Here is a 253,654-nt window from a genome sequence, read left to right on the forward strand (position 1 = left end):
TGTACTTTTATTGCCTGTAACACTTACTTAACAACACTTTGTGCAGGGAGAAAAAAAACACACAAAAAAACCACTGATTCATAAATTGTGCATCAGCACACAACTGAGTTCTGGGTCTCAGATGTTTACTCAGGGATCCCTCACCCGAACTAACTCAGCCACAGAAAATGAAGCCCTTTTAACAAGCTGGACCAAACCATTCTTAGAATTACAGGGGTCTCACAAGTTCTCAATTACATCAGACTTAAAAAGGTGAAAGAAAGAAATACTTCTATACACAAACTCACAAAAACCAAAATAAAAATCACATTTATCATAGTCATAATGAAAATACACTTAAAAATACACACACAAAACATCTTTTAAACATTCAAATTAACACACAACCCCCTAGAACATTATCCCCAAACTACATTTCCCATAATTCCCAACTAAATATATAAAGGACACCAGGAAAGGCCGCGCCCTTTTAATTCCAAGCCTTTGTTCCATGCTGCAGTCATGGAGCCCGGCGGAACCATGGGTAAGATGTACACATTTAAACAAACTTAAATAAAATGTTAAACCCATAACTTGGTTGTGGTCTCATTTACTCACTAGCGTGCACTCTAGAAATAAATGATTATTGACTTTATTGCTCATTGGGATTTACAGCACCAAAGAGACATGTGTTTGGGTAGATAACATTTAAAGAAACAAAATAATTAGTAAATAAACAGACAAAAACATTAATCCTCTAAAACAAACAAAATATCACTTCATATTCAAAGTAAACTAAGTGCTCATTCAGTGTGGCCTTAGCCATCACATTTCCCCCCACCTATACATTCTCGCACGGTGAGCGAGAAAGAAAATCGGCTGCTATATTTTCGACCCCCGGGCGATGCTTCACTGTAAAACGAAAGGGTTGTATAGATAAAAACCATCGTGTCAAGCGAGAATTTGTATCTTTCATCCTATTCAACCATTTCAAAGCTTTATGGTCCGTTTCGATAACAAAATCTCGGCCGAGCAAATAATATTTCAATGAGTCGAGAGCCCATTTCAAAGCTAAACATTCTTTTTCCACCACAGAATATCTAGTTTCTCTGGGAAATAATTTCCGACTCAAATACACCACGGGATGCATTCCTCCGGTCTCTTCCTGCATCAAGACAGCTCCCAACCCTAATTCGGACGCATCTGTCTGAAGAACGAATGATTTTTCAAAATCAGGACTACATAAAATGGGTTCATTGCTCAGCACCCCCTTTAGCTCACAGAATGCTTCTTCAGCGGGTGTAGTCCACTGCACTTTGTTAGGATTCGTCTTTTTAATTAAATCAGTTAACGGTGCCGCGATGGTCGAGAAATGGGGAATGAATTTCCGATACCAACCGACTAAACCAAGAAATGATCTAATTTGTTTTTTTGTAGCTGGAAGTGGACAGGATTGAATAGCACGGAGTTTCTGCACTTGAGGCTTAATAACTCCATTTCCCAATACGTACCCCAAGTACTCGGTCTCGGTTTTTACTAATGAACATTTTGCGGGATTAATGGTTAAACCGGCATCTTTAATTCGTTGGAAAACCGCTCGAAGATGTTGAAGGTGATCCTCCCAAGATGTACTAAATATCACAACATCGTCCAAGTAAGCTGCCGCAAATCCTCCCAAACCATCCAATACGGTATCCATCAATCTTTGAAAAGTCGGGGGTGCCCCGTGCAAGCCGAACGGTAACACCCGAAAATGCATTAGCCCCCTTGGTGTACGGAAAGCGGTCAGCTCTCGCGACTCCAAGTCCAGAGGCACCTGCCAGTACCCTTTACTTAAATCGATAGTACTAATGAACTTAGCCTTTCCGAGTTTTTCAATTAACTCCTCAATACGAGGCATAGGATACGAATCGAATTTGGAGACGGAATTTAAATAGCGAAAATCAATACAAAACCTGAGGGTATTATCCTTTTTTTGGTACCAACACCACCGGATTACACCATTCACTCTTTGACGATTCAACTACACCCATTTGCTGCATCAATGTTACTTCATCTTCGAAAGCTGTCAGCAATCGTTCAGGGATGCGATAGCTCATTCGTTTTGGATGCGCATTTTCTTTAAGCACTATTTTATGCTTTGTAACTGTGGTATAGCCTGGCTGATTTTTAAACAACTCCGGATCACACAATTGCTGAATTTGAGCTTGACGGTCTACAGGAAGATGACTAAGGTCAATAGGCAGCGAAGGTTGACTACCAGGTAAATATTGCTCTTCTGGCTCCTCCTCATCCTTCACTAGTCGGATCAGATTAACAACTGTGCTCTCACTCTGCGAGTACCATCTCTTCAACAAATTAATATGCAACACCCGATGTGATCGTGCCTTGCCTGGGGTTGCTATCTCATAAGTGGTTGTTCCTATTTTTTTAGTTACTTCAAACGGCCCTTGCCATTTACCCAAAAGTTTATTTTCGGAGGTAGGAAGCATGACGAGAACTTTCTGACCTGGTTCGAAAGATCGTGTCTTCGCCTTCCTATCATACCACGTCTTTTGTCTTTTCTGGGTTTCTTTCAAATGGGCAGAAGCAAATTCAGTCATTTGTTGCAATTTTTGTCTCATGGCTAACACATAATCAATAACATTTGTTTTGACTGAAGTCCCCGAATTCCCCTCCCACAGCTCTCTCACAAGGGACAATGGTCCCTGCACTTCATGGCCATACATGAGCTGGAATGGCGAAAACCCAGTTGACGCCTGCGGAACTTCCCTATAAGCAAACATAAGATATGGTAGCCACTGATCCCAGTCGGTCCCCACCTCATTCACGAATTTCCGAAGCATTTGCACTAAAGTTTGATTAAATCTCTCTACCAGGCCGTCTGTCTCCGGATGATAGGGAGTTGTTTTTAATCCTTTTATTCCCAACATCTGATACACCTGTTGCAGAAATTGAGACGTGAAATTCGTTCCTCTATCGGTCAGTATTTCTTTTGGAATACCTACTCTAGAAAAAAACTGAACCAGACATGAAGCGATAGCCTTAGCTTTGATGTTTTTTAACGGAAACACTTCTGGAAACCGTGTCGCATAATCACAAATGACTAACATATACTTATAGCCGGTCTTACTCCGTTCCAGTGGACCTACAATGTCCATTCCCAGCCGCTGAAAGGGAACATCAATGACTGGTAAGGGTATTAATGGTGCCTTACGAGGTTTGCGAATTCCACAGCATTGGCATTCAGGGCAAGCTCTACAAAATTCAGCCATGTCCTTAGACATTCCCAACCAGTAAAAATGTTTACTAATTCTAGAATGAGTCTTTCGCCTCCCCAAATGTCCAGCCCACGGGATGGAATGCCCCAGTGTCATTACTGTATTACGTACACTAACAGGTAACACCACTTGTAATTCATCCCCTGTTTTACGATACAGCAAATCATTCATTACACTGAAGGATTTCCCTTGAAACATGAATATGTTTGACCCTGTTTGAGCTGCCTCTACCACCTGGGAATACAATTTAGAAATTTCAGCATCCTCTTTCTGCAACTGCCTCAAATTTTCAGGTATTGGGATCTGATCAGCATTCAACAGTTTGTCAGGCTCTTTTAGTTCCCTAGCCTGCACTACAGTTCTCTTAAATTTTTCCTGTTTCCTTTCCCTCCTAGACTTCTTTTCTTTACACTGATTCACAGCCAGTTCAGAATCAAAAAAAGGTAATGACAACAATGAGTTTTCCTCCTCCTCACATTCATTCTGTCTGCCTTGAGCCCGTGTCAGAACTACATTACAAGTATCCCAAAGAGGTAACAAATTCATCAGCGCAGGAAAATCATGACCTAAAATAACTGGGTATGGCAAGTTCTGTGCCAGTCCTACCCTCATCAAATAGGTTTGCCCCGCTATACCCAGGTATACATCAGTGACAGAATACTGACGCTCCTCCCCATGAACACATCTCACTATTACTGGGGTATCACCACTAACACCCAATTCAGGTACAAGTTCTGATTCAACTAAGGTCTGCGTGCAACCTGTATCTATCAAGGCAGAGACTTTTTTCCCATTCAACTCAACAGTTCTTATCACTTGCGTTGGGATGGGAATGTTCGCAGGTTCAGGTATAGTTTCTCGAGGCACATAACACATATTAGTAAGTGTTTTTGTCAATTGCGGACACATTGGCTTTTTATGACCTAGTTGACCACATTTATAACACTTAATAGTCTCTAAACCAGAGACACCAGAGTTCTCAGTTCGTTTTCCACTTGCCTCAGTTGTGAACCTACTTCCTTGAGATGTTGAAATCGGTCGTCGAGAAGCTCCATCTCGTGCAGTCTTCCAGCGAGCGAGACTCCAGGGCTCAGCTCTTCGTCGTGCCGCCACAAATACCTCAGCCAGACGCGCCGCCTCCTCAGCTGTAGACGGGCCGTGTTCTTTAATCCACGTCTGTAGCTCTGGGCTAAGCATCCGCAAAAACTGTTCAAGGACAATTATCTCTCCGATCTCCTGGTTCGTTCTCTCTGCCGGTCTCACCCACTTTTGATACAAGTCTTTCAGTCGAACATACAGCTCTTTAGGGGTCTCTTCTTCCAGCACCTCCATAGCACGAAATCTCTGTCGATACGTTTCATGATTAATGGAATACTTTTTCAGAATAGCCTCCTTTACCTGCGGGTAGTCACTTGCATCTGCAACATCCATGGCAACATATGCACTGCGTGCCTTGCCAGTCAGCAATGGAATGAGTCTAATGGCCCAATCTTCCCTTGGCCATCTGCACACCTCAGCAATCCGTTCAAACGTGGTTAAATAATGCTCGATGTCATCCGCTTCACACAATTGTTGAATCTTTGGTTCTTTCAGCGCATAACCATGGCTCATAATGCGGGAGCCAACAGAAGCTCTAGGTGATTCCTCCACCTCAGCGTCTCCCCTATCTCGCAAATCCTCCAACGGAGTTCGCTGGCTGACCTCATCCTGTAGTACACGAAACTGATGCTGAAGCGATTTCCATCTCGTCTCTTGACGAGCTGCATCTTGCATCTGACGGGTATCTCTCTCTTGCTGATCCTGCATGAACCGTTGAAACATCCGCTTAAGCTCCAGTACATCACCCTTCGACTCCTCTTCAGACACCTGCTCAGCCACACCTGTCGCATCCTCCATCAGCATCTCACCCTCATCTGGGCCGCTCTGGACATCAGCAGGAACAACAGCGCGTACTGCTCTCTTAGGCGCCATTCTTTTAGTACTTGACTCTCTACAGACAGTCTCCTCCTGGACAGAATCCCACCGCTGCCACCATCTTGTAAGGGTTCTTCCATAAAATTTTCAGGAGACACGTATGGAGTCAACAAAGTGTACTTTTATTGCCTGTAACACTTACTTAACAACACTTTGTGCAGGGAGAAAAAAAACACAAAAAAACCCCACTGATTCATAAATTGTGCATCAGCACACAACTGAGTTCTGGGTCTCAGATGTTTACTCAGGGATCCCTCACCCGAACTAACTCAGCCACAGAAAATGAAGCCCTTTTAACAAGCTGGACCAAACCATTCTTAGAATTACAGGGGTCTCACAAGTTCTCAATTACATCAGACTTAAAAAGGTGAAAGAAAGAAATACTTCTATACACAAACTCACAAAAACCAAAATAAAAATCACATTTATCATAGTCATAATGAAAATACACTTAAAAATACACACACAAAACATCTTTTAAACATTCAAATTAACACACAACCCCCTAGAACATTATCCCCAAACTACATTTCCCATAATTCCCAACTAAATATATAAAGGACACCAGGAAAGGCCGCGCCCTTTTAATTCCAAGCCTTTGTTCCATGCTGCAGTCATGGAGCCCGGCGGAACCATGGGTAAGATGTACACATTTAAACAAACTTAAATAAAATGTTAAACCCATAACTTGGTTGTGGTCTCATTTACTCACTAGCGTGCACTCTAGAAATAAATGATTATTGACTTTATTGCTCATTGGGATTTACAGCACCAAAGAGACATGTGTTTGGGTAGATAACATTTAAAGAAACAAAATAATTAGTAAATAAACAGACAAAAACATTAATCCTCTAAAACAAACAAAATATCACTTCATATTCAAAGTAAACTAAGTGCTCATTCAGTGTGGCCTTAGCCATCACAATGCATCAGTCCTGTTGTATCATCTCTGAACACTGGCACCTCTACATGTAGCTGTTAGCTTTTTTATAACTGACACATTACACAACTGGTGCACAGTGGTGTCACATAACATTAGGACAAACTATTATGTTGCTATTTGGTGTTTTCTTATCTCTCATTCATAAGCTGCACCCTTAGTAATATTGAAGGGCTTCCCGTATGCTGGACACTTTAATTCATACATTGTTGGCTGTGCACGTTAGGGGTGTCTATACTGAAGTCATTATAAGCTTTTGAGGTTTTTGTAAGGTTTTGGATAGTAATGGCTACTAATATGGCTTGCCATACTACTGACAGATTTTGGTAACACTTGAGTCATTACTAGTGGGTTACCATGATCTTCACTTTAGAATACTGATCCAAATAATTAGTATAGTTCCTTTAGAAGGATGTAGAAGCACTTAAGTCATTACTAATGGGTTACCATGATCTTCACTTCAGAATGAATTATACATGTGCATTACTGTCATTCATTTTGACCCTGTATAGTTCTTAGTAGTCCTCTGGGAAGTACTGATTAGCTAATAGTGAACTACCGCATTCAACTGAGTGCTATTACTTACTAATTCATTAATCTTGTTAGTTGTTAGTAGTTTTTACACGGCTCTGTTGAATACTTGATTCTGATTGGTCATTCGCACCATCCAGTGGTTCCTAAGAATAGTTTTGGCTTTTTAGATGTGATGCGTCCAAGTACTGTACATACTAATATTTTGTTTCTGTTATTTATGCAAGGAGTGTTATTGGAGTTTGTATTTCTCTCTCTCTCTCTCTCTTCCTGTGTTTGCTTCCCTGATGATAGGTTAATGGCTACCACCTGTGTTCATTGGCATGTTCATGTTCTGAGGATTCTAAAATAAAGCTGCAGAGAGAACCAAGACCACCTGTAAATCAAGCATTTCAAAACCACACTGGTAATGCTGATGAGAGAGAATCCACACACCCTCATTACAGAGGGCTCAAGTGACACAGGTAGGATAGAAATGCATTTACATCACGGTGTCCACTGAATTATAAGCCATATTTTCAAAGTATGTGAGCTGCCTTTGTTTGATTTCCCCTAAAACGGGCAAATACTTTTGTCAGTGCAGTAAGAGAAAAGATGAACCCCTTTACTGTGCGTGTGTTTGATGTGAACAAGGTGGCCCATCGGTTCCTTGATATGTGCACCACAAGTGGAACCAGACATCATCAGAAGTGGTTATGAGAATGACATAAATCAACACTATAACATTTTGTCATCGTGAAAAATTAAAGGTTCCTTACAACAGACTCAAGGATAATATGTTTTCGAAGCCTTTGTGTTCATTTTGACATTTTCTTAAAGGGATAGTTCACCCAAAAATGAAAATTAGCCCATGATTTACTCACCCTCGAGTCATCCTAGGTATGACATAGCTATGCATGACTACACTAGATAATTGCAGCGAAGCGAACACTAAAAATCAGAACCTAAACCTGTCTCTGCCGTCCATCATGACCCTCATTGCTGCTGTCATACTGGAATCTGATCATGGATGGGAAAGGGACATCGAGGCTATCTCCATCTCCCTCATCACCTCATATACAGAGAGCCTGTACTCGTCTCAACAGCAAACACTCATGTGAGAGAAGCATAGTAGAGCGAGCCTTTAACATGCTGAAAACAAGCTGGTGCTCTATTTTCTTCATGGCCAGAGGTGAGCCATGCCTTTGTGCCTGAGGTTGTTGCTTGCTGCGCTGTGCTTCACAATCTGAGGCAATAAGGGCTGGTGGAGTGATGGAGGGTCTCATCCATGGCACCATTTCCAGGATTCAGCTCTGGGCTCCTCATCCTCAGTGATGATGATATACCAGTCTGCAGAAGTTTCAGAATCCTACAAAAATGCACAAAACAAAATAAAAAACAGACATGTTAACAGCACAATGTCATTTGATTTCTGTATTACAAGTAACAAAAGTATCTTACTTTTTATTTTTTATTCTTTATTTAATTTTTTCCGTCCGTTACCTCTGTGATTTATGAGCTCAATAAACACACGTGTTCATCTGTCCCTGTAACATCCAGACAAGATTCACGTTACCTCTGTGAGCTCATGTATAACCGTGTATAACCGCATATGGATGTAGCTTGAAACGGATTTCATGTGATTTTTTTTGCTGTTCACGTTAGCTAATTCTGATCAGATTTCAATCGGATATGAACAAAAATCGGATTTGGTTGACAATCTGAACAATCTATGTCGGAATAAGAAATAGAAGGAAGAATTGTCGGGTCGTCAGTCCACGACTAAGAAGCTAGCTCATTCGGATCTTTACCGCATATTAACTTTAGTTTGTCAAAATTTCACGCTCTTTCCTGCTTACTAAGTCTTTCTCTATATGATATAGCAGCTTCCACGTATTTTTTCCGTGGTTTAGACATCATAAATTAGTGTAACAATGTGTTCAGTAGTACATAAATGGTGCAATCCATGCTGTTGTTTACATCCGAGTATCTCCAACATGGCTGTGCATCCGGTTAACTGACCAAACCGTGGCGTAAGTGCAAACCCTCTATAGCGTCTGGCTGCAGACTTGGGCCCGATCACACCTAACACGTTTTTTGCAGTGATTAGGCGCCTTTTTTCAATTGTTTTCCTATGGCAGTGAGCGTTCTGCGTGCTGTTTATGCTCACACTCACATTTTTGTCATAATGGTTCCTAGCTCTGCTGCAGCACTCTGGGTGGGAGTGACCAGTTATGTGCCCATGGCACAGTCTGTTGTAGTCTGCATCCAGGAAAGCTATCCATCTTCACAATTAGGGAAAAACTGCCATTTCAGGTCAGGGAAGTAGGGACGTTGTGGTGCTGAACTATGTGCGGGACAATTAGCAATGGACAAAGAGCGCACTGCATACCTTGGCAAGTTGGAAACTTCGGCAAAGCTGGCAGTTCACCCCAAGTAAACACTTGCAGTTAGGACTAGGGTGTGTCCTGTAAGGTTGTGGTGGGTGGGATACAGGCCACACCATAGATTGCCAACAAACGACAAACAAAAATTTTAATTAAAAAAGGTAAATAAAATCTGAAATATAGTTACGTTTGTAATGAAACGCAGTCAAACAAGAGCACACTCTACGCTTTGCCATATTGGCCAGTTGGATATACAGTGAGGAAAATAAGTATTTGAACACCCTGCTATTTTGCAAGTTCTCCCACTTAGAAATCATGGAGGGGTCTGAAATTGTCATCGTAGGTGCATGTCCACTGTGAGAGACATAATCAAAAAAAAATATCCAGAAATCACAATGTATGATTTTTTAGCTATTTATTTGTATGATACAGCTGCAAATAAGTATTTGAACACCTGAGAAAATCAATGTTAATATTTGGTACAGTAGCCTTTGTTTGCAATTACAGAGGTCAAACGTTTCCTGTAGTTTTTCACCAGGTTTGCACACACTGCAGGAGGGATTTTGGCCCACTCCTCCACACAGATCTTCTCTAGATCAGTCAGGTTTATGGGCTGTCGCTGAGAAACACGGAGTTTGAGCTCCCTCCAAAGATTCTCTATTGGGTTTAGGTCTGGAGACTGGCTAGGCCACGCCAGAACCTTGATATGCTTCTTACAGAGCCACTCCTTGGTTATCCTGGCTGTGTGCTTCGGGTCATTGTCATGTTGAAAGACCCAGCCTCGACCCATCTTCAATGCTCTAACTGAGGGAAGGAGGTTGTTCCCCAAAATCTCACAATACATGGCCCCGGTCATCCTCTCCTTAATACAGTGCAGTCGCCCTGTCCCATGTGCAGAAAAACACTCCCAAAGCATGATGCTACCACCCCCATGCTTCACAGTAGGGATGGTGTTCTTGGGATGGTACTCATCATTCTTCTTCCTCCAAACACGTTTAGTGGAATTATGACCAAAAAGTTCTATTTTGGTCTCATCTGACCACATGACTTTCTCCCATGACTCCTCTGGATCATCCAAATGGTCATTGGCAAACTTAAGACGGGCTTTGACATGTGCTGGTTTAAGCAGGGGAACCTTCCGTGCCATGCATGATTTCAAACCATGACGTCTTAGTGTATTACCAACAGTAACCTTGGAAATGGTGGTCCCAGCTCTTTTCAGGTCATTGACCAGCTCCTCCCGTGTAGTTCTGGGCTGATTTCTCACCTTTCTTAGGATCATTGAGACCCCACGAGGTGAGATCTTGCATGGAGCCCCAGTCCGAGGGAGATTGACAGTCATGTTTAGCTTCTTCCATTTTCTAATGATTGCTCCAACAGTGGACCTTTTTTCACCAAGCTGCTTGGCAATTTCCCCGTAGCCCTTTCCAGCCTTGTGGAGGTGTACAATTTTGTCTCTAGTGTCTTTGGACAGCTCTTTGGTCTTGGCCATGTTAGTAGTTGGATTCTTACTGATTGTATGGGGTGGACAGGTGTCTTTATGCAGCTAACGACCTCAAACAGGTGCATCTAATTTAGGATAATAAATGGAGTGGAGCTGGACATTTTAAAGGCAGACTAACAGGTCTTTGAGGGTCAGAATTCTAGCTGATAGACAGTTGTTCAAATACTTATTTGCAGCTGTATCATACAAATAAATAGTTAAAAAATCATATATTGTGATTTTTTTTTTAGATTATGTCTCTCACAGTGGACATGCACCTACGATGACAATTTCAGACCCCTCCATGATTTCCAAGTTTGCAAGAACTTGCAAAATAGCAGGGTGTTCAAATACTTATTTTCCTCACTGTATAGGTGAAGCTGGCAGTTCACCCCAACTAAACACTTGGAGTTAGGACTAGGGTATGTCCTGTAAGGTTGTGGTGGGTGGGACACAAGCCACACCCTGGGTTGCCAAAAATGACGAACAACTATTTTTCAAAGAAAAGGTACATCAAATCAGAATTATAGTTATATTTGTAATGAAACACAGTCAAACACAATGGACCAAGAGCACACTCTGCGCATTGCATTCCATGGCCAGTTGGATATATAGGCGAAGCTGGCAGTTAAATACTTGGAGTTAGGACTAGGGTGTGTCCTGTAAGGTTGTGGTGGGTGGGACACAGGCCACACCCTAGATTGCCAAATAACTACAAACAATTATTTAAAAAAGAAGGTCAATAAAATCTGAAATATAGTTAAGTTTGTAATGAAACAAAGTCAAACACATTTTCAAATGACAAAACACAACTAATATTCAGATATAATTATTTTAAAATACAAAATTAAACAACAATTAAAATAGCAACATAATGCAAAAACGTGCGTTATAAGATGTAGACTACATACAATGACAAACACAAAACATTATTAAGGCTTTGCAAAATATAAAAGAATAAAATCTTTTGCTGCTGGATAAAATAAATTAAGTATTATGTATTTATAGTCTTTGATAAGATTTGACACTGTCAGAGAACAATAATAAAGCAATCATTAATTAGACTTTAAACTAAGTGTTTTCAAGATTTTTTTTAATTTTTTTTATGCTGATTACCTGAGTTACTGTATCCAGCGAATTAACGATCACTCAACTTTTCTGCAGACTTGTTTTGTGAATGTTCATCCGTAGATCCCAAAGCATCTGTAAGCATGCTCATAAATGCAATTTAACAATCATAAATGTGCCGAGGAGACTCGGTTCCCCAATGTCTACAGACTGCAACATCTCTTTAAACCCAAACTCAACTTCTTTGACAGTCTCGTATTTATTTGCAAACCACGCCTCCCGTGTTTCAGTCGACCCACGCGTTAAACATGGATTCAAATGAATATATTTTCAAATTGTGTAAACACATTATTGTGCGTGTTTGTGTGGGAGAGGCTAATGCAAAATGTATCATCAATATGCACCTTATTGCTATCCACTTAAGCATGCATCAACTTTCAGTGTCATGAAGTTAACAAGGGCTAGAAACATTCATGACCATGTTGACATGATGGCATCATTTGTATCAGATCTGGGTAACACTTTACAATAAGGTTCATTAGTTAACTACATTAGTTAACATTAACTAATAATGAACAGCATTTGTTCATCTTTGTTAATGTTAATTTCAACATTTACTAATACTTTATTAAAATCTTGTTAACATTAGGTAATGCACTGTGAACTAACATGAACAAACAATGAACAGCTTTATTTTGATTATCTAGCATTAACAAAGATTAACAAAAACAGTAGTAAATGTATTGCTCATTGTTAGTTCATGTTAGTTAATACATTTACTAATGTTTAATAAAGGAACCTTATTGTAAAGTGTTACCCAGATCTGTTACGAAACATCCCAAAATTACTTGTTGGATTGAAGTCTAGATGCCATTTGATTTCAAACTCATTGTTTGTGGAAGATCATACCAACATCTGTATAGTTTTCAGCAGGTGCCCACCATAGCCTTGGAATGGTACCTGGGTTTTGGAATGGTACCTAACCATTTAAATCACAAATCACTCAGGAAATTAGCAAAAATTGCACAAATACTGTAGATAAAATAACTTAGCATGGAATAGCCTTCCCTTTTGTTTTCTTTAAAAGTTTGCCTTGTGGATAAACTTACAGACAGCTTTTTACAGGAAGAAGAGTCAATGTTGATGGCTTGATTGGCTTCAAACAGTTCATGAGTAGTTAAAAAATGTTTCCCAGTTAGTTCAAGTTTAATGTGAGACCAAATATTCACTATAGGGTTCAAATCTGGACTCTAATTAGGCCAAAACATGAGCCTGATGGACTTGTTCTCAAGCCACTTCTTGGTTGTCTTTGCAGTTTGGGCATCTGATCATTTCTCTTCATATACAAATGTTTCATTTGTGGGAAGCAAGCCATTCTGCAATATTCTCATGTACTCCAAAGCATTAAATGACTTTTCACAGTAAAGTAGCTCACCAATACGAGCAGCTAAAAAAGCTCCCAAGACACAATGTCAAGTCTCTGTCAAGTGTCAATGCTCTGTTAAGTCTTCGTCGTCGGTTAGGAACCTGGGTGTGCTCTTTGATACCAATATTTCATTTGAAAGCCATTATTGCTGACTACTTACAAAGCATTAAATAGTTTAGCTCCCAAGTACTTGAGCGAGCTCTTTACGCATTATAGTCCTTCATGTCTACTGCGATCTCAAAATTCTGGCCAGTTGATAATAGGGGAGACCGGGGACAGTTGCAACACTTTTTGCATTTCTCTCAGTTACTCAGAGACTATTTGGAGTAGACCAACCAAATTTGTATATATTAAACTTGCATCTGTCTGCTAATTACCCATACCATTTAAAGATGATTATATATGACATATCGTTCACAGTATTTATTTGAATGGAAGAAGTCAGATGTTGCAACTGACCCCGACCCAGGGGACGGTTGCAACACAACCCAGGGACGGTTGCAACACGTTAAAAATACCTTAAATTTCTCTAATTAATTTTAGCTTTTTGTCTCAATGAGCATATAATTCTGAAAATATTAACTGTTTTAGGCCTACTATAATATTATAGTATTATGTATTTCAATAATATTATTGTAGCCTATAATTTATTTATTTAGTCATATTTATCAAATAACAGTTATTGAGTTTTGTTTGTTCATGTGTAGAACATAGGCCTACATAGATTCAGTGTGCAGGAATTACAGATGATATTCAATCTCTCCATATTTCAGTGTCAGACATGAAGAATTGAACAATTTGCAATGCAACAAACCTTTATTAAACATGCAATTTATAACTTGTTGCAACCGTCCCCAACCCTATCAGCCATGACAGAACATCATATTCCTGCTAGACACACTGACTTTGACACATGCTAACCATGTCACTTAGAAGTCAACAAAACAATAATTCAAACTAAGTAAGTTTTGATTAATTCATACAAAATGTCTGGACAGTATGACAAAAATACATCTCATGAAAAAAAATACTTTCATACCTCCAAAACAAGTTTTGTTCAATAAATGCAGCAGCAGATGTTGAATATGTCTACTGTTTTTTTGGTGGGGGGAGGGTCTAACTGTGCATGTTCAGTGTGAGTATCATCACTCTAGCTTGTTTCTGATTGGAGAAAAATGACATGTTGCAACCATCCCCTGTTGCAACTGTCCCCGGTCTCCCCTATACCTAGAATATCAAAATCAACTGCTGGTGGTAGATCCTTCTCCTGTTTAGCACCAAAACTTTGGAACAGTCTTCCTAACATTGTCCAGGAAGCAGACACACTCTGTCAGTTTAAATCTAGACTAAAAACGCATCTCTTTTACCTGGCATTCATATAGAACATTACATTTATATTATTCAAATCAGTTAATTGATTATTAGACTGCATAGATTAGGTCAGCCGGAACCGGGGACACTTCCTATAACACCTGATGCACTCGTTACATCATAAAAATAATGGCATCTACGCTAATAGGTTTACTGAAGTCAGCCGGATCCGGGCCGTATCCAGATCAAATGGTGGACCTGCGCCTGGACCTGAAGTGCCAGCCTCATCAGCCCTGTGAAGGCCTCATCGACACAACAGCCATCGGCACTGATTGAAACCACAAGACAACATACAGATGACTTTTATGTAAATTATCCCCGCACTAGTATGCTTTAGAGAGGTCTACAAAATAATTTTCCCTTACCTGCCCTCCATAAAAAGATAACTTTGTCCATCATCAAATCTTTCCACCTTATCACCATCAGCTGATATTTTAAGGTTGTCCCAGTTCATTATCAACCTCGACCAAAACATTACCTCCTTGCTTAGTCTCATTACCTCCAGCAGCATTAAAGGAGAACTCCGGAGAACAAAAATCGGTGTTGCCTACACCGTGTTATCCTCTTTTTAAAAAAGTTCACGCGCGTGATCATAGGTACTAAACCTATGCGCGTGAACTCGACAATCGATTACTATGGACTTCGACCGAAAACAGAATGTAAATACAGGTATGTGCGCTGGCTGAAATAACATCACTTTTATTTATATCTTTCACATCTACTGCAGTCAGATTCACCCACGTGAATGCTAAAAAAAGACAGAAGAAGAGGGAAGCTTTGAGGAATAGCGACACCCCTCCACAAAGTCTGGATAATCAAAATGCAGAGCAACCTAGATTTGGGTCCTCGAGGTCAGTTGTAAGGAGTTAAAGGTATTGTAGGTAGGATTTAAAAAAAAAAACTTCTTTTCAAAATTTGTTTAAACTTTATTTATATATCAAAACATAATTAAAATGTAAGTACTCTGAAAAAGAAAGTATAAAAATCGAGTGTCTGTAGACCTCTCACGACTGTTTTAAAGACAGCTCATTATTTCCATTCACTCCACCCCCTCCCTTCTGGGCTCCTTCCAAAGCCACGCCCCCAAAACACTTGAACGCGCGACGCCGACCGCTGAGCTGAAGACGCATTATTTACCTGAGACGAGCAGAGAGGAAGGAGTACAGTGCATACAGTGACATCATGTCAGAATCACATGTAATAAAAAAAAATCTAACTTTATCATTATGAAGATAAACAAATAAGATGTATTTTAGTACTCACTATCAAGCTAGCATATTGATATTGGTAAAGTTTAAAATATATATTTTTTGATTCGCTAACGAGCTAGTTATCTATAAGGCAAAGCTAAAAACAGGTTGCATGATACACGTTTTTCCATTACCATCATTTACACTGTGATGAAGATAAATTTCGTGTAAGATTCATAACATATATGGTGTTCTGCATGTAAGAGTTTCCATGATGAAAGCATTGTTGACTCTGATGAGGACTACACTCCAGAGACAAGTACCGCATCGTCAGCTCGAGGACAGGTCCGGGGTCGAGGGCGAAGCAGAGGAGGTCGTGCAAGAGGCCGTGCAACTAGGGTCCGAGGATATTGACACGCGTTTTATTCAAAGACTTTTTGTTCATTACCTTTTCTAGAACTGTCTTCCTTTTTTGCCTTGTTTGCCTTCGCTAACTGCATATGCCGGTAATGTGAATTTTTGATTGCTCTTTCTCTGCCATTGTTTTGCTATTCCTAGGTTCCGTGCCTCTTGAATTCCTCAAATCAAACGGGTGCGCGCGCATATGGGCAGATCCTGTGTGGCAAAAGGGTGGTTGCCATGGTTGCGAGAGAGTGACAGTCGCCTAAGCCAATCCTTTGTTTCGTCCCGAATGGAAATAATGAGCTGTGTTTAATACAGATTAAACGGTCTAGAGTCACTCGATTTTTATACTCTTTTTATCAGAGTACTTACATTTTAATTATGCATTGATATATATAAAAAGTTTAAACAAATTTGGAAAAAAGTTTTTTTATAACAATCCTACCTACACTACCTTTAATTTAGATTAGATGAAGTTGAGTGTAAATTAGTGTGTGTTAGAGAGAGTAAGTGTATACTGTATCTGTAAGTGTATATAGGGGTTTGTCCATGTGAGATTTTAAATGTTGGCTGCAGTTTTGGTAATTTATTTATTTTAATAATTTAATTTAATAATAATAATAATAATAATTTAAATACTTACTAAAATGTTTGTTTGTTTTTGCCAACTTTAATAAAATACAATTTTATTGAATGTGATATCATTAATTTTACAGGTAAGAAATCCATACTATATTGAAATAATGATCATCACTTCAACCCTGTTATCATTTTCAACCCCGTTATGCTGAGTTCAACCCTGTTATTTGATATTTTATTAATATTTTCGTGATAAGAAGACAAATTAGGTCAATGTTTGTTTTGCTGTGTGCAGAATTTACAGGACAGTCAGACAAAATATGAAAGCCTGATTAAATCCTAATGTTAATGCATATTTTGTGATAAGATATGAAGACCAATGTTAGATACAGTTTTCATGACCTGATTTGGTATTCAAATGGTGAGTATTTAAAAATAAAATTCTACATGCAATAAATGATATCAAACAAGGGACATCTCATTGAAAAGCTTCAAGAATTTACTTGAAAATCTTTTTAAATCATATTTAAACAGGGTCCAAGTGGTCTGTGACGGGGTTGAACTCCAAAACAACTTTCAGTAAGAAAAAACACTCAATATCGATTAGAATTTCATGCCTGAGGTGGGAAAATATATTTTCTTAAAGGTTTGACTAATCCACTAGCACATGAAATTATCAGAAATATAACTATTTAAGGTACAGGTATAAAAAAAAAAGGTATGACCCAAAAGGCACCCATCTCAGAGAATCACTCAAGAATGAAAGTTTTTTTTTTGTCTCAAGTTTTTTCATGAAAAACACATTTAACTAATTTTAATTGTCAAATTATTTTTATCCCATGTATTGTAAAATGATGTAATTTGAGAGTAGGCATAGGTACAGTGGCCTTACCACTGGTACAAAGGCTACAGCCAGAGCATTAAGATTCTCCCTACCGTGTGTAATGTGACTTCAACATGATTAAAATACTTTTTATAGAAAACTATTATGATCTGTCTTTTCTCAAGTGAATGTACACCATTCAGATGACTCTTCACAAAAACACACTTTATTTCCTAATGCGTAAAACATTTTAAATTTAATTTTTAACTATTGAATGCACCTTAAAACAAAAAAAACACCATTGAATGTTATATTCTTGTCACTGTATTTACAATTACATGTACAAAATGACAGGAAGTGCAGTATACATTCACATCGGACTTTCAAATATGTGTACTTTAATCCACGAAAAGACTGTTCACGTGAAAAAGTACATTTAAAGCTTTAAGTGTCAGTCCAAAATGATTAAGAGATGAAAAATACTGTCCTTCTACCCATTTTCCAAACCACTTTTTTTTTTATTCATTAAGCTATTTCACTGAACTCCTCCATAGTTTAATGCCAGTAATCATAAGAAATACTAACCCATTACAGAACAACCCGATTAATTTACATTTTATTAAGGTCAAGGTAAATCCAGTGATCATTAAATCAAAGTACATAAAGGAAATCAAAACGACAGGCTTATGTTAATTTGACAAAAATAAAACAAAAAGACAAATAAAAATACAAATTTAATGCTGCATTCATAGTTAAAAATGATGATTAAAGACTATGGTTATATTAAACACATCTAACATCTGTAATAAAATGAAAATAGAATTTCTCTGTGCAAATCGTTTACATTTAAAAGAGCAAATTAAAATTATTAAAACTTACAAATACTCGAAGAAACACAATTTTTAAAATACTCTAAAAATAGTTGGTTTCTGAGTAAAGAATATGGGTCGAGAAAGCTTCAGACCAAGGCTGAAACTCAAAGTTGAGCTCAAATTGTGGTCCTCACTGAAGGCCCTCACAACATTCTGTTACAGCGGTCTGGACCAGCAAGGGTATGATGTCCATTTCTGATCTGACGGCACTGCGGCGGTGCAGTTCAATCCCCAGCCAGAGGGGGCGCTCTATTCTAGCTGTTCCTCACACTGCCAGCACCTTCAGCCCTCCAACTGCCACTGCTGGGACCGGGAATCATCACAGATCGCCATAGCAACATATCCTTTGATGCTGAGCGGGTCGGCAACAGCCAAACACTGGCCCACTGACACCTGGTACAGCCAGCCTTTCTTCTGTGAGGACAAAAAAACAACAACATTGTTTAAACATTATAAAAAGAGAGGCATATTCAAGAAAACAATATACAGTGACAGCCATTTAAAACAGTAATGTAGTGTACATTACCGTTTTAAATTGCTGCCTCACTGCATATTGTGACCTTTTTAAAGCCTTTAATTTGCACATTGTTTGAACGCATTTGCACATTTCAACATAATGCTTAAAATAAAATGTGACTTTTTCAAAATCTAATTAATCAAAGAAATAATGTACTACTTGGCTATGAAAAACCTGGCAGTTGCAGCCCTAGTGTGCCGGTGATAGAAGAGTGTAACGGGAAGATTCCTCACCCCGAGTGTCCACTGTTGAGATCCACCCGAGCCGTGACACTTCATGAGGCGAGGCGGGTCAGAGGAACGAATCTCAGACATGTCCAAACACAGCAGCCCGGCTAGAATCAACTCATGTTCCTCATCATAAGCCCATTCCTGCAAAACAACAACACACAGGTTACAATTACAAAACATCTACACAACAGAAACGACACCAATCATAAAACTTAAAGTATGCGCTTCAGATATGTTTAGATATAACAGCCCATTTCAACTCATTTCTTTCCAGAACTTGTTGGGCTAGTTGGGCAGACAGTAATCTAACTGTGGCAAAAAACAACAGTAAACAGTTTGTAAGATGGAAAAATAAAATAAATTGCGGCATTGACACTACCACTAAAAGTGTGGGGTCGGTTAAAAAAAAGCCTCTTATGCTCACCAAGGCTGCATTTATTTAATTAAAAATCATTTGTAACAATTTATGAAATATTATTATATTTTAAAATAACTTTTCTATTTGAATATAATTCAAAGATATATATTATATACATATATTTTCTGTCATTTATTCCTGTGATGGCAAAGCTGAATTTTCAGCAGCCATTACTCCAGGCTTCAGTGTCACATGATCCTTAAGCACCAAATCATATTAAAATAATTTCTTATGAAACACTTATTGTCATCAATGTGGAAAACAGTTACACTGCTTAATTTTTTAGACATGAAAGAAAAAAAACAAAACAGGAAAGGACGAAAGAACAGCATTTTTATTTATTTATAAAAATCTACGTTTTTGAACAGTAGTTTGTTCAGTATGAGTCAACAATGAATAATGATATAAGACATACATGAGCAGCCCAAATGTTCACCAGAGCTAAAAATAATAATAATAATAATAATAATTATCCGCAAAATTCACTTCATAGCTGCTTATGATCACAGAATGACAGCAGATTGATGACCTGACCTGCTCAGGGTCCAGTGGGTCACAGTCTCTCACCACCACAGTGCCCCCCTTCTGACTGGGACGCCCCTGTGCCACCAGACACTTGTTAGCCAGCAGATTACGCAGCTGAGAGAGAACAGAAAAAAATATTTATTTTTAAAGAAGTACATTAAAACAGTTCATGGTGATAACTAACAAACCTTAGGCTTAGGAAAAAAAAAAAAAAATCAGATGATATTCTAAATATTCTCTTACATTACACTAATGTAGTGCAAAAACAATGCAAAACATCAGTGGACTTAATGAGTCGTCCGACCCTGTGCTGTTCAAGAGCTGCTCTACTGCCCTCTGCTGTTCATACAGAGAGCTGTCAGTTCATTTCATACGGCTCTGCACTTTATTTACTTACAATACAGTAGGTAATAGTAATGACAAATAGCGACTATGGACTATCTATGTTGTGAGAGTCAAACCTAAAAACAGACACGTTGTACATAGACACCAATAAGCCAAAACATTATGACCACCTGACTAAAATACTGTTGAGGCATGGACTCCAAGACCCCTGAAGGTGTTAGGAGCAGAAGTCCTGTAAGTTGCGAGGTTGAGCCACCATGGATCAGAATTGTTGGTCCATCAGATTGAGATATAAGGACTTTGTAGGCCAGGGCAACATCTTGAACTCTTCATTATGTTTCTCAAACCATTCCTGAACAATGTGTGCAGTCTGGCAGGGCGCGTGCCATCAGGGAATACCATACTGCAAAGAAGGAGTGTTCCTGGTTTACGACATATAGGTAGGTGGCACATGTCAAACTGACACTCCACATGAATGGATTCCCGGAGAATCCAGAGATTCCCAGCAAAACACTGCCCAGAGAATCACACTCACTCCACCTGCTGTCATCACACAGTGCATTCTGGTGCCTTCACTTCCCCAGGTAACCTTCTTCCACTGATCCAAGGTCCAGTTCTGATGCTTGCATTCCCATTGTAGGTGCTTTTGATGGTGGACAAAGGTCATCATGGGCATGGGCTACGCAGCAGAGTGAGATGTTACACATTACTCCCATAACCTACATTAAAATGTTCTGTGACTTGTGCCACAATATATCTTCTAGCGGTCGGACCAGATGAGTTAGCCTTCATTGCCCTTGTGCATCAATGAGCCTTGGACGCCCAACACCTGGTCGCCAGTTTGTGGTTTGTCGCTCCTCAGACCACTGTCTGTAGGTTCTCACCAATGCTGACCAGGAGGATCCCACAATGCTCGCCCTTTCAGAGATGCTTTGACCAAATCTACCCCTTGGTCCTTGCCAAAATCTCTCAGGTCTTTACTCTTGCCCATTTCTGCTTCAATCCAACACATTGACTACAAGAACTGATTGTTCACTAATCATCTAATCTACTCAGAACTTGACATGTGACCTTGTTAGGAAATAATTATTAATATTTTTAACTTCACCTGTGAGTGGTCATAATGTTTTAGCTCATCAGTGTATATTTAAAATACGTTTTGTTTAAATAAAATGACACGAAATAGAAAAATAGAGTCTGTGTTGTGAGAGTAAAACTTAAAAACAACAGACACATTCATGCAGTCATTTATTGATGCAAGATAAGGTAAGCATAAGGGTCAATGTGAGGTCTTACCCGACCCCGCTCCAGGACTTTGGGTCTCTTCAAACCCTTGTTGATGAAGACAGGCTGCTGGGGCTTGCGTGGGGAGGAAACCTGCATTTCAGGGTAGATAGTTTCCAGGTACCATTTAAAAGAGTGACACTGCAGCCGCTTCCGAATAGCGACCCGCTCGCTGATGTCCCCATAGTCACGGTTCCTCAGCTCAGGGCGCAAGGCAAAGTACTGCTCCTGATGGACACACACATTTGCAATATAAATATTCTATTATCGCATTTACTGAAAAAGCATATGCAAGGCAAAACATTCTCGCAAAGGTGCGTTTACATTGACTGTTGTGGTCAATTCCATACTCAAGCAAGAATTAAAGCCCATGCATACTTCAGAGAGAGTGAAGAGCAAAGGACAAAATTGTACCCCTACGTATTTGTTGAAGACTTGAGACACCAATGCAAAGAGAAAGCAACTATTGTAAATAAATTAATCAAATTTGTTTTATGGCCACATCACTTAAAGTCAGTCAATAAATAAGAATGACATGAGAGGAAACATCACAATGGCCACGTCCACACTGCAAAGTTAAGAGTGACAATCACTTTTAAATGCAAGAGCCTATGGTGAAAACCCATTCAAGTTATCCTAAAAATATGTTAGAAAGCCACAGTATTAAAGTTTGTGAATGAATCCAGACATGTATCTTGTTTTTCTAGCTCTTTACTTCAGATGAGCTGTCAGTGTCCAAAAGTCCAAAACAACGTTTCTAAATTAGCTTGGCTGAAAATATGATAAATCCCAGACAATTTGCCTCAGATTGGACTGTTAATATAGAAGCACACATACGTTGCAGTTCTGCTCCAGACCTATTTTGTCAGGGAACCCCTTTGACCCCTTAAAAAAATATTTACTGAAATGTTCGATGAATATTTATCAAGTAAGATTTCAAGTTAAATGGCCCTTATTATGCTAATTTACATATTTATAATTTTGTTTAGGGGTCTACTAGAATAGGTTTACATGATTCACTGTTCAAAAAACAAAATGTTCACCCCCTGTCTGAACACTCCAATTTAGTTCTTTAAAACCCACCTTCTGAAAAGCCCAGTCTGCTCTGATTGGCCAGCCCACCCCGGTCTGTTGTGATTGGTCTACTGATTGGGGCATGTGTTGGAAATGTACATGCACAAAACAGCTATATTACACACAAAAGGAAAGGTAAAAAAATAATAATAATAATTCAAAATAGCATAATAGGTCACCTTTAATATTTCAGTAATTTAATAACACTTTAATAACTCTCTTAAAAAAAAAAGTCATTAATTTAAAATGATTTATTAATTAAATTGTGCATTTTTTATGATTTAATTTGTTTTTCATCAACTCACAAACCCCATGCTGTTCTCTCACAAAGCCCAGTTTGGGAGATCCTGTTCTAAATCACTGCCGTCTTTCTCTCCATCACATGAATACTTCAAATTCAGGGAAACATTTTAAGGCATAATGTGTGTTATTATAATCAAGCACCTACGAAAAGGACATCAGAACAGCATTAATAAAAAACCCACATTAGCTGGAAAATAATTCAACACTTTTACACACTACTGAAGCGAGAATTATTATTATTATTTTTTTGCAAAAAGACTAAACAAATATTGCTGAGAATGTAGCTGACCCTGTTAAGCAAGATCTTGAGAATAACCGGCTGAAGCACAGCTTTAATGTGTTTGACACGGGTAATTACATTCTCCTCTAACTGGGTCAATTATCTCTTAGACGAGGAGCCAATTATGATGAGACTTTGAAGTTCTACGCAATGGATGCAGCTGTACAATTCTAACACACATGAAGAATTTCACACATCTCCATCATGTACACTCCAAAAAAAAAAAAAAAAAAAAAAATGGGCCAAGCCCAAGATGGTTAAACACTAAGCTCTTAATTCTCTTAACCACAAATTATTGATCAGGAAATTAGCTAAATCTAAGCAAATGCACTACTTACAAATCCATTGCTGTCTCAGAAAACCAACAAAGACAGAATTAAGTTTTTGTCAGAATATGGGAAGTTGTGTGTGGAGTGATGAATCACAGCGGTGTCTTCGAAAATCTGCTGAGAAATACAATAATAAATGCGTCTCTAACACAGTGAAGCCCAGAGGAAGAGGTGTCATTGTGTGGAAAGCCTTTTAGCTGCTGGTATTGGTGAGATTCTTCACTGTAAAAAGTAATTTAATGCTTTGGAGTGCAGGAGAATATTGCAGAATGGCTTGCTTCCCACAAATTAAAAGTTTTTATCTAAAGAGGAATGACCGGATGTTATTTTTCAACAATTCTCCAGCCCAAATTGCAAAGACAAATAAGAAGTGGCTTGAGAACGAGTCCATCAGGCAGATTTTGGCAGATTTGAACCCTATAATGCTTATTTGGTCTCACATTAAACTCAAATGAACTGGGAAACATTTTTCAACTACTCATGAACTGCTTGAAGCCATCAACATTGAGTGGGAGACTGACTTTTCTTCCTGTAAAAATCTGTCTGCAAGTTCACCCACACGGCCACAGAAGGCTCTTCAGCGCTAAATAACTCTATCTACAGTATTTGTGCAATTCTTGCTAATTTCCTAATGATTAAGACCATTTAAAAAAACCACTACATATTTGACCATTTTTGGCTTGGCCCATTTTTTTTACCAGGAGTGTAATGAACCATGCTGTACGTGCTATAGGTTGCCAACAGCAATGAACAACTTTCAGCACCACAGCTGTCGATTTCCAACCCGACAAAAAACAATCAATTTATTGAGTGACCTTAAAGAATCAGGGTCAGGGTGGACATGCTGAACATTTTTGTAAAGCAAAAAGCCATGTGATATCTGCTCTCATCTGTCTTATAGAGGTCAAACTCTATCCTCTAAAAGAGATCATGTGCGAAAACCAAAGTTAAGGGCATCATACACTAAACGACTCATGCAGACATGTTGCTAGGAGATCCATGACAAATGAAAACAATAAAACAATGCGTGTTCTACAATTGGCACAAAATATCAAACATGTTTGATTTTCTCCGATAGGATGGAATCATGTGAAGCTTAAAAAAACCAAACAGAATCTGTACCCATCATGCACTATGCGATTTTCTGTGAAATCTGTCAACTTTGACTCAAAATGCCCGGGAAAACAGAAAAAAAAACAACAAAAAAAAAAACACTGAGGAAAAACTGTCAAGAGAAGAGACCTGGAATGCCTCGATGAATAAAATAAAACTACAATATTGAGAAGAAAACAGAAACTATTTCACTCTAGATTGAATAATTTTTGTTGAAGAGTCTTCATAAATTCTCTGCAAATGCACATTTACACATTACAATTAGAAAAAAGAAAACCACTGTGCATCTAACATTATTACACGGCTCGCTGAAATACTGGATTCTGACTGGTTAAAGCAGCATTCAGCAGTCATATTTCTGAATAATGACCACTTATTAATGTGAGGAAACTCAGGCAAATCAAGGAAACTGATCTCCTACATTCTGGTGCCACTTTCATGTTTCTCAAAACACAATCTCTCTTTACAAATGCTAGAATAGTTTAGAGTATTATTTCCATCACAAAGAGTATTTTATTATTATAGTATTATGCTATTGATCTCCACCTTATAGTCATCCATCCAGACATGGGCCAGACGCAGAGAATTGTGGGCCATTGTATCCTGACCTCCAGGTGACCCATAGGGCCGGCGCTTGCGGAAGATATGCCCCACCCTGGAGCAGGGAACGATTAGCAACTGGCCTCCACACATCCAAATCTGATGAGAGAAAATAATTTCAACCAAGTAAGTATATCTTTGGTCCCCAAGATCAAATAAAAATGTCTAAACCAGGGGGTTCCGAACACCCTCAGAAATATTTTTCAATAATTTAAAGATCTCTGACGTCGGTTAATGATCACATAATATGCAATTAAACTGATAAAATATGTATCATAAAATATGTATTATTATGTATAATATATACATATACACATGTATATAGATACATATTTTATATACACACACATATACATATATATATATATATATATATATATATATATATATATATATATACACACACACACACACACACACACACACACACACACACACACACACACACAGCTGTAATCAAAATCATTCAACCCCCATTGAAAATCAGGTTTATTGGCAAAATATACAGACTTTGAGCTGTTTGCAATGAACAAATAACAAACAGAAGTCATTGAAATAGCTCAACACAACAAATATTTCAAGTGGTTTCCCCAAATTCAACTGAAAGTGCAACTTTTAATGACTTCTGCAGTCTCAAAAATATTTCAACACCCTTTTGCGGTTATGACTTGCTGCAAACGAGATGTATAACCAGACACCAGCTTCTGGCAGTGTTTCTGAGGAATCTAAGCCCATTCCTCATGAGCAACGGCCTTCAGTTCAGTAATATTCTTGGGTCTGTGTGCTGCAACCGCCGTCTTTAAATCCCACCAGAGATTTTCTATGGGGTTCAAATCAAGTGACTGTAATGGCCACTGTAGAATCTTCCAGGACTTCTTTTGCAACCAAGCCTTAGTGGGATTTGAGGTATGCTTGGAATCATTGTCAAGTCACCTTCATTTATATAGCATTTATATATTTATATTGTCCTGTTGGAAGATCCAATGACGCCTAAGATTTAGCTTCCTCATTGACAGCATAATGTTTTCTTCTAGGATTTCCTGATGCTTCAATGAATCCATCTTGCCTTCCACACGCTGAAGGTTTCCAGTGCCAGAGGATGCAAAACAGCCCCAGAACATCACCGAGCCCCACCATGCTTAACTGCAGACAGAGTGTCCTTTCAGCATATGCTTCTTTCTTCTTCCTCCAGACATACCGCTGATCCATAGGGCAGAAAAGTTCCATCCATTTTGATTCATTGCACCACAGAACAGAATACTAAAAACTCTGTGGCTTATTTATATGATTTTGAGCAAATTGGAGCTGACTTTTCTTGTGCTTTTGGGTCATTATACATTATACTTCCTATAACACCCGATGTACCCGTTAAATCATAAGAAAAATGACATCTATGCTAATGTTAGTCTTTCTGCTTATTCCGGGGTTTACTGTAATAATAATAATAATTCGTTACATTTATATAGCGCTTTTCTAGGTACTCAAAGCGCTTTACATGGAAGGGGGGAATTTCCTCAACCACCACCAATGTGCAGCATCACCTGGATGATGCGACGGCAGCCATATTGCGCCAGAACGCCCACCACACACCAGCTTATTGGTGGAGAGGAGACAGTGATGAAGCCAATCAGTATATGGGGATGATTAGGAGGCCATGATGGACAGAGGCCAAGGGGTAAATTTGGCCAGGATGCCGGGGTTACACCCCTACTCTTTTTTGAAGGACATCCTGGGATTTTTTTAATGACTACAGAGAGTCAGGACCTCGGTTTAACGTCTCATCCGAAGGACGGTACTCTTTGACAGTATAGTGTCCCCATCACTACACTGGGGCGTTAGGACCCACACAGACCACAGGGTGAGCGCCCCCTGCTGGCCTCACTAACACCTCTTCCAGCAGCAACCTGGTTTTCTCAGGAGGTCTCCCATCCAGGTACTAACCAGGCTCAACCCTGCTTAGCTTCAGCGGGCAACCAGTCTTGGGCTACAGGGTGATATGGCTGCTGGCGATACTGTAATCAGCTGGATCCAGGACGTATCCTGATCAGATGGTGGACCTGCGCCTAGACACGACCACAATGCATGATGTAGTCGGCCGGATCCAGACCAGATGGAGGACCTGCATCTAGACACGACCACAACGCATCCCTGAAGTGTCAGGAGGAGAGATTATGCCAACTAGACTCTCCCCTTTGAAGGCCTCATCGACACGACAGCCATCGGCACTGATCCTCAACAAACCCGTCATCATACTGCCGTGACTCCGATCTTCAATCAGATGGAACTGGACAATATTCTGATTGTTCCAAACCAATCTGACTTCTGACCTATTCTTTTGGTTCCTTGCCACAGTCGCCTTTTTCCACCTTTGTTGCCATTGGCTTGGCTTGCTCAGTTGGGCACATAACTAAATTAATAACTTTTTTTAAAACAAAAATGAAACATCACTGAACTTACCTAAACTGGACTGTGATGCTATTTACTTCTGGAAACATACTTGTTTGCATTCTTTTCCTGTTATCTCTGTAAAGCTGCTTTGAAACAATCTGTATTGTAAAAAGCGCTATATAAATAAATGTGACTTGACTTGATATTAATGGTGTACGTCTTGGCATGAGTTTAGCCTGATTGCAGCCATTGATAGCTTCCATTGACTATGCATCAAACTGTTTCTCTAGAAACATTTAGTGCCTTCACTATCTTTTTGTATTTTTGAAGGGTGATGCTATCTTCTCTTAACTTTTTGGAACATTCTTTTGACTTCTAACATTCTTTTGACATTCTTTGACTTTGAATTTCTAACATGCAGTCAAATGTGATATTCACTAAACCTAGCCAGTTTAGATATTTCATGTGTTCAAGCTCAAGCACAAGTCATTAAAAGTTGCATATTGAGTTGAATTTGGGGAAACTACTTGAAACATTTATTGTGTTGAGCTATTTCAATTACTTTTGTTTGATTTGTTCATTACAAACAGCTGAAAGACTACATTTTGCCAATAAACCTGATTTGCAATGGGGGTTGAATAATTTTTATTACAACTGTATAGGTTCACTTTTTACAAGAACCAACAAAAACTACAAGTTACAATACAAATATGTATGTCTTAAATTCTTAAACTTGTAAACTTATGTCTACAAAAATGTTGGAAATCTACTGCACATTGCATTTCAAAATGCATGTTAAACACAGCGATTTACTGTGAACGAACTGCTTTGAGAAAACACTATCAAAAGTGTAGGCATTTTGTTTATATTATTATTACATTAAATTTAATTATTAGCTTTTCATCAACTCCTAATAATAATATAAACAAATTAGGCTGCACAATAAATGGAAATAGCAATACATCAAATCAAAGGCTATCATGGCGTCACCATTAATGAAGGTGTCGTAAGCCCACATGGGTTTGTAAAAAAAAATAAAATAAATTGTTGGTCAAAGTATACACAAACCATTTACCCGAAAAGAGATTTCCAAGTTCTCTCCACCCCATATATCCATGCCACGATCATACTGGCCAAGCTCATAAAAATAATTCCTGTCCATGGCGAACAGTCCACCTGCCATTGTGGGAGACCTGTAGAAACATGACTGGAGTCAAATCTCAGTGTACCATAGTGGGCTTGTGTGCACTACCAGCAAATGTGTGAATAAACTGGACTGCATTTGTTTCACATGACCTCTTTTGATCTAAAAACATATGCTAGACAAATATACATTTTACCTATGTACAAGTTTATTTTTTACAAAACTAAACTTTTTTGATTTATATATTTTGGTCACTACATATTTTCCAATACTTTAATTTGACTTCTCTATTATTCTAGAATTCGCAAAATAGTAATAAGAATAAAGAATGAGTAGATGTGTCCAAACATTTGACTGGTAAATGTGAATGTAAGTGGAAAAAGGGCTTAGAGTAACACAGACAACTCTATAGTTCAAACTCTGTCTGGGGAGATTGATTTTAAACAGGACAGTCTGTGAAGGTTAAAGTGTTAGCCCTCATCCCAATCCATAACAGCTGCTTCAGGGACAGGACATGCAGTATTACACAGAGGTTCGCAGCGTGACCATAATTACATATATTTCAAAGTATTTTACGTCACAAAACGGTATCACAATTATGCAAATAATTATTACAAATAATACTAATAAAACTATTAATACAATTTTCATACAAATAAAACTATATTATTATAACTTCATCTCATTTGGCTATTTTCTCTTTTTATTTGGTATAAAATACAGTGATCAACATATGAAGTGGATCAAAAAAGTTAATCAAAGCTGTCCTAAGACAAGAACGGGTATTGTTCAAAATTCATAACTCTGATGAAAGGTTTTGATCCACTTCAAATGCTGACTACTGTATATATTTGATATTATAAAATATTCCGAAAGGCGAGCATGCGAGTTTGCATTCCAGCATAATGTAACACACTGGTAATACCTGATGGCTCCATCAGGACTGTTGAGTTCAGACATGGGTACTGGGTCCCATTTAAAGTGCAAGCCCCAGTTGAATCCCCCTCGCACGATAGGAGAGGGACTGTATACTAGTGTGTCTGCGCTGATGATGTCAATGACAGGACACACCACAGTCTTTCTGTTCTCTTTAATGGGTGTGAGCAGAGGCTGGAGCCATGCCTCATTCACCTCACAGTGACTGTCCAGAAACACCAACACCTCACCTGAAAGATAGACAGATGAAGACAGCCTTACGGAAGGATTGAAAAGATAACTACAGCTTTAAAGGGTAACTCTCGCCAAAATGCAACCTAGGGTATTTTTGTTAATCTACCCGAGGCAAACTTTCGTTTAAAAGCATAGAATGGAAACGCCACTTTTAGGTTTGACCGTATTTTCGTTTTCAGTCAAATTGCCTTCTGAATGGGAGTGCTTGGGGCACTTCTATGATAGCATCAAAAATGTCTATTTTTAAAACACTAAGAAGGCTCGACACAACATGAAACTTTGCTCGAAGTATCACCAGGGGCTCTTCACATGAACTCGAGCATTGAGAACATTGTTTGTGTAAACAGAGTTTACTAAAAAGAACGATTTTGAACAACTCACTGTAGCTGTGTCCACCGGCATTATGACAGTCAAAAATAGTCGATCTCCGAAAGTGAATGAACTGACTCTGATTTTTAGTATTGCTTCTTATATAAGCATCCTTTTTCAAATACAAGGTAATATTGATTTTCACTAATGACAAAACAACAAATTATCTGTGAATTTGACTGTCATAATGCCGGTGGACACAGCTACAGTGAGTTGTTCAAAATCTATCTTTTTAGTAAACTCTGTTTACACAAACAATGTTCTCAATGCTCGAGTTCATGTGTAGAGCCCCTGGTGATACTTCGAGCAAAGTTTCATGTTGTGTCGAGCCTTCTTAGTGTTTTAAAAATAGACATTTTTGATGCTATCATAGAAGTGCCCCAAGCACTCCCATTCAGAAGGCAATTTGACCGAAAACGAAAATACGGTCAAACTTAAAAGTGGCGTTTCCATTCTAATTATGCTTTTAAACAAAAGTTAGCCTTGGGTAGATTAACAAAAAGACCCTAGGTTTCATTTTGTAACCATTTAATAATTCACAGGAAAATAAATATTCAGTTTGAATGGTTGTGAGTTGAGTGTAGTACAGAGGTAATAAAGGGGTGCCCAATCCTGTTCCTGGAGCGCTAACGTCCACCAGAAACAGCTAATCAAGGAGAGCTAAAATCTTCCAGGCAGGTGTGTTGGAGTTAAACTCAGCTGGACGTTGGACCTCCTGGAGCAGGATTGGACACCTCTGGTGTAGTGTGTGAACAGCCTCCAATGCAAAAAAAAAAAAAAGTTTATGGACTAAACCTAGGGTAAATGAATGGGGGTTTAAAGTCTAACCTGTAGCATGAGATGCCCCAATCATCCTCCCACGGATCAGCCCCTCCCTTCGCTCATTACGAACCAGCTTCACATTCTTCTGCAGGTGCTGCTGAATGTAAGAATCCAAATCTTCCTTAAGATCATCTGTCAGACATACAGTGACAACTGATGAGTAAGACAGCCAGCTCAGAGTTACTCCATTTCTTACCCTTCGCTCAAACACTCTGTCTTCTATCAAATATTTTAATGGTTAAATCCAGGAGATCTGAAAGCTCATCTCATGGATTTCCACTTGTCGTAAGACTAATTATAGAATTTTGACGGGTTTTAGACAGTATAACATGTCTAGAAGAGGATTTGTTGACCAAATGATTCAGTTCACATGCACGCAGACCTAATATCTGGTTCATGATATGCCAATATTGTGATTTGTCATGTTTAAAGTGCATTCAAACGGTGACATATTAAGTTATTTTACTCAGTTGTTTCTCTCCAGTGCTTTGCACAGTTATACTCTTTTCTTGGACTGTTAATTGAGTACTAGCCTACTGCTATGCTCCTACAGTAGTTAATACATTTTTCCCAAAAAACATTCATATGAAAAATCAAACTAGAATATTGATTCTTAGAACGAGAATATGTGGCTTTTTTTACGCTTATTTACGTTTAGCATCAAATCAAGTTTTTAGCTTTGCAACATTTAAACGTCAATGAGTCCTAGTCTCTTGTGTGAGGAGATCACTAGAGCTAGTTGAGTCTCTTGACAGCAAGGTAGCTCACTATGGTTCAGGACAGAATTGGTATGTCAATCATTATCTTGCTTCAGTGGACCAAAACAAGATTAAATAAGACATGTTTAGAGAAGTAAGGCAGCTTGCCCAGTTCACTGTGGTCGTCCACCAGTATGATCTCATGGAGCAGGTAGTTTGGTGTGCGATCCAGCACACTGTGAACAGTCCTCAGGAGGGCAGATAATGCCTCATTGAAGAAACAGATCACTATGCTGGCCGCAGGCAAAGCCACGGGATAGATCCTGTCTCTGCACCTGTTGGGAACAGTGATGATTTACAGCAGAATCATGCCAAAAAGCACTCCTTGACCTCCATTTACACAACATGGCATGTTTTCTTACAAACCTTATGTGTACCTTGACCTCATAAAATGTTCCATAAACAATGGTTCACCTAAACATTAAAATTTTGTAATTATTTACTCACTATCGTTCTAAACCTACAGTATTTTCTTCTTCTTCTGTGAAACACAAATGGATTCTTTTTGAAGTATATTTTTATTTACATTACTCTTTTTCATACAATCAGATTAAAGTGACCAAATCTGTCAAACTTCATACAAAATGTAAGTCATCAACTGAAAATTGTGCCCTCAAATTTCCATTCTGTGTATGTAAACAACTGTGAGTAACAATGCCTAATGACATTTCAAAGATACATCTTTTCAGTGGATAACTTAAATTTTGGTCCGTTTCCCTCACAAAGCTATTGTATGACTTGGAAAATAATGATGTTTTCACATGGTCAATACATTTGTTGTGTAAAAGGCTGAATGAATATTCTTTAAAAATTTGTTTTAAACAAAAAGTTTGTGTTCAAGAGAACAACATGAAGGGTGAGTAAATAATTGTTTTATTTTTATTTTTTAACTTTTGGGTGAACTATTCCCTTAACTGAACTTTAACTCAATTACTTTAAAGTTTTAGGTTTATAGCAAGTTAAAAAGTCAGCATGAAATGGAAATTAAGATCGTATTTCTTCCCTACTGTGACATATCCAAGTGAAACGGCTTCTCAAACTAGACAAAAATTCAGAGTGGGACTTGATTTTGTCCATTGATTGTATTGTTGTCATTTGTTAACTGCTCTCTCTTGTGAAAAACAGGTTGCTGGAAAGGTGGGATTATTGCTCAGCCCTCATGCCGGCTCACACATCATCAGAAAAGAAGGGGAGGGGAAGTTAATGTTTTTTAATTAAATATTACGAGGGCAAAAAAAAAAAAAAAAAAGACTTAATATATAAGGATAAGGATAAATAATATATAATAAACACTGCAATATGCTATAAAAATTAAGAAACTTCAATTCTGATTTCATGGTGACTTCTAGCGAATGATTCAAGAGAGATAATGATTAAGCAGGTGGTTAGTACACAGATAGATGCTCGTACTTGTCATTCCTAGTGTCAGGGACGTTTCTGTGGTATCCGAGGCGGTTACTGATGAGTACATTGAAGGCGTGCTTATGATATCCCATATCTCGTACCTCTTGATCCTGCTTGTTAAAAATCATTCCTGAAATCAGAGATCATAACACATGTAGTAAACAGCACATTCCGGGGCCCCTATCTGACTGACCACAGTGAAAAGGTTGGCTATATTTTGATTGGATTTTGGTGGACTAGCACAAACAGTTGTCCAACACCATCAGATAAAGATAATAGGACAACTGACAGACACCTCTTAAGCCCTATTCGGACGGGACTAGTTTAACATGGAGAGGTCGGGTAAAGTAATAATTACCAAAGCTTCTCAGTGATTTTAGTCCCGTCCGAATGTGCCATCTCAGTAATCATTACGGACAATGTCAGTAAAGATTACGGCGACTTTTACCTTCTGGAAAAAGGTCCGGAAAAATTACCTCAGGTAATACTAATCCCATGCGAATAGACCCGCTGTAAAATATGTACGTAAATATTCTGTCATTCCCTGTTTAAAAGTAGTTTCCCGTGGGTTTTCAAGTATGAAAAAGAATTCAGTTGCGTTCTAGACGCTGGGACAAGTCTGTGGCAAAACCCAAGTGTTTTCCACATACCATTCAGATCAAAAATAAGATTGAAAGCACTTGTTAGAGGCACGAAACATCTTTTAGCATTAGGTAAGTACCTATTACCAACATAATCCAATATGAAGTTAATTAATACATCGTTCGACCGGACATAACTGTTTTCTATAAATAAATATAGGTTATATGTGTTTGCACACATGATATCAGGAAGCAACGTAATACACACATGACGACAGGAGGGTGACGGCAATGCGCAAATCGAGTTACCCCTCCCACTTCTGCTAGTTTTAATGAGATATCTTATCCCGTGAGAATTGGCCATTAACATTACAGACGTCCTGTGGTAAAATTACATTACTCCATCTACCCTCGTAAAGTTAATCCCGTCCGAATAGGGCTTTAGAAGGCAAGAAGACGACCCCTAGTACCAAGCCCGGGAAGGACAGGACTTCTCATTGTCTTCTCAAAGTCTACAAGCAGTTTCTGCCCTTCACCCATTTTGAGACTAATTCCTAAGGTTTAGACCTGGACCGGCAGAAAAAATCCTTTGAACCATTTGGATGCAGCAGCAGTGGCCGAAACAAAGAAAGGCAATACTACTGCATGACGGTTCTACGTCACTATTAAAGACATTTGCATAATGCCCGCCTTATGTTGTACGTTGTCCGCCCGCAAACAACTTGACCAGCCCTCAAACATCACTTTACTGACGACTGCTTCTCAAATCTCGGTTTTGAGAAGCAGTTCAATGCGGGATTCGCAAAATGCTTGCTCTTGAAAGATGGGTCAGTACCCAGTTTATTTGGACAAACTTGCTCCTCAGAATCACAACCTGTAAGTATGAATAATTACTGATGTGTGTTTATGTTAATATCCGTCATTCACATTAGAGCTTGGCTAACGTATACGCTGTTATTGATACAGTTCCCACATGTGCACTGCAATAAATTAGAAATATACACATCGGTGTGTTGATGGACATACACTTGTTATTGCTTGTGAGGAATTAGTTGCAACATCTCACAATGCAGGCTACCTCAAACTGACCAGCGTATCACTGAGAAATGTCTTGCTCACGTCGGGTTCGGGTTGAATAACTAGTTCTTCCAATGTTTCATCATCAGACTCACACTGAAATTGATATGCTAAAATCGACGTCATCGTTACTGTCTATACAGTTTGTACAATCACTGAGCTTTAGGAAGCCACTGGACGGAGCTGAAGTTTATGGTAATGAGCAATTTGTTTCCGACAAGCGCTTTAAGCGGTAGACCAATCACAACAGACTGGGCCATCTGGCCAATCAGAGCAGAGTAGGCTCGCGGAAAGGAGGGATTTAGAGAGTCTGATTCAAAAATGTTGTTATGTGCAATGTATATTATGAGATAATTAAAATGTTTATTGACCTTTGATGAATATAAACCTGTTGTAGGAACTGGAATAGCCTACCAGTATCGATCCGATCGGTGCCATCATTCTCCATTTTCAAATCAAAGCTTAAAGGGCTAGCCTGGTAATACCAGACTCTGCTACTTCACTTTGCTTCGTAGACAGAGTCTGGCATGGCACAATTGAAAAGCGTTTTCTTTCTCGCGGGGGGGCGCTTGTCTGAAGTTTAAAATCATTGGTTACCCGTAAGCCAATCACATAACGTTTGGTTATGGCGTGTGTTTTGCAAACAAAACCACCGCGCGAAATACCGGAGTGAACATGGCTGTGAACGACTTTTGCATATTATGTGAAGTAAATCTACGCATCCACGGTACAATCAGCATCTACGTCACGGCTCTCAGCCCGCCCTCTGTTCGTTGATTGGCCCGGCCGTCCAAAGGCCGCTGGAAAACTGAAAGATAAGCTGCTATCTCAGACTGACTACAGAAGTGAAATGAAATTGAGCAGAAGTAGGAAGTCTGACGTAGTCAGGCTATTAAAGGGCACCTATTATGCAAAATTCACTTTTACATGGTGTTTGAACATAAATGTGTGTTGGCAGTTACACAACCACCCTACAATGATAAAACAAATAATAATTAAATGACAGTTTTTTTAAAATCCCCATAAAGCATAAGCACTGTCTCAGAACACCCTGTTCTCAGATTCTGGGCAATGTGACATACTTTTGCACAAGCCCCTCCCACGACTGTTGACGGACACTGCCGTATTAGCATAGACCTGCCCTGAGTGAGCTGTACACAGTCCAACATTGTTTCCATGCCGGAGCAGCTGTAGACAAGAATGTCTCCTAAGTGATTGAGGTGTTTTGTTATAAGATGTAAGATTGCTCTTTACTGTCAAGGTGAAATTCCTGGCTGGTGCCCCGTAATAAGAGAAGAAAAGAGTCTTCTGACACATCTGACCAAAATGCAAAACACTAATGTAAAAAACAATAACTTAATACTCAGTGGCTGCTCATTAAGATAAAGTTGCTTTTTCAGAGGATTTAGTGGAGTCCACAGCGGTGAATCGATTCAACTTCATAACAGTAGAAAATGTGTTGTCATGGCAACAAAATCTGTTCTCACTGGCTCATTCCTGCATAGGCTAACCATTTATCTGGCAGTAAAATTTCACCGAGCGATTTCTGCAGTGAATAGCCAATTGCAGTCAATTTACTAAAAACAAAAGTAATAGGTGACAAATTTTCATTCCCGTTATTGAGGAAACCTTTTTCAAGCCATTCCATCTTTTATAATTAACTGAAATAAACTGTCAACACAATTTATTCTAGAAAGCACATGGTGAGACGTCAGTTTGACACTCTGGTAGAGTTCAATACCGTAAATGAGCAGCACTGGCTCTCTTTCTCGCTCACTGGTTACATTTACATGCACTTTTTGTTTCAGTCGGAATTGTAATGCATTCCGATTGATGACTCTGAACATATTTTACACGTAGTTAACGTAGTGAACGATAAATAAAGTGATGTCACAAGCTTCTAATCAGAATACATTTTTTTGACATGCGCACACTTCACGAATATACAGAGTTTCCCGCTGTTTGTGCATACTATTCTCCCAAGAGCAGACTTAATATTGATCTATTCCGGGATTAATATTTCCTTCTGATTAGGAGACGACGAGCACATGAAGCGTAATGCCGTGCTGCTTATATTTCTGCGTCCAAAATAAAGTGTCTGTGGATGAGAGTATAAAGTGAGGAATGAAGGAAAGATATTTTAACAACAACAACAGCTCGTTTCGCTCGTCATACGTCATTACCCCATTTCTACGTTATTGCACATGCACAGTCCTTTCCAGTTTTGGTTTTCAATTTGATCAAGTGTTATGTTCTCTCGACCGGATTAGAAAAGGAATAAATGACCCCTTTCAATACGATCGAGCTCAATCGGATTGATTAAGGTGTTTACATGAAGGCTTTTCGGGCCGACTGAGCCGTCAATCCAATTACTAATGGATTATTTTTTGGTTGCATGTAAACATAGCCACTGACAGTAATGCTGGCAGCTTTAGACCAGTGCGTCGCAAATAGTGTTCATTTTGCCAGATTGCAAAGATTAAGTAAAACACCAGGTAGAAAATGTATCCTTAACAGAAAAGCTCTGATTGGGAAATTTAAACTTTTGACATCTGGCAACCGCAAGCATGAACTCTTATAGTAGAGGCTTGAAAACAAAATTTTTCATTAAAGATTTTTATTTTTTTTATTCTTAAGTTACATTTTAGTCTCGTCTTTTTCATCAACGATATTGCATGCTGATATAGTCAGTTATCGTTTAATGAAGCTGTTGTCATCACGTCATTGTCATAGAAAAGCTTGTTGATGAACATTTTGTCATAGTTTTCGTTAACGAAATTAACACTAGTCGCAACCCAAAAAATAGGATAGCTGACAAACAGCTCATAGAGAAGAAAACTCTTTCCACATCTTATGCTGTTTGTGTCAAAGCCAAGGCTGTGCGTCCAATCAAACTCTATTAGGCACAAATTCATCTTACTCTTGGTACAAGTTGTATGACATGCCCTCATGGACCAAAACTAAAGGTAAAATAAAATATTACTCAGACTTCATTAAATAGCCTATATGTTCATTTGCTGTGGCTGTTGTATATTATTTTTATACTTGAAACATCCACTAACCCAGCTCTGGAGAGAGGTCCGGTTTGACAGCCTCCATTGCATGGCCTTTGCGCACGTGACTGCCATCTCTATGCTGGACCGCTGGGCCACGGGTGAAACGAGGTTGGAAACGGCGCTGCCCCTGGACGGGCACATTTCTGAAAGACAAGCTGCTTTCCTGGCTGAGGTTGAAATACAGGAAGAGAAGAATCGACCAGGTCACGGAGGTGAAGAGGCAACCATAGCAAAAGTAGCGCAGAGTGACGCTGCCCATGGTAACGCTAGCCTCCTCGGCTGGCCATTATCAGGCCCCTGAAAGACAAACATTAGGAGTTACGAACTTAGGGTTTAACATGTGAAATCCTGTTTGGATATCAGATGGTTTGGCCATATATATATATGGTGTCAAAGTCAGGGGTCAATAAGATCTTTTTATATGTTTTTTTTATATGTAACATTAACTTAATACATTTTAAAATGTAGGCTGTATGTTAAGCAGCCATTACTCCAGTCTTCATCTTATTATCAGAGCTGAGAGCGGGATTCTTTGATGATTATAAAGTTTAACAGAACAGCATCTTCTGAAGCACTATAAATGTCTTCACTTCTGATCAATTTAATGTGTCCTTGACGAATTGTATGAATTAAAGGTATGAAATGAAAAGAATTAATTTCTTTAAAAACAAGAAAACAACAACAACTGTAATGCATATGTGAGAGCAATGTTGAAACATTTAGTAATGTGAACAAACAACCCAGACATTTAGTTAATAATGAGAATTGGACCCTAACCTAAAATGTGACCAGGGTTCATCATTCATTATAAATAGTCTGATTTTAAACTTGTTATTTCAACCATCAAGGTCAAGTAAAAAGAGACAATAATGAAATGAGATGAAGTATCATTCTTTTGTAAAACATTTAATTCACTGGATTATCCAATATTGAGCATTAACCATCAAGTGTTATTTTTAGAGATCCTGCTAGCAAGTGACACAAGCCAGACTCTCATCTAAATACATGCTTACACCAGTAACACTGATGTCCTTAGCAACAAAAAATAATAATAAATAAAAGTTGAGACAGTGCTAATGAAAGCTGTTATATGGCACAAATGGCCTGCTTGGCAAACAGAGTACTGACCTTGGTATTTTAAATGCTTTAATCAATCATTAACATGCACTTTGTACAACATTTTAAACAGTAATACGGACAACACATCTGGAAAAAAATTAATCCATTTATAGTTGTGTTTAGTCTCATAGTATTGCATCAAAGGAAGGCAACGACACAGGTCGTTCTTTAAACCCCTCCAGACATCCAGCAGCCTCAGACAGTAACATGAGTACCCATCCAAAATGTGAAACCAGTTGATGCGATCATATGGAATTACAGCAGGTCTCTTGTGAATGTTTAATTCATGGTTGAGTCCTAAAGGCCAGTGCGCTATATTAAATAATAATCTTGCTGTGTCATAACACCTGACATAACAAACAGTTTCATTAAAAAGAACTGCAGTACTTTTCTTTAGCTAGTTTAATGTAACTAATGATAAGAGTGATGTGTTGGACAAGCCAAATAATCAGACAATATTTGGCCATTTTCAGAATCATCTGATAAAAGTGCATAGTTGACCAAATAACAGAAGATATGGGAAAGTTGTAGGTGTCAGTTCCAAAATCTAAAAGTATAGTGCACTTTTTTCTATTCACAGAAGTACATTGTGTGTATAATTTGGTATTTTACAACCAGATGCAGTTTATTAATCTCTCCAAAACAGGACTCAGTCTGGTCTAAAAACTAATGAGCAACAGCTCGGATGTGATTAATAAAGCTCAGGTAAAGGACTTTAAGGCATTTAGCTGGTGTATAGGCTACTAAAGACACGTAGTTCATAATCAAGCAAACACATCAAGCCTGTTCTGTAAGCAGTTATGACAGAGACAGAAATGAAACAATTCAGCCACAAGCTTAACAGCGAATCGTTTTTGAGGCTTTGACTATCTAGTGAGCTATCTATATACAACCTTTCTGGGTAAGATATTACCTTTAATTATCACACATCATGCGTTAAAAAACAGTCGAGTTGTCTAAATAGCACCGATAATGCCCCGAAATACTACAGACTCGGAACGCACCAAAATGCCTGCGGATTTGTAGCCTACTCTGACGCCCAAACGTGCTGTCTGTGTAGGCAGCTCACTGGGGTTTCAGACACAGGCATTGCGAGCTACGAGCTAACTCGATAGCTGCACCGAATAAACTATTTAAACTGCTGTATTGCAACCTGGCAGTCATCTAATCGTATCAAAGACGTTTAATTTCTGGTAATAATGTCAGTGTGACTCACTCGCTGATGAAGTGGGCTTTCACAGATCCATTCCCCTCCTGCGCGGCGGCGCTACTGTCCGTTACTCGCGGGTGATGAGAAACAGCGCAGCCGCGCCGGACTGAGTCTGTTGCCTCCTGCTGGCGGACAGCATTATCGCACCACCTGCACAACGTTGACTGCTCGTTCTCTCTCAGCATTAGTTTAACTTAATAGTGCAGTACCCGTGCAAAATCAGTTTTTGTGTGTGTTTTTAGTAATTGTTGATTTGGTGTGTTTGAGTGCTCATTGTTACAATTACACAGCAAAAGTTCAGTGACATTTTTATTTGTGCATGGTAGAAAGCAAATATGGAAAATTGAACTTCATGGTTGCAAAACAATTTATAATGGTGATATTAGGTGACATGTATTTGGGTATCTGTGTACAGGTAGCAGGAGTTTAGATTAGATTACATTAGATTGGATTATATTAGATTAGATTTACATTAGTTTCAACTTTGTTGTCATTGTCCAGATTACAATTATAGAGACAATGAAAGGCAGTTAGCGTCTAACCAGAAGTGCAAAAATGCAGAAAAGTGCAATGTGAACAGTATAGACAGGTAGTGCAGTACAGTGCAGTGTATAGCCTATAGTATACAGTTAATAAAGTGGTAGGCTATGGTGTACAGTAAGGATATGGGGATTTGCCGTCACGATCGGTAAGAGGAAAGTTAACCTCAATTAAGCCTGCATAGCTTACATGAGCTATCCTGTTGATAGGCAGGGCAACTATTTAACATAGCATATTCAACATCACATTTACAGGCTAACTTCAGTAATAACTTAGCATTGAGACCAGGCTATGCTTGAGCAAACAGTTTGTGAATAGGCTAGCCTACTACAAATGATGGCCGTGAAAGAGACTGTGAACGCATTGAATAGGATATGTTTAGTTGGTGAATAGCATAGGCTACTAGGGGAGTGGCCAACGGCAACAGCTGCAAAAGCCAATGTGTGCTTCTTTTACCAATATTTACCGATATATTTTGCATTTCTAATCCAAACAACGTCAATCTTGGCACTGCACTTACTCGTGCCCGTGGCAAGACACCTGTCAAGTTTGAAGTCCATCGGACTAATGGTTCGAGAGATGTGCGAATAAAAGACACGCACACAGACAGACAGACAGAAAGACGTTACTGTAATTTATAGATAGATTAGATAGATGCACAACATTTGCGAATAAAGCAGCATTTCCATACAGTGAGTCGAAGAGAACAAAATCGTCACTTCCTGATAAACTGGCGCTAAATATCACTAAGAAAAGTAGGAGAAGGGCAGACGAAACACAAATGCAGTTTGGAGGCGGATGCTGCTGTTTGTGAACTGTGATGGATTCTTTAATTAACATTTGTTTTTCTTGCAGGAACGACATTCGTTTCCAAACTCTTTGGGGAAAACTTGTGACTTTGAGTGTGTGTGTGTGTGTGTGTGTGTGTGAGACTGTGTGTGTGTATAAATAATAATAAATAGGGGAAGTGAAACTAGACAGATTACTAGTTCTCAAACCTTGTGATAAGTAATCACAAAAACAGAGTTTGCTTGTGCCAGTGACAGAGGAAAAAGGCTGGGGCTTTTGAACCAACTGAACCAATCATATTGAAGGTGACATGTTAGTCTTATTTGTTTTCTCGATTCTATAAAAACTGTTGTATCCGTGTTTTACGGTGGGATTCTCAATGGAATTTGTCTGAGATCCTCCGGCCTTGCTTCTTGGGAGAGATTCCCTGAGAACTGCACGGGAAGATCTCCTGGCCGTGATTAAAGCATTTAAAGCACATTTTCTTGAGTCTGTTTGTCGATTATTCCTGCGTAGGAAGCTAGTTTAGGAAGGAAGCTAGTTTAGGGGAACAAGTTAGTTAGGTGACTATTATTGAATGGGGACATCGATTTGTAGACGAGACCCAGATAGACTAAACGTCAACAGTAGACGTTCGGGGACGTCGATTTGTAGACGAGACCCAGATAGTTAGGTTTAGGGAAAAATCTACCACAGAACGCAGTCGTGTAATGAACTGTTAGCAGAACTTCCCAGAGACCATGTGTCCGACTGCTCATCTCCACTCAATAGAAAAAGAAAAAAAAATAGATCAGAGAATCTTTTGAATCTGTTTTAGAGCAAAATTATGACATTTACCATATGACCTACTGTACAAAAAAGTTTATGAAACAGATTAATTGTATATCAAGAGGGTCATTAAAATGTGTTGCTATAATCAAAGGTTAGTCTGTTCTTGTTTTCAGTCATGCTGTAATTAGTTCCACATTTTGTAAAATGCATGTGGCAACAGGGTTGCACATAAAATGTAGAACATTAAAGGCTAAATATTACATTGGATTTGTGCATCTAATATTTTAAGTCAAGGGTCACCCAAGTGTAACATATTCATGAAAGGTGCCAACTAAACCAAAAGACACTCCCAGTTTGAGTGAATTTTGACCTGCTGTCCAATCTTGACAGTGATCTGAATTAAGTAGAACTTTCCAGAGATCATGAATCATTCCCCCCCATCTTCAATGATTATAATAATGTAGGCAAAGAGAAGATTAGTAGAACATTTACATTTAAGAATTTGAAAGACCCATCACAACTCAGATGGCATTCAAGGTACAAGGTATTTTATAATTTCAAGTGGGAATAATTAATTCCGATATAGTCAAACTTATTTTATTTTTTATGTTTTTATGAGTGGTTGTGAATGCAAGCACTCAATCCATTCACCTCTATGTAAGGGATCCTTGGTTTATAAGTGCAGAGAGCTCCCCTGACCACTTCAGTGAAAAAGCAATTTTCCCTATAAGAGGAAGCACAGACGAAGAGTGTCTTTCCGTCTGTGTGTTCCTGGGTGCGATCAATATCTCTCGTCCTCAGATGGACATGATCTGCCTTACGTGTTTGGGTCGTGCCCAGGCTGAGACAGCATTTGTGGATGGTTCATGTCTTCATAGTGAGAACACTCTCTTTTCAGGTCAGAGAGAGAGTCACTTTAGTTGCTCCTCATCCTTGTCCTTCTGCTATGCATAAGGCCGTGGTGGCAAGCACTGAGGGCAATATGGGGGCAACAGTGAGAGCGTTTCCACATGGTCAATCCCCACGGGCCTCCTATTCCTCGTCATGTTGCACCCAGTCAAATTCCTGGATGAGTTAGGCAGTTCATCTTATGACGAACCGAATTTCTCATTCAGGGCTACAGATGAGAATGAGTTATCGACCCCAGCATCGGAGGACGGGCTTATGTTATGTCTTCCGACACTGAGGACTTGGCTGGACTCCCACCTTTGGGTGCAGTAGCTCAGTCTGAGTTTGACTTTGAGTTGACAGCCATGCTTGCCTAGGCTGGAATGGAATCCTCCACCCTGTCCTGAGCGTTATCAGCTGGATGATTGGTATCTAAACCTGAAGTGCAACTCACAGCCATTCCCAACCCCAGTGCCTTTCTTTCCGGAAGTGCATGAGAGCTGACAAAGTCGTGGAAGGCACCTTTTACTGCCCATCCCGCTTTGCAAGCTTTTCCACCCTCACAACCCTCAACGGTGGGGCAGCCAGGCCCAAGGGGTACAATAGAGGTTCCACAGGTGCAGAGTGCGATCGCAATAAGTTTATGCCCGCAAAACGCTGCCACCTGGTGGAATCATCCCAGACTCCAGCCCAGGGCATGCAAGTTTACTTTGTCTCTGACAGCGAAGGCTTACAATGCCACTAGACAGGCTGCCTCAGCCCTGCATGCCATTAACCATCCATCAGGCCATCAGGCCAAGCCACTAAAAGATCTGCACGGGGGTAGTTCTAAGTCGGGATTGATGCAGAAACTGCATCAACCCGATGAATAGCCAGAACATGCTCTCGGCTCCTCAGCACAATCCTGAATGAGTGGATGCACGGCATCTCCTTTTATGCCCATATGTTTAGGGGAGTGGTGTATGCAAATTCCACTTGCCAAAACTCACTGAGTATCAGAGGTGTTTGGGGCTCCCAAGTGTGGTCCCTAGTGTCGACACAACATCTTGCTCCCTCCATCATGGAATGGAGGTTACAATAGTAACCATGATGTTTTTGCTGTTAGAGGTTTTGAGTGTTAATGGTAAACCTGCAGTCTGTGGTTGTCCTGATATAACAGTTTGGTGTATCGGCACTACAAACCATTAAAAAAAATAAACCGTTTAATAAATAATTGCTAGTTGCTGCAGAATAATGTGTTGCCAAATTCATATTTATATTCTTAAAGGGGCATTCCACCCATTTGAACATTGTTTTTTATTTAAAGTGGGTCATATATGTAGTCGAAATGTAAAATAAATTTTGAATTTGGTGCCTTCGTGACCGAGGAAAGACAAAAAATAACTTCAGGACGCATTTGTATGAAAGACAACAACTCCCACAATGCACCACATTGCACAGCTCCGCAAGCCACTCCCACTAATCCAGAAAGCGCATATCTGCCTATAAGAGAAATCACTCTTCCGTCTACAAGGCTAGCTACCACCAGAGCTTGAAATTCATTTCACACAAAATGTCTAGTTAGTTGGCGAACTCATTAGTGCATTACTCCTCGTTTGTATTTCTTTCGAAAAGGTGAATTATTGCATGGTAGCCTACCTGGATGTTCAGTCAGAACATATGCGGTGCGAAACTAGGATAGTTCACAACACAAACGTCCGTGTCCTCGTCTGATTCAGAGATTTCGTCCAGGAGAAATTGTCATCTTTGAAATTCTTTGCCGCAGACGGACTCTATCTCTGTGTTCGTAGCGGTTCGTAGTTGCATAGTGAGATCACCGGCGCCACCAGTCCGCCCTAACTCGAGCCAGTCCGGGCTCCTCGTCCGCGGCTGCTCTTCGCTATAATGCGGCTTGTAAAGGTAGCCACAAACACCTGATTCAAGCATCAGACTTCCGAAATCCTCTTCTTCTATATCATATTGAGCACTCTCCTCTGCTATTGTCATAACTTTACATCTGTCTCCACAGTGCCTGTTAGCTTAGCTTCAAACAAGATGGAGGATATTGCTTTCAGTTTCAGAGAGTAAAGTCCCACCCACTGATCTGTAATAGGTCTGTAGCGTGAGCGGGTCCCGCCCCTGGGAAAGATTGGAGAGATGAGGAACTAGTGCTTGTAGTCTCAACAGAAATCCCCCCTCTTACACTTCCTCCTACAATGACGCAAAATGACGATTTTTGCGTCATTGTAGGAGGAAGTGTAAGAGGTAAATAACGGATTTCTCCCGTCTCAGGGGAAAATGAGAGAGTGTTGCACGACCATTCAACAGTATGACTGGGTTTCTAACAATGCAAAGCTTAATGCTAATGGGTGGAGTGTCCCTTTAAGTTTGTATATCTGTGCAGTATAAGTGGTTTGCAGTGTTTAGTACAAGCCGTGTGTGAAATGGGCAACTTAGACGTCCAAAAAGGGCAAATCATCAGAGACCGTTTAGCATTTGTAACCTTAACCACCCAATTGTGTGTTTTAAGAACGCCAGTCTCATGACTGTGTACAAAGCATGGCAAGACTTCATCAGCAAGGAAGAATAGAGGGCAAAAACCGAAAGTGCATGATAGGGACCGTCAAACACTAAGGATTGTGTCCAAACAACACAGAACAACTGCAGCAAAATGACAGCAAACCTCAATATTCACCCACCACGTTTCCACAAAAACTGACCACAGAAAACTTCACAAAGCCAACATCGATGAAAGAGCTGAAATTGTTCAAAATGTAATCTTAAAGGTAAATTTTGGTTTTCCCAGGTGTTTAAGTTATTTTTGTCCATGCAACCCTGTAACAGGCTGAAATTAAAATAGAATGCCTGAATGAAAAATTTAAACATGTTGTCTCAGCACTTTCAGTATTAGTCAGGAACCGGATTAGATTAAAAACATAGCAGTATTCACGTTGGAAAAAGACTACAAATTATTTTTACAGTATGGTTTCTTTGGCTTCTGAGCAGTCAAAACTGTATTAAGGAAAAGCAAAGCACTACCCTGACTATCCAGCAGGGAGTGCCAAATGAATGGCAAATTGTACGTTAATGGTAGTTACCTGTAAATTGGTGAAAATTACAATAAAAAATGGATCACGTGTTTGAACAATAGAATAATCCCTCATCTTTCCATTATTTTAAAAGTAATTATGATGTACTATTGGTCGTTACTTGCATTTTGACACTGAAGAAAAAAAGAATAGTTTCCTAAAAAAAAAAAGAGCTCTGAGATTTACTTGCCAAATTGCTTGACAAAAATAGTAGCATAAATCGGAATGCAGTGTAGGGAATTTTACAACTGAGAGTAATTAAATAGTAAAGGGTTCACAGAGAAAAGATTCCATTTTTCCATCCATGCTTGCCTCTCTTCCTCCATCTGCATGCACAGGAAGTTGGACACAAATAAGAAGGAAATCTGGAGCCACTAGAGCTCTAAAGCCTGGTGCATTCATTAAGTTATTCATTGTCTTATGAGGCGTTTCTATCTGTACCTTCCATGGCCACAGGTTCAAGAAACAAGAGAACTTTCCATGTTTTCTTTTTATTTATTAAAATTAAATCAGATCTTTATCTGCCATCTGTTTAACAAATATAATATACCAGTCTCACAACACCAAATGACCCTTTAAAGGGTTAGTTTACCCAAAAATTAAAATTGTGTCATTTACTCACCCTCATGTCGTCCCTTACCTGTAAGACTTTCATTCATCTTCAAAACACGAATTAAGATATTTGAAATGATATCTGAGAGCTTTCTGTCCCTCCATTTACAGCTACGCAACTATCACTTTGCTTTCAAAAAGTTCATAAAGAGACCATAAAACGAATCCATATGAATCGAGTGGTTTAGTCCAAATTTTCTGAAGAGAGACAAACACTTTACAGTATATGATGAACAGATTCAATGTAGGGTTTTATTCACATAAACATTCATCAACACATCAGTTGTGGTAAACGGAAAGCTCAAGCATGCTTGAAGTGCAAGAACCACTGATGTTCATTCTCGTGTTACGCAGCACGTTTGAGCTTTAGCAAGAACCAATGAGGTTCATTCTCGTGTTACGCAGCACGTTTGAGCTTTAGCAAGAACCAATGAGGTTCATTCTCGTGTTACGCAGCACGTTTGAGTTTCAGCAAGAACCAATGAGGTTCATTCTCGTGTTACGCAGCACGTTTGAGCTTTAGCAAGAACCAATGAGGTTCATTCTCGTGTTACGCAGCACGTTTGAGCTTTAGCAAGAACCAATGAGGTTCATTCTCGTGTTACGCAGCACGTTTGAGCTTTAGCAAGAACCAATGAGGTTCATTCTCGTGTTACGCAGCACGTTTGAGTTTCAGCAAGAACCAATGAGGTTCATTCTCGTGTTACGCAGCACGTTTGAGCTTCAGCAAGAACCAATGAGGTTCATTCTCGTGTTACGCAGCACGTTTGAGCTTTAGCAAGAACCAATGAGGTTCATTCTCGTGTTACGCAGCACGTTTGTTTCAGCAAGAACCAATGAGGTTCATTCTCGTGTTACGCAGCACGTTTGTTTCAGCAAGAACCAATGAGGTTCATTCTCGTGTTACGCAGCACGTTTGAGCTTTAGCAAGAACCACTGATGTTCATTCTCATGTTATGCAGCACGTTTGAGCTTCAGCAAGAACCAATGAAGTTCATTCTCATGTTACGCAGCACGTTTGAGCTTCAGCAAGAACCAATGAGGTTCATTCTCATGTTACGCAGCACGTTTGAGCTTCAGCAAGAACCAATGAGGTTTGTTCTTGCGCATCAAGCATCAATCTGTAGGGTTGATTTTATGTTTGCTGATCAATGTTTATATATAAAAGTCTAAATACAATCTATTCATCATGTGAAGCGATTGAGTCTCTTCAGAAATGTAGGACTAAACCGTTTGATATGAATTACTCGCTTGGACTCTCAATGGAGGAACAGAAGTCTCTCAGATTTCATTAAAAATATCTTCTTTTGAACGAAAGTCTTACGGGTTTGGAAGGACAGGGTGAGTAAATGATGACATTCCATTTTTCATTTTTGTGTGAACTAACACTTTAATACCAACGATCAAATGTGTATTTGAAGAGAACAAAGAGTCTTAGATCTAAAATAAACACTGACATGAGTTTATTGTCCCCAGATATTTAATTGTCGAATTTAGGAGGAACAGGGTTTCACACTGAACAACAAACATCTTTGACTGTTTTAACTGTATAAGCCTTACTGAAATGTTCATTCATGCACAAACACTCTTTTCTGCAAGTGAAAGACCTGCCACATCACCACAGCAAAACAATAAAACACTGCAACAAATAAATAGATAATGAATTGAATCTTTTACATATTATTTCCACATTGATATGTTTCACTTTTAAGCAAGACAAAGTTGTCCACCAAACATTAACATATTTTTTTAACGCCTTAAAATAGTTTGAATGTAACTCTACACCCTTGCTTCATTTAATATATGCAGATCCATGAATATGCAAATTAGCCCCACCTCCACTCACTCACTCCAACTCAGAATGGTTCAGAATGGTAATGCGTTTTATGTATCGCTCTCTAAAACATCGAACACATAACGGTAATTAATATGATTTTTTTGAACAACTTAGGGTGTCAGTGGAGAAAGGCTTTTAGCTATATTGCTAAATGTGCCTGATTTTTCATATCAACAGAAAAATATATACTGTATAACCTGGCTTCTCTCAAGACCACAGTTAATGATATGCAAAAGACCGCTGGCACATTGACATGATTGGTTACAAGGTAGCGATTTCAGTTCGCATTTTCGAGACTGTCTTTGGTTCACTGGATTTTTAAGGAGAAAATACTCAGGAATGGTGTTGACTTATGACTTTGCACATGGTTTGTCTTAAAGCATATTAAAAACACCACATGACCACAAACTCCATACTTGATTTTCACTACAGGGGGTCTTTAATTCAGTAAAAGGATGTTAACCCTTACTCTGTTAAATGTTGTTTTTTTATGACTAGCTGCAATGTGGGATCAACTGAGAACGAGTTTGACTCAAGTTTGAGATATCCCTGAAACCATCAATTTCATCTGTCCCTTCAAAATAACACAAATACAGTAGAATATTTTGTGGAAAGACACAACAAGTGCAGAATTACATCAGCAGGGAAACCACAACATTCATTAGTGTTTATCTATAGATCCAACATGTCTTTAACCATAAAGGCTAGGCTTACTGATTGTTTTAGATGTAAATGCAGGTTTTCATGGTTAGCTGTGAAAGTCATGAAAACTTCTATAGTGAACATACGTTTTATTCCAGTTATGCTCTGCTCTAGCTAGATGTGACTCTTTTGAGTGCAGTCAGTAAAATTATTCAAAATAATTAATTAAGCTGTTCAATCTAGATTTCCAATCATGATTCATTACAGATTTTAATTTCGGTCACTATGAGCATAAGACTTTTTACACGTTGGTTGATTTATATCCATCTAATGCAACCATTACATCCATTATAGTTGATAGACTGTTTTGAGGGACTGTTTACAGAAAGTTGGGCAATAAATCTGGGAGAAAGGCTTACAGAACACCACATCTCAAAAACACCCCAGAAAATGTGCATTTAGAGGTCAGGGGTCACATTTTACAAACACTTCACCAGACAGCACTGCTCCTGAAGATGACAGGGTGAGAGAAGATCCATGCAGAAGTGGGAATTGATGATATTTGATGGAGTTGTAGTAGCTCATTCATCAAATCGACCCTCCAGGATACTCTCGAAGGAAAACGGGACAAACTTGAAGCCCTGTCCTATGTAGAATTTGTTCTGGAACTCCACCCTAAATGACAGGAAGAACAGGACAAAAGAACACAGTGTCAGAGCAGGACATTTAATACAAAAAACACCTGTGGATTCCTGTTGACAACATTGTACTTGCATCTTTATTTATTTAAAGTATGTTTGTGGTAATTTCCTCAAAAGAGAAAGGGTGTTGAAGTAAAAGAGTGAGAATTGGGGTTGGGTTGTAAGACCATATGTGGAATGTGTCAGCCGGTGGGGAGTCTGCTATACTGTGGCAGCTATCAGTGGCCAAAATGTCTCTCATGTCCTCTCAGTCATACACGCACTGGCAGCGCTAAAACACACATACACTTGGAAAACATAAAAAGTCTCCTATGCTCACTAAGGCAGCATAGTTTAAAAATATTTGTATAGTTTAAAAATATATTTGTTTAAAAATACAGTAAAAACAGTAATATTGTGAAATATAATTTTAATTTATAATAATGGTTTTGTAATATATTTAAAAATGTAAATTATTCCTTGTTTGGGCAAAGCTGAATTTTCAGCATCATTACTCCAGTCTTCAGTGTCACATGATCATTCAGAAATCATTCTAATTTGCTGATTTGGTGCTTAAAAAACATTTGATTCTTAATATTTTTCTGAAAACAGTTTTTTCCCCGAAATTCTTTGATGAATAGAAAGTATTGTTTTCTTAAAACCAAACCAAGGGCCAGAGTTACTAACAGCTTGCACTAGCTCTTTTTGGCATTAAAAAACTATTGTCAGGGTTTACTGAAGACACGCAGTGAAAAATTAGCGCTGAAAAGGCGTGGACAGGGTTATTTTTGTGGCTGACGTTATAGACCTTATGTAGCCCCGCCCCTTTTCAGCGCTGCGTTCATTGTCTTTTGACTTCCGGTCTGTATTTTCACAGCGATTCTGCGTGTTTATTAATGAACGGCTCGTTTTAAAATCTTCCCGGTCGACTGAGATATGTTAAGTCATCTGCTTTAAACATCACAGTCCTCATGATAACTTTCGTTAACTTTACATTAAGTAAATCCACTTTAAAAGCTAATTACTTCTGGACAGCAGCGCCATAGAAATATACAGAGCGACCGCAAAAACGGAAGTTAAAAGACAATATTCTAAAGATGGCGCCGCCCTCGTTTCTCTGGCGCATAAGGTCTATTGCATATGCATTTGTAGGAGTTTCCCTTTCAGACGCAAAATTTATGGGAGAAATGTATTTAAATGAATCATGCAAGGTGATTTACTAAGGTTTGCGCTAGTCAATTTACTGGTATTTGTGCCATTATTCAGCCACAGATACCTCTCAGTGCTGACCAAAGCACCCATTGAACGACCAATGGCGCAGACCATTTGCTTGATCGCACGGAGGGACAAATGCATATCGGAGGCAACTCGTAATCCATATCAGATTCAAGAGATTGGTTGTCCTCCACCTGAGCCGAAGAGGCACCGGGGTCGAGCAAGAGGACATCCGGATATAGGGAGAGTGCGAGCGATAGGGGCGGACCTGTCTCTCGCCCCTCAGCCTGATCCATATGGGAGCCCCATGATGGCAAAGCGGGTGTTGGCCCTTGAAAGAAAGCAAGGCGAGTGCGTAGCATCTTAACCGTTCACAATTCACAATGCTCGCACTTGCCCTTCTCCAATGCAAGGGCAGCGTGCTCCTCCCCCAAACAAACAAAGCAATACTGGTGTGTGTCGCATTCAGATATTTTTTTCTTTTCTTTTTTTTCTTCTTTTTTTTGGCATTTATGTAGCGCTTTAATATGTACTACTGTACACCCAAAGCGCTTTACAATCATATCAGGGAATCTCTCCTCAACCACCACCAGTGTGCAGCATCCACTTGGATGATGCGACGGCAGCCACAGTACAATGGCGCCAGTGCACTCACCACACACCAGCTATAGGTGTAGATGAGAGAGAGTGATAGAGCCAGTTCAGTGGATGGGGATTATTAGGAGGTCATGATTGGCAAGGGCCAATGGGTGGAATATGGCCAGGGCACCGGGGTTACACCCCTACTCTTTTACAATAAGTGCCATGGGATTTTTAATGACCACAGAGAGTCAGGACGTCGGTTTTACGTTTCATCCGAAGGATGATGCAAGTCTCCAATGCAAGGGCAGCGTGCTCCTCCCCCAAACAAACAAAGCAATACTGGTGTAATACTGGTGTTTGCTTTGCACATCACAATTTTTTCTCCTTTTCACTTGTTTGACAGAATGAGAGGATAAAGAGATAATTTTCTGTGCACTGCCTAGTGAAAACTAACTCCTAGCATCACACACACACACACACACACACACAGTATGGTCTGAAGACAAAAGACATCTAATTATAGCCTATGACGAGCGCCCATTCCGATGACGTCACTGTTCGAGGCTATAAAAGTTGGAAGTCAATTCCATTGACGTGTTACACACATATTTCACACAAAAGTGTTCCCAGAGCACTGAATCAAGTGCAGCATTAAGTGTAGCAAAAACATTTTAGGAAAATCAACATCAATTTATGAAGTCATCTTATGTGATGTTCTCTCACATTTTTCACTTGTATTGACAATTCAACATTCAAGATGACTTTGGTAAATGAGTGAATGCAACTAGAGAAAGATAACTGCAGAAGTGGAGGAAATGGGGGAAAAGTCTATTAAGAATTTCACCCTTTTTTTACTTGACAAAAAGGCACTCAAACCAATCAATTAATCTATAACTTGTGTTCTCTGACTAACCAAGGCATAGTATGTGAATAGTACAGATTACTAGATTTTTACAATTAAGTTACGACATAAAGTAAAGTTAACTAAAAAGTGTTAGTTAGAACAACTGTTGGATTTACAGTGTATCAGTTTAAATCCTATATAAAAAACATTATACATTATAGTTAGACTGTAAAACAAATGCACAAAGCGCTCTTTTGACATCCTCAGAAAGTTCTGTGCAAAGATCATATCGACTTTCTTTTCATATAAGCATTTTTGCCTTTTTAAAAGTTTCATATCATTAAGCTCTGTGGATAAATTGTTTTTTTGGGCTATTTCTCATACTTCGTCTATAGTGGGAACATTTTTCAATTTCTACAGGTTTATCCGAAGATAAGGAGTGAAAAGCTGTATTCACACATTCCGTCACTATCAGCAGCTCATAGATAAGAGTGTTTAGATTTGCAGTGTAGAGAACATATTTTTGAACTGAAGGTTGAGATTTTGAGAAAGGTGTTGTCCAGACACAAACTGGGGGAAGCTTTTAAACATCAAATGGAACTGGAAAATGATTTTACATTGGAAAAAATAAATAACAACAGAAAGGAAACATTGCCTCCTTATTTCAGATGTTCATCCTGTTTGTGTGTGTTAGAAAATACAAAAGAGAAGGGAACATTTAAGAGTGGAGGAATTTCTCACTGCTGTGATAAATATTTAAGTCAAGAGAGAAAAGACTCTTCCATCTTTCCGCACATGGAACAAATAAAAGCACCAAGAGTGCAGAACTTTATTTGCCTCCAACATGCATGTGTAATCATTAGAAGTGGAAAGCTTTGAAAATGCTGGAATGATATTAAATGCCACAATTAGAGCCTCTCTCTAAAAGTCATTCTTACCGTGACTATAGCATTCAGAAAGCTGCGTACTTCAATAAATCACCTCGCAAGGCAATGAATGAAACAAATTAAATATAAGATAAAATAACAAGCAGATGTCATGAAATACAATTTTGCTCCATTGAAATACAGCAGAACACCGCACTTTCAACCATTTCATGTTTCACCAGGTGTTATGTGTATTGTCTTCTAGTGTTACAGTATCAACAATAAATGTACATTATATTTTAGCTGCAGAAACAGTTTGCTGATAATGATCAATGTAGTATATTTACTATATATATTGCACTGGGTGAAACAATGCCTTCAGATTTAGGTATGTGTTATTCCTGTAATTTATCCAGGAATTTATCAGTTATCAGGACATAAAGTTATTCTTAAGAGGCAGTGATATGTTTCCTCTTCACACTCTGTACCTCTGTTGCACATTTCAGAAGGATGACATAAACTAGACTTTTAAATATTAACAGAAAAGTGTGGCGAGGATAGATAGATAAAAAAACAGTTATAGAAGAGACTAATCCTCTTAGCTGTTCTGCTCCATTCATTCATAGATTTTTTTTCTAACATCATTTCAATCATGACAACATAGATAGATTTGGCATGTTAATGGATATGACAATGTTAATGTATTTGGTCTTGGTGGACTAGATTAGACTTTATATATAGAAAGACGGTGCATTCATATTACTTATGAATGGGAGAATGTGCAACGGGCAATATGGTGGAATAAGTCCAACTTTCTAAATAAGAGAGCCAGTCGCTGATTGATAAAGTCATCGTGTCACTGCAACTGCCGTTATAAACTCCAGTTACTACTGAAACAGTGTGTGTTCTGTGATGCGCGCTTATGACTGCGCATATGCAATGGCTGCTCCAGCCTGAAAAAATATGCTTTTTTAACAGTATTTGATAACATTTATGGGACAGTTCATGTAAGATTTTGTTGCTGATTTAACTGTGAGTTCGACAAGCAGTTTTTGGGATTTCAAGATTCCTCCATTCAAGTAGATCGGACTTGGTCTTGGATGCCAGGAATAGTGCCTGGAGGCAAATGGCAAATATGGCGAACAGACTTGTGAACAGACTTTTCTTGAAAGGGACTTTGACTAGATCTGGTACGCACGCTTCTCTCGCTGCTGCAAAGCAAATATGGACTTGCTACTGGCAATAGATACACAAACATGCTGCTGTGAGCATGTAAGACATGCTGCTGCTGCATGAATAGGCAGATCTAGACAGGTTGAGCTGGGGGAGGTGGAGGGTTTTAGAGCAATTCTAAACTCTATTCTGAACCAGAATATTTAAATGTTCAGCAAGCAATGTCATTGGCTGCAGAAGGCCAAGCAGCTTGTGCCATGTAGTAACCCAGCAAGAAATTTTGCGTTTAAAAGATGTCTAACAGCCGTCCAAACACAGCCCAAACGTCTAGGCTAAAACAAGGCAAAATTTGGGCTGTCAGTGAAAGATTTAATAGACGTGTAAACCATTGCCCAAGAATAGACTAGCCATCAATTAGATAACAAAGAAATGAAATTAGTGAAGAAATGAAAAAAAAACAAAAAAAAAACGCCAAGTAACCTATATCGGGTCTATAGTTAACCTAGACGGTGAAATGACGGCTATTGCTTGCTGGGAAATGATGTGTTTGCTAATGTAAAGGACCTATCAGTCTGTGTCATCTAGAGTTTCATGACTGAACAAGACATATAGCTCAGGTGGTATTTAAGAGTGAAGTCTTCATAAAATCAACAAAAATGTTAAAGATCAATTGTTTAAATTTAAAATGAATTCAGTATTTCATTTGTGTGTGGTCACACTGCCCAAATCACTGTCCTGTGTGTTGGTTTGTGTATCTCACCAATGCAAGCGCAGAGCATGCAGGAATGCAGACAGTCCCTCCATGATGAGTAAGATGCACACTGTTAGTGTAGCAAAGGCAGAGAAAATGATCGACAAGGCAAAGAATCCGCCACCACTCCGAGAGGACAGCCCAATACGCATCACCATTCCCCAAAGAACCTCAGATAACTCTGATATACAGAAAAAGAGAAAGTTATATTTCAACAAGTCAGTGGATATGCTGTGGATATTTGTGTGTGTGTGTGTGTGTGCACTTACGAGCATGAGCCAAACTAAGGGCCCAGAGCCGCAGGTACGAGGCCGTGTTGGAGATGCAGCCCAAGCAGTACTCTATAGTGTGAATGGCCTGATGAACAGCCATATCTCCAAAGTTAAACTGCAGACAAAAAGAGAAAACCAGAATTGGGTCAATAATGATCTTTGAATGTAGGAGCCAAAAAAAACAAAAAAGAAAATTCTGTTATTTAACTTGTACTTTGTGCTTTAGTTTACCATGCTCTATGTACATGCAATGTTTATCCTATAAAGCCATCATGTCTCTTCAGACTACTTCTACATTAATCCGGATACATTTGAAACCTGTTTCGTTTCAAAATGCTCTCTGTCTGCATTTTCCAAAAGTTTCTCGTCCACACTGAAACATTGGAAGATGCTTAAAATAAATCATCTTACTGTGAATGCGTAAAATGTAATAAAAGCTCACTGAGATGATACTGAGAGACCAGACATAATACAATTCTCATGCTATTCTTCTGGCAGTATCCCTTTATTAGCAAAATATCTCATCACTTACTGGTGCATTCAGGTCCTTCTCAATCGCCACTCATTATATGGTCTAAAACTCAATTGCCACAGGACAGCAATTGAGAGTACATTTTTCATTTACAGTTCATCTTTGCAGGAATATAATACAAAGATTTTACAAAGTAACGTATCTTTAGCAAACTGTGAAAGTGAATAGCACATACAGGTACCACTGTTTTCACAGTTCACACTACAACACGAAAACAGCGTTTTATCCACTTGAGAGAGCATTTTCAAAAAGGACAAAAATGTCCTGTCTCAGTGTGGATAGAAGGCCAAAATGAAGAGAAAAATATGCTTTTTCAAATGTGTCTGGATTAGTGTAGACGTAGCCTCTGAAGACTTGGATTAAACCACTCAATTCATATAGACTTCTTTTAAAATCTCTTTATGAACTTTTTGAAGCATCAAAGTTTTGCTTGCATGGACTTTCAATGGAGGGTAAGAAATCTCCCAGGCTGAAGATGAACGAAAGTCTAATGGGTTTGGAACGACACAAGGGTAAAGGATAACGTCTCGGTTACGTATGTAACCTTCGTTCCCTGAGTAGGGAACGGAGACGTTACGTCGGATGACGACGAATGGGGTTTCGCTTAGAAAGCCTATCACCTTCGAGTATATAAAACGAGCCAATGGCAATGAAATGCCATGGGTCTGCGGAATTTGCATAGCGTAGATCCGCCCCCCCGTGGGGGTATATAAGGAAGTACGCTGGCAACATGCAGATATGTCTTCGCTGAGGAGCCGAGACTGAACTCAGGCGTTCCCAGCGGTACAGCGGAAGTGGCAGGGAGACGTTCCCTTTCGTGGTCACTCCGAGTTACGTCGGATGGCGACGAATGGGGTCCCCAGTCTAATCACGCCACCTCGGCTGTCTTCCAGTGCCCTGCGTAAGTCTGAGCTCCCTGTCATGAGACTAGCACGGACGAAGGAGTCCTACTTAACACAGGAATACCAAGGTACACTGGGAAGCATATCTCAGAGGAAATATGCAATTATGCCCAGCCCGAAGGGGGGGACTTGGAATACACATATGACCCAGAGGGCTGCATATGGAGTATCACTGGGGTGTCCAGCCGCAGGTGGAATATTTCAACCCCAGGGGTGGCAAGGTGGCTTGCCGAGGGAAAGACAAATGCTCCGAGAGGCTTACAGTGGAAATACACATGTGGGGGTCGCCCAGAGGGGGAACCATGCACATGGAGGCACCTAGCCAAGCGCGAAAGCTGCCAGTGGCAACTCTGGCGTTGACGTCAACAGTGCTGGAGGAGACTCAGGGCTTATTAGGCTCACCTGAGGAAATATCGCACGTATCCCGTCCGTGGAGAGGAATGGTGAGCAAGCGAAGACACCTGAGCAGAATCTAGTACCGGCTATTTGAAGCGAGTACATGAGCAGAAACTGGCTCCACTCAGAGATTATAGAATCTCGCGAATGTGTTAGGTGTCGCCCAGCCTGCAGCTCTACAAATGTCTGTTAGCGAGGCGCCATGTGCTAAAGCCCAAGAGGATGCCACACTCCGAGTGGAGTGCGCCGTCACACCAAGGGGACATGGTCGACCTTGCTGCTGGTATGCCAAAGCAATGGCGTCCACTATCTAGTGGGACAACCTTTGCTTGGAGAGAGCCTTTCCCTTCAGCTTCCCACCATAACAGACAAAGAGCTGGTCTGAGGTCCTGAAACACCGCGTTCTGTCTACGTAAGCACAGAGGGCGCGTACTGGACAGAGCAGTGCCAAGGCTGGGTCTGCCTCCTCCAAGGGCAGCGCTTGCAGGTTCACCACCTGGTCTCGAAAAGGTGTGGTGGGAACCTTGGGCACATATCCAGGCCGGGGTCTCAGGATCACGTGAGATTTAGCCGGCCCGAATTCCAGGCACGCTTCGTCAACCGAAAATGCCTGCAGGTCCCCTACCCTCTTGATGGAGGCCAATGCAACCAGGAGCGCTGTCTTAATTGACAGGAACTTAAGCTCCACTGATTGCAGAGGCTCAAAGGGAGCACTCTGCAGGGCAGTTAGAACCACTGAGAGGTCCCAAGAGGGTACGAGGGGAGAACGAGGAGGATTCAGTCTCCTCGCTCCCCTCAGGAACCTGATGATCAGGTCGTGCTTTCCCAGAGACTTACCATCAACTGCGTCGTGATGTGCGGCAATAGTGGCAACATACACTTTCAGGGTGGAGGGAGACAGCCTTCTCTCCAACCCTTCTTGCAGGAAGGAAAGCACGACACTGATCGGGCATTTCGTGGGTTCTTGATGTTTAGAAGAACACCAGCTGATGAAGAGGTTCCACTTCAACGCATAGGCATGTCTCATGGACGATGCTCTAGCGGAAGTGATGGTAGCCACCACCGCTGGTGGTAGGGTACTCAAACCTGCCTTGTCCCGTCCAGGAGCCACACGTGGAGGTTCCAAAGATCGGGACGAGGGTGCCAAAGGGTGCCCCGTCCCTGAGAAAGCAGGTCCTTCCTCAGGGGAATTGGCCAGGGAGGTGCTGTCGCGAGGAGTACTAGTTCTGAGAACCAGGTCCGGTTGTGCCAATACGGGGCACAACCTCGTCCTCCCTGATCATGCGCAAAGTCTGCGCAATGAGGCTCACTGGGGGAAACGCATACTTGCGTAGGCCCCGCGGCCAGCTGTGCGCCAGTGCATCCGTGCCGAGAGTGCCCTCGGTCAGGGAATAATACAGGTCGCAGTGGGACGAGTCGTGGGAGGCAAACAGGTCTACCTGTGCGTCCCCGAACTGATCCCAAATCAGCTGGACCGACTGGGGATGGAGTCTCCATTCTCCAGCGAGAGGCCGAAGCCGAGACAGCTCGTCGGCCGCCTGGTTCAGGTCTCCCGGGATATAAATGGCTCGAAGCGACCTCAGATGCTTCTGACTCCATATGAGGAGGTGGCGAGCGAGTTGCAACATACGGCGGGAGCGTAGACCACCTTGATGGTTGATGTACGCTACTGTTGCGTTATTGTCTGATCGGACTAGTACGTGCTGACCCTTGAGCAGCGCACGGAAGCGGTGCAGGGCGAGACGTACAGCCAGCAACTCGAGGCAATTGACATGCCAAAGGCGCTGGGGTCCTGTCCAGGAGCCCGCGGCAGCATGTCCATTGCACATGGCGCCCCAGCCCATGGTGGAGGCATCTGTTGATACAACAACATGCCGGGAAACTCGTTCTAAGGGCACTCCGGCCCGTAGAAAACTGAGGTTCGACCACGGGGTGAAGGTCTGACGGCAGGCTGGAGTCACTGGGACTTGGAGCGTGCCGTGTTGCCATGCCCACCTCGGGACTCGATCGCGAAGCCAAAGCTGAAGCGGTCTCATATGAAGCAATCCGAGCGGCGTTACTGCGGCTGCGGATGCCATATGCCACAGGAGCCTCTGAAATAATTTCAGTGGAACCGCACTCTTGTCCTCGATATGGGGGAAAACAAGTCAGCAGTGACTGCGCGCACTCGCTCGTAAGCTGCGCGCACATGGCGACCGAGTCGATCTCCATACCGAGAAAAGAGATCCTCTGCACGGGGCAGAGTTTGCTCTTCTCCCAGTTGACCCGAAGGCCCAGGCGAGCTAGGTGCCGGAGCACTAGGTCCCTGTGTTCGCAAACCTGATCTCGAGAGTGAGCTAGGATCAGCCAGTCGTCGAGGTAGTTCAGGATGCGAACCCCCTGTTCCCGGAGGGGAACAAGGGCTGCCTCGACGACTTTCGTGAAGACGTGAGGAGACAGGGCTAGCCCGAATGAGAGAACCGCATACTGGTATGCCCGCCCCTCGAAAGCAAACCGTAGGAACGGTCTGTGTCGAGGTAAGATGGAGACATGGAAGTAGGCGTCCTTCAGGTCGATCGCTGCAAACCAATCCTGCGGCCGCACGCACTGGAGGATGCGTTTGGCCGTGAGCATCTTGAACGGTAGCCTGTGAAGGGAACGGTTCAAGGTCGAGGATTGGCCGTAACCCACCGGATTTCTTCGGTACAATGAAGTAAGGGCTGTAGAAACCGGACTTCATTTAGGCTGGAGGGACAGTCTCGATCGCACCCTTCGCCAGTAGGGTGGCGACCTCCGCTCTCATGACAGGGGCATTGCCACCGACCATAGTGAAGCGGACTCCCCTGAAGCGGGGAGGAGACCGCGAACTGAATCGCGTAGCCGAGCCTGATGGTTCTCGCGACCCAGCGGGACAGTCTGGGAAGCTCTAGCCAGGCCTCCAGAAAGTGCACCAGCGGGGTCATACGAACCACAGACGTACCATCGGTGGTGCAGCGAGTCGGAATGACCGGCCCAGGCGAGGGTGGCATAGCGGCCCTGTGCAGGGGCACGGTCATTAGCCGCATCCTGCCAGAGGAGGCCAGGGGAGGACCAGCGTCCCACTGGGGCGTGCTCTGGCAGGGGTCTGGCGACAGAGGGGGATGAGAGGAGCGTGGCCCGTGGGCGGCGCGTGCTGTCATCCGAGAACTCTGTGACAGAGGGGGACGATAGTGGCAGGACCCGTGGGCGGCGCGCACTATGGTCCGAGAACTCTGTGTGCTCAGGATTGGGGGAATCAGTTCTTTCTTTAACCACATTAGGGTACTGCTCGTCGTTGGACGAGCAGCGGGGAGTGGAGAACAAAAGATTCTCCCCCGGCCCTCCACCGGGGGAAGGAGTGGCCCTGCTACCATCTCCTGAGAACTGATGGCCAATCCTGAGCAGCCCGTCTCAGGGGCGCCGCTTAGCCTGGCGTTTAGCGGGGCGCGGGGCCGGAGAGGGCTGTGGCGCCTTCCTGCGGTTTCCTCCACGACGCGGCCCGGGTGGAGACTGCTGCTGGGGCCGTGCGGGAGGGGCGGGAGCCGCAGGAGGACGCCCTCGGCGGCGAGCAGGCTGAGGATTCTGTGCCGACGGCTGGGTGGAGGCAGCAGCGGGCCGTCGGGGCAGAATGTGCTTTATCGCCTCAGTCTGCTTCTGAGCGGTCGAGAACTGTTGGCCGAAGTCCTCGACAGTCCTCGTCTGCTCGACACCCCCATATCCCAGGATGGCCTCTTCGGCGGTGTCGAGCAGACGAGTCCACTCGGCCTCCCGCATATCAGCCAGGTTCAGCCACAGGTGTCTCTCCTGGACCACAGCTGTGGACATCACCTGACCCAGGGAGCGTGCGGTCACCTTCGTCGCTCGGAGAGCAAGGTCGGTGGCGGCACGCAGCTCATCAAAGAGCCCTGGGTCAGCCCTGCCCTCGTGCATGTCCCTGAGCATCTGGGCCTGGTAGACCTGCAAGATGGCCATGGCATGCAGAGAGGCAGCTGCCTGTCCTGCCGCTCTGTAAGACTTCGCCACCAGGGTAGACGAAAATCTACAGGCTTTGGACGGGTGCTTAGGGTCGCCCCGAAAGGAAGCGCTTGCCGGACACAGCTGCATCGCGACAGAACGCTCCACCGGGGGAACCCCAGTGTACCCACAAGCAGTAGCTCTATCGAGGGGAGGGAAGGCGGAGAAGGTCGACGAACGATCACGGGAAGACAATGGTGTCTTCCAGGACCGCGTGACCTCCTCATGCACATCCGGGAAGAAAGGTATTGGGGTTGGGCGCCGACGGGGATCGGCGGCCGCACCCAAAAACCAATCGTCCAGCCGCGAGCGCACTGGATCGGGTGGCGGGGACCACTCAAGCCCAATGACCGCGCCTGCCCGGGAAAGCATGGCCATCATCTCGGGATCAGACTCGGACAATGCTGGCACACCCGAAGGTGGCAGCACAGCCGAATCCTCACTTCCCGAGGACTCCTGCCCACCTTGTGATGCAGCGATCGACATTGCATCCTCCTCTGGAGCGTCAAACGAGATTTGCGGGGCCTCCGTAGAGGGACCAGCGGTCTCAGTCTCAGTCAGCCTCTCGGGGAGACCGTAGATCGGGGTGTGGGTGGGGGGACTCTCACTCGAGTGAGCTCATTGAGTCTCGACCTCAGCGCGGAGATAGTCATGTTCCCACAGTGAGAACATGAGTCATCCACAAGCGCTGCTTTAGCGTGATCAATGCCCAAACACACAAAGCAGCGATTGTGCCCATCAGAAGAAGAAACATTGCGACCGCAACCAGAAGTGCACGGGCGAGGCATCTTTAAAAAGACGTGCCGCGTGCAAGCTCTTTTGTGAGAGGAAAAACTCTGCGGATGTTGAAGCGACCAGGGAGAAAACACACTATCTGACAGATCACTGACAGATCAGCAGGGTAATGTGCACTCGCTGGAGATCGCCGTCACACCAACACCGGAGAGTTCGCTCGTCTTGAAGGATGTAGAGAAAAAGAGTAACTCAGGATTTTAGGCTTCTTGTGGAGTGAAGAAATAGCTCTCGGCTCCGAAGCGAAAACATATCTGCATGTTGCCAGCGTACTTCCTTATATACCTCCACGGGGGGGGGGGGGGGGGTGGACCTACGCTATGCAAATTCCGCAGATCCATGGCATTTCATTGCCATTGGCTCGTTTTATATACTCGAAGGTGATAGGTAGGGATGTCCCGATCAGGTTTTTTTGCCCTCGAGTCCGAGTCCGAGTCATTTGATTTTAAGTATCTGCCGATACCGAGTCCCGATCCGATACTTCTATAATGCAAAAAAAAAAGAATAAAGAAGAGCGAAAAAAACAGATCCAGGATGTTCCTTATTTTTTATTTAATTCACCTTATTTTAACATTCAACAACTCTGTTAACAAACAGAGCACTTCTGTGAGGTAGCTTGAACAATCAAGTAATAAATAAATTCTTCACTTTTGGACTTTAGTGCAACAGTAAATATTAAAAAAAGTCTAATATATAAACAAATAGCACCTCAACTTAAAATATCCGGTAGGCATGTAAACAAATAAAAAATAAAAGTGCCACAGTGTTTGCAAAGCCAGTAATGTGCTTTTAGGAACTGCACTCCTAACTCTTACGCCGGTTTCACACTGCACTGTTAGCAGAGCGTGCAGCGCGTATTTTTTTCGCCGCCCATGTTAACAGATTAAACCAGGCTTTAGAGCATTCACACCGCACGCAGAGGCGGCGTGGCAGTGCGTAGCAGAGCAGAGCAGCAGTGCCGCGATCGTTTCGGCGCCGAGTCTATTTTTGCTGCGCCGCTTTTGCTGAATTAAAGTGACAATACATTGATCATGGCCAAAATACACCGCAGTTTTATCCAAAAAGTGCATTGATGATATCTATTGTGTTTTAAACAGTCAATCAAATGACCAACATCAATTTAAAAAGAAAACAAATGTCCAAAAACAAACTTGTTGCCATAACAATAAAAACAAAGATGAACCAAAAGTTATATAAATGAAATTATTAATAAAATAAGCTTCTTGACAAGTCTTTTCTCTTAAATGTATTTGAAAACGAAAAAAAGCAATGCCAACTTATCCATTATAGACTCTGTCTGTACACAACCCGCGGTTCAGCCGCGCGTGACAAACGCTGCCAGTATGAAAGCAAAACGCGCGTGTCCTGCTCCTGCTCACCATACGCACTGCTCCTGCGCTGCTTACGCTCTGCTAACGCGTGCAGTGTGAAACCGGCGTAACTCTGTGCCACCGCATAACTATAGATGTGTTAAATAATAATGAGAATATATATACATATATATCCGAGTCCTGATCGGGAGGTAACGTCCGATTCCGATCGAGTCTGAAAACACGCGATCGGGCCCGATTTCCGATCACGTGATCGGATCGGGACATCCCTAGTGATAGGCTTTCTAAGCGAAACCCCATTCGTCGTCATCCGACGTAACTCGGAGTGACCACGAAAGGGAACAGAACTTTCATTTTTGGGTGAACTATTCCTTTAAAGTTGCCTTTAAACTGCCCATTTGTGATTAATAAACCTGAAATACCTACAGGTGACTCATTATTGGATCCGACTGCCAAATTTATATCAAATTTTTATTAAAAATACATAAATAGTTTTCTTTCCAAGATAATACCAATATTTAGCAGTCCTCCCTACATTAACAATATGTAGAAACATTATTATTATTTTTTTTAAATCTTTGTAGTTGTATAATGCCTACTTACAATAAGCAGTATGAAGTGTATACTATGCAGAATTCAGAGAGTAGTAAGCTAGTATTCTTTTCAGAAATAATCAGGTCTCATTTACATTTATGTTTATGCATTTAAAAAAAGCGACTTACACTGCACTGATAGTACACTATTTTTTTATCAGTTCATACATTCCCTGGGAACCAGACTCATTACGTTGCTAGTGCAATGCTATACTGTTTGAGCTACAGGAACGTAATGAAATATTTTTACGGGCTATATTTGTTATTCAAATACTGATTATCCACCCACTTCCATTTGCACACAGCTGAACATTTTTTGTGTGTTTTTCGGTGCATATATTATTTTAATATTCTACTCTTGTACTTCTGCAAGTACTGGAAGCTTCTTAACTGAAGTAAATGTTTTTTGCGAATGTGAGCATACTTGGCTAGTGAAGTGTTATCAGATTCTAAAATGATAAATGAGCATTAGAAGGAACACTGGCTCCGTAATTCATCTTCACTTTCCATCATAATATTTTCATATTGCTTAAGTTGCATGGAGTCATTAGTGTTGAGAACAATAGAGCTGCGATGATTGTGATGTCAGTGATCTGTTTCCTGTCTTTTTTCTTCCACATTCTGTCTAAAGTTCACAGATCCTCTTTTGTCAAGATATGAGCAGTGTATTTACACAAACACTGTTCTATGAAGAGTCTTTGATAAAGTTTATTTCATAATAAAAGTAGAAGGCTGAAATGGACCTGCATCCCAAGACCCTGACAAGCAGTTTGGACTTTGGAGACAAGATGGATGGAAATTCAGAGTACTATATACTATATACATACTTATGCATGCTTGAATATGTATGACAAACTGGAATCCGAACATAGCCTAAATGTATGGACAGCACTTCAGCTGAAGTCCATCAATATGTCCAGGATGTTCCTGCTCAGGTGGTCAAAGTTTCTGTCCAATAGAAATAGGTCTTACTCTGCAAAGTTAGCAATACAATTGAGGGAACATTGATGTCAGGTGTGTTTATCACGAAGGAAAACACAGGACTGATCATTCCTACTTGTAAAGTTTGATTTGGCAGGAGCTGGTTTCCCTTTTCCACTTGACTCTTTTGTCAAGCATGCCGAATGGCACAAAAGCCATCATGGAAAACCTGACGTAACACTCTCATTGTTCTATAACAGAGGTGTGTTATCAGGATATCTAAGGAACCTGAAGTCCAAGGCTACTGAGTGACTCATAGTTTGTATTAACACGATATCAAGCGGACTACATAATTCTAACAATTGAGTGTAGAAATAACTGTCTCACTAAGAAACAGCAGGTAAGTGTATCCAAGAATGATCTTTCTATTCATCTAACATTTTTTTCTCTTCACTATCGCCACCCACTGATAAGGCATTCGATCACATCCTCTAGATCACAGACGGCGGAAATCATTTAGCTTGTTTTCCCAATTTTTTAAAGAATTTAAATGAACTCTAGAGTAAATTTGATTGAGGTTAGGTTTCATGACATCCACATCCATTACATAATTTATTCTTTGCGGGAAGCGTAACTTGTAGGGATGTGTGTATTGTAGTACTGCGGGATGCAGACAGACCCTTCTCAGTTTTTAGTCTATTTGATTTAATTGCTTAAACAGAAACAATGTTTTCACCGTTTGATTGGACACGTTTTTGAAAGAGATTTATATTTTGAGAAAATTACTTAAATTCTTTGAGTATATTTTATATTTAAAGTGCGTCTAAAATTACGAGAAGCTGTTCGTTTTAATAAATCATTACAATTTTGTTTGAATTAATATTTATTATAAATCCTTTTTATGAATAAATTATATATGAGAAAGATTGTATGCAAATGTAACAGTACAGAAATGTCTCTTACCGGTTCTTCCTCCGAATGCTTGAAAAGAAGAGAACATAATTTTAGATAAACAAATCAGCAAGAATAGTATGAATGTTTCTAATTCAATTACTGTGGAATTAACGGTGATAAATTCTAATGCATACCACTGAGAATGATAGGAAAGGCAGATCAAAGGTTACAGATCAGACAAATAAAAACTGCAATCTGTTAGGAAACTTAAGTGGAAACACTACTCACAGGTGTGTGTGATGTATGTGCATAGCATTCTATACTGCACCTATACTGCTATTATAGAAATATTCAGATATGTGCATGCAGGATCATGCCCTTGTGTTTGCACTCATTTTTCCAACTCAGTAGATGAGGATCTACGCAATTATCTTACACCACAAACAATCAATGCCATGTGTGGATAATACCCGAGACTCAGTCATAACTCATAATGTTCATCATAATCATAAATTACAGAAAGATTCAATTACGATGGCCATAAATAATTACTGTTTCAAAACAGTTTCAAAACTACAGTGCATTCCAAAATGATTGAATCCCCATATGGCTAACTTTCTGTTCCACTGTGTCTAAAACAGACCACACATCAAGTGATGACTAACATTTAATAATAAAAAAGGCAGCTAAGTGTCACTAAGTGCAAATAACAGTAGTTGCTATTTACATAGTGACAGGTGTACATAGCAACAAAAAGTATTTTCTTAGCACTAAGTGTAAATAGAAGGCTATTTTAGATTTTAGAAATGCTGTTTTAGAATAAGTGTAAATAGATGTAAATAGTAGTTAGATGCAATTTATACTTAGTGCAAATAAAGGCAGATACCATTTTCACCTCAGTGTATTGTAGTATATTATAAAACATTATGCAATAATAACAACATATTCAGTGTATTCAGTACTGCCTTATTTGGCTATTACTTGCCCCTCTCCCTAAAGCCCTCCCCATACACCTACCCCTAACCATATTGAATTTGCTAATCAGTAAAGGTGTCCTCGAAGGTCCAAAAAAGTCATGGTTTTGAGCATGATAAAATGAGCTGTACTTGTCACGGTTGATGTGGACACCACATCCAATTTCAATTCTAGGCCAATTAAATACCCTTTAAAGCCGTTATTTCCCACTATCGAATGCCCATAAGGCATTTTATTTCCACTTGTCGAAATATATTTCCATTTTTCGAATATCTTCTTTTTTTATGTAAAATAAACACCTCTCCAAGCTGATATGCGATGGGAAAAGTGAGAAGAATGAGTTCAGAAAAAGGTCAGTCACGTCAAAAACGAATGCCAACCACCGATCTCTCCACACCACTTCTTCTGTTATCATATGTTATTTTTTGTAATTTTGTCTTGCTCAATCAGACAATGGTGGGTGAAGTTAGTGTAAATAGCCTCTGCTAACAAGATGGGTTATTCATAATTTTTTTTTTTTTAAAATCCATAAAAATTTATTTTAATGTGTTGTTCAAAATAACAAGTTATCGCCCTTTATCTTGCCCACAAATAAAATCTAGTAGGCTAAGGGTTTGTTTACACGACAACTATGTACTAAAAACAGAAACGTTTTTTCTTTGTGTTTTTCGCATTCAGATGGCAACTGAGTCAAAACGATCCACGTTCACGCGGATCCGCAAAAACGACTAAAAACGCTGTATTATGCATGTGAGGCCAGTAGTTGGCGATGTCACTTTGTAAAGAAACACCACGCACCTATTGACTGAACACGTAATACTCATGCGCATGACGTCACAGGTTTCACTAATTCACGTTTTTGTTGCTTACACATAGACGATAACTATATAGTTTAAATTCTGTTTGAAACCAGATTTCACAAGTTTGCGTTTTCAGGCCCCCAAAACATGAATGGCAAAATGCATAAGAAATGCATTTTTTTTTAAGTGTTTTTTTTAAAAAGTGGTGTCATGTAAACGGCCCCTTAATCTCAAATAAAACACCCCCAAAATCTTGCACTCAAATTAACTTTTGCCATTTTGTTTATTTTCATTAAGCATTAGAATATATTTGAATATTTGAAATCAGAAGTATCATTATAGTTATATAAGTATTAGGATTTGTTTGTTTTGTGACATTTTCATAACAATTAAGCACATTTATTATTTCAACTGTAATGCATTTGGTTTTATTTTTGGAGTTTCTTATAATTTCCATTGTTCTCAGAAATGATTATCATTAGATTCTCATCACTGTAATTTAGTCATTTTTACTGCATTACAGTAAAAAAGTATTAAATACAATAATTTTTTTATCTGAATCATCATTAATGAAAGGTCTTACAACATTTGCTACCATGGTAAATTATACTGGTCTTAAAAGCAGGCTTCATTGTCTTTATGCATATAATTTCATATATATATGACCTGGAAATGTTTGTGACAGGTTTTATTCACAGTATCTAAAACATCATGGCACCAAGAAAGCAGCTTTTCGTTCATTCAAGTGTATTTTCATTATTTGTTGTTTTTAATCTGCTCAGCACATGATAGAACATACGGTCAAAAGTTAAGACAGGAGATGAAAATATTTAGCACATTCCAGTGGTGGGTATGTTTGGAATGGATGAGTCAGGCTAACAGAGTCTCCGTGAGAAGTTACTCCTCTGTTTACATGAGCGAGTTTCTCAAATAACTGTGGGATAACAAATTGCTTAACCATCTTTCATTTAAGTAGTAAGTTTAATTGGTAGTTTATAAACTATAGTTACTTTTCCATTAATCTTGATTTCACTGCACTCCACCTACAACATCTAACAAGTAAACGTCACTCTAGTAAAGTTTTTCTGTGTGCCACCAAAACGTCTCTCAGCTGTGACTAGGTTGTGATTAGATTGTATTTTTATGTATATGCAATAAGGAATAAACACAATGTAGAGCTGGCTGACATCACAGGCTCCACCCACCTCATCTCCTTCCTCTGAGTGCTGTGAGAGCTGGTCGTGGTCAATGATCTCCGCCTCGTCCTCCGTAGGCCCGTTCCCGACCCGGACGCCACCGAATTTCTGCGTGCCCTGTTGGGTGAGTCCGGTGGGTGAGCTGGTGCCTGTCTGCTCTAAAGTTTCTAGATTCTCTGCAGGTCTTGCCTCCCTCATCTGGGACTAAATACAAACAAGGTCTGTGTGGCTATCAGCATGCCATGGGCCGCCAGAGTGTTTGCTGTGTCTGGTACGGCTGTTTGGGGCACCTACCAAACACGATGGAGCTATACCTGTCAATCATACAGCAGCCGGCCCTCACAAAAGGTTCAAAAAAGCAGGTTAGCCTAAGGTTCAGCTAATTGCATTTCACATACATTTAAACTAGAATCCTTTGTTCTTTTAATTCAAATTAACATGCATTTTAGTGTCTGAAAACATTACATACAGTTCACACTTAAAGGGATAGTTCACCCAAAAAGTTTAATTCTGTCATCATTTACTCACCCTCAAGTTGTTTTAAACCTGTATGAGTTTCTGTCTTCTGCTGAACACAAAATAAGCTATTTTGAAGAATGTCGGTTACCAAACAGTTGATGGGCCCCATTGACGTACATAGTTATAAAAAAAAAAAAAAAAATTATGGAAATCAATGCGGCCCATCAACTGTTTGGTAACCGACATTCTTCAAAATATCTTCTTTTGTGTTCAGAAGAAGAAAGAAATTCATTCAGGTTTCGATTAACTTGAGGGTTTTGGGTGAACCTTTAAGCATATTCTTTTAAAATATAAAGTGCATGCATAATTATTAGGCAAGTCGATGTTCTGATCATGTTTTTTTCCAAGCACATTTGACTAATTCCAAACCACTTCAATCTTAATAACTACTGTTAATTTAGTATATAATAATTTATAAGTGATATATAATTGTAAACGGGCTGGAATTGAAGGAAAAAAAACACCTTATTTTCAGTTGGTTAGTTAGCAGGTTTTCTTTTACGGGTAAAATGGGCCAAAAGAAAAAATTTAACTCACACTGAAAAGCCCGAAATAGAATAGAATAAAACAGAACATCATAAATGATATCAAAAGTTGACTGGTAAAACAAGAAATCCACACTTTTGGCTGCCACATTTGAAATCTCTGGGGTATTTTTTGTACTTTTAGGGTGGATTTTCAATATTTGGATGGAATACAATATATCAATCCTGCTGAATTCAATAGATTTCCCCCCATTAGAACAAGAGCGGATTCTAGTTCAACATTATGATGGATAAATTTAAGCCTTATTGAGTTTTACTAAAAATCTGTAGAAATGTCTCTGTGCATTATGGTAAAGAGATAAATATCTTTGTTGTTCAGGGCGTCCTTCCACATTAATCCTACAAATATAGCTATTTTGCTAAAATAATAACATCATCATCAATAATCAAGTATTTTATCATTTTGAAAAAACCTGTACTCTCATTGCTAAAACGGTTCTTTGAATGGAAATTATCTGTGACCTGTTTTCTTTTTGTTGGCTATCCTAAACAATCTTCCACCTGCTGTCAATTCTTCAAGCATGGTAGGTGCCCCATTGGGCCAAACCAGAGTTGACCCTTCCTTCACAATCTCATGTGATCCTATCTACAGATGAAAAAAACATGCACAATTCCACTCTATCAAACAGACATACACTGTCGTTCAAAAGTTTGGGATCGTACGACTTTTTAAATGTTTTTAATGTTCTTTTATGCTCACCAAGGCTGCATTCATTTGATTAATGATGCAAAAAAAACAGTAATATTGTGAAATATTATTACAATTTTAAATAACTGTTTTCTATTTCTATGAATATATTATAAAATGTAATGTATTCCTGTGATGAAAGCTGAATTTTCAGCATCATCATTACTCACATAATCCTTCAGAAATAATTCTAATATGATGATTTGCTGCTCAAGAAACATTTATTATTATTATCAATGTTGAAAACAGTTGTGTAATTTTTTTTCAGGATTCTTAGATGCATAGAAAAAAAATGCATTTTTCTGAAATAGAAATATTTTGTAACATACACTACTGTTCAAAAGTTTGGGATCAGTACAAATGTATTTTTTTTGTGGAAATAAATTAATGTTTATTCAGCATTAAAATGAATCAAAAGCAACAGTAAAGACATTTACAATGTTACAAAAGATTATTTTTCAAATAAATGCTGTTCTTTTTAACTTTCTATTCATCAAAGAATCCTGAAAAAGAAAAACTGTTTTCACCAATGATAATAATCAGAAATGTTTCCTGAGCAGCAAATCAGGATACTAGAATGAGTTCTGAAGGATCATGTGACACTGAAGACTGGAGTAATGATGCTGAAAATTCAACTTTGCATCCCTGGAATAAATTAGATTTTAAAATATATTCAAATAGAAAATATAGATAATATGTCACTATATTACTGTTTTTACTGAATTTTGTATCAAATAAATGCAGCCTTGGTGAGCAGAAGATACTTCTTTTAAAAAATCGTACAAATCCCGAACTTTACGGCAGTGAATGTACACACTAACATTCATCTATGAAGAAATTAAGGAAAGGTGTTGTACTTGGCTTTGTCCCATGGCATGCTGTTAAAAAACATCTGAGGAAACACAAAGCTCACAGTCTATAAAACTCCAAACCCCAGTACCAGAGGACTGTGTGTTCATATATTTGTCATAGACAAGAAAATAACAAGCATTCCTTTCAACATTCCACTTAACCCTCTACATTGCAAGCAAATCACTTGCATATGGGAGTACATTTTGAGCTAGGCAAATAAATAATAAAAGTTAGAGGCTAAGAATAAGCGAAGTACAGATATATTTTCATGTGCCTACAGCTGAACGTTTATAGTCTTTACAGTGCAGTTTAGAGTCTTGATATCAGTGGATATGCTCTATATTTGACACTTTTTTAAGGTGTCTTTGTTACAGTGTAATTATATATTTAAGTACTGTGTAATATTAATTAAATACATGTGCTTACTATAGGATTAGGTTTAGGCTTGGTTGAATTTATAGTTATTATAAGTAACTACATGTAACGTGTAAGAAGGACACTGTAAAATAAAGTGTTACCGAATTAGTAGTAGTATTTTATTTGTAGTATTGTTAGTTTTTATAGAAACACCTAATGACAAATTATGTGTTAATCATCACTCCCAGCCCATCATTTCTACCATAAAAAATAAAATAATATATCAAATAATATTGCATCTTTGTAAAAAGATGTGCTATTTTGTGAAGAGAAGCATATTTCAAGTCATTTATACATAAATCATTCATCATTCATGTGTATTTATATAAAGTCTGGCAAGTAAAAATGTAATAGCCAATGGCGATTCTAATGGCAAGGTATGCACATCATGTCCTCTGATTTAATGATATAAAATAAACGAGAAAAAGGAATTTTGGCTGGTTTTGGTTAGAGAAAATAAACATACCAGGTGCTTCCTCCACAGGTACTGACGGCGCAGGACCAAAGTCTTCACCACCAGCATGCATGGCACACACGCCAACGCTATCACCACCAACAGAGACTGAATCCCCGCCTATGCACACATAGAAAGAGATCCCCCAATTATTCAACCAGAACTCTATCCTGTTCTAACCACAATTCTATCTATCTACAACCATTGTTTTGTGTAAATGTGGGCGTTACCTGCCCTCTGTACAGAGGTTTGTTGGTGGGGTCATTGTAGTTGAAAAGAAACATATTGATGAAGGCTATCAGTAGACTGGGAGCATCTTTAGAGATTGCTGCATCGTAAGCAATCCACTTGTAAAAGATGAGCAGGGCAAGATAACCGAACAGACTGCTCATGAACACAATCTCAGGGATGAAACCCAGGAAAATGTTCAGAGGTTTCTTAAAGTACCTGTGAGACACATGGGGAAAAAAAGCTGCAGTTAGAGCAGAAGATAAAACTCTAGTGGCCCTATTTTAACGCTCTAAGCGCATGGTCTAAAGCGCACGGGGCAAGCGAGAGTGTGTCCGAATCCACTTTTACTAGTTAAACGACGGGAAAAATGGTCTAAAAGGACCTATTCTCTTAATGAGTGATGGGTGTGTTTTGGTCGTAACATGCAAAAAAACAGTCAGAGTCTCATCTCCCATTCCCTTTAAACACCAGTTGCGCTCGCGCCATGGCGGATTGCTATTTACATGGGGGAATTTGCAAGCGGAAAAACTGAATGCTTCTCTAGCGAGGAAACGGATCTGCTCGTGCGCGAGGTTAAAGCGCGCAAGTAGACCATCTATGGGAAAAAGTGTACGTGCGTTGTGGACCCGCCTATAGGCGCGCTCAAAATATTGCTCCATTGACTTTAGACCAGGTTTAAGTTGGTCAATGTTGCAGTCTATTTCAGTTACCTCAAAATACCAACGTGCCAACAATGTGCCTGAACACACACCTCGTTTTCAGACCAGCACGCCCATGGGCGCACAAATGGGTGCAAATGCATTTACTATTTAAACAATATAGCAGGACGTGAAAATGATAACTGTCGGGCTGAAACTAGCAAAAAACACTTGCGTTGCGCCTGGTGCTGCATTGGCACACACACACACACACACACACACACATACATTTGGACACACACTTACAGGTGATTGAAGAGAGACAGCGAGACTCCAAACAACATGTGAATTACACCCAGGATTATAGACATCTTCATCTTAAACGAGTTCAGGAACGTCAGCTTATTTGAGGCAATATTCCAGATCTAAGAGAGGGACATTAGTAGAACAGCATTATACCAGCATCTATGTAGTTCACACACAATTTGTTGAAGATAAATGCTTCATTTTTCAATTGAGTTTTAAAGATAGCTATTAGGGAACTGCATTTTTGGCATTTTTAATACTACAGATAAACTGCAGGGTAAAAGTACACAGGAAGAGAAGGTCTCGTTTGTGCTATTTGATTTATTGATCGTTACATGCACATGTAAAAAAAATATTCTCCAGCTTTTTAAGTTTATATTTTGCACTCACAAACAAAATCACCCACTGATTTATTCATTATTTCCACATATGACTTTTCAAATGAACACTCCTGGTGAACACTCCTGTATTTCTTCATATTGCGATTCGAAATACTGTATATTTTGCAGAAAAAGTAAATATCGTAGTGTCAGGTTTTTCCAATATTGTGCAGCCTTAATATCTGTGTCTATTGTATGTGTTTTTGTGTGATGAGGCACATACCGGGTCAATGCCCAGAGGATACGGGCCACCAAACACACCAGGAACAGTAGGGTTTAACTGAAGAACTGAGTTACTATCCAGAGTCTCAAACCTACAAACAAACACACACCGTACAGACAGAAACAGAAGAATCTCAAATTTTTGAATTTTGTCATTAGTTTCATTCTAAATTCAAAATATATTATTTTTAAACTGTTTCACCAATTTAATGCTGTAAACTTACGTCCAGTTTCCCTTAGGGAAAAACATGGGCCGCACACTCCAGCCAGAGCCGAACATGTTGATGGACTTGGAAAAGCAGTCATTATAAATCAACCCGGTGTAGACTGAGAATATCCCCATCAGAAGAACGATATAACGACCTGCAAATATCATGTTAAACATCTACTCACATGCGCACACACACACACACACACACACACACACACACACAAAGACGTGAGATGAAAGAAAGAGATTTATAATATTAGTATATGACTAATTAGTAACTACCTTAGTTAACATGAACTAAGAATGAACAATACTTCTTCAGCATTTATTAATATTAGTTAATATTAATTTCAACATTTACTAATACGTTATTAAAATCAAAGGTTATATTTGTTACAAAGGTACATATATAATGTTAACTAATTAACCTTATTGTAACGTGTTACCAAAATAACTTGAATATGGCTTTATGATTACACTATGATATATTGTTATATTATATAATTGTATGTTAAATACATTGAAACAGAAAGTTAGTTCTGGATATATTGAAAGGCTTGTCTTTTTAAAATGTGAATGTAAAAATGTAAATTTTAAATCCATTAAAAGATCATTATTAACATACACTAACAACTCCATATTTGATTTCGACTTGATATAATCCATCTTTAATGTAAGAATTACTGAGAAGCTGAGACCTCATTGTCACTCTTCTGAGCAAGCAGACGGGTCTCTCTGATGACAAGGTAAAGAGCTGCACATGTCATCAGCACGCCATGACCCATGTCCCCAAACATGACAGCAAACAGGAACGGGAATGTAATGATTGTGTATGGCGCTGCAAGAAACAAACAGAAACAATCCAATCATACAACTGTTAAAAAAACCCTATAATTTATTGATTGAGAAAAATTGGACTGCAGATTGCTTAACTAAATGGTAAAGCTATGGTTATTTACATAATATAATACAAAATATTTTTTTTCATAAATGCATAAGAATTACCTGGGTTGATCTCTCGGTAGGTTCCGATGCCGTAAGCATCCACAATGTTTTGGAACCCTGAGGTGAACTTGTTGGTCTTGTTGAAAGTTGGTGGAGTCTGTTTGGTCTGCATTCGGTTTAAGATGGAGGGAACTGTGGAGCCACTCCGTTCCTACATGAATAAAATTGTGATTAAATTGACAGTTTTATTACTGAGGTATTACCTTTTCATTGTACACTGCCAATAACATCAACTCATTCTGTATTAGCAATATTTTCACATTTAAGTATAATAGTAAAAAAGTGATGTAAACTATGAAATAACACAAATGGAAATACAATCAACTTCATGAGTGTCATGATCATGACTTGTTTTAGCATAAGCCTGTAGATTTACAGGTTTTTAATATCATAAGAAAAGTATGTATGCTGTCCGAGCTTTTGACTTGAAGTGAATATGCAAAGCATATTGTTTTCTTGCTTTCATTTGTGGATTGAACGACTAAAATAAATCATATCTCAGTGGTCGAAATCATCATGAATGAATAATACTCACCGTTCCCCTCCGCAGAGCGAATTGAATGGAATCGAGGTCAGAAACGGGGCACCAGACCTCAGCGATCAAACATTTCTGAGTAACATCGATATTACAGAGGTTCAAAGTGTGATAAATGGCCTTCATCTTCCTCACTTTGATGAACCACACACGTATGGTTTTCGCAGCGGCCTGCAAAACCCTCTGCCGGTGGTCTTCTGTTTGATTCAGTACCTATATGATTGAACACAGCAAACACTGTATGATTAGGGCATTTAATGCTATTTTTGCATGAATTTAAAGGTAATCAACAAAATTGAGTTGAGACAAAGAGAACCACAGTTGGACTGTGGCATACCATCTGGAGGTCATCAATGCGGGTGTTGACACCCGCTGCCATTTCTTTCCTCTCCTGAGGGGTTTCAGGGCACGGGTACAGAGATGCACGGAACCTGGCGACCAGTTTAAAATGTTTGATTACCATTGGATAAAATGATAAGAATAATTCAGAAAAGACCCTGCTACATACCCTTCACAGATCTTCTTCACTCTGTTCTTCAGCTGGTCTCCTTGGAAGAAGATGATAAACACGGATTTGTGCACCTGATCACCCTGTGACAAACAAAGACCCATTTGATCAATATTTTATCACACTTGTAAATAAAATGTCAAATTCAGACATCCCAACTGACTTAATCACTAAATAATTCAGAATAAGAATAGAGACTGACTGTTGTGGGGTCCTCAAGAGGGTCCTCAATCTCTGCCTGACGTAAAAAGACATTTCCACGGCAGACTCTCCACAGCATCCTTTCAAACGTGGGGATTCTCTCACGGTTTATAACCCCAGCCACAAACCTACAGGGTAAACAAACCTGTATTATCAACAGAGTACTTACTAAAATCAATGCAAATCTGTTTAAGAAAACTCTGATTCTGAATTCTCTTCTAATAATACATTACGAAAGACACATATTGTGCGCATATTGTGATCTCTTTGAATAGATAAAAGCTCTGATAAACAAAAAGGCTTGCCCACAACTGTACAAGAGTACTTACATCAGTAGGTAGCTTATGCACCAATTCCATTTTTTTCTTTTACAGTAATTCCAGTGAAAATCACTTTTTTAAATCCTAAACCCACTATCATCATTTTTTTTTAAATATGTTCTAAAAAATTAAATCTTAATTCCAAACAATAAAAGTTAATTCTTATGAACTCTGCAGTGACCAAATTCTTAAACAGCAACAGAAAACAGTGAACAGAAAGAAAATTAAATTATTCACTGATAATCTCACCCCCAAAATTCTCAAATTCTATTATAAATAGTAAAACACTAAATATTATTAATATATAAAAATAAAAATATCATTTTTTCTAGAGAGCTGGTGCTGTCAAAAAAATAATTAATAATTGAATGATGAATGGAATGATGAAATTCCAGAAAACATCTAAATTGTCACACTAGGGTGGCTGTTGTAAAGATCGCATGACAAAGGAGAATCAAAAATCAGAACAATATTTCTCAACAACACAACTACAGTAGGAGCATGCAGGAGTAAAGATAATCATAGAAAACAACCACATTAAACAGATGATAACCAACAAACTCAGAGTGCAAACTAAGGGCTAGCTATACAGGGAACAAACAAAAGAAACTAAACGAGACACAGGTGCAAATCATAGGTAACCATAGAAACTAAGGGACATAATCAATAACCTAGGAAACAGAAACTAGGAGAAACAGGGGGTTCGTCTCTCTCAATCAATTCCCAAGCTTCCGGCGACATGACAACATCCTCATTGTACAACATCACAACTGGTTTTTATGAACAACAGCAGAACTGATATATTTCTGATATTACTTTTTAATGTTATTTAAAGTACATTATGATACATAATTTTCTAGTTACATATACATGCAACATTTTACCCATAAATGCATTATAAATGTTAGCTAGATTTTGTTCGTTAACTGTCTAGTGGTGTATCTTTATTCTGAAATATAATTCAATTTTTTATAATTAAAAAAACATCTATCGTGTGTCATTATGTGTAGGGAGTGGGTTGACGTGATTTATGTTTCGCGCATCAGAAATTCCGTTAAGGAAACATAGTGACTATCAATGCTCACTGGTTTTCACATTGCATTGTGGGACTTTTTAGTGAGCGAACGTTTCAGTGCACTGGTACATTTTTGTGACTCCCTGATCAGTGCCCTGACTACTGAACTAGGGAGCTGATTGAGACGCAGTCAGCGACAAACGGAAACAGCACAGAGTATCTCAAATTAAAGTCCACATAACATAACATGATACATAGAAGACACATTTTTTCAGGCAGTTGACGAGCGAGTCTTGTAAGCTATTGTATTTCCACCTGCCTTTACCACATATGTCGTTTATTATGTTATTGGCTTAATTTAATAATAATGTATTATTATATACAATAATTATATTGTAATAAAACTTATATACTTAATATCAGGGATGGGCTATTTCGTTCTAGAGGTCCTGCAGAGTTTAGCTCAACCAACCCTGATAAAAACTCAACTGCCTGTAACTTTCTAGTAACCCTGAAGACCTTGTTTAGCTTGTTCAGGTGTGTTTGATTAGGGTTGGACAGTGGCACTCCAAGGACCGAAATGGCGCATCCCTGCTTACTTGTATGCATTTTTTTGTTTTGTTATTAAAATATAAGTTGTTGCAATGGTATCAAAATTGATATCAAGAATTGTGAATTGCACTAGAACTCACCCCAGTCGCAGTGGGGCACCTCGGCCAGCCTCACTGGGGTCCAGCAGAGATGACGATTCTTCCAACAGATTAGGATCCTCCATCTAAAAAGAGTCCGGCAGAATTATATGTTAGGATCAGAGGTGGTTTAGATGTAAAATTTTAAAGTGGATTTGAAAGACCTTTCCACTGTAGTGGAACAAAGGGTTGACTAACACCTCAAAGGGTCTTGAGTTTTTTTAGTTACTCTCAGTGGATTGCTTTCACATTGCCAGAGAGGACAGGCTTACCTCATCAAAAAACTGCTGGGTACGTCTGAGGATATGCTTGAGTTCGGTCAGTTCTAGAAAGTTCTTCTTCAGGGCCTCTTGATTAGTGTTGATCTCCTTCAGCTCATTCTCCAGCTTCTCAAAGGTTGCCTGGCGATCAAAAATATAAGTTAAAAACATCAATCGAAAATATTAATATTAATATATACCCAAAGTCTAACATAACCAAGAGTAAAATTACCTCAAGGTCAATCATGTCTCGTGGGAATGGAACTTCAGGATTCTCACCAGTGTCCATAGTTGGAATGTTGGCTTTCTTAATCTCCTTCTCAACAAACCCTGCAGAACATGACACCAGCAGTGATGTATAATAATATTTAATAATTCCTTCTCTTTTACTATTTTTCAGAGGGTGAAGGGTGAATTTTTTTGTCTTGTTTAGTGGTGGATCTTGCCATAAGCAATCTAGGCCTTAAGCAGCAGCGTTTATGGCTGACCCCTTCCCCACCGAAAAAATTGTATACAAAGTAGGGTAAAACAGAGCTAAAAGTTAAAGTGTGCAGAGTTAAAGGGCAGGTTTTATTTTATTTTCCTCTAATATAATCCACTAGATGGAATAAAAAAATCATTGCACCACTTTCCACTTTCATCCACGTTGCACTATGTGGAAATTTTGGACATGATCTACTATTTAGTGTTTTTTTTCTTTAGATTTATGTAGCAAATGATAATCATTAAAATAACCACATACAGTACATTTTGTTTTTCATTTTTGTTTATAATTCATTTTTAAAGCAGTGCAAGAATCTTTATGAATATATTTTTTAATATTTTAAATAAAATTATTTATTTGAATAAAGTAAATAAAATAAAAAGTATTTATCAAAATAAACAGAATATGGTAAAAACTTTGCTGAAGTGACTGTATTTTAGATATTACGCAAAACATATTACTTTAGCTAAAGTATTTGTATCAATACTGCGGTGCTTTTACCAAATTGTAACATAAATGTATGAGATGACGAGAATGGTATAAGGCCCCCCTCACCATTTCATACATTTATATGATTTTTACACAAAACAACTTTTAAGATTTCTTCCCCTTTAAATTCTCCATCAATGTTCAATAAAAAGATATAAATATTTTTTCTGCAGTCATACACTATGAGATTGAGTGAAAAGCACAGTGTGTGCCTTTTAGCCCCATATCATATAATGTAACAGCGTTTAACTAAACATTTATAATTTGATATGTTAATTTTTTCTACCATTTTTTTATATTTTGGTATTTATCTTAAAGGTTCTGTTAGTGATGGTTTAGCGTAGTACACATAAAGGAATATGTGTTCTTTCTGTCACACCTGACTTTGTCCACCATTTTAGCCAATCAGAAACGCTCTGCAGCTATTAAACATTCTGAGGACTCTGGACCGTTACTAGTCTAGGTGTATACAGTGTCCATGTGTTGATCCACTCACTGAGCTTCCTGTCCATCTCCTCACAACGTCTCACTTCATTCACAAACTTCCTCTGAAACACGTTCACATCAGGGTTGAGCTGAAAGAAAGAGGTTTGCACTCATTATCAACAGATATGATAGAGGACAAAATATGACAGAGGAGAGAGCAGAAAGAGAGAGAGAAAGCAAACTGTCTCTACTCACATCTCTGAACTGGACCATTCCCAGCTCTCCCAGTTCACTGACACAGCAATAGGCCGCTTCAGACTGGAGGAAGAGCTGGGCCAGAGTCATCTCCTCACTGCGGAACAACTCCCCCATGATGCTGTAGACCACAGGAACTCACACACGGATCAGAAATCAATCCCACTGGATACTTCCTGTCAGGAGAACAGGAGGACATTTTATGAATGACACAGACATACAGAAAGCAATGATAGATAGATAGATAGATAGATAGATAGATAGATAGATAGATAGATAGATAGATAGATAGATAGATAGATAGATAGACATCATTACTCCAGTCTTCAGTGTCACATGATCCTTCAGAAATCATTTTAATATTCTGATTTGGTGCTAAAGATTTTTCTTTTTTATATGATCAATTAATATTGGTGCCTAATGTTTAATAATGATTCTTATTATTATCAAATTTAACATTTTTGTGGAAATCGTGATACATTTCCCCCCAATATTCATGAATAAAGCTCCATGACCAGCACTTATTTAACCACTTAAACTCTGCAGCATATTTTGAATTTTTTAGAGGATTTGGCATATCTGAATTTAAAAGAGTGTCCTTCCCACATACATTGGAGTAAATAGATAAAAATGGTCTCATTTTACAGAAAACACTCTGAATTTTAACACAGTGGTGGAATATTGCATATATTATATTGTATAAATTCACAATTGTATGATAAACACATATAAAAAGTCATTTTTTGATACTGTTTTTAATTAATATTTTATATATATAAAAAAAAATTTTTGACCTTTTTTTTCTATGTCCCTTTAAAAAGTTTCTTTTGATTCCACTAGGTGGCAGTAAACAGGGGAAAAAAGATTTTTCTTGATATCACCTTCTAAAAAAAAGTTATTGAGATTTATCTGAAAGGAGTCACTGGTGTCTCCAAGTCTACTTTTACGGTGTACATTTTTTATTTCTGAAACAAAAGAGCATACCTGAATTTAAAAGAGCGTCCTACCCACATACATTGGAGTAAATGGAAAAAAATGGTCTCATTTTACAGGAAACACTCTAAATTTTAACACAGTGGTGGAATATTGCATATATATTTATTGTATTTATTAAAAATTTTATGATAAACAAGGATAAAAAGTCAGATTTTGATTAATTTAAAAAAAAAAGTTTTTATTTGAGTCTGTAATTTAGGACCTGTTTGGTGTATTTCCCTGCAGAAGGTTTCTTTTGAATCATCTAGGTGGCAGTGAATAGACAAAAAAAGAATGATCTTTCTATCCCCTTCTTAACAAAAGTTATTGAGATTTAACTGAAAGGAGTCACTAGCGTCTCCAAGTCTACATTTACAGTCTCCATTTTTGATTGCTAAAAGAATTGTGAATACCTGAATTTAAAAGAGCGTCCTACCCACATACATTGGAGTAAATGGATAAAAATGGTCTCATTTTACAGAAAACACTCTACATTTTAACCCAGTGGTGGATAATGTCATATATTTTATTGTATTTATTCACAATTCTATGATAAACAAGGATGAAAAGTCAGATATTGATTAATTTTTAAAAAAAAGTTTTTATTTGAGAGTCTGTAATTTAGGACCCGTTTGGTGTATTTCCCTGCGGAAGGTTTCTTTTGAATCATCTAGGTGGCAGTGAATAGACAAAAAAAGAATGATCTTTCTATCCCCTTCTTAACAAAAGTTATTGAGATTTAACTGAAAGGAGTCACTAGCGTCTCCAAGTCTACATTTACAGTCTCCATTTTTGATTGTTAAAAGAATTGGGAATACCTGAATTTAAAAGAGCGTCCTACCCACATACATTGGAGTAAATGGATAAAAATGGTCTCATTTTACAGAAAACACTCTACATTTTAACCCAGTGGTGGATAATGTCATATATTTTATTGTATTTATTCACAATTCTATGATAAACAAGGATGAAAAGTCAGATATTGATTAATTTTTAAAAAAAAGTTTTTATTTGAGAGTCTGTAATTTAGGACCCGTTTGGTGTATTTCCCTGCGGAAGGTTTCTTTTGAATCATCTAGGTGGCAGTGAATAGACAAAAAAAGAATGATCTTTCTATCATCTTCTTAACAAAAGTTATTTAGCTTTAATTGAAGAAAGGCAATGTCTTCTCTGAAGTCTCCACGTTTACTCCATAAACCCAAATTATTCAAAGTGCAAAAACAGGCTTATTACCTGTAAAATACTATTTTTACCATGTTACATTTGACAAGAGAATAAACACTTTATCACCTAACTTAACCCATGTCATGTAATATATTAACAAAATAATGAAAAGTAGCAGAAAGTAGCAGTTCTTGTATTTTATTATACATAAAGATAATAAACTCCAAGAAAATAAATTAAATGTTTTAGAGAAAAATGTGCAAAAAACAGTGCAAAAACACAATATACTAATCTAAGATATAAAATAACTATATACAGCACATAGTAACTATAAAGAGTCAACAAGTTACTATAGAAGAAAAAGAAAAAAGGACACAAGTTTTTGTTTTTTGCAAACGTTGAAATATTGCAATAGTTGACGGAACTGCACATTATCCAGACGAGTGTCCATCAGTGTGCCATTTTCTAAAACAGTTTCTAGATGGCACCAAGCACAATGGTACATTGCACTTTGTACAGTACAATGGAGTCTTTACTTTGAGGCCTGAAAGTTTGCACAAAGCACAAATTCTCCTCCCACTTGCGGCATCTGACCCAAAGTACTCCGGACAACATTGCTCACCTGCTGCGGCAGATGTGGACGGCTCCGGGGCATGCGATGTGGACGGCTCCGGGGCATGCGATGTGGACGGCTCCGGGGCATCTGAGGTGCTGGATTGTGTAGCCAGCTCAGACACAAGCCTCTCCCTAAATTCCTTCTGGCTGAGTGGACTTTTGTTCTGGGATTTGCAGTGGTGCTGGTGCAGAATGAAACAGTTTACTACTGCAATGTCGACAAAATGGAAAAAAAAAGTCTTGTACCATTTCTTCGTTTTGTGCAGGACATTATAGTACCCGATGAGGGCATCCGACAGATCCACACCTCCCATGTGTTTATTGTAGTCCTTCACTGCTGCTGGAATCGGGACACTGTGCCTTTCCCATACACCTTCGGGACTCTTGACACGCCTGAGGACCTCATCACCATCATATGCCTTGTGCATTGTTGAACACATAGTCACCTCTCTTGTGTCCATCCACTTTACAAAGAGAAGCTTCCCGTCTCGAAGCCATCGAATGGTTCCCCTTTGGGCTCTGCGGCTGATGTCATTCGCCTTGGTTTTGGGGAAGCCCCGCCGGTTGGTCCGTATAGTGCCACACGCCAGAGTCTTCTTGGCAAGCAAGTCCGTAAAAAGGCATGGGCTCGTATAGAAATTGTCCATAAAAAGCTGGTAGCCTTTGCCGAGAAGTGACAGATCCAGAAGCTGCATTACAGAATCATAACTGAGCCCTTTTCCAGTGGCCAGGGAAGATTTGCCTTCATAAACGAAGAAGTTCCATGTGTAACCACAGGCAGAATCAGCCAGCACGAAGAGTTTGTAGCCCCACTTGGTCGGCTTGTCTTTCATGTACTGCTTGATGCCGATTCGCGCCCTTGAAGCCACCATCCTCTCATCCACTGCTAGCTGTCTGTCTGGATGGAAATAGGTTTTGCATGCCAAGACGATGTCATTGTACAGGGGCTTGATCTTGTGAAGTCTGTCGTAGGCTTCAGTTCCCACTTTTCTTGAGTTGTCTCGATCATCCTCAGGATTGCTAAGATGCAGGTTCCAAGAAATGGCCTGAAATCTGGACCTTGACATGACCGATTTTGGGAATGGTAGGCGATAAATTTCTTTACCAGACCAGTAATCAACGATGTTTTTTGCACCGAGGAGCCCCATGTAGATGACAAGTGCGATGTACTGATACAGTTCGTGTGCATTCAAAGGCAACCAAAGGAAACGTTTTCCAGCCTCCGCCCGCATTTGTGCAAAGGTGTTGGTGTTCTTCACAATGGTTTCCACCACAGAGCCTGTAAAGAAGAGCTGAAAGAGCTGCAGAGGGGAATAGATCCTGTCCATTACAAGCTGCGCTCCTGGGTTTCTTTTTGGGAGGAAATTTGGCAGCGCTGGAACCTCATCCTCCACACTGCAGTCATTCCACCTTTCTGTGCCATCATCCTCAGACATCGCACTTGCTGACCTTTTTGTCCCCTGTACATGAGACCTCCCTCTGGTTTGCTTGCTGGCAGTTCCAGCTCTTTGTGGCCTCACAGAATCACCAACAGAGGATGTGGGCGTCTTGGAGGTATGAGGTCGGGAAACAACCTCCTTGCTGCTGGTGCATGGCAAATCTGGCTGCCACTCTTCCTCACTGTCCAGACTGCAAAACAAAATACATTTATAAATCCGCATTGCTATTTAGAAATGCATGCTGATATTACATGCACAAAAATAATTCACATATGCACATGACAGATACAAGAATATAACTTGCATATCCACATAAGATACACAAATAAATGTGCATTCAAATATGAATGCAACAGAAACATGTAGAACGCATTTTATGTATAGATTACAAAAAAAATGTAAATAAAAAAAGCTGCACATATGCATGCCATAGTTCAAATAAGCTTGGGAGTATTTGCTTTTGACATACACACATGCATCAATGCAAGTGATGAACAAACGCGTGCAAAACTAAAAATATGCATGTCAAATTATTTTAGCACATGTGGGTGCAACTGCAAAAAAGCACAAAATGCTTGCAAAAGCTCCCAAGCTTATTTTATCATTGCATGCATATGTTTTTAGGTGAAAAAAATGCTCAAATACTCATGCACAAACATGTATGCGACACACACAAAAAAATCCGCACGTGCTTAGTTAGCAAAACCACCCATGCTATTCTGAATTAGCGCGTGCATGGGTTATAATATTTCTCGATATCTTTTGCATGCATATTTTGTATTGTTGCATGCATTTGTTCATGAAATACACAAATACAATGTTTAGAAGTTCGAAATGGGTACTTACGCAATGCATGCATATGTTTTTAGGTGAAAAATTCTCAAATACTCATGCACAAACACGCGACACACTAAAAAAAAATCTGCATGTGCTTGCTAACTAAACCACCCATGCGATTCTGAATCATCGCGTGCATGGGTTATAATATTTCTCGATGTCTGTTGCATACATATTTTATACTGTTGCATGCATATTTTGTATTGTTGCATGCATTTGTTCATGAAATACACAAATACAACGTTTATAAGTTCGAAATGGGTACTTACTCAAATTCAGGATCTTCGCCCGCATTGTAGGCTGCTTGTCTAACGGAGTCAAAACTTCCATCACTGCAAGTTTCAGTATCACTCTCTCGATCAAGCTCTGCCAAAACAGCCTCCACACCGACAAAAAACTTTCTTGAAGCCATTGTTCAAAAACAAACACTCCAATCAGTCCTAAAAAGCACGCAATAACTCGAAAAACCAATATCCAACCTGTCACTAACCACGCCAAACTCATCTGCTCTGATTGCTGTCAGCCGCTGGAAATTCATAAAGACGACCCGCCTCCTAAACTTTGCAAAGGGAGATCTCGGGCTCTGATTGGTCTACAATCATGATCGACATGTCTATCGGTCACTAAAAAGCTCACCTTTTTTGACGTATGACGCAATACGTGATGACGTCATCAGACATCGCGCCTGATAGAGACGATCCACTAAAAGGATTTATCTGCATCGCATGTTTTGATCTGGACATCGGTGACATATTACAGTGTCAGTTGGCCATGCATGCTCACAGACATGTGAAAATACTCTCATTTTGAAGAAAACAACCTAAGGAACGAGCTGATATAGCGTTTGTGGCTAGTAACTCCACACGGAGTAAGTGATCCGAGCAGGAAAATGACTCATGTGTTTACTTGTTCAAAAGAATCGATTCAGTTTTTGTGAATCTTTTGATAATAATGTTACTGTAAATTGTTGGATCGATGAAATAAACTACACAGTGATATTCTTGAGAGTGAGAGCTTTCATTTGATATATGACTTGTCTATTATTGGTGAGTTTATGTGATAGAAATATTAAATTTAATATCGCTCATACCATTTTTTCAAGGGGGGGTCGTTGCGGGGGGGTCGAATTTAGACCTTATTATCTTCTTCTATGTAACATAAATGCAAAAGTGATGGGGATTTCCTGAAAGCTGAGGTTCTAAGCTTTCAAACAATACCATATATATTTATGTTTGTGATGCACAACTTAGAGATTTTTTAAAATGATTATGATGATGCAATTTTGGACCCACCGGTGGGTCCGCGGTTGGCCGCAGAGTTAGAGTGGTTAATAAATAAATAATCTTTTGTAGCATTATAAATGTCTTTATTATCACTTTTGAACAATTTAATGCTGAATAAATGAATTAATTTTATAACTGCAGCAATGGAGAGCATAAGAGACTTCTTTCAAAAACATTTTAAAAAATCCAAATTAATTATTCCAAACTTTTGACCAGTCATTGGCAGTTATAATGAATTAATTATATGAATTATTTAAATTCAATTTTATTATAATTCTACCTTAATAGATTCAAATGCAGGCTTTCACAAAATTAACTGAACATTTGACATTTATTTTGATATCCACAAATTGTTTAGCGGACTGAAATAAAGCAATGAAAGTAATGACCATTACACTTTCTCGAATGATTCAAAAACCGAGGCTGCTTCTCTTCTCGTAAGAGAAACTCTGGGCTGGGCACAGCATCTCTCGCATCTCAAAGAGCCGATTGGCTGAAAGCTCAGCATCCTTTCTGAATGGCTGATGAACTCAACACCCCTCGCATCTCTAAGAGGTGATTGGCTAAGAGCCTCAACAACGCTCGCATCTCTGCGAGCTGATTGGCTGATGCCTCAACATCTCTCACATCTCTACCGCACTGTCCTTCAGCTCTGAAGGACGCCATTACGCGCTCCTCTATCTATTGCTAACACTCATTTTTATCAGAGTTTTGTCACATCATATAATATACTAACAGATTCCGGCACTTGTGAAATGTCTAATACATGCTTCATTTGTAAGATGTTCATTTTTGTTTAATAAGGCTACAGTGAATAATTTTGCCATCATCCCAAAATGTATTATTTAAATAGACCAGTTAGAGAAATAACACTCATGTAGTCGCATTTTCAGCAAAATTAAGTAAAACATTAATTCCTAATTGTACAAATGAACGCAAGAATTAAACAGTAAGTTAATATGCTCTGGAACGCAGATTTTACAATTCACTATAATAACTAAATGCTGTTATCTATGTATTCTTTCACACGAATATAACATAACAGTGTAACCATAATCACAATCAGAGCAAATATTAATATATTTACCAATGCTTTGACAGACAGATTAGATTCAAGCATCACCTTCTCATTCCAGCGACCACAAATTAAATGGCTTTTATGTCTTATATACATATAGTGGAAGTGTTAAAAGTGTGTAGAGGAAAAAAAAAATCACAAATATGTAAAAGATAAACGCTCTCACCGTCCTCGATGTCTTCAGAGATCACTTCACCTCTGCGTCTGCGATGATGATCAGACGTGCTACGTGACGTCACGCCTGCTGCTGCTGTCAGGGTCACGTGATTTCCTTTTCTGTGTACATTTATGTATTGTCCCTTTTGGTTATGAACAATGTTTATACATTGGTTTATTATTATTATATTTTAAATGTTGGTTGTTCTTATTAACGTGTGCTTCTGCTATTAAAACCAACCCTTGGGAATAAGAGTTGGTATAGCCTTCTGTAGTACATTGTATTGATAAAATAAGAGGTTAAGTGTATAAGATGAATCACCATTACTGAAATTATTTAGGGAACATGATTTGATATCTTAGAAAGACAAAGATTTTTATACTAGCATATGTTTTCTTTTGGATATCTGACATGACATTCCATAAAAAAAGACAAAATGTATAAACATTTAAAATATATGTAGGCTATACAACATTTGTTAGATAGATCTACGACCTGGGCAAAGCTATTCATTAGCATCCGCATTCATCACGGGACACACACATAAATACAGTATCTGAAGTCTGCTTTTTTTTTCCATGTCATGACAATGCAGACAGGGATAATAATCATTGAGCCCTCCAAAACAGAATGTTGACCATTGGTAAAACATCTACTATAATGTAATATTTGTGATTTAAATATTAATCTAAATATAAATTAATATAATATAATAATATACATAATTTGAACAATTGAAAAGGAAAGTATAATTAAAGGTATTTTATATTTAGAATAACCAATACTGATGGTTAATGCACATCCAGAAATTATGGTTGTACTGTAACCAGAAATATGTATAAGAAAATCGGGTTCTTTTTCGTTTCATATTAACATTTAAAGGTGCTTTGTAGCCAAAAAATTCATACTTTTCTTTACATATACTGCTTCATGGAGCAAAAGAGAGATAGAATTTCTGAGTATTCTCCTTTTGACACTTATGACAATATGTGTCTAAAAGTTCAATAGTTAGCTCTCTGACTATTTAATTATTTAGCCATATGATATAGTGTTTACGGGAACAGACCTTTCCTCTGTGAGATTTGATAAAGACTGAATGATGCAGGTTTGTGTGAAACAGCGAAAGGTGAGAGGGCAGACCTCAGAAGAATGTAGCACAGACTCTGTAATGAACCTCTATATATTTAGAGTCAGAAACTACTGAAGAACCAGAGGTGAGAAACATACAAACGCCTGACAATTCACACTGACCAGCTGAAGCAAGCTGCAAGTCTTTCCTTTGCGTGGCATGGTAACTAAATAAGGCCATTTAAAAGTATTATGAATTTCATTACGTACACCTGTTAACTTATAATGTCAAAGCTTTGATATTTTAGAATTTTATTTAGCACCTGGACAATCAAAGCTCTGAAGATAATGAATACCTTCTCTGGCCCTGTTTACACCTGGTATTAAGATGCGTTTTGGTCGATCGGATTGCAAATGGACGAGGGAAACACATTCCTGTTTGCACCTGGTGTTTTAATCAGTCTCTTTTGTCCACTTTCAGCCACTTCTGTCCTGATTTCTTTGAGGGGAGGGTCTATGGGCGGGTAAATTTGTGTTTTTTTCCCAGATATTTCGATCTAATGGATAAAATAAGCTTGCGCAATATATGAACGCTAAAGGAGACTCCGGAAAATCATGCAGAGAGCAGCAGCTTTTGTTTCTGCTCTGACAGCCGCAAGACCACACAACGAAGTTGATACTTGGTGCTTGGTACGTTTTCCGTCTTCAAACCAAACTTGGGTCTTCAGCCAACAAATTTAAAATCCAGTCTTCCCATAATGTTTACATAATGTGTCTTCTGTGGCTGTTCGAACACATTCGACTACATGAGCGTTTACACTACGAAAGCAATCCGGTCTAATGCGTTTTCGACTAACTCTGGAAATGGTAGAAAGTGGACAAGCTCAAAACGTTTTAATACGTTTTAATACTTCAAAACGCATCTTACTACCAGTTGTAAACAGGGCCTCTGATGTTTAAAGTTTCACTGAGCTCATTTTTGGAGACACTCCAAATCCACAAAACCATTTTTCCATTCCACTGGAAAGGAAATACAGTAATGCTATCATCAATAAATCTTCACTGAATATTACATTGTTCTCTCTAAATTTCTCCCTGCCTTGTTTGTTGTCATAGTTACTAATTTGATTTCATCATCTCATTCAGCTGTGTTCCCCTCATTATCCTGTGTACATAAGTTTTTGTGTTTCATTCTTTGGATGTCGGATATTGACTACTATGGTCGTTTGTGTTTCCCTGCCAGTCACTGGGTGTATTCCTGTGATTTAAAGACTGTGTTGAACTTTCCTCTTCCTTGTTGTGCATGTGATTATCATACCGATTTGTGACCATCAGTGAGGGATGAGATGGAATAGTACACCCACTAGCACATGCATACACACGCAGGGCCCACACGCATACAGTAAGAGCTCAAGTTATTTTTGTAAACTTCCTTTGGATAGGTTTTTTTTTAATGTGCTGTATGGGAAAAATTGGCCTTTAGGCGACTGAAAAACCCTGCAGGTCTGGATGACATTCCAGCTCTCGCTGTGTCTGTGCCTGTCTAATACTGTTACACTCTCCAGAACCTCATGTTATCTTCACACATATACAGCACTGTCCCAGAGGGAAATTTTATTACTCAAGAGTTTGCTAAAAGATATTACGAGTTTGGAATTGTTTCATATAAGTATTACCTTTTTCCTAATTCATCAGGAGGTATAAAATAGACACAGATTAGACAATTGTTGATATACAGTATAATTTACAGCTACAGTTTACAATTATTGTGATTAGATATATTTAGATATATATCAAATAGCGATTTGATTTGGCAGAATTTGATAAGAAATATTTGAGTTCACCCTTGTGAAAAAGACGTACATTTAGAAATAGTACTTATTACAGAAATAATATACTTAAAAAGGATTGTGCAACGAGTTAAAAAGGAAAGTGCAAACTGATGTTTTCAGACACTTAATTGCATGTTATTTACAGTTAAATGAAAATGTATTATAGTTTAAATTGATATTAAATACAATTCTAAAGTTGAATTTTAGAGTGAATTTTTGACCCTTAAGTAGGAATTTCAGAATTATTTCAGAACTGCCTTTAAAAATTAGTGTACTGCCACATGTACTGATGCTGTATGTCGTTTCTGATGAAATTTGTAAAGAATTGCACTTAATTGTAAACTTCAAATCTAAAAAAGTATATTATTTTAAAAAACTGTACTCAGAAGTTATATAATATGAATAAAATAAGGCCAGTAAAGAGAGTACGCTTTCAAGGATGTTTCTTAACATTAATTTACACCTTTAAAGTACATTTTAAATGTTTTAATAACCTTTGCTGTACAAGGTTATGTCCCATTATTTCAGGGGTGTAGTATTTGTCATGGTCATGTGATCATGACAGCCACAAGGTGGACCATCCTTATGTAGAATAAAGGTGAACATGATTTCACCAAGTACAACATGTTCTTGGACCAACATTCCAGTCAACAATCAATCAAATCAGATTTGAGGGACAAGTTAACAGTTTATGTCAAGTTACCAGTACAACCAGGGTTAGGTGCTTCTACATCAGTATATTCCCCTGTGATTTTAGGGATAAGTTATGGGAAGGGTTAGGTTTAGTTGTAGGGATAGGGTTAGGACTAAATTTTTGGATTGGAATGATGTTCCAGGATCAATGTTGTGCATGTCTTACTTGGCAAAACCACAGTGAGCATAGAATAAAACAACTTTTTCTAGAGTAGATCATGGACTCTTCATGGACTCTAAATGTAGACTATTTAAACATTAGAAAAAGTTAAGATCTTATTTAAGATTTTTTTTTTATTATTATTATTTTTACTATAGGGTCCCAGTGCAGGCCACAGGGTGGAGCACTGCTTTCCAACACACACACACACACACACATGTAGAGCTACACACGGTGCAGGGGGAGTGTCAGTGGGTAAGAGGAAGGCAGCTGGCACGCAGCTGATTTGTCTGGAGGGTTTCACAGGAAAGTGTGGCATTCACGACCCAGCGCTCATGCAGTACAGACCGTCCACAGCCTACTTGCCAGCCTCTGCTGCTCTGGCCAGATCCCAAACACACACAGAGAGAGAGAGAAAGTGAGTGTGTGAGAGAGAGAGAGAGAGAGAGAGAGAGAGAGAGAGAGAGAGAGAGAGAGAAAGAGGAGAGCAGATGTGGTTAGTGTGACAGAGGAGGGAACAGTTAGGTGAACTCTAGAAGGGAATCCTGAGAGCAGAAAGAAAGGCGAGTAAGGACACAGAACTTTCCACTGCTTTTATCCTTTCACATTCCATTGATTTTACTAGATACTAGCTTTTAAACATGGAAGTGATTCAAGACAGCCATCTGCACCTGGAGGTGCCTGAGCTGCACAAATCCCTTACTGAGATCTCAGAAGATGAAATGAACCTTCCAGGCTCTGATGATGAAGATGAAGCCAACACTGAGTACAAAGCAAAAGATGCCGCTGAGAAAGTAGAGGTAGGTGAGGGAGAGAAAGGTGAGATGAATGGAGTCATGGTCCTGGCGCTGCTGGACAAAATCATCGGAGCCGTGGACCAGATCCAGCAGACGCAGGCTGGGCTGGAAGCCCGTCAAAAGGAAATGGAGAGATCAGTGATGGGCATCCAGGGGGAACTCACCAAACTGTCCAAGAGCCACACCACCACGGCAAACACGGTCAATAAGATGCTGGAGAAGGTGCGTAAGGTGAGCGTGAACGTGAAGTCGGTGCGGGGGAACATGGAGAAACAGGCCGGGCAGATCAAACGCCTGGAGAGCAACGAGAACGAACTTCTGAAGAGAAGAAACTTCAAAGTCATGATCTACCAGGTGAGGGGTGTGCACACAGACGACACTTAGGATTGCTCAGGTTCATGAGTTCTCAGTTACATTTCAATGAAGCATCAACATTGTCTTAAATGTTTGTCTTGAAATTTTTTATGATAAATAAAAGTGGAGACAAATGACAATTGTTGACATGCAGTAAGAGTATAGATCTAATGAATGCACAACAGATAGCTCATAGCTCAGATCTTGGAGGAAATTGATAAGAAACGTTATTGTTATCTCTTCATTGTTGAGATCTCTTCTCAAATTAGACGCGAGATTCCTGTTGTGTGTTTTTTTTTTAAAAGAGGAACAAAGTAAAAGTCTTTGTAAAAGTTATTGGTGTCTGGGAGAAACGATTGGGATATTGACGAGATCTCGCTTGTGTTTTTTCTTTCCATAATTTCCAAAGATATTTTGTAGAAGACATCACAACTGTGTTTTGTAAATGTGATTTGCATTATACATTTGTATAGGCCTACCCGTGTAATGAAAAATGCAGGGTACATCACATGTAGGGTGTGGCTTTGGGTAACGAGTATATGGGTAACACTTTAGTTTAGGGTCCAATTCTCACCATTAACTATAGTTGATTATTAGCATGCATATTACTAGGATATTGGCTGTTTATTAGTACTTTAAGCACGTATTAATGCCTTATTCTGCACGACCATATTCTACCTTACTAACTATTAATAAGCAGTAATTAGGAGTTTATTGAGGAAAACGTCATAGTTGTTAGTTAATAGTGAGAACTGGACCCTAAACTAAAGTGTGACCAGGATATCTTACTATTAATAGAACCATTTTTATAGTGGCACTAAAAAGTGTTTGCATACTTAAAATGCATTAATGCCATTGCATTACAACAAAATATCAAACCAAATGTCACTTGTTTTACAGAATAAAAGTATAAGCACACTTTTCAAGCACAACATATAACAAGAAGTTTAAGTCACATATACGGTTACACTGTAAGAAAGCAATCTGTGTATTTTATTATTACCAATACCCTTTTCATTAAGTTTACAGACATTTCATTTAAACATAATGTGTTTCACAATACGAGTAAAACACTTGTGAAAAATCTGTTTATTTGTTTATCTGTTTAAAAATCGTCCTATTAGTGCAGTACACTCTTTTTACAGACTTTTCTTGTTTAAAATTAAGTGTAAAAATTGAGTGTAAATTTAAGATTATAGAGATATTTGGTCATGTTTATTGTGAAATGTTGGTAGTTAATGCATAAAACAACACCTGGTTACTCTAGGACAACTGTGTGAACTGACCTCATACTAAAAATCGCCACATGATCAAAAGCCATTGGGCAAAAAATAATGAAGAAATGACTTCTTAGAAGAAGCAGCATCTTTTATTCGTGACATTTTGTTATCTGATATTCAGACATTAAGGTGTGGCTTAAAGGGATAGTTCACCCAAAAATGAAAATTTTGTCATCATTGACTCACCCTCAAGTTGTCCCAAATCTGTTTGAGTTTCTTTCTTCTGTTGAACACAAAAGAAGATATTTAGAAGAATGTTGGTAACTAGACAGTTGATAGTAGCCACTAACTTCCATAGTAAATAAATAAATAAATAAATACTACGGATGTCAATGGCTACCATCAACTGTCTGGTTACCAACATTCTTCAGAATTTATTTTTAGGTGTTCAACAAAAGAAAGAAACTCATACAGGTTTGGAACAACATGAGGGTGAGTAAATGATGACAGAATTAAAATTTTTGGGTGAATTATCCCTTTAAGTAAAAAAAAGAATGCATTTTAAATGTATTTTTTATGTATTCTGATTTCTGAAGGAAAAAAACTGTGTTAGTGTGAACTGACGGCCACACATACTGTGTGTGTTCGGAGCTGGGCTACCTGCTGCCTTATAAAAGCAGGATTCTGTTTGATGGCCGCAGAATAAACGAACGCTGACATGTTTTTACATGCATTCTCTCCCCAACACGGCAGTCATGCTGGATTAATGTAGAGAAGGTCTCTTTCTTTTTCTCAGAGATGGAAAATACCACAAACAAAATCCAGAGACTATTTTAAAAAGGGTGGGAGTGGTTTGTTAGGGAAAGACATGAACAGAGGGTAAGGACAGAGTAGAGGGGAGTGGGAAAAGCTAAAAAATGGTAGCCTCATGCAAAAATAGTCAGAGAGATTTACTCAGACAGTCTGTCTGTAGTTAGAGGTTTTTTCGGCCGTATAATGCGATGTGTAATAGCTTGCAGCTTTGCACAGTGGCGCAAGAACATTCAGAGTTTCCACACAGTGAGTCAGAAGAGGCTGGAGCTGCCCGCCCCACGCACACACACTCCACTAATTACTCTTCCCAAAATCCTTCCTTCGCTCATCAGAGAAGGAGGGTGGGTCGCTCACAGTTCCACCCTGTTATTTTGCAAGTTTAGGAAGATCAAATTCCACTCTTTTCATTCATTTGTTCCTTCATTTACTTACTTAATCCCTCTTCTTTTTCTTCTATAGAGAAACAAAGTCAAATATGCAAATAGATGTGAATACTTGGTCGATGTATTGTGAGCATCACATTATACAACATGCATTCTCGCTTTATTGTCTTGAGTTGTCAGACTTGACTTTGCCATGGTCTGCAGCTTATTTTGGCCAGGAGCAACCGGCCCACTTGAGGAATAGACCTTCTGACTGACATGCAAACAGCCAACTGGTGTTTATTTATTTATTTTTATATTAAATTAAATATAAAACATTAAATAAATGGTTTACATTAATTAAATGGCACTACAGTGATATTACAGTTGAATTAATTCAAGTTTAATTAAAATTAAAGTCCCCCTGTGGTCAATAATTGTATCCCTCAAAGGAACACGGCGACTTTTTGGGACTTTAGCTTATTCACTGTATCCCCCAGAGTTAGATAAGTCCATACATACCCTTTTTCATCTCCGTGCGTGCCGTAACTCTGTCTGACGCACTCACCGCTAGCCTAGCTTAGCACAAAGACTGGAGGTAAACGGCTCCAGCTAGCATATATATAATGAATAAGCTAAAGTCCTAAAAAGTCGGCGTGTTCCTTTAAAACTCATCTTTAATCACCAAAATAACATATTTAAACTTTTTTTCCTTGAAAATAAATTCTTCATGCCTTAAAATAGCTTGAATGTAACTCTACACCCTTGCCTCATTTAGTATACTGTAGTATTCTATGAATATACAAATTAGCCCCGCCTCCTCTCACTCACACCAGCTCAGAGATCCACTCGTTGACAATCACACGTTGACGTGATTGATTAGGCAGTTTGTGACGTCAGAAACACCAGCGATTTAAAACCGTGATTTTGAGACTGTCTTTGGTTCACTGCAGAAAATGACTTTGAATTTGCACATGGTTTGTCTTAAAGCATATTAAAAACACCACATAGACATATAAACAACATTAAAAGCTTGATTTTCACCACAGGGGGATTTTAAAACTAAAACTGTTATATCTTTCAAAGATTTGATGGCACAAACCAAATCAAAGTGACTAGTTCTTCCATCATAACAGTTGTTGATAGTGACGGTCAGCCGCTGGCAAATGTTTAGCAATCGCTGAGCATCTGTTGGCCTAGTTTTTGTGGTGGCACAACTAGTCTAATCCCCGTCTGTGACTTTTTGGCTGATTAAGCATGCTGAATTGGCAGTGGAGCCCATCAGTGACAAGAAATTACTCTGATTGGCTGTTCAGCTTAGCGAAACACGTGCACAAGTAGAAAATTGTAAATGATGAAAGAAAACGGAAGTCGAGAGGACACACACAGATAGCTTCTGTCATTTGCTGTGTCCCAATTCAAAGGCTGCATCCTTTGAAGGCCGATTGCATCACCACAACGCAACAAAGGCTATCCCAATTCGTTGGCTCCTTCAAATGCACCCTTCGTTTCGTGGGTAATGAAGGATACAACAGATGGACCTTCGCGGCCTTGCGTATCCCAGAATTCATTGAATGCAAGTGACGACAGGATTTTTTGGAGAGAAACGGATGCAGCCTTTGAATTTGGACAGCCATTGTATATCCGCTGTCCATGCTTTTCTGGTTTATCTCTTTGAAAGACAGATACAAACTACTGCCACCTGCTGGTACGGAGAGTTATTTCCTCTAATGCATGCGCGAATGTTCATGGTAGTTGGCTATTAGACGTCAGTCTTTGTGGTGCGTTAAAATGTAACATTTTGGCTCAGATGCAGACGACATGAGGTGAAAAAACAGTTGATGGCACTAGTTCTTTGATGTTGTTTTGGACAACTGACAGTAGAAAATAGTTTATGCTAATGTCTGCTATAGCACCCTTTGTGTAGCAATGCTTGTGTTGTGTTGTAAATTGCATTCTGGTGCATTTTAGAGCACACAACGTTCCTTGAAATCAAGCTTCAGTAGGTAGAAGCGTTTACATTCAAAAACTTGCATATGTTTCAGGCCTAATGCATTTCATATGGAGAGTGCTGAACTCATCAGAGCCAAGACGTTTCAGCAATGGCATGCAAATCTAACCATTAGATAATTACACACACATCTGATTTGCATGTTCCACTGGTGTGTTGAAATGGTTTAAAGGACAAAGAGCAAACTAATCGTTTGTCTCCTTTAGCACAGTAGGCCAACTTTCCATATTTCATAATTTGTGAAATGTGTCTGACAGACACTCCAGGGTCACGAGTTAGAATGTGTTTAGGAGAGTTTTTGTGTGCCTGCCCAAGGGAGACGCCCCTCTCTTCACAAGCTAGTTGACAAGCTACTGGAAGCTAGTCATAATGTAATGTAGTTAGACTACAGCAGAGACAGTAGTAAGAGGAGATGGGACACTTGTAGAAAAAGCAATAGGATCAATCAAAATGGTCAATATTGCAACTTTGGTCTTTTCTCTTTCAAGGAGATAGAAGCTGTAATCGTAGTCCTAGAAACTTGTTTACTGCTGAGTCTTTGCCTTTCTGAACCCTCTATATCATCACAAGCATTCATCCCGTCATCTGCTGCTGCTACAACTGACTGTCTCTCACTCAACTACATCTTGTGCTAACATGCTTTTGACATAATTCATTCTCTCTTTTCATTATGTGTTTGATATTCAATTAAGTGGGACAAAAGGTTTTTTTTGTTTGTTTTTTTTTAGATCAGTTGGCATCAGCTAAGCATCATAGTTGTGTGTAATGTGTTTCAGGTAATAGTAAAAGTACAAATGTCTTGCAGCACGTTGTCATAATGGTTTGGATTTTTGCAATTATTAAATTTTTACGTTCTCTTTATTTAATGTCAACAGTAAGCTATGTGTGGAACACATTTGACTTAATATTATGAGTGAAACTTGATATTTAGGTGGGACTTAAAAGTGACCTCTGAAATTTTTGTTTGTTTATGTAGCCCTGGCCGATATGTCAGTTGTCTTGGACTTATACTGACACCTAATGGCGTGGATGCAGCATTATACAAATATTTTCAATTACTGATCCCATTGTAGAAATGTTCTGCAGTCAGTTGTGATAGTTTTTTCTGTTAGCAAAAGAGTCCAAAAACAATAGAGGTTACTAAGAAATAGCACGTAGTATGTATTTCACAGCCTCCATGAGGTGAACTGCTTAACATAGAAAAAAGTTGCATTTATTTGATTGCTGGTGGAGTCTTCATCTCATGTCAGCATATGTGATTTAGAATTTTCTTTTTTCAAATATACTATTTTGGTCTTTATTTTTGAAACCTTTCTAATGCAGGAAAAAACACAGCAATCTATTACAATTTGAGAAAACATTACAAAGACAAAAAAAAAATAAAAAATCTTTGTTGGGATAACATGCATAGAATTATTAAAAACTTTGAACATGTATTAGGAAAGTAGGTAGACATTTATAAATATAAACGGCATCACTAAGATTCATAGGTTTATTCCCTTCCTAAAAATGAACAGAAAAAATAAATGCTTGGATAACACTTTTATAACACAATTATTATTGTTTAATTAGCTCACATGTAAAGAGTAAGATAATGTTTTTTATGCTTTTTTTAACAACTTAACTTAACTTAACAAATTAACTGTAAATATTTCTCACTTCAGATTAGGTCATGGAAAATGGAAAAATGTCATTAATAAAGTGCACCACTTAATTGTGCTTAATGTATTTGTAAACATTTTAAAGGAACACTGAATATGAATGCAATTAATGTCTAATAAAGATTGGTTTAAAGCACTTAATTTATGAAATTTCCCATTTTCCGTGACCTAAAGTGAGAACTATTTACTTCTAATAACCAATAAACAATTCCTTTACTATGAGCTAATTAAACAATAATAATTGTGTTAATTACACTGACAATGAATGAAGAACTCTTCACCTTCAACTCTTCAAGAAATAGGCCTATAGCCTATTAATTTATTAAAGGAACACGCCGACTTTTTGGGACTTTAGCTTATTCACCGTATCCCCCAGAGTTAGATAAGTCCATACATACCTTTCTCATCTCCGTGCGTGCCATAACTCTGTCTGATGCACCCACTGCTAGCCTAGCTTAGCACAAATACTGGAGGTAAACTGCTCTATCTAGCATACTGCTCCCAATAAGTGACAAAATAATGCCAACACTTTCCTATTTACATGTTGTGGTTTGTATAGGCACAGCGTGTACAAATAACAAGGTCACATGAGATACGGCCATCTTCTAACCGTATACTGGGAACTATATTCTCAGAAGGCGAAGCACTGCTACTTCTGCGGAGTGATTTACTCCATACTCCTAACACTTTAGTAACATTCATTGTTGCTTTTTGGGCCCTCTGGGCATGGATTTAAAGGTGTATTCCAGTTCTTATTCTTCTATTCAGTGAAAGCAGGAAAGGGAATAAGAGAGGAGGGTTTTGTGGTAGGGTGTGGTGTTTTAACAAAGTGGAGCTCATATTTACCGTGGTGATTCATTCTTTAGGCATCCTGACTCCTAGAACTCCCCCGTCTCCATCCAGCTCTTTTGCTTCTCATCCCATTTTGCAACCACTCTGTTCTACCCTGCCAGTATATCACACATTTATCAACCTGCCAGTACCTTTCACACCCTGATACTCCCTGCCTCCCAAATCCTGACAGCTCAATGGCCTGAACTTTACCTCAAACTGTTGAATACATTTGCTATGACTGTCACTGGCTGTTATGTGAGCAGTTTAATAATATAATAATAATAAGGTATGCAAGCTAATTAATTTCACAATAAACGTAAAAAAGAAACACACACCACACACACACACCCACACACACACACACACACACACCCACACACACACACACACACACACACACACACACACACACACACACACACACACACACACACACACACACACACACACACACTCTGTGTATTAGAAATCATTCTAATAGGCTGATTTGCTGCTCAGGAAGCATTTATTATTATTATCAATGTTGAAAAAGTTGTGCTGCTAAATATTTTTGTGGAAATCATGATAAATGTTTTTCTTCAGAATTATCTGATGAATAAAACATCATTTGTTTCAAATAGAAATAATATAAATATAGAATAAATTGCATAATTAAAACTTTTACGATTTTTGGAGCTGTTTATAGTGTATAAAATAGATCCTTCAGCACACCTTTGTTAGTTGTTAGTTAGTTTCAATCTCTTCCTCTCTAAGTGGATCTTGTTCAGAATAGGCTGCAATATGAAAGTCAATCCTCAAAAGTCCATGAGCTAAAATCTAAAATATTTTGATTATGGTGAGAAATCTGTAGCAATAGATTAAGATGATTTAATTTAAGTAGAGATAAGTGAGATAAGAGTAGAGGTAAGATTAGAAGGACAAACTTGGATCTTGTCCACCTTATAGAGACTGGAATGCTTAAGTGTATCATATAACTTACATAATGAAGACTGCTCACATACTGGAGTAAGTTGATAACTAATGTATTTTAACTGCCCGTTACACTGGTAGACCATATATGGCAAAGTCACAGAAATACTCCCGTTGTCTGCGTCATGTAGAAAAGCCCATTTGCCTTGTGTCACTTTGGAAGCAATTTCAGCGAGGCAGGGGCTTTCTCCACTGACCGAAGAGAGAGAGACAGCGCATGAGACCTGGAAAACAAGAGCATTAGAGAAAAAGTTTGTGAAACAGACAGTAAGAAGCATGCAGGGTGACGCTATGAGAACAGAGCGACATCTGGGCTTCTAAAACAGCTAGCACACACACATCTGTGAGAAGGGAAGGAACGGCACTAGTGGTTGCTATAAATAGGATCCGCTGCATAGTTGTTTGATTATGAGAGGGGGAGAAGGCTCATAGATGAAGTTGGGTTATTCTCTGTAATTGATCAGAAGCATCATGTCCAGCTGAAGGGAATAGCAGAATGGATGGCTATATCCACCACTGGCACGGCCCAGTGCTGTGTGTCTTTTTTGATTTCTTTCTGTGCAGTTAATCTTCAGACGGGCATGAGGCAGAACAGCATGACTCTGGCTTTTGGCCCATGTTTCTCAGTTTGGCATTGGCATTATCTCGTTTGCTCTCTATCTCCTACCCTCCATCTTTCATTTTCTCCTTCTTTTCAGGATTCTTTGAAACTGTGTATGAGCTACAAGCTACTTGTAATTTAAAGAAGTTAAACTACAGTTTAGATACCCTTTGTTAACTTAATAATAAAAAAGCGACATAAAAAAACAGTAAAAACAGTACACTTCAGTAAACTCTAACTTATTATTGGTACAGAAATAATGTACTTTAAAAGAATATACTTTCATGCTCTAAATTGCATGTTAATTCAGAGTAATTAATTAAGTGTGTTAAAGGGGTCATGACATGGATTTATTGTATTATTTTAATATGTTCATTGAGGTTCACTTGTATTGTTCACTTTTTGCACAAAAAAGGCTCATTCTGAACCTATGTCTGAAATGATCAGTTTTAAGGGGTGTCTCCTTTAAGTCTTCCCAGTAAGTGACTAACATCACAAACATAATAAACGCCCGCTTACGTTATCCATATAAATCTGTAGTTTCCAGACAAAGCTTTATGAAATCGTTTACTTGCGGTTTGCGATGTAGCTGCTGTCAGATCCAATACAGCTGACTGCTTCATCTGTCAAAAAAGGCGTCTTTGCGAACTCTCCATTAAACTGTTCCTTGTTTAGTGGCGTAGCTTGTGGATGGGCATTCAGGGAACACACTAGCAGGCACAATAGCCATAACCCTATCCCACTCCACCCAATCCACCCCTGGGAACACAATCGTCCTCTTGACAACAGATTTAAGTGAGAGGTGTTCGTCAGAAAGCGAATGCACATCTGTATACTGTATCCAGTGTAGACAGCATCAGTGATTATAATGGGGTCAATTTGCTTTTGATGTAATTCAACACTCACATCAGGTGTAGGCAAGTGTCAACCGTTAAGCGACTTAACGCCAGTGGGCGGGGGCTATGATGCGATGATATAAAACTATTTGACGATATCTTGCTCTTGAGGCAGTCATATGCAAATGTATTTGCCCATATGAGGTCACAAATCCCACAATATCAAAACAAGCCATTTATGGAGCTTGATTAAATAAATGCTTGGTTTATAATCAGGAGAATGTTTTAAGCCAGGGTTCACCAATCTCGGTCCTGGAGGGCCGCTGTCCCTGCAGAGTTTAGCTCCAACCAGCTCCAACACACCTGTTTGAAAGTTTCTAGTATGCCTATTGAGACCTTGATTAGCTGGTTCAGGTGTGTTTAATTGGGGTTGGAGCTAAACTCTGCAGGACAGCGGCCCTCCAGGACCGAGATTGGTGAACCCTGTTTTAAGCTATGAAATACAGGATGTTTCAATGGTACAAAATCCTCTTATATGTCAAAAGATCAAGGGAAATTTAATTTCTCATATCATGACCCCTTTAAGAAATATAGTCAATTAAATTGTTCTCTCTTTAAGTGGCCTTTTATTTTATTAAAGTATTTAATCGCGGTTACAGTATAAAAATGACCAAAAACATTTATGCTACATTTAACTAAAAGTATAAACCACTCCATACAAAGTACATGTAAAATGTCGCGCATACTTAATCCGAATGAACTGAATCACTAAAATGAAAAATAAACAAACAAAAAAGAATCAGACTTCCCACTACTACTTGTGGATATTCTAGGAAGACAGACTGTACAGCTACTCGTTGGAGGAAAAAAAAAACATAGCTCCTGACACTGTACTGGAAAAAAAGTAATTCAGTAGTTGCCTATTGCTACTTTTAGGTAGCTACTCCCCAGCAGTGGTTCTTGTCTGAGAGGAATGATGGTCACAGTGGGCCTACACAGAGGTAGCATTCTTCTTTATTTTACAAGAAACTACTCCCTTTGTATAAACAGCAACAACAATAATAAAGACGAAAGAGACTGATCTCCGGCCATTTGTGGATTGGAGTATATACACACTGTTAAAGTGTTAGTTCACCCAAAAAATGTAATTCTGTCATAATTTACTCACCCTGATGTTGTTCCAAACCCGTAAGACTTTCGTTTAAAGACCATCTTTAAAACACAAGTGAAGATCTTTTTGATTAAATCTGAGAGCTTTCTGTCCTCTTCATTGACAGTCTACGCAACTACCACTTTGAAGCTTCAAAAAGTTCATAAAGAGATTGTAAAACTAATCCATATGAATTGAGCGGTTTAGCCCACATTTTCTGAAGAGACTCGTCACTTTATATGATGAACAGATTGAATTTAGGCTTTTATTGACATTTAAAAATTGATCAGCGAACATAAACAGAATCTCAACTGAACCTGCTTGACGTGCGCGAACAAACCTCATTGGTTCTTGTGGAAGCTCAAACGTGCGTAACACAAGATAATGAATATCATTGGTTCTCGCACGTTAAGCATGCATTCTTGAGCTCCCGTTTACCACAACTGATTTATGAACCTTTTGAAGCGTCAAAGTGTCTGTTGCGTAGCTGTCAATGGAGGGACAGAAAGCTCTCAGATTTCATCAAAAATATCTTCATTTGAGGTCTGAAGATGAACGAAAGTTTTATGGGTTTTGAAACGACATCAGGGTGAGTAATTAATAACAAAATTTTCATTTTTGGGTGAACTATCCCTTTAAGTTTTGGGAGTCAAAAAATGCATTTAAATCCTGAACATGGCAGTTTTTCACAATGGTTGCTAGTTATATCTCACTTTGCCTTCTCACATCTGTAAACCATTTGGGATTGGCTATTTTTTTTTTTTTTTTTTTTTTTTACCAAAGAAATATTAACGATTGGATATGTATTATTATTTGCCAATAGTATGATATTTTAACAAAGGCAATCCTTTTGTGTTTGAAATTTGAAAGCCTCCGTATTCCTTTTCTGAGCTGTTAAGCGTTTGGTGCAGAGCAAAAAATAAAAAGTGTAAAAATAAGAAACAGAAGTCTGAATCAGTATTTTGCTGTGGGGAGCATTTGGTACATTACTACGGCTGTACAAAGAGGATGTACTGATGTTCCACACAGTCATAAATCTCTGTGTAAACACTAACCTCTCTCCTCCATTGTTATTGGAAAGAGTAACTCAGCAGCACCATGGCAACCGTGATCGTGGTGCCAGACAGCGCTCTAAATCAGTGGGCAGAACCAACCAACGTCAATGGCATGTTCTGAATAACAAGCTAAATATTTTTTCACTGTACTGCATATAGGAAAACGTCAGTTTAAGAAATGGGTTGCAGTTTACCACAGACTGGAAACTGCCTGCTTTGCTTATAAAACTCAACATGGCAACAAACGCATGAGTTGCTCCATGCGCCATGCCTTAAACCTTTAGGAAACATTTTTAAACAGTCTGTTGTTGATGAATATGAAAATAAAGAATTGCTTTGTGAGTTCCAGATGATGTATGCCAATGTTCACTTTCTCAGTGCAGCGTGTTCCAATGGACTCTGCCATTTTATAGCATATAGCACATTGATTTCCTAAAGTTTACACAGAACTCCACATGGATGTGAATGATCGAGGACAGCCGCAATCGCTAAGCACACACAGTTGCCACAGTTGTCTTGATGGTCACCATAAGGATATTGTTGTGCGGTTGCCATGTAAACTGCCAGTGTTTATGGCATCAAAGAGTTTAATTTGGTGTTGTAACAGTTGAACAGCCTTGCTCTCTCTATCTCAACAACAGCCTCTGATTCATCAAATATTCCCTGCAGGGAAAGCCAGCATACCATCACTTTATATAGTCAAATATCTCTCTCTCTCTCTCTCTTTCTCTCCCTCTCTCTCTCTTTTGCAGAGAAAATAACTCCGCAAAAGAACAGCTGAAAAGAATAGACTTTTCTCTAGAGTATGTCCACACAATGTTTTCCAATTTCTCTCTCCTTCTGTTCCCCCATTAACATGATGAGGATTATCATGATAAAAGAACAGATAGTTCAGACTTTGAATTCAAACAACACCAATACTGTGTTCTGTCTTTCGAGAAGCATGACACCTCAGCGGCGAAGGTTACAGTTTCAGGGCCGCAGTCCAAGGACTGTCAATGAAGTTTGTGTAAGTGTTGAATGTGACTCTAACCCTAACCTCTTAGCATCCAAGGTGAACTCATCAATGAAGTAGTGAAATAGTGAAGTCATCAATATTTGGTGCAAATACTGCCTTAGTTCCACTATTTTAAGTCATCTAATTTGGTAGGTGGCAGCATAGAAATAAATACATAGATGCCTCATTAGCAGCTGTTTCAATGGGCTGCTAAAGTAAGCCGTCTGCCATATTGGAAAGGTCAAAGCTGGTCCTTGAACACTCAAGAGCACGTTAACAGTGGAGAAGGGAATGTGGCATCTGCGTATATGTGTGGTATTGCCACAGAAAATAGTCAAACCACTGTATTGGCACTTTCAAGTCGGGTGGATTCTGCTCTCAGTGTTTTTATTGTTCACCAGCTGGAAATAAACTTGTGATTCCAATGATATTGTTTCTATGTGTCGTTATAGTTGTGATGTAGACTTCCCCATTTTTTAAATCTATCTAAACCTTCCTTTTTATTATTAGGTATTAACGTGTTCATTTTGTGATCATTTGTTTTCAGTATAACGCGTTAAAAATATTTAACAGTTAACGCAGCATCTATTTTCTGTCATCCTTTGGCTGCGCTACAGTATATGACCACACTATCATTCTTTCTAGTGCTATTAAACCTTTCAAGAGCAATAAGATACGAAAAAAGAACTCAAACACGCGCCAGCGCCGCATTTGGCTCTTTTTCGTGCTTAAAGAATGGACAAAAACAAACAAAATTATGTCAAAATTCCCTTTTTTTTCGAGTATCATCGGAAGCACAGTCTTACATTTAAAAAGTGTTAAATAAACGTAAAAAGTTGTAAGAAAATAGGATGTGTGTCTGACCTATGTAATGTGTGTCAGCTCTTAAAGTGACAGCAGCCTAATAAACCTGCTGCTGTCTGACATTATTGTTAATCAAAGAACAAAAGACAAAGAGAAAATCACTCACTGCTCTTAACTGAATAACTTAGTACTGGCATCAGTGATTCATAGTGCTTAGTAAAAATATGACATTAAACAAATATTTAAAATATACCGTCTTAAGTTGAATCTACATTATTTTGTAGATTCAATGTGACAGTATTACAACATAAAAATATATTAAAAACTTTAATGTTTGGTGTGATTAATCGTAAATTAACAAAAAAAAAAAGGTGTGATTATTTAGTACATTTTTTTAAGCGATTGACAGCACTGTTATTAGTACATTTATTAATTAATATTTATAGCATAATAATACTCTTTCCCAACTTTCTTGTTACTGCATCCAGGATCCTTTTGTATTGGAAGGGTGGTTAAAAATCCTGACCCTGAGTTTAGCTCCAACCCTTATTAAACCCCTGAACCAGCTAATCAGGTCTTTAGGATTACAAGAAACTTCCAGGCTCATGATTCGAAGCAGGACGGAGATGAAATCTGCAGGAAGATGGACCTCCAGAAGCAGGATTTGGAAGCCTGAATGATATTTGTGAGCTCTGATGGAGGATAATTTTTCTTTTTGCTAAATAATTTTAAATAACTTTTGTACCAATGTTGTGTGTTTTTATGTTTTAGTTTTGTGTGTGTGTGTTTGTGTGTGTGTGTGTGTGTGTGTGTGTGTGTGTGTGTGTGTGTGAAACTAAATCTTTCCAAAGCCATCTGTGCTCGACAAACACATTCACATTCCACACGTACTCCCTTATCCTGGTGTTCCACGTTTTCATTTCCTTCCATGATGAAGTTATGCAACATGTCCGGAGGATTCCCTTCCACACATCCAGTGCTATATTCTTGGGAAAACCCCACACCCACTCATTTTCCCTCTTCCCTGACCCTGTGCTGTAGTTTGTGGCTTTGAATGGAAAGGTGGGGCGGAGGGTGTTTTGGGAGGGAATCCCTCGTCGCCATAGAGACACGTCAGGCTGGAGGCAGGCAGATGTGAAAGAGCTCTTCACATGTGGCTGAAAAGAGACGCTTCTGTGAGGCAGTGGAAATATTCCACCATGAACACACAGTGTTTTCATTTATCAGTCTGCTGACATGTGCAAACATTTTCAGCTCGGTTTCTTGTTCTAATGAGGATTAGTTCACCCAAAAATGAGAATTCTGTCATTAAACTCAACCATGTTCTTTCAACCCCGTATGGCATTCTTTCTTCTTTGGAACAAAACTTTTATATTTTGAAGACAACTTTGAGCAGGTTTTTAACATTCAGTGGCTGTTCTTCATCAATCTCCAAAAGAATACAAGCACCATAAATGCAGTCAAGAATATTCCAAATCTTCTGAATCCATGTGATGGCAACTGTGAGAAATAGACTGAAATGTATACAGTATAATCAGAGTCAGTGAGGTGAACTCAAGAATCAATCTTGATTTTTGGATAGATTGTTCGGTTCACTAATCTGGACCTAAAGTTAAAGTTAAACATTAAGAATTAGGGTCTTAACAATTCTGCTATTATTTTCCAGCATATGTGTTTGGAAAGAAGAAGAATAAATAATGACAAAATTTCCATTTTTGGTCAATTACTCTGTGGTGAACCATAATGAAACACTTTATGACATTTTCACTTTTTCATCTCATTTGTGGAGATATAAAGTTGTGGTATGTGAGGAAAAAAACTGAAAGTATAAAAGAAAGGAAACCCCACCTGGGATTGAAGCCAGCTGATATCAGCATATGACAAACCTACCTGCAAACACATGAGAGAGACAGACAGACAGACAGCAGATAAAGAGACAGTTAACCAAACCACACACCATGTGACGCACACACAGTCAACAGATCTCTTGTTGTTTCATTTTGTGTTTGTTCACACTGTCTCAGAGACACACAAACAACTCTTCTGTTCCTGTGCTCATATATTATGTCAATCTCTGTAGCCCACGGCCCTCCATGCTTCTGTGGTTGGCTCATGGAAAAGTCCAAGTCTCTGAAAGTAATTCATACGTGTGTGTGTGTGTGTGTGTGTGTACGTGTAGAACACCTTGTGTTTAAGAGGAAAAAAAGGAGAAAGCGGTTGCATGACACCATCTTTCTTTCCTGACCACGATGAGAAACAGAATGAGAAAGAAAGTGGAAGAATTCATTTCTCATTCCTTAAAACGTGTTGCTACACTGACTCAGATACTGTGTTACTTGTTTCTAAGGCAACTGTGTTGTGTGTGTGAAGGGTGAGATGGTGGGATTACACTTTAACCATATTTAAAGACAAATTAATTATGAAATTACATATAAAGGAATTGCATTGCATTTAAAACAATTTAAACTATAATACATTTTCATTTAATTGCAATTAATATGCAGTTAAGTGCCCAAAAACATTACATTCAGTTCACACTTAAGTATATTCTTTTAAATTGTATTATTACCATAAGTACTGTTTTTTTTTTAAAGTATGCTAAAGCATACCATTACAAATGAATGTCAAATTTTGTGGTTAGATTTATAGATCTCTGTAAAAACCATGTCATGCACACATGAAGTCAAAATTAATATATTGTTATGCTATATGCTCAAACTATGCTCAAATCCACAGTGCAAACAACAAAATAGCCATGCATTTTACACAGATTACACTAAATATGAACCTAATAACGTATAAAGTGAGTTCTCTCTCATGGTTTGAAAGGATCTAGCCTTTCAAAAGGGAACAATTTCAAAGGGAATTTTTCTTGGGAATGTGAAAAGTAACTCCCCAGCTCTTATCGTTCCCTTCATACTCACATTTACTCACATTTTCCAATGGTTTCTAGTGGTGAAGTGCGTGTTTCCCTTCCTCTCCGCTCAGCAGAACAATGCAACATTAACTTGAGAGAGGCACTTTGGGATGTGGGCTCACCAAGGTGACTGCCTAACTTCCTCTAACATGTTCCATCTTACTGTTTCTTCCATTACAGCTGCTTTTACAGAATGTTGTTTACACAAGATCAGCGACCTTCTGACCTTTGGGGCTTTAGTGCTTAGATTAGATGCCCTTCTTATATTCTAGTCCATTCTTTTGATTGTGTAATAAAAATGTCTTGAGACTTTTCAGTACTGTTTGTGTTAGCCTGCAAGCATTAGCATCTAGCAAAGTTCATTATTCTTTAGGGTAGTGTGTTGTTCGTCATACACCATAAGAAGGTATTTTGCTTGAGGGGACTTGGATTTAAATCTGGCCTGTGACATGACCTCTTCTCCCTTCATTTTCCTGTCAGATCTCCACTGTTTTATCTGATACATGCTAAAAGACCATAAATAAACCGATAGGCTTTACTTTGACCCCAAGAAATAGTTCGACAAGCACAGTTTTCTAAACATTGCTGATGTACTTACTATTGAACAGAAAGTTTGCTAAACTTGATATCGCTACACTTAAAAAAAAAAAAAAATGCTGGGTTGCTTCAACCCATGTTTGGGTCAAATATATGGACCAACCCAACCGTTGGTTTAAATTAACCAACGGTTGGGTTTGTCCATTTTTGTCCATGGGTTTGTCCACACAACCCCAATTTTTTTTAGCGTGTAGTCAGGTGCGGTTTTCGATTTTCGCAGGAGAAATCTAGTCATTTATATTGGAATCTGCACAATTAAAAGTTTTGTGAGATGGCCCAGGCAGATTTTCCCAACCCGATCTCACTGCAATTCATACATATTTTACGAGTTGCCCGATTCATACGCCAACTCATGCGAATTCGTACGAATTGGTCATTAGATAGTGTTAGATTTTCCTCATGTTCAAGTTATACAGATTCAGAGCTATCCAGATCACACAGATTCGTGTAAGCTGCTTTGTTTAAAGGTGACTTCTGTGTTAGTTGTGCTTCATACATTGCTACACTATTGACAATGGACAGTAGACCTTTTATTGGCTGTGAAATTTCACTAAAATTTCGCTAATGTGACCACACCTTTAGGGGGAGGAGCCACACAAGGCCATTAGAATGAAACTTTTCCGAAACTTTGACAGAGCTCTTATTGGTCTTAATAATTGGTTTACTCTAATATTTCTCTCTCTATTTGACACAAAATAAACTCTTGAACTTAAATAAATCAGGTGTACTGTACATCATCCTCATGGTACAACCCAAATATTATGACATTAATATATTAATTTGAAATACGTCCATCCCCATGCAGTATGAACAAGTGGGATGAATACCTGTTGTCCCAGTATGACACATCTGTTTTGATATGTGGTTGGGGGTATTACAGTAGATTAATCCAAATACAGACATTTACACCAACACTTTGTTTACTTGTTTGTTGATTCCATGTTTGTTGTTTTCTGTGTAGATCCTTTGTCCCTGCTTGATGCAGAGGAAATAATAAATCAAACAATAAGAAAAGACATCCTTGTATTAGTTAGTTTGGCCTGGGAATATTGGCAAAGACATTACCGGAGCAAAACGGGATGACTCAATGTATCACACGGATGGAAAATATGTCTCCTTTACAAACAAGTCAGAGCATTGTGCTGTAGAAAAGAGTGCGCTTGGGAACGAGGGGCTTCGCGGGATGGAATGCAGGGAATTAGGGTCGGGCAGGAGGGTGGGAGACAGGTCGGAAGGGAAGGGCGATGAAAGAATGGAGGAACAACAAAAGAAAGAAAACAAAAACACTGTTGAGGAACATAAGAGGAACAGCAGTACATTGTGCATATTCTCCCTGTGTCGACCTCTGAAGTATTAATTTGTCATTTTTAAAAAATAGCTCTTTCATATGCATTATCTGCACGTGCTTATTTGACATTTGACATAATTTAAAAGGGCTATCTGTGAAATGGGGACCTGTTCGATTTTGAAAGTAACTTTTAAGTTGAAGTTCTGTGACATGTTATACAGTTTATTACATAAGGAAGGCATATAAATTACATTGTGCCAAATTAGATCATCTCAAATAAAAATGTAAAATATATATTGAAAAGACACAAGACTATCTTTTATTTAACCATTTTATGAACATATTTACTAATACAGAAAGAAGTAAGGAAGGAATAAAAATTATAATGCCAAATAGAAGGTGACTCTTGGAATTACCTTTTAAATGATATCTACCATACAAGTGCATGATAAAGTGTTTGTAGTGACCCATAAAATAATAACAGGACCTCAGTGAAATCAAATGCTCTCCCTAATAATGGTCTTGTTGTAAATTCAGCATATGGGTGGGTGTGCTTTGGGGACTAAGGTCACCATCAATGCTAGAACGGATGCTGAACAATAGGGCCATTAAATGGGTTAAATAAAGACAGGACATTGATTGTTTTTGGTGGTGCTTAGTTTGGGGATCTGTTACATGCTTTTGGCAAAGGATGCTTATTATTTTCTCATTTCCTTAAGGAGAAAGATACAACTCTGGGGAAAATAGATAGTGGTGCCTGAATAATGGTAGCATGTTGGTAGGCGGTAGTTAGGTCCTTTATTAGGTTATGGCTTGAGGCCCGGAGCCCATCACAGATTCTCTCTGCTTGTATACCTTGATAAAGAAAGACAATTGTTTTGAGAATTGTGTATGTGTGCTTGCCCTCATGGCAGTAAATTATATGACTATTTTGGTGTCTCTCTGCAGGACGAGGTGAAAATACCTTCAAAAGTCAATGTGGCCAAGTCTATGAAGTTTCCAGAGCCTGTGGAAGGAGAAGCTGAAGGTGAACTCAAAGCCGTCGCAGAGGATGAAGGTGAGGACAGAGAGAAAGTCCATCTGGACCTGTCCTCTGATGAAGAGGAGGTGGAGATCGAGGAGACCATTGGGGAGTCTCGAGCAGAGCGCATCAAACGGAGCAGCCTGCAACGCGTCCAGAGCATCAAAACCGCTTTCTCCAAGGGAAGTATGGAGAAAACCAAGCAAAAGACCAAGGATAACTTGGAGAAGACCAAACAGAAGACCAAAGAGAACTTGGAGAAAACTCGCATGAAGACCAAAGAGAACTTTGAAAAATCCAGGCAGAAGACCAAGGAGAACCTCGAGAAGACCAAACAGAAGACCCGAGAGAACCTGGAGAAAACACGTCACAACATAGAGAAAAAGATGGGCAAACTCACCAATCGCATGTCTGTGAACCCCGAGCGCAAGGAGAAGATGAAGAACTCGCAGAAGAAGGTGATGAAGTCTTTCACTCCTGACCACGTCATCTATGCCCGCTCCAAAACGGCTGTCTACAAGGTTCCACCGTTCACCTTCCACGTGAAGAAGATCCGTGAGGGAGAATTGGAGATCCAGGGAACCGAGATGGTGGAAGTCGGCGGGGACACAGAGGAGGTGGAGAACGCAGTGATGGAGGGAGGAGAAGATGAGGAGATGGAGATGGAAGAAGGAGACATGGTTGAGGAAGACGACGAGACAGAAGACAGCCCTGAGATAAGGGCGCTACTGGAGAGGGGAGACGAGCTGGTGTTGGTGGAAGACCATGACAGAGACAGCGATTAGTGTGTGTGTGTGTTTGTGTGTATGCATGTGTATGTGTGTGTTTGGCGCTTACACATTAGAACATTTGATGGGTGGGAATGCATCAAATAAGTTTTTAACCATGTTGATGAGCCGGCTCAGTTTGATATCAAATGTCAATGCAGCAAATATGATTTCTGAAAGCACAACTCTCTAAGATTGTAATTGAAAAAAAGATTTTTGTCCTCTCAGCCTTTGCGCCCATTAAAGTGTTGCAGCGTTCCTTGACATAGCATAACCTCTATTGTGTAGGCGCCCTGAACATGTGTGCTGTACTGCTGATCCAGATGTTGGATATTGCAGGAGAATGTGAATGTATCCGTTTGCATGTGTGTATTTACGTCTTTTCTAGCAGTAAAATGTTTCAAATATAAGGTGACTCCGTTCACCTGATGTATGTGCGACTGAGAGATTTACTGTACTAGTCCAAGTAACTTAGTTCCTTGAATTCACCTTGTTTGATAAGGGTAAGGGGCAGGGACTAGGCATGCTGACCAATAAGATGAAATACGGTTTCTGGAAACATTTTTATGCTAGTTGGAAAGAATGAACTGACATTTTTAACTATATGAAATAGATAGGCTTGATCAAATGAACAACAGACTTCTTGGACAGGTAGTTCTGTTGTACTAGAAGATTATTTGGTCACACTTTATATTAGGTGGCCTTAACTACTATGCACTAACATTAAATACCCACAAGACTATATAGATTCACTGTATAGCCAAATGTTGTTTTGGAAAATTCCCACATTTCCTGCTAATGACTTTGAGGTATGGTTAGGTTTAGGAGTTAAGGCCACCTAATATAAAGTGTGACTGATTATTTTTCTTCTTGTTCTAGTCTCAGAGCTACAGACTGTTCTTCACTTTTCATAGAAGGTGGAAGAACAAACCAAGATAAGAAAACCTGAAGTATTGCTTCTAAGTGCTCATTTTTACATATCTTTTATATAGCTTAATGAATAATTTTACATTTCCTTAAAACAGGCTGTCATAGTCAAACTGTTACACTGTTTTTTTTTGTTTTGTTTTTTTGTTTGTTTGTCCCAATGTGAAAAATCACACAAAAAGAAGATGAAACCATTGAAACACCAAGAAAAAATTATATGAATAAATTTTTATCCTCATAATATTTTGCATTGGTTTGCTGGAAACTATCAAAATACATTGACTATAGATGAAGTATAAAGGTCTATAAAATGATCTTGGTTTCAGAATGTCATGAACTGCAATACTGTTTGTGTAACATTTGCACGTCCCCTGGTGGACATGTGTGGTAATGTTATAATAGGTCAACGAGCGATGAACCCTTCCTCATTTGTAGACCTATGAGCACAAACATATTATTAAGTAAATACTATTAAGTAAAAATAGGTATGAACTGCAAAAAGCTACAGCTAATGTCATCAGCACCTCCTGATCTTCAATTAAATGCATATGATTATGAATCACTGCTATTACTTAGAGAGCACAATCATTTCTCAGATGTTACCTTCATTCTCTTAATTGCTCAGATTGTATCATTTCAGTAATTGCGTACTGCAGAACTTCTTCTATAAGCATCTTAGCTTTTTTATTTTAAGCATCTTAGCTTTTTTATTTTATTTTTGCTTGTGTAGCTGATGAAGCATATGAATACTCTCTTGTAATGTCACACGTCTTAACCACTAATGTGTTAATAAAAGCAATCATGCTTCACATTCCATGAGTTCTGCTTGACTGATCAAAATGAATGTATTATTTTTGCACTTTATTGTTGCATTGTACTTTATAATTACAAGTACAGCAAGTATTTCTTCTTACTTATACAGTTGTGGTCAGAATTAATGGCACCCCTGGTAAATATGATCAACAATGGCTGTAAAAAATAAATCTGCATTGTTTATCCTTTTGATCTTTCATTCAAATATTTTGCAAAAATCTAACCTTGAAGTAAAATAATTGAAAGTGAGGGGAAATCATATTATGAAATAAATGTTTTTCTCCAAAACACGTTGGCCACAAATAAAGCCACCCTTTTATTAAATACTTTTTGCAATCTCCTTCTGCCAAGATAACAGCTCTGAGTTTTCTCCTATAATGCCTGATGAGTTTGGAGAACACCTGACAAGACATCAGAGACCATTCCTCCATACAGAATCTCTCCAGATCCTTCAGATTCCCAGATCCATGTTGCTGCTTCTTCTCTTCAGTTCACTCCACTCATCAGTTCAGGGAACTGGGACGGTCATGGCAGAAGCTTCATTTTGTGCTCCGTAACACATTTTTGTGTTGATTTTGATGTTTGTTTTGGACCGTTATCCTGATGGAAGATCCAACCACGGCCCATTATAAGATTTCTAGCAGAAGCTGTCAGCTTTTGAGTTTTTATCTGTTGATATTTTATAGAATCCACAATGCCATGTATCTGAACAAGATGTCCAGGACCTCCAGCAGAAAAATTAAAGATCCAACGATATATTAAATTGTACAGATGGGGTACTTTTTTTATCCTTGTGTGCACCAAACCCATCTAGCGTGTTTGCTGCCAAAAAGTCATTTTTTAGTTTCATCTGACCACAGAACCCTGTGCCGTTTGAAGTTCCAGTCGTGTCTGACAACTGAATTTGCTGGAGTTTGTTTTTGGATGAGCGAGGAGGATTTTTCTTGAAACCCTCTCAAACAACATGTGGGGATGTAGGGGTAATTGATTTTTTTTAGGCTTCTGACCCCAAGACTCAACTAATCTCTGCAATTCTCCATCTGTGATCCTTGGAGAGTCTTTGGCTACTCAAACTCTCCTCTTCACCATGCATTAAGACAATAGACACACGTCCTCTTCCTGGCAGATTCGTAACATCTTTAGTTGATTGGAACTTCTTGACTTGAGTTGATTTTCAATTCTTTAGCAATTTTCTTACAGCCATTTCTATTTTGTGATGCTCAACAATTTTTTGATGCATATCAGAACTATATTCTTTGGTTTTACTCATTGTAATGGATGATTAAGGGAATTTGGCCTTTGTGTTTCCACATATTTAGACTCCTGTGAAACAAGAAGTCATATGTTCCTAGTCACCCTGGTGTGCTAAAAAAAGGTCAATATTAATGGGAATATACTTCAGAGATGTTTTACTCGTAAAATATTCTAGGGGTGCCAATAAATGTGGCCAACGTGTTTTGGAGAAAAACATTTATTTCATAATGTGATTTCCCCTCACTTTCAATTATTTTACTTCAAGGTTAGATTTTTGCATTTTTTTTTAATGAAAGATCAAAAGGATAAACAATGCAGATTAATTTTTTTACAGCCATTTTTGATCATATTTACCAGGGGTGCCATTAATTCTGACCACAACTGTAATATGACTATTGAAAAGCCAATGAATTAATTCTGAATTATGCAAAAACTTACTGTTATACAGTGAAAACATAAAGCGGATTTTATAAAAAGTGTCTGTTGGAGGTGGTCCTCAACATTAAAAGTGTAGTTAAATAGAGCGCACACAAGAAACAAGTGATACATCGGTTTAATTTGATTTGCATTTTCAAACACAAAGTGACTTTAGCATTGGGAATACAAAATATCAATCTATTTATATAAATATAACTATTCAAATTGTTGTCATTTGCATAGCTATTAATTAATTAAATGCAGAAGAGAATATTTTAATTCTGATCTCATTTTATATTTGCCGAAAATCATAGACATACTCTCTGTTCTGGTTTAGCTCTCACCAAAATTAGCAACAATTCATCATCACGTCTTTAACACAACAAAATAACTTACGAAACCATGCAGAGTGACAGTTACCATAAAGAAAACACATCTACTCCAAACATAAAACATGCATTTAGAAACACAACTCATAACAAATCATGACGATCTTCACATAACACAAAATTACCTTGGGAGAGAAAACATTAAGTGTGAAGCTACAACTCTGCAATGCTTGCATGAAACATAGAGTAAAAATCACTGGTCATGCTAGTAAAGCTGATGCATGCAGTGCTTATCAGTGCCATTCACTAAGTTGCTCAGTAGATGGATGATTCACTGTTACCCTGGATGTGAGTGTACTCTGGGTATAGCCACTTGTTACCATGACGATGGTTAGCGATGTGGCGCCTTCAGAGTAGCATCAACCTCTTCTTCTGTTTGAAGAACGTGCCACTGGGCCACTGGACGCCGGGGATTGGCCAGCATGTCTGACCAATGGCGTAGGCCGACACCTGTGGCGCCATAACCAATTAAGGTTTTGCCGATAGGGTCGTTGCTTCCAAGCTTGTCGTAGTCAAATACAGTGATGACGAGTTGGACTTTCTGCATTTGAATAGATTTGGACTTTAGAATATGAATTTATTCCATTTTGCATGGTCATCTATAAATTTCCCATTCAAAATTTGTACATGTACAGTAATGGACACACTATAGGATATACCAGACGCAAGAATAATCACACATCACCTGAATCTGTTCAAATGGGACCTCAAAGCTGAAGCTCTCATTGAAGTATGGGTTCAGTGTGTTCTTTTTAACTGTAGTTTTCTTCTTTTTCAGACGCTTTCCGTTATGCTGTAGCACAATCTTCACATACGGATCTGACACAGGAAGTAGGATCGTTATCAAAGTGGTTCAAATGCAAGCGTAAAAAAATATATTGAGAAAATATTTAGCTAACTGTGAATACATGAAATTTACTATTCAAGTTGTTTTGGACAGACCGACTCATTCTGAAATTAGCAGTATTTTCCACATTTTAGAAAAATATACAAATATACGAAATAGGAAATAGGAAAAAAAAAAATTTAATTTAATTTAATAAATAATTACTCAACACATCATCAATCGTTTTTGTTTTTGTTTTGCCTTACCCTGATTCACTATGGTAAGCCTATTATAGGTGTTTATCCCTAGCGGAATAGTTTTCTCAGGAAATTGTGGACATACGTGACTTGACTGTGTATGTCTCGTCCAACTGAATCTCACGAAAACTCACTCGTACGAATTTGTATGATTTTTGCTAAATAGTACATATTTTACAAGGTACCCAATTCGTATGAAATCATACGAATGACCTACCCCTGACCCAGCCCCTAAACCTACCCATCAATGGGGTTTAGACAAATCATACGAATTAGTATGTACGAATTGGTCGTGAGATAGCGTTGGTCTTGTCATATCCGTAAATAGAGAAATCTTGCTCCGGCTACTTTGACATGTGTATGGTGTGGGATTGGCATAGATTAGTTGTCACAATGAGTAAGAAATGTTGCAAGAAGCCAAACAGAGGAGTGAAGGGTCGATTCATTATGGTTGTTGTAGCACTATGCTGGAATTTATCCTCAAGGAATCGTGTGTATGGGTGTAGCTACAGTAATGTCAAGCTAGTTAGCTTACTAAACTGGTTATATCTCTTAAAGGTGCTCTAAGTGATGTTGGGTGACGTCACTTCTTGTTGACGTTTAAAGTGTTGTCAAACAAAACGGAGGCTAGCTAGACCCTCCCTCCTCCTCATCCGCGCACTAACCCCCCAAACCCCACCCCCAAATCCTTCTTGTCAGTTATTGGCTGGAACTGTTTGTTATGTTTCGTGGTGCGGGTTAGCCCAGTTTGTTTTTCTTGCCGTTTGTGGAGCCTGTGGTGTCTGTAGAGACTGCGTTTTTTTACAGTGTGTTCAGGGGACAGGTAGCTAGCGGATAGTGAGGAGATGTTTGCTGTATGTGACAAAAAATGTTTTGGCCTAAAAAATGCGTGACATCGCTTAGAGCACCTTTAAGACTAGTAGTGAATGCTCTATGAGCAGTAGGATTATCATATTCATCCGCACAGTCACCCAGAGCCGAAGCACAACCAACAATGTTCTTCCGCCAAAAGTTACATAGTGTAGGCTACCTTTACTTTATGCTATTTTATAGATGTGATTTAATTTAAATCTATTTAAATATTTGAAATGAATTATGAATTGTACCTGATAAACCACCGACATCCATCTTCTTGAGATTTTTGGCCTCCATTATGTTGACGGTGAGTTTACCAGCAGTGGGCACATAACGCAGAGAAATACAAACGTCTCCAAGTTTCTCCTGTTAAAGAGAAAAAAAGAATATATACAGAATATATACAGTTTATAAAGATTAGATATAATAATAGATACAGAATAGATACAAATATTGACAGGAAATACTATGTACCTCCTCCTTTTCTCCATTTTCGAGATCTCTCCATTCATGCAGTGGCTGTGCGAGATCCACACAGTTCATAGGAATCTTTATCTGGCCAATCACATCATGTTTACCAAACCGATCAAAATCAAACACCTGAAGCACCAAAGTTTTACCGCCCAACTCAGCATAGGGAATCTATAAGTAAGTCACAAACATATTAACTCAAATTAGATATCAGCATTTTGTGTAAAGCAATTTTCCAGTGTTAATATGTCATAAAACATTGAGATGTCTTTACTAAAATGCTGAAAATCCAAAAAAGAGATTCAGCAATTCAGCTGATAATTAAAGGAATAATTCGTCCAAAAAATGTACATTTTGCCAGTATTTAGTCACCGTTATGTAAAAAAAAAAAAAAAAAGAGAACAGAATGTAGAATGTTTACGCAGCCCTTTTCCATTAATGGCAGTCTATGGTGACCATGTGACAGATGTGGTCACTACATGAACTGCCGCTGTATGGAAAAGGACAGTGTGAACATTCTTCAAAAATCTCTCTTTTTTTTTTTGAAGAATAGTCATATGGTTTGTAACAACATGAGGGTGAATATATTATAATTATTATAATAAACATTCCTTTTTAGTACATTTTTACGTGTTAATTTTTATGTGAACTATTCCTTCAAAAATGTGTTTAACCTCAGAGATACCTGGATAGCTGTCAATCAAAAAATGAATGACAAAACCAGTGTAGGGAAGCAGGGATTTCTGGGAACTTAAGATGCCACACAAGGAGACAAAACTCTGACACAAAACCTGAGAGAGAGAGAGAAATGGACAAACAAACTACAGGTGGAACTAAACAGACGCTAGAACACTCAAAAAGACAAAACTACAGACAATAAAACCACATGTTCACGCTAACACATATATAAATCATCATATACAGAATCCGGCTACGTACTACAGTATGTAAACAAACAACATTTAAGAAAAACCTTGAAGATAAAGGTCTCGTTGAAGACAGGGCAGAGGTTTTTGCGCTGGACTTTGGTTTCAAACTTCTTCTTCTTGTCTGGAAGCAGGTAAACTTTTACATATGGGTCAGATGTGCCGCCAATATCCATAGCAGGAAGATCTTGAGCCTGAAGAACTCCGACTATCAGCTGTTGACACAAAATTAATGTTGATTCCATTTTCTTGTTACAGTGACATCATCACAACTTTTTAATAAGTATTTTCATACATCAGGAATGCACCTGAGCATCAGTGAAGTTGTAATCTAAAGAGAATTCCAGTTTTCCCAGATTTTCATGCTCATCTTTTTGCTCTTCCCCCTCCTTTTTTTCTCCTTCCTCCTGCAAGATTGATAGTCAGTTTAATAAAGCGTGCCTATGCAATATGTAAATTATATTAATCAATATGTATTTTATATGAAATCTAGCAACTGTACACAAAATGCTGGGTTGTTTTAACCCAATTTTGGGTCAAATATGGACTAACCCAAACGTTGGGTTAAAAAATGAAATTTAGAAATGTAACCCAACGGCTGGGTTTGTCCATTTTTAAATTGCATTTTTAACCCAACGTTTGCATTTTTTAGAGTGTATTTTTATTTTCACACACAGACATATATATATATATATATATATATATATATATATATATATATATATATATATATATACATACATACACACAAATGTATTCTATAATGAACCATAATGAAAAATATACATTGAAATCGAGGTTGTGTTTATGTATTTGGGTAACACTTTATTTTAGGGTGACATGGTTACACGTTATGTGTACTTACTATAGAAATAACAGTTGTGCATAATTAGAAGTAACTAACCCTAAAAAACCCGGTAACACTTTATTTTACAGTGTCCTTGTTATTATGTTACATGTACTTGCCATAGTAATAACAATAAATTATGCATAATTACATGCAATGAACCTTCAACCAAATCCTAATCCTACCCTAACCCTATAGTAAGTACATAGTTGCTTAATATTACTTAGTACTTAAATATATAATTACACTGTAACAATGACACCTTAAAATAAAGTGTAACCAAAAACCCTAACCCTATAGTAAATACATGTAATTAATTATTATTACTCAGTACTTACTTGTGTAATTACACTGTAACAACATCACCCTAAAATAAAGTGAAACCTGTATTTGTTCTTGCACCTTTTCTCCTTCACCCTCTTTTTCAGTCCCTTCTACTTTTTTCCGTGCTGCTCTCTTCTTCTCTCGAGCTTTCTTGGATTTCTTCTTCTTGCCGAAGCATTTCTTGAACATGCAATATGTAAAACAAGCCACAAGGACGAGAACCACCACCACGATGGCTCCCACAGCCCACATCGGCACTAAGGGGAGCAAAGAGCTGGTCAGTCTCCATGGAAACAGGTACAGGACAGCACACAGGACAATACTCACTTAGTGTCTTATGACATCAACTCAATGTGCTTTTAATTTGAAATTGTCATCGTCTATAAAGCTGAACAATAACATAAATCAAAGTGCTCCATTTATGTAATTTCACTTCTAATCAAGTGCAGGTAATGACTCAGAGAATAGATGAAAATGAAGAATGATATTGTGTCCTGTCAGGTTACACAATCACAACAAGATCAGTGAATTCCGAATTTTAATGACATTAAGCGCAGTGAGTTGAGGAACTGAACAGAATTATTTATAAATGTAATAAATGAACTGTCTGACATCTACTCTCTTCATTGTCCTAGTTTTGTGTTTCCCCCCACACATTTATTAATTGAAGCATAGATAGATAGATAGATAGATAGATAGATAGATAGATAGATAGATAGATAGATAGATAGATAGATAGATAGACATTTGCATTATTGTTGGTTTAACTTAAAACAAGTAAGTAACCTGGTTACCTTAAAATTTCAAGTTCCTTGAAATTAAAAAAATAAGTTAATACAATGAAGGAGATTGGTTTAATCAACAGAAACTCAAAATATGCTATCTGAACCACATAAATGATCTAAGTTGATTTGACAAAAAAAAAAAAAAAAAAAAGAAGATAGATACAGTAGATAGATAGATAGATAGATAGATAGATAGATAGATAGATAGATAGATAGATAGATAGATAGATAGATTTGCTTGCTCACTCTTTTATGTTAACTTGAGTAAATAATGTAGGTACTTACATGGAAGATGTTCCAGCTCATTCATGAACTTGCTCTTCATGTTCTCATAGTCATGATGAGTTGGGGGAGCAGGATGTGGCTCATGTTCTGGTTTGGGCTTTGGTTCAGGTTCAGGTTCAGGTTCTGGTTCTGCTGGTTCAGCAGTCCTCCGAACACGGACACCCATATTCACAAACCTCATCCCAGCTGTGTGTCAAGAATCAAATGCACAGCCTGAAAATAACGTAACACAAAAAGACAGAGGATGTATGGAAGAAACTGTTCAGTAAATCTCACAAAACCCGTAAAGAAGTACAAAATGCCTGAATTAGAAACATCTTTATCATAAAGGTAAATAAAAGAAAAAAAAAACTCTTAAAAGTCATTCTTGACTTGCTGAAGGGTTTTTCTAATCTTTTCTTTTATTAAGAAAAGTGAATAACCATATAAGCAACAACTAGTGCACTAAATTATCTAAACAGCAATCTTTAATCTTGGCTCAGAATATTATTGTGATTACAGTTTTTTTTTTCTTTTTTTTTCTTCTTTTTTTATTGGGAAAGATAAACCGAGTTTCCTTGGAAACATGACAGCACAGGAGTCAGTGCTAAAACCAGCTCAAACAATTAGTCGTACAGTTATGACTAATTCTATACTGTACACTGATTATAAAGTCTGTTCACACATTAAAAAGTTGAGCATTTGGTTCACATAATATCTCCTTAAATAATATTTGTTGTACATGTATGTGCATGTATGTTCCCTAAAGCCATGATAACAAACATGGCTGATTCTAATCCATGATGTATTTACCCTCCTTTGCCATACATCCATCCACCCCCATCTCTTACTGGTCTATGTCTCTCTCTCTCGCTCTTTCTCTCTCCCATGCGTAACAAGATTATTGGGGACAGAACCAAAGCTCAGATAACTCAGATAAACAAGGCACCTCTTCGAAAAAAATAACATATTTCTCTCTTCATTGATTGACTGATTCATGACAAGAAACAAATCCATCTTCTTTAATACCTGTTTATCAATATGCACTGCAAAATGTTTCTAGTCCATGAGTAATTTGTGCAAGTCTAATTTTGTTTTCAGATTTATGCAGATTTATAGAACTAATGAAAATCCCTGAATGCTTATGTTTTTCAGTTTTATTGAAGGTGATTAAATCAATATTTTACGGGGTAATGTCCTTGGGGGTTATGTTCCAACTGTGGCTAAACGAAACTGTTCCAACGAAAATATTGTTTGTAGGACTATGAAAAGTACATGACCCTATATATAGAGCAATTAATTATTTTCCATAATCATATAATAATTGATTTGAAGTAGCCCATATGTTGATTAATTTGTCACGATTAATTTGCTAACCATCATTGCTTTGAATTACATAAATGTAACTTCTCTGTAACCCCTTAATCTACACTATCATTTCGCGTGTGGCAGATTATTTTTGCTAATAGTTCTTTAAACATAAATTATGTTACGCCTTGATTTGCAATAAAAAGAAATATAGCCTACCTTTTTTCTTTAGCTCCATTTGACTATTTATACATCAGATACAATATACTTTGTAAGCTTCTACATTTCTCATAAATGCATGAAATAAATATTGCTATTAAAAGTTTATTATTATTTCTAAAAGCTGTGGTAAGTGTGGACGCGCCCTGCATGCGCTCTCTAAACGTGCTGCACCATTCGCAGGAACGCGAGCGTTATTCGCGGATTTCGCGCTGATCTCCAGCAACAGGTTATGATGGTAAAGCACAAATTTATGAATTAATATCGCCTCGCGTTACATATTTCACACACACACACTCTCTCTCTCTCTCTCTCTCACACACACACACACACACACACACAAAAACCTGAAATGATTTGTCCTGAAAATGTGTCCATTGCTGATGTGTGTCCTGTCTGGTCTGCTAAAGTGTGATATAATGGCTCTGTATAAGAAAAAAAAAAATCCTACCTGATAAATGAATTCCTCTGGATATGTTGGGTAGGAAATACCTAAGTTAACATTGATAAGATGCCCAGGCTTGTTTGTCCAGCAGCCCTCAGGCAGACATGCTGAATTGTGTATATTGTGATAAGTGTGCTGGTGGTTTAACCCCCTCCCCATCAGCTTTAAGCTCAAGTGCTTTCAAATCATTAAAGCACCACTAATCTCTCTCCCCCTCCCCATCACATCTGTTATGCAGTTATAGAATGTTTCTCCATTAATTCACCAGTCATATAAACCACGCCTCTATATTTATTTTAGGTATGTTATAAAAATAAATAAATAATAATAAAAAAATCCTCCCCAGTGATGAATATATGTTAATCTTGTGCTCATTTCTTTTGAGAGCTCTTATTTATGTGACTGCAGAGCATCAACTGCTCATCTAATCCACACAAAACATCATGCTCGACATTGTTCCCATCTGGGACACGTTGTGGATGAAAATAGCCTTTCTGCCCTGATAATCTTTGATCAGAGATTACACTTGCTTTTTTTTTTTTTAATCAATAAATCAGAAAGTATTGTTACTAAGCATGTTCACTCTTACAGTTATTTAAAATCAAACCTTTTGATAATTTCTGTACAGCTATTGATCTAAATTTACTGATTTTGTATGGAAGTTTTGTATATTGGGGTTTGATATAGCACAAGAACTGCTATACAGTCAAGGACCATGGATGCTAGTGTGCATGGCCACAGGCTTTTGTTATGTTTAGTATAGCATACTACTATACTACTACTACTTTATGTATACTGAGCCTAATAGGCAAATTTTGGGTTAGGGGGGTTGGATCTGACCTTGTTTGTGCTGTAAAGAGGCCTACACCTATTCTGACAGACATACCAAAGAACATGTAAAGCACTTGATTGATCATTGTTACAACTGTAGTTACAAATATATTTAAGCACAAAACATTCCATTATTAGAAGGAATTGCATCAAATATATTTTTAGTCATGCTTGTCAATACACTTTAAAGCCAACAGAGGATGATGAAATTACATTAAATGTACATTCTACTGTCATGAACTTGCCGTGGAAGGAAGACGAATGATGCAGGATCCAAATAACATTAATGTTTACTGGTGACTGACAAAGGATGAACAGAACGGGGAGTATAAATACACTGAGTGAGGAGGGAGCTAAACAGGCACAGGAGGAGGAAGGTAAATCAGGGACTAATGAGAACAGGTGCAGACAATACATGACATCATGGTGCCTCAGGTAGGCGCCATGATGACGACGAGAGGAGGGTGTGGAGATGAGGCGGAGGCTTAAGTGGAGGGCGTGGAGCTGGTGATGGATGGTGATGATATGAGTCGGTGGAATGGTGGACCATGGTGAAGCTGAAGGTGGGAGGAGCCAGGGTAGAGACCTGAGTGACGGGTTAGGCAGAATCCGAAGGTGGAACCGTGGTAGGAACCGGCATAGTAGAGAGGCTGACGGACCGGGGCGACTCTGAAGCGCTGGAAGCCTGGAGCCCAGCCGCTGACTCATGGGACTGAGGCGTTGACAGGGATCCGGCTGACCGGGGCGACGATGCGGTGAGAGAGGGCGACGGGGAAACCAGAGGAAGGGAGGAGTCCGATAATGACGTGGGGTGCAAGGTGTAGGTGTCGCCGGAAGCCCGGAAGTCCGTGTCAGCAGCTGGGCGTCGACCGTTGAAGGCCGACCTGGAGTCCCGATGGAACCCAGTGGAGTCTCCGGGCAGCCGGGCCGCGGCGGTGACGAGGGAGTGGTGAGGCAAGGTGCAGGTGACGGGTTGACGGGCTGAGGTGAAGACGTGGGCCCGGATCCCCGATGCATAGCTGTGGACTCTCCTTTACACCGCACTGGTGTTGGAGAGGCCCGAGGCAAGGCAGGTGAGCTGCACGGAGCTAGCGGCGGTGGCAGAGCCGAGGAACTTGATGACACTAGTGGTGCCGATGGATCCAAGAGACTGGACGAAACCAGCGATGGAGATGAGCTCAGGATGTTGGAGGAGGAAGAGGGCAGAAGAAGGTCTCCAGATGGAACCGGTGAAGAGACTGATGATACGAGGGTGGGGACTTGGGTGGGAATAGGATCCGCCGACCACAGGTCTATTAGGTCTATGTCCCCTCCTGGCTCTGCGATGGATTGATCCACCTGCTCAATCTTCTCCGTGGATGCCTCGGGCTCTCAAGTGGTGAGAGAGAGTTCACCATTCTGGAGCATCATGGCTAGATACCCCAGCCACCGTCGGTTCTCCGGGTGAAGGAGGTGCAGTGCGGGTGAGTCCATCTTCTTGTAATTAAATACTTGTTTAGAGGGTCAGTTATTCTGTCATGAACTTGCCGTGGAAGGAAGACGAATGATGCAAGATCCAAATAACATTAAAGTTTATTGATGAGTAACACATACAGCGTGACCACATTCAATAACTGACAAAGGATGAACAGAACGGGGAGTATAAATACACAGATTGAGGAGGGAGCTAAACAGGCACAGGTAAACAAATCAGGGACTAACGAGAATAGGTGCAGACAATACATGACATCATGGTGACATCTACATTCTAATTCAACAAATTGTAAATTTAAAATATAATATATTTTCATTTTAATTAATATGCAATCAAGCATTCAAAATATTACATTCATTTTGCATATAAATGAATTCAAGTGCATTATTTCTTAAATAAGTACTATTTAAAAGTTGCAGGAGTTTTATTGAAATCAACATAGGACAAGCAAGTTGACTGGAACGGAGAGAAACATCGGGTGAAACAGCATCGGGTGAAACATGAAGCAGGGAGGCTTTCCCTGGCTGAACAGGATAAAACGCAGGTGGTTTTTCACAGGTATTCACAGGTAAGCCTTTTCAAAGTCTTTGGAAGATAAAGTCTGCCACAGTCTTTGAAACGAGGCATTGAACATGTTTCAGGTTGGTATTCATAGGTATAATCAAACGTCAAAACAGGAAACCTTCTGTGAGTTTGGTCCTTTGCATATGGGCGCAGTAAGTATTCTTTACAGCATTCAAAGCCTGACCCGGACTATTTCAGCCTTTATATCTGCTCCACACACGCTAATGACGAAAGACAGGTGCGGCTCGATAAAGTCCCCATGAAATCAAAATTTAATTTCTTTTGGCTTTTAGTAAAAATGCGTTAGCGTTAAGTTTATCTATAAGCTTGTGAGTTCCAAAACAATCCAAAAATTTCACATTCAGAAATTTGCATTCAAAACTTACAGTCTCTTACAAAAACTTACAGTCTCACCACCAATATAAATCAATGATTTTGATGACATCACTCTGCACTTCAGCTACTATTTTTAATATGGCGAATGGCACATAATGCATTATATAGGGGATAGGGAACGATTCAGACAGTGCACAAAATGCTTTCCATTGGGGCGAATCAAGTCTGGATTCACTTTAGTGTCACCTGAACCAACGCAGTGCACACACAGTTTGCTCTGTTCCAGAGACCAAGCGAATTGACCACAAAATGCATCGGACTCGGACCCATTTGAATTCTACACAGAATGGTATATTTAAAAGCGATATGGAGGAGAAACGATTAGACTCAGCACTGATGAACTTGGAGTATAACATCAGTGCCATGCACAAAAATGATAAATTACGCACTTTTCAAACCACACATCCTCAGCATGATTACATTCACTGTTTTATTTAGTAACAGTTTCATACATCTAAAAGGGGAATCTATTAGACTGTGGCTGTCAAATGCTGCTTTGCGGAGCTCAGCTCTGGCTGAGCTGTGATATAAACTAAACGCTATTGGCTATTTAAAAAAGGGGAGGGGCTGCTTGATATGTCCCGCTCTGTCTTTCTGTTTCCGTGGAAATTGTCAACACACTGAATAACGCTGTGTGTTTCAAGGCACTTCAGTAAGCCTTTAAAGCTCTGGGAAGCACGAGCGTGTGAATGACAGAACAGAGTCCAGGGTGATTGTGACAGTGTACTTCTTTTTAACAGGAATGCTAATCAAAAACAACTTACAAATGAAAATAATTCTGGTGTCTTTATATTTTAGATACACATCACAATGTCATGATTCAATACTTCACAATACATCATGTAGAATTTCTCCTGGTGTATTTTCTGTTGTCTGTCAGTGAAAAGGCTACTTTCCATTCTTTAAATTCACAAACTAAACTCAATCAGATTGAATCAGATAAACTTGATTTTATTTAACTTGATTTGAAAAGGAAGTATGCTAGACATAAGTGTTAGCACGATGTAGGCCTCATGCAAGACATCAAACACCTCTTTCTGCATCCACAGCATCCTTTGGATTCATTGTTACTGAAAGGGTTAACTCAACAGTTTAATGGAGTATGAACCCATCCCTGCCAAAAGAGGCGGAGCTTAACCTCACAATCACTTACAATTGTCATTCAGTTGCTGGTGACAACATTGCTTTTCTGCTTCCTGACTGAAACACCTTTTCTTACAGGTAAGAGTTGTTTTAAGAGTTGTGTTACAAATGCTCATTACAGTGAGACGTGGGTAATGGAGAAATCATATGTTACTCATGATTTACCAATGGATACACAATGAAATTAACAAGTGTAAATTGTTTCTTGGGCACAACACTGGCAGAGTGTAGCATTCACCTGACTTTACTGGACTTTGACCGCTTGGTGAATGTTTAGTGATAAGGCAAGGCAGCAAGATGAAACTGTGAACATGAAACACTAATGAAAGCAGAATTCACGAGAAGATTTAGCCATTAAAAAAGCCAGACTTTTTTCTCTATTTCTAACAAGTACATAAATGAACAATAGACAGAACACACACCCACATCATGAGCCAGTCTCAAAGGCTTTTTTTGAACAAGAAGGATTAGTGGCTCAAAATATATTTTAATGCTGTATTGTTAAAAAAAAAACTGCCATTTCCCTACACATCTCTGTCCATTACGTTTAATCCTTTTTATATTCTGTATAAAATGGGTATGATTAGGTTTGGGAGTAGGGTTAAGGGATCTTACATGTATCTATAAAATGGTAAAAGGGAAATTATACAGATATCTTTATGATATGAAAGATTCGTAAATAATTAACGTTTTGTAGCTGTAAAATCGTAATAATGTTACGTATTAATACCTATGTATGGATAGCAAGCCGTCACAGCTGCAGCATAAAAAGATAAAAAATCACTGAATTACTGTTGTAGCAAATAAACAAAATAAAAGCTCCTGCTCAACAACTGGAGAAGCTTCATCTGTATACATCCCTGATGCGAGCTGTTTCATAAAGTGGTGGGGACAAATTTCGGCAAAAATTACGCCTATATTCTATTCCTCCTTATTATGTTGTCATGGCTGGATGGGCCAAGTTTCTGAACACCACAAAAGTATTGTTGACATGTAAATGTGGACGGCCATGTTCAATGTACAGTGGTTCTGAAGCAGAATTTTAAAGGGTCTTCCAGTAAAATTAATGTCACTGTTACCTATAATCATTGTTATTTCATCGCTTGGCACTACTTGTATTTTATGGATCCAGGCCCATGTTAAATCTGCCACTTCATTCGTGTTTATATATTCCTCTTGTTGTTCTCTGTGCGGGTTTCTGACTCAAGTCCATTTATTTATAACGTCTCTTTGTTTTTCTTCCCTCCTCTACCATAGTGATGTCATCTTCCACCCCTTTCCTGTCTAAGGAGTTGTTCCAGTGCTCAGTGTGTCTGAATGTTTTCACCCATCCCGTGTCCCTTCCATGTGGTCATACGTTTTGCCAGTCATGTATCCTAGGTCAGTGGACAGCATCTGGCTCCTCCCATTGCCCCAAATGCTCCGCAGTTTTCCAGGAAACACCAGAGCTCTGTGAAAATTCTTTTGCTCGTGAGATGGCCGAGCAAATCCATAAGCAGAAAGGTCAGAGGTCATCAGAATATCGTCCAGTCACATCATACAATGTTTTATGTGACGTGTGCCCTTTGGAGAAAGCATCCCGTGCTGTAAAGTCTTGCCTGGTGTGTGTGGCGTCATACTGTGAGGTGCATGTGACGTCCCACACCTCCAGGTTCACCAAGCACAAGCTCGTGCAGCCACAGCGGATGGACAAGCGAATTTGCAGGATACATGAAAGACCCTTGGAGCTTTACTGCAGATACGACCAGTCTGCAGTTTGTGTGTTGTGCATGAATACTGAACACAGCACACACCACACAATACCAGTGGAGACAGAATGGGCAGAGAGAAAGGTTTGGGCTCATTTGGATGCTACTTGACTAATCAATGATTATGATTTTAATCAAAAACAATGGTAACACAACATAATATTTGGTCCCACTTTTTATTAGGTCTCTTTATGTGCATGTAGTAACATTTAAATTAATCTGTTCATACAGTGCACTCATTTTGTAAATACATGCTTTTATGTTGTATTTTCATATATTTAAAAAAAACATACATGCTGTTTTCTGTAATTTCATCACTGTTGACCCTTCCCTTTCACCTTAACCCACTCTTAAACCTAACCATACCACCAAACCTGTCTCTAACATCCTGTATCCCACCCCAATAGCACTAAAAGTGTTTTACAATACAACATGAACACAATAAGTACACTGAACATAATATTTTTATGTAAATATAGTTAGACACATAATATAAAACATTGACCTAATATTTTATTGCCAAATATTCTAATATACATATATGTATAATTTATGAGAAGGGTTATATGTAATCGTAAATACTTGGTTTCTCTATAGAAAAAATATATAGGAATTTTACTTATTCTATTTATACTTCTTTTACTGGAAAATAAATGTTGTGTAAAGAAACACAGGAACGTGAACAAAAACAATGAAACATATAACCTCCATAGACATATGAAGCATTTTCAGATCATTTGTTGTCTTAGAGAGACATTATTTTTATGAAAATTAGCATATTTTCATCTCTCGGTCTGATTACTATAATGAATTCAGATTTTTACATTTGAATTTGAATAATTATTCTTGATGATTATCATTAGAACCTCAGTGCCGTCTGGACACAGCCATTTTTTTTTTTTTAAATCAGCATGTGTTTTGTTTTCACAGCTGCTCTTGTGTCATTTATTTTCATGAGACAGAATTGCGATCTGTGTTCTCTCCGTGTTTGTCATAGACTCAGTTATTAAAGACACAGTCTGACCTGAAGCAGATGATTGTGGAGAGATGGAGTAAAGTTGAGGAACTCAAACACTCTATAAAACTAAACAAAGTAAGAACCTGCAAACTACATCTTTCATTTTTGTTTTAATTTGGCAGATGCTTTTATCAAAAGCAGATTACAAATGAACTCTTTAATAGCCTACATTCTAAATGAAATTAATTTTAAAATGTTGTTCTTTATAAACAAGATACAAAGGTGACATCAACCATAGGCTTACTGAAAATAAATATATGGATTATAAACCTGCCATAGGTATATAGTCAACTGCTAAACATACCAAAGTATGAATGCATTTCGCACAAGCCCATTCTTGTTTTGTTGCCTGTTATTTATCTTTTAGGAAAACACAGAAAGAGAGATGGCATACAGTGTTGAGGTCTTCAGTGCACTGAAGCAGTTTATTGAAAAGAGCCAGTCTCAGCTGCTCAGAAAGATGAAACACAAGCAGAAAACTGCAGAGAAACATGTTGAGGGCCTTATTAAAGAGCTGGAAGTAGAAATCGCTAAACTGAATGCAAGAAACTCTGAGCTGGAAAAGCTCTCATGCTCTGAAGACCATCTTTACATGATACAGGTGACTCTTCTGCGCATCTTTTCAGCCAGATCATACCTGTTCTTCTTGTTAATTAACATAATATAATCATAACATAATATATATTTCAATATCAACGTAACACGTTGTTCAGTGTGTTTAGTGAAATATATTAAAATACAGAAGGTTGTGAAGATGTTGACTTTAATTAAAGTACTTGTATTTTGACCCTTCCAGGCTTTCCGTAGCCCAAGTGAGTTGCCTCAGTGTAAAAGCTGGTCTCAGATCAGTGTGCACACCTGTCAGGGTCTGGAGGTGCTGAGAGAAACCCTGAATGCTGCAGAAGAACTGCTGAAAACACAAATATACACCGTCACAAAGAGAGGTACTTCTTTGTTATTTGACAGCTAAAATAACTTAATGTTAATATTCACACACAAAAAAAGTTATCATTATTGTGATGGAAAATGTAATTTTGCTTAAACTTAATAGAAAAGTTTCTTTTTTTTTACAGAACTTGAGGCCATTTCCCAGTATGCAGGTATTATACCATAATTAAGATATGGAGTTATGAATCTTCGATAGTCTGACTATAACACATCTATTGAACTCTTCCTTTCACTTTGAAACTTTTGGATTCATTTGTAGATTAATTCCTCTGAAAAGTCTAAATATTGTATTTCTGTGGTGATATCAAAACAATAGGTTACTGTCGTAACCCCGGTTCTCTGAAACATCGAGTGGAGAGATCCACCTATGGGAAGGGCATCCGTACCTGACCTCTGCAGAAGCATCCAATTGCACCAAGTCTGGCTAGACAGACAGAAGCGCGCAGCCAATGCCAGGTAAGGCCACACCCCTTACCTAGGCATATAACTTCTCCGCGCGCTGCTATTCCTCAGTAAGTATATTCGCTTCTCGTGCGGCAAGTGGGGCAACGCTGGTGGATCTCTCCACTCGATGTTTCAGAGAACCGGGGTTACGACAGTAACCTATTGTTCTCTTTCATCATCTCGTTTCGAGATCCACCTATGGGAGAGACATGGACAGCTCCCCGATTGCCCAATACACTCACAGTGAGGTTCTGAAGGCCAGAGAAGGACGGTCACCTCAGAGAGGCGGTGCCTGACACGTCCCACAAACATGACCCTGCAAGGGTGATGCCACGCTAAACTGCTGTGGACAAGCAGGGCATGAAACATGCATGAGACACATACATGATAATGGCCCCCACACCACCAATGCACATAGCTAAACCCAAGAAGGAATGCAAATGCTTGGTGACAGGAATGAACATGGCCAGCCGGCCTATTCACTCCTCGTTGGTTAACCCAACGGGGCTGTGGGAAAGGGCTAAGAGGACCCTAACCCTAGGACCGAGTGTGCCACCGAGGTTCTGGTGACATCCAACCGGTAGTAACGCTCAAAGGTATGAGGAGAGGCCCAACTGGCCGCGGAGCAGATGTCCTGCAGTGGCACTCCCCTGAACAAAGCCCAAGAGGCGGCTAAGCCCCTTGTGGAATGAGCTCTGATGCCCCCTAGGGGCTGCACTCCCTTTGCTTCATAAGCCATAGTATAGCGTCCACAAGCCAATGTGAGAGGCATTGCTTTGAAATGGGACTCCCCTTGTGCGGGGGAAGCCCTTGAAACAAAGAGCTCTTGCGGAAAGCACTGGTCCTGGTCATATATGCTTGCAGAGCACGGACGGGACACAGAGCATTCAGCCTCTGATCCTCCGGGGAGGCAAAAAAAGGGTGGAGGGTGAAAAGCGGATAGCTCCAAAACCTCCGAAATGAACGCAGGGAAGCATTTCGGCATGACGGCCGGGTTAGGCTTAAGGGAAACCCTATCTCCACTTAGGGAGAATTTGGCACGAGGGGTGAACCGAGAGTGCATGTAGCTCACTGACCCGTTTAGCAGATGCCAAGGCCAAGAGCGAAGCTGTCTTGAGGGACAGCAGCTTAAGGGAAATATTCCCCAGAGGCTCAAAAGATACAGAGGCCGTGCTTCCAGCACCATGGAGAGGTCCCAGTCTGGAACAGATCTCCTGATGACCGGCAAAGAGCGGCGTGCACCCTTCATAAAACTGTGGGTTAGAGGGTGTGACGGTGGAGCCCACAAAACCCACATGACAGGCTGAAATCGCAGCCAGGTAGACCTTAATGGTGGAAAAGGACCTGCCTCTTTCCATGAAGTCTTGCACGAAACACAAAATATCAGGCACCGAGCACTGATAAGATGTGAGACCACGCCCTTCACACCACCCTTCGAACACTTGCCACTTACAGCCATATAGGGATCGCGTGGAAACGGCCCTGGCATTCTGAGTAGTGGCGATTACACGCGGCGGGAGCCCCAGTGCATTTAGGTTCATCCTCTCACGGGCCAGGCCCAGAGAGCCACCCTGTCCGGGTGGGGGTGGTAAATCTCCCCTTTGGCTTGGGACAGTATGTCTGTGCGAGGAGGGAGACGCCATGGCTCGGCGTATAACAGAGGGATTATCTCTGCCAGCCACGGGGCTTTGGGCCACCTGGGTGCTATCAGAATGAGAAACAGGCCGTGCTCTCTCACCCTGGCCAGTGTGAAAATTATCAGGCACAGGGGAGGAAAAGCATACAGCAGTACTTTGGGCCATGGGTGGGCCAGTGCGTCTGCCCCGAGGGGCGCGTCCATGTCCTTTAGCGAGAAGAACATAGGACAATGGTGGTTTTCGCGCGAGGCGAAAAGATCTACGGCTGGCTGTCCAAATCTCATCCATAGCATCTTCACTATCTGCGGGTGAAGACGCCAATCCCCGTAGATTGGGTTTCCCCTCGATAGCAGATCCGGCGCCTCTGTTCAGAATGCCCAGAACAGGAGTCACGCGTAATGACAGAAAAACCCGTCTGCTCCACATCAAAAGCCTGTAAGCTAGAGCGTGGAGTTTCGACGAGCGCATGCCGCCCTGACGGTTGATATAAGCCACTGCCGTGGTATTATCGCACCGTACTAGAACGGGATGTCCCTGCAGGCGAGGCAGAAAATTATTCAGAGCTTTCCAAATGGTAAAAGCTCTAAATAGTTAATGTGCGCTGAACGTAGTCTGCTCAGCCACAGACCGTTCAGCATTCTGCTTTCCTGGGTGGTTCCCCAGCCTGTTAAGGACGCATCTGTCGTCACAACTTTCCGCATCGTAACCGTCCCAAGGGGGGTTCCCCGTGCGTAAAAGTTCTCGCTCTCCCAATGGCGCAGGGCTGCCGAGCAGGCACGTGTCACCGTTACCGAGCGGCAGAGATTGTGAATCGGGCTGAAATGTAGTGACAAAACCCATTTCATGAACGCTCTCATTCTCAGGAGACCCATTGGCACAACTTGGATAGATGAAGCCATGAGACCCTGCAGCCTGAGGCATGTGCGATATTGTACTCTCGCCCCTTCTCTGAACTGAGACAGACAGTTCGTCAGCGAGCGAACGCGCTCTTGAGAGAGACGCGCTCGCATGGAGACTGAGTTCAATTCCAAGCCCAGGAAAATGACATTCTGACTGGGAGTCAGATTGCTTTTGCTCGCATTCACCTTGAACCCGAGGGATGTGATGTGCGCAAGCACCCGGCCGGTGACCAGTGACCAGCGACACCTTCTCCTTCGATTTGGCTATGATGAGCCAATCGTCTCTATGCAAATCAGAATTCTCAGCCCTGATAGTCTCAGGGGCGCCACGCCCGCCTCCGCACACAGACAGAAAGTTCGGGGACTCAAATTGCGCCCGAACGGAAGAACTGTGAATTCGTAACAAATGCCTTGGTAGGCGAAACGAAGATATTTCCTGTGTGGAGGGTAGATGCTTATGTGAAAGAAAGCATCTTTCTGATCGACTGATGTGAACCAGTCGTTCTGCTTTATAGGGCGGGGGGCGCCACGCCTTTTGGATAATGAAAATACCGGGAATAAAAACCATGGTTTATCAGATTGGGTGGCACCATCTGAATCGCTCCCTTGTTTAGGAGGAAATTTCCTCTTTCAGAATGTGTGAGGCGTTTTCTTCTGTGTGAGAAGAGAGAACGCCGTTAAAATGCGGAGGTTTTATTGCAAACTGCAGCCTGTAACCCTGGGTACGCAAAACCCACTCGGGCGCTGAAACGGCTTGCCAAGCCGCTTCGTGACTCTTGAGCGCCCCCGCTCGGGCCGGAGCAGGGCTGTATGGGCCCAGCTGGTTCATTTGTGATGCAAAGGCGCCATCTAGTGGGCACACTAGAGGCGACATGCAGGGGTTCGGAGGGATTTCCTCTCTCTGCAGTGAGAAGTTTTTTCTGCGGAGAGAGGTCTTCTTTCCAAAACGTATTCATTTGATTCGTAACTTTGTGTGTTTTGTGTTGGCCAAACACTGGGGCTGAAAGCCTTTATTGACAGAGTGAGGGGAACATAGTGTGGTGTCCACTGTGCTGAACTTTCCCTCACAAAGTGCCCCCTGATTTTTAAGTGGGGGGAATACACACATCTCCTGAACACATGAACTGGGCAGTCTCAAGTGCAGGCAGAAAAATAATATCTGCGGAGAGAGATACTCTCTCTGTAACGGATTTGTTTAATTCGTTTGTTTTAAAGTGTTATTTAGTTATGTGTGTGTTTTGTGTTGGGGAACACAGGGGCCGAAGCCTTCCATACACAACGTCCACTAAAAACACATATGAGCTGGGCAGCCACAACTGTGTGAGCCCAGCTGGTTGATTTGTGAGGCAATGGCGCCCTCTTGTGGACAGACTCAGGGCGACATGCATGGGATCAGAGAGATTTGCTCTCTATGTTGGCAGATATATAAATCTGCACGAATTCATTTGATTCGTTTTTTTAAATGTGTTGTTTAGTAATGTGTGTGTGTTGTGTTGGGTAACACAGGGGCCGAAGCCTTCCACACACAACGTCCACTAAAAACACATATGAGCTGGGCAGCCACAACTGAGCTGTGTAAGCCCAGCTGGTTGATTTGTGAGGCAATGGCGCCCTCTTGTGGACAGACTCAGGGCGACATGCAAGGGATCAGAGAGATTTGCTCTCTATGTTGGCAGATATATAAATCTGCACGAATTCATTTGATTCGTTTGTTAAATGTGTTGTTTAGTAATGTGTGTGTTTTGTGTTGGGAAAACACTGGGGCCGAAGCCTTTAATAACTGGGTGAGGGGAACCAAATGCGTGCGGTGTGGTAACACTGCTTATGTACTTTTCCTCACGACAGCATCACTAAACACACGGGCTGGGCAGCCACGAGACGGGATTAACCGACCATCCGCGGGAGACCCTGTGTCTTTTGGACAGGGGTTCCGGGACCGGGAGAGAATCCGGAGGGCTCGTGGCCCGTGAAAGCGGGCTCTATACTCCCAACGGTCGAACAACAGGCAGGCCGCTTGCGTTCGGGGCCGCCTTCTATTCCTAGGAAGGCATAAATTGAAAGCCTCAACACGTAATCGTAACACATCAAGGCCCGTGAGACCGTGTTAACAGTCTAGCGGGACGCTCCAGCCGTGCTTATGAGCTTCGCGAACGCTGGAAAAAACGTTTTTAAGAGTTGTTTCCTCCTGTTGAGCTGGCCACACAATGTTGAGACGAACGGCCGCTCGCTCACAAACTTCCAGGAGGATGTAACGTTAACGTTACTGAGGCAAAGCCGCGTGAGCTCTAGCCTAGTGAACGTTAAAAGGACCGCGTCATCCCCGTCGCCGGAACCGGCCGGTTCGTCAACGAGAGTGAGGTTTTCCCGCGAAGATGTCCTCTTCAGGGAATGCGGATTGGGCTGATGTCAGCTCAAATATTTTATTTTAGAGAGGTGGCGCTCCGGGAGTCCCCCGCTAGCGCGTCATCATCACCGTGTCCTCCATCCGAGTCAGAAAGGCCGAGCACGGCGCGCTGGGTCGTGTAACTAAAAGCCGTTTAGTAAAAGCTAACGTTACATGGACAGCAATTACAATGACCGCAATTCTCCGGGTTCTCCAAAGCTTCTTGAGCGTGTAAAGCCCAAGCAGACCGCGCAGAATGAGGGTCCTTAGCGGCGATGAGAGCACCACACGCGGCCGGGCAGGCTCGTCGTGATAGGCTGTTCCCCGGAGAAGCGGTGGTTTATACGGTCACATAGCCATGGGTGGGCCAGCGGTGAAGAACTCGGAAAAATCCGTGGCGGGCAGCCATGTAAGGAGGAGCAGGTGAAGGACAGCGAGAGCGCGGGCGGCTCCGGATGCAAAAAACACAGCGGATAGGCTGAATAAACGACTGTCACTCACGTCTGGCGGAGGCTGATCTGGCGATATGTCCTCCTGAAGACTCGAAAGTGAGCAGCGTAACGTTAATCCAACCGAACTGTGTCAGTGCAGAGATCGCGAGAAGCGAATGTCAACTGAGGAATAGCAGCGCGCGGAGAAGTTATATGCCTAGGTAAGGGGTGTGGCCTTACCTGGCATTGGCTGCGCGCTTCTGTCTGTCTAGCCAGACTTGGTGCAATTGGATGCTTCTGCAGAGGTCAGGTACGGATGCCCTTCCCATAGGTGGATCTCGAAACGAGATGATGAAAGAGAACAGTTTTTTTTTTTTTGAGCAACCCAACCAGTCTAACAGAAAAAAGCAGAGTCAATAGTTTGATCTTGGGGAAGTACTGCTTTTTTACTGTATTTTTATTTCAATTGTAAAAATTCCATTTTGTGATGCAAGTGCAGAAATTACGCACAACAGCTTGAATTTTATTGTTATTACGTGGAAATCTGAAAAACTTGAATCTTTATTTGTATATATTTGAACAATCTTGATTTTTTTATTGATTCTCTGCACTATGTTGGATGTTTACTTGGATCTTTAAGCAATCTTTTTTTTTCTTGAATCTTGAAATCTTTACTTGAATCTTTGAACCATCTTGAATTTTTCTTTAGTCCATTTTGCATCTTTAATTGAAACTTTAAACCTTCTTGAATTTTTACTTGTATGTATATCTGAAACATATTGAATGTTTACTTGAGTTTTTGAACCATCTTGAACCTTTACTTGAATTTTTAAACAATCTTTTTGTTGTTTTTGTTGTTGAATTTTTAACAACCCTGAATCTTTACTTGAATCCTTGAACAATGTTGAATCCTTACTCAAATCTTTTAAATACATCTACACTTTTTCAACATATATCAACATTTCGCCCTGGTACATTTCCAAACTACTTCTTTTTTATAGTAAAATGTGGATACACTTTAAGAACAAATTCATACAGAGCTATCCTGGTTTGGGGAAAATGCATGACAAATGTCATTCACCATTATTTAATAAAAAACTTACTTTGACTTTTCCTGATGTAATTTTTGCAGTGGATATTACCCTTGACCCTGACACAGCAAACCCCTGGTTGGTGGTGTCTGCAGACAGGAAGCGTGTGACTGACAGCAACGTAGAACACGTCGTTTCGAACAACGTTCAACGTTTTGACTCTGTACCTTGCGTCCTGTCAAGAGAGCCCATCTCAAAGGGAAGGAGTTATTGGGAAGTAGGAGTCTCAGGTAAAACAGCATGGGACTTGGGAGTGGCCAAGAAATCAGTCAACAGAAAGGGTTTGGTGACACTGAGCCCAGATGATGGTTACTGGGCAGTTTGTCTGAGAGGGGGCAGTGAGTACAGGGCCTGTGACCGTGAATCAGTGCTTCTATCACTAAAGACTCTTCCGCAGAAAATTGGCATATATGTGGATTTTGAAAAGGGACAGGTATCATTTTATGATACGAGCGCATGCGCACATATGTACTCATTCACTGGACTGTGCTTTAATGAGAGCTTACTGGCCTACTTCAACCCAGACATGAATGACACAGGAAATAACAACGCACCACTTGTTATACAACCTGTCAATGTTGACAATGGGGATACTGTGACAATATGAAGACTGAAAATTAACAAAAACAGAAACCCTAAGCTGTACAAATATTCTTTTTGATATATGATGAATAATCTATATATCTAAACAGTTAAATAATGCAATGAGAACACAAACCACAGTTTATTCCAAATTTGATTTAAAATAACATTTGGGATAACATAGATAAATAAAATACCACTTGAAATTTAATGTGTATAATTTATCCAGTCACACAAATTTTCACTTTATGGAAACTTTCCATAGACATAATGAGTTTATACTGTACAAACTGTATGTTTATCCCCTAGCCCTATAGCCCAGCACATGACATGACATGAAGGAAAAACAAGATAGCCTATCATGGCCTCAAATTAAAGGCCCCCTGAAATCAAAATTTAAGTTTTTTAGATTTTAGCATGAATATGTTAGCCTTAAGGTTATGAATAAACTGGTGTGAGTTACAAAACAATGACAAAATTCATATTTAGGAGATTCAAAACTTCTCTCACTTCCGCTGAAATGTATTACATATTTTTTATGACATTACCCTGGACTTCAACTTCTCATCACATCTTCCGTCCAATCAAATTCTCTCTAAAATCTAAAGCGTCCCACCCCCATGCTATAAACACCTCGCCTTAGCGACAGTTGACGTCACAGAGCAAAAAGGGGTGGAAGTGTGTGTTCGGTTGCTCAAACGCACAATTCTATTCTATTAATTCTATTTTCCAACTGTACGTTGGTTAAGAATGAAATGGCTAAAATGTATTCACACCTCTACTATTGAATAAACGTATCATCAGCGCTCGGATTCGCTTCCATGCTGCTGTCAAGTACGACTTGCAGTCTGTGAGGTAAACTAAACGCTATTGACTATTTCAAAAGGGGTAGGAGCCATTCAATATGTACCGCCTTACATCCTGTTTCAGTGGAAATTACATCAACACATCATACAAAGCTGAGCGTTCCAAGGCACTTCAGTTGGCCTTTAAGAATTTGTTTTTACGAGTTAATAACGACGTAACTACGGCTTTTCTTATTCCATTTTTACAATGTGGAGGTTTATGAATATCTTTTCAAGTTTAGCTCAATTCTAGGTACACATTTGGGTTTCACTTTATTTTGATGATCCCTTTAACACATTCTGTTGACTATATACGTTGTACCTACATGTCTTCTAACTCCTATTAGAGTGTTAGTAGAGTATTAGTAGACTGGAAGGGTTAGAGTAAGAATAAGTTGACATGTAGATGCAAAGTTACTTATAGTCAGTATAATATCTGTTGCAAGCCATCACAATTAATAGTTAGCAGATATTAAGCAGACAGTCTAATACTCTAATTAGAGTTAGTTGACATGTAGTTGCAAAGATACTTATTGTCAACAGAATGTTCAAAAGGAACCATCAAAATGAAGTGTTACAAATAGCTACACTGTCATGATTGGTTGTGGTTTTGTGTCAGCAGATGTGGAGCTTGGCCTTTCACTGCTCCACGGTCCAGGCCATGATCCAGGTCCATTTCCCTTTCACAGACCTGGCCCCTATCCCTCCCCCTGGCCCCTATCACTCCCCCTGGCCCCTATCCCTCCCCCTGGTCCCTATCCCTCCCCCTGGTCCTTATCCCTCCCCCTGGTCCTTATCCCTCCCCCTGGCCCCTATCCCTCCCCCTGGCCCTCCCCCTATCACTCCCCCTGGTCCCTATCCCTCCCCCTGGTCCCTATCTGGTCCCTATCCCTCCCCCTGGTCCTTATCCCTCCCCCTGGTCCTTATCCCTCCCCCTGGTCCCTATCCCTCCCCCTGGTCCCTATCCCTCCCCCTGGCCCCTATCCCTCCCCCTGGTCCCTATCCCTCCCCCTGGCCCCTATCCCTCCCCCTGGCCCCTATCCCTCCCCCTGGCCCCTATCCCTCCCCCTGGCCCTCCCCCTATCACTCCCCCTGGTCCCTATCCCTCCCCCTGGTCCCTATCTGGTCCCTATCCCTCCCCCTGGTCCTTATCCCTCCCCCTGGTCCTTATCCCTCCCCCTGGTCCCTATCCCTCCCCCTGGCCCCTATCCCTCCCCCTGGCCCCTATCCCTCCCCCTGGCCCCTATCCCTCCCCCTGGTCCCTATCCCTCCCCCTGGCCCCTATCCCTCCCCCTGGTCCCTATCCCTCCCCCTGGTCCCTATCCCTCCCCCTGGCCCCTATCCCTCCCCCTGGTCCCTATCCCTCCCCCTGGTCCCTATCCCTCCCCCTGGCCCCTATCCCTCCCCCTGGTCCCTATCCCTCCCCCTGGCCCCTATCCCTCCCCCTGGTCCCTATCCCTCCCCCTGGTCTTTTATTTTGTTGTTGGAACCTGTTTCCTGTAATGTATTTCTCATGCCCTCATGTCATGTGCTTCCCTTGTCTCTTCTGTCATATTCTGATTGGTTGTTCTTGCCATGTGTTCATCAGTTCTGTTTTGTCTTGGTTCATTTTCTTGACCATGCTGTGTCTTATTTATCATTAATCTTTTGTGTATAAAGAGTCCTCATGATTTTTTCTTGCTTTGTCTAGCTTTGTTTGTGTAACCGCTGTCGGTGAGTCTTATGTTAATAAAGTGAAGTTCACGTTTCTGTTCATCTTATGTTTCAAGCCATGTTTGTTTCAAGTTATCGGTTTTGGATCACTTTTGAATTTAAATAAACTGCATTGGTTCTGTCAACATTACACACACACACACACACACACACACACACACACACACACACACACACACACACACACACACACACACACACACACACACACACACACACACACACACACAACTAAAGCTCCCTTTCATCCTTGTAATCTGATTTTCTCCAGTGACCTCCTGTTCTTGTCTTTACTACAAACACAACAGCCAATCAGATTATTAGACAGCTACACTACAGCCAATCACATTAGACAAGGGTTCTCAAACCATATGCTGCTCATCTTAATAATAATTACCGTCTTTTAGCATTTGTTAGTGCATCAGACAGTCAATGAACAATGTATGAAGTTGTTTGTTCCAAGGGAACATAAGACATATTTGCATTTATACACAGTGTATTTGTAATTGAGAAATGCTGTGAGAAGGGCAGGAACACATTTGACAGGAGGAGGTGCAAAGAAAGAGATTAAGCAGATTAAAGTTGGACTGATGAGACAGCGTATTTCCAAGTAAAAGAGAAACTAACAATCAGACCCAAAACAGGAGAGTTTTTTACGCTGCTGCTGATGATGAGTTGGCTATGAGGAAGACCACAGTGAAGACGACAGACCTTTTGAAGGAATATGATTGACACAGACAGGTGCTGAGAGGAGGATTACCACTCACTAAAGCGCAAGAGACACACAGACACTCCTACAGGTATGTCACTGAGAAAACTTTACACAGTTTATCTATGTCATCTATGTCTACCTTTCCATCTGTATCAGTATTATAATAATTTTCAGATTAGGATGTTTCTGTTTATTAAAGGAAGTTGCAATAATATTGTCAATCTACAGCTTGTGTCCATACAACTGTTTGCCTTCACTAGTTAATTAGAAATGGTTCTGCTGTGTGACAAATTAATTTATCAAGTACTTGATTGTAGACATATTTGATGCAGTCTCTTAATTAATATGAGGTAATGAAAGCATGCATAAGAAATTATTGCATTTAAAAAAAAAGTTTAGATGGAACAAATTGGGGATGGTAAGATTTTTTTTTTCAATGTTGCTTTAAAGGTTTAAAATAAAATATTTCAGTAAAAAATTTAATATTGTTAATAAATAATGTTTTAAAATATAATTTATTTCTGTGATGGCAAAGCTGAATTTTTCTGCAGTCATTACTGCATAATATGCTGATTTGATGGTCAACGTTGAAAACACATCTGATGTTTAATGTTATTGTGTTAACTTAAACTTTAATTAAGTTAAACTTTATTTAACTTTATCGGTGCTTCTCAATACTCAAATTGATGTTTCCTCGCTTCTTTGTTGTGTAAGATAAGGTCATAAGGGTAACCTTTATAGTTTACATCTCACATATTTCAATAGGGCATCTTGCTTTATTATAAATTTTTTAAATAATCTAAATTTAACAACATAAGAGCAGATCCCTTCAGTGCAGGTGATGACACTTTGGCCCTGTTTACACCTGGTATTAAGATCTGATCGGATCACAAGTGGACAAGGTAGACACATACCCGTTTACACTTAGGCTGAATCCGAAATCGCTTCCTAAACCCTCATTCACTATTCCCTACATTAATCCATTATACTGTTCACGTGAAGGAGTGACTGAAAACAAGTGAGCGAATTCGGACAGCCGTTGAGCGTACATCGGTTGTAAACTCGTTATTGCAGTGCAGTGTGGGATTGAATAAGTGCACTCAATAACGTCCACTATGGTTTCAGACATCACTACAAATGGATGTCCCCTCAAATAGTGCACTTTAATATGTCTCTTTTGTTCACTTTCAACCACTTCTGTCCCAATTTCTTTGAGGGGAGGGTCTCTTTCGATCAAATGGACAAAATTAGCTCACGCAATTTACAAATGAATGCGCCCGGTTTAGTTTCTCCTCTGAAAGCCGCAAGACCACAGCGAACGCTATGAGTGTATGTTAGAAATCAGGAATGGTGAGAGATCATTCTGCTTGGTATGCTTTTCATCTTCAAACCAAACTTCTCCAGTTTGGGTCTCCAGTCGATAAAGTATCACATCTCGTCTGGCTAGCGTGTTTCCCATAATGTTTAGGTCAGTAGGCGGTCTTTTGTAGCTATTCGAACAAGTATGGGGTCTCCACGGAACAAAAGTGGGCATTTCTAAATTTGTGGGTGTTTTCAAACTGGTGGGTGTTTATAAATCATGCAATGAAAATGATGCCCTTCACCCGACCCCACCCCTAAACCCTACCCTCACTGTGACTTGGGCAAATCAGGTAACGTGGTCGAAAACGCCCCTCTGTTTACGGCCTTGCCCACTGATCTGTTAACGCCTATTACTCTCCTGCAGAGACCTATACTTGGTTCGAACACATTCGACCACATGAGCGTTTACACTACGAAAGCAATCCGGTCGAATGCACTACCTCTGGAAGTGGTCGAAAGTGGGCAAGCTCAAGACCTTTTAGACCCCGTTTACATTTGTATTTAGCGTCATCCACTTGTGATCTGATCATCCAAAATGCATCATAATACCAGTGTAAACAGGGCCTTTGAAGTGACAATTGAGTGATCAAGAATATTCCAATATACAAATAAGACTTCCTTCGATTCCTCCATCCTCATTTAATTCCTTGTATCCTTCTCTCACGCCCTAAGAGGGGTGGAGCTGAGACGCGAGTGACTTTGGATTTTTAATTTAAGTACACTTTGGAACAATCTCAAATGATGTGATGAATTCCAATTTTAAATTAATCACAGATGTTTTTATGTTGGAGGTCCATTGGTTTGGCTGTAAAGATGAAAATCCCTCCTCTATAATTAGCTGAATATTATATTTCATATGAGTTTAGGTTTAAATAATATGTTTTAAAAATGCTAATAGTAGTTTCATATTAGTTTTTTAGTTTAATCAAGTACTTAATTTGAAATGTTTCCTTATTTTCTTTGTGACGCAGAATAAGAAATGCAAATGTCCCATTGACTTCCTCTGTGGTGACATCACTTCCTGAATGCCTCGGCTCATATAAAGGCAGTGATTGGTTAGAGCTGTTAGTTCTCATAATGTCATTTACGGTGGATGAGACAGCAGGTGACCTCCCTGTGCGGGACGTGGGCTTGAGAGCAGGACTGATAACTGTTCTCACAGGTGTGTATAGAGCTGACACGGTGTGTGTTTATTTAGGTTGCAAGATCATATGCATTTTTATTTCTGGTTTGTTTAAATGAGTGGATCTGTTTTGTTCAAGATCAATGCATGCTTTATTTCAGACACAGATCAAGACACCAGAAGCTGGAGAAGACCACCACAGGTGCTCAAGATAAAGGGTAAGACGTGTCTCAACACTCAACAACTAGTCCTATATATGCACTACTATTTTTTAGTAGGTTTAATACACTTTTTCACAGCAATATATTACTTTTATTTATTACTATCGGAAAAAATATGTATTCTTTACAATATCGCAGTTGTTTTTTTAACAGCAGTTACAGTAGATTCAAATGGAGAGCAAATGGAGACATTTTCTGAACTGAGAAAAATGCCTCAGTAATCTCAAACGTGTCTCCTTGAGAATTTCAAAGAGAATTTGCTTGTTTCATTATTAGTTCAACCATGCTATTCATGTTTCATAGCTCTATACTCTTACTGTATATCAGCAATTATCTAATTTGTGCTTAGTTTTAGAAGAAGCATCTGAGACAAAGTCAATATTGTGAACTTCTTTCTTCAGTATACAATCCTTGGCTATAATAGAGCAACTTGTAAATAGTAGCAACTCTGAGTTGTTTTCTAAGTCTCTGTCTTTATACAGATCGTCAGCGATTGTTCAGAGTACCACGCGAGCAGCTGGAAGACCAGTGTTTCCGTCTACAGGAGGAGAACACACTTCTCAAACAACACAGCCGCACACAAGACCAAAAACTACGCAGGTACAGAAACATGCACTAACAGCGAGATTCATAATACTTGGGGAAAGTTTTCCATCATCATTTCCATTCATCTCAATGCTAGTTACTCAGCTGGTGCATGCAGTCCCAGAACTATGCAACCTGAACGCTTTGCTTGGACACTTTTATCATTGTTTTTATACCCCAAAATACACCGGTTCAAGAAGAGTAAGACAATCTGTTGTCTTGGCTGTTCAGGTTATCAACTAAACTGCTGCGATTAAAGCACGGACCTTCGTCTGCAGGGAGGGATGGAGAGCATGAGGACACCATTCAAGAGCTAGAGGCTCGTGTAGCGACTCTAGAGAGCCAGAAGGGGACGCTGCAGAGTAAACTAAATTTAGCCAAGCAACACATCTTAGACCTGGGTATCAGAACACATAATAGGCCACGAACAGGTGAGGAATCACTTACAAAAATCTTGGTATTGGTGTGTGTGTTACTGTGTTTTTGGATATGGTAAAATGGTAATATTGCTGAAGCTTATTTTTGTTAATACAATGGAGGCATGTGAATACAAGGTCTATGGTACTTTGAATGACTTAATAATGCAGTATGGTACCACCACATACATAATTTGGTGTTGCAGTCCAGATTTTATTCAGTATCCACTCTGTCTCAGGGCGAGGCGTGGATGGAGATGGAGGTGTCAGACGAGCTGCCCAAACCGCTCCTGCCCGCTGTGGCATCAGTTTACTGGACGATACTAGAGGAGAGATAGACAGATTGTAAGTTGACCTGTGGGTGTGTTCTTGTGTATGTTTTCACTTTAAAGTTACTATGGAGAATAGACAGAAAAAAATTGCACTAGTGTAACAGACGTAGGCCAGTGAGAGCTGTGCGTGTAAACCTCACTCCCCTAATCTCAAGAGGCGCTCTAGCGACTGACGCTACAGACTGAGGTATTTGCCTCCTTGTTAGAGCGCTCACCTCCCATGCGAACGGACACGGGTTCAAGCCCCACTTAGAGCGGGCGGTTCGAACTGGAGGGGCTACAGTGGTGCCGTGACCTGGATGGGTCTCAAGAGGCACTCTAGCGTCAGTCGACGCTAACAAGGAGGCTAAAGACAGCGGTCTCTAGTGTCATTAGAGCGCCTCTTAAGATTAGGGAAGTGAGGTTTACACACAGCTCTTACTGGCCTACTAATACGTATAAAGACATTAAAGACTGCTCTTTAAATACCTCATGGAATGTTCACAATATATGAATGTGATGATACTACTCACATCATCAAAGTGTCTAAAAATGTCTTTGTGTGTTATATGTTCTTATATGCAAGTTATATTAACTGCAAAAAAAAAGTAATCAATGGATGCTTATTAGGGGTGCGTTTCCCGAAGCCAACTATGGTCGTAAGTTCTGTTGTTACCAACACAATTCAATGGAACTTACGACCATAGTTGGCTAACAATGCTTTTGGGAAATGCACCCCTGATCATCATTATTCAATCATGCTTAAATAATTCATGCATGTCTAAACAGTTCATATATGTAATAGCCATGGTCAATACAAAACAGAACTACTGTCCTCAATATTTCTGTCTCTTTCTTTTCTATATAAGCAGAATTGCATTACTCAGGTTTGTTGGATGTTTTTGTTTACATAACTTGCAAACACAGAATAGAGCTGTGCTTAATACCTGCATCTCAGCTGAGACAAAGAACCAATCAAAAGAAGGAAGAAACACTTTTAATGTAGTTCAAAAATGTAGTTCTGCACTGAAAAGCGTTTGCTTTATGACAATCTGCTCATGGCATCCCAGCATAGAGACTTCAGCTATGTAGTTCTGCTTTCAACCTTAAAGACTTTGCTAGTATATTTTGCTTGATATATACTTAATTTTAATGCATCTTGATAATGCATACCCATATGGTAGGTGTTACATATAGTTTAGACACACAAGTTGAGGATCCAAATGCAGTCATTTATTAGGGTAATCCAGGCAGAAGGTCAGAACCATTACACAGGAAACCAGAGAGCACTCAGAAATACAGTATAATACATACAAGATTTCACAATGAGTGAATACACAGGGTTTATATAGGAAGAGTTAACAAGGCTAATGAGAAACAGCTGAAAGTAATCAGACATAATGAGTCCGAGCAATAGGTTATGGGTAATGCAGTCCATGATGGATAACAAAGACGGAAGGAGTGCCCTCTGGTGGCTATCATAGGCACTCCGGCTGGCAGACGTGACAGTAGGACATTGCTTCCATGCTATTAATTAGCTATTAAAATGCCATTTTTATGTGCAATATCAGCTTTTCCCTCCTTGTTTCTAATTTTCTGGCTTGTTTTCTCTCTCAGCAGATCTACCATCATAGAAACCCAGCAAGGGAGGGTGGCAGAACAGGAGTTAAGTACTCAGTCTCTTAAAGAATTGTTCAGAGAAAAAGAGAAAGAAATTGAGGGTATTGTGAAAGACCTACGCAAACAACAAGCCGACGGACACAGGTGGGAAAAGTTTGTGTGTGTGTGTGTGTGTGTATATATATATATATATATATATATATATATATATATATATATATATATATATATATATATATATATATATATATATATATATATTACACATATGTGCATGTGACATTTTTTATTCTTCTTTACAGACTCACTATAAAAGATAATGTAGATGTGATCAGACTGCAGAAGCAGCTCTCTGAAAAGAGCTCTGCTCTTCTCGTCAATCAGGAAAAGTTTGCTTCTCTTCAGGAGGTGAGCCGTAAGACCACTATTATCCATTAATCGGGAGTAAGTGCATCCATTGTGTGTGCTGTGTGGTTATTGTAGTTCTAGACTAAATGTGAACATTTACTCATCTCACTTGCACAAAAACAGATTCAGTAATCCTTAAAATGAATAAAAACATTGAAATGAAAAATCAGAATATTACACAATTCATGGTTTTCAGTTTAAACCTGTTTTGTTCAGTTTCTCTAAAAGTTTTGTCTTTTTTTAGTACATAAGAGAAACAATAACATCACAATAAACATTAAGGTCTTTCAAAGCCGTCTTTATTTATAGTAAGTACCAACAACATGTGTTTAATTTTATATTAATTTTTATATTCAACTACCATATTATAGATAATTTAGCTTTTGTTTATGGTTAAATTAAGTAGTAAAAATATATTATATTGACCTACATTGACCTAGCATGTGTATATTTTCTTCATAATAAATAATCTTTTGTCTTTGTATGAAAGTTTATTTAACTAATCCATAAATATAATTTCATAAAAATAATAAATTTGGCTGTGAGTATTTTTAAGTTGGTCTAAAGTGTGTATGTGTATATATAGATATATAATTCAGTGTATATGGTGAATTGGATCTTAGATGGGGACTTCCACTTTGAAAGAATTGGTATAATGTCTTCCAAATTATATTTCAGCATTAAAACAAATCATCCTCATTACCTCCTCTCTTTGTATTCTTTCTTAAGGCTTACGAGAACCAGCTGGAGGAGGTGAGCTTAAGATGAAAAGAAGCATTTTAAGTTTTCATCATTATAAGCTTTTTCTTTATAATCATACAAACATTGACATGACCTGAGAATAAAAATAAACACTGAAGTAGCCCTATTGAACTGGACAGAACATTGATAAGTTAGACCCAGTTCATTTTGATAAATGCCATTGAATAAATAGGGTTCTATGTCTTTTTTTTTTTTATATGGGTAAATATTATGTAGGGCCAAAGGTCTTTAAAAGAGAGCCAAATAGCACTGCTGGAGAAGGTGGAGGACCTGAGCGAGCAGCTGAAACAGGAGAAGCAGCGAGTGCTAACACTCGAGGGCCAGCTCAACACTGCCACACTTTCACTGCAAGCTCTGGGGGAGGTACAGTTTGAGTTATTACAAGTTTTTGCACTTTTATTTCAAGTTTTATTCTTTGCAATCTTATACAATCATCTGTTCCTCAGCTTCAGGAGAGGGTTTCAGACCTGGAAGGGGAGAGGAACCTCTTGAAGAAGAGCTATGATTCACTTCTGGAGAGGTCAGTATTTCATAGGATGTAGGTAGGGGCATTGATAGTGAGGGACAACCGGGGACATTCTTAAAATAAAGTAAAATTTGGCTGCCTGTCACACTATTTATTACTTATTAAAGCACAGAGATGTTCATTCGGCATGTTTCTGAACCAAATAATCCACTGGATTGAATGATGGATGGATGAAGCCAATTTTTCAAAGGGTTTATATCATAAGAACAACAAGTCTGATTCAACCCTTGCATTTTTCAAGATCACTGGATGATTTCAAGAATGGACAAATGAAACTCCATTAACTAGCCACTCTGGGTAACTAGTATCAGTAAGTTCAGTAAGCTTTAAAGCTTGACAGACAAAAGTGGCGGATAGCAAGAAGGCATCTCAATGCAGCGATTTGTTTGACTATTTGGGCTGTCAGTTGTTGTAAGGTCAATGGGGCCCATCCATACAACTTTATTCCAGGCTATTCAAGCTATGGAACTGGTTGTTGATTTGTCTTTTAACCCCCAAACCATCCTGTTAAGTTAAAAAGGCCAATTTTTAATTCATTGGTTTCCACCATAGCACCATGTCTGCCCAAAGCCATCAAGAAGGACAAAATGAGGAACAAGAGAAAACAAGGGAACCGTTTAGAGAAGATAGGTGGAGAGAGGAGGTACAGAAGCTTGAAGAAAGACTGGTGGAAGAAAGGAGAGAAAAGATAATGCTGGAGCAGGAGAAGGAACAGATGAGACTTGAGAATGATCGAGTTCAGAAGGAGAAGGAGCGAGACAGAGGTAAGGCTCTTGCACTGCACCATCAATTCTGGACCACATCTCATCTTATTCTGGAAGTGCTGATTATAGCAGCCTGAAAACGGTGCACAAAGTTCTCCTGAAGATTCTGTAATCATCAAATCAGAGCTCATAATTGCAAATATGCAAAATACATCTGATGTTCATGTTTTCAATGTTAATGCAAACATCTCCCCAGCAAACTGAATGTATTTTTCTGTGTTCAGATATGGTTATGTTCCTCAGAGAAAAACATGACTGCATGGAGCAAGAAGTCCTGCAGCACAGGCAGGAGGTCACATCTTTGCAAGAGAAATTGGACTCTGTCACAAAAGTAAAGTTTCCTGTATTAGGCTTAAATTTCCTTCGCAAAGAGAAACTGGGGCCAGACATTCAGCTCATTAGAATCTGTTTTTCATTCTCTATCAGGAGTTTGATATGAGTGTGGAAGATCTGAGTGAGACTCTGCTGCAGATTAAGGTAAGATTTTAGTTTTAAATGTTGCAGATTTTTAGATATTTCTAAATATTTAGGTAGCTATATAACAATAGATTTTCTTTGCTTGTTTCATTACATCTTTCTGTTTCCCTCTTCATTCTTGTTCTCTTCTCTTAGGCCTTCAGAATGCAGCAGGAGACTCGAGGGGTGATGTGCTTCTTGAAAACGGATGGAAAGTTAGAAGACACATCAAGGGATTTGACTGCAGTACAAGCCTCATATGCAGAAACTGTTTTAGAACTCCAGAAAACTAGGGACTTATTATTATTGCAGCATCGCCTAAATGCTGACCTCCAGGTACACACAGTCGCAGTGAAAATAAATCACAACTCTGGCATATATTGCTCAGAATGTCTCTTTTCACTCTACATAATCCAAAACATCATCCGTTACACTTACAGTATTTTCTTTTATAGAACGAGATGAAGACAGTTATGGAGAAGTCTGAAAGAGAGAGGGAGGAGAATAGAAGAAGGGGAAGTGAAAAAGACAAATTGTTGAAAAGCAGAGGCCTTCAAATCAGCAATTTACAAGGTTAGAGGAACTGCTGTTGTAGCATGTACAATATACAAATGATTTTGGCTAGTTGTCACAAGTTTTAAGTTAAAAATCTGATTGTACCAATGTTTTTTTTCTTTTTCTTCTTCTTTCTAGCAGTTGTTTGCATATTGGTTTCAAATATCTGTAGTTTAAAATCTTTTTCAGTTATATTTAGTTTAAATAAAACCATTATGTATTATGTTTTATTATTTAACATAAAAAAATAAACACTTTACATAATTAAAATGGTTACAAATTAAATAAGTATCAGATTTTAAATTATTTTAAATCAGTAATAATAATAATAATAATAATAATTCAGAATTTTATCCTCCAAACTAAAATTCTAATGCATCATAATTTTTGCAATTTAGTTGGATAAACAAGAACCCATAATAACACCACACTGGTATGCAGGGTCAACTATGTATGCATATGTCTTTATAGAAACTACTGAGAAACAAGGAATAGATGAGAGTAAAAGTGTGACAACTAGCCCCATCGTCCCCTATTTTCTTAATAATGCAAGTATGACATCATATTTTCCCTTCATTGTTTTAGCTCAACTCAAAGAGTTAGCGTACAGCCCTAGAAACAATAAGCGGACCATACCCATGCAGTACACCTGGACAGGCCTGGCACAAGAGTCAGTCCAGCTCACAGCAGAGGGCGCCACAGTCACACATCTGCGTGGAGGAGAATCTCTTCTGGAGATCCATCTCACAGGAGCCACCTTTACACCACTGGGACTGAGACTCATGGGACAAAACACAGGAGATCACCAAGGGGTTGCGACCTTTTGCACCTATGGCTTTCTTGACTTTGAAACCCTCTCAACTCCACTAATGTCAGGTTATCAGCCAAATTATGGCTTCACGTCGCATTACGCCCTCTCCGCCTTCGACCTGGAGAAGCTCAGGGTTCAGGAAGGGTCCATCACTGTTGAACTGCACCAAGCACTTGGAGGGGTACAATTTATAACCCGTGGGAGAGCGAGGATCACTCTGATGGGAGCGCTACAGTGCAGAGGTGAACGAATGAAAAACAGAACCAACATCACAGGTAAGAAAAATTAGGTCAAGTGTGCTTTGCAATTAAAATAGCATATAAATTATGCTTGTATAGGAGAGTTTAATTTCACATTCTTTTCATTGTTTTAGCTCTTGATTGCAATACAATTTGCCACTGCATTTTGTAAGTTGTCCTTTGTTCTGCAGGAGCTGAAGGAGAAGTTATAGGAATCCTTGAGTTTTGGGTGTGTTTACACCCTCAGGTGGAACTCGCAGAACCTCAAATGGAAAGACCCACAAGCAGAACAGCTGTAAGACACACCAGAGGTTCAGAATGGGCTCATGGGGAAACAGAGGTAAATGGCACCATGTACATACAGTATGAGGACAGCACTTTTTAGGACTTTAGTGTACTTATTATGGAAAAATATACTTTAAAAGAATATATTTACAGTAAATGTGAACTGAATGTAATGACTCAACTCAGAGCAGAACACCATGGGAATTGTCTTATCCCCTCTCCTTCCCCAGCACCACCTGCCTAGATCTGCTAGAGAGTTCTTCCTACTTTTCTTGCAGCATCTCATATTCTATTCCCTGTATTTATGTGCATGTTTTGGCTGTAGCCTTCACTCATGCCAGCAGCAGGAGCAGCAGCAGCGAATCATATCTAGTCCGCCAAGACAAAGCCCATGCACATTCTATTCTCATAAAATTCCAAGCATTGTAGAATGCAGTTAGCTGAGTTTTTTAAAACCACTAAAGTAGGACTTAAGTACATATTTATATGTAATTTCTTATTTACTTATTTTTTCTTTGAAATATGGTTAATGTCTACTGGTATTTATGATAACCAAAAATATACTTTAATGTCAATTCTATGGAAACTTGTATGTCATGTATTTAAACATTTGTACTGATGACGTTGCAATTTAGCAAATTTAAAATATATTAACTTTAAATGTAATATCAAATAACACAGTACAGGTAAAAATATAATCAAGTACTTTACATGTGCTTTATACGTTACACATCACAATAAGTGTAATGCTTTCAAGAACAAACAAAAGATTATTAAAACAAAATTTAAAATTAACTTTTAATTTGACATTATTACAAAATTCACTTTTTAAAAGAGTACTTAAATGTGTTAAAAAGTCATTATATCATATATCTTTAAGTAGTAGCCTTTTATTTCATTAATTTTATATTATCTACAAGTACAGCTTTTTAAAAATGTACTTGAAAGAGCACCTTCACTACCATTAGACACACTTCTCTTTTCACAAGAGTGTAGGGCTGCATCTGAAAACGCATACTTCCCTAATATATGTGACAAGAATAGTATGTCTGAATTCACAGTACTCTTAAAAGGCAGGCAAAAAGTACCCAGATGACTTACTACTTCTGGCAAGATTCTGAAGTGTGCGTACAATGACACTTTACTATCCCACTTTACAGTATCTCCAAACTCTTTTCCATACAGTGAATGTATACAATAACTAGGGGCTCCAAAAAAGACAAAATAGAGCAAAGAAACACCAAAAAGCATGTCATATGACTTGTGCTCTTATTTTCAAGTCATATAATAATTTTGTGTGAGTAACAGACTTTTTTGTGAGGAAAAAGACATGATTTAAATAATGCCCTTTGTGGCTATACTGTCTTTCACACAAAAATTATCAAATGGCTACAGATAACTTGTAATATTGTCATACGGACTACTTTGATATGTTTAACATACACTTTTTGTGCTTTTTGTCATTTTTGAAAATCAACAGCCTCTTTCACTGAATGGAATCATCTTAGAGGTTCTAAACATTTCCAGTTGTATTCCTATAGAACGAAAGCCATTGTTAGAGTAAATGTTGAGAATTTTTCTATTTAAGTAGACTACATTTGAATGTCCATATTATGTAGCCGACATACACATGTTGAATCAAGCTAATTTCAGTCTTCTGTAATATGAATTCAGTGTGTGTTGTTCTCTTGCAGAACTGCTTAATTTGACTGAAATTATTACCTAAAACTTTGTGTGTATAACTTTGTATTTTTGTGTGTTCTTTAGGAGATGTATGATTACGGCGTAGGGATACCCAATGAGCTTGAGGTGGTACTGGAGCGCTGTGTGGGTCTCAGTACCCGCTGGCCAGGACTACTCCCTGATGCATACTTAACGTATCGCCTTTATGACCTACCACCTCATTCTACACCCATAATTCAGTGCTGCGTGGATCCTGTCTTTGAAGACTCAGCGAGCTATCCATTAGCTGTTACCACGGATGTATTAGAATACCTGAATGTGGGCAGTCTGTGGGTGTATGTGTTTGATGACAGCGAAAGTCAGACTCCTCCCACTTATTTGGCAAAGACACCAATTCCACTACAAGCCCTTGCTGTAGGCAGACCAATCAGAGGTAATCATTACGATCAAGATGCAATTAAACAAAACCTTAATTGAACAATGTAAGTGGGAATATAATTTTGTGCATACACTACCGATCGTTTTAAACGTTTTAAAACTTTTAAATGTTTTTAAAAGAAGTCTCATTTATTTGATACGGTTTAAACAGTAATATTGTGAAAGATTATTACGATTTAAAACGGTTATCTGTTTGCAAAGTTGTATTTTCAGCATTATTACTGCAGTCTTCAGTGTCACATGATCCTTCAGAAATCATTTTAATATGCTAATTTGATTCCTTACAAAACATTTATTATTATCAATGTTGATTGTTTTTGCTGCTTAATATTTTGTGGTAACCGTGATACACTACCATTTAAAGGTTAGGGTTAGTAAGACTTTTATATTTAAAGAAATTAATTGGCTACTTTTAGGCTACTGTAATTTTTAATAAATTAAATGCATTCTTGCTGAATAGAATGCATTTAATTTATTAAAAATTACAGTAAAACACATTTATAAAAATATATATTTCAAATAAACTTTGTTCTTTTGAACTTTCTATTCATTGAAGAATCCTGAAAAAAATGTGTCATGGTTTTCACAAAAATATTAAGCATCCAAAAACTGTTTTAACATTGATAATAAGAAATGTTATTAATACTTGAGCCTATTAGAATGATTTCTGAATTATCACTGAAGACTGGACCATGGCTGCTGAAAATTCAGCTTTGCCATCACAAGAATAAGTCATATTTATATTACTGTTTTTGCTATATTGTTGATCAAATAAGTGCTGTCTCTGTGACTTAAGCGACATAAACTACTTCTTTCAAAAAAAAAAAATGTTAAAGTCTTAATTATTTAAAACTTTTGACCAATAGTGTACATTTAGTAAGTTCTTATTTTTTAAACCAAATATCCAATATTCAACCAAGAGAAACAAATAAAAGTAAAAAAAAAACATTATATTATCATGGTAATCAAATTTAGAACCATAAGCAATATTCAGTAAGGCATAGGTTAACTGATGAATAATGTTTCCTCTGTTCCCTGCTGTCAGGTGATTATGTGCTTAGAGACCCTGCTGGCAGTCCTAGAGGAATGGTGAGGGTCACTCTCAGGTGGAAGTACCCCTTTCAGTCACCTGAGACTCCGTCAAGGCAAAGAGAAGGAGCAGAGAAAGAGAGAATGGTGCCGAGCGCTGAGGTGTCACAGAGACCCATTGCAAAGCCCAGGGTGAGTGTCTATGAAATAACAATAACTGCCCAGTGGTGCGTTTCCCAAAAGCATCATTAGCCAACTATGGCCACAAGTTCTGATGTTATCAGCTGAGTCGGTGTTTCCCGAAAACATAGTTTTAACGAACATTCGCAAACTACGTCGGAAAGTTGTGTGTTTGGAACAACCCGATCTCACGGGAAAACGTACAAATTCTACGAGGTGGCTAATTCGTACGAATTCATACGACCTCACTCGTACGAATTAGTACGATTTTTGCAAAATCGTACATATTTTACAAATTGCCCAATTCGTATGAATTCATACGAATGACCTACCCCTGACCCCGCCCCTAAACCTACCCATCACGTGGGTTTAGACAAATCGTACAAATTCGTACGAGTGAGGTCGTACGAATTTGTACGAATTAGCCATCTTTTTATCATTCGTACGAATTCGTACGAATTGGTCGTGAGATAGTGTTGGTTTGGAACGACAGCTCTCGACCTGTGGTTACAAACATAGTTTCTTGTTTGCATGACATGTGGACTCAACAAATCCTTATCTTGAGCCAAATAAGCAAGCTGACATTCAGTACAATCTATATCTTTTATTCAGAATACATACAAATGTAATTTACGTCTTTTAGTTTGTCAAGAGATTTAAAGCGTCGTTTTTGAAGAGTGCACATGTGCGAACGTGCTCTAGTACACAAGAACGAGCAAATGATTGAATCTGAAAATAAAGCAAAATAACTGAGAAAAATGAGAAAGAGTCCTCAGATGACATGTCCATAATTTGTAGCAAAACATCTAGCACTAATTCGATCTCAAACAGATTAATTAAAAGAGGTTTACTCTTTTTCATGACATCATTAACCAACGTGGTTGAATGACCACTTTGCGACAATATGGTTTCGGGAAACTGTCGTGACTAGCTAGTTGATGTCTTCAACGATGCATCGTATACTATGGTAGTGAAGCAGTGAGTTACGTCGTTGTATGGGAAACGCACCCCAGAGTAATTCAACAACAATATAAAATAAATCTTTCAACTTAATTTCAGTCTCAGCTTCGGCCTCCACCAGACCATGGAGCCAAGACCTCTGACATTCACCCATCCACTCCCATTAGAATCTCTCAAAGAGGTTCGGTCTTACCCCTTCAGTCTCCAACCATTCTGATATCTGAACCGACTTCGAATCATCGGAAACCTCTATCCAGTGCAGGTCAACCATCAAGGTCAGTTAGAAGGAAGCAACAAAGCACTGCATCTTTACCCATTCAGGACAAAGTCAAACCCAGAACCCCTGCCATTAAGTCAACTGAGTCCGATCAATTTATGGACTTTAGACCATCGGACTCAGAGCTGAGCACCCCTCGTAGACAAAGGAGCAATCGAAGCCATTCAGCACAGGTAAGGAACTGGGAAGGTGCAACATGAAGATTTATGAGTATTTAAATCAGTCAGTTCAAATGTGTCCTCAATATGTTTCTTTTGAAGCAAATCAAAATAGAGGATCAGGAAGATGAAGAACAAGAGGATGAAACAGAAGATAGAAGTGAGATTTTCAAAAGTCACTTATTCATTACACAAGACATAAAGTACTGAGTTAAAGCTTCTTTTTACCTCTTTTATCCAAAATAGCTCAGAGTGACGTAGACGCCCTTCAGTCTGATGAATCAAGAGATTCAAATGGAAGTGACGTCATCATAATTCCTCGCCCTCCAAAGCCACGTAAAAAGGTGATGATCACACAGTTGACTAATGGACGTGTTATACATACAACAGAATCTCCAAAATTTGAAAAAGCAAAAAAATACTTTATATCCAGAAGAAAACTTTGTCTCTTGCTACGACCAATTTATTTTTTTTATTTTTTTCATGCTTTTGCCACTGTCACCTCTGGCTTGTTTACATGGGGATTAAAGCATTATGTGTTGACTTTCTGGGTATATCATATTTAAACTACTTATATTGTGGTAAAGATTTTGGTCATATCGCCCACCTCTAAGTATTTTCAACCAAAAATCTTTTAAAAAACATTGAAAAAATTTCAACCAAAATCTTAACTAGAATATTAAGTCATTTTCAACCAAAATCTTTACCAAGATATGTCATTTTCAACCATGTTAAGGAACGACATCACAATATAGTAATTCTACCTGAAATCAGAGATGCTACTAATTGAAATTAAATCCATACACTATATTTCTCAACATCCTTGCTTAAATGACTGCATGTACTTGCATCTGGCCTTAAATGGGAAGAGTCAGTTCATCATTAACGTTTGTCTTTGTGTCTCACAGGGAGACAGACTCAGAGTGGAAATCCTGTCACTCTCTTTTAACCCTTCTTCCAGTGTTGCACTTGACTACTCAGTGCACCAGGTGTATGTAGAATACCGCCTTCTAGGTATTCCCATGGAGACGACAGAAACGCCCATGTCCCTGCGTAAACCAACAGACGGGGAGGAAATACACTATAACTTTACACGAGGTAAGGTCACTGAAATTAATTACCTTTATGTGTCTTAACCAGATGTTCTTCCATTGTAAAAGTTTTTGTCCTAACCATCCACGACCTTTAAAATCATTCTGTGTAGCCCCACCCACACTGACGTCTCATTGGTCCAAACTTCCATTCAACATACAGTAGCTGTATATTAAACATAAAATATTTTTTGATTGACTTTGATTTGCACCAACTTTCAGCATGGAATAACTTCTCCCTGGAAACTTGCAGCACACTCGGTTAGGACAAATGGTTAGCAGGTTTAGTTTTCAAGTTTTGAGTAGAAGGAATAAAAATGCCACTTACAAAGAGAAATGCTATTGACCCACCCTTGTAAAATCAAGTACAATTTAACATACTTTTAAAATGAGTACTTATTACAGAAATAATACACTTTAAAAGAAAATTATTCTTACAAACCCTTGTAATCTTTTTGGACACTTATTTGCAATTAAATTAAGTTATAGTTTAAATTCATATTAAACTCAATATTAGTTGAAGTTTAGAGTGCTTTTTTGGCCCACTTAAGTGTGACTTATGCACATCCTTATATGTTAATTTCATATTTCATATGTTTATAAAATATGGTAAAAGAATACTTGCGAATATAGTGGATTTATGGTCAACTAAATATTGAATGTCATTTCAATTGAAACTTGTATGTATGAATTTTAATGTATTTATTATTATATTCATAATTTTTACACATAATTACACATTTGTAAAGAAGTTGTTCAGATTAGTACATTTAAAATATATTAACTTTTAAATGTAATATTAAATAACACATTTCAGTTAAAATTCTAATCAAGTACTTTAGTATGTTAGTCAACACATCAGAAAAAAATACTTTGTTAAAGTATGACAAAAGATTATTAAGACGTAATTTTGAAAAAGGTACTTTAAAATACAACTTCAAATTTGTCAGGATTACAGTGCATTTTGTAGAAACATATGAAACATACTGTAGTCTCATTACTGAAGTGGCCCTTGAACTTGAACTTGGTATGATAAATTTAAAAAAGTGATAAAAACAAACAAACACATAATTAACAATGTATGTTTCCTTGTTTGTTGTCAGTTATTCATGTGGATTCATTGGAAGCAGCTCCTCTGAGACATTACCTCTACACCGTGCTGGAAGGCACTGACCCCAACCAGGGCAGGTAAACAGAGAGAACATGAGAGATACTGATAGATGTAACAATAATAATTTCACATGGCAATACAATGAAAGATTTGTAAAGAAGATCTTCTAATCTCTAGGTTTCTTTCCTCCAATCATCTAGGTTAAAGTTCACAGTAGTCAGCGAGCCCATGAATGAGCAAGAAGAATGTGAAGATGTCGGCTATGCCCACTTGGATTTACGAGAACTTCTTCTGACTGGAAATGATGTAATTGAAGAACAGATCGATGGTAATATTCAGTCATTTTAAAGGAGATGAAAATATACTTGAAATATATGCATAAGAAATACATGCATTATTGTCTGTTTTTATCTCTCAGTTGTCAGCGCAGATGAAGAGCAGGATGTGGTTGGAAAGCTGAAAGTGTCCGTTGAGGCCGCACAGGCTCTGACTGGAATCTATCAGGAATATCATCAGGTTGTGAAGAGGGATAGAAGAGAAACCAGCACAGAGGAGGAGGAGGAGGAGAAGGAGGAGGAGGAGGAGAAAGGAGTGATACAGAAGAGTGATGAGGTGCATGTGCTTGATTTTGAAGTTGATGAAGACAGTGATTTTTAATGAAACTCTACAGTCCGGGGTTCTGCTCAAACCAGGCCAGGCTTATAAGGAACATCACTGGATTTTTTTTTTTTTTTTTTTAACAAATATTTTGCTTGTGACATTCTAAACTCATTCTAAACTTTCATACTGTCAAATGTTTGAATGATGCAAAACATGGAAGTGGCTTCAGCTGCAAAAATGCTTTTATAATATAATATAATATACAGTAAAATAATGAATACAAAAGTTATGTTTTCGGTTGTGCTGGATAAAAATCTCTAGAGTTAAACATGTGGCTGGTACAACTAAGGAAGTGAATTAACTTCCTTTTGACTCATGAGCTGATGTTTTGTTTTCCAATCTGCTGTACTGTAAGCAGAAGAATGGTGCTTAATTGTGACGTTTGGAGCAGATGGTAGAACAAACATTATATTTGGATATACTGTATGCTTGTAATTAGATTGATATAGTTTATTTGAAATCCTGAGGATTGGTTTCCAGCTGTTTCACTCATGAATCATCGTCATTAATGATAAACGACTTTGGTGAGCAGGCTTGTGTTTGTCTGACACAACAAACACACAACACAACTTCAGCAACACTATATTATTTCAAAGAAGGCAGGCAAATGAAAATAATTTAGCAGCAAGTTTTACAAAAGTGGAATATGGCAAGAGCTGTAGTAGCAGATTCTACCAATGTCTGGTTTTCCAGTGGAGTGAGGTACCAGTCGTTGGGTCCAGTCTAAAATGGAAATTCAGTGATCTTGGTCCTCTAAGGCATGATAAAGTAGTCACCAGGGTGGAACTCACATATGTGCGACAATGTTTTTCACTTGCGCATGCATTTCAAATTTTAGATGTGCTCTGAACCAGCATTATGATTGGATCGAGTCCATGCAGCCTGTGTTCAGTTACCAACACCATCATTGTGCTCTAATGGTGTGTGCCAGTTTAATGGACGTAGGCCAGTGAGAGCTGTGCATGTAAACCTCACTCCCCTGGCTTCAAGGTGCGCTGACGACTGATGCTAGAGGATGTAGTTTTTAGCATCCTTGTTAGTGTGCCCACCTCCCACACTGTAGACCCAGGTTCAAATACCACTTGGAGCGGGTCGAGTAGGACTTGTTCTTTTGGTGCCGTGACCCGGATGTGAGTGAGGTTTAGGGGGGTGAGTGTAACAGACATAGGTCAGTAAGAGTTGTGCATGTAAACCTCACTCCCCTGGCCTCAAGAGGCGTGCTAGCAACTGAGGTCTTTAGCGCCCTTGTTAGCGAGCCCGCCTCCCATGTTGGAGAACCCGGTTCAAATCCCGCTTGGAGTGGGTCGAGTAAGACCGGTTACATTTGGTGCCGTGACCCGGATGGGAGAGAGGTTTAGGAAGGGGAGCGTAACGGACATAGGTCAGTAAGATCTGTGCATGTAAACCTCACTCCCTTGGCCTCAAGAGGCGTGCTAGCGGCTGCGGTCTTTAGCCTCCCACCGCCGGAGACCCGGTTCGACTTTTTTACGTTTTATGAAATCATCTGATTAAACTGGTGTAACCGGTCTTACTTAACCCGCTCCGAGCGGGAATCGATACAACTAGAATGAGTTCCCTTGAAAACAGCAGCCTGGGTATGATAAAAGATTTTTATTTTGGTGTCAACAATGCTGCACATGCAACATGACAGATAAGTGAATTTGGTGAACATTTCACCTGGAAACTGTAGTAAAACAGCAAACATTTACATTTTTTACACAAATGTATGCCTAGTCACGTTTAATCATAAGATTAGGGAGTCTTTAGCTCAGCCTGTCCAGACTGTCGTAAACAGACACTTCCTTTTGTGGAAATTGGACTGCCTCTGGCTCTGTCAATTGGTTTAGTCAGCATTTTGCACACTTTTATATTAATAGGTTCCATTTTTCAAAATGTCTACTTTCAGGTCTTGGTACAATTGTCTTTTTACGGTGAAAATATGTAATGGTTTTTATAAACTTAAACATAAGAATCATTTTTATATTGTTAGTAATATTTCAAGATGAACACTTACTGGACTGAAGCAACTTAAATTTACTTGATTATCCATATGTAATTTTTCTTTTTTTTAGTTAAAATGTATCAGGTAAATAATACATCAGGCATTTGAGGAACATTTATTTATTTATCCATCTCCCAATCATCACTGAATTGCATTGCATTATATGTTTTGCCCACATTGTAAAAATAAATACAAAATAAAATAAAATACAGAGCTTTGATCATAAAACTAAATATTTAAATATCATCTTACTATGGCATATTATTGGGAGATATAAAGTGACAACTGATATTTATGAGCATTTTATTTAAATAGGCTGCTATACTGTTATAAAGATCTCTTTAATTTACATTGCAAGCCATCAGAATTTCAACTTACTTTTCGGCCATATGAATATCAGCAACTGCACCAAATTGCTATTTACATATATAGCTATTGCTATATACATATATAGTTTTTTTAGATTTTGTCTAAAGGTTCAATTAACTATTCCATTTAAAGTTACACTATGCAATTTTATGTAAGTATGTACACTAAGAACATTTTGGCCCTCTAGAGGTTAAAAACAAAACTGCATGCATTTTGTGGAAGAACATTGTTTTGGTTGTGCTTCAGCTCTGTGTGACTGATGAATATGACCCTTTGCAATAGATTATGCTTTTCGATTAACTCTGTTAGAGAGCTACATTTGGCAATTTATCTGTTCAAAAAACCTTACTCACCTGTTGAGTAATAAAAAATAAAAATAAAATTGTTCTTCAAATCCCTCAGTTCTCGCCATCTCCGAAAAGCCAAGCCAGTGTTGATTCTTGTATTATTACAAGCTCAGTCGCATTCTCTTTTTGCCAGCAGACCAGGAGTGATTCGAGGTTTGAGATTTAGCGTGCTCCATTTCAACCTTCCTCGCTCGTTGTGACAACCAGTGTCATTGCTAGAGGGGCCCATGGACAACAACTTGCCCTGGTGATTCACGAGTTCACACTTACAAATAAGTCAGATAGAATAAATGCGTATTTGGCGTGCTGTCCGAGGAGAGGGCTCCGGGCTTGGTATTCGGCCCAAACCCAGAGTACTCCCCCCGTATTCCTGGCCGTGAAAGAACAAGCCAAGAGTGAGGAGTCAGGGTGGTGGCGGGATGCTGGAAACTGTCAAGGAATGTTAGGTGAGTTGACAGAGTGAATATATATGCTTCCTCTCATGCTGATGATAGGGTAGACATGGTAATTGTTTGATGACAAGATGATTGGATTGATTATTTGAGCGTGCTCTTCCCGAACTTTGTTTATGAAACATCATTAACTAACATATGCCACTTCCACACCATACAAGCTTACCGTAGTGAATCAGGGTAAGACAAAAACACATTTTGAAAGAATTATTGATGATATATTGATTCAATTAAATGTTGGTAATTTTGAACAACAACAAAAAAAATTTGGACTATTCTTCATATATCAGTCTTTACAGGGTTTAATCTATTACAGTAAATAAGTCGTATTTTCCACTCTGCTTTGTGTCTCATTCTATGAAAATGCAATTCTATTACAACTCCCTCTTGCTTTATTTAACTGGTTAAACAGTGTAGTGTATATTAATTTTATATAAAGCTTACAATTTCATTCTTTCAGTTAGACCTACATATTTTAGTATTCATAAAGAAAGTTGTTTGTAAGGCATTCAGGCCAGTTCGGTGGTTTTGATTACCTAAACCACACAGAGAACAATTCAAGTGCAAGAACACCAATGAATGCCTTTCATATCTAAACAACACACACAATGAGTCAGCCGTTTTAAAGTCCCTATCTCTGGCTGACACATTAGCTGACTTATTCATAACTGCCTTTAGTGTCGGTTTAAACAGCTGCTGTGTTCAGGAAGATGTGTGCAATGCCAAATATTGCAATGCAAAAAAAGCATTTTATTTGCAGTTTCCAGAGAGATTCACACTTTAAAGAGCAGGTCCATCTAGTCGGAAATTACTTTTTTACTGTAATACTATATTTTGTGCAAAATGGTATGTTAATGACAGTAAATCCTTTTTTCATTCAGTTCTTCCCAAATGGTTACACACGTTTGCTGAATCATTCCCAAATTTCCCCAAAGCTCTAAACACAAAACTCTCAAGGAAAAGCAATCACTGCATTCGCTTTTTCCCGTTCCAAAATGTTTTTTGCACCAAAATGACACACTTCATATGAAGAGATCTGTCTAAAACCAACAACAAACTGATGTGATCAACACAAACCACTTTGAAATCCCATTAGTAAGTTTATACCTTTTGGACTGCCAGTTACACTGCAGCTGGTTGTAAAATACTGTTAATAAAAAAATACTGTTGAGTAATACCTACTCAAATGTACAACACACAAATACTTTGTCATTTACACACTAAAATTGGTTTAGGATTTGGTACACAAGTTATAGGTTTTGTTGATTGGGTTTCAAGTTCCAACATTAGTGTGTAAACAACAACAAAAAAAGGAAAATATGCTTTTTTATAGATTGTCAAATTATAAATTTGCCCCTGCCTGGTTTTGATTTACAAATAAATTAGCCTTTACAGATGCTCCCAGTTTTAGCAAAGGCAGTATTTCACAAGGAGTTTATGAAAAGAACAGCAAGTTCCAATGTGTCGAGTTACTCTGGGATCTGTCAATGATTTACTCAATTTTGACTGTCACTTTGACAACTGAACTACATGCTAAAAAACAATTGTGCTTAAATGCAATTAGATTTCTAATATTTATATTTTATATATATATATTATATATATATATAAAAAAATACTTTAAAGAGGCTACAAGCAAATAAAAAAACAAGCATTTTTTTTTGAGAATGTTTAATTTATTGTTATATTGACATGTTTGAGGTATATCAATTCACAGTGATGACATTGAGCATCATGTTTGAGGTATATTTATTCACAGTGTTCGGGTTCTATAACGTGTACACATAAACACTCCTTTTTAGTTGTGCGCTGTACTAAACCTATCATGAAGGACGTACAGGACTCTACAGGCTGGTTTTAGATAAGATATGGTTTTATAGTAGCACCAATACAATTATGTAAACAGACCAAAGTACCATCTTTGGACTGGCACAATTCACAGTATAGTCCCACTTATGCATGGAAAAAGTACAACAAAGGTTGGTGTCAAAAACACTGCATGATTCTTACAGAAATGCCTCTTGAAAGGCAAAAATAATGGAATGAAAAGTTGTGCAGAATTCTTTAGAATAATTCACTTGTGCACATACTGTTTGGCATGGAAGGTTGGCAGCCAAACTCATCAGATCTGAGCGGATCAGAGAGTGTGCTTGTCAAACAGGTACTCTCCCATTTTGCCGTGTGGGTCAGAAGAGATGAGACGACGCAGACTGCCAGCGTGATCCCCCAGAGTCTTAATAAAGTCATGACTGTCAGTAAAGAAGTTGCTCTCTAGGAAATCACACAGCTAGAATGATGGGGAAAATACACCATTATTCAAAAATAATATGCAATTATAATTGAATGCACAAAACAAGTGAGAAAGATAAAGGGGTTATCAATTCTTATTTTAATACAAACAAAAAAAACCCTTTGGCTACTCACATGAGGGTCCGAGTTTTCTCCAGCCGCGTGATGGATCTCAAGCAGGGATTGGTTGAGAGATTTCTGATGATCCAGAGAAAAAGCAATAGCATCCATACCTCCACTCCAATCATCACGACTGGGCTTCTGATAAGTGACGGAGAAAGAGAAAAATGGACAGAAGTATTATAAACACATTTATATTGTATTATAAATAGTATACAGTAGTTAACATTTAAAGTGGATCAAAAAGTTCATCAAAGCTGCCCTAAGACAAGAACGGGTATTGTTCAAAATTCATGTATAACTTTGATTTTTACAACAATTTAACTGTAGTACGGTGGAAAAGCGGCTGTAGATATATCATGACATATAGATTATTCCAGATACATACAACACACACAATCAGATTATACACACAAATGTGTTTGAATATACTAACATACTAAAGCACATGTAAAATACTGGATTATAATTTTTAACTGTAGTACGCTGTAGTGTCAACTGGCTAAAAACGCTGTGGTGGACACGGACTAAGACCTTGTCCACACTAATACGTTTTCGTTTGAAAGCGCATCTTTTTCTCTCCGTTTTGGCCTTCTGTACACATTGAGATGGCATTTCTATTAATGAAAACACTCTCCAAAGTGGATAAATTTGAAAACGCTGTTTTCGCGTTGTAGTGTGGACTGTCAAAACGGAGGTATTTAAAATCGATGACGTAAGTTTAGTCATGTGGCGCATATTGTACCAATAGATATTCATGTTTACCGGTATTGTGCCTGTTATGTGCTATTCACTTTCACACTATTGCTAAAATGTGTTACTTTGCACACTCTTCATATCACAGTCCTGCAAAGAGGACAGAAAATTCACTCACACTTGCTGTCCTGCGGCAATACATGAGATCAGTTGCGTTTTAGACCAAACCTGTGGTGACTGAGTGTGACCTGGGTGATCAGTGAATGGTGAGATATTTTGCTAAATAAAATGATCCTGTCAGAAGAATTGCACGATAACTTTATTATTAATTTTTCCATCTGTATCATCTCAGTGAGCTTTTGTGAGATTTTACGCATGTGCAGTAAGGTGAATTTAGTGTTTTCAGGCATTTTCCTAAAGTCATCCACACTGAAACATTGGAAAACGCCTGAAAACGCTAGTGTGGACAGAGAGCGTTTTTTCGAATCTATCCGGATTAATGTAGATGTAGCCTAAAACTCACAGACCGAGATAGTGTGTAGAAGTATTCGTCCTCCTCTCGTGTTTTGATACTCCAGCAGGTGCTCCGCATGATCCCTCTCCTTCTGTGAACGCTCCAGAAAAAACTTGGAGAAGTTGGGCAGAGCCACATCGTCCCTGTCAAAATACATTCCCTATGAGACCGAGAGAAACACTATTAGTGTTACAGACTAAACAGACATGCAGAGGTCAGTCATTAATATAATATGAAAGCATCAGTGCTATAAAAGTCTGTATATATTCGATTCTTAACACTCTGATATTTAGAATTACTCCATATTCTAAAAATATTCTTGAGCCCATCAAGTGCACAACGCACATTTGGCATGGAGTAATTACTGACAATGAAATATTTTATGCTACTGTTTTTCTATTGGCTTCAAAAAAAGGAAAATACATTTTTTAAGAATATTACAAGTAAAATAAATAAATAGACCAATTTCCAAGTTAAACTGTACATGGAAGGTACACTGTGAAAATTATGCAAATGTAAATACATAAACTTAATCAATTTAATAGTTTATAAATGTTGTCAATATGTGTGAACAGACCAGGGAGAGATACACATATGAGGCCGTCAATTTGAGGTTGATCAGTTTGTTGATGTTTGCCTCATTATTCGGGTGAAAATTCTGCTTGACTAGAGACATTTCTGAAAAAAAAAGGAAAAAAAAAAGATTAACTATATAGCACAATTTAATAGAAAAATAAAAGAGGTTAGTAAATCTGCTTGACAAACTGTGTAGCAGAGGTGGATTCAAGACAAACAAAATGCAAAGAAAACATACAAGACAATATATGCATTATTGCACAACTATCTTTCTCTCTTACCTTGTAAAGTGTGTGTTCAATGTTCAGTGCTGATACTAAGTGAGTGTATGAAACTGAATTCTATTTGACAGGTTTTATAGATTTATCAGTTGTGGCGCAAGACTGGGGGAAGAGATAAAAGACATGAAACTCCCCTTGAAGTAGGTCTCTTGCTTCAAACCAGGGACATCCCATCTCTAAAATCATGCATTTTACACATATATATATATATAGGAATAATTGGCAATGGGCTGTTGAATTATTAGAAAAATAATGCACACCTGAGGTGGTAATGCGGTCATGACGCGAAGTGGAGTACGAGTATGAGAGTATATATATGGGGGTTCTATGAAAAAGTTCAGAGAAAAAGGTTTAAAACAAGTAAATATGGAAATAAATGATTGAAACCATATTATTATATTTATTTTATTAATAATATAATATTAGAATTTAGCACTGCATTTTATTCTGTTTTCTTAAGAATGGTCGGTAACCATGACATTAATGAGTTAATTTGTTATATTTTATGTTTCTCTTCAGGTTTATAGATCTTTATAGACAGTACAGTAATGGTTAAGGGTGTAACGATACTCTCATGTAAAGATTCGATATATCACGATATTGAACTTAAATAACTGAACAATCAATATTATTGAGATACTCCCAAGACATATGGTAAAAGGTTGACAAAAATGTAGATTAAAATGCTAAATTTGGTATTATATTGGGGGTGGAAATGAATAGGCTTGATTCATGATTCTTAAGCTGAAAATACAGAATTATTTTAAATTAATACACTTCGACTCTGCCACTGACTAGATATATTTAAAATAAATGTAGGCCACTTTTTACTGGTAACATAAGACATTTGGCATTATAAGGACCCACACATATTTTTAGGGGTCCGTGGTGACACAATCCCAACAAATAAGAACCAACACACGGAGGGACTAATTTACTAACGTAAGTTAGACGAACTTGTTGCGCTGCAAGTTTATGTTTGTATTGATTTACTTGAACCAATGTCTGTTGATACTGAAGCCCAAGACAACCATTGTTATCACAAATGAAACTCGTCTTATATAATCAATGTCTGAAATTCTATCAAACGCAAAGGACAAACAAACAAAGAGACTCTTTCTAACGCCTTTCTGCATAAATGTCCACGGATCCTCTTTAACAGGACCTGTATATCACCAGCTCACCTGCTCTGCAACGAAACGCGTCAAATTACTGCTGGAAACAGAAATATTTCAATTGATTGATTTATAAGTCCCGTTTGTGTCTATGTTTGTATCCCCGTGTTGTTGTTTTCCTCGACAGTGCGTCTCCCCTTTTGTTGAGGAGTCTTCTTCTTCTTTGACGTTTAATGGCGGTTGGCAGACCAGCTTTTGGTGCATATTCCGCCATCTACTGGTGTGAATGCGTTGGCATCAGGGAAGAAACAATTTTAATATGTACACTAGCCTTGTTTGTAATACATAACCAATAGACTTAAAATTAGTAAATAACAACAATAATAATAAATAATAATAATTGTAATAAAATAATAACGGCTTCGTACAAAACTGACAAAAAACTGTTTCTTCCTCTAGGGGGCGGATATAGCAAACACACTTCACCTGTTGCCAGAGCTTCCTGTTGATCCCGAAGCATTGTGCTCTGCTTTTTGGGGGTGAATTTGATGGATGACTTGGACATATTATAAGTTTCAGAAAAATTCTACATTTGTAGACTATTCTATATGGAAAACAAAATAAGAAAACTTAGGCTAAATCATAATTATGACATAAAAAGACAAAGTCCTTGACATAAAGTCACATTTTCGACTTTTTATCTCATTAATTCTACTTTTTAATCTCTGCTTATGACTTAGTAGGCTATGTCATAATATCTATTTATTATCTCATAATAATGACATGATAGATAATCACACCATTTTTTCTGGTGAGTGTTGTTGAGTGGAAGGGGAAAAAAGTGCAGAGACGTACCCCATATAGCAAACCAACACTGAATCAATATTGAATCAATGTTAATGCATCAACCAAATTATCATTGAATCGATGTTGAATTTTAACATTGACTTTTCATCAGGTTTGCACCACACGGCGCCAGGATTCCAGTTTTGGATGGGCCAGACCAATTGTGAGTGGGCCTTAAATTAAAAACGTTAACAAATCACTGTTTAACCTAATAAAAATGCCTGACTAATATACTGTTATATTATCTGTCAATCTGTGCATACATAATAGAGATTATAATAGCTTGATTATGAAGATAATATGATGCCATAAAGAATCGCATGCGCAGGGTAAGATTTGTGAAAGTGTACATAAGATTGCAGGCGTAAATTAAATTTGCATGCGCAAGAGAAGATTTGTAAAGGTGTAAATCACCTTTCAAGTGTAAGAAAAAATACTTGCAGCATATTACTGTTATTCATAAGTGTATTTCATGTATTGTGAAGCTGCAGTTTCAAGCTAACACAAAATAAATAGGATCTGTATTCTTCTGACTTCCATTTTTCCGCGCTTACACTTTTGGCACTGTTTTTGCGCAAAAATACGGCCAAAAGCATTGCAGGCCTGTGAACAGCAATTTGCAAGCGAAAACAACAGAGTCAGGAACTGCAAGACAGATTAAATGCGTAAAACCAACCTTTGTGTAAAAAAAAAAAAAAAAAAAAAAAAAACTGTTGCAAATGTCTAAATTACTTGTTGTGTGCATGGGGCAAAAAAGTTCCCTAAATAACCCGATTTGTACAGTTGCGTCTTTCTTTTTTAGCTGCTTCCAGTTTTGGCACGATTCTCTCACTCACTGAGTTTTGCAAGCGCGAAGAGGAGGGCGGGTCCACCTTCTTCATGTAGCCAATCAAATGAGCTTCTCGCTGACTCTCGATTTACTCTTCTCTGATTGGTTCAATAAACACGCCAGTCACCAGAACACATCTCGATCTGCATTTGCCTCAGAAACGTTCTCATTGCCGAAATGGTACTTTTAATGCACACATAGGCTGCATGTTAAATCAATTAATTAATGAATACATAAATAAATCATGATGGCTTAATAGGCTGTGCACCATTGGTGCACCACCGGGGACAGTTGCAACACTTTTTGCATTTCTCTCAGTTGCTCAGAGACTATTTAGACTAGTCCAGGGTTCACCAATCTCGGTCCTGGAGGGCCGCTGTCCTGCAGAGTTTAGCTCCAACCCCAGTTAAACACACCTGAACCAGCTAATCAAGGTCTCATAGGCATACTAGAAACTTTCAAACAGGTGTGTTGTAGCTGGTTGGAGCTAAACTCTGCAGGGACAGCGGCCCTCCAGGACCGAGATTGGTGAACCCTGGACTAGACCAACCAAATTTGTATATATATTAAACTTGCATCTGTCTGCTAATACTCATACCATTTAAAGATGATTATATATGACATATCGTTCACAGTATTTATTTGAATGGAAGAAGCCAGATGTTGCAACTGACCCAAACCCAGGGGACAGTTGCAACACAACCCAGGGACGGTTGCAACATGTTAAAAATACCTTAAATTTCATTAATTAACTTAAACTTTTTGTCTCAATGAGCATAGAATTCTGAAAATATTAACTGTTTTAGGCCTACTATAATATTATAGTATTATTTATTTCAATAATATTATTGTAGCCTATAATTTATTTATTTAGTCATATTTATCAAATAACAGTTATTGAGTTTTGTATGTTTATGTGTAGAACATAGGCCTACATAGATTCAGTGTGCAGGTGTTACAGATGCTATTCAATCTCTCCATATTTCAGTGTCAGAAATCGAAAGGACATAAGTAGCCTACTCATTCATTCAACTTTTGACCTATAACCCATGTTGAACTTGCAAAATCTACTCTCAAATCTGAGATTTCTCAACGGCAATCGGGTGAAAGAGACAAATTTAGCCGTCTAGCCCCATAGACTCCCATTCATTTTGCACTCATGGCGATCGCCCCCAGTGGAACTCTGGTGGAACTACAACCAAAATTCGGTACAATAGGACTTACAGTTTTTCTCCATTGGTTTGGCTCATTTCTTGAAACGGAAATGACATTCTCAAAACAACATGGACAAACCTCCAAACCACTTGGCAATTGTTCACAACAGAATTGAATTTCTCATTCATTTCATCAATTTGCAAATGTCTAAGTACATGTCTCAATGTCTCAGTACATCTTTGCAAATGATTAAGTACAGGTAGCCTACATTTAGCACAATTTCCAAGTGAATAGATCTTGTTGATCTAAACTGATTGTGGATTCTCAGTCTAATGGTTGTTCGCTCCAAAACGTGTCAGCGTCATTTCATTGTATAAGTCATCACATGCACAATAGTCTGTTCAATTGTCAAAATTAGTCAAAAACATAATACCATGAATACCATATGTGTGTGTATATATATATATATATATATATGTATATATATGTATATATATGTATATATGTATATATATGTATATATATGTATATATGTATATATATGTATATATGTATATATATGTATATATATGTATATATGTATATATATATATATATATATATATATATATATATATATGTATATATATATATATATATATATATATATGTATGTGTGTATATATGTGTGCATATATATATATATATATATGTACAGTATATATATATATATATATATATATACACTGTACATATATATATATATATATATGTATGTGTGTATATATGTGTGCATATATATATATATATATATATATGTACAGTATGTATATATATATATATATATATATATATATATATATATATATATATATATACACTGTACATATATATATATATATATACTGTACATATATATATTATACCATATAGTATTATTGGCCACCAGGCAATGGTGGATGTCCCAGGCCAGCAAGGGGGCAATATAACTATGTGTGCTGCCATATCTGACAATGGTGTGGCCACTCACATCACCAGTCTTGGCCCATACAATACACAGAAGCTCCTCATCTTCTTGGACCACTTTCATTTTTATTTGATCCCTAAAAATGAGAGAGGTCTCGTAGGGCCTCACCTACCACTATATGTCATTGTATGGGACAATGTGAATTTCCACCGTGGCCTGCTCATCAGGGCCTAGTTCACTATTCATCCAAGGATGGTCATGGTGTTCCTACCACCTTACTCTCCTTTCCTCAATCCTATTGAGGAGTATTTCTCCGCTTGGAGGTGGAGAGTGTATGAGCATCGGGCTCAAGATCAGAGGTCCCTGCTCCATGTGCGGATATTACAGGAGATCAGTGTAGGGGATGGTTGCGACATGTACGCCGTTTCTTCCCTCGTTGCATCGCAAGGGAGAATATACGCTGTGATGTGGACGAGAATCTGTGGCCAGAGAGACAGCAGCGTGTGGATAGCCAGGAGGGTGAGGACGGTGGCCAGGAGAGGGAGGGTGAGGACAGCGACCAGTGAAGAACTGTTAGTTGTGAAACTCCAGCTTTATTTACAGCACTGTAGGCTGCATATAATTTTCATTGTTTTTTGTTTGTGTGTTTATATTAAAGTATATTATGCTGTATACATTTTCTTTTTACTCTGATGTATGGAAGTTACTTTATGTGTGTGAATGATAATGGTTACAATTTCCTTGGCAGTATGAGTGCAATGTGTGATGTCAAACCTTGGAGGCTACTCTTACCCTAAAATCCTATTTCTTTTTTTCAGTTTTATACACAATTGTATTCTGTTAGCTAGACAGAAAACAGTACAGTAACCATTGTCAATGAAGGACTGGGCTAAGACTGAAAGGTGGACATGAGGGATATTTCAATGGTCCTCTGCCATAGTGACAAAACATCTAAACATTTTGACTTGCAGTGCTTACACAATGCCAAAGGGACAAAGCATTTTGGGGGCACTGACTGTTTAAATGAGAAGGAAATTTAGTTTTGACACATGAGTGAACTGTTTTGGGAGAGGTATGAACATTTGCAGATGAACCATGGTGTTGTGCCGAACCATCCACGTTATTTTGGCAAAAGCACCAAGAGTGTTGAGAACGTCCGGTCTGTTTCAAGAAATGAGCCAAACCAATTGAGAAGGATCTTTGCCGTTTTCGTGGCACTGACTCTTTATATGGGAAACAGATTTAGTTTTGAAGCATGAGTGAACAGTTTTGGGAGAGATATGAGCTTTTGCAAGTGAGCTATAGTGATGTGCTGAACTGTAAGACTGTTTTGCCAAATGATCTTAGAGTTTTGAGAATGTAATTTCTGTTTCAAGAAATGAGCCAAACCAATGGAGAAAAACTGTAATAGGGAGTGGGCAGGCTCTCCATAGACAGGCTCTGGTCTAACTGTGCATGTGCAGTATGTGTCATCACTCTAGCTTGTTTCTCATGATTGGAGAAAAATGACATGTTGCAACCATCCCCATGTTGCAACTGTCCCCGGTCTCATGAGTCCATACTGAATTTCGAAAATGTCTGTGTGACCTGACCTGACAAACAAGACCTGTATGACGATTTCATACAACATTAATTTCTTGTGAATGATGTACTAAAAATGGAAAAGTTTTTCCTTTGCTTTTTTCGCGTACAGACTACAACGTTGTCAAAACCATCCACGGATCCATGAAAATGACTAAAAACACTGTATTCTGCTGCCAGGCCAGTAGTTGGCGATGTCACTTTGTAAAGAAACACTACGTGCATATAAACTGAAGTATGGCTGGGTATCGATACAGGTGTCCCGTTTTGATTTCGATTCGATTCAATTAATTCAATGATTCAATTTTCACTGCCCCCCCCCCCCCCCCCCCCCCAAAAAAAATAGATTAATAACATAGTTTATTCATTTTTTACCCATGTATCCTTGTATTGTAATAAATAAGGTTATGACAACCACGATTTTAGATACCAGTGAAATTGAACAATTCTCTTCCAAATTGTGATACCACAAACTAATACAAATTTAAGTAAAACAAGTAAACAGTCATTAATACAAATAACAAAATAACAAATAATTAAACTACAAGCAATAACACAAATAAAATAAATACAATAGAACAAAGATACAAATGAAATAATCAGTGCTTTTAAGTTTTTCAGGTAGGGGTGAATTCAGGTTGAGTGGGACACTTTTTGCCATTGAGATGAGAAGGAAAAAGTGTCCCAATCAACCTCAACTCAACTCAACTCAACTTTTATTTATAAAGCACTTTCAAATGTAAAATAACACTGCAAATAATCTTCACTGTACAAATTAAATAAAGGTTAATCCTTATATTAAAGTAAAAAAATAAAATAAAAAAATAATTCAGTGAAGAGCAGGGAGTGATTTCATTGTCTTTTGTAGTTTAATCAAAAGCCTTTAAAGCCTTTAAACCTTTATTTAATTTGTACAGTGAAGATTACAGTACAGCGAATGCCAGGTTCCAATATAATGATATGTTCTTTCTCTACTGTTTACTTAAGCCATTACCGACTATTACTTGGATACTCTCAAAGGTGAGCATTTTGAGATAAATTCTTGTGAATTTCTCAGTTTAAAGTTGCCATTAAATCAAAATTGACCCTGTGTTAGCACACATTACTCTTAGGGTGAACAATTAATCGGTGCAAGTTAATACACAGAAAAAAATGGTTTGTCGTGGTAATTTTTAATAAAAATCTGAAAAATGACTTCCGTTCTGGAATGGCGTCCTTTTCCGACGACGTCAGTTTGACGGTTGAAAATGCTTAACCACTCCCCTCCAACTAGTTTGCTATGAGCAAGAGATGGAGAGGAGGTGCGCTAAAGTAAAACCCTGCCCTCAATTCAATATAGAGTGGTGCCGGTATGACATCACTTTGTAGGTCAAAACCATAGGTCAAAATGCGGAAGCGAGTTAGCATTTTAGCACTTCCGGATCCATCGTCCCGAAGTCAATGGGCTCAAGACACTTTCACGTGTTTTATTCTACGACATAAAATACATCAGTATTACCCCACTCATGATTTTTTGAAGCGGTTACGTGTCTTGAAAAAGGCGGTTGCTATCAAGTGGCTGAATGGGAATACAGAGGCTGGTAAAATGTAAAATGCTGGCCGGAAATGTAAGCTCAGTCCGCTTTTACAGAATCGTTATGTTAATAATTGTGCTCTGATGAACTGTTCTAACTCAAACGTTCTGGGAAAATGTTTTTAAGATGAAAACTGAAAGAGTTGCTGGAAGCTTAGGAGTGGTGACGTTGAATTCATGGGACCGTGGTGTAGTTAGTTTATAGCCTACCTTTAGCTTTTTATCTTAATCAAAACTTGCCCACTGGCCTCTGTCCATCATGGCCTCCTTATTATTCCCATATATATTGATTCAATCAGCTGGTGTGTGGTGGGCGTTCTGGCGCACTATGGCTGCCGTCGTATCATCCAGATGGATGCTGCACATTGGTGGTGGTTGAGGAGATTCCCCCCTTCCATATGTAAAAGCGCTTTGAGTACCTATAAAGCGCTATATAACCAGTGGTGGAAAGAGTACTGAAAAAACATACTCAAGTAAAAGTACCATTACCTTCTAAAAAATGTAGTGTGAGTAGAGTAAAAATTACTTGTCCAAAAAACTACTTGAGTAAGAATAAAAAAGTAGCTTATTTAAAAGTACTCATGAGTAGTGAGTAGTGAGTACTGAGCTGTGGATTCTATCCCTTATAGTAAACACTATACACTACAATTAATAAATTAAAAGAACATTGTACATACTGTAATACACATTATATTTTGTTCTTTGTCAGAAAGATTGAATAATATATATCATCCATCTTTTTACAATCCATCTTTGAGTATAACAGTATACTCATCACCATTTAAATCATATTGTTTGAAACAAACAAAAAACATTTAAAATAAGGCGCAAGGCGCCTGAGCATGCTATTGTTGCACATAAAATATCAATGTTCATAACTGTGCAAATAATTCAAAAAACCCTTTAGAAACTCATATGATAGATCAGCATCACACACCATGAGATGAGTTAAATAGAGATTAAAAAATACCCAATTTCTCTACAAAACGGTACCAGTTTTTCTGTTTTGATAAAGAAATGAGAATCCCTAATATTATCAGATTACCTCACCTAATGCACTGAAAAAAGCTAAGATAGTGAGCTAACACTAATTACACTGTAATTCCATGCCATTAAATATGTACAATTTAAATGTAAATGCACATTGTTCTAGAAGGGGGGTATCATTCCTTACATTTTACACCGGCTCATTTACTCACATTGTAATGCTGATAATATAATTTGTAAGGAAAATTGTGCATTAAAAAGGGAAGTTATATCTTTTGTAAGAAACTTTTACAAAAGAAACAAACACACACACACACACACACACACAGACAAACAAATGCGTCTCCGTAGTCTCGGCGAAGCTGTTTTATCAGCAGCATCCACACACACACACACACACAAACAAAAGTTGAACATGAAAAATGTTTTTTGCGCAAGTGCACTTGCCAAATTAAGACTGATTATGAAATGGATCAATAATTTTTAAAAAAAAAAAAACGTTTATTAACGAGCTCTAGTCACGCACTGACAGAAATGCAGTTCAAGTTAACGCCATGGTTCATAAGGTGCACTGCATACTGAATCTGACTGCATGACGAGCGCGAGACGCGGCAGTGCACATATCGCGACGCGCGTCTCTCTATCTAGGTTATATGAAGTAAATGGGAGCGGGAATTCACCACATTATGAACTCGGCATTTGAGGTATTTGTACGCGATACCCCTAACCTCACACCAAATGTCAGGCCCTGTTGATAGGCTAGCCTATATAAATATTATAGTAGCCTAAGCAGAAATGTGAAATGTACTATATTAGAGGAAGACGCTGATATCTCGGTTGAATTGATGCTTGAAGAATGCACTTCCACAGCAGCCATGAGTAGGCTAGCGGTTAAAGTTTTCTATGCAGAATTTGATTTGATGACAGCCACGAGACCGATTACTTGATCCAATCACGTTGATGGATAAAAATAAAATTTAAAAACGAGCATGTAATGAGTAACGACCACAAACGGAAGGAAAATAGCGGAATAAAAGTACCGATACATCACTTAAAATGTAGGCCTACTCAAGTAAAAGTAAAGTTACACAATTTTTAAACTACTCAAAAAAGTAACATTTCTGAAAAAAACTACTTAATTACAGTAACGTGAGTATTTGTAATTCGTTACTTCACACCCCTGTTATATAACTGTTCATTTTTTATTTTATTTTCATTAGGCTATTATTCAGATAGTGGGTGTTTCTCAAACGGAAGGCTGCATCGTACAAAGGCTGCTGATCTTGGCTGCCACGTCATCCAACGTCGCTGAAGGCCATCTCAATTTGAAGGATCCTTGGAAGGCAGCCTTCGTTTTGCGTCCTTCATTCGGCCTGTTTTGAAGGACGCGTCGGATGTATCCTTCGCGGCCTTAAATCACCCACAATCCTTTGCACATATTCCAATTCACGAAAATAAACTGACGGAAAACGAGTCGGTACTGAGCTTGTCTGAGTTTATTATAAAAATCTAAGACAAAAATAATGTTTTGGACATGAAAGCAAAGATGTTATCTTTTGTTTCGCTGTAAGTTAATCACTAAACTGTCAATAAAGTAAGCTACTGGGAGACCGCAGACGGCTGTCATCCAATGTACTGCATTAATAAAAAGCCAGTTAATTTAAAGATTTGTAATACAAAGTATTTTTCCAAAATTAAGTTAATAGTATTTTCGTGCCGTGACCGTGGGGGTGGAAACATTAGATTGTCTCATTCTAGCATTTAATTGCTGAGGAGGACTCTAGCCTACAAGCCTCTGAGGAACTGAACTAAGAAGGACGCAGTCTTAGTAGGATGCAGCATTCCGTTTGAGAAACACTCATTATGTTCAATGTTTGCGGAAATAAATACGGAAAAAATATAAATTTGTGGCTTTTGAGATCGATATCGAATCGACCACATTTTAAAAGACGATTAATCGAAAAATCTATTTTTTTTTGCACAGCCCTAGACTGAAGATGTAATGCGCATGTGTATGCCGTCATGTTTTCACAAATTCGCGTTTTTGTAGTTCACACGGAGATGATTTCTGTATGTTTAAAAAACGTGCACTTTTAAACCCTTTTTCAAAAGTTCAGTTGTCATGTAAATGAACCCCAAACGCGAAAAAAGTTTTTCTTTCTTATTTCTGAAAACAGTGTCATGTAAATGCCCCCAGTTGGTGGAAATAAATAATAATAATAATAATAATAATAATAATAATAATAATTATTATTATTATTACAGTGATTGTACGTTTTTAACACTAGAAATTTGTCATGTTATTTTAATGGTGGATAATACTAATACTTTTCCAAAGAATTTGTGCGCACCTTTATTACTTTAAAATGAAATAGGACACCAACTTGTACTCTATTCGTGGAAAGAGCCAGTTGACAAAACAAGTGTTGTGTTGATCCTGACGACATCAGTACAGTGGATGAGTGCAAAAGGGTGTTTGTTTTTAGAGGAAGAACCTGTTGAGCTGCTTTTGACAAATATACGTCAGTCTGTAATGCTTTTCTATCCAGTTAAACTATATAGCAGAATTTTGTTTAAACAAGTAATCATGGTTAAACTTTTCTTGTTCACTGCCTGTTGTTTGTCTGTCCATATTCAGCTATATAATTCAGCATCACATTTTCACATATAATGTTTGGCAAAAAAGGTAACTTTATTTCGATGGTCCACTTTAGACATTCTACTAACTATAAGTAACTTTTCAGTTCTACTAACTAACCTTTCCCCTAACAGTCTATTAATACTCTTGGAGTCAGTTGACATATAATATGAGTTAGTTGACATGTAGTTGCAAAGATACTTACAATTAATGTCTAAAGTGGAACAAAATAAAGTGGAGAAAAAAATCAAAAGCAATTCTGCAACATGACAAGTGAAAAACAGAGTGGGAAACAATTACATTAGTGCTGACAGCGCTCCTCCTGCGTTGGCAGTAATTAAAAGTAAACTAAACCCTACACAGTTCATTTCCTCCACATCTTATTAGACCACAGACAGTTTACATTCAAGGGAAGTTGTTTGTTAATATAGTTCATACTGTATGTATATGTGTGATTTACATCATCAGGGAAAAAAAATACTCAGCTGTAGGTTAGATAGAAATACTCCCATGTGTTCACTTTACACAAAACCTATTATATGATGTGCACATTATCCGATATCAAGACACACCCAACTCAGCTAAAGCCTTGATGTTTGTCTGTTGTTGTTATAATAAAGGCAAGAATAATAGGGTGTTTGTCTGAGTTTGATCATTTGAGAGGATTAGATTCTTTTGTTAACTTGCCAATCCACAGCGAGCGCCATTCATCCAAAGGAGAAAACTAAAAACACTAAGTGATCACAACTCAATTGTATTCCTTTTTTGTATTTACTTTGGTTCATTTTGGTAAGAAAGTATATCCCAAAATAAAGAAACTAAAAAAATATGAAAAAAAAAAAAGTGAAAGAGGAAGACCAACCTAAACAGGGGAGGGTGAGGGGCATTTAAAGAGAGAGAACAAGTGAGTTATAAATAGTTGGGAAAGAATAAAAAGGAGGAGTTTTAAAATAAGGAAGAACTTTGGTTAAAGGTAGGACAAAGGTTGTTGTACATTGTTTTCCCGTCATGAGAAAAAGGAGAAGTGGCAATAAAACAAGTCATTATCAGTCAGCAGAGAGGGAACAGAGGCAGAGAGAAGCGACAGAAACCAACAGTTTAGAGACTAAATACACATTAAAGCTGTCATGTGTGAACGCTGTAGTGCCAACAGGCTTGACTAGTTCTTTCAGAAACAAATTTTGAATGCAAGGGTTAATTAGGAAAAACTGTTTACTTTGACTACACATACCGGGTTGATCATGGAACGAGTTTTGACTTTAGTTTTGCTGTGTGCTGTTTCTGCATCGGTAAGTCACTCTTACTCTATATACATATATTCTTACTCTATACTCCATAGCCATATGCAACATGACAAATACACCTGTGGACGATACCAGCGAAATAAAGCATATCAAAGTCAAAGATTAGCTCTGTTTATAAAGACTTAAAGACTTGTATAAATACAAAGGGAAACTAAGAGTTAATGTAACTCTTCAAGTATACTCACAATGGCCTTGGCAAAAGGTTAATAAAAGTTTAGGAACAGTAATGTTTTTTGTTTTTTTTTAATAATAATACTTTTATTCAGCAAGCATTCATTCATTTGACCAAACTGACATACCGACTATAATGTTACAAAAGATTTCTATTTCAAATAAATGTTGATCTTTTGAACTTTCCTTTCATCAAAAAAGTATTAAAATAGTAGTTTTTCATACTGATGGTAATAAGGAATGTTTCTTGAGCAATGAATCAGCATATTAGAATGATGAGCTGGTTTGCAGTGATGAGTAATGATACTGACATTTTTGACACATACCAAACTTTTGAACTGTAGTGTGTGTGTGTGTGTGTGTGTGTGTGTGTGTGTGTGTGTGTGTGTGTGTGTGTGCGCGTGTGCGTGTGTGTGTGTGTGTGTGTGTGTGTGTGTGTGTGTATGTGTATGTGTGTGTGTGTGTGTTTGGAATACAAAATACTGTTTGTATTTTATAGGGTCTGAAAACAAACAAACAAGTGTAATTTGTATTTGATTAGTTCAGACAACCCCAATTTTCTCACACATGGGCATCTAACATTTGGTTACTGAATTTTCTGCTAGAAAATATGAAGTATGGTTGGACTCGATTCCAAAAAAAAGAAGTGATTTTTCAATTCCGAGGCATTCAGAATTGAGAGTCGAGTCCAAGGTTTGAAGTCGAGTCCACCCCAAGTAATTAAGTCTTCAGAAGAGCCAATTTAACAGTAGTGCAAATAATCAACTAATATAAAAGCTAATCCAGACATCAATTGTTCACACAGTGTTAGCAACTTGACTGTTTCTGATTTAATTAGGGTTATATATTTATATTGTCTTACTAGAAATTATATTATTTGCCTGACAGATATTATTTGTTAACTATTTATAATTCATACTTTCAATTTATTTAAAATATGTGCATCTTTTTGTATTAAATTTAGCACTATGGAATGAAACTATGACTTCATTATGACTTCATGAACAATGAATATGCCATCCATCCATCCATTTTCCAAGCCACCTGTCCTTTGTGGGGTTGCCAGTTGCAGCGTTTCAGTCTGGGAACTTTCTGTTCAGAGGCGACAGTACTACTCATTGAGGCGCCACAATGAATCACATTTTCACAATTTGACGTGTTATTTTCACAAATCAACTTTTCATTATCAGTTCAAGTTTCAGTATTTGTAGTGATGCAACTGGCCCACACTGGTTTAAACAGTCCTTAAAAATCACATATAATCTGTCTCACACAACTCAGTAATCAATAAAAACTGGAAATAGTTTGGAATCCATCCTTCGAATCAAATCTGAAACTGAATCAAGTCAAAAAGTTCTGGGAGTAAGGTAAGGTGAGGATGTGATGGTTGATTCTACAAAAAAACAAAAAAAAAAACATAATTGAAGCACTCCTATTGTGCTATTTTAAAGGTTACTAATTTTGCCTCTTACAATAAGTTTACATGCATCCAAGGTAAAAAAATTTTCTCAAAGAGTTTTAAATGATTCGTTCGTAGTTTCAATTTCCTCTTAAAGGATTAGTTCACTTCAGAATAAACATTTCCTGATAATTGACTCACCCCCACATCATCTAAGATATCCATGTCTTTCTTTCTTCAGTTGAAAAGAAATTAAGGTTTTTGAGGAAAACATTCCAGGATTTTTCTCCATATAGTGGACTTTAATGGCAACCAACGGTTTGATGGTCGAAATTGCAGTTTCAATGCAGCTTCAAAGGGCTCTACACGATCCCAGTCGAGGAATAAGGGTCTTATCTAGCGAAACGACCGGCCATTTTCTAAAAAAACAAACATTTATATACTTTTTAACCACAAATGCTCGTCTTGCACTAGCTGTGATGCGCCACACATTACATAATCATGTTGAAAGGTCACGCGTGACGTAGGCGGAAGTACAGGCCTAGTGTTTACAAAGCGAACATGCAAAGACTAAGTTAAACGCCATTTAAAAAAAATAAAATAAAAGGTAAAACAATGATGTTGGACAATTTTGAAGTTGGAGGAGAAAATTAGATGGAGTTTTTCGCCCTACTCTACCTTTTTGATCCGTAATACTAGTGACCTTTCAACGTGATTAGGTAATGCGTGACATATCGCAGCTAGTGCAAGATGAGCATTTGTGGTTAAAAAGTATCTAAATGGGTTTTTTTGTGTTTTTTTTAAAGAAAATGACCAATCGTTTCGCTAGATAAGACCCTTACTCCTCGACTGGGATTGTGTAGAGCCCTTTGAAGCTGCACTGAAACTGCGATTTCAACAAAGTTGCCGTTAAAGTCCACTATGGAGAAAAATCCTGCAATGTTTTCCTTAAAAACCTTAATTTCTTTTCGACTGAAGAAAGAAAGACATGAACATCTTTCTTGGATGATGTGGAGGTGAGTAAATTATCAGGACATTTTAATTCTGAAGTGAACTAATCCTTTAAACCCCTCGTTTCCGCGAGCCTACTCTGCTCTGATTGGTCAGAAGGGCCAGTCTGTTGTGATTGGTCTACCGCTTACAGCGCGTGTCGGAGCTTCTTCAGCACTTGATACATACAACCGGCGTATAGCGTCATAGAACGTCTCTGAAAAGGTTCACGCCCACTTTTAGGGGAAAACAATCCGGCGAGCGCCATTATAGTATCGGATTGAGGACGTGTACTAACCCTTACAAACATGTAATTTGTATTTGTATTTAATTAAATTCTTCCACACAGTATTTTGTATTTTTATTTTATTTTAAATACATTTCCATGTATTTATGCCCATCTCTGCCTGCCATCATCATCATCAATATTTTGCTGTTATGGAAATATCATGAATTACGGATGATGCTATCGAAAGCTAAATCAGGCTAGTTGTATGGCTGGACAGAAAAGTGCACTCAGTAGCTACTCTAAATATAAAGACATAATATTATACATTTAAAGATGTTTACTTCTTAAAACCGAAGTAAAATCATTCACTGGCTACCTGGTGACTCGATGAGGTACGAGTAAATGTCCGGGTAAGACACTTCTGGCCAATGGGTGGGGTTGTTAGACCAATTTGACGCTGGTAGAATGAAAGGGACATGTTTTTTAAGTTGCCCAAATTAAGTTTATAAATGTATCGTTCACGCTCTATGGAAGGCAGGGTGGACATATAATTACTCGACATATTTCATCTAAGTGATTTCTGAAGTTATACACGTCTGCCGGCTGTGTACGGATGTTGTTTTGTGTCTGGCTTGTTTTCCCCTAAAAAGGGGCGGTTACGAGATTGACAGTTAAGTTCCCGGATGTGCCGGTTGTATGTATGCACCGTGATGTGAACAGTATGGAGTTTTCCGTATCAATTCGAGTCCTCATCCTTTTGAAGTGCATGCAAAGTGGATTTGCAGCGCTGAAAACAGCGTCTTCTCGACACGTCGAAAACACGAACCAAACTCTTCCAAGATAGACGTTGGTCACGGGCAGCCAATGAAGACCATAGACTGGTCTATGTCACATTATGCAAATGTGTTACATTGTTACATAGGTCCAGTGTTTTTTTAGTGTGTGTGTGTGTGTGTGTGTGTGTGTGTTTGTGATTTCTTATTTCCTACTAGGCAAAGGAAGCAGTAGTTGAAATATAAAGAGACATTTATATAATCATCTGTTAAATATTGTTCTTTGCATTAAGAATAGGTCCAGATATATTTCAGCCTAATAATTTCACTGAATGGTCAATTTTACATAAATGTTGTGTATTTTCAAGATACAAAATACTGTATTTATTTTTATTGTAAGTACATTTTTCATGTTTTTGTGCCCATCTAAATGGCATGTGTTGAGATCAAAATTCTGTGGATTCATATTTTATATTTATGGGTCTAATGTTTCACTCCTGAAATACCATCCCAGACCAAAGTCCTGAATATAAATGATAGCCAGGAATTCTGTATCTGTTATGATTCAGCTGTAATAAGGTCTTACTGTAATGGTTATGACTTTATTGTCTATGACCTTTTACGCTCTTCGGTGCAGAAGGCATTTAAAACAGAATGTAATCATTTTATGACTAAATATACTGGATGTGCTGTAACTTTCAATCAGGCCATTTATTCTAAACATAAAAAAACATCTTATGATGCAATATAATATTTTATTTAGTTGGCTCTTCTGAAACAGGTTATCAGATAGTGAAGCCAGTGTCCAGCATAATGGGACTCTTTCAATACTTATAAAAAGCATCTCAGGATTCAGAATAAACTGATTTTGTAAAGGGTGGCTGTTTTGAAGAAGCTGAAATACAAGACTATTCATTTGTGCGTGTACATAATTCTACATAATGTTCTAAATAACTCATATACCTCCTCTTTTTATGATCCTAGTATTTCAAAAAGCTTATACAATAGTGAATGAGAAGAGGCGACTAAACTTTTTAGTACAGTACTTTCAAACAAGCTGCCACTTCATCATGCACTATTTTTGTCATGCGATAGCTATTTGTTGTGTCAACATCTTTCCTGGTGCTGTTTTCAAATTGATTTCCATGTTACGGTGGCTTGTCAAAGAGAATCATTTATAGATTGTTTCAGTGACACGTCCAGATAGGTGGTTGACATTTACTTTTTAGTCAGGACAGTTTTGAAATGTCAAATGGAAAAAGAGATGTTTAGCATATAGTTAATGATAAGCTGTTGGTAATATTATGCAAATATATTTTACTGTATTTTATTTGCTATACCACTGTGCGCGTTTGTGTAGCTCAGTGTCATGAAACATCAGACGTCATTCACACAATGGCTTTTGTGTTTGATTTTACATGTATATCAGCAATATTGCGATTTCAATTTGCATCTGTCACAAGTAAACACATTCTGAACATTTTATTGTGTTTGTAATAATGACCTAAATGAACTTTAAAGAGTTCATTTGAGTAATTCTAGAGATATTTTGGTAACACTTTACAAATAAGCTTTCATTTGTGAACATTACTAAACTACCCCCCAGTTTCACAGAAAATTAAGTCTTAAGCCTAGTCTAAATGCATGTTTAAACTGTCATAACTGAAAGCAACTTTTACTGACAGATCTTAAAATATGTCAGTGCCATTGTTTTGTCTCAAGATGCACATCATTAATGTTTTTTTTTTCTTTTTTCTTTTTTTTTCTAGGGCACGTTTATAAAAGCTATTCAAATGTCCTAACTGAACCAAGGCCAAATCCTGGCTTAATCTGAACCCTGTCTGTGAACCAGGCCTAAACTAATTAACTCTTTCTTTTTTTTTAAGATTAAGTGCATCATCAGATGTTAGCCAAGTGCTCATGGAAAAGTTATTTCTTCAGCTGTTCTCTTGGGAAGATAATTCACCATCGTAGTGAATATGAGAGTTAGGAAGAGTGATTTTTTGCTGTTCACTCACTGACCACATCAGGAATTTCTAAATGAATAGGGTGTAGATTCAGCAACAGTACCAAATGCAAGCCACAGTGACTTAAACTGAAGTCCCCTTTAAGGAAAGTCAATTCACTAGACGGCAATATTTCAGGAGTGCAAGACTGACTCCTATCTACTTGAATGAGGAAATAACAAAATGTCAAAAACTGCTTGCCAAACTCAATTTCAATAACTTTCAAATCAGCAATAAAATCTGACATCAATCTTAAGCTCAAACTACATTAACAAGTGTATATTTCAGGTCAGTCAATGCGCATGTGCAACCCTAAGCATGAGGTAAAAAAAAAAGAAAAAAATTATTGCTTGAACAACAATTACAAAACAGAAAAAAAAAAAAAAAGAAAAAAAAAATGCCAGGGTTAAGGATACAAAAATATAAAATACAAGAAAGTGCGTAAAAATAAAACTAAATAATAGACCAAACAAACAATAAAAGGCTTCTTAAATGTTTTCAATAAATGAATGGTCTGAACAGCATTTTTGTTCGTACTGTCCTTTAATGGAAACCATTTCATTTTCTAATTCTTTCAATACCACAGAAAAAAGTACCACAGAAAAAATCTTTCAATTCCAGACTCTTTTCATATTAAAAAAAAATAAATAAATGTGTTCGAATAACAAAAGAAAGTTGCATTCCAATTTGTCATTTATAAATTTAGAAACTTCCCACCATAACCTCTTTGTATATTGACAGTGCCAAAAAATATGAGGTACAGTTTGGTTGCAAGAAACAAAATTAACAATTTACATCTATGTCTTTGTTAAACTTGGATAGAAAATGTTTAGCTGGGTAAAATTTGTGCAATATCTTAAATGAAATTTCCTTGACCTTATTTGTAATAATATATTTATAAGGTAACAGCCATACCTTACTCCAATTAATAGGTCCAATAAACCTTGACCAATAGGAAATGACATGTGGTTTACTCACTTCTTCCTTTTGAAAAAGGGAACGTATAACCTTATTATTATTTTTGCTTGTCAAAAAACTAATTTTACCACAGAACGTATCATCTCACAAAAAAGAGACACACGTTTAGAGAATGAAATACCTCTACATAAAGAGACAACAATAGCACCAATTACAGAGGAAAATTGTTTAGGGGAAACAGGGAAGTTGAAGTATGAAAGGGATTCATCATAATACCCTTGATAATTTAACAACTGTCCAACCAAAAAGACACCCTCGTCAAACCAAGTTTACAAAAATATATACTCTTATGCTTGTACAAAATATTACAATTATTCCAGATGTAATAATGATGTGGTGAAAAATTATGCTTGTAAATGAACTTCCAAGCCCAAAGTGCTTGCCTGTGAAAAGCTGACAGTTTAACTGGAAGTTTTTCGATTCTGTAATCACACATACCAATTTTGAAATCATATTACACACAGAATTAGTGTTTTATTAGAAAATATTTCAACCAGTTAATTTTGAAGGTGTTATTTAAAATAGAAAAATCAAATTAATCAAGCCCACCATTATTATATGAATTTTCTAATATAATGTATACGTTTTTTCCACAAAAAGTTCAGCATTATTTGATCAGTTATCTTATTTATTTTATTATCTGAATGTATCGAGGTAGCTACATAAGTAAGCCTAGAAATGCCTTCCGCTTTAGCCAGCAAAACACAACCTTTGAGAGACAAGTCCTTCTGTAACCAAATATTAAATCTGTTCTTTACTTTTTCAATCACAGGGTCAAAATTTTGTGAGATTCTCTCCTGCTCATTTTTAGTAATAACCATACCCAAATAAGTTGGAGCATCCTTAAAAGGAATATTAATTGTTCTGGCATGGCAACTTTTTAAAGCAAACAGTTCACATTTTTGTAAATTAAGGCAGAGACCCGAGGCACTGGAAAAAAATGTCAATGGACTTGACAGCTGACTGAATTTGATCAACATTTTTCAAGAAAAGTGCTGTGTCATCAGCCAACTGACTTAGGACACGTCTCTCTTCAACTTGAATTCCTTTTATGTTGCATGATTTAATGAAGTGACAAAATGCCTGAGCAACAATGAGAAAGACTTAAACAGAAACTGGGCAACCTTGTTTAACTCCTATTTCCAGATCAATCTTTGTGTAGTGCCATTATTTAATTTCACAGAACTATTTCCACCTGCGTAAAGAGTTTAAAGAAATAAGCCCCAAACCCAAAGTGTTCTCAACAGTAAAACATAAAAAAAATAATATATAAAGCCATCATCTTTTATAAGGTCAGAATAATCAATAAGATCAAAAATAAGTCTGATATTATGAAATATATGTCTGTTTCTCATAAACCCAGTTTGATTTTCATCAATAATGGAATCTAATACTAATTTGAACCTTTGAGCAAAGACATGAGCAATAGTCATTATTCAACAGACTAATGGGTCTCCAATTATCAATAATCAACAAATCTTTCTTGGGCTTAGGAATCAAACAAATTATAGCTTGCGTCATGGTTGTAGGAAGCTGTGAGCACTTTAATCTTTCAGAGTATACTTCAAAAAGAAACTGGGCAAGAGTCTCAGAAAACTGCTTATAGAACTCAGTAGTAATTCCATCGTTACTGGGTGATTTATTACATTTTAAACATTCAATAGCTTGCTTAATTTCCGTAAGTTATTGGGAAATCACATAACTTTTGGTCCTCTTCTGTAATTGTTTTTACATTCTTTGTTTACAAAAAGATGTCATATTATACTCACTGAATTTAGAAGTGTATAAATTAGAGTAATAATTATAGCAAAAGCTAGAAATCATGTCAAAATGATCTGTAATAGATCCATTAATATTAATTTTAGAAACAGAATTTAGTTTAGCCCTTGACTTTTCAAGGTTAAAAAAATAAGCAGACATCTGCTCTCCATGCTCTAACCATTTCTGCCTTGATCGAATAAAGGCTCCTTGTGCTTGCATTCTGTACATATTATCAAGCTCATTTTGCAGCTCTGTTAGACGCAATCTCTGTCCTTCCAACAGGTCCACAGTGGGAATGTTAGAAATGGATAAGATTTCACTAACAACTTTCTCTTCCACAAGACGTTGTGATTTAACTAATGTGCTACTAAACTTCCTCAAATATTTTCCAATTTCAAATTTTAATAGTTCCCAATTTTGACTAAACAACCCTTCCTTTTTGGCTTTAATCCAATAATAATGAATGAGTTCTTCCAAAGTTTCCAATATGAATGATACTTGTTACAATTTGTGTTTGGAGAAATATTAATTTTGATTAATATGGCCTTATGGTCAGTTAATGGTGTTGCCATAACATTAACAGAAATATTGTTCCCATCAAAATGGTTAGAGACAAGCAAAAAATCAATCCTAGAACGTCTTGAGCCATCCTTGTTACTCCAAGGATACACAATAAATGTAATTTTGAGTTTACATCTCACATTTCTGACTGTTTTTCCTCACATTTCCGAGTTTATATCTCACAATTCTGTGAAGGAAAATATTAATTGTGAGCTATTTTCTCCGAATTGAAAATTGCGAGATATAAAGTCAGAATTGGGAGATACAGATTTTATAGGTTTAAATTTCATACTGTAACTGTAGGGCTAATACATTCTGTCACCTATGAACCACATATGTAGACCTATTTGTTTATATCAGATTGATGGTTTAATCATTGCAGGTTTCATCAGTCCAGTCTGTTTGTTTAATGCTTGCAATCATAAACGTCTGTGTTTAGCTTTAAATGTGTCTCTTCGACCACGGTATTCTATAAAAATTAAGATCATCTTCTTTTGCATTCCATTTCTGACATCCAAAGGAAAAAGAATGGATATTCTTATGTTTTAACTTACACAAGACATTTTTTTTCAATTTGCCCGTTCTCACGTATTACCCGTTTTTCTGCCACCACAATGCGTACAAAGTGGCGTAACTTTGACCTCAGCTCCCAAACGGTCTATTGACAGTTGGCCATTATTTAGTAGACGAGACTATAAAGCCGCCATATTGTTGCAATCTGAAGGCTGCTTCCTAGTGAGGCTGTGTTCACTGTGTTAAACTTGGCAGCTTGTGAAGATATTCTAAGAGAGGTGTAATATGGGTTTAATGATTGGACATTAGGGTGAATGGCTAAAAGAGCACAGCAGAACTGACAAGAGCCTGGACAAAGACTTGTGATGTGATGGATAAGATGGAGTTGTCTCCAAGTTTCTTTGCTGGCCTTGATGGGGTTATTGTTAATAACCCATTGTTGCATTAAGATTTATACAAAAGGTTTTATTTAGCTCTATTTTTTTTTACTCATTTAAAATTCTTAATTCATAATATGAAAATTACTTAAAGATTATTCAATTCAATTTGATGGAATTTTACCATACAATTGAAATTAGTAAATATTTTTTTTAAAAGGCTTTTTTTTGTGTGTGTTGTTAGTTTATGTGTGCCCATATTTTATATCAGTGCTTCACAAAGCTGTCCTGCATGGGGACCCCCACCTCTTCACATATTGTATGTCCCCTGATTCATCTCGTCAGTTGAAAAGTAGAGACTCCAAGCGTTGAATTGGGTGTGACTGATGAGGGAAACGTACAAAATGTGCAGAGCTGGCTCCATAGGACCAGGATTGAAAACTATTGAATTTATCACTCTCATTTTTATATAACAGTTAATGTTAGTAGGCTGGAATATCTAGAATTTATTAACACAATGATTGTTTTGAAATTGTGTTTCTTCATAGAATATTTGATTATTTAATGAATGTAATTTCTTCCCCTTAGGGACAAAAACCCGCTGATGTTAAAAATGTTTCAGTAACTCCAACAGAGACTAACTTAACATTCCAGTGGGATATAGTCGACAGCAACAGAAGTTACAGTTATAAACTGATGAAAGGCAGTGAAAAAATCAGTACGATCCCTGTAACAGGAGAGGATTCTGTAGTAACTTATACTGTCTCATCTCTGTCTCCTGGATTTAATTATTCCTTTACAATTTACACTGTGTTTGAGGGGATTCAGAGCAATGGATTTCCTTTCTGGGCTGTAACTGGTAAGTGAGTCATTAAGGTTTTTGAATATATAAAGTGTTTTCTCTGTAGATTAACTTAAGAATTGTGGTAATATAAAGTTCAAATTCTCCTACATTAAAATTTAAATAGACTTATTTAAATATATATATATATATATATATATCATAATTATTTAAATGAAATGCCTTTAAATGTTATTTTAAATTAAGTTATGCATGTATATAAGGAATATAGTTAGCACTGCTTATTTGTGAGAACTTCAATGATTGACAATATTGCATTCAGATTTGGGAACCAGTAGCATGTTGTACACAAATGTTGCTAGAGCTTTTCTCTGCACTAACTTCACACAGGCTCTTACTGTAATTCAGAACAAATACAAAGTGGTTCCATTATCTAATGTGATTTGAAAGACGTGCTTGTTCAGTCTCTCTTTAAAATAAATATTGATTTCTTGATTTATTTTTTATTTTTTTAATAATGCAAAAATATACAGACATTTGTAGATGTGATTTCTAATAGGCCAATTTCTGTCTCTTTCTTCTTCAGTTCCATCTAATGTTGGGAGTGTTTCGGTCGTCGATCGGGAAGAGACTAAAATAACATTACAATGGGAAAAAGTCAACAACGGTGCCAATTACACTTATGAGCTGAAAAAATTGGATACAGACGAGCCTCCAATACATATATCACCAACTGATTCTTTAGTGGAACATAATGTCACGTCTCTGTCTCCAGGGACTGAATACTCATTTACACTCTATACTGTGTTTGGAGAAGTGAAGAGCAGTGGATACAACTTCTCCAATGTAACCGGTGAGTCTCAAAACATCTGGTCTGTCGCAAAGACCAAAGTCTGTGTGACAGACAAAACAACTGCTTCTGACATTTCTCTCAGATTCTGAATTAGGATGCAATTCTTTATACAATGTGTAACCTTGCTGAACCTTTTATTGTCAATAATTTGACAAAACATATGTTTACATTAGCAAGTTAGATAACAACTGTGTGACAAATCAGCTGAATTTGCAACATCAGTGTAAAATGCATCACAGAGAATGGTTTAATTTTACAAGGCATAAAAAACGACGCACAATGGATGTTTCAGTGCCTGTGTTCGAGTATAAATGAACAGGACTCACATGTATTATATTGTGAGCTCACATAGCAGGACATTTGAGGGAGATTTACATGTTAAATATTAGATGTAAAATGTAATAAATGTGAAGTTTTGATGCTGTTTTGATCATCTCCATATTTAATGATGTTGTATTTATCTAACTGTTCAGCGATTTCATATATCTACTGTTTTCGCTGGGGTTTTCGGCTCCCTCGGCACCTGTGTATTTTTTGGTTTATTCGCGCCTGGCACTGAGGCAAAGTTCGCGTTAGCACCTGAAAAGTCTCCCGTGTGTTGTGGTCTTAAAAAGATTGTCTAACATCTACATTAACTCAATTCTGGTCAAGATAAAAAAGACAGAAACGGCAATTGTGAGCAGGGTGGCCAAGCTTCGGCCAGTAGCATTAACATAGCCATTATGTAAAGACTGTGGGCCCTATTTTAACGTTTTAAGCGCATGGTCTAAAGCGCACAGCACAAGTGCACTTAGGGCGTGTCCGAATCCACTTTTGCTAGTTTAACAAGGGGAAAAATGGTCGGCACACCCGACGCATGATCTAAAAGGGTTGTCTCTATTAAGGAGTAATGGATGTTTTTGGGTGTAGTGTGCAAAAAACAATCAGAGTCTCATCTGTCATTCCCTTTAAAAGCCAGTTGCACTCACGCCATGGCGGACTCGTAATACTGAATTTTTATCGCTTCCACGTGGCCACGCGAACCGGAATTATCCCGACAACGCTTTATCTGTAGATATAGGTAAACACACCTCTTTTTCAGACCAGCACACCCATGGGCGCACAAATGGGCGCAAATGCATTTGCTATTTAAACAACGTGTCAGAGGACATGAAAATTATAACTGCGTCGGACTGAAACTAGCAAAAAACACTGTGGGCCCTATCTTGCACCCAGCGCAATTGACTTTGTCAACTGATGCATGTATCATTCCTATTTTGCACCCGCGCACAGCGGACTTTTCCCTCCACAGACGCACGTCGGTTAACTAAGAAATACACTTGCTCTCCCAGGGGCGGTTCAGCGCAAAGAGAAGGCGTGTTCCGGCGCAAACGTTCCCTCATGCTATTTTACAGGTTAAGAAAACAATTCTGCCACTGACCGAAAAAAACTAGTTTAAAGTCAGTGGCGCGTTGCGCATGTTATTCATATGCTATTTTAAGGGCGCATGCTTGGCCATAATCAATGTAGGCCTTCCGTGTGCACAACGCGCATACACTTTAATTCTCTCATCTACACAGAAGCAGCAGTTTTCATTTTTGCAAATCATACATTATTACGATAGATAGATAGATCCGCCGTTATAATAGGAATCCGCTTTAGAACAAGCGCGCCTGCTCTTAAAGGGAATGCGAGATGACGCTCTGATTGGTTTATTTCACGTTACACCCAAACCACACCTATGAATAATGAAGCTACTTCAGACCAACCCATTTTAGATTTGCGCCGGGCGCAAGAGTCATTTATCCCGCCGGTATAATAGCAACAGCGACCAAGACCCGCCCACAAAGTTACTTGCGCTTTGCGCTTGACACTTGCGTTTCAGATCGTTAAAATAGGGCCCTTTGAGTCATAATACCCAGTGTGACCAGCTAGCAGTTAGCCTATTTAGGGGTAATCAGTCTTACTTTTCATTATCAAATTAGACCAATCGTTGCTTTTACTGACTTAAAGTTATAAACATTATGAAATGAAATTTGATGACTAACTTATAAAACTAGTCATAGCAGTTTATGCAATGGGTCCCTGATCACAAGTAGCCTTTCCAACCCAATCTCACAGCAATTCGTACGTATTTTACGAGTTGCCCAATTCGTATGAATTCATATCTAACCCCTTACCCCGCCACTAAACCTACCCTTCACTGGGGTTTAGACAAATTGTACGAATTAGCCACCTCGTAAAATACGTACGAATTGGTCGGGAGATAGCGTTGGCCTTTCCACAAGCCAAAGCAAATACCAATAGATGGTCATACACACACAAACACTCACACACAAATACCATTGGGGCAACACGCATTACAGTAAAATAATGCATTAATCATTAATTACACAACACAAGATGTAAGATTTAAAAAAGAAAACCTGATGTACATAACTGATAACAACAATAAGAAACACAATTAGGAAAGGGTAATATCATTACGGATACCTTTTGTTACAATTATAACAATACCAATATCGAAAGCGATACTGATTATTTCTGAAATGGGTATGTGATTTTTCAAAATAGTTTGAGTTTTTAGAAAATAAAGGTCATTTCAATAAAATGCAAATCACATCTACATGACACATATTGACCATTAATAACAAATGTATTACAAAAGCAAATATTAGCACAATTAAATAAAAAATATATATTTGTATCAATAGGTGTGAAAAAATAATGTGGAAAAATATTGTGATTAATTTTAACATAAAGTTGAATAAAATAAAATATCAACCACATAAAATGTGTGCACTTTCTTAAATATTTCTTAATATATCTTCTTAAACAAGCCATAATGTTTCGCAGCACGCTTGCTTATCTTGTGACGGGCCAGCTAAATGTCAAAGGTGTTTTGGTGTAAACATTAAAAAAAGTGGTAACACTTTACTTGAAGGGGTGTGCATAAGACTGACATGACACCTTCATAATCATGACATGGCAGATGTCATAAATATGAAGGAGGTCTTATGCATGTTTATGACAACTGTCATTAAGTGTCATTCGCTCAATTATGACATTTTTAATGCAAATATGACATTGTTTGAGATGTCTTTGTTATGACAACTTGACATAAACCAATACATCATAACCTGTCAGTGTCTTTGTCATGACAACTTGACATTACCAAGACAACATAAATTGTCATAAACAATGACATAGCAGATTAACTATCAAACTTAAGAAACCACTTAGCTTTATGGGTTAACATTTCATTAAACTGTCAGGTGGTTAGTTTTGACATTGGCTGTCATGAGGCCATTATAACTGTGTCATGAATGTTTTTCTTGACCTCAACTACAGTGGTACAAATTTAATTTGTCATTAAAATGTTATAATGGCTTCATGACAGCCAATGTCAAAACCAACCACATGACAGTTTAATGAAATGTTAACCCATAAAGCTAAGTGGTTTCTTAAGTTTGATAATTAATCTGCTATGTCATGTTTATGACATATTTATGACAGGTTGTGTTGTCTTAGTAAAGTCAAGTTGCCATAACAAAGACATCTCACACAATGTCATATTTGCATTAAAAATGTCATAATTGAGCGAATGACACTTAATGACATTATTCATAAACATGCATAAAACCTCCTTCATATTCATGACATGTGTCATGTCATGATTATGACGGTGTCATGTCAGTCTTATGCACACCCCTTCAAGTAAAGTGTTACCAAAAAAGTACTGAAAACATTTGAAAGTGATGCAGAAACTTTTAGTTACATAAGGAAGATACATTAGTAATGAATAAAACACTTCAGGTACTGCTTATTTGTGATCCCTTCATGTTCATTACTGACAATGTTAACATTTGCAATGTACAGTGGTCCAGAATGTATTTGGAAAGAATATTTGGATTTTAGAGGGAGCAGAGCACTTGCGTGTCATAATAACTCAGCCATTTCTTTTTTTTTTTCTTTTTTTTTGGGACAAAGAAAGACAATAATTTTGTATCGATGTAATTTACTCATTATTTTCACCTGGAATGTTACCATAATAACGCAGTATGGCATCCGTCAGCCTATTAGCTGTCCTTACAACAGGATTTTTTAGCCTATTGCTGTTAATATAACTGTTGCAAACAAGTTTAAAACTTGCCGTCTCTTCTTTAGGCCCTGCATGTAGTCACATTTACCTTACGTATCTACTATTAAACACATTGTAACTTATTTATTAAACTTCAAATGAAATGTATAACAAAATGCTTGTAATATATCCCAAACATGAAAAAAAGAACTTAAATGACTCTTTTTATATGTTTACTCGAACTCTCCTGCCATCTAGCTTTAAAATGAATTGCAAGGATTCACCACCCTGGGTCATATGACCATAAACAATAAGATTACTTCCTTGATGTGACGTTGCATGTACCCTTTACTAACCGATTTGTGGAAAGGGCCCTTCCTGAAGGGATTCAGGTGTTCGCTGTCGTTTGGAACGCCCTTATTAATGACGTCCCCTTCCAAAAGTGCCCTTCAAAGACACAAAAACACCATTTGGAATTTGCCTAAATGCTGCTAGAGCTTTTCTCAGCACTAACCTCACACAGTTCATCACATTAACTATCAACATGATCCACTTACGTTGCACGAACACAAAGTGGTTCTATAATATCTAATATGAAAGATGTGCTTGTTCAGTCTTTAAAAATAAATGCTGTTTTCTTGATTTTTTTATGTAATGCAAAGACATTCAGACATTTGTAGATGTGATTTCCAACTACTGTCTGCGGCCACAATACAGTAACTGCCAGTCAGTGAAGGAACTGAATGGTAGATTAATTGATGGACAGGTGGATAGCAGCAGGTGTTAACAAAATATACAATTTCTGTCTTTCTTCTTCAGCTCCATCTAATGTTGGGAGTGTTTCGGTCGTCGATCGGGAAGAGACTAAAATAACATTACAATGGGAAAAAGTCAACAACAGTGCCAATTACACTTATGAGCTGAAAAAATTGGATACAGACGAGCCTCCAATACATATATCACCAAATGATTCTTTAGTGGAACATAATGTCACGTCTCTGTCTCCAGGGACTGAATACTCATTTACACTCTATACTGTGTTTGAAGGATTGAAGAGCAGTGGATACAACTTCTCCAATGTAACCGGTGAGTCTCAGTACATAATTTCAGTCAACCAACACTGACACGTTATTCTTAATTAGGATGCAATTCACTGTATACACTTTTTACTTGCCCTGCCAATATTTTCACTGGCCCCACCACAAAACAGTGATCAATTTTAAGTTTTAGCAATGCAGTTTTATATTTGCAAGAAATATTGGTCACACTTTAGATTAGGGTCCAATTCTCACTATTAATTAACTATGACTTCTGCCTCAACAAACTCCTAATTACTAAAAGTTAGTAAGGTAGTTGTTAAATTTAGGTATTGGGTAAGATTAAGGGATGTAGAATATGGAAATGCAGAATAAGGCATTATTAATATGTGCTCTATAAGTTCTAATAAGCAGTCAATAGCCTGGTAATATGCATAAGCAAATAGTTAATAGTGAGAATTGGACCCTAAACTAAAGTGTTACCGAAATATTTTCTATCACTTAAATTTTCTTAAAGGAGCTGTATGTAAGAAATGTATTTCAATTAATCATAAAATGGCCCTGATATGTCACTAGACATTAAGAAATCATGTTCATTTCAAATACTTATATCACTGACAACAGTAGTCCGGCCAGGATATTGTCATTTAAAAGTGATAGTTGCAGCCCTCAACTGATGTTGATGTTGTCATGTTGTGTTTTGGCCTGATGCTCCACCCTCCACCTATCTACTAATCACGAAGTCAGTAGTGTTTCGGCATCCGGGTTGCCAGCTCTGCGCTAGTTACCACAGCTGCAGCTACAAACGTGTCAGCCTACGTTCCTGCTGGATTCTGCAGCATATCTGGCACCCTCGAGTCAGGGGGGAGGGGGAGGGGATACACCGCTCTACAGTAATTTGAAAGTGATTGCAGTACCAGTTTTGGCCACAATCTTACATACAGTTCCTTTAACAAAAAAAAAAAATATTTTCTTAAAAAAAAAAAAAATCTTGGTGACAAATCAGCTGAATTTGCAACAACAGTGTCAATCATAGAAACACTTCCTTATTGGTTTGCAGTTTTACTGATGCTTCCAAGACCAAATAATTTGTGCAATTTCGACAAAACCTTTGTCAGTGCTGACAAGCTGCATAACATTATCTTGGTGACAAATCAGCTGAATTTGAAACACCAGTGTTTAAGTTTGCAAGGCGAAAAAAAGTTCTGTCCTCATTGATGTCCAAGATCAATGAATGTAACATTTTCAGTGGCATTGCAAGCATGTGTGCCAAAAGGGCAACTGGCCTCAATCTGGCCCCAATTGTCAGCAGTAATTTAAAAAATATGCTGGTTGTTGTCGCAGAGTTAAGAGTTCCATTAATGTGCTTAATCCCTCTGATTATTAATTTACTAACTCTGTAAATGACGGGCTTGTTGTATAACATATCTTGTCAAGATTAAGCTTTTGCCTGTTTAGGTTCATTGTGTTTTGGTTTTGTCTTCCCTGCTCCTGTTTTACCTGTGTTGGTCATTAGTTTCTGATTAATCTCGCACCTGTTTCTTTTCTGGTTTATTAACTCTCCCTGTGTAGTTAAACCCTAGTTGTTTGTTCTGCCTTGTTTGTGTCATTGTGTAGTTGCTGTTCTGATTCTCCTGCATATTCTCCCTGTTAATTAAAAGACTGTTGATTCTATTTGGATTTGTGCGTTTTAACTACACCTGACAAATCTCACTATATCTGCTTTTGTTTCAGTGCCATCTAATGTTGCAGATCCACCAATAGTGGTGGATTCCAATGACACCGACGTGATCTTACAATGGAACACCATCAACAACACATACAACTATTCTCTTGAAAGAAACAAAACATGTGAATACATTAATATCACTCCAGAAGGGAATAAGTTGACATATCATATAAATAATTTGATTCCTGCAACAAGCTACAGCTTCACTCTGTACACATTGTTTTTTGATGTGAGAAGTACTGGATACAACTTCAGTCACAACACGAGTAAGTCTCCTATATTCTTTGCATTATAATAATGGACCACATTAGCAGGGTTGGGAAAAAGTCAAAATGAAAGAATCAGCTTGCATTCGATTCATGATTTGGCTTTTGAATTTGCTATAACACACATGATTTCGAATTGAAATTTACTTTAAATGCAGTTTAAGGACATTCAACATTTGTCCAAGACAAGACTTGTAAATAATTACATACATATTGATCTGACAGCAGTTTTGTGAATTTCTTCCGATTTCATTCAGTTTTAATTATGAAATAAAATTCCATTTTGTATTTCAATTCTTCATCCGGTTTGCCTCAGTTCAAATTCAGATTCTCAAATACTGAATGGTGCACAACCCTGCCACGTACCAAATTATCAGTGATGAATTTGAGAGGAATTTACCTTATATTCTACAGTATTTATATTAATTACCATTAACTCTTGTGGAAAATGTATCTCTTCACAGGTCTATCTTGCGTAACTGAAGTCAAAGTCACTCGATCACCGACACAGTTGAATATCACATGGAATAAGTTGAACGAAAACAACATCTACGACTACATCTTGAGTGAAAGTCATAGAAGCGAGACATTTTACAACGGATCTTCTGGGGGAAATGAGTATACACATATTTCCTCAACCCTCACACCAGGGACAGTATACAATTTTACTCTCTTCACTCTGGTGAATGGTCAAAAAAATGGGTCCGCCATCAAGAGCATCACCAGTAAGTTTTGATAGCATTACTTATTTGAAAAGCAAAGAATGAGTTTTAATTGAGCACAGCTTGCTAGTCATGGAAAGAATTGACTTGTGTGGTTATTAATGCTTGAACTCTATATACAATATTTTGGTAACACTTTACAATAAGGTTTAATAAAAAATAATAATAAGGCATTTATTAATATTAGATTGTTCATTACTACATTTAGTAATACAATATTAAAATTAAAAGTTATATCTGTTAATATGATTTGATGGCCCTGAGCTCATGAACTAAAAGTGAACAATTTTATTTCATTTTTTTTTTTTGGACTAATGTTAATAAAGAATAATAAATGTATTTGCTCATTGTTAGTTAATATTGTTGCATTTTTGTGCATATCCAATTGAATAAAAAAAAAAATCTTTTTAAGACCCCAAGATTAAGACTCCAGTTGAGTTTGAAGACAGCGTTCATATGTTTTTGTGTTTCTGCAGCCATTAACTGTGTGTCCTTTGAGTGGGAAGTCACCAATTCAACGATATCCGCTCCAGTGAATGGTAGCACACATGTAAGAGCTGAAAACGGAACCCCCAATGTTGAACCTCTCCCTGTAGAGAAAAACATGGTGAATCTGAAAGAGCTTTATCCTGGAGAAAGATACAATGTCACACTGTGGTATTATTTGGACAAAGAGAGACTCCTACAGTGCTCACATCTCCTGACATTAAGTGAGTTTACATGCTCTGTTTTGGACTGTGACCGGCTGATATTCAGCATCATTTCTTTGTTTTACTATCCTTCTGTTTCTCTTTCAAACTAGTTCCAAATAGTGTACCTAGTCTTCGCTGTGAACCTTTTTCTGGAGGATATGGTCTGGCTGTAATTTGGGATCGTCCATATGGAGTTGTGGATGTGGTGCAGGTGGATGTTGATGGAAAACATTTCAACCATAGTTCAAACGTATCATCAAGACAGGAGGTGAAGAGCCTGCAAGCTGCCCAATGGTACACAGTGACAGCGACATCATTCTCTGGAGACATGAAGAGTAAAACAGTATCACACAAATGTCAAACTGATCCAACAGGTAAAATAAGGTCTAAATATGTTTAATAGGCTATAAGATTGTCTTTAATCTACAGAAATATCTCAGGTTAAATACAACTTAAAGGAATAGTTCATCTAAAATGAATGTTCTGTCATTATTACACACCCTCGTATTCCAATCCCATGTGAAATCATTCTGACTGTCATGAGCTCTCATGGAATTTTCAGTGAGTAATTACTTAAATTTTGGCATATTTTTCACACAGTTGCTATCATGTGACGTAAGAAGACTTAGAGGTCCCACTTTATAGGTGTCTTTAACTACTATGTACTAACATTTAAATTAATCTTTTTATATTATGCACTTATTGTGTACATACATGCTATTACACAGTACTTATATTTTAAACCTACACATACCCTACCTTACCCATAGTAATTTAGCGCAGAATTTTAAAATGTGAACACTAATTAATGCAATATATCATAAACTGACAATGAACAACTTTTTTTTTGTGAATGTACAATGTCATTCATTTGAGTGTAAGTTCTCAGCAATATATCAGTCTGAGCTTATCAATGATATGGGGATATCAGCAGCATTGGGATCAGTTGAGCAGGTTTATCTTCTCAGAGGATCAGCCAAAACTAAAAGAGGAATAGGAAGTAGCCTAATATTAACATTCAGCAAGATTAATAAATGCTACAGTAGTTCATGATACCAAGAAGTCAAACTAGTTCTTGACATTTGTGATGGCAGATTTAGACTTGTCATTATTAGCATAATTTCGTCATTAAATTCAACATTGTATGTCATAATTTAGAATTTTTATGTTTTATTAATATTGACTTTCAATTTTTTATCTCATAATTATGATTTACCAGAGCATGATTTTTTGTTTTTCTTGTGGTGGAAATGGGCTTCCATAATCATGAGTCAAACAGCCTCAAAATTGTATATTTGGGTTAGAAGCAAGATCAAACATTCCTGCAAGAATTGAGTGTGTCCAATACAGAATCAATCAGATTAGGGCTGAAGGTAAAATACTACAGATTGTTCCTCGGCCCTCTGCATTTGGTCATTCCGATGATGGATCTCCATATTAACATATAGATAATTTCTGCCTTTAAACCTCCTCAGGCTTCAGTTGAATAGAGCTCCCTTGTATTTAACCTGCAATATTAATTTAAATCTTTGAGATATTAAGCTGTCACATAGTTGACCTATGTATTGACATGTTCACTGTTTGTTTCTGTCTGTGTTCTGCAGGCGTTATAGCAGGTGTCCTTGTGTTTTTCCTGTTGGTCATCATTATATGTGCTGCAGTCTATTTATGGCTCCGCTATGGTTCTGCAAAGAGTAAAAAGTATGATTTTGATTTATAGTTATCAAGGATTATGGGTTTATTTTATATTAAAATGCAATAGAAGCTGTATAAGTTGTATCTTTAATGTCTTTTCTCATCTTTAGTCCCAAACCACCATTGGAGTCAAAAGTGACAAAAAAAAACTACAAGTATGTGTAACACTTCTATTTTTTATTGATTTTTTATTGCAGCTTTTGGACAGTTAAGTCACACTTAAAGGGATAGTTTTTTTCTTTTCTTTTTCTCTCCATACAATGGATGTCAATGATGTCCACAACTTTATGTATTGAATATTTTATCATCTAATGCAATTTCAATCAGACTTTTTTTGTTTTAAGTGTGCATTAAGTGTCCACATGCTTTTGGGGCCACTGTATATTATGATATTATAGTATGAAAACAAACAATTGTGAAATGTTTTTCAGACCAATCCCCGTGGATAAATTTCCTGAACATTTTCAAAACATGAGTTGTGATGAGAATAGAGGTTTCAGTGAGGAATATGAGGTAGGGATAGCAAATATGAAATATAAGAGTAACATTTTTTGTAATTGCTGTTGCAAAGTATTCAAACACTGAGAACTGAGAGTCTTTCTGCTTACATGTAAGAATCATCAAGTTAATTTTGAAAATTTACAGTGTTTGTTGATTGTTTTTATTGGACATGTTTTTTTTTTAACAGGACTTTAGTTCAGTGGGTATAGAACAGTCAAGTGCTGCGGCTATTCTGCTTGAAAACAAGGACAAAAACCGATTTTCAAATGTTTTACCTTGTGAGTGTTTTACACACACACACACACACACACACACACACACACACACACACACACACACACACACACACACACACACACACACACACACACACACACATACTGGTGAACCTATCATTATGAGGGCATTCCATAGGCGTAATGCTTTTTATACTGTACAAACTGTATATTCTATTCCCCTACACTAACCCAACACTTAAACCTACCCATCACAGAAAACCTTTGTATTTTTTACATATTTAATAAAACATTATTTAGTATATTATTAAGCCATATACGATGTCCTCATAAACCACATTTACATTGTAATAACAGTGTAATACCCATGTCATTATACAAATATGTGTCCACATAAATCATATAGACAAGCACACACACACATTTTATGGGGACTTTCCATAGACAATTAATTTTATAATGTATGAACAGTATATAGATAACACTTTAGAATACTGTTCCATCATTAATGAATAACTACACAGGAACAAATGAGTAACACTGGCACTATTCTATTCCCTAACCCCCCATAAACACAACACAGAAAACATTTGCATTTTATATTTGCAAAATAATATTATTTAATATGATTTATAAGCTGTTTTCCTCATGGGACCAAAAAAAAAAGTCCCCACAAGGTATACAAATGATTGGTATTACTATCTTTGTGGTTTGTGGGGGCATTTAACGAACCAGGACCACACACACACACACACACACACACACACACACACACACACACACACACACACTATTACCACATAGATTTTCTGTCTTGGAAGTCATTTTATCCTTCTCTCTCTCTCTCTCTCTCTTTAGATGACTCCTCCAGAGTGCATCTCACTGTAAATGATGAAGATGATTCTGATTATATTAATGCCAGCTACATGCCTGTAAGTTGTACAATATATATACTAGTTAACATCTGCTGTAAAATACCCCTGGTGGACCGATGTTTGTTTATGATGTTTATGTGTATATCAGGGATACGGTAATGTAAGCAAACAGTACATCGCTGCTCAAGGTCCGCTGCCATGCACCGTCAATGACTTCTGGAGAATGGTGTGGGAGAAAAGGTCACAGGCCATCGTCATGGTTACCAACTGCACTGAGAATGGAAGGGTAAGGTTGTGTTCAGAATACTACTTACTGTAGTATACAACATTTTTTTTAAACAGTATATGAAACTGTACATCATATAGTGAACAGTATTATGCTACATTCTTGTTGCATCAGGTTTAATGCAATGTTTGTTTAGCATTTTTAATCCAATTATGTGTAACAATACAGTGTTTCACACAGTAATCTAAACTTTCTATAGTTTTCAACACCACAGCAGATTTGCCATCTGCACCTGGTGCAGTTATTTTTTTTATCTCTTTTTTTGTGTCTGATATAACTTTTCTGATTGAACTCCCCTAGGTCAAGTGTGAGCAGTACTGGCCACTGGACAACTCGTCGTGTCTCTATGGAAACCTGATTGTGACTGTGAAATCAGAGGATAAAGCTCAAAGTTGGACTCTGCGAGAACTTAATGTCAAAAATGTGAGATATTTCTATCACTCTTTTTTGTGACAATAAAGTAATAATAATAATCAATTATTAATATAGCGCTTTTCTGGGTACTCAAAGTGCTTTACATATGGAAAGAGGAAATCTCCTCCACCGATGAAATGCATTGATTATGAAATTAGTGTTTTCTGGAGGGCCAAAACATTTGTAATTTAGTTTTTGTAACATTTTTAAAAAAAAATTCTATCTGACCCTACCCATTTTTTTAATATTTTTTTTTTATTATCTCACAACTTTTAGAAACACCCCCTTCACATGTAATTTTCCCTCTGAAGGTTTGCTGTTGGGTGAATATCCACGTGACATATTGAATTCTTTTTCTGTGTCCATGTATACACCGTGAGTGTATATTAGCACTGCTTGTTTGGATCTGATAGAGCGTTTGGACCCAGAAACGGTGAAGTGTGACGTCAAATTTAACAACCGCCTCATTCTTCGTCAGTGTTGGGGAAAGTTACTTTAAAAGTAATACACCTGGCTTTAGTTAAATAGGACAAGTAGCTTTTATAAACTTGCCTAGTGTGCATCTTAAGACAAAACAACGGCACTGACATATTTTTAGATATAAAATGTTAAGTAAGCTCAAACATGCATTTTAGTCTGGGACTAGGCTTAAGCCTTGTCTGTGAAACCGGGCAATAAAGTATATTAGTTATTATTTAATATTTAATTATTAAAGGTTTGCGTTAAATTGAGTTTGCATTTTACTTTTTTTATTCATTTTGAGGATTACTGAATCTGTTTTTGTGCAAGTAAGATGAGTAAATGCATGATCACATTTAGTCTAGAACTACAATAAGCATCACACAGCGCACACAACATCTCTGTACTTACTTCTGCTGATTTCTCTCAACATGGGGACAGGAGAGGTCTCAGTCAATAAATGGGAAGACAAAGGAACTTGCGTTACTTATTTGAAAATGTAACTCTGATATTTTGGTAGAAATGTAAAAGTAATGTGTTATTTTACTAGTTACTTGAAAAAGTAATCTGATTATGTAAATTAAGTTGCTTGTAATGCGCTACCCCCAACATTGTTCATCACATTGCCATTACTGAATTATGACATATTTTAGCTAAAACATCTGTGCTAAACTGTGCCGCTGAAACTGGTACATTTTGGGATCTTGTTAAAAACAAAATGCTCATGAGAGAAAAATGATGCGCTCGTTCTTTGGGAGCCTTCAGTAGGATCTGCAGAGCTGCACAGAAATAGCAATATAGCTTCAACATACTTTACCATATTTTACACTTATTTTTAGTTCATCTGGTGTTTAGGAATAATAATAGTATTCTGATTTCTAATTTTTACTCAGTGTGACTGGGTAGGACAAGTTTTTGTTTACCAAATAGGCATCATTGATGTGTAAATGTGGATGTACGTGATTTCACAAATTTGTCAAGGTTTCACAAGCTCTTTTGCAGCTTAATTTAAAATTGTGATTTGTGCGGAAGTTTTAAGTTACAAAGGTTATTATATGTTTTTAAATGATATTGAACAATTTTATTTCAAAAGATAAAGAAAAATCAGATTCTTTGTGACATGGGTCACTGATTTTGCCAAGAAAGACATGTTCCTGGATCAACATTTTTTTGTCCGAAAAGTCCTAACCCTATCCCTACTAATAACTTATCCCTAAAATCAGAGGTGAATGATAGGTGAATAACACTGATGTAGAAGCACCTAACCCTGGTTGTAAGCCTAAACTTGACATCTGATTGGCTGATTGAAATGTTGTTCCAGGATCAACAAAGATGTTGATCAAGGAACACGTTGTACTTGGTAAAATCACATTCACCTTGTGATAACTTATGAATGACAGACTGCATCCATGGTCAGGTAACCTTAAGACAATCTATTTCTGTCCATTTTCTTTGTATGTAATAGAAAAGCACCTCTGAGACACGAACAGTGAAGCACTTCCACTTCACAGCGTGGCCAGATCATGGCGTTCCCTTTGGAACAGAGGAGCTGATCAAGTTCAGAGGACTTGTCCGTCAGCAGATGGAGAATTCCTTCTCTGCAGGGCCAACAGTCGTACACTGCAGGTGACCACTACTCACTTTAAAACCCAACTCAAACATTAAAGGGTTAGTTCACCCAAATGTCAGCAATTACTCACCCTCATGTTCTTCCAACCCCGTAAGACTTTCGTTCATCTTCGGAACATAAATTAAGATATTTTTGATGAAATCTGAGAGCTGTCTCACTCCTTCATTGGCTGCTAGGTAATTGCATCTGCCGGTCCAGAAAAGTTAGTAAAAACATCGTTAAAATAGTCCAAGTGACTACAGTGGCTCAACCTTAAGTTTATCAAGCGACGAGAATACTTTTTGTGCGCCTTTAACTTGACACCAATAATGAGTCAAACTGATTCAGAGAGCTGACAGCATTATTAAAGGGGTCATATAATGCCATTTTTGTACAAGCTAATATGATTCTTTAGGGTCTAAATTAAAAGTTTGTAATATACTTTAATTAAAAATTCTCATTAGTATTGTAAGAAAACACAAATTTTACCTGGTCAAAAATAGCTCTGTTTTCAGCACGCCGTTTAAGTGCATGTGTCTTTAAATGATAATGAGCTTTGCTCACCCCGCCCCTCTGTTCTGTGAGTACACCATTTGTAACACAATAACAATAACGCGTTGTTCATTATAAACGTGGGATTATGAATTATATTGAGAACGTCGTATATAGAAAACATGCCGTAATGTACCCTGAGTGTAAACAGCCGCATTCATCGTGAAGCGTGCAGCAAGCGATTTGCAAAGATTAATATAAAGATTAATATAAAGGTTAATAAAACGTTACACTCACTTCTTCTGGAGGTGCAGCAGGAACACGAATAGTTGGTACCGATCCTTTTTTCAGGAGCAGCTTCTTAGCAAAACCAGCTTTATACTGACCTCGATTATAAAACAGTCTGGTGTGTGAAATGATTCGCGCAAACATGAAAGCATTGATGTTGATCGTGGGGAATATTCCCTTCGAAAACAAACTCAGCCACTGCGTCTTCAGCGGTTCGGATTTAGGAACATCAAAATGACTGCTGTGTTCGTTATTACACCCAAGAACAGAACACCACAATCGCTTAGACGCCATTCTGCTCATAGACAGTGCTCCAGCGTATCAACAATGACGCACGGACTATGATTGACAGCTCGCTCACGAGCGAGGGCGGGTCTGTGTTGAAACGCTGCTGTCAATCAACAATCGTGGGAGGGGCGTCCGACCGTGTGACGTCACACGGTCGAACGGCTTGATTTGAGACGGGAAAACATATAAGGAGATTAAAAAAAAAACACTGGATGGATTTTTATAATTTTATGATGGTTGTGTACAGGTATTGCCAACACACATTTCAGTAAAATCAACTTGTAAAAGTGCATGTACCATTATATGACCCCTTTAAACAAACCGCTTAATTAAAGCACGTTTATCGTCCTCGTCTTCCTCTAGTGCTGGAGTGGGCCGGACAGGTACACTGATCGCACTGGACGTTCTTCTGCAGCAGCTGGACAGAGAAAAGGCAGTGGGCATTGCAGCGTTCGTCCAGCAAATGAGACTCTGCCGGCCACTTATGGTGCAAACTGAGGTAACACTGTTTCAATCCATGATGGTAAAATGTATTGTGGTAGGAGGGGTTCATGGGCAATCTGGCATAGAATTGGGTCTGGGTATTATTGTTGTGGTGATTATTATGATAATGATGAATTTATTTGAGTTATGGCTTACTTTTTATAGAGCAATTTATAGCAATTTATAGAGACTTAACAATTGTAAAAAATGGCAGCTGTGGACACCAGAATTTTACCTTAAAAAAATTTATTAAAATTTGGGTGATTGTATATTTTTAACTGTATATCATGAATAATGCTACAATTATTTAAACTACTTAACTAGCTTCTTAAACTTTTTTTAAAAGGTTAATATCCTAATATTTAGTGTGCTTTGGGATATACAATTTTGGCTTTTTGTTTTTTACTTCATCAAAAGTGGCCTTTCCAGCACTCATGCCAATGAGTAAAGTTCAGCAGCTGTATAACACAATATTCAATAACTAAGCAACATGAAATGAAAACACCAATTTAAATAGCAATAAAAGAAATATAACTAGGCTTATATGAAAAATATAGACAAATATAGGTCAAGACAGGCAAGATTCAGGTAAAACGCTAAAATTAAAGTGTAACTTAGAAGTGTAACTTAGCCAATTTACAACTCTCTCTGTATGGTTACAATGTCGGTATGTAAATGAACAATGTTTACTCGTTCTCGGTGTTACCTGGACTGAGAAATTAACGTTAATTTGTCAGCAAAAGTCCGCCAGGGCTTTGTTAAAACTAGATTTTAGTACATTTTTGTATCCCTGCCCACAGGCAGTCGGATTAATATAGGGTTATTAACATACAAGTTAAAAACGGAAACACTGTGGCAACTGCTTTCTTACCTGTAAGCGACATTTGGCGCAAAAATATGTTGTGTTCGTAGTCATCCAGTTCGAAATGTTAAGTACAAACACAGAGGTTTTTCAGATTTTCCGTCACAACGTTCTCTCCATATAAACGATTCTTTGCCGCCACTGCCAACAACACGCTGGATCCTTCACTGGAAACCGATAGTAACTCCCTCCGAGTCCCACTAAACATCTTTAAATTCCTGCACCCGGGAACACTACAAGTCGATACCATTATGACTAAAAGTTTTCTAATAAGTATTTCCTACTAAAGCAAGGTGATATTTGACTCTGGTAAGCATATAGCAGGCTGGTGGGAGTGGCCTTGGAGAGTTTTTCTAATCAGGTAGCAACGATTTCCAGAAAAAGATAACAAAATAACACCTGTTTTCGACTGCATAGGCAGACAAATTTTATTGAAAGCCCATTTTGCCAGTGCTGAAGTACCGCTTAAGTTTTATAACTTGACAGCAGCTCCTAGAATTCATTGCAAAATACAATAACATAGTAAATTGCCCTGTTTCACAGACAAGGCTCAAGACTATAGTCCCAGACTAAAATGCATGTTTGAGCTGTTTTAACTGAAAGCAACTTGAAAGCAATATTTTATCTTAAAATATGTAAGTGCTATTGTTTTGTCTCAAGAATCACACCAGTAATCTTTTTTTTTTTCTATGGCCCGTTTATAAAAGCTACTTAAATGTTCTAATTTAACTAAGGCCTAATCCTGGCTTAATCTAATCCTTGTCTGTGAAACCAGGCTTTTATTTACAAATGTTCTCAAGGCTTGCTTCTTTTTATTGAGTTTTGAAGGCCATTTAAAAACTTTGGTATAAGGACAATAATATTATCACTTGGAAATTAAGACTAAGAGATGTGTATCCCTGTATGGTAGTGTCTTACGCTTCTCCTCTCTGTCTCTTACAGTCTCAGTACGTGTTCCTGCACCAGTGCATCATGGACTCTCTGAAACCCAAAGTCGTGGCTCAGCCAGAGCCTCTCTATGAAAACACAGACATGATCTACGTCAACGCAATCGCGTTAAGACAATATGAAAACGGAAGTAACATATGAGAAAAAAAATAGAATAACATCTTAAAATGTAACATAATTCATGTGTGGTTAGCAAAACCGTGTTCTTATAATAATAACGTAAGATCAAAAACAGTCATGGAATTTGTCAGTACAATCTTGAAGCCACATTAGTATATTTTTTGAGCATCACTTTCAACAACTTGAATGAAATATTTCACACCATATCTTATGTGCATTTATTATTATGATTATTTTATTTAAAATAGTAATAATATTAATAATAATAACAATAACATTCTACTGCTAACATGACTGAAAGATACTGGTATTTTGAGCCTCAGCTAAAGCACTAAGAGTTTACCATTTCAACTTAACTGCCAGACTTTATTTATCTAAATAGCTGTGTATATAGCCTTGTTTAATTTGTTTTTGTTAGTGTTTTTAATGCTTGAGCTGTACTTAATGCTGCTTATTTTGCACATTACTTTTAAACAATGAGAAATTTGCTATGTTAAAATTTTAATACAAGAAGGTCTATTTAATATAAGTTGAATTTGATTTGTTTCAGATGAATGCTAAAAACCATGGCCAACAATTATGAATGGTAAAAAACCATGATCATCAATTAAAGTATTTTTCCACTATATTTTTTTATTATGCCAGTAACTGTATTCTCAGCTGTCTGTCACTTAACAAGCTTTAAAATAATAGTTTGTCTAATGACAAAATTGTGTCATTATTTACATCAGGGTTGCTCAATCCTGTTCCTACCAGTATTTTAAACCTGTATGTCATTATCAAGCGTTCCTGAAGATTATGTCTGAAATCATACACTTCCCAGCTATATAGTAGGTGATAAACAGTGTGTGACAAAATAAATATGTCACAGTACTCATAAAATAGTAGACAAAAAGTACCAGAAGACTACCGGGGAGATTCTGAAGTGTGCATACAATGGACACTTTACTATCCCATGAGGCCATGGGATAAGATTTATGATTGGCAGTGAAGCGCCAACTGACCCTGGTATATCATGATAATGACAACACGGTGAATTTAGTACGTCCGGATTACATTCATACAATATAGAACATATACAAACTTTTTTAGCGGTTGTGAAATTATTACTAATTCAAAATAAGTACCTACTCAAGAAAGTATACGATTTTGGACGTAGACCAGGTGTGTTTAATCAGATTTGGAGCTGATTTTGCAGGAAGGTAGATCTCCAGGAACAGGATTGGGCACCCCCTGATTTAAATAATTTTCATATCTGTATGTGAAATAGAGAATGATGTTTGAGAACTGCAGGGGAAAGAAAGATTTGTTTGTTTGTCATGGTTACTGTGAACCATTGTTGTATGAAACGGACACATAAAGATTATTCAAACATTTCGTATTTCTTAATACTTTTGTATTCCACAGAAAGAAAAAAAAAACCTCCAGATTTTATGGTTAAGGAGCGGTCAAATTAGTGAAATTTAGTGACGACGTTGTTAAAGGGATACTCCACTTTTTTTGGAAATAGGCTCATTTTACAACTCCCCCAGAGTTAAACAGTTGAGTTTTACCATTTTCGAATCCATTCAGCCGATCTCCGGGTCTGGCGGTACCACTTTTAGCATAGCTTAGCATAGATCATTGAATCAGACAAGACCATTAGCATCTCTCTCCAAAAAATGAGCAAAGAGTTTCGATATTTTTCCTATTTAAAACTTCTCTTCTCGTAATGATATGACGCAGCGCCTGAAAATAGTCGACCCTATAGTCTACCGAGCTGGGGACTATTTTCAGGCGCTGCGTCATATCATTGCGCCTGCTGGACTCATGGTACGGCAGCAAAGTTTCTTGATTATTACGCAGGAATGAGAGTATAGTTCCAAGCCATATCAGCCTAGAAAATCGCAACTTTTCATTTTCCGTCGGTCTTAGTACACAATGTAACTCTTTGGTAATTTTTTTGAGAGAGATGCTAATGGTCTTGTCCGATTCAATGATCTATGCTAAGCTATGCTAAAAGTGGTACTGCCAGACCTGGAGATCGGCTGAATGGATTCGAAAACGGTAAAACTCAACTGTTTAACTCTGGGGGAGTTGTAAAATGAGCCTATTTCCAAAAAAAGTGGAGTATCCCTTTAAAATGATGCCCGTTCACATGGATCCACAACAACGATTAAAAACGTTGTTATATGCATGTCAGGCCAGTAGTTGGCGATGTCACTTTGTAAAGAAACACTACACACCTCTAGACTGAACAAGTAATGACATCATCGTTTTCACAAATTTGTGTTTTTGTAGTTTACACAGAAACGATCAAAAGCTTGCACTTTGAAACTCGTTTTTTTGAATGTTTTCAGGCCCCCAAAACTCCGTTGTCGTGCAAATGAATGGCCAATCGCATAAAAAGTTCTCCTTTTTTAGTTGAAAATAGTGTTGTGTAAACGACCCCTAAGAAAAACATATTTATATCGTGTCCTATCCAGGCACAATGTGATATGTTTCCAGACATAAGCAATTTGCAAGTAATGGTACTACAATTTTTGGTATATATAAATATGGTAATCATTTAGTATCATGCTGTATGTCAAAGTACCATAGTATTAGCAACTGACAGCATCACTGAATTATGGTACAACTGCAATACTTTTTCTTGTAACGGACTTGATTTAATAAGCGTTCTTGGTTTATAGCCTTCCACAGACAAACATTTTGTTTTTATTCATATCACTTGTTAACAAATATAAGTGTACTAGCAATAACTTCTCAATTATTGATAAACTGAATAAAGCTTATGAATATGAAGACTCAACTGGCATTTTAGCATGCGTTTATCTGTGTTCGTTTCATTTATAGCATTCAGTACACGTTTTAAACTAACGATCTCTGGCTTCTTGCTATCATTACTGTTCTTGTTCACATCCGGACACATCTCATTCGTTTCCATCTTCTGAAATATTAAAAAACATTTCTATCATCTCCTCTTTAGTGTCTTCCATGTAGTCAAATGGCTGCTCTGCCAAGATGTTCAGCACCTCTGATGGTGGATGGAGCGGCTCTATGTTAAAATCCAAGGGTAACGGGACAGAGAACTTCTTGCAGATGTTGTGCAGGACGCAGCAGGCTTTGATGGTGCATGCCACTGACTCTGGCGACTTAATGGGGCCGATGTCACGCAGGCACTGGAAACGGCTTTTCAAACTGCCAAAGACCTGTTGCGCACGGCCATGTAGCTGAGCGTGTGCTTGGTTGAATCGCAGGGCTGCGTTGCTTTTGATGCGAAAGGCCTCGACAGGGGTCAACACGTGCCCACAACCTAAAAGACTTCTGCTACCTTTGGGGAACAAAGACAAAAAGACAGAGGGGAGATGGAGAAACTGTATTTGAGTTTTAAATCATTTTATTAGTTACTTGTAGAGACTGTGGAAAGACAACACATTATCATAGTATTGTAGTTAATTAAGGTTTGTCATTATTCAGAAATATTGGTTGCACTTTATTTTACAGTCCTGTTCCCCATTTACATACTATGTACTTGTTATAGTAATTGCAATAACTGGGTAATAACTAGGTACTAACTCTGAACCTAACCCTAACCCATGTAGTCATGTTATATTAACCAGTACTTTCTTAGGTAAGTACACTGTAATTATATGCAAGTACACATACTGTAAAATAAAATGCAACCAAAATATCTGACAGTTGAATTTAGGGCTGTTTCATGTAAAAAAAAAAAATTTTTAAAAAGCGATTTTAAATCGCATATCACAATTTTAACCAGAGAAGTCGTAATTAGATTTTTTCCCCAAATCGTGCAGCACTAGTTTAATTCCATGATTGGCCCAAAATAATTAAAGGGTTAGTTCACCCAAAAATGAAAATGCTGTCAGTAATTACTCACCCTCATGTTGTTCCAACCCTGTAAGACTTTCGTTCATCTTCGGAACACAAATTAAGATATTTTTGATGAAATCTGAGAGCTGTCTCACTCCTCCATAGGCTTCTAGGTAATTGCATCTGCCGGCCCAGAAAAGTTAGTAAAAACATCGTTAAAATAGTCCAAGTGACTACAGTGGCTCAACCTTAAGTTTTTAATCAAGCGACGAGAATACTTTTTGTGCGCAAAAAATAAATAAAAATAACGACTTTTCATTATTATAACGACTCTCAACTATTCATTTTCTTCCGTGTGGGCCTCTGACGTGAGTTCACGAGAGCGCCACGACGCATGCGCGAGAACTGAGAAGATGAACTAAAGTCTTATGGGGTTGGAACAACATGAGGGTGAGTAATTACTGACAATTTTCATTTTTGGGTGAACCCTTTAAGTATTCCAGGAAGCCATTACAAAGCCCTGTTAAAACATGTAAAAAATTTAAAAAATGAAACAAAGATAAATCATATCAGAACTTTTGCACCTTCAATGTAAAAAAATTATAACCTATGCAGCGATACATTTCAGAGAATAAAAATAACCAAGTTGCATAAGTATGCACACCCTTTTAAAATTCGGTATGTGGTTGTGTTCAGAATTAACTAATCATGCTGATGTGAACATAACATAACTAATAACATACATCATTGTTTTCACCTGAAGTGACTCGAATTAACTCAAAATAAATCTCTGCTGTTTTTGTAAGATTTTTCTGATTCTTCTATGGTTGTATGCTGCTATAAGAGCCATCGGCCACAAAGAGCTCATGAAGCATCAACGTAATCTTATTGTTGAAAGATATCGCTCAGGTGAGGGCAACAAAAAATTATAATTCCAAGGCATTTCATTTACCATGGAATCACAGCAAAGACAGTCATTAACAAACTGAGAAAGTATGGCACAACAGTGACATTATTAGAAGACAATAAACTTGTCAGGGAAGCTGTCAAAAGACGTACTAAAGCAACATTAAAAGAGTTGCTCTTTCGAACAAGTACTGTTTGCTTCCCTACATGTGACATTTATATCCCGTATTCTCCATCTCTCTGGGCTATGGGTCATGACAAAATGCCTTTTCTGACTAAAAAAACAAAACAAAACAAAACCAAAGCCTCCAAGCCCAGCTAAACTTTGCAAAAACATATCCAGTCTCCCCAAACCATGTGGAAAAATGTGTTAAGGTCTGACGAGACCAAGAAAAATTGTAAAAGGTATGTTTAGTGCAAAAATAACAGCACATCAGCAAAAGAACACCATCCACATGGAGAAGCATAGTGGTGGCAGCAAGTTGAGGGAATCATGAATAGCTCAGCGTACCAGTTGAATTTAAAACAGAATTAAAATATTTTTGAAAAGTCTTCTTTGCTCACAGAGGCTGTGTTTATTTGACTAAAATCCAGTAAAAACACTAGTATGAAATATTATTACAAATTAAAATAACCTTTCTATATTCATACATTTTAAAATGCAATTTATTCCTGTGATGGTAAAGCTAAATTTTCAGTGGCCATTACTCAAGTCTTCAGTGTTACATGATCTGTCAGAAATCCCTCTAACATGCTGATTTTCGGCTCAAGAAACATTTATTTGTATTTCTCACAGTTAAAAACGGTTGTGCTGCTATTTTATGTAGCAACTGTAATACTTTTTATTTTATTTTATTTTTTTATCCAGGACACTTTCATGATAGAAAGTTCAAAAGAACAGCATGTATCTGAAAAAGAAATCGTTTGTAACATTACAGTGCTGGGTAGTAACTGATTACAATCAGATTAATCAGATTCCAAAAATTAAGCACTTGTAATTACATTATATTGCATTTTAAAATACTCGTAATCACACTACAGTTGCTTTTTTTATTGATTACATGTAATGATTACATTGAATATCTAATCAGCTCCAGGCTAACACATTAATAATTAGCCTATTTGATTTATCAATCAGTGAGTCATTTAACTGCACATTACTGTCTTTGGAATGCTTTTGTCTTTCTAACACATTAAAATGTACAAATGCACATGATTTCAACTTTTTTTTTTTGTAAACTGAACTTCTTTGACCTAATAGATATAAAATTTAAGTAAATAAGTTAGGTCAATAATAATAATAATAAAATAATAAAGTTAAGTTATTGAGTTCTCTGATGTCGTTTAATGACCACATGACATGAAGGTAAATAAATATTTAACCTTTATTGGTAAGTGTTTTATTTTGGTTTCTTTATATATTTTTAATTATTTATTTGAATTTTACATTTTTATGATTTAATCAACAGAACATTTTCATTAAACTCATGAACCCCCTGCAGTGCCATCACAAACCTCGACTTAATGTAATATTTTAATGCATAATAATTTTATAAATATTTGATATATGTCCCTTTCTCTTTGTATTTTTATATCAATGTCTTAAAATATTCTCCTATTGAAATCAATGTGATAAATGAGTAAGGTCAAAAGTAATCTAAACGATTATTATTAACTATATACTATGTGTAGGCCTAGTATAATATGGATTACATTACTAACTAAAATTTTTGGTCATGTAATTTGGAATCAGACAGTAACCGACTACAATTTATATAAGTAATCAAGCCAGCACTGATTATAAATTATGGTAACACTTCAGTTTAGGGTCCAATTCTCACTTTTAACTAGCAGGCATATTACTATGATATTGACTGTTTATTAGTACAAAGCATATAAATGCCTTATTCTACATGACCTTATTCTACATCAATTCCTAAACTTAACAAATACCTTACTTTTAGTAAGCAGTAATTAGGAGTGTATTAAGGTAAAATTAATAGTTAATAGTGAGAATTGGACAAAGTTTGACCTAAATTATATTTAAAAGTTCACAACTGTTCTTACCAACAACCCACGTATGACCGTGCTGAAAAATGCTGAACTGTCTGCCAATGTCCGAGTTTTCCCAAACAGTCTGCTCAGGAGTTCCTCCAGGACAGCACTGCTCCAGACTCAAGAGATTCCCATCCACGTCGAACACGACCTGCATCATGACTGAATGATAACCCACAGTGTTTATATACATGTGCTCCTCCCCGGCCGGAGGGCTCACCTTCACATGCAGATACCCCAGCACTCCCACCACATGCGGGATGCCGCTCACGTTCTTAAAGGCTTGTGCGGTACCCATGCGGTCATTATAACTGTTCGGGAAGGTGATGAAATCAGGGCTCAGGTCGGATAAGAGTTTGGTTATGCGGTTCACCGCCTCGCCCGCTGTTGTCTGATCTATTTCCAGGCGTTCTGTGATTTTCCTGGGCAAAGACCCGTGTGCGAAGTAGGCAAGCGCGGCCAGAATGTTGGCTTCTGCGGGGGTCGGGCTGTGGCCGGGCGCAAACACGTCTTTCTTTAAACGGGCCTGGATGAAATCGACGATGAATCGCAGACACTGCCGATTGAGATGTAAACATTGAGACAGAAAGCGATCATCCAGTCTGTCCAGGACAGTGTGTGTCTCGGGCGCAGCAGAGATGGGCTCACTGATGCTGGGTTGTTTGTCTTGTTTTGTGTTGCTGATGCTGGATGATGTTGTGTTGTTACACACGCCGTGTGTGAATAAGTCATCCTGAACAGCAAACCACAGCGCTCCAGCTAAAGACATTATTCAGCAGAAGAAAAATAATAACCTGAAAGAATATTATATTTGTGTGCACTGCACTACAACACAACTATTGAACTGGACGATAAACCATCTGTTTTATCATACACGAATCTTCAGATAAGTTAGTCCATGGAAAATCCAGTATAACTGAGTGGAATAACAAACAGGCATTGCTTAGCACAGCTCCGTTGCACAATGTCAATATGCATCTGACCGCCCGCCAATGTAATTTAACATCCTACATTGTTGTTGTAAAAACACACGCGAAAACAACGAATGAACTCAAAACATGCTTTGAGTCGTTTGTGTTTTAACATCCGGGTCATGTGAAAAAAAAAAAAAAAAATCCTTTCATAATAAAAGTCTTAACTGTAACGTAAGCGAAATCGTTATGAAGAAAATACAGCACAATAAATAAATAAATGACATTAAGACATTTCGTGAATTCATTCATAGAAGCTTTATTTAGATTATAGTAAATCCTACACAGGATTTACTTCACCAACGCATTTATGGAATTAATTTCCCCTCAAAAGTATTGCGGGCAGGTAGCCTGGATGCCAGCCGAACTTAGCCCCGCCCACAACATTTTTAGGTCGGGAAGTATTCTGACTAGAATCTGAGTATGATGACGTCAGGCTAGCAGGCAACAATCGTGAATCAAAAAATTAAAAACACATGTAAAAATATATATTTCATAAACAGAAAAAATAATGCAATTATCATCAGAATAGTTAACAACGTGGTCACGGATAAAATAAATAAATAAGCGTGAATCAAAAATTAAAAGGCATTTTAAAAAACAACAAGCATGAATCAAAACTTAAAACACATTAAAAATGCAAAATAATTTGAATCACTCACCAAATTATGTTGCTTTTACTACTCTGTATTTTGAGCTCTCTTTCATTTTCTGCTCATATTTTATTTTATTTGTACGCTTTTGTTGTTGTTCTCTTCACTCCTCTTTCCACGTTCTGCACTTGCTTTTCAAAATGTTGCGGTTGGAGATTCATGTAAATTAGGTTGGTCTTAAAGGCCTCCTGAAATCAAATTAAGTTTTTTAGCTTTTAATATTAATATGTTAGCCTTACACCGTGTCCTAATTACACGCAACACACAATAAAAGGTATCTTTTCCATGTAAATCAGAGTTTTTGTCCTAACCAGCCGTGACAGTGTGGTGGTTACAAAAGTATATAAGCATTTGTAAATAAATAAGTAAATAGTAGTAAATATGTTATATGTAAGATATATGGATGACAAGAGAATGTATTCCTTAAATGTGTTTATTTCGTTGATTAATGTTCCCCCTGCTCAATCGTTCTATGATTTGATTGCTTTCACCTTTTGGGAGTGTTCGCCTGCTTGGGGAGGGGGTGGGGCGCGCGCGCGCTGCTCAAACAAGACAGACTCATAAGTGAAGCAGCAGCAGCTCCGTGTCCTGTATTAATATATACATATATCTCCCCTCATCAGGCGGTGAGGGTACTACATTTTGGAGGCACCGCTGGGATTGATGTTCGATGGAGTGACTCCCTGACCGGTAGAGCCCATTTTGCAACATCGTCCCCTTCTTAGTGACCCAGATGAGCAGCAGTGTGAGATATTCCGGATGAGTGGTGGTAAAGACTGATTGAGCAGTGTGTGCACTTGGAGTTGTCACAAGGTCAAGTCAGTAAGGTAAACACCCTCAAAAGCCTGTCTACACCGCAGCAAAAAAAAAAAAAAAAAAAAAAAATGGATGAGTTTAAACATCTTCAAGAGGAAATTTGTGAGAAATTATGTACACTATCACGGGAAAAACTGACAAAACTCAGTGTCTTTCTTCACCTAACACGAGAAGATGAGACAAATGTGACTCGTTTATTCCTGTTGAGCCTCCTTAGTAACCATTTACTAAGAGCTGAGCTAGAGGAGTTAGAAGATGGCGGTATGGCTGAACTGTTAACAATTAATGACAAACTGATCCAGCTCACGGGAATCACAAGTAATGCTCCTGAAAAAGATACAGAGAGGGAGGAAATTAAACTTGGAGATGTTAACACAGCCCAGAGAACGATACAAGAAAGTGGAGAGAGTACAGCTGAATTGTTTTCTACCATGTATATTAGCCCCGCAGCATTACAAAATACAGCAGACAGACAGACATATGCAGCCCAGAACCCAGCTTATTCTTCACCCACATATCAGAGACAAGTGAACGCGACATGGCAGAAAGACTTCAAAATTTCTGGTCTAATAGGAGATCTAGGGCAGAAGGACCGTCTCTCATTCTCCAGTCTGGCACGTCAGATAGAAGGTGGACTTAAAAAGGGCTATGCAGAACAGGAAATAGTAGATTCTGTCATCAGGGCTATCACACCAGGGCTTCAGCTGCGGAGCTATCTGGAGGGGAAGGCAGGGCTGACACTCCCGACGCTAAGGCGGATACTTCGTTCTCATTATCAGGAGAAAAATGCGACTGAATTATATAAGCAGCTCACCAAAGAAGCTCAGCACGCTAGAGAAACCCCACAAAGCTTCCTAATTCGAGCTCTTGATCTGAGACAGAAAATTCTGTTTGCTTCTCAGGAGGATGACTCCGGATTGAAATATGATCCCGCCCTAGTTCAGAATATGTTCTTGCACACCGTCTTGACTGGATTACAAAACGACCGCATCCAAAGCCACCTTCAACCATACCTTTCAGATCCCGCTGTCCCAGACGAAGTGTTGCTGGAGAAACTCAATGTAGCTTGTTCCAATGAATCTGAAAGACAAAATAAGCGAAAATATGAAAAAATGGTACTGTTCATGCTGTACAGTTGAATGAGCCTGCCCCTGAACCAAAGCTTCAGTCCAAACAGTCGAAGTTCGATTTAATGTCACAACTGAAAAGCCTGAGTGATGATATCATACAGATTAAAGAGTCCATCCAGCAGCCCTTACCTGTCCCTCAGCAGTGTTTTGCAGTTTATGACAAAGACGGCAGACGACAAAGACGGCAAAGATCGGCAGTGTCCCAACAGACATCAGGATGGACCCAAGTCCAAGAGCATCAGACCTGGAAACCCGAGACGGCTACACACCAACGGCAGGGAAGCCCATACATGTCTCCACACCAGTTCTCACAAAGCCAACAACAGGTGAGGGAACAGAAAATACCTCCCCGACCTGCAAACCCAGTTCAGTTGTCCACTGTTCCACCAGAACATTCTCTCCAGTCACGTCAGCATTATTCAATAATAGAGACGCACCATGGACAGCCGTATGTGTATCCTTCTCCTCAGCAGCACCCCATGTCCGTCAACTATGTAACTCAGCCGTCAAGCTTTGCAGCACCGCAGTATTATCCACAGCAGTATATGGAGCCACCACGACAGCACCCCCATCAGTTCCGCCAGTCCCGTCCCTCACGAGCCAGACAATGTTTCCATTGCCAGCAGCGCAACGCAGAAGAACCTTGCACCCATTGTTACCACTGTGGAAGCAGCGAGCATTTCTCAGCTGGCTGTAAGAGTAAAGGTGCCAGGCCTCAGCGTGGAGCTCCGTTAAACGGGAGCGGGTTACCTCCAAGGGACAGGGTGTGACCCGAGCGACAGAGAGGTCCCAGAAAAATGAGAAATGTAGCATGGGCCATCAGAGGCAGATTGAGCCCCAGCCGCTGGATAGTATTTTAACTGCCCCTTGTCAGGTTAACCAGCATTCTGCCATCACGTCCTTAGTGGGAAAACAGTGCCTTGTTACCTGTTATCTACAGGGAAAAAAGACTGAAGCATTATGGGATACAGGCTCCCAAGTATGCATTATAGATGAGGAGTGGAAAGCCAAATATGCACCTGAAGTGACACTGAAAAATATTTCCGAGGCGACCGAAGCGCCAGACAGTCTGCGCCTGGTGGCAGCAAATGGAGCGAACATGCCATACAGTGGATGGGTGGAGTTGACTTTCAAGCTGGCATCCCCTGTAACCAATGAGAAAGAGTTAAACATTCCTGTGCTTGTTTTGAAGGACCAAGAATTGCCCAGACCTATCGTCGGGTATAACGTGATAGAACAAATAATGAGACGAAGCGAAAGTGGATCCCTTGATGTGACTAATGCTTGTTTGTACAGAACTGTCAGAAGTGCTTTCCCTAGCATAAAGAAGAAAAGTGTACATACCTTCATCAATTTGGTGACTGCAGAGAGGCTCAGCGAGTACGTAGTAAGAACCAGGAAGGAACCTGTGAACATAGAGAAGCACACCATTATGCAAATTCAGTGTCTGGTAAAAATGCCTCACGTGAAACAAGATACGGTGCTACTGTTTGAGCCACACGTTAACCCAATGTACCCAGATGGCCTTGAACTCTTTGATACTCTCTTCCTTCTGGAAAAGGGGGCCCACCCAATAATTACTATCAATGTGCAGAATGGAACAGATCACGACATCACGCTCGGTGGTAGAACAGAGCTAGGAATTCTGCAGCCAGTTAAGTCTGTTTTACCAATATCAAATGCACAGTGTGAAGCTACAGCATCTGTTACGCAGGTCCTACCAGAGATCACTGAGGCAGCTCCCAATACAGATCGATGGGACCCTCCAGTGGATGTGAGCCATTTAACTCCGCCCCAACAACAAGTCAAGAGGATGTTACGTGAAGAGTGTCATGCCTTTTCGAAGTCAGACGACGATATCGGCTGTGTCCCAGGTTTGCATCTGAGTATCTTATTAAATGATTACACCCCTGTTGCCCGCACATACACATCAGTCCCTAAACCGTTATATCAAGAGATGAAGGACTACTTACATGACCTGATTGCTCAAGGGTGGGTGGCCAAGTCTCATTCCCCTTACTCGTCCCCAATTGTCTGCATCCGTAAGAAGGATGGCAGCCTCAGGCTATGTATTGATTACAGGGACCTGAACAGCAAAACAATCTCTGATCGCCAGCCAATACCCAGGGTGCAGGATATCCTAGACGGGCTGAGAGGTAATGCGTGGTTCTCACTGCTAGATCAAGGGAGGGCCTACCACCAAGGTTTCATGTCCCCAGAGAGCCAGTACCTGACTGCATTCGCAACACCGTGGGGCCTATACGAATGGATTCGTATTCCTTTCGGCCTTATGAATGCGCCTGCAGTGTTCCAACGGTTTATGGAAGAGAGCCTGGAAGGGTTAAGAGACAAAATTTGCATACCGTACTTAGACGGTCATCCAAAATGGCGGTGCGCATGGACGCAGCGGCTAACAGCTCTCGCTTATGGTGCATTTTTGTTTGTTTTCTCGTGTGTTTTTTGTTTGTTGCTTCTGTGAAGCATAATTATAGCCGTCAGAACTTATTAGACATCGGATTTCAATACAAGATTACAGTCACACCTGACTTTTATCGCACACACAATATCCCGAAGGAAATCACCAGACCACCGGGATCTCCATGGATTGTTGTCGGTCCTGGGAGACGACACAGACGGCGTCGGGAAAGAAAACAAAAGCGGGGCTGCCGGGCTGGCTTTCTTGCGAGACTCAGAAAACAACCACATAAGCCGCCTCTACCAAGTATGTTTCTTAACAATGCAAGATCCATGGCTCACAAAATGGACGAACTGGAGCTTTACATCGCCGGGAATCACTACATCCGCGACTGTTGCATTATGATAGTATCTGAGACCTGGCTTCACCCAAGGATCCCCGACGCTGCAGTGCAGCTAGCGGGCCGCACTTTGTATCGTTGGGACAGAAACAACGACTCTGGTAAGAGCAAAGGGGGTGGTGTGTGTATATTTGTGCACAATGACTAGTCAAACAATAGTATAATCCTAGATAGCCACTGTTCTCCGGACCTGGAACTCATGACTGTTAAATGCCGACCGTTCTTTTTACCGCGAGAGCTAACAGTAGTGATTGTCACCGTTGTTTACATACCACCCGACGCCACTGTTAGCACAGCTCTCGCTCTCCTGCTAGATGCCATAAATAAACAGCTATGTGCTCATTCTAACGGAGTACACATTATAGCTGGAGATTTTAACCAGGCAGATTTGAAAACAGTACTTCCACATTTTTTCCAACATGTTAAATGTCCGACCAGAGGGGATAACACACTGGACCGTGTGTACACCAACATTAAACATGCATATAGAGCTATTCCTCTCCCTCACCTAGGCCACTCAGACCACCTCTCTCTGCTTCTTACTCCAGCATACATCTCCCTCAGAAGATGGAAAACACCACTCACAAAGACTGTTTCTATATGGCCCGAAAATGCACTCTCTCAGCTCCAGGACTGCTTTACACATACTGACTGGGAAGTCTTTAAACATCATGACCTGACTTTTCACACTGAGGCGGTACTGGCCTACATCAAGTACTGCATGGACAATGTCACAGTAAATAAAATCATCCGGGTTTTTCCCAACCAGAAGCCCTGGATGACCAGCCAAGTCTACAAGCTCCTCAAAGATCGGAAAGCTGCTTTCAGGTCAGGTGATAGAGCTCTTTACAGTGATGCTAGAGCCAACCTGAAGAGAGGAATTAAGGATGCAAAGAGGGACTACAAAAATAGGGTAGAAGATCATTTCACAGACGGCAAACCACGACAGGTATGGCAGGGATTCCAGCACCTAACAAACTTTAGAGGCAGCAGCTGTGCAGCTGGAAACATCTCAGCTCCACTAGCAGAGGAACTGAACTACTTCTTTGCTCGTTGAGAGGCTGGTGTTGAACCACCTGAAAACCTGCCTCCCCTCCACTTTCGATGAACATCAGTTTGCTTATAGAGCTAACAGATCAACTGAGGATGCAATAGCCATAGCTCTCCATAATGCGCTGTGCCATCTGGAACATCAGGAGAGCTATGTGAGGATGCTTTTTATTGATTATAGCTCAGCCTTTAATACTATTATACCGGACATCCTCTTCAGCAAACTCACAGATCTGGGCTTTCCTTTACTCACCTGTAATTGGATCAGGAACTTCCTGACGGACCGCCCTCAGACTGTTAAACTCGGTCCCCATTTCTCTTCCACCCGCACGCTCAGCACTGGCTCCCCTCAAGGGTGCGTATTGAGCCCAATTCTGTACTCTCTCTATACGCATGACTTCCGCCCAGTCCATCACCAGAACAACATCATCAAATTCGCAGATGATACTACAGTGGTGGGTCTTATTTCAAAGGGGGACGAGGCTGCCTATAGAAATGAGATCCTGAGATTGTCAGAGTGGTGTTCAGCCAATAACCTGACACTAAATACCACCAAAACAAAGAAAATAATCCTCGATTTTAGAAGGCACAGGGCAGACCCCGCTCCCCTCTACATCAATGGAGACTGTGTAGAGAGGGTTCAAACATTCAAATTCCTTGGCACAACCATCTCAGCAGACCTCAAATGGTCAGCCAACACCACAGCAATCATCAAGAAGGCACAGCAGCGCCTTCACTTCTTGAGAGTGTTAAAGAAGACCAACCTAAAGGAGAAGCTGCTGGAGACCTTCTATCGCTCTGCAGTGGAGAGCCTGCTGACATACTGTATCTCAGTATGGTACTGTAGCTGTACTGAGGCAGAGAGAAAGGGAATACAGCGGATTATTAACACTGCGCAGAGGATCATTGGCTGCCCTCTTCCCTCCCTGAATGACCTTTATAACTCACGCTGTCTCAGCAGAGCCCAGAACATTGGAAAAGACCACTCTCACCCTGGTTCCCACCTGTTTAAACTGCTGCCCTCTGGTAGGCGCTACAGATGCCTTAAGTCAAGGACAAATAGACTCAAGGACAGCTTTTTCCCCAGAGCTATAATTAGAACACACATATGCACTAAACATTCGGATGCACTGACATTTTACTCAGTACAATATGTGTATTTATGTATCATATTCCTGTGCAAGCTCCATTTCTTTACACCTTCAGTCTAGTACAGTTTTGTATTTCTGTGAAATATCTTTACCTTTTGTGCAATGTTTTTTTTTTATATTCTCATTCAGAGCCAGAAGTCTAGCTCATATTAGGGCATTAATCATTTTGGCAAACTGTGGCTTATTATTATTACTACTCTTATGTATATATACAAGTAACTCTTTCTATGTTCTTTTTCTTTATTCTTTGTCTTAAGCTTAAATATTTTAATTGTACATCACTTCGTATTATGTATATTTTTATCTATTTATTTTTATGTACCATGCACCTTATGCAGAAGCTCTGCAATTTCGTTGTATCTTGTGTACAATGACAATAAAGAAATTCTAATTCTAATTCTAATTCTAATTCTAATTCTAATTCTAGTCTTCACTGAGTCCTTCGATGAACAAGTGGAAGCGGTGAAGAAAGTACTGCAGAGGTTACAGTCCCGTGTAGTCAAGTTAAAGCCAAGAAAATGTGAGCTCTTTAAGAAAGAGGTGCGATATCTGGGGAGAACTGTGTCAGCTGAAGGCAGTCGTATTGATCCCGCAGACACCGTCGCTGTAACGGCACTGAAGGAACAGACACCAAGCACGGTGGGGGAACTACGCATGATTTTGGGCCTGCTCAGCTATTATCGGCAATACATTAAAGACTTTTCCCGAATTGCCAGTCCCCTCTATGACCTGCTAAAAAGTAACACAGAAGGTGCTGGGCCACAGAGAAAGGGGAGACACAAAGTAAGAAATAACAAACGAAATCATGTGGTGCCGTCAAGTAAATTAATTGAGTGGACAGAAAAACATCAGGAGATACTAGAAAAGTTGATTAACTGCTTGACTCAACCTCCGATCCTGGGATTCCCCGACTTCTCTCAACCGTTCATCCTTCATACGGATGTGTCCAACCAAGGGTTGGGAGCTGTTTTATACCAGCAGCAGAATGGCAAGCTGAGAGTAATTGCCTATGGTTCTCGGACTTTGACGGCAGCTGAGAGAAATTACCATCTGCACAGTGGGAAGTTGGAATTCTTAGCTCTGAAATGGGCCATCACTGAAAAGTTCAGAGACTACCTATACTATGCACCAACCTTTACAGTTTTCAGTGACAATAATCCATTGACCTATGTCCTGACCTCTGCGAAGTTGAACGCCACCGGGTGTAGGTGGGTGTCAGAGCTTGCAGATTTTCACTTCACCATCCGCTACCATCCAGGTATAGAAAACATAGACGCTGACTCACTCTCCAGGATGCCAGCGGATCTGGAAACGACGATGAGAGAATGTACTGAGCAGTTTTCACCTGACTGTGTGGGAGCCGTGATCCAAGCTGTGGAGTCCCAAGGGAATCCAGATGTGACTTTTGTAGTAGCCTGTCAGAGTGTACTGGCAAGTGTGGAGAAAAATGAGGGACACCTCAAACCCCTGTCAAAAGAGGAAATCAGACAAGCACAAAAGGATGATACGGACATTAGAGTAATAAATGAACACTTACAAGCAGGATCTAGACCTCCTCAGCAGTGGCGTTCAGTCAACTCACCGGACAAAGTTCTTCTGAGAGAGTGGGAGAAGCTGAAGCTAGATGAACATGGCATCCTGTTCCGCCAGACGTCACAAAGAAAACAGCTGGTGTTACCAACACAATTCAAAAGAACTGTTCTGAGAGAGATGCATGATGAGATGGGTCATCAGGGACTTGATCGCACCACAAGCCTCATTAGGGATCGGTTTTTCTGGCCCTACATGCAGAAAGACATTGAAAATTATGTTCTGAGAACCTACTGCTGTATCAAACAAAAAAAAACCTGTCGTGAGACAAGAGCGCCTCTTAAAAATATCAAAACGACCCACCCATTTGATTTGGTGTCCATTGACTTTCTCCATCTGGACAAATGCAAAGGGGGCTATGAGTACATTTTGGTAATCGTCGACCACTTCACTCGATTTGCCCAGGCATATGCCACCACCTCAAAATCTGCAAAAACAGTAGCTGACCGGTTATTCAATGATTTCGCCCTGAAGTTTGGGTTTCCATCTAGAATTCACCACGATCAAGGGGGAGAATTTGAAAACCAGCTACTCACCCAACTCAAAAAGTACAGCGGCGTTGCCGGCTCAAGGACCACCCCCTACCACCCCCAAGGGAATGGGCAGGTGGAACGATTTAACCGGACATTATTGCAGATGCTGAAAACCCTGACTGAAAGACAAAAAGCTAATTGGAAAGATGCATTGAACAAATTGATCTTTGCCTATAACTGTACTAGATGTGACGTGACTGGTTTCTCACCTTTCCAATTGCTGTTCGGACGCTCACCAAAGTTGCCCATCGATGCTCTCTTTGGACTCAACTCCGACAATAACTCCCAAAGTTACAGTGAGTACATGGAAAGATGGACAAAAGGAATGCAGGAAGCTTGTGAGATTGCGAGAGAACAGGCAAATAAGTGTGCAGAAAGAAACAAAAGGAATTATGACCAACGAGTGAGGTGTACTGACCTGTTCCCAGGAAGCAGGGTCCTCGTAAAAAACCTGACTCCAAGAGGTGGGACCGGGAAACTGCGAAATTTCTGGGAGGATGAGGTTCATGTTGTTACACGCCAGGTGGCAGATGGTGCTCCAGTCTACGAAGTAAAACCTGAACAGAGTAAAGGCAGATCACGAGTTTTACATCGCAATCTTCTCCTTCCATGTGACCATCTACCTCTTGAAATCACACCAGCTCAAAGTACTAAACTAAAACAAGGACAGCAACCAAGAAACAGCAGAACTCAGCCCGCCTGGGGAAAAGAATGTGAGTCAGAGTACGATAATGAAAGTGAAGAGGATGAATACTACTTTCAAGTGGAGCCCTTCCAGATAAGACCACAGGAAAGCAGTGATTGCCTAGAAAAAAGAAATGCGTTATCGCCACAGTCAGTACCTTCTGAGCCTCGATCTAACTCTCCAGTGGTGGAACCAAGGCCACAGTCACCTCCAGCTGAGTCAGAGATGGATCTCCCAGAGTCTGTACCTGAAATAAGAAAAGAACCGAATGAAAATGAACCAACTGCTGACCTAATGCAACAAGACTTACCTGATAGGGAAGCAGCTGCAGTGCCTGGGTCCAGAGACAGGACCTCCGAGGGAGAAAACGGGTACCAGTTCACCAGGAGAAAACGACGACCGCCTAAAAAGTTTACCTATGACAATCTTGGGTCCCCATCATGCTACAATGTGCAGATAGTGGGCAACAACCACTACCCACACTTTGCATCTAGTGGGATGACTGCTGCGACACCCTGGTTAGCAACGCCACTTTGTTACCCCCAGCCCTCATATATGTGCTATTAACTCTGAAATGCACTACCACATGAAACCCCCACGTCACTAGTTACAGAATGGTCTGTGTTGAAGGTGAAGTACCGCTATACACCACACTACCCAGAGACTGTTTATTGCCCATAGTGTGAAACTATTGAAAAAAAAAAGGGCAAACAGAAAAACAATGGACTGTTACCAAATATTAAGAAAATGGACTGTTGTGCGATCTTGAAACTGTGGACACTTTGAGTCACTTTGAGACTTTCTTGTTGACACTTTTTGAATCTTTTTTTTCTTGCTTTAAGGACTTTCTGCCATTTTTGCCAGGGCAAATTAATGGACTGTTTTTTCCCCCCTAAAAGAGACTCTGTGGTTTTAAAAGAACTTTCTTTTTTGACACTAAACCATGGGACTTTTACGAACAAGTGCCTCTGGACTATTAAGTAATATGGACTCTTGTATGGTCAAATGATTGCTTGTGAAAAAAAAAGAAGAATGTTGTGCAAGAAAATGTTGGTAACAGTGTTGTGAAATCTGATGTTACGTAAAACAACTGCTGGGTGGAGTTAAATATTGTAAATTGAGCATTGCTGTAGCCTAACTGATTACTTAAACAATGATGTCGGGATGACATCTTATTTTGAGGGGGAGAGTGTGGTGGTTACAAAAGTATATAAGCATTTGTAAATAAATAAGTAAATAGTAGTAAATATGTTATATGTAAGATATATGGATGACAAGAGAATTTATTCCTTAAATGTGTTTATTTCGTTGATTAATGTTAATCGTTCTATGATTTGATTGCTTTCACCTTTTGGGAGTGTTCGCCTGCTTGGGGAGGGGGTGGGGCGCGCGCGCTGCTCAAACAAGACAGACTCTGATAAGTGAAGCAGCAGCAGCTCCGTGTCCTGTATTAATATATACATATATCTCCCCTCATCAGGCGGTGAGGGTACTACAACAGCGACACGAGACGATTCTATTTTAGAAACGGTTTCTATTTTTCTGCGACGCGGCTGTTTGGAACAACAAACACAAAGTGTGGCAATGATAATCTCAGGTACTGTTATGTGCTTTATTTAACTAGTCCAAAGTGCCCGTGCAAAATCAGTTTTTGTGTGTGTTTTTAGTAATTGTTGGCTCGGTGTGTTTGAGTGCTCATTGTTACAATTACACAGTAAAAGTTCAGTGACATTTTTATTTGTGCATGGTAGAAAGCAAATACTGATTCTGACATAATGACATACAATAAATATGGAAAATTTAACTACACGATTGATGGAGCAGGTTACACAGTGAACTCCGACAAAATGCTACGCTTGAGCAAACAGTTTGTAAATAGGCTACTAAAAATGATGGCTGTGAAAGAGACTGTGAACGCATTGAATATGTTTAGTTGGTGAATAGCAAAGGCTACTATTACAGTAGCGATAACGTTAAGCGTGAAGTGTTCTAGGTATCAATACGAAGCCAGGCCACTGCAGGTGAACGGGTTACATGTTTCTTTTTATTGCTCTTAACACATACCTTCTTTTTCTACCCCTCTCCTATTCGTATTTCCCTCTTAAACCTACTCCCACCTAGTGATCTCAGTAAGTATTGCACTGAATAACTGGACACCACATCTCCCCCATTACGTAAAAACAATTTCACGTAGTACCAATTAACTCAAAACAGTTCTAGATTTCAATATGAACAAATAAACGTAAGCTTTCGCCTTATTACAACTAAGTTCCATACAGTAATTAAACAACTGTAATTACATCAGTTCAATTCTCAATTTCACGTCTTTATTCCTAATTCCAACAGAATTACAGAATCATAACATGACTATATTCATTCTCCATCTGCGCTATACCTACATACAGTCAGTAATTCAAACCACTGTATAATCTTATTTAGTCTCATAATCTTTTAACCAAAAAGGTGGTTTGCACTGTCGAACAGAATGTCTTTCTGTGCTCTGTTCAGTGTTCGGAACATTTGCAACTGAAACATCAACAGCAGACTGATATGAGGTCGGCTCCAAGACCTCTGGAACCAAAGACAAGTGAGAAGAGTGCCACAGTCTTCCATCTGCCAATCTGTACGTGCTTGGGCCCACTTGCTTCGCTATTTCCACTGGCTGTGTAAACTTTGAATGTCCTTTGGGAACATGCGTTGTTTTGCGTACACGCACTCTATTCCCCACTTGAAAAGTAGACACCCGAGCCCCTCGTTTCGCATCCGAGTATTGCTTCATTTTGTTTTGACGGATTGACACTCGTTGTCTGACTTCCTGGTCCCGTGTGTAACTGGAGTGAAATGTGAACACAGTAAGTTTGGTTCTCATTTTCCTACGTACAACAGTTCAAATGGTGAAACACCAGTCATTGCATGTGGAGCAGAACGATACGTTTGCAAAAAGTCCCAAGCTATGTCCCAATGTGAAGACTGCATCCTTCGAAGGCTGCGGACTTCAAACGATGCAGCCTATGCGTCCTCCGAACGGCACACCATGTAGCCTTCGTAGGATTTCCTAATTGCGCTGCCAGGTGTTCCCGATTACCGCTCCAGGCGGCAAGCAACGGTGCGAGAGTATGCTGCCATCCTGATAATTCATTTGATATAATTGAGTAAACAACTATGGAGCCAGAATTGGCTAGGCTATTGTCATTTTTATGTTTTATATTTTACTGGAGGACATGGTATTAAGGATGTTTCAGGTCATGTACTTTCGGCTTTGCCGAAGATTCAAATGTTCATTTATATCTTACCTTGATGCGATTTTGTAGGCTAGTGTATTTTTTTTATTATTATGCACATAAATGGACCTTGGTAAATATATTTACACAGCTTTTCAACCCTATTTGAATATAAAACTCAGTTGAATATAAAAAGTCCAGTGCGAATGTTACTCCCGCTCTTCATCGGCAGCTGTCAGTCACTGTTGCTAGGCGACAATAACAATCCTCCGTAGACCGGTCCGAGCGCTTCAGATGCGCCCTTTGAAATGGGACGGAGCAACAATTTGTTAATATTGTGACAATAGGCCTACATTTACTTTAATTTTCAAAATAACCAGTGGTGGTTATACAAAATTATGTTATTTTACAATATGATGCATTGTTTTACAATAAACTACACAAAAGTATATAGTTTAAATGTATCAACCTTGAAAATATTCAGAAGTAAAATGCAACATATGCAGTAATATAAAAGCAGAACCATCATAAAAACCCTGACAAGGTTTTTTTCCTCCAGAATTCCTTTACTTTTACTCTTGATACCTTAAGTACATTAGAGTATGCAAGATAATTTTGCTTAACTAAGGTTTGAAATATATGACTAGTAGTTTTTCCCCAATGCGGTAGTGGTTATTAAAAGTACTTTAGTGTAATAAAGTATCTCAATATTTATTCCATGAGTCAGCCCTGCAAACCTGTTGGTAGACAACTTAGTGGATAGTGGAAATATGCAGTCAAACACTCTGGAGCCCATCCCAGATGATGTCCCACCAGCAGAAGTCTTACCAGGGTCTCTATTGTGGAGCCCATCCCGGTCCAGCGGCACACCAGGGTCTCCCACTCAGCTGAATAAAAGTCTACATAATTTTTCTTATTTTATGTACTGTAAATTTAAATGTTTATGTTGATTTTGATATGTTTAACGTATGTTGTAAATAGTTGGGGGAAAAATGTTATAGAAGAATTTGTTTCATGTAGAAATTATGACTGTCATTACAAAAATAAACAATGTCCAGAACAATGAATTCTCTTTTATTTACACATTTAAAGTTGCATAATTTTTTTTTTCCTTTTAAAAAATATAAGTGAAAAAAGTTAAAGAATATATATACATATTTCGCAATCATTCTTTCAAGAAGAGAAAACAGCCTGTCCATTCTCTCTTGTGCTCTCCTCGCCAGTCTGCAGTCCCATGTCTTCTCTAATCAAGTCCAAAAACTCGTCCTTTCTGTCTCGCCTTCATCGTGGTGCTGGTGCGGGTGCTGCTGCCCCTGGCTCCTCCTCTTCTTGGTCACACACTGCTGAACTCGGCCCTGGTGTGTCCTCAGGGATTGAGGCAATGAGGGTGCAATGCCTCTGTCCCGACATCTCATCCATGAGGACAAACCAGGGCCAAGTTTCAGCAGTGGGTTTCGCACTCACACCATCACCTGTCCCAGGACACGTGCAATCCTAAGGCAGAGCAAATTAACCATGGCTTGTTAACAACAACAGCACAATACATTTCAGCAAAGATGTGATCTCAACTTTCTTACTTTGTATTTTTAAAATCATATTCATATTCAGAAATCATATTCATGAATACTCAAATTTGGTTAAAACCTTTGTAGACATAGCTTGCATGACAGCACTACAAAAACACATACAAGTGAAACCCCATTGCCTTATCTACTGCTTTTCCTATTGTTGCGGGCTTTATAGGGTGAGTGATATTTCTTATTTACACAAGTTAGACAGACTAGTGCAAATATTACAATAAAATTTAATTTAATTTATTTAGTTTATTTTTTTTTTTTAAATTGCAGTTTAATAAATTGAGCTGTCTGCTCCTTGCTCCCTGAAACAATTATTAAACTATTAGCACAAGTTTTGCCTCAGACCACCTGACAAATGAAGCCACGCAATGGTGAAGAAGGAGTTAAGGTGAAGTTTATAAGAAAGAAAAACGTGTGGCTTTTAACTCAGGTTTCACTAGCTATTTGAGTAAATGAAAACATAATACTTACATTTAAATGTGAATTTGCCGTCCACCAGCGAACTCTCGGCCGTCATTTATTTATTTATTTTTTAATAAAAATGCTGTCGTCACCGCCGCGCGATGAATTATGGGGTAGGATAGTCCGCAAAGTGTCCATTTATGTATCCTTCCTTTCACGGGGAAACGAAGGGTGCATTTGGCGTCGCTTTAGCCTTCGTCGCGCCGCGATGACGCAACCGGCCTTCGAATACGGCCTTCGGAGGATGCAGAATTTAATTGGGACAGCCTTCATAGCGCCGCGGTGACGCAATCGGACTTCAAATGCGACCTCCGAAGTGTGAAGCCTTTGAATTGGGACATCCTTCGTCGCTCCGCTGTGACGTTTCGTCGCGCCGCTGTGACGCAATCGGCCTTCAAATACGGCCTTCGGAGGATGCAGATTTCACATTGGGACACAGCTCAAGACTGCTTGTTTCCACGGTTGCTTTTGCAAAATGGCCATTTGCACACAGTCCTTAAGAACCTTATGGAATCTTTCCACAGCCCCATTGGCCGCAGGATGGTATATGGATGTTTTGGTGTGTGCAATATTTCGTTCGTCCATGAAAGCGGTAAAGACTGAAGAAATAAATTGTGGTCCATTATCTGTTACCAGACACTCAGGGTTTCCATGCCTACTGAAAACAGAATTCAGGAATCCAATGACTACAGGTGTCGTAATGGAAGGCGTAAACGCCACTTCAGGCCATTTTGAGTAATAATCGGTCAGCATAATAGCATATGCAGTCATAAGCAGTGGTCTCAAAAGGTCCTACTATGTCCAAACCCAACTTCAACCATGGACTGTTCAGGAAGAGGCACCGGCTGTAATGGAGAAGCAGTAGTCTTTGCCGTCCGGTCTGACTCCTGGCACAACGAACATGCTGCAATCTGAGTTTGAACCATAGCGTCTATTCCTGGAAACCAATACAGCTCACGCAACCGCTGCTTGGTCCTTACTATGCCCTGATGATTCTCATGTGCTAAAGTGACCATGGTTCTGCGCAATGTCACTGGCACCACCAACTGTGAACCCCGGAACACTAGATTGTTTGTCACACAAAGTTCATGTCTCATTTTGAAATATGGTTGCATCGGGGAATCCAGGGCTTTCGCTGAATCTGGCCAACCCTTTTCAATCTGAGCATGCAGGGCTGAAAGCTCAGAACAGGCCATAGAAGCAGACTCAAACTCCTTTGGAGTAACTGACGTAAGCAACGCAACTAGCTCAGGTTCTGCGTCCGAGTCCATGTCTGTGGTAGATGGCAAGGGCAATCTTGAAAGACAATCAGCTGTACAGTTCAACGAACCTTATTACGCCCCGCCTCTAGGGGAATATAAAACACTAAAGAGGCGTAATAAATAATTGGTTGGGTTGTGGAAATGGAATCCCAGCACGAATCCCTCCGGTCGATAATCAAAAACAAATGCACAAAATTGAAGCAAAAAGTAATAAATTTATTAAAGGATAACAAGTGAAATAAAGAGCAAATCTTCAGGGTGTCCAAAAGGCCAAAATAACAAACAAAACGAATATAAAAAGAAAAAAAAGGGGAAAATTAATAACCTAATCAAATACCAAAAGAAAATACAGTTACCTTACCTATCTCCCTGCCCGAAAACAGAGATCAAACAATTTAAAAATAAACAAGGCAGGACACCCCTACGCTCCACACTGTTAAGATGGTTTAGACATAGGAGAACGGTTCAGAGGTTTTCACAAGATGCACGTTCACTCATGGGAGAACGATTCAGAGGTTTACACAAGATGCACGTTTATTTGAACTAAAATAAAATCTCTAAAACACAATTTGATCATCGGCCGGAGGAGGGATTCCGGAGCTCTCAACCCACGTGCGACCGAACCAAGAGTGAGCTCCTCTTCGATGAGTGTCAGCAGCGTCCTTTTAAAGACCCCGCCCCGACTGGGCAACCAATGGCTGCTTACATCCCATGATTGGAGAACCTGTTTTGAATTAGAGAAAACAAAAAAGAGAAAAGGAACACAAAGCAATAGAAAACAAACTAACACAGGTCGTAACAAACCTGCACGATAGACCATGTCATAATTAAAGCATAACAGACTATCTAGCTATGCGCATTCCCGCCCTGTCTGCTCCTTTTGTACAGAGAAGTGTTTTTAAAGCCTGATGGTCAGTTCGTAGAGTAAACTTACGCCCCCAAAGATAGGTCCTCCACTTTTCCACTGCCCACATGCATGCCAAAGCCTCTTACTCCACTGTTGCATACTTCCTCTCAGTCTGAGTTAAGGATCTGGAGGCAAAAGCGACTGTCCGCTCTGTGTTATCTGGGTGAACACTGCACCAAGACCATAATCTGATGCATCTGTAGAGATTATGGATGGTAAATTAGGGTCATACAATGTTAATGCTGGACTTGCAACCAACAATTGCTTCACAGTGACAAAGTAGTTCTCCGTTTCCTCATTCCACTGAAATGGTCCCTCTTGGCGGATGCATGCACATAAGGGTTCAACTACGGTAGCAATATTGGGTATACATTTATTATACCATGAGAGCATACCCAGGAACGAACGTAGGGCTGGCGCATCCTTAGGAGCTGGAGCTTAGGAGCTGGAGTACGACTGCTTGTAAGTGCTCAGTATCTGGCTGAACTCCTTGTGCTGTAACCAAGTGGCAATCATCCACACTGGAACAGGACTGAGGAACAACTGGGAGCTGGAACACAGCGTACGAGAAACACCAAACTTCTGACAACACAGAACAGAAAAGACACAGGTTAAGTAGAGTTGTGCTAATGAGGATCAGGTGATACAGATGAGTCAATCAGCACTCACAAGCACAGAGAGAGAGGGAGAGAGAGAAATAAATCAGTGAACCTGAAAACCGTGACAATAGCAAGCAAAAAATTCATATTTAATCTGGGATTATGGACCTTTTTCAAAGACTGGGATGATGTGTTTTAACGGTCATCTCAGCATCGCAAATCCTGCAATTATTTTTATATTTTCCTTTTTTTTTAAATAGTTTTATAATGGACATTTATAACACTATACTTTGTATCCTTTGCATCAAAAATACAAAAAAACAACAACTAGTTAACGCTGCTGTGAAGGTGTTTCTAATACAGAGGCTGTGGGACTGATGGTAAAATTTACATCTTTCTCTCTTCTCTGACTGTTATCAATCGCTCTCTATATTTTCCCCTTTTGAAAGTTGTGGGAAACACTGTTTCTTTTGCTATGTGAGCAAATTTGAACATGAAAAAGATATTTAATGTATTCTCTCATTCACCACTATCTAACATGACGAGTTCTGCTTCTGTGAAGCCTGGAAATGTGAAAAGCGTCATGGTTTAGTCAAACCCTAGGGTTAGGCTATCCCAATTAGCAATCAACTGACGAAGGCAAAGAGCCGAAGAATAATTTATTTTAGAGTGCAGACCTTCTTTGCATTTTTAACCCAATTAGCAGAAATTGATTTGAATATTCATTCAATATTACAATACATACAATCCCCTATACTACATTGAACTATGTTATATTAAAAAGGTAAACCATGCATCATCTTGTTCAGTGCAACAGTATAAATGCTTGGATAAAGCTTCTTTAAAACCACACACAGTCAGCATTGGTTCTATGAATAAGTTGTGCTGTTCATGGCGAATTAAGTTGGTTGCGCATGCCTTACAAAGCATAATTCTGTATTCAGACTTCTCGAACCATCATTTTGACATCTGTAATACAAATGAAGTGTCTCGTCTGTGAGCTGATCTGATACTCGCTACTGCAATAAAGTTTAAAGTAACTTTTAATAAGCAGGGGAAATTCCTGATTTTCAACAAATAGCCCTTTAAATATTTAAGACGTTTGCGTTTATATATTACATTATGTACAGGGAGTCTTCATATGTAAAAAATGCTGCCTCTTTAGTGTCACGGATACATCAGCGTCAGCGCCAGCTCTCTACACTCCGCCCACCCGATCTGCATCCCCGGAATACTAATCACCTGCACCTGTCTTCACCACCTGTCATCAATCTCCTGCCACTTCCCTCACTCCTTATATTCACCACCAGTTCCCTCAGTCCTTCGTCAGGTCTCGTTGAAACCTACTCAACATTCTGACTCTCTCATGCATATACTAAGACTCAACTTACCTTCTTCAGCTACTTACCTGCCGTCAGCCTGTTCTCCGACTCCTCCGTCTGCATCTGCTATCCTGCTTCCGATCGTCAAACCTCATCCAGTCATCTACAACCTGAAACAGATAAGAGACTTTGTCAGATCCATCACATCCATAAACTCTGCAAGGTTAATTCACTTCTCCTCATACTCACCTGCCGTGACTGTTCCTTGTGTTAATAAACATCCTTGCAACTTACCTGTTTGTTCTGTGCTGATTTGTGACAGAAGACCTGACCAAACATGCACGAACCAACAGCTCACGGCGAAGAGGAAATCTCCAACCCGAACGCCGGTGTTTCTCATGCCATTCCACCTCCACCCGTCATCCATTCTTCTTCATCTGCCTCTGTCAGTCCCATGGCCCGGCCAGCGCCCTTCTCAGGCGAGGAGGGGGAGTTCAGCGGATTTTTACTTCAATTCGAGCTGTACATGGAAATGAATGCTTCTCAATTTCCCACAGAGAGAGTGAAGGTCGCTTTTCTCATCTCTCTCCTCACAGGACGCGCTCTGCTTTGGGCACGGGTGCTTTGGGATGCAAAAGGTAGTGTAACTCAAACACTCAATAATTTCATCAGCCATTTCCGGGAAGTGTTTTCTCCAATCTCCAATGCTCTAACCATTCATGATCAGTTATTCCGTTTAAGACAAGGCCAATCCTCTGTTTCCTCGTATGCACTTCAATTTCGGACACTGGCAGCTTCCAGTGGATGGAATGAGCCGGCTCTCATTACCGCTTACCGTCAAGGATTAGAGCCCGAGATTCGTTTACAGCTGACCGTTCATGATGACATCATTGGGTTAGAAAATCTCATTCAACGTTCCATCCGGGTGGATCAACGACGCACCGCATGTCAGCTCTATCTCCCTGCACTGCCTCCTCCTCGACCTGCAACTACTGTCAGCCCTTCAGCACCAGAAGCCATGGATGTCAGCTCTACACATCTATCATCTGTTGAACGTAAGCGTCGCATGGACAATAACCTATGTCTCTACTGTGGATCCGCTGGTCATCTGCTCATTACCTGTCCAGTACATCCCCCACGACCGGCGGTGAGTACAGTACATCTGCATTCTCCCATTTCTCAAATGCAATATACTACTGTCCAGATCTCTTACCTCAAACGATCTCTTTCAGCGCAAGCGTTAATTGACTCTGGGTCCGCTGGAAATTTTATCTCTCTCTCCACTCTTCAAAAACTTCAAACCCGCCAGCGATCCATTCCACAGACTCTTCAGGTCCAATCCATCCTCGGGAAACCGCTCGGTCGTGGGAAGATCTGTCACAGCAGTCCAACCATCACTTTAAAAATTGGCTGTCTTCATCAAGAGGAGTTGTCATTTCTGGTGCTGGAGGGCTCTACGGCAGAAATCATCCTGGGACGCCCGTGGCTGGAACTGCATTCCCCGAATATCTGCTGGTCTACGGGAGAGGTTTGCCAATGGGGAAGCAGCTGCTTTTCCAACTGTCTGACTCAAGTCAAGAAACTTCGTCACTCATCTTCTTCTTCAGTTCGGGAAATTCCTATGTGTTCGACCTCCATCGAAAGTCCAGCCACTGATCAACACCATGAAATCCCTGCCACCTACCGGGCGTTCCAGGATGTCTTCAATAAGCAACTTGCCACCAAGCTTCCACCACACCGGCCATGGGACTGCGCGATCGACCTGCTGCCTGGGGCGGTTTTGCCGCGTGGTAAGATCTATCCACTGTCCATCCCGGAACAGAAGGCCATGGAGGAGTATATTGAGGAGGCCCTACGTCAAGATTACATCCGGCCATCCACGTCCCCTGCCGCTTCCAGTTTCTTTTTCGTAGGCAAGAAGGACGGAGGCTTGCGCCCCTGTATTGACTACCGGACCCTCAATAACTCCACAGTTAAGAATCGGTATCCCCTTCCTCTGGTTCCAGCTGCCCTGGAACAACTCCGTGGTGCTCAGATCTACACAAAACTGGACCTTCGCAGTGCCTACAATTTGATAAGGATCAGAAAGGGAGACGAGTGGAAGACTGGGTTCATCACCCCTGCAGGCCACTATGAATACAGGGTCATGCCCTTCGGGTTGTCCAACGCTCCCGCAGTATTCCAGGGGTTCATGAACGAGATCTTCAGAGACTTCCTGCATCAGTTTGTCATCATCTATATAGACGATATTCTCATCTACTCCGCCAACCTGTCTGAGCACCACCGCCATGTCCAGTCTGTCCTTCATCGTCTGCGCAAGCACCACTTGTATCTGAAATTGGAGAAGTGTGAGTTTCATCAAAGAACCATCCATTTCCTGGGGTATGTGATTACTCCTCATGGAATCACCATGGATCAGAGGAAGGTGGATGCTGTCACCAACTGGCCACAACCCTCCAACTTGAAGGAACTTCAGCGTTTCCTGGGGTTTGTGAACTTCTACCGCAGATTCATAAAAGGTTACAGTCAGATCAGCGCACCCATCACCTCTCTTCTGAAAAAAGGGGCCAAGTCTCTGTCCTGGACCACCGAATCCCAACAAGCCTTTGAGAAGCTGAAACTCTCTTTTGGTTCCGCTCCTACCCTCGTCCATCCGAATCCAGATCTGCCATTTCTCGTCGAGGTGGATGCATCACGCACCGGGGTAGGAGCGGTTCTGTCGCAGCGGCAGGGGGAGCCTCCTCGACTCCATCCATGTGCCTTCTTCTCTAAGAAGATGTCCCCGGCGGAGCAGAATTATGACATCGGCAACCGGGAACTGCTGGCGATCAAGCTAGCACTTGAAGAATGGAGACACTGGCTGGAGGGAGCACAACACCCCTTTGAGGTCATCACTGATCACCGCAACCTGGAATACCTCCGTGAGGCCAAAAGACTCAACACCCGACAAGCCCGCTGGTCATTGTTCTTCACACGTTTCAACTTCAAAGTAACTTATCGTCCTGGGGACAAGAATGTCAAAGCCGACTCTCTTTCTCGTCTGCACCAACCCGATATCGTCAGTTCTACTCCGGAATCCATACTCCCTCCAGCCATGATTGTCAGTCCCATCCAGTGGAGCTTAGACGATCACATTACTGATGCTACCCGTACTGAACCTGCTCCGCCGGGAGGTCCTGAGGGACGGACTTACGTACCCACTCGCCTGCGTCTGTCCCTCATGGACTCCATCCATACATCTCCGGGCTCTGGGCACCCAGGCAGCCAACAGACCCTCTCGCTTGTACAACAACGGTACTGGTGGCCCAATATGACCCAGGATGTCTCCTGATTCGTGAAGAGCTGCTCAGTCTGTGCCATGGCCAAGGTTCCTCGACGTCTTCCAGAAGGAAAGCTGGTGCCCCTTCCAGTACCCACCAGGCCTTGGTCTCATCTAGGGGTAGATTTCATCACAGACCTTCCTTCCTCTGACTCTCACACCTGTGTACTAGTCGTCGTCGATCGGTTTTCAAAAGCCTGCAAACTTATTCCTCTGCCCGGTCTACCTACAGCCTTTGAAACGGCAGAAGCTCTTTTCACCCAGATATTTCGACATTTCGGAATACCAGAGGACATCATATCAGACCGGGGTCCACAGTTCATCTCCAGAGTATGGAAAGCATTCTTCAACCTTCTGGGAGTCTCAGTCAGCCTAACGTCTGGATATCACCCCCAGTCCAACGGCCAGACTGAGCGGAAAATACAGGAAATCGGGAGATACCTGCGGTCATATTGCCATGATCATCAAGACTGCTGGAGCAGGTATCTACCCTGGGCCGAGTATGCACAAAATTCCCTTCAACAGTCAACCACGGGTCTCACGCCTTTCCAGTGCATACTCGGCTTCCAACCGTCTCTGTTTCCCTGGTCAGGTGAGCCCTCCGATGTTCCAGCAGTCCATCATTGGTTCCAGGAAAGCGAGAGGGTCTGGGACTCAGCACACGTCCATCTGCAAAGGGCTGTTCGGAGATACAAGAGCCAGGCCGACGCTAGAAGATCAGCTACCCCATTATACCAACCTGGGCAAAAGGTCTGGCTCTCAACCAGGGATATCCGTCTCCGGCAGTCCTGTCGCAAGCTGAGTCCCAAGTACATTGGTCCGTTCGCGATACAGAGGCAGATCAACGATGTCACCTACCGGTTATCACTACCCTCTCACTACCGCATCTCACCTTCATTCCATGTTTCCCTGTTAAAACCGTACACTGATCCTCTTCTTCCTCCTTCCACAGAGTCTGGCGCTGATGACGTACCTCCTCCTCCAGTGGATCCCGAAGTCGAGAACATCTACCGTGTCCAGGACATTCTCGACTCTCGACGACGGGGCAGCCAACTGGAATATCTCGTGGACTGGGAAGGTTTTGGTCCTGAGGAGAGATGCTGGGTTCACCGTGACGACATCTTCGATCCCACACTCTGCCCACCCGATCTGCATCCACGGAATACTAATCACCTGCACCTGTCTTCAATCTCCTGCCACTTCCCTCACTCCTTATATTCACCACCAGTTCCCTCAGTCCTTCGTCAGGTCTCGTTGAAACCTACTCAACATTCTGACTCTCTCATGCATATACTAAGACTCAACTTACCTTCTTCAGCTACTTACCTGCCGTCAGCCTGTTCTCCGACTCCTCCGTCTGCATCTGCTATCCTGCTTCCGATCGTCAAACCTCATCCAGTCATCTACAACCTGAAACAGATAAGAGACTTTGTCAGATCCATCACATCCATAAACTCTGCAAGATTAATTCACTTCTCCTCATACTCACCTGCCGTGACTGTTCCTTGTGTTAATAAACGTCCTTGCAACTTACCTGTTTGTTCTGTGCTGATTTGTGACATTTAGGTAATTTTTTCCTCTTTAAAATCAGATGCTTTCCAAATAATTAAATGGAATGAGAGGAAATATTAAGGAATACCAATATGGCGGCGCTGTGCTTTCACTTTTTGACACCATGAGAAACCCAGTCATCAGGGCAGCCAATTTTCTATGCCTTTTCCTCGCTAACTTCCCTCCATCTTGTTCACTCAGATAAACATTATTGCTTGCGTTGCATCACTGCAGGAACCCTTGAAATTTGTTTAAACCCTAAGCCCTTGATCAGTTGGAAGCTGTAATGGATCTGATTTATTATTTACAGTTTTTGTCCTTATGAATTAGTTTTTGTTTTGTTTTTTTCAACTCCCCTCTTCAATTGATTGGCTATAGGAGGAACTGTCAGTCTAGAACTAATGGACCCATAGACTTGGTAGGTGTCTAGTCATAGCTGGGGCGTGGGGGAAAACAATAATTTCCCCTGACTGGAAAAGCATGGTGTTAACCCAGTATGTCCTTCTTAGAATCACTTCTGCCGCTTGACAGAGCAAGATACGCAGAGAAACTGAGCCGCATTGGGTCGGATTGTCCGTACAATATCTGTGACTGGACAAATGACACAACGGAATGACCAGAGGTGTCGTTTCCCGACATTTTTTGCTACCTGATTGAGTCTCCAGGTAAGAGACAGCTAATCTTAAATTATTCAGTCTGATTAATATCAGTATCCCAGGGTCATCCAACAGTCGATATTGTTATCCCATGTTCATTAAAGCTATGTTTTATGTCCTATGTCTATGTCTTAGTGTTCTGCTTCTAGTTTAAATGTCACTTGTATTGTTTTGTATAGTTGTTTTAGTTCTGGCGCCCCCCTGTGGTAGTTCTCTAGAAATATAAGTGATCACATTTCCTGCAGTCAGCTTCTCCTCGATCTTTGGATGCCATCCTTTGTTTTGCGTTTGTAAAAGCATCATCTGTAAGTTAATTCTTCATTAAATAATGCTTGATGATATATATTTGCATATATTTGTGATAGGTTTATTTGAAGCTTTGATTTAAAGTTATTTTTGTGATAGCCTTTAGCTATTAGCCTAGCCTTTTTTTTGATATAGCATTCAATGTGTTAATTCTATTTAAGTAAATTGATGACACTGATTTAATTTGGGGTATTTTCAGATAAGAGTTTCAGAACTACATGAATGGTCTTTAGTCATTGTATTATTGTTCTGATTATTGTTTATTTTGCTGTTATTTACAGTTTTATTCCTAATTCATAATGTACCTGGCATCTTATTAAACGGCAAAGACTAAGATGAATCCTGACTCATCTGTACTTTATGGATGGAGTTTGGCTGGCTGTTAAATTGCATCTGTACATGCAAGGAGAACAGTACAGTAAAAAGATGATAATTCTACAAGCAAATTAAGTTACATGGCAGAAGATTGCAGTCATATTTGTACCATGAACCATGACGAGAAACCTACAGCCTCTGCTGAGGAAAATGCAGAGAAAACCATCAGCACAGAAGACCGAGCTTCTGATGCGGGCTCAAAGCACTCACGTTCATCACGATCAACGAGATCATCAAGATCATCAAGGAAGTCAGCTAGCATGGCTGCAGCCACTGCACGGGCTCAAGCAGAAGCGGCACGAACTCGTGTATTGTTTGTAAAGAAAGAGAATGCACTCAAACTCGATAAGATTAAATTAGAAATGACCCATAAACTGGACACGGCCAAAATGGAAGCAGATTTGGAGGTGCTCCAACATGAAAAGGAACAAGCTGCTGCTTTGGCCGAGGCAGAAGTGCTAGAAGCAGCGGTAGCAGCAATTGAGGACAGTGTTTCCAGTGCTAGCTTCTCTGTGTCTTCACATAGCAAAGTGGAGCACACCAAAGACTATGTTGAAACACAAAGTGGGGTGGACCTAAATTAACCCAAAGAAACATACATGCAGAATTCAAATTACAGTAACAAGCTGTACCCTGAGGCCTCAGACCCCAACTGCTCTGCTCATAGTAGCCTACCATTAAAGGGTCATGAAACCCTAAACCAAAATTTCTGAGATTTTAACAGAGGTATGTGTGTTGAACACCATTGAAGACAATGTTAGCATCTGTTAGATTTAATAGTAGGGGGAAAATGGTTAAATTTTAGTTTTTATACGTTATTTTCGTCTTCCGGGTTTAAAATCTTCATTGTGTCCACGTCACAGGCTGTGACATGGCAGAGCACTATAGTACTTTGATGACTCATCGGTGTCTCATAATTATTAATGAGACTGAGTTTTTTATCCAATGAGAAGACACTTTCTCTTAATTATTCATGACACCACGTGGAACTTTCCAATGACAGACATGTCAAACTATGCTATCGCGTAGTAGATGAGAGAGGTAATGATGGGACGCGCGTTTGTTTTCGTGGTGCAAAAGTTCCAGTGCATCTTTCCCCGCGATGCTGCCCGGGATGGACTCTGACTGCGGGCGGCTGGTTGGCCATCAACCACGGACACATCTAAACTATGCGTGTGTGTAGCAACCATTCAACGGGAGAATGGTGGACTTCGGCCTTGTACACCAATGCAGGTTTCGTCTTGCGAGTGATGCGGTCCCGAACACTTTTCTATCGCTTCAGAGGTGTGTGTGTGTCTAAAATGTAACCCTGACCGTTTTACTTTCCTTCTGTTAAATCACTCGTTATTAAAATTTAGATATTTCGATAATACCTCAATTGTATGGAACGTATGGTTAATTTGCACAAATTTCTATGTCACTGTACATCTTTATTATGTGGGTTTAGGGGGCGCGTAGATCTAGGATATGTAGGCTACTGAACTTTTTTTTTTTAAGCGAAATTTTTTTTTATTTTCAAATATATGCATTTATAGTGTGTATATAAACAAATATATATTTTATAATGACATAATTATACATATACATGTGCATTTATATGTTTTAAATACAATTATAAGGTGTCAGTGTATTTCATTAGACTATAACTTTGCCAGCTATAAAAAAATCTAGCATTTCCTCACGTTTTACCACTGATTTTTAGTGACAGTCGATGACAGTTTCCCCCCCTCCCCTCCCCTCTCCCCTGCCGTGCCATACCACACCCTCTCCCCTCCCTTCTTCTCACAGCCACCACGCCCAATTAAGTTGCATTTTTCAAAAAGATTGTGAGCTAGACTTGAGCTGAAAGAGGGGGGTGTTGTGACCCTTTAAAATGAACCGTGTACAGGATGCCTTCACTGAATTGCCATCTCAGTCGTTTGATCAGTCATTCAGAGATGAAGTTAAACAGGAAACATATGATCCTCATGCTTCACGTTTCTCTCAGAGGGAACCTATCTCGACATGGCCACATTCAGTACCGTTTCACCAGCCAGAAGCCTCAGGTATGTTGGACCTAGCAAAATATTTAGCACGTTGTGAGCTTGTAAATACAAGTCTCGTTAAGTTTGATGACAGACCTGAGAGTTTTAGAGCATGGAAATCAGCTTTTGTTGGAGCCACAGAGGGTTTAGGCGTCACAGCTGGTGAAGAGCTGGACCTGCTTATTAGGTGGCTCAGCAAAGAATCATCTGATCATGTGAAAAGGTTATGGTCAGTTCATGTCAGAGATCCTAAGGCAGCACTATACGTCGCCTGGGAAAGATTAACAGAATGTTATAGTCCGCCAGAGGTAATTGAAAATGCACTTCTGCAAAGGCTCGAAAGCTTCCCCAGGGTTCTTAGCAAGGACTTTATCAAGTTAAGAGAGTTAGGTGATCTCCTGACAGAACTAAAGGCGGCTAAGCAAGATGTCTATCTGCCCGGGCTAAAATATCTGGATACTGCTAGAGGAATAAACCCCATAGTGGAAAAGCTACCACACTTTCTTCAAGAGAAATGGCTCTCTCACGGCATGAAATATAAAGAACAGTATAATGCCTCCTTTCCTCCTTTCTGGTATTTTGTTAGCTTCGTCTGTTATGAGGCAAAAGCCAGAAACGATCCAAGCTTCACAATTGCCGGTCCTCCTAAAGGTGAGAAATTCTTGAGCAAACAAACACATCAGAGGATGCCCATTTCTGTTCATAAAATTGATGTTTCTCAAAATGCCTACCCAGTAAGGACTCGGAGACCAGTGATGAAAACACTAAGAACTGCCCAATACATAACAAGCCTCATCCACTGCAAAAGTGTTGTGGTTTCCGGATGAAGCCATTGGAGGAACGAAAGGCCTACTTAAAGGAAAATGGTATCTGCTTTCGATGTTGTGCATCTTCTTCCCACATTGCACGCAATTGCAAAGCTTCAGTGAAGTGTACAGAATGTGATAGGGAAGACCACACCACTGCCCTCCACCCAGGATCAGCACCATGGGTCTCCAAAATCTCAACCTCTTCAGAGCATGGCGGGGAGGAAGAACGTTCATCGCCTTCTGTGAACAGTGCCTGTACTAAAGTCTGTGGGGATGGTTCGTCAGCTAAATCTTGTTCTAAGATATGCTTAGTTAGAGTGTATCCTAATGGCAGTCCAGAAGCCGCTGTCAAGATGTATGCAATGCTTGATGACCAGAGCAACAGGTCAATAGTAAGATCAGAGTTTTTTTTAGCTTTTCTGCATTAATAGTCTGGATTCTCCTTATCTCATGAAAACCTGTGCCAGAACTATTGAAGCTTCTAGAAGGAGAGCTGATGGATTTCAGATAGAGCCAGTTAGCGGTGATATTAACCTGGCTCTACCTACTCTAATCGAGTGCAATGATATTCCAGATAACAGGGCAGAAATACCTACCCCAGAGGTTGCTCAAAATCATCCTCATCTTAGAAGAATAGCCTCTGAGATTCCAGAAATGGATGACAGTGCCCAGATCCTCATGCTGTTGGGTCATGATGCTCTGAGAGTCCATAAGGTGAGACGCCAGATAGATGGGCCTCATAATGCTCCTTGTGCGATTAAAACAGATTTAGGCTGGCTTATAGTTGGAGATGTATGCTTGGGTAATTCTCACAAACCAAGTGTGTTGAGTTACAAGACACATGTGCTGGACAATGGTAGAACCTCATACTTTCCACCATGTCAAAGTCACATTAACTTGAAGGGTAACTTAAGTCTCCCAGCTGAAGTACAAGGTATCCCTTATTTCTACAAGGGTGCAAGGAGAGAAAATCACCTTGGCTGTTCGGTGTTCAGGCGCACAAGGGATGACAACAAGCATGCTCTGTCTGTTGAGGATCATTTCTTCCTGGAGATCATGGACAGTGAGTTTTCCAGAGATAGTGACAATAGCTGGGCGGGTCCACTTCCTTTCAGGTACCCAAGGCCTCAACTTTCCAATAACAGAGAGCATGCTCTCACTCGGCTCTGCTCTCTTCGTCGCACTTTGCTGAAAAAAAAAAAACAGAGATAAAACAGCAATTCACAGACTTCATGCAAAGGTTGTTTGAAAATGATCATGCTGAGTATGCTTCTCCCCTAAGTGATGACCAGGAACGCTGGTATTTACCATTCTTCTGGGTTTATCATCCTAAAAAGCCCAACCAAATCAGAGTGGTGTTTGACTCCAGCGCCCAATATCAGGGTCTGTCTCTGAATAGCGTCCTTTTGACAGGACCAGATTTAAACAACAGATTGTTAGGTGTGCTGATTCGATTCAGGAAGGAGCCTGTTGTTGTGACTGCAGATATACAGCAGATGTTCCACTGTTTCACAGTGAAAGAAAACCACAGAGATTATTTGAGGTTCCTATGGTTCCGTGACAATGATCTCGACAAGGATGTAATTGCATGTAGAATGAAAGTCCATGTATTTGGAAATAGCCCTTCCCCAGCAGTGGCTATCTACGTACTTCATCAGGCTGCCAAAGAAGGAGAGCCTATGCATGGAACTGACACCTATAACTTTGTGAAGAGAGATTTTTATGTGGACGACAGTCTGAGATCATTTCCGACTGCTTTTGAAGCTGTTGATTTACTTCGGAGGACACAGGCATCCCTGGCAGAATCGAATCTAAGGCTCCACAAGATAAAGTCAAACAGCCCACTAGTGTTGGCAGCCTTTCCACCTGAAGACTGTGCTGTAGGTGTCAAAGATCTTGATTTCAGAGAGGAATCCATGCCTTCTCAACGTAGTCTTGGCCTGAACTGGAGAATATCAACAGATACCTTTACATTCCACTCACCAGATAACAGTGAACCTTTGACTCATCGTGGCATTCTCTCCACTGTTAACAGCTTGTATGACCCTTTAGGCTTTGCAGCACCTGTCACGATTCATGGAAGATTCCTGTTAAGAGAGCTGTCAAAGGGAATTGATAACTGGGACGAGCCCCTCTCAGAAGAGAAATGCAGAGAGTGGGAAATGTGGAGAAATGCATTGCAAGACCTGGAGAGAATTCATGTTCAGAGGACATATAGCCTGAAGTCACTCTCAAAAGGAAAATTTACAGAGCTGTGTATATTTTCAGATGCCTCTGTCAAAGCTATTGGAGCAGTAGCATACCTCAAGACTATTCATGAAGATGGACAGACCAACGTTGGTTTCGTCTTAGGTAAAGCTATTACATGAGGAAGTTTTTTGTCCAATAATTAGAATCTCTTTTATCAGAATTAAGTAGTAGGAAATTACTAGTCATCCAATTTTATATATCAGCTATGCATTCCGGTAATTTTGTGAATTGGTAAGTTTCGTCAGGGTGTGAAGAAATATAGAGCTGAGTATCATCAGCATAACAGTGAAAACTAATTCCATGCTTCCTAATGATATCTCCCAAGAGTAGCATGTACAGCGTGAAAAGCAACGGTCCTAGTACTGAGCCTTGTGGTAGGCCATACTGAACTTATGATCGATGAGACATCTCTTCATTTACTGCTACAAACTGATAACGGTCAGACAAGTATGATTTAAACCATGCTAATGCAATTCCACTAATGCCAACGTAATTTATATTTAAAAGAATGTTGTGGTCAATAGTATCAAATGCAGCACTAAGATCGAGTAACACTAATAGCGAGATACAACCACGATCGGATGATAAGAGCAAATCATTTGTAACTCTAATGAGAGCAGTCTCAGTACTATGGTACGGTCTAAATCCTGACTGAAAATCCTCGCAGATATCATTTCTTTCTAAAAAGGAACATAGTTGTGAGGATACCGCCTTTTCTAGTATCTTTGACAGAAAAGGTAGATTCGAGATCGCCTGTAATTGACTAATTCTGTAGGATCAAGTTGCGTTTTTTTAACAAGCGGTTTAATCATAGCCAGCTTAAAAGTTTTTGGTACGTATCCTAATGACAAAGATGAATTCATGATATTAAGAAGAGGATCTATGACCTCTGGAAGCATCTCTTTCAGTAGCTTAGTCGGTATAGGGTCTAACATACATGTTGTCGATTTAGATGATTTAACAAGTTTAGAGGATTCTTCCTAGCAATGAATGAATTTAATTTTTCCTTAGGGAGACTACAGTGCACTCCCTGATGCGATACTGTAGTAGACTGTTGCATAGTTATAATTTTCTCCCTGATATTATCAATCTTATAAGTGAAGAAGTTCATAAAGTCATTGGTTGGAGCTGTCGTTATGACGTTCTTCTTCGATCTAATGGCGGACTGGTGCTATGAGCACATACCGCCACTTGCTGTAAATTGGGTTCTTTTCTCTTTTCTTCGACTGCGCTTTCTTAGCGACGTTACGTAGAAGTGGAGTAATTACGTTAACAATGCAACATTCATTCTTGACACACAGTCAATGACACACAGGTGGATGTAATCACACTATAATGAGTCCAGGCAAAGGTTTATGGAAATGGAAAAGGTGGTGGCTTTCATAGCTCTCTGGCTGGTAGTGCTTTTAAAACTTTTAGTTTTACATTATTGCAAAGTACATTGTTTTAATAATCTTTTTGTTGTGCTTTAAAGAAGTAGACTCATTTTGATGTGTTGACTAAGTACATTATTATAATTTGAGCTGTCATATATTATTCAATATTAAATATAAAGTTAACATATTTTTAAATCTACTCAATTGCAACTTCATTACAAATGTTTCATTGCATATATATTTTGAAATACACGTTTAAATAGAAATTATATTAAAGTATTTTTTAGTTGACCATAAATGCCCAGTAAATTCAGTAGTACACTAACCATATTTCAAAGACAATACAAGTAATTATGAAATTACATATAAAGATGTGCTTGGGTCAAACAAATGACCATTTCAGCTATCTGCATTTAATATACATTAAAACTATAATAATAACATTTTCATTTAATTGCATAAACATGCAATTTTCCGTGACAATCCGTGTGCAGTCTAGAACTGGGGTTGAGAGAATGTTTCTTTGCAATCAAACTGTTGGCTGCTCTTCTAGGAACTCATGTGGAGCTACAAGTTAACCATACTGTTAGTCACTAATTAAGTTCACCTGTGTTTCATTTAGCTCCCTTTGTTTGCATGTGTATAGTACTCAGTTTGTTCAGTTCTTTGTGTTGCATTGCACTTTGTTCTCCAGTGTAGATTATCTCCATTGTTTTGTGTTTATTAAAATAAGTACTGCTATAGATTCCTCTCCTCTTCATTTGGTGACTCAACTGTGACACATTAATTCTTAGTTAACGTACAACGTTCCACTTGAAGTTCATGCGTGACACCACTTTTTATAGGAGATATTCATTGCACATAAGTGAATATCTGACAGTTCTTCTTTTTCAAGAAACCATTTCTACAGGCTCTGTCCCAAACTTGACATGATATAGCCTATTGCACATGCAACTGGACTGTTATTTAATTGTCTTTGCAGGCAGAAGTAAAAATGTCTGGAGGACTGGTTCTTCTATGGTATTGATGTTAAAATCCCTGTTTAAACAAGTGAGAATGAGTACAACTTTCATAAGATTTATTTATTTACTTTTTTCTTTGGTCAACCATATTTTAGGAACAGATTTGTACCCAGAAATAAGCTAAACCTGAAAAAAATCCCCAAACCTATTTTCACAGACAGTCACAGAAAAATAAGACGTGAAAGGGCAAATAAACTCTAAAAAGATAAAAGCCACTGTATGCTAATGATTGCGATGTGTAGTGTTTTATGCTTCTTAAATCAACCGCTCAAAGGTTTCTGCTGTAAATATGAAATATGTTTATTTTAGACTTTGCTAATTTATGAGATCTTGATGATTTTCTTTCTTTTTTCATGCTTTTTGTACAATCTTAAGAGAAGAGCCGACTTTTTATTTGTTTAATTCATTGATTCATTTATCAGCCTATTATGTGCCAAGTTATTTCCATAGCTATGCAATTATTTGCTATACACATATGTATATATACACACATTTTTTTACAACTACACATTTGGAAAACCAAGCGCAGAACGTAGAAAGAAGAGTGAAGAGAAAAACAGCAGAAGTGTTCAAAAACAAATATGAGCAGAAAAGGTAAGAGAGCACAAAATACAAAGTACTAAAACCAAGGAAATCGTAATGTTGTGTGATTCAGATTATTTTGCATTAATGTTTAAGTTTTGTGCAATATAATTTTTAATGTGTTAACATTTTTGATAAATGTTATTCTTTTAAAATGCGCTTTTAATTTTTTGATTCAGGCTTATTTTTATTTTTTTATCCGTGACCACAATACTTTTGACGGGAAATTAATCCCATACACATTCTTAAATTACATATTTCATACACATTTTTT

General features: G+C 38.9%; 10 protein-coding genes across 19 annotated transcripts; 4 read left to right on the top strand and 6 right to left on the bottom strand.

Moving 5' to 3' along the window:
• Positions 1-17,619: 17,619 nt before the first annotated feature.
• On the bottom strand, positions 17,620-40,525 carry galnt11 (UDP-N-acetyl-alpha-D-galactosamine:polypeptide N-acetylgalactosaminyltransferase 11 (GalNAc-T11)). The gene is made up of 12 exons (XM_084102592.1): positions 40,408-40,525; positions 38,079-38,369; positions 33,365-33,488; positions 32,063-32,229; positions 31,203-31,328; positions 29,761-30,001; positions 28,767-28,884; positions 25,250-25,402; positions 21,617-21,832; positions 19,985-20,089; positions 19,036-19,173; positions 17,620-18,699 (listed from the first exon to the last, which is right to left on the bottom strand). Exons 2-12 carry the CDS (start codon positions 38,329-38,331, stop codon positions 18,568-18,570), a joined length of 1,773 nt encoding a protein of 590 aa, XP_083958718.1. The 5' UTR covers positions 38,332-38,369; positions 40,408-40,525; the 3' UTR covers positions 17,620-18,567.
• A 7,992-nt stretch (positions 40,526-48,517) lies between these two features.
• Positions 48,518-88,558, bottom strand: atp6v0a1b (ATPase H+ transporting V0 subunit a1b). Of its 2 annotated transcripts, none has more exons than XM_084102343.1 (22): positions 88,482-88,558; positions 80,925-81,100; positions 80,740-80,818; positions 79,503-79,600; positions 79,283-79,411; positions 79,014-79,096; positions 76,988-77,114; positions 76,786-76,868; positions 76,615-76,708; positions 76,278-76,490; positions 75,743-75,893; positions 75,436-75,575; positions 74,751-74,911; positions 74,528-74,618; positions 73,925-74,043; positions 72,980-73,196; positions 72,762-72,869; positions 69,284-69,478; positions 66,373-66,390; positions 55,929-56,046; positions 55,669-55,840; positions 48,518-50,223 (listed from the first exon to the last, which is right to left on the bottom strand). In XM_084102343.1, exons 2-22 carry the CDS (start codon positions 81,039-81,041, stop codon positions 50,130-50,132), a joined length of 2,607 nt encoding a protein of 868 aa, XP_083958469.1. In that variant the 5' UTR covers positions 81,042-81,100; positions 88,482-88,558; the 3' UTR covers positions 48,518-50,129. The 2 variants fall into 2 exon arrangements, with proteins under 2 accessions (XP_083958469.1, XP_083958470.1); XM_084102344.1 differs by having other exon boundaries at positions 69,284-69,391; positions 88,482-88,542.
• LOC311075479 (piggyBac transposable element-derived protein 4-like) lies at positions 83,245-86,512 on the bottom strand. Its single transcript, XM_084102926.1, has 2 exons — positions 86,224-86,512; positions 83,245-85,307 (listed from the first exon to the last, which is right to left on the bottom strand). Exons 1-2 carry the CDS (start codon positions 86,364-86,366, stop codon positions 83,495-83,497), a joined length of 1,956 nt encoding a protein of 651 aa, XP_083959052.1. The 5' UTR covers positions 86,367-86,512; the 3' UTR covers positions 83,245-83,494.
• A 3,950-nt stretch (positions 88,559-92,508) lies between the features above and the next one.
• cavin1b (caveolae associated protein 1b) lies at positions 92,509-115,017 on the top strand. The gene is made up of 2 exons (XM_084103078.1): positions 92,509-93,376; positions 112,440-115,017. The coding sequence occupies exons 1-2, from the start codon at positions 92,867-92,869 to the stop codon at positions 113,295-113,297; spliced, it is 1,368 nt and encodes a 455-aa protein (XP_083959204.1). The 5' UTR covers positions 92,509-92,866; the 3' UTR covers positions 113,298-115,017.
• Positions 115,018-116,810: 1,793 nt separating this feature from the next.
• Positions 116,811-124,735, bottom strand: syt5b (synaptotagmin Vb). Its single transcript, XM_084103260.1, has 9 exons — positions 124,613-124,735; positions 122,656-122,868; positions 121,664-121,842; positions 120,723-120,821; positions 120,462-120,629; positions 119,492-119,659; positions 119,269-119,383; positions 117,765-117,898; positions 116,811-117,620 (listed from the first exon to the last, which is right to left on the bottom strand). The coding sequence occupies exons 2-9, from the start codon at positions 122,834-122,836 to the stop codon at positions 117,411-117,413; spliced, it is 1,254 nt and encodes a 417-aa protein (XP_083959386.1). The 5' UTR covers positions 122,837-122,868; positions 124,613-124,735; the 3' UTR covers positions 116,811-117,410.
• A 5,538-nt stretch (positions 124,736-130,273) lies between these two features.
• btr33 (bloodthirsty-related gene family, member 33) lies at positions 130,274-140,220 on the top strand (the record flags this gene model as incomplete). The annotated part of the gene is made up of 6 exons (XM_084103051.1): positions 130,274-130,846; positions 131,760-131,855; positions 132,148-132,381; positions 132,577-132,724; positions 132,854-132,880; positions 139,655-140,220. 6 exons carry the CDS (start codon positions 130,274-130,276, stop codon positions 140,218-140,220), a joined length of 1,644 nt encoding a protein of 547 aa, XP_083959177.1.
• A 3,068-nt stretch (positions 140,221-143,288) lies between these two features.
• rpgrip1 (RPGR interacting protein 1) lies at positions 143,289-162,026 on the top strand. Of its 3 annotated transcripts, none has more exons than XM_084102236.1 (28): positions 143,289-143,553; positions 145,799-145,989; positions 146,112-146,168; positions 146,654-146,771; positions 146,988-147,187; positions 147,412-147,517; positions 148,356-148,370; positions 149,101-149,247; positions 149,406-149,511; positions 150,241-150,264; positions 150,490-150,636; positions 150,720-150,793; positions 151,352-151,563; positions 151,788-151,894; positions 151,990-152,040; positions 152,176-152,355; positions 152,475-152,592; positions 153,160-153,660; positions 153,816-153,964; positions 155,677-156,025; positions 157,076-157,251; positions 158,299-158,649; positions 158,737-158,794; positions 158,881-158,978; positions 159,543-159,732; positions 160,829-160,913; positions 161,037-161,164; positions 161,255-162,026. In XM_084102236.1, exons 2-28 carry the CDS (start codon positions 145,905-145,907, stop codon positions 161,491-161,493), a joined length of 4,071 nt encoding a protein of 1,356 aa, XP_083958362.1. In that variant the 5' UTR covers positions 143,289-143,553; positions 145,799-145,904; the 3' UTR covers positions 161,494-162,026. The 3 variants fall into 3 exon arrangements, with proteins under 3 accessions (XP_083958362.1, XP_083958363.1, XP_083958364.1); XM_084102237.1 differs by having other exon boundaries at positions 143,305-143,553; positions 148,353-148,370; positions 149,104-149,247; XM_084102238.1 differs by lacking the exon at positions 148,356-148,370 and having other exon boundaries at positions 143,305-143,553.
• A 4,305-nt stretch (positions 162,027-166,331) lies between these two features.
• LOC311075153 (ferritin, lower subunit) lies at positions 166,332-170,482 on the bottom strand. 6 transcript variants are annotated; one of them, XM_084102339.1, is made up of 6 exons: positions 170,327-170,473; positions 169,403-169,467; positions 168,863-168,963; positions 168,299-168,445; positions 167,091-167,216; positions 166,332-166,953 (listed from the first exon to the last, which is right to left on the bottom strand). In XM_084102339.1, exons 3-6 carry the CDS (start codon positions 168,959-168,961, stop codon positions 166,804-166,806), a joined length of 522 nt encoding a protein of 173 aa, XP_083958465.1. In that variant the 5' UTR covers positions 168,962-168,963; positions 169,403-169,467; positions 170,327-170,473; the 3' UTR covers positions 166,332-166,803. The 6 variants fall into 6 exon arrangements, with proteins under 6 accessions (XP_083958465.1, XP_083958468.1, XP_083958463.1 ...); XM_084102342.1 differs by having other exon boundaries at positions 168,295-168,445; XM_084102337.1 differs by lacking the exon at positions 169,403-169,467 and having other exon boundaries at positions 170,327-170,482.
• Positions 170,483-181,820: 11,338 nt separating this feature from the next.
• ptprh (protein tyrosine phosphatase receptor type H) lies at positions 181,821-212,217 on the top strand. 2 transcript variants are annotated; one of them, XM_084103578.1, is made up of 18 exons: positions 181,821-182,101; positions 192,463-192,733; positions 193,263-193,529; positions 198,409-198,675; positions 200,361-200,621; positions 201,086-201,346; positions 201,820-202,053; positions 202,146-202,409; positions 203,640-203,736; positions 203,841-203,885; positions 204,162-204,243; positions 204,419-204,509; positions 205,326-205,399; positions 205,491-205,628; positions 205,929-206,051; positions 207,967-208,127; positions 209,542-209,677; positions 211,466-212,217. In XM_084103578.1, the coding sequence occupies exons 1-18, from the start codon at positions 182,054-182,056 to the stop codon at positions 211,610-211,612; spliced, it is 2,967 nt and encodes a 988-aa protein (XP_083959704.1). In that variant the 5' UTR covers positions 181,821-182,053; the 3' UTR covers positions 211,613-212,217. The 2 variants fall into 2 exon arrangements, with proteins under 2 accessions (XP_083959704.1, XP_083959705.1); XM_084103579.1 differs by lacking the exon at positions 198,409-198,675.
• A 1,021-nt stretch (positions 212,218-213,238) lies between these two features.
• LOC311075480 (putative nuclease HARBI1) lies at positions 213,239-219,462 on the bottom strand. The gene is made up of 2 exons (XM_084102927.1): positions 218,378-219,462; positions 213,239-214,904 (listed from the first exon to the last, which is right to left on the bottom strand). Exons 1-2 carry the CDS (start codon positions 219,132-219,134, stop codon positions 214,504-214,506), a joined length of 1,158 nt encoding a protein of 385 aa, XP_083959053.1. The 5' UTR covers positions 219,135-219,462; the 3' UTR covers positions 213,239-214,503.
• Positions 219,463-253,654: the final 34,192 nt, after the last annotated feature.

Source organism: Abramis brama (genome assembly GCF_963993115.1).
Source record: "Abramis brama genome assembly, chromosome: 24".
In the NCBI taxonomy this organism is placed as follows: Eukaryota; Metazoa; Chordata; class Actinopteri; order Cypriniformes; family Leuciscidae; genus Abramis; species Abramis brama.

Bases quoted from the DNA above. Each gene is read 5' to 3' on its own strand.
- galnt11 (XM_084102592.1), bottom strand. From the start codon at position 38,331: ATGGGCAGCGTCACTCTGCGCTACTTTTGCTATGGTTGCCTCTTCACC. The intron at 19,174-19,984 runs GTCAGGTCATCA...GTTGTTTTGCAG, and splicing joins ACCCACTGGACCCTGAGCAG to GAATGGGCTTATGATGAGGA. The intron at 18,700-19,035 runs GTGAGGAATCTT...TTGTCCTCACAG, and splicing joins CTCAACAGTGGACACTCGGG to AAGAAAGGCTGGCTGTACCA.
- atp6v0a1b (XM_084102343.1), bottom strand. From the start codon at position 81,041: ATGGGGGAGTTGTTCCGCAGTGAGGAGATGACTCTGGCCCAGCTCTTC. The intron at 80,819-80,924 runs GTGAGTAGAGAC...TCTTTCTTTCAG, and splicing joins GAATGGTCCAGTTCAGAGAT to CTCAACCCTGATGTGAACGT. The intron at 72,870-72,979 runs GTAACGCCCACA...ATGTGTGCATAG, and splicing joins AACCTCTGTACAGAGGGCAG to GCGGGGATTCAGTCTCTGTT.
- LOC311075479 (XM_084102926.1), bottom strand. From the start codon at position 86,366: ATGGCTTCAAGAAAGTTTTTTGTCGGTGTGGAGGCTGTTTTGGCAGAG. The intron at 85,308-86,223 runs GTAAGTACCCAT...TTTGTTTTGCAG, and splicing joins GGCGAAGATCCTGAATTTGA to TCTGGACAGTGAGGAAGAGT.
- cavin1b (XM_084103078.1), top strand. From the start codon at position 92,867: ATGGAAGTGATTCAAGACAGCCATCTGCACCTGGAGGTGCCTGAGCTG. The intron at 93,377-112,439 runs GTGAGGGGTGTG...GTCTCTCTGCAG, and splicing joins TCAAAGTCATGATCTACCAG to GACGAGGTGAAAATACCTTC.
- syt5b (XM_084103260.1), bottom strand. From the start codon at position 122,836: ATGAGGTTTGTGAATATGGGTGTCCGTGTTCGGAGGACTGCTGAACCA. The intron at 120,822-121,663 runs GTGCAAGAACAA...TCAATCTTGCAG, and splicing joins AAGAGGGTGAAGGAGAAAAG to GAGGAAGGAGAAAAAAAGGA. The intron at 119,660-120,461 runs GTTTTTCTTAAA...ACTTACTTATAG, and splicing joins ACGAGACCTTTATCTTCAAG to ATTCCCTATGCTGAGTTGGG.
- rpgrip1 (XM_084102236.1), top strand. From the start codon at position 145,905: ATGTCATTTACGGTGGATGAGACAGCAGGTGACCTCCCTGTGCGGGAC. The intron at 151,895-151,989 runs GTAAAGTTTCCT...ATTCTCTATCAG, and splicing joins AATTGGACTCTGTCACAAAA to GAGTTTGATATGAGTGTGGA. The intron at 152,356-152,474 runs GTACACACAGTC...TTTCTTTTATAG, and splicing joins GCCTAAATGCTGACCTCCAG to AACGAGATGAAGACAGTTAT.
- LOC311075153 (XM_084102337.1), bottom strand. From the start codon at position 168,961: ATGTCTCTAGTCAAGCAGAATTTTCACCCGAATAATGAGGCAAACATC. The intron at 168,446-168,862 runs GTCTGTTCACAC...TCGGTCTCATAG, and splicing joins CATATGTGTATCTCTCCCTG to GGAATGTATTTTGACAGGGA. The intron at 167,217-168,298 runs GTCTGTGAGTTT...GTCACTTATCAG, and splicing joins TACTTCTACACACTATCTCG to AAGCCCAGTCGTGATGATTG.
- ptprh (XM_084103578.1), top strand. From the start codon at position 182,054: ATGGAACGAGTTTTGACTTTAGTTTTGCTGTGTGCTGTTTCTGCATCG. The intron at 182,102-192,462 runs GTAAGTCACTCT...TCTTCCCCTTAG, and splicing joins TGTGTGCTGTTTCTGCATCG to GGACAAAAACCCGCTGATGT. The intron at 205,400-205,490 runs GTAAGTTGTACA...TGTGTATATCAG, and splicing joins TTAATGCCAGCTACATGCCT to GGATACGGTAATGTAAGCAA.
- LOC311075480 (XM_084102927.1), bottom strand. From the start codon at position 219,134: ATGTCTTTAGCTGGAGCGCTGTGGTTTGCTGTTCAGGATGACTTATTC. The intron at 214,905-218,377 runs GTAAGAACAGTT...TGTTCCCCAAAG, and splicing joins CGGTCATACGTGGGTTGTTG to GTAGCAGAAGTCTTTTAGGT.